General features: G+C 38.6%; 4 protein-coding genes, 1 long non-coding RNA gene and 1 pseudogene across 11 annotated transcripts; 4 read left to right on the top strand and 2 right to left on the bottom strand.

The window, feature by feature from the left end:
- Positions 1-50,442: 50,442 nt before the first annotated feature.
- Positions 50,443-56,562, top strand: PFN2 (profilin 2). Of its 2 annotated transcripts, none has more exons than XM_026015729.2 (3): positions 50,443-50,879; positions 53,009-53,201; positions 54,885-56,562. In XM_026015729.2, the coding sequence occupies exons 1-3, from the start codon at positions 50,748-50,750 to the stop codon at positions 54,980-54,982; spliced, it is 423 nt and encodes a 140-aa protein (XP_025871514.1). In that variant the 5' UTR covers positions 50,443-50,747; the 3' UTR covers positions 54,983-56,562. The 2 variants fall into 2 exon arrangements, with proteins under 2 accessions (XP_025871514.1, XP_025871515.1); XM_026015730.2 differs by having other exon boundaries at positions 50,444-50,879; positions 55,210-56,562.
- A 2,979-nt stretch (positions 56,563-59,541) lies between these two features.
- On the bottom strand, positions 59,542-209,969 carry RNF13 (ring finger protein 13). Of its 5 annotated transcripts, none has more exons than XM_072727127.1 (11): positions 209,413-209,962; positions 208,060-208,148; positions 184,487-184,616; positions 179,075-179,155; positions 149,851-149,976; positions 128,347-128,434; positions 121,225-121,315; positions 110,519-110,624; positions 101,541-101,634; positions 61,243-61,323; positions 59,542-60,958 (listed from the first exon to the last, which is right to left on the bottom strand). In XM_072727127.1, exons 3-11 carry the CDS (start codon positions 184,598-184,600, stop codon positions 60,594-60,596), a joined length of 1,146 nt encoding a protein of 381 aa, XP_072583228.1. In that variant the 5' UTR covers positions 184,601-184,616; positions 208,060-208,148; positions 209,413-209,962; the 3' UTR covers positions 59,542-60,593. The 5 variants fall into 5 exon arrangements, with proteins under 5 accessions (XP_072583228.1, XP_072583229.1, XP_072583227.1 ...); XM_072727128.1 differs by having other exon boundaries at positions 128,337-128,434; positions 209,413-209,820; XM_072727126.1 differs by lacking the exon at positions 208,060-208,148 and having other exon boundaries at positions 209,413-209,969.
- On the top strand, positions 146,335-146,915 carry LOC112932810 (GTP-binding nuclear protein Ran-like; annotated as a pseudogene).
- A 9,740-nt stretch (positions 209,970-219,709) lies between the features above and the next one.
- LOC112932786 (uncharacterized) lies at positions 219,710-258,226 on the bottom strand. 2 transcript variants are annotated; one of them, XR_011995308.1, is made up of 4 exons: positions 257,929-258,226; positions 257,656-257,785; positions 257,446-257,569; positions 219,710-221,242 (listed from the first exon to the last, which is right to left on the bottom strand). It is a non-coding gene; the product is annotated as an uncharacterized lncRNA (long non-coding RNA). The 2 variants fall into 2 exon arrangements; XR_011995307.1 differs by lacking the exon at positions 219,710-221,242 and adding an exon at positions 236,405-236,529.
- Positions 222,979-251,694, top strand: ANKUB1 (ankyrin repeat and ubiquitin domain containing 1). Its single transcript, XM_026015752.2, is given in 7 exon segments — positions 222,979-223,205; positions 224,553-224,695; positions 233,208-233,393; positions 233,395-233,425; positions 242,901-243,015; positions 247,022-247,957; positions 251,437-251,694. Coding segments are annotated over 7 exon segments (1,635 nt in total). The 5' UTR covers positions 222,979-223,111; the 3' UTR covers positions 251,567-251,694.
- A 55-nt stretch (positions 258,227-258,281) lies between the features above and the next one.
- COMMD2 (COMM domain containing 2) lies at positions 258,282-269,809 on the top strand. The gene is made up of 5 exons (XM_026015753.2): positions 258,282-258,385; positions 258,483-258,560; positions 259,862-259,944; positions 260,493-260,666; positions 266,649-269,809. The coding sequence occupies exons 1-5, from the start codon at positions 258,319-258,321 to the stop codon at positions 266,844-266,846; spliced, it is 600 nt and encodes a 199-aa protein (XP_025871538.1). The 5' UTR covers positions 258,282-258,318; the 3' UTR covers positions 266,847-269,809.
- Positions 269,810-288,358: the final 18,549 nt, after the last annotated feature.

Below are 288,358 nucleotides of genomic sequence, written 5' to 3'. Positions count from 1 at the left end.
TTGATGTTCGCTAATTTCATGTTCATGGTGACTTTATCAACTGTATTACATTTGGTCTAACCAATCATCAGTTGATGGACATTTGGGTTGTTTCTCCTTTTTGGCACCATGAACAATGTCTATGAATATTTATGTACAGGTTTTGTGGCTATATTCTTTCTGATTTTCTGTCTACTTGTTCTGTTGCTTGCTGAAAGAGAAATGCTGAAGATTCCAACTCTAATTGTGGATTTGTCTATATCTCATTTCGGTTCCATCAGTTTTACTTCATGTATTTTGAAGCTCTGTGTTAAGTGCATGCACATTTAGGATTATTAGAGCTTATTCTAGTGTTATATAATGTCCCACTTTACTCGTGATAATATTTCTTGTCTTAAGTGGATGTCGAACACTTGTGAGGATTACATATTGGATTTTGTGACATTCCTTGAAATAGTATTGGATTCTATTCTGGTGCACAAGAAAGTTATAGGAATCATTTGGACTCTTGAGATTTGCTTTCCCGCTCTGTTGAGGGTAGTTCAGAGCACTCTTTAACATATGGCCAATTTAGCTGTACTACTAAGATAATAACCTTCTGTGGATTATACTCAATGTTCCTTATATTATAAGGTCTTTCTACTCTAGCTTGCTGGAATAGAAGCAATTCAGCTCCAGTCATTGTTGTGTCATTCCTTTCCAGTGGCTCTTTCCCTGCCTCTGATACATGTGTAGTCATATACTCAGCCAAACATTTGAGGATCTTCCTCTATAGATCTCCAGAGCATTCTCTTCTCTCTCTACCACTCTCCCTCTCTTCTCTCTTTCCCCCTCTCCTTTCCAGTATAATACTCAGAAAATTCTAGCTGCCTTGACTTCCCCCCAAATTCTGATATCTGTCTCCCCAGTTCAGTGAGGTTCTTGAGCTATACTGGTTCCTCTTCTAGGTGCTGTAGCCTAGAAAGAACCTGCAGGCAGTGAGCTGCAGCTGCCCCAGGGATCATCTCATTTCTTTCCCCCCTATTATAGATCACAATCCTGCACTGCTTGTTGTAGATCTGAGAACTGCTGTTTCATATATTTTATTTGCTTTTTTAGTTGTTTATGGCAGGAGGATAAATCTGGTCCTAGTTCCTCCATATTGACTGAAAGTAAAATTCCTGAGGGCCCTGGGTGCCCTTCTTAAGACAAATCTAATCCTTTTGTCTCTTTTCTGAAAACATTTCAATGACTTCCTTGGCAATCACTTTTTGAAAGAGTTAATAAATGAAGATAGAAAGGGACCTGTGGGTGTCTCTAAAGATAGAGGAAGCTAAAACATGTCCTTTAAAGAGCCAGAAATAGTAATAGAATATGAACAATTAAAGGTGCTAACTCGTGAGTGGAGGAAGGTTGGGGAGTGTTACAAAGACAAATGGAGCAAATGATGGTCCAGGATCCCAGTGTCTTGGACAGAGAGTCCCTCTGCCAGAAGACACAGAGGTGGCTAAAACAATGTTCCACTCTGGCCATTCCAGTTGAACAGCTTCATGCCCCCCTGCCTATATGTCCTCATTCCATGGAGTTTGTCCAAAAATATAGATTGTGTAAATCATTTTTACCATGATACTAGTTCTGGAAATGGAGGGGGCGGGTTCTGAAAAAATTGGAGGAATAAACTGGGAACATCTCGTTTTACCTCCAAGACTGAAAAGTTAGAAGAGGGAAAGACAGGTAATACTTTATTGAAATGGAATCAATCACCTGGTAAAAAGTTGCACGAGTGGTCAAGGTCTCAATTGTCTGCTATGGATTGAACTGTACCCTGTCCACAGATTCGTAGGTTGAGGCCCTAATCCCAATGTGACTATATTTGGAGACAGAGCTTTTAGGAGATAATTAAGTTAAATGAAGTCATAAGGGGAGAGTCCTAATCCAATAGGACTGGTGGCTTTATACGATTACATAAGATGAGGAAGAAGGAAGAGATGGACCAAGGAAAGGCTGTGTGAACACATAGTGAGAAGGTGGATGATGGAAAGCCAGGAAGAGTGCCGTCATCAGAACATCACCATGCTGACCGACATCCTGGTCTTGGGCTTCCAACCTCTAGAACTCTGAGAAAATTGTTTTCTGTTGTTTAAGCCACCCATTCTATGGTATTTTGTTACAGCAGCACCAGCTGACTAAGACACTATTGGAGAAACAAGTAGTAGGTTCAGGAGGAGACCACTTAGGAGGGAATTATTCTTTGCTTCTGGGTGATTCTTGGGACTGACAGAGCCATATAAACCACAATGAAAGAAGGAGAAGGGCTCTATGGTCTGATTGCTTTTTGCTAAACTGTTTTCTTGCCAAGGAAGCACAGTTGTGGGTCTAATCTTTTCAACTTCCACTTCGGGTTCTGGGGAAATCTGGAGCTGCCTTGGGTAACTGGAAGGATATTAAGAAAGATACTGACATTTATTGAGGGTTACTATGTAATGTGCTATACTGGGCCTTATAGAGCTCAGCTTAGGCAGTCTTACCAGCAATTTTCATTTTAGGATATTTTTAAGGAATCTCTACACCCGATGTGGGGCTCTGACTCACAACCCTGAGATCAAGAGTCACGTGCTCTACTGGCTGAGCCAGCCAGGCGCCTCAATAACAATCCTCATTCTATAGATGAGAAGACTGAGGCTCAGAAAGGTTACATGCAGGCCTTCAAAGTTGGGGCTCTGTGCCATGAAATGAAAGAGATTATCAGGTTTTGGGACGAGAGTTGAAGCCAAGTCAGAAGGCTGACCCCTACCTAAGGTAACATAAAGAGTGTGACATGTCCAAGGACATGTCATAGTGAATTATGGGCAGAAGGATTTTCTTCAGTGAGCTTAACATTCCATCACAGTATAATTTACAAAAAGTTGTACAAATATAGCATGAACAAATGTCAAATATTTTATTCAAATCACTAATGAGGAAACTACTAAGACAGTGAAGCTGGCGCAAAGAGCTCTGAGGGACTGGGAACTTAGAGGCAATAAAAAAAATAGAAGAGATTGTTAGGTTCAATATAAAACTGGTTATAAGACCATAATTTTTGAGGTTACATTTTCTGCCAGACAAAAATCATTTACATCTCTACCAGACAAAGAAAAAATCTACAAGTTAACATGTAATTTCACAAAGTTTGGGACCATTAAACATTAGTGTTTAAAAAAACGAGTCAAATGAAGACATATCCCCTTAGACAATTAAATGCTCATTGGTGGTTTTGTGAAGCAATGCCCCAGAATGCTATTGAAAGGCTGTGTGGGCTTATTTTCACATAGACTTATTGGTCTTTTTTCCAAGTTTGGTTTGATTATTTTTCTTGGTCTCATTCTCAAGTTTGAGTTGGTTATTTAAAAAAAAAAATACATTAGGAATCCTAGTATAAGTGTCAAGGAGTGACAAGGGATGGGTACAGGTTTTATGGAGGCTGAAGCTTATGTAATATTGGGGTCTCTCTTCTAAAAAATAATGCAAAATACTTTACTTTTTGAAATCTTAAAACAATATGTGAAGATGAGAACACACGGCTTACATTTCTTCAGGGCCTTGGAAGGGGCCATGCACAAAAAACATCCCTGAGGTTCAGACTATATTCATTTCATGGTAAATTGTCTCTGCCTTTGACCATAGCATTATTTGGTGTAAAAATAATCAAGCAGCTGGGAAAACAAACATGTATCCCTGACCTAAGTCCTATGATTTCTTTGAGTTACCTAATACCGTGTATCACGTTAAGATCATTCACTATTCCAAGTTATTAACATAGGTAAATCAGTTGAATAAATTCTCTGTAGCCTTGCAGATTGTCTTTAAATTTTTATACCAGAAAACACACGCAGACACTGAGGTTTCACTGGCCAAGAAGACGCAGGGAGCTAATGTGAATACAATGACTCGTTGATGTTTAGTCCATGTGTGACAGACAACTTTTTAAATGAATGTGTGTGGTTATCAGATTCGCTTCTATCCTCATTCACTGCAGAAGCTTCTAGTCTCTAAGTTCCCCCTTTCCCCTTTCCCAGTTCTTTTACCTTTTGGTGGATACTTGAGGTTGGGGAGGGAGAGGAAGGAAGAGAGAAGAAAGATGCAAGGAGAGCAGGACAGATGAGGATGTATAAATGTGCTGAGCACTTACTTTGTGCCAGGCATCATTCGAAGACTCATATATGTATTAACCTACTCGAGGGGGGCACTACTACTTATCTTACAATATATTATTGCTACTTATATTATATTACAAAAGAGGAAACGAAGTGATGAAATAGCTTTCCCAAGGACAGTCCAAGTCTACATGTTTCTATCCCAGAGTAAAGTCACATTCAAAGAAACACAAAACATTTGGCATCTTTGCTTTGTAGGGTCTTTAAAATCCTTAGAGTTAAAACACAGCGCGTGTATCCACTCTTATTAAAACCCATTGACCTGGGACGCCTGGGTGGCTCAGCAGTTGAGCATCTGCCTTTGGCTCAGGGCATGATCCTGGATTCCTGAGATCGAGTCCCACATCGGGCTCCTTGCATGGAGCCTGCTTCTCCCTCTGCCTGTGTCTCTGCCTCTCTGTGTCTCTCATGAATAAATAAAATAAAATATTAAAAAAAATAATAAAATAAAATCCATTGACCTCTCCTAGTCTCTAATTCCCTGTGTATTTGGTTTCAAATGATAAAAATCCAACTCCCACCTTCTTGAGACAAAGGGGTACTGGAAGTGTCTCCCCTTCAGGCCTGCTTGGATCCAGCACCGTTAGTGATGCCCTCCCAACTGTGTCTCTCTCCACCTCCTGGCTCCGCTTTCCTGTGATGGCTTTCCTCCACATACGCTTTCTCCCACACTGCTGTGGGAAATTGCCTCTGGCAGCTCCAGGCTCACAAGGTTCCTGCAACTAGAAACCTCACAGTAAAATAGAAGCCATCTCTCTCTCCATGTCTATACATCCTGTCACAGGGAAGGCCAGTGCCCTGGAGGATGGAGACCTCTGACTGGTCAAGAGGTAGGGAAGAAGGGAGGAGAACTTAATCCTTCCAGGACCACATGGTGTAGGAGAAGCATGGTGTCCCCAAAGGAAAAGGAGCATGCTTTTAATGGACAAAGGGGAAATGGCAAATCAGGTAAAATCAAGAGACATCCATTGGATCCTAAAAAGCCCTGCTCTCCCTCCCTCTGCTGCCCCAGAACTCCCTGTCCTCCATGCTCTTCCGAAACCATCATCTCACACCCCAACAGCCCAGCATCAATCTACCCAGAGCTCTCAACAGATGACATTTCTGCTTTACCATCTCGGCTTCCACGGCCTCCTTCTAATCTAGAAGTACATGTCAATGGTTTACATTTTAATGTGATTTTTTAGCTAACGCACCAGTCTCCCAATAATATCTGGTTGGAAAGGCTAAGCAAGCAGTTAAAGCCTTCGTTCCCAGCTTAAGTTAATTTTAGCGTAAGCAAATAGGGAGGAAGGCTCTTCTCTGCAACACATGAAAAGTCGAGCAGAAGTCCAGTTTTCCCTAGACAAGTCATTGTCCCACAGAGCCACCGACGGCGAGTCCTTCTGCTGACCCCACACCAGGTCATCACGGCAGGAAAACAGAATCCGCCTGCCGCCTGTACGCACAGAATTCCTTCCACAAACAGTCATAGGATTTCTTTTAGTTGGGGGACAACATGGGCAGCCACTGCTCCCCAAGGGGATTCACGAGGACTCGGAATGATCTTACCTTCTCCAGTTACCCAAACCCAATGGTTGGCCGACCACATTCCATCTGATGTCACATACCTGAGGGACCTTCTTAAATGTCCTAGCACCGGGCTCTTTTTCTTTATACTCCCTCTCCCAGTTGGAAGAAAACCACTTTAGAACCCCCCAACTTAGTCGTTTTTGACTACTTAATGCTCCTTTTGCGAGGCCTTTTGCGAGGCCTGCTACAGCAACAAAGGGAGGGAGAATTCTATTGGCAGGATGATGGAGCAGCATCCCAGATGCTACAAACAGCAGGAGTAAATGGAAGGCGACATTTCTTCCCCAGCGTTGGGCGGAGGAGGCTATTAGTAACTTGACAAAGAGCTAAGAGCTCACACAGGCCCAGAGCAGCAGTGAGAACTCCACTGCTGGGCCAACCTTTGGTTTTTAAATACACTCTGCCCACAGGTGGCCCGAAGTTTTCTCCAAATTGTTGCTTGTCAACAAATGCCCTCACCCCTCATGCCCTGCTTTTCACCCCAAAGCACTGCAAATCTACCTCCACCCTGCAAGCAAAACTGAAGTGTTATTTGTAATGGAAGAAAATGCAAAAAAAAAAAAAAAAGAAAAGAAAAAGAAAGAAAGAAAGAAAGAAAAGGAAAAAGAAAAAGAAAATGCATTATACATTCTTTTATTTCTTCCACGTTCTTCCAGTTGGATTGGCATTGATTCATGTGGCGAACTTATTCCCCAAGCTTTGCTAATATAGAAATGCTAAACAATACACACACATCACCAGAGTTTTTCTTCATTCTTTGGGTGGCATTGGCCCTGGTGGGCCTGGAATCCTTAGGAGCTCGCTATTTCCTTGTAAAACACTTGGCTGTAAAATCCGGCCTTCCCTTCCTGTCTTCCCCAGGGCCATGTTTCTCTGTCAACCAATTCCTTTGTAGCTGGGGTCCCAAAGACAGCTTAGGTTGGGTTTCCGGAAAAATTCAGGCCTGTCCAGGTACCTCTGGAACACCGTGGACCAATAACAGGAGCCCATGTGTTTGCACGACGGTCCGGGAAGCTAATGGGAACAAACTCCTCAAAGAAGGAGGATCAGTGGGTGCAAATGGGCGTGAAGGAGTGACTTGGAGTATGATGGAGGATGCAGAGCTCTCGTTGCCCCCTGGGCTGGCCTTCCTGCTGCCCCCCCCATTAGCTCCCCCCTGTACCCCTTCACCTACAGGTCTCTGGCTAGAGCTGGAGAGATGAAACATGAGAACAGAGGACAGGTGTCTCACTAAAACCTCTAGAAGGCTTTGAGAACAGAAAGACACATTCTCTTGCGGCCATGTTAACCCATGGGTGTAACACAAACAGACAAAAGTGATTTTTTTTCCCATTTCACGGCGGGGCTGGGGGGCAACAATATTGCTGACTAGGGCAGCAAAGAGCCGAAGCCAGCTGGCACAGCACAGTGCTACCCGGAGGGGGACAGCTGGAAACCTGGCTCAGGGAACGTGTGCAAAGCACGGAGGCAGGTTAAGGTGATCCTACACTGTTTGGGAACAATTGGGTGGGGAGAGGGGATGGGAAGGATGTGTAGCTAGAGTTGCTGTAACTCTGTGATTAGTGGCTGAGTCAGTAAAAACTAACTTTATGGGATCGACACCTGGGTGGCTCAGCAGTTGAGCACCGGCCTTGGGCTCAGAGTGTGATCCTGGGGTTCCTGGGATCCAGTCCCACATCGGGCTCCCCACGGGGAGCCTGCTCCTGTCTCTGCCTCTCTCTCTGTGTCTCTCAGATATAAATAAATAAATAAATAATCCTTTTAAAAAAAAAGTAACTTCATTATACTCTTTCTGTGACGGTTTTCTCCCAAGTTGCATGTAGGGAAATAGAAGATTCAGTTATGATAAAAAAAAAATGCATTTGTTCAATTGTCTGTGCTTTTCTCCCCTGCTCTGCATTCCCTCCACCCCCCCCCCCCCAATATAATTTGACTCTTAGTTGCTCCATTTTCTGGTTTCCTAAATGAGCTGACATTTGGGATGAGTCGGGTTTCTCTTTGGTCCTGTACCGTACTTGATTCCCAAGAGGCCCCTGGAGGTGTGGAAAGTCGAGGCAGGTCCAGAGATTACAATATTGGTTTCAAATAACAAGTGCACTTCCAGTGGAAAAAGGAGAGTGGGCCAAATCTTCAGTCAGACTTCTACTGGGTGTCCCTTTTTTAAGACTGCAATTTGAATGCCTGCAATTATTTGCGTTTTTGTTACTAATTGCTCCTGCCATTGGTGCAACCAACCACTTTTGGGTGCAATTACCCCCTTGTGGGAGCAATTACATATGAAAACAGTTCTGCACGTGCAACCGATTGTGACAAAACAAAAGGAGGCTGGGAGGACAATTTGGCTCATCAAGTTCTAACTCCAACTTAAACCACTCGCCGGCTACAAAAAGGCACAACAGTGGGACAGGGTACTAACACCTTCTCTGGGTTATGGGCTAGAGCATCCCTTCCTCTGTATTTTTTATTTTTAGAGGATTAGATTGTGGATTCATTTAATGAGAAAAGAGCAACTCGGGGATCCCTGGGTGGCTCAGCGGTTTGGCGCCTGCCTTCGGCCCAGGGTGTGATCCTGGAGTCCTGGGATTGAGTCCTGGGATCGAGTCCTGGGATCAAGTCCTGCATCGGGCTCCCTGCATGGGGCCTGCTTCCCCCTCTGCCTGTGTCTCTGCCTCTCTTTCTCTCTCTGCCTGTATCTCTCATGAATAAATAAATAAAATCTTTAAAAGAAAAAAGAAAAGAGTAACTCGTTTTGACCCCTTATTGGCCTTTTGCTGAAGTGGGTTCTAGATACCAAATTGAGCCTTGGAGGCCCCTACTGACCCAGGCTCTAGAGAATGCCAGATTCTCATGAAATCCTGTTTTTTTTGTGTTTTTTTTTTTTTAAACAAAGAACACTGACACATCCATCCCACTGAATCCCACACACACTCAGGTCTCCCTCCCCTGTCTCTCCTAAACGTGCCAACATAACTGTCTTAGCCTTAGGATGGGGAATGATGGTTTAATGAGCTGACGCACAAGGTCTGATTGCCAAGAGCAGTGGTCCAGTTTGGCACAATGTAACAAGCATTTTGCACAAAAATCTTAGGGTTTCCAGGCAGCCCACATCACGGACAATCGCCTTGTCTCATTGTCTGATTCAAGTTTAGAAATGAAAAATGGGAATGCATCAAGTCCACCCTCAGCCTACCTCCCTTCTTCAGTCACACACACACACACACACACACACACACACACACACAGAGCCTACTGTCCCTTAGCTATTTTTTCAGGGGAGACAGTTAAGCCCTCAGGGTCTGGAGCCTATTGCCTCAGTTTCACCCTCTGTCAAATGGGCACCACACCAGGCCCTGCCTCACAGCGTTGTGACAGAGACTGAAAGAGCAAATACGTGAAAACAGCCCCCAACACACCAAACGTGTTAACTCTTGGTGTCATCACTTATGAGATTTCACTGCAAGTATTTATTTCTAAATCTGTCTCCTCTCTGAATTGTTGAGAAAAATTACTCCGAACTTCAGATAATCACAGAGGCTTTCAAAGTCACACTCAAGCATCATTTCACACACAGGCCTAAGGGGAAATTAACTTCGTTTGACTTATTACTTTCTATCGATTGGAGGCCAAGGCCACACTCTGGCAAAGTTAGGTGTTAATTTGTAGAAGAATGATACATTGCAAACGACATTTATCCCGAAAAGAGGCAACCTGTTTCTCTTCATTCAAAAAATAAACCCAAAGGTTAAGGTTTTTAGGTGCCTGTAGGACATGAACCACTTTTGCTCTGAACTTTGCAATCTTATTCCAGCATTTTCTTTTTTTTTTTTTCTGTTGTCTAAATTTATCCATTTTTCCTATCTTCTTCTTAACCAGTTTTGCCATTTTTTTATCCCTTTATTAATGAATGAAATTAAGCTTGGACACAGACTCACTGTATATTTTTCTGAAATCATGTTTTTACCTTTTAAAAAAACTTTTTTTTTTTTTTTTCCAGAAGCCAGGAGCTCCTGGTAGACAGGACTCTACCACAGTCACCTCCAGGCCTCAGTTCCATGTTTCTCCATCTCATGTGCATCTGAATCAGCTGAGCATTCAGTGGGTCTGGGGAGGAGCCTGAATTTGGAATTTCTAGCAGATGCTGCTGGCCTCAGTCCCGAGCACAAGGCTGGACGTGGCAAACGCAGGTGCTCGGGAAATGTTTGTGTAAGTGCCCACCTGTGGGACCAATGACATGTCTTCCTCCTCGGGCCACCTCGTGCCAACAGCTGTCCTTTATTTTCACAACTTATGCAATGGTAACACAGAGGATCTCGTTTGCATGGGGACACAATTAGTAAAGCTTGCCTATCACAGTGACCTGGTTAGATGAGAGGTTAATGAGAGTATGAAGAGAGATGGGAGAGGGTTCAGCAATAATACGAAAACACAACAGGGTGGGATGTCAAGACTAAGCCACCTCCGATGGCTATGGGACCCTCCCGCTCTGACAGAGGCCCCATTGCAGGACTCTCAGCCAGAAGGTGCCACCAGCAGCATCACCCACCTCATTCCCCAGAAGCCAAGTGAATCCCCTCTTGGGCTTCAGAGAAGTGAACCATAGCAGGCCCCACAAACACCGGGGGGCCTTTGTGCCCAGCCAGTAGACTGGTGTCTTGGAACGCCCCACTTTCACATATATATAATTAACAGCAGTAAAGTCACCACTATTACAAAAATAAAATAATCAGGAGCTCATATACAAATCTAGGAGGAATTATGAGTGTCTAGTGCAGTGGTTCTCTACCCTGAGGCCCATTTGAATGGGAGCTTGAGGGCAAACATGTGCCTGGGTCTGCAGAGTGTGCTGTGATCACTCTGGGAGGGGACCTGAACACCGGTGTGTTTAATATTGCGGGGTGTCATTAGAAGAAATAGTCACATTAGCTGCACTGTCATCAAGCCAACTGGAACACTGTTGGCTATCGATGACTTCACTCAGTCCAGCAACACATTAGCTGAAGCGTCTTGAGCCATCTTAGGAGAATTGCAAAGTTTCAAAGAGAGTAACTTTAATTCTTTGCACTTTATAACATGAATGTGCTAAAGCTACTTTTGAAGAGGAAGTACTACAAAAGCTCTCCTGTGGGCAACACACGAAGCCTGGCCACACGGTGCGCCTTCCTCGGGCAGCTGGAAATAAGAGGAATAATGTCTCATCTGAGGCTGAAACTAATAAAACCCATATATAATGGATATAATGAAGCAACCAAGAAATTGTAAATATGTGATTATGAAGTTTTCCTTGGTGTTATTTATAAAATACTTACATTACTGAAAAACGACTTCCAAAATTAAAGAAATTACTTTGAAAAAAAGGGATACGGGGTAAGAACACAAAGTCTCCCGTTTCTACGCCCTCTGGCTCTCCCCATCACTGCTCAGCCCTCCTCACCAGGAGCCACACTGCTGGCCTGGGAAGGGATGAAGGAGGATTCAGACTGAAAGTTGGTCCGCGTGGCTGCCTCTGTTAATGACGAAGATGCTTTTAGACTACATCCATCCTTATTCTGAGAAATAGTCCTACCACTATGGAAAAGTGTCATTAAATACTCACAAAAATAATGTCACACATGTGTACCTATTTGGAAAGGCTGGAAGAAGGAGGGGGAAAAGGGACAGGAAAATAGCTAAAATATAGGAGACAAATGTTAACAATCAGTGATACATACGTGTTGCTACCGTGTGCCAGGGACTTCGTATGTGTTATTTGATATAATTCTCAGAAGAGCCCAAGGAGGTGGGAGTCATTATTGACACCCCTCAGATGAGGTCTCTTCTGTAGTGGCTGCTAAATCAGGGCCCCCCCCGCCCTCGGCCAACTTAGATCATTTCCAATTGGTGTTATTAGGGTTCCAATTTCAATGTCAGGAAGAAGAGGGCATGAAGCTGGCTGCTGCTGGGGGAAGGAGAAGACCCGGAGTATGTCAAGGAGAGCGGAGCCCCAAGAAAGAAGGAAGCTGGGCCCTGATTGAGCCCAGGCAAAACCAACAGATTTGCTGTGAGTGAGCAAGAAAGGAATATGTGTTCATTCACTTTATTCATTCATAAACTACAAATAGGGATGCCTGGGTGGCTCAGCAGTTGAGCGCCTGCCTTCACACCCAAGGCGTGATCCTGGAGTCCCAGGATCGAGTCTCACATCAGGCTCCCTGTATGGAGTCTGCTTCTCCCTCTGCCTGTGTCTCTGCCTCTCTCTCTCTCTGTCTCTCATGAATAAATAAATAAAATCTTAAAAAAAAAAAAGACCACTAATATAGATTTACTACAGGCCAGGCACTATTCTAAGGGCTTTATAAATACTAACTCACTTAATACACAAGACAACACCGTCCTCGTTTTGCAGATGAGGAAACTGTCACACAAACAAGCTAAATAATTTGCCCGTGGCACAAAGATTGTGCCAATGGCACCAAATATCATGCAAAGCCACCGATTAGGAGTTTTATTTATTACAGCAGTGGGGTAACCCTAATTAATATAGTGTCACTATGTAGATATTTTCTATTCAGACCTAAAGGCCTAACTTTGTCAAGAAGATTACAAAGCCCACAATGGTGACTTCAAAGATACTGGAAGTGAGGCTGAGAAGACCTCTCCAACTCTGGTGTGACTTGGTTCAAAACATTTATGACCGGGATGCGTTCATTTGGATAGTGGAGAGGGGAATAACACGTTGACTACTAACAATCCTTTGGGAGGTATCTGTACAATTTTATCTACAAAATCTCTTGGGAAACTCACCGCCTTCTGCATGAAGTGAGTAAGTGGATCACTGGGATCCTGGTCCCCTGCGTGTTCTCATCTGTGAAATGAAAGATAGGGACTCATGAGCTTGGAAGTAACTTCCAGCATCACCGTTAAGTGTCCAACATTAAACTTCCCGTGTTGAGACCGTCTCAACGTGGGATTTACCTTAAACAAGGAGTAATTGCTTCCCATAAACAGTTCACAGACTCAGGGCCGCATCCAAGACTCTGATCCCAGTCTCAGCTCGGAGCCTGGAGCAGAAGGCAGGAAGCATCTGTGTAAGAACGGGAGCATCATCTGCAGATGTCCACGAATGTAAAAAGATGGTAAACTACACTTTAATTTGGCTATCGTTTTTTTTTAAATCACACACACTGCATGATTTTTACAATAAATAAAGTGAAATTAGAAAGTGAATAATGAAGTGAGCCATTGTCCTTGGCTGCAAGGCTGCAGCACTGCTGCCTCCTAGTTCCAAGAGAAAACATATCAGATCAGCGGAGCCCCTTGACTTCTCCCTTCCATCATCGCCTGCTGCCTTTTGTCTCTGTCCTTTTATTCCTCCTCATTAGAGCCTCTGGCTCTCTAATTTTTGCAGTTCCATCGTTTGACATTGAATTCACCTTTCCTTTTGACAGGACCCGCTGCTTTATGCTTTTTCCCTTCCCCGCTCTGCAAAGATAAAATCACATTTCTCAATGAAAACTGAGCCTCGGCTACAAAGTACACTCAGGAATTGGCTTAATTGGCAAAGAAAGAAAGAACATTATCGGAGGAGCCAGATACGTGACCCCAGGCCAAAGCCAACTTTAAATCTGGCATAACCATTACCCTTTTTCTTATGCAGAACCCAACCCAACTCGCTGCTTTGTGAAGCTGGTGTGAGACTTAAGCAAGCCCTGCTGGGGCTGCGTGAGTGGTGATCTTCACAAAGAGAATCCAGGGCAACAAGCCCGCGTAGACGCTGGCTTGAACCTGCACCAAACTGCAGCACCTTTGGGTGCAGCTGGACTCTCAGACCCGAGCAGAACACCTTAAGGTTCTGTACCCATTAGGGTTAAAGCAGCAACTACTATCAATTTTATCAAGTAGACTTAGTAGACTCTAAAAATAAACAGATTGGAGAATTTGGTTTTACCCTTCAGAGAAGCGGGCTTTTATTTATGCCTCACGCTGAAGGTGGATACCAAGTCCTCTAATACTTGTCTCCCCTCCCTCCTCCTCTTCGCTCCTCCTTCCCTCTCTATCTCCCTCCCCCCACTCTTTCCTTCCGTCCTTCCCCCTCCCAGGTCCCTCATCCCTAGTTCTTTTTTCTATCCTTTGATTTAGGGAATGTGTGTGGGCAGGGGCGGCCTCCAAAGCTCAGCCTCCCTACAATTCCTCCCTTAGGGGATCTAATCCATTCTCTTGAATCCAGCTCCTGATCTCTCTGATTACTACCTTCTGTCTCTAGTTCTATCCTTTCCCCCACATTCCAGGTCTACAGGACACAGTCCCATGGATGTCTAGCTTGTCTCCAAGAAACCACCATCACTTCTTTCCCTCATTGAGAGATGCAGTCTATCCCTTCCCCCCACTGAATCTGAGGGGCCTGTGACTGCTCTGACCCACGGGACATCGGGGATGGAGCACTGTGAAACTTCTAAGGCTAGGTTTTTCCGAAGCCTTGCAACTTCCACCGGAGTCTCTGGGAACACTAGTTCCAGGAGAAGCCAGCCCTGGGGCAGGCAGCCACAACTACCCTGAGACCACCAGGCCATAAGAAAGCCCACACCAGCGACAAGGAGAAGCCACGCGGAGACAGTGATGCCCAACCAGCCCCGCAGGGGCCCAGATATCACAGCCCAAGCTCCAGCCACGTGAATAAAGAAGCCGTAAGATAACTTCAGGCTTCGTTGCCATCTGACTGCCTCCCAGGTGAGAACAACAGGTGAGCTTATCAAAACCACAGAACAGTGAGAGATGCTAATAAGTGGTTGCTTTAGGTGGTTTGTTACGCAGTAATAAGTAACTGCAAGAGGCGGCTAATTTTTATTCAACTGCTGACTCGTTCACGTAAACATTGTTTGCTGAACACTTACTATGTGTGCAACTTGCAAGGTACGACAAGCCATGAGTAAGACAGATCCAGTTCCGGCTTCCAGGGGGCAGACACTCTTTTGGAAAGAAAGACACTGAACAAAAGTCCATCAAGCATTCCCAACTTCCGACACCTCCTTCCCTGCTCTCATGCTCCGCTAGTAGCTTTTCACATTTTTCCTTGAGATCATAGAAATAATCAGGGAGGAACTCCTTCGCCACCCCAGGATGTGGGCTGCTAACCCACGTGGAATCCCCCACCCACCTTCTCAGTCTTTACACGAAGTGTCCCCAGAGGCCACCGCGTCTAGTTGAGCTCGGATCCCACTTCCTTCACAGTCACGGTGACTTCTCTGTCACTTTTATCAGAAAGCAAACAAGCTCCTGGGGATCTCAACCAGGCTCTTGACTTGAGGTACCGTCTGTAGGCTGAGGGCCAGGAATTCGTATCTCCAGCCTTGATCCCTACCCAGCACCGCAGACTGGTATACCCCAGCCACCTGGAGGGCCCCCAACTTAGATATCAACTGAGATATCTTAATAGGCATCTCCAACTTGACCCAGACAGAACTCCAGATGCTTCCCCAGCTCCCACCCTCTCTCACATTCTTTTCTGTCCCAGTAATTGGCTTCTTCATAATTCCAATCCCAAGCTAGACAAGTTGTCCCTTGTTCTTTCCTTTGTCTCCTCCGCACCCAACCCGGTGAGCAGCCCTGTTGAGTCTACTTCCAAGACCTATCCTGAATGCACCTACTTTTCCTTTAGCTTCGGCATCTCCATCCCGGGGCGAGCCACCATCCTCCCTCACCAGATTGCTAAAATGACCACCTTCTCGTTTCCATTCTTGTCCTTTCATCCACTTTCCTTACAGCATCCAGAGTAGCTTTCAGAAACAGGAATTCCAGCATGAGACTCCTCTGTTTAAACGGCTTCCTAGTGGCTTCCATTGCACTTAGGAAGCTTCCATCTCTGTCTCCTTACTTTTAAACTCCGTGACCCTGTTTCAGTGATCTGGCCTCAGACGTCATTTGACGTGACTCTTGCCCTCATCCACCACATTCCAGTGATGAGGTCTTTCACTCCTGGGGCAGGCCAAGCTCGTTCCCAGTTCAGGGCCTTTGCACCAGCTGCTGGCCCTGGTCTTGGTTTGGCTGACTCTTGCTATTCAGCCTTTAGCTCCAACATCTGCTAGTATGAGGACACCCTGTTTTAATTCTTCACAGACTACCGCTCAATCTCTGACATGGTTCCCGTTTCTTTATTTTTTAACTTTCCTTTATTCTATCACCCTGCACCTAGAAAGTAAGCCCCACCCATGTCGGGGCTCTGTCCTGGTCCCTGCTGCCTCTGCAGCACCCAGAGCAGCGCCTGGCCCATAGTAGGTGCTCAGTAAAAACTTATCGGCTTGCAGAATGACACAATCACTAGTGTGACGAGACTTGTGAAGAAGAGTGCTGGCCGCCACGGGAGCAGGTGAATGAGTGGACTAACCTAGTCTCAGGGGTGGCAGGAACCATTTCCTTAAGAAGGTGGCAGTTCAAGCAGAGACCAGAAGATGGAAAAGAGAAAGCCAGGAAAGCTGGAGGGTGGGGAGGAGGGCAGTAGGGCCTGTAGGAAAACCCTGAGGTCGGGAAATGCCTGGTTCTCAGGGGGCCAGTTAGCAGGTCAAGGTCAGGGCCAGAGCTTGTAGAAGTGAGCGGGGCCAGAGAAGGGTCCTGATGCTCGCAGATCACTCACTGTCATCCTGCCTAAACTTGGCTCACCTTTTTGCCAATTTGGAGTCTTCATGAACGGTGCCTTTCTAGGGGCTCCTGCATTTTCCCACAGGTTGACCCTGAGGTCACCTCTATTTCTTCCCATTGAGAATTTTGTGCCTCCTGGGGTCATTGTCCAGTGGATCACCTCTCTCAAATCTCCCATCTGCTCTGCTGTCCTCATTCTCACCATCCGTGTGGCAAAGAGGAACTCCTTTGTCTCATGAAGACCCTCAGACCTCTGACAGCCTTTTAGAGACCCCCTGACTCTCACCTACCACCACACACACACACACACACACACACACACACACACACACATCTCCCAGCCTGTGGCCCCACACACCGTCTTCCTGGGTAGTGGCCTTCATCACAGCTTCTCTCTAACCAAAGACTTGAGTCCTTATTTCCAAAAACCTCCTCTCTAAACCCCATCACCAGGCTCTGTGCTGCCCATTCCACCCAATTTCCCAGCACCCCTTCCAAAAGATGCTGCTTCAGAAGGCAGTGAACTCACCCAAATCCTTCTCTCCTGCACCTTCACACATGCCCCAGAATTACCTCCACTCTCTTCTCAACAACGTGAGTCCTCCTCCTTCATCAACACCTGCCTGTCACTCAGTCTGTGGCCCTGGCTAAGAGCTCAGAGTCTGCAACCAGATGGCACAGCTCCACTCTCTCCTGTGGTAGGTGCGTGGGCAAGTCAGTTCACCTCTCCGTGCTGTTTTCCTGATTTGCAAACTGAGAGCCCTAAGTCTCCACAGCAGAGCGTTCTTGGGAGGCTCATAGGAATTCCTGGGTGTGAAGTACCTAGGACAGTGCCTGGTATACTGAAAGCACATAGAAATCTGTACTCTTGTTGTTTTTGTTGTTCCCATCTATCATTTCTGCTCTAAGCTCAGAAAGCCTGCAGGGTAGTTCATATCACAAACTTAGAGCCTACTCTTGACCCCAATGGGATGCTCATTTCCTTGGAGACAGAGAAACCACAAAGATTGTGGGATGTGCCACAGCCCCAGGGAATGCTGGGATGAACCAGACAGAGCCCTGGCCCTCAAGCTTCTCACCGGGCTGTAACCACCATTCAACACCATGGGCGCTGGAAGTGTGGTAACATGACCACAGTGGGTGGAGGCTTGGGGAGGAGCTAGGAAGCACCAAGGAGGAGCCTTCTGGAAGGAAGCAAGGGTGTCCAACTTGTAGGTTTAAAGAAGAGCAAGAATGAGGTCTATGAAGTGCGGGATGGAGGCGACTGGAAGCAGTTCATCCTGACCCACACAACCTGAGCTATGCCTCCTGGAGTGGTCAATGGAAGCACTAACTCTGCATCCAAAAAGCACTGGAAGGGACACCTGGGTGGCTCAGCGGTTAAGCGCATCTGCCTTCAGCCTAGGGTGTGATCTGGAGACCTGGGTTCAAGTCCCACATCATGCTTCCTGCTTGGAACCTGCTTCTCCCTCTGCCTCTGTGTGTGTGTGTGTGTGTGTGTGTGTGTGTCTCTCATGAATAAATAAAATCTTAAAAAAAAAGCACTGGAAAGGATTTTAAACTCTACTGATGTTTTTAAAATGAACCTAAAACAAGATACACTGCATGACTCAGAGCAAATTATCCTAAAATCCCTCCTCAGCTACCCTTGCCCGTCCCCACAGCAGCCACCCAGAAAGCTCTCCTGGCTCCTCTCCCCTCCCTGTTCTCAAGCTCTCCTCCTGACCCCCTCCAGCTTCGTGGCCGCTTCCCGCTCCTGCTCAGCTCCTCACTGGCCAGATGCATTTTGCCTTTCCAGGCCTCCTTCCATTCATCTTGTATTCGCAGCAGCAACACAAGGCCGGGCGCCAAGGCCTCCTTAGCAAAGGGGAGGCTGTGAACATATATTATCCTATCCTCTTACTTTTCCCCCATCACAGATTCCCCCTAGGGAAACCTTCCCGAATGTGCCTCTGGAGGGAGGACAGCACACCGTCCAGGCCACCCTCCTCCCACCCCAGAACTCTCCCCCCACCACTTCTGTCCTGTTGGGTTGAGCCCATTCTCCTCTGCCATCAGTGAGGGGGTGGCATGGGGGGATGCTGAGGCCGCCTGTGAGGACTGGGTGCTACACAGTGTCTTCTAGAACAATGACCTTTGAACGTTGTGTGAGACTCACTGTAAGAAATACATTTTACATTGTAGGCAAACACACACTGTGCACACACACACACACACACACACAACTGAAATAACAGCTTAATAAAACATGACTTAACCTTCCCTCTGTTCTATGTATGTCATTTTAAAATGGGATTAATCACTGCTTTTTGGTGCTACAAATCAAAGTATTTACAGACAAACTGATACAAGTTCTGGAACTGGCTTCAAAATAATTGAGACAGATGAAAGGAAATGTAGACGAAACAAGACTGACCCGGAGGTGGTAGTTGCTGAAACTGGGTGAGAGGCACATGGCAAGACGTCATTCTCTTCTCTCCAATATTCTATATATTAGATATCTTCCATAATAAAAATTTTAAAATAAAACAAAAATACTGGTTCTGCCCTTCTGAATGGACTCCACAATCCACTCATAGGCCAAGAATTGTACTTTGTAAAATACCTTCTAGAAAATCTGGGAAATTTGAAACTGGATGGCAAGAAAATATGTCAACGTCTAGATTTTATCTAATACACACACACCCCCCACCCTCCAACCCCAGTTTCTTCTCCCAGGTTTTGGGAGGCAGGGTGTGTACTGAATCTTGCCACCCCCTGCCTCCGCCCCAGGACACAGGTGCTTACCAGACATCCCTGTTTGCCAAAATGGAAACCTAACAGCATTATCTCCACCCACCAAGATTCAAATGGATTTCTCATGAACTGAGATCTTCTGGATTCAGAGGGTTAGTTCCTTCCGGCCCCCAGCAATCCTATCCATGATCCACCCAGTCATAGGGGAGGCAAATTAGCAGATGTTGCCTGTGACCAAAGCCCAGCAGAGGACTCTGAGCAGGCTCTGGGCAGGACGTGCCAGCCTGCTTATCCCTCCTCTACCACCAGCTGGTCACTACCTCTGGCTCCTGGGGCGGGGGGTGGGGGGGTACCCTGGTGCTGCCTGGTATTCTCCGAAGAGTTCTGGTAACTCTATCCTTTTCTTCCTTTCTAATTAGTTCATTCCAGTGAGAGTTCAGGCAGCCCTTTGTTCATGGCCAGGTATAAGGTTATTCAGTATCTCTTGGTCACAGGGTGCTCTGAACTAGCTTCAAAACTCTTCATCACGCCAAGCCAAGTGGACCCTGGAGCCAACCCTTGTGCCCGAAAGCACATGTGGACCGTTTCTCTGTTCCCTCTGGTACGTGGCTATGCACTCTACATAAAAACCCCACTTTGGTGAAAAACCTTTCCATAGCTGGAGCAATCCTGCCACAAAAAAAACAAAAAACAAAAAACAGGCTCACAATCCTCACAATCATGACCGTGTGAAGCCACACTTCTCCCCACAGGAAGTCTAGCATCTTCATAACTCGAGGTTCTCTTTTCCTATCCTACCCACAATTTCTGTAGTTTGGGTTTTTTGGGGGGGAGGGAGGAGTTGCTGTTGTTTTCTTTAATGACAAATAATCCTTACTGGTGGTCTCCAAACCCTTATCACTCAAACCACCATGGGAGCTCTGCGCTGTCAGTATCTGTATCAATAAAATCTAACATGACAGGGTAGGGAAAATGCACAAAGAGGTAAGAGAAATAGCCAAGCAGGACCTCTATGGTGTCTGTTCCAAGCAAACAAAAAGGGAAGTGATTATTACATCAAATCTAGACACGACAGTGAGCTTTAGCAGAAATATTGCCAGTTGTGGTTACCAGCGGGCCCCTCTGGGATACTTGATAAAGTTTGTATTTGATGTCAAGTTGCCAACCATTTGGGATATAATCTCTATTTTGGAGGTGACTGTCATTATGAGATAAGACAAGCTATCTGCTTGAGGAAGGGTGGGCGCCTATATGGGTGGGGTCATATATGGCCATATGGGAAGGGTGGGCGTCTATAATGTCAAAAGCGTGGTGTCATGGCCTTTCTAGACCAGATGGCTATGTAGCTTGTCCTGAAGTTGACTATTACTCTCCTGGATAAGGCTGTCTGGGCACTGATGGACCAGTCTCAGGAGGGCCCTGGCTGTGTGGCCTCTGACCACGTACGTACCTGCAGTACCGGTTAGATCTGCTGTGTGCGGACCAGCGGCACATGACCTCAGCGTCCTCATTCCTGGAAACAAACCACCAGCAATAAGTACAAGCCCGAGTCCTCCAAACTCTGAGTTCATGGAAAAGGAGGCTCCCAAATACACTATGGAATCATCCTGGGGTTATTTAAACAAGTTCTAGAAGGGTACTCCTGGCTTATAAATGTATAAACCACTTCCTGGAAGAAATTATAAACCATCCTCATTCTCATGAAGTGGACTATGAAAAGGTTGCTGACGTCCTTTGTAATAACTCACATACAAAGCTTAGTGATTCCAGTGGTAACCTTCTTCACCACCTTGGGAAATACGATAGTCCGCCACGGTGAGATGACCGTGAGCCTCCGCATTTTGTTTCTTGCAACCCCCTGCAGAAACCTAGTCCCTCACTTGTCATCAAGTTCCCAGCAGAGCTCTCTTGGAGATGACCTTTCCCACCCCCTCCCTCCACCTCCCCCCCGCCCCAACCCAGGCCAGAGCCCTCCCTAAGTGTCAGTTCCTCCAGCTGGCTGAGAGAAGAACCGATCCACTCATGGTGACTCTGAGAGTTAAGACTCCTCACTCCAGTAAAAATTTTTTAAAAATCACACACACTCAGGAAGCTGCTTCTTTACAAGGTGTGATATGGCTCCTACTATTGCTCCAAAAACAGACACTAGTCCAGCCTTGCTGGGGTCAGGTACTATGAAACCCCAGAGGCCCGGAAGAAGGTCGGATCTAGGACTCGATGGTAGTAGGGTCCCTTGGCTTCCAGGGGCCCTGCTGTCCAAGTCTTCCAGCGCCGTGGTAGACATCTGGCAGGGTGGCACAGCCAGATGACCCCCCCCCCCCCGCCCCCCAGAGCGAGATGAGCAGCTCTCTGAACAGTTGGGCCTGGGGACCCTTTGCCAGGGTACTCACGCTGCCCATTCCCTGACACCTACCCACCTGACTTCCTTTCTCTTCCGGAATGGATTCACGGTTCAGAAACCATGTCCACAGAGGCTTAGATAAACAAAACAAAATGAAACAAAACAAAGTGATGAGGGAGTGACCCCTCCCAATCTAGAGGGAGTCAGTCAGGCTCTGTTGATGGCAGCCAAGCCTGGCTCAGATGAGGCCCCGGGGTTTCCGAGGGGGTCCCACCACTTCTCTAGGACTCTGGGGTGCCACACCACAGAGAGAGGCCGCTCTGCGGGTCCATGTCATCTCCTGGCTCCGTAAGACCACGGGCAGGCAGTCTTGGACACGGTGCCCTTGAAGCTCAGTCCCGGAGGATCTGTAACTCAGCGGATGGCTGAGGCCTCAACGCCCAGGCCCAGGGAACCTTCCCCGCAGTGGGCCGAGTTGGGCACACAGGGAGCCTAGAACCCAAGGGGGGAGGCTGGGAAGAGCGAAAAGATTGTAACTCATGTGCTCTACTTTTCCTGTGCAGCTCACGATGGAGAGTTGAGGACCTAAGGGGCCTCATTATGACTTTCGAGGGCCCTGGGCACTTGTGACCTTCACAGGCCCCTTCCTCCACAAACTATATTTAAAATCATATTTTACTGTTCTATTGGACAGATACGTTAGTGTTTTGTATCAAGACATTTTCCTTCACCCAAATGTTATTTTCAGGGGATGGAGGTTTGCAGAATACCCTTCACAGGGGGTGCCTGTGCATCTGGCTTGGGCTCAGGTCATGATCCCAGGGTCCTGGGATCGAGTCCAGAGTCAGGCTCCCTGATTAGCAGGAAGTCTGCTTCTCCCTCTTCCTCTGCCCCTCTGCCTGCTTGTGCTCTCTCTCTCTCTCTTAAATAAATAAATAAATAAATAAATAAATAAATAAATAATTTTTAAAAAAATCCTTCACTGTGTTTCCTTCCGTTTTTCACATTGGCCCTGAGTTTCCTGCTCTCAGCCATGATTTCTGAATCTCCAGTTCACCTTGAAGGGTGCCGGAGCATATGAGAAGGGAAGAGTCATTTCCCACAAAGCACCACAGCCCTGTAGTAATAGAGGATTACGGTTTCTGATTTTAAAGGAAATCTTATTTAAGCACCCCAGTAGAAATATCAAGAATAAATTTTGTCCTTTACTACAAATGTCACTGCAGATGTACTAGCATTAGTCATGAGAAAAACCGTTTAAAAGATGTTTACAAAGCTACCTTCAGAATCCTGGGCTTCATTATCATAATATTTTCCAGCTGTTGATTGAGTATCCAGTCTTATGATCCACTGAGTCACTAATAGAGAGACATGTGATTGGCAATGGCTCCTAAAACATTTCACATTTGTCATTTATTGTCAAGTGGCAATTTATTACAATTTTCTTTGTCATTGTGGTTTGAATTCACTTTTTCCTACCTCATTCTACAGATCTATAGGTGGCTGGAATCCTGAAAATTTCCTATTCCTTTCAAAAGATATTTTAGTTTACTTTAACCTAACACAGAGATGCCAAGCAGCACATTTAGCAGTAGATTATGTGTGTTCTCAAATGAGGATGGAGTATTACAAAAATAGAGAGATTGAGAACGGCTCTTAATATTGTCAGAACTAAGTGAATTGAATTATTAGCGGGGAGAGAGAATTTTTCCTCTACCACTCTAGATTTTTGGCCGAGACCCTTCCCATGATAAAAAGGGTAACAAGAGAAAAACAAATTTAATTGTGTACCCATGGAAGCATCACAAAGATATGACCCAAAGACAGCCAGGCAATTGAGGCTTATGTGTCTCCTAAACTAAGGAAAGGGACGGGGGTCTGGGGCTTCAAAGGGGAGGAAGACTATTCATAGGAAGGTGAAAAGAGCAAATGTTTGGTAAACAAGGGTCGCCCTGCCTTGCAGATAAGTGTCTCAGATGAAAAGCTTTATCATCGGTACAGGCCCCCATTCTAATTTCGCTTAGGCCGTTAAGGGGAAGGTAAAAAGCTTTTCCTGCCTCTGCTGGGTCTTGACTGCCTTCAGCTCAAAATAATCCACATGCCAAAGTGGCACATTCTGGTGTGGCTTCTTCTGAACCCCTCATTATCTCAGAGCAGCAGTAAGCAAACCACAACATGTGGGCCAAATCCAGCCCACTACCTGTTTTTATAGGGCCCAGAAGAATAACTTTTAGATTTTTAAACTGTTTTTTTTTTTAAGACAAAAGAAGATTATTTAGTGACAGTTGAAAATTATGTGAAATTCAGATTCCAGTGTCCATAAATAAAGTTTAATTAGAACACAACCATGCAAATTCATTTCCAGAATGTCTATGGCTTTTTTTCTTGCTAAAGGGCAGGATTGACTATTTTGACTGGATGTCCCACAAAGCCTAAACTTTTTACTATCCAGCTTTTTACAGAAAATATTTGCTGATTCCTATCTCAGAGCATAAGAATTCCTACCCAGGATCAAAGCCACCAAGTTTCTTTCAGTAGTCAGGCAACTGAGGCTTGCGTACCACTTGGAGATAACCTCTGTTGACCTCTTACGAGGTGCCTGGCCCTGGCTAGGTGGGGGTTTTTTTGTTTGTTGGTTTTTGTTTTAAACTTAAAAAAAAAAAAAAAACCCTCTTTGGCTTCCCTTTATTTCTTGAGGGTTACACGAAACATGAAACATATAGGGAGGTGTCCCAGCCAGGTTCCCACCCCACAGGTGCCACCAGAGGCTCCTGCACCCAGCCTCTTCCTCGCCTGCTGCCTGGCTCCCCCTTTGGCCATGTCTCTGCCGGTCTGTCTGCCAGCCAGAGCCCACAGGGTCCCTCCTTGGAAGAGGAGGTCGTGAAGCTTCCGGATGCAGAGCAAAGCGTGGGGGCAGTAGCTGCGGGTGAGCTCCCCCACCCCCAAGGGCCTGGGCCGTGCCACCTGCACTCCAGGCCCGGGAGGTGCTGCAGGACGTGTCTGCCCCGGAAAGAGCCAGACGCGGCCCTCGGAGCCGAGAACAAGGTGTCCCAGGTGGGAAGCCGCACCTGGTTCTCGAGGTTAACGACCGGCCCGCGGGTGCCTGCCAGCCCCTGCACCCCACCCCGCCGCGGGGCACCTGTTGGGAGCCCTGGGGCTGGGCTCCCCGGATGCCTCCCTGCCACCTGGCTGCAGGTCCTGAGGCTCAACCAGGTTAGGCCCAGGGCTGGAGGTCCTGCGGGGTGCGGGTGCACGTGCGGGTGCGTGTACAGGTGCAGGTGGGTGTGGGTGCAGGTACGGGTGCGGGTACATGTGCAGGTGGGTGTGGCTGGGTGTGGGTGCACGTGCAGGTGCACGTGCGGGTGGGTGTGGGTGCACGTGCGGGTGCAGGTGCGGGTGCGTGCGTGGGTGCGGGTGCATGTGCAGGTGGGTGTGGGTGCACGTGCAGGTGCAGGTGCGGGTGCGTGCGTGGGTGCGAGTGCATGTGCAGGTGGGTGTGGGTGCACGTGCGGTGCAGATGCAGGTGCGTGCGTGGGTGCGGGTGCATGTGCAGGTGGGTGTGGGTGCACGTGCAGGTGCAGGTGCGGGTGCGTGTGTGGGTGCGAGTGCATGTGCAGGTGGGTGTGGGTGCACGTGTGGGTGCGGGTGCGGGTGCGGGTGCGGGTGCAGGTGCGGGTGGGTGTGGGTGCACGTGCGGTGCAGGTGCGGGTGCGTGCGTGGGTGCGGGTGCATGTGCAGGTGGGTGTGGGTGCATGTGCAGGTGGGTGTGGGTGCACGTGTGGGTGCGGGTGCCGGTGCGGGTGTGAGCGGGCCCGCTGGGAAGTGCGCGGAGGAGTCACGATGCGGGGCGCTGGGGGAGGGCTGGGGGCAGGCCGGGTGTCGTGGGCACTTCCCGGGTTGGCCTCCTGCAGCGGCACCACGCGGGTGCAAGGCGGCCACTCTGGCCTGTCCGGCGGCGGAGTAGCGTTCGGCCCCCAGCAGGACCTTCTGGAGCCCGTTTGGGACCTGGGCCATGGAGCTGAGCCGGCTGTCGCGCACCCTCGGCCCCGTGTCCGCGTGGTTTGGTTCCTGGCGCAGGTCCTCACCCCTGACTGAGCAGGTGCCCCTGGTTCCGGGGTGTCCGGGGCCCTGGCGGACAGGAGCACTGACAGTCCACCTGTAAACGCCGGGAAAGGAAGGGAGCCTGGGGGGATGGGGGTCGGGCGACCTGGGGGCAAGAGGCCAATGCCCGAGGCCTGAGGTCCAGGTGGGCCGGACCGGCCCTTACCCAATGCTCTCTCCCCGGGACCTGGAATCCCAGGGTAGCCTGGTGGGCCGGGGTTCAGGGTAGGCACACTTGAGTCCAAGAATCCCCCCCCAGGGTTCACCCTTCTGCCCAGTGTCCCCACGGGGACCCCTCTCTTCCTTCATTTCAGCCCCCAGGTGCCCATGCGAGGTGTTTTTGCCCGTTGCCTTATTTAATGCTCACAACCACCCAGTGTCCTGGCCTGCATTTTATAGATGAGAAATATGAAGCTCGGGGAGATTAATTTACTGCAAGTCACCGAGCAAATCCCCTAACTGGGATTTAAACCCAAAGCCGTGTAATGCTATCTCACTATGGTGTCATCGTCGCTCCCCTAGCCTTTCTGGCGTCATGGGTGTTTGCCACTTACCTCTCCGGGGAAAGACCTGCACGAAACCCACTACTGGGTAAAGCAGGACTTCCTTTTGTTTGTCTGATTTGGGACCTTTGTAACTTCCCAAGGGAGCTCTGAGTTCCGTGCCCTTGCTCTTGGTAGGACTTGCGTTGATCCAGCCACAGCCCCTCTTACTGTATTTGAGTCCCACCTGTCTCAGCCTTTTTTTTTTTTCTTTTTTTAAAGATTTTATTTATTCATGAGAGACACAGAGAGAGAGAGAGGCAGAGACATAGGCAGAGGGAGAAGCAGGGACACAGGCAGAGGGAGAAGCAGGCTCCATGCAGGGACCCTGATGTGGGACTTGATCCCGGGACTCCAGGATCACACCCTGGGCCAAAGGCAAGTGCTAAACTGCTGAGCCACCCAGGGATCCCCTGTCTCAGCCTTTTTTGAGGGAAAGGGGATGTCTCCGATCTCTGCGTATGGAAGCCCCCTTTACTCTTTTCAAGTCTGCTGTGGTTTTATTTCTTTAAATGCGATGACCAGAACAACATATAATAATTTTCCAGGTTCAATAAACTGGCAGGCAAGTGTTACTTTTCCTTTCCTTCCTCTTTCTTAATGATTCTTAGCATGTCATTATTATTTTGTTTCATCTTCTTGGGGCCACAGAAGCAAAATAGGGCAATGTTTTCAGCTTACGGGGACTTCCCAGTCACATTCCTGGAATATGACATTGTTTGCCCAGAGCTAAGGATCCTGTTATATTGCTGACATTAGTTTTCTCTAAATAGTTTGAGTATCATTTTCCTGCATAGTTCAAATTTTTTAGTTCTCATTCTAAAGGGGAAGGCACAGCATGAGCTGTGTGTCTATGTGTGTGTCTGTGTGTGTGTGTGCATGTATATGTGTGCGTAGGGGTGCATCTTCACTGAGAAGGGGTGCCCAGTGAGGTGGAAGGCCTACCAGGGACTGGAGATTCCAAACATTTACCCAAGAATACAAGATATCATCTAGTCTCTGAACTGGAAGTTAGTAGACTTATTTCCATTACTCATGCCTCTAGATATGTCTTTTAACAATCAGGTCTTGGGGCACCTGGGTGGCTCAGTTGGTTCAGCACTGGGCTCTTGATTTTGGCTCAGGTCATGATCTCAGGGTCCTGGGATTGAGCCCCCCCCCCATCCTTCCCCCCTAGCATGGGTCTCCCCACTCAGCAGGGAGTCTGCTTGAGGATTCTCTCCCTTTCCCCTCTGCCTTCCCCCCTGCTTGGGCACTCTCTCTCTCTCTTAAGTAAATAAATAAATCTTAAAAAAAAAAAAAAAAAAAACCAATCAGGTTTTCATTTCACAGAGACAGAAGTAGCTATTACCCGAACAATGTGGATAAAGCACATCTTTTTCAAAAGCCTCACCACCACCACCATTTTGGGGCACCTGGGTGGCTCAGTTGCTTGAGTGCCTGACTCTTGATTTTGGCTCACGTCATGATCTCAGGGTCCTGGGTTCAAGTTCCCCATCTGGCTGCCCCCTTAGTGGGGAGTCTTCTTGTCTCCCTTTCCCTCTGCTCCTCCCTCTACTTGCTTTCTCTCTCTCTCTCTCTCTCTCTCTCTCCAGTAAGTAAATAAATCATATTTTAAAATTGTTAAAATAAAAGCCTCCCTTTTCTTGCAAAGAGTAAAGATATTATTTTGATCTAGATATATTTCACTTCCGTGTTCTTAAATATATTTTCCAAAACATGTATTTCTGCCAGGTTTATAGGTAAATTTTCATGTAAGCATGATTTCAAATCGAATGCCTCAGCATAATTGCCAGTTGGTAGCAGGGGCTTGACCCTGACACAACTCTTAACAGTACATTTTTAGGCTCGCTATGATAATCAGTTTCCCAGGCTGTGTGATTTGAGATAATATCATTCATCAAGCTGGATGAGAGAGACAGTATAATTCCTGCCTAGCAATTTATTTTCAGAATGAAAGATTCTTTCTGGACGTTCCTGTAGCTTTTTCAAAGTTGGCTTAAGTGTTTTTCATTATTTCTCTATGATATTCATGCTTATTCTGTGTAATCAGCTAACTTCTCTCAGTTCCGTTTCTGGAAAAAACTAACAAAAACTTCATCCACCCTCACTGTTGAATACATTTCCTATCTCATATACTTTTAAAAATTTTGTTTTGTTTTTTTGTTTGTTTGTTTAGAAAACCAAGGTCAGAAATACAAATTGAAAGCAAGAAAATGCTTTTGGGATAAACATCCCCAAGTGTGTGGTATCCCTGTCCACTGTGCTTGGCATACTTCCTCATCCAAGATGAGGATCCCGAGTTCTCCCAGGCTCCTGACACTTTAGGGCAACTAATAAAAAAGACTGTTCCTCTTATGCCCCCATGTAATAAATGTAAATTGTGAAAAACTAATAATTAGGACATTGCTTTAGGATTTTATGACCATTGTAATAAATGAATATAATACATTCATGTGTGAAGATAAAATGTAAACAAAACATATTTATTTGCTTATCAAGAGCCCTGTAGAATAGAACTTATCTTACCTAGCACAAAGACTCTAAAATCAATGTGTAATAAATTTTTAAAAACCCACATAAAATCCAATCCAATATACTCCTGAAAATAATCTGTACATTCCATAAAGTACATAGTATACATAGCTTTGTGTCTGAAACTCTTTGCATTGGGTGCAGGGATGTACAGAATGTAATCAAGAATACATATACCAATATGTGTATAGTATTTTAAATCCATGAGAAGACAGCCAAATTGGACTTAAAGATGCACTTATATGTAATTCCATTATAGCTTATCTCCTCTGAGTAATGTAATAATGTTAAAAGTGTGCACATGGCCAATGGTAGACACTAAAGTCACTGAGATAATCATGGCCCTGCTCAGCTCTCCTGCCATGTAGGGTCAACCTTAACCAAGGACAAAATGATGCCAGCTAAGTCCAAAGGTGTAATTTAAGCATATTCCAAATGACTCAAGATGATACCCAATCCAAACTTTTGGTACCTCTAGTCCATTTATTTTCCTGCTTTCCATATAATTTTCTAAGATTGGCCAGCCTTGTCAGCCATCTCCACATCTCATCAGTGGTCTGAGACAGGACTAAGCACAGACCTAGAAAAGCCACTTTTTTGGGCATTTCTTCCTATAGTCTCTGCTTCCCAGCCTACACTTCCATCTGGGAAGATATATTCCTGGGCTGGTTCTCTTTGCTGCCTTTGAGCTCCCCCAGCTCAGCCTCCCGCGTGCTTTGTAACTGGGATTCTCTATCCCACCCCACCCACAAGAGATAAACTGATGTGGGAATTATTGACTCATGTTCCCTAATCTTTGTTAGGTAAGACCAAAAAAAGAAAAAAATTAAGCATTCGCATTTGTGATTCACACATAAAAGTCACCTGGATTAGATGACTGAGTAGACACAATTAAAATCTGGGTTTACTGAGGTCCATCTAGCACATTCCTCAGGTGGTCCAAATTCCATACAAAGGGACTTGCCTTACCTGGCTTCTTAGAACTGATAAAATTTTATCAATAATATGGCACGTATTCAAGATATGGAAGCAGCCTAAGTGTACATAGATAGACGAATGGATAATAAGATGTGGTATATAGGTACAATGGAATATGGCTCAGTCATAAAAAAAAGATGAGATCTTGCCATTTGAGACAACATGGATGGACCTAGATGGTATTCTACTAAGTGAAGGAAGTCAGACAGAGAAAGATAAATGCTGTATGACTTCACTTATATGTGTAATCTCAAAAACAAAGCAAACAGAAACAGACCAATAAATATAGGACACAAACTGGTGGTTGCTGAGGGTGGTGGGAATAGGCAAAATGGGCGAAGGGGAGTGGGAGATACAGGCTTCCAGTTATGGAATGAACAAGTCACAGGAATAAAAGTGGAGCATACGGGATATAGTTAATGGTATTGTAATAATGCTATGTGGTGACAGCTAGTGGTAACATGAGCATAGCGTATGGAGCGTGGAATCACTATCTTGTATGCGAAAAACTAATGTAACATTGTGTGTCTACTACGCTTCAGTAAAAAATAAAATGTCATATAATGACAACCAGTATATTCAAACTTGGTGCAGATACTGTGTCACAGAGCCAGCCAACAACCTCAAAGGAGATGTCCAAAGCATTTCTCGACAATTAAATTCCAGAGACAGTGGATCAAGGGGACTGCCAAAGCAGACTCAACCTAAAGCTCACGAGCTGACTGGGAGCCCGGACTGAAAAGAGGGCTGCCATTCCCAGATGCAGAACAGGTCCTACAGAAGAAAGCCTAAGATTGAACAAAAGCCTGTGAAAACAAAAACAACCAGCCATGTTTGAACCATGAGTCATGGTAAAGACGCTCCAAACCTGGCCAAGCTGGAAAAGACAAATTAATGCTTTTAGCCATGTCAAAAATAATTGAGTAATGTGAGTCTCCATTCTTGTAAAAACCTATACTGAATGAAATTCTCTGGAACTGGACGAATAATAGTATGTGGTCCTGAGCTTTCTGTGCATGCAGAACGTGTAGTAAGATGTCTGTGAGAGTCAAGAAAGGATGAGATATTACAAATCCCAGAATTTTACCTTTAGAGAAGACCTTTCTGTTCCTTTCAAGAATCAGAATGTTAGCTATCGCCTAACGATACCACCCTGGATGAGGGGCTTTCAACACATCAAGAACTCAGGTGACCAGAGGCAATCTTACATTTGGACAGCAGCTTGTAGATAGCCTTTGAAAAAAAGGATTTCTACAACTGACACTGCTATCTCCCTATTTTATTAAAAGACAGTATACATTTGAATACTTGTTGGTATACAATTCTCAACTAAAAAATATCACAATAAAAAAAAGAAGACACTAAAATTACAACCCTGTCGTTTGTCAAGTAGTCATTCTAGTTTCTAGAATCTAAACAACTTTCTTATCTAAACAACTAGATAAGAAAGAAAATCATCAAAACTTCTTACATAATTCCAAGTTTTCTATTTCCTATTAAAAGTATTTGTTTTTATATCCTCATTAACTGATTCTTTAGATGAACCTCATTGTTGATAGTGCTGTGCTATACAAACAGGGAACTGTGGTCATAAATATATAATATTGGTATCTAAAAATCTGGCCTGGCCCATCATGTTTTTACATACTATGCTCTTCAAAATATAGTATAATATGTCATAATGTTCCCAGTTTGGGAAAGAAGGCTTTTTTTTAAATCAAATTGCAACAACTCTTTTTTTTTTTTTTTTTTGCTAGTTGAAATCTTATTTTTAAAATATTTAATGCTTAACATATTTCACACAATCTGTTGATTGTTATGTAGGGCACTTTGAGGGCAAACTCAGTATCCAGACCTTAGTATTTTGTAACTTAATCAAAATTTTTTTATTTTCCTTAAAAAAAATAATTTGAATTGTAAAATTAACTTGCTACTTTAATATCAGAAATTGACTCAGAGATATGGATTCTCTGATTTTTGTTTAATAAAATCCTTTCCAATATTGATATTGCTAATACCTCTATCAATGACTTATTGGATAATGTCTTAACAAAATGCAGTTTGGAGTTCTGGTCCTGGTAATGGCAGAGAAGCTTATGTCATACTGATCTTACTCCAGATAACAATGGTAAACTTTAAACAATAGATAAAGAACTACTATATATATATGCATATATAAGCTTATATGTGTGTGTGTGTGTGTATACATTCTTCCTGCAATGTACCTCCAGCCTTCACTAATAAAGCTTAACATGCTGACACTATAAAAGAAACACAACCATTTGCACAGTACAGATACTAAGTAAAGGATGAATTTAGCATTAAGAGACAATAAGTTGATAACAGGCACAATGCAAAGAAATAAAATGTGATCTAAAGCTAAGAAGGAAAATGATCAATAGAAATCAACTCTGGAATTAAATATTGGAATTAGTAGGCAAAAACTTTGCAGCAGCTATTATAAATATGTTCAAGGACTTAAAGGAAAAGATGTCATAATGATTGAATAGATAGGAAATGACAGCAAAAGAAATGGATGCTATAAATAAAGAACCAGATGAGAATTCTATCTCAGAATCTGAAAATGAAATCAGAAATGAAAAAATTACTTAATAGCATTTTGGAAGTAGGAGAAAAAAGGGTCAATAAACTTGAAGACAGATTGATAGAAATGATCAAATCTGTAGAACAGAGAGAAAAAAGAAAAATCAAAAAGAGTTTCAGTGATCTATAGGGCAATATCAAGGGATCTAATATATGTGGGACTGGAGCATCAGAAGGAGAGCAAATAGAAAATGGGGCAGAAAAAATATACATATTTAAAGAAATAATGGTGAAAACGTTAACTTAGAGATCTAAGAGTCTGCAAACTTCAGGCAGATAGATACAAGAGAAACTTCATCTAGTAACATCATAATCAAACCACTGAAAACTAAAGATAAAGAGAACATCTTGAAATCAGCAAGAGAAAAAAGACATATTACACACAGAAGAAAAACAACACAAATGACAGCTTGCTTCTGATCAGGAAAAAAAATGAAAGCCAGAAGACAATGGAATAACATCTTTAAAGTGCTAAAAGAAAATAAAAACTGTCAACCCAGACATTTTTAGATAAACAAAAGCTGAGAGAATTTGTCACTAACAGACTCGTACTACAAGAAATACTAAAGGAAGTTTTTCTGGCTCAAGTGAAGCAGCTTCAGACAGGAATTTGAATCCATTGGAAGAAATGGCAGACACTGGAAACAATAAATATTTGGATAGTTGTAAAAGACTACTTGTTCTTCCCTTAATTTATTTAAAAGACAATTGATTACTTAAAACAGAAATTTTGACATTGTATTGTGAGGTTTATCATCTACATAAGTATAAAATATGTGATAATACCACAAATGATGGAGTGGCATACATGCAATTTTACTGTTGCAAAAATCTTCTGAATGAAACATTACAGTATTAAGTCTAAATAGACTGTGATAAATTAAGATGCAAATTTTAGTCTTTAGAATGGCCAATAAAAAATTACAAAGAAATATGTCATTTTTAAAAAAAGATTTTATTTATTTATTCATGAGAGATACAGAGAGAGAGAGAGGCAGAAACGCAGGTAGAGGGAGAGGCAGGCCCCATGCAGGGAGCCTGATTTGGGACTCGATCCCAGGACTCCAGGATTACACCCTGGGCCAAAGGCAGGCACCAAACTGCTGAGCCACCCAGGCATCCCTAGAGATATATCATTTTTATTGAAATATAATTAACATACAATATTATTTGAGTTTCAGGTACACAACATAATAATTCAACAATTCTATGCATGGCTCAGTGCTCACCATAAGAATAATCACCATCCATCGTCAAACAATGTTACAGTCTTACAATTGTACAATTATAATCTTTTTGAGAACATTCCCTATGCTGTGTGTTTTATCTTCCTCACTTATTTATATTGTAACTGGAAGTTTGTGCCTCTTAATTCCCTTTATCTGTTTCATCAATCCCCCCACCAACCCCCCCTCTGGCAAACATGAGTTTATTTTCTTATTTGTCTGGGTTTTTTTTTTTTTTTCTTCTCTCTCTCTCTTTCTTTATTAACTTTGTTTCTTAAATTCCATATATGAGTGAAATCATATGATATTTGTCATTCTCTATTTCACTTGGCATTATATCCTCTAACTCCATCCATGATTTTGCAAATGGCCAGATCTCATTTTTTATGGCTAATATTCCATTGTGTATATATATATGTATATATATATATCACACTTTCTTTATCCATTCATCTACTGATGAAGACATATCTCTTAAAAATAGAGAAATCTAAATGGAATACTCAAATATATTTGATTAACTTGTATGAAGCCAGAAAAGGAGGAACAGATGAAGGGACAAAGAGGAAACAAATAGCAAAAGATAGACCTTATATCCAACTATATCAAGAAGTACATTGATTATAGATGGATTATACATCCCAATTAAAAGGCGTGGAACTATTAGGCTAGATTTTGTTAATAAACAAGACCCAACTATACACTTCTTACAAGAGATAGCTTAACATTCAATTTAACACTGGATATTTCCTAATTTGTACTTCATGAAATTGAAAATATCCCTGGTTTTAAATAAATGTGTGGGGGAGAGAGTTGGGTAAGCAGGGTGGGGGGGGACAGAAGGAGAGAGACAGAGAGAATCTTAAGCAGGCTCCACAAGGGGCTCAATCTCACGACCCTGAGATCATAACCCGAGCTGAAATCAAGAGTCAGATTCTTAACCAAGTGAGCCACCCAGGCACCCCTTAACTATATATATTTAAGATATTTGGTAGTTTGATTAAACAGTTGGCTTTAAGAGTCACAGTCTACTGAACAGATGGAATTTGGGGATCTCATGAGACAGTTTTGTTTCTCACGATTATTTGTTCAGAAAGCATATAACTTCCTGCTCCTTCTATAACTGTATGCATTAATACACCATATTTAAATTTCAGACATCATCTAATATCTAAAACCACATTTTGAGCAGATAAAATCATTCTAATAGTCTTTCATGAAGACAGAAATGATTAAATATACAAATCAAATGACATAAGAGCATATTGATTCAGTGAGAACCAAGTGGTCCACAGCAGCACTTCTTGCTAATTTAGAGAGACAATGTGGAATGGTCAGAGACGGGGGGGGGGTGGGGGGGGGGGTGGGGGGGGCGCACAGGGAGTCCATTGACCTTGCTTTGACTCCTGCCTCTTCCTCCTACAAGTAACTTGGGTTACTCACCTGTTTCATCCTATTGTTAGGAGGAGAACTAGGAACAAGACTGCTTGGGTTCTAATCAAACTACCTCCTTCTAACTAAGTAATTTGGGGCAAGTTACTTAGCTTTTTTATGTCTTCACTTTCTCATCTGGAAAATGAGTATAATAATAGCTCCAACTTTGTACAGTTTATGAGTATTGATTGAGTGCATATTTTTAGAGTGCTTAGAACAATGCCTGACACATAGCTTTGTACAACTGTTTGCTAAATAAAATACCTTCCTCATTGAGTTCTTATAACAACTAATTAAGATGAGTTATATAAATCTCTTAGCACGATGTGTACTCAATCAACAACAGTTGCCATTAGTGTTATGGAGGTGTTATGGATGACCACTGTTAAATATTAGCAAATTGTGTTACTACTATGCACTGGAAACAAGTCTCTGCTAATAAATAATGAGTTAGTGATCTTTAGGCATTTTTTATAGACTACACTATCAACTACAGAAGCTGTGGTAAGAAAAAAATATGCGTGCAAAAAGACCCCCTAAGAAGTTATATGAAAATTGGAGGGTTGATAATGCCAATAGAAAGTTCTGTCAACACTGTTCCAAGCTGATAAAAATGTTAGTGGAGAACTAAAGCTTTAGGAATTGCTACCTTTGCAGTGGGTACAATTAACAGAGGAGGAAAGCAAGCTTTCAAAGACCTTGCTCTATAGACTGGTAGAAACAGCATCCCCTGAGAGCTTGTTAGAAATGCAGAATCTGGGACGCCTTGGTGGCTCAGTGGTTGAGCATCTGCCTTTGGTTCAGGTCGTGATCCTGGGGTTCTGGGATTGAGTCCCACATTAGGTTCCCCGCAGGGAGCCTGCTTCTCCCTCTGCCTGTGTCTTTGCCTCTCTCTCTGTGTCTCTCATGAATAAATAAAATCTTTTAAAAAAAATGCAGAATCTTGGCCCTACCAGAATCAGAATTAACAAGATCCCCAGTTGATTCTTATGCAAATTAAACTTTGAGAAGCATTGTTGTAGAATATTTTCACTTTCCATGTTTCTCCCTGGAGTTTATTTTAATACACCCTATTAATATTATTGAGATTTGGATAATATTATGTCTCTTTAGAGTCACTCTTTCTGAAGATATGACTTTAAAATTTGGCTACTTGCATAATTTTATCATATCCTGGGAACACATTTTTCTAATCAGAAGCCACTTCAGGTTTTATAATGCAAACCAATGTGAGAGGCATCACCAAGCAGGTTTTATAGTAAACGTCATTGGCATTTCTCAACTTTATTACATGAGGGATGCGTGTATTTTAAAAATCATCCCTGAATCACTAGCGTTCAGAATTTCATCACTTCCCACAGTTCACCTTTTGCTCAGCCTGAAGATGAGAAATGAAAGATAAAACAGGTCCCTGATTCATTCTTTTTCTGTTGTCATTAAGTCATAATTCACTGACTTTTAAAATAGACCGTCTCAAGACCAAATATTTTATTTGGATATATCTGAACAGCTAAAATATTTCTATTGAAATTCTCTGTGAGAAAACATTTTAGATATGAAACATCTGTTTTTGATCATTTCTGTGGAAGACTAATCTTTGTACAAGTCAAAGAGGCCCATGGTGATATTGTGTTATTCTAAGTTCAGTATTTCTGTGATGTAGTATTCCTCAGGGGTTGGGTAGCAATAATCACCTCATAACCTGGTTCAAACGTTCCCAGCATATTTGGGAATATGTATATCTGTGAATACGTAAAACTAGCTTTCTCATTTCCTCCTTTCTTCTTGGGGATAGAAGGTAAGGAGGGCATGGGTAGAGTTTAAACACAGCTTTGGGAACACACTGGGGGCTCAATATCACAGGCAAAGTGCCTGGGAAGAGTCAAGGGAGACAGGAGCATCGACCTCACTACTTCTCAGGTGGGGTCATTACCACCAATGCCCCTTTCATATGATCCCTTGGCCCAGAGTCAATATGACCTAGGGACCTGCCTTTGACTTTAGTATGGGGTTAGGGCCATCCATTTACCATCTTTTGCAGAGTGAGGGGTCTGAGAGTTGCATCCCGTAGTCCAATTTTCCCTGTGTGTGGTACTGGCACATGAGAACTCGTGTTTCAATCTTGGCTACGCTATCAGAATCACCTGGGGGGAGCGTTAAAAGTTACCAAAACCCAAGTTTCACCCCCAGACATTGGTTTAATTGTTCTGAGGTATGACCTGACGTTGAGATGTTTTAAAACACCCTGGTGACCGATGTGCAGTGAGGGGGTTTCTGTACCACAACCCTTAGGGCTCACTCCTCTCTCACCTTCCTCAGGACACTCCCACCTGCCCCATTTCAGCTCCTCTGATTATTCAATTCCTTATCTCTCTCTCTATCTCTGTCTCCCTAGAGTTGTCACCTCAGTAACTTTCCAAGCCTGGGTCCTGCAGTGAATGCGCCCCCAGATTCTTGGAATTTAGGAATTGTTATAAGCTGAATTCACATGTTGAAGTACCCCAGAATGTGACTGTATTTGGAGACAGGGTCTTTAAAGAGGTAATTAAGGTAAGATGAGTTCATATGGGTGGATCCTGACCCAGTGCAGCAAATGTATAAAAAGAGGTGATTGGGCCACGCAGGCATAGAGGGAAAACTGCATGTAGAGAGAAGAGTGCCCTCTTCTACAATCCAAGGAGGGAGGCTTCGGAAGAAATCAACACTGGGGACACAGCCTGCCCTAGGACTTCTAGGCTCCAGAGCCGTGAGGAAGCAAATTTCTGCTGTTTAAGCCACACAGTCTGTGTTCTTGTCAGGGCAGCTTGCACTGACAAAGATAGGGAAGCTTCGGTATCCATGGTGCCTTCTCTCCCCAGAGATTGATTCTGCTGGCCATGTGCATTAGTCTTTAATATCTAAGTGGGTTTTATGCACCGAGAGGAGCACCCACAATGATAGAAACTTGACTTAATGCTCAATAGATTGAACACTTAGGCATTAATATAAAATTTGATTAAATCCCGTTGATTTTACCTGAAATTGCAAATCCAGTATGATCGATTCTTTTGAATGTGTCAGTACTTTAAGTAGCAGACACATACAGAAATATAACAAAGCTTATTAGATTTAACTTTATATATCAAATGCCATCTGTTAAATTTATTTCTTCATTAAACTTGTTAATGAAGTTGTACATTCCTAGAATTATGGATAATCTTATTTTGACGTCTTCCTAATGTTTCAGTGAGTTTGACACATTGTAGGTCACAATTCTCAGACCCCAAAACTCACTGAAGGCCTTGATTTTTTTTTCCTACCATTTCTTAGGGCACAAAACTCAGTTTTTCCCTAAGTCATTCAAATTTAAGCCATTAATTACAATGCTGAGCCTCTTTTTCTTATTGCAAAATTTAGTTGTTGGATTACTTAGACTTCTTAAGTTCAATCCCTTCTCTAGAGTTAAGTTTGTCACTAGAACTTGGTGTTTGCCTCTGAAAACCACGTATTTTAAGTCTTGGCCGAGATTATATAATGTATTGCCATATATTGGGATAGACTGATCTGGTCCAGTTAGGGTTATAAACAATATATGTGTCTTTACTTAGGCTTTATTATCAGTGGATCCACCAGCCTTTTATTTCCTAGGAGCTGAGTCTATGTGCTCAGCAACCCTCTGCAAGATATTTAGGAAATTTATTGCCTTGGAATACACTACTAAAACCCTCTTTATATTTGGCTTTTGTGACTGACCCCTGGTACTGATTAACTGTTGGGCTCTCTGTCCATTGAATTATTCTCCACTTTCTGTTAACTCAATAATTAGCAGCTCATACTCCTCCAAGGCCTCGACTTGTTTCAACTGACCTTAATATTGTATTTTTTTATGCTGAAATCATTGCATCATGACCAAAGCCTGAGCTTGACTCACATGAAAAGTATCTTCTAATTAGTTAACCTTGGAAAGCGCCTTGTTCAAAGGCTTTAACCATGTAGGGCTTGCTTCCTATCATCCCTTCGACCGCAGGGAGCAGAGAGAAGGGCAGTCTCACCGTGCAACAGAGCATGGCCTGGAGTTGGGAGGAAGGCTCCCCTTGCCCATGGTAATGTTAAAGATGACAGCAATATCGATTGTCATCTATTATTTACTTGTAGCAGCCCCTGTGCTCTTATTTTATATATATTCCACACACTATCTTATTTAATAGGCCTCAAAATGATCTTTTGAGCTGTCATTTATCTGTATAGCATAGATCAGGAAACGGCAGCTTAGTAAGATGAGGTAATATCCACTTGACTAGTATGGCAGGAATTTTATCTAATTGCTAAAGGGTTTTTTTTTTTTTCTCTCTTTTTTCAACTTGGTCATTAAGATAAAATATATAAACAAGAGTGTTGTAAGTGTACAGATTGATGAATTATTGCAAAGTAAATAACCCATTATAAATAATACAATGTTCCCAGCATTCCAGAAGCATTTCTCATGTCCCCTCTGGGTCTCCAGCCCTCCTCCCCAAAGCTTGACCGTTACATTGAATTCTCATAGCACAGATTAATTTTGTCTGTTTTCTTTATGTACTCATGTAATATAGCGTGTACTCTTTTGTGCCTAGCTTCTTTTATTAAGCATCATCTTGTGAGCTTTTAGCCCGAATGTTGTGTGCAGCGATGTTTCATTATTATGATTATTGTAGAGTATTCCATTGCTTGAGTTATCTAGTCTACTATTGATGAGCATTTGGGCCATTATAACAGTGTTACAAGGGAGACTCTTGTGAAGGTCTTTTGGTACAAAATATGTGACCATGCTTTTGTTGGATCCATATCTATGGATGGAATGGATACGTTCTAGGGTATGGGCATGTTCAGCTTCAGGACATCTCATACACGTCATATCATATCAGGGAGTACATAATACAAACGTGATTTATTATTGGTGATATTAATTTCAACCAGCTTTTGAGGTTTTGTCCACCAGTTTTCCATACTGTGAAGTTACTATTTTCCCCTTTCCATACTCTATTCAGTGAAAATGAGTCATTAAGTCCAGCCTATACTAAAGGGGGAGGGAATTAAGCTCCACATCCTGGAGGAAGGAATATGAAAGACTTTGTAGGCTTATGTTAAAACCACAAGAATTAAGAAATTAGTAAATATTGAGAGGAAAAAATAACTATTTGGGAAGAGATACTGGGAGGCTATGCAATTACGTTGTTTCTTCTAAAAGTTTCATCCACTAATTTTAGTATTCATCACTAGATCTTGGTTACAGGAGTTATTATTGTGGTTTAATGGTTTCTATTTCCCTCATTCCTTCTACAGCTAGTACTTGAAACTTTTCTGTACAGAGGATTTGTTCCTTCTTCCTCATTTATATCAGTAGGGAGGTATGCATATTTTATTTTAAGGGTTATAAAACAACACTATCATTATTTAATTTTTTTGGCTCAAATTGTACCAACTTTGGCCATTGGAACCTCTTTCAAATGGTTCTTGTACTTTTAACATACTCCATCCTTTTTTCTTTTTTTAGCACCTTCTTAAACAGCTTTACTGAGGGTAAAATGTATATGCTATAAAATTTACCTGTTTTAAAGTTATTAAAACAGGTAAGGTGCATGTTCAGTTTGAAGAAATTTCATGCCCATCACATCACATGGCAATTATATCTTTAATTTTTTGAGGAACTGCCACATTGGCGTCCATAGCAGCAGCACCATTTTACATTCCCGCCAACAGTGCACAAGGGTTCCAACTTCTCCACGTTCTTACCAACACTTGTTTTCTGTTTTGTTGTTGTTTTGATAGCGGCCATCCTAATACTTGTAAGAAGGTGCATTTTGGTTTTATTCGCCTTTTTCTTGATACTAATGCAGTTGAGCACTTTCTGCCATTATTTGGCCTCAGGAACCCCTTTTATAAAGTGCATATTCAAGGCATTGCTCATTTTTTTTTTTTACAGGTTATCACTTTTTCTTCCTGGTTTATAGTTTGATATTCTGAATGAATACTTTGCTACACATATGTTTTGTAAATACCTTATTCTGCGGGCTGCTTTTTCTAATAGGGGAAATCTGTAGCTTGTGATTTTTGTCCATGATTTTGAAAATGAAACCCCAGTCCACCCATTCTTTAAAATTTAATAGTTGTTGAAACTTTTCTACAAAATACCCTTTTATTACTTTCTTAATAACTCAAACCTCCATTAATATTTTCCCCTCTCTGCCCTTCCAGAATGCTGTCTGGTTTTGTGATCTAATGGTATACGATCCTACCCTTGCTGGTCTCTTACATATCCTCCAGCCAGACCACATTGCTTAACTTCTTCCTTGCCTAGACTTTAAAAGAGAAGACAGTCAAATCAAACTTCAATTAAAAAAATATGTATATATTTATGGAATAAATAAAAAAATAAAAAATATTTTATTCCATATATATATATATGGAATATATATATATATGGAATTCCATATATATATATATATGGAATAAAAAAAGAAGGCAGGGACCTTCTTTTATATTCTTAGTATATACCAATATGTACAACTATGGCAAGAGCTCAATACTTGTTACATGATTTGAAAAAGATTAATACCACAAGGACTATCTATCCATTAAGAAGAATTACTAGCAAATAAATTGTTGAAATTAATACATTGTTTTGAAGAGATTTTAAAAACAGAGCCACAGAAGTATCCGCTAAATGAGTCTAACTCTACAATATTAAGGAAAAGTACTGGGAGTGTTCCTCTTTAACTGCCCTAGATGTTATTTGGAATTCAAATCATCAACATTTGTGAATGCCACCTTCGTTATCATAGTCTTATTTTTTTCACCTCTAAAAAACAATTTTTCCTAGAGTTGGTATAATTATCCTATTCTCCATTTTTTTTTTTAATACTTTTGTTCTGCTGTTGGTTTCTTGGTCAAAGTTCACCCATTCATACCATGAGTCTGGATAAGCCTAAATGAGTAAGGTACCTGGTCCCAGAAACAACTTTCCTTAAAAGTGAAATCTGAGCTTTCCTAGAGGAAACACAAAAATTTAAAACCTCATTTTAATACTTTTTTTGGAAGATTACTTAATTAAATTTCATTGCTTGCCTTCTGGGACTAAGATCAAGAAAAATTAGATATGTTATTTCTTTGGGGGTGTTCTGATGGAATGCCTGCATTTCTCTTATATGTGAGATAACAAGACAACCAGTGTTTTTATAGGCTTTGCGTCCTTCCCCTTGGAATTCTACAACAAACCTCTCAAGTTCAAGCATAACTTTCTTGGAATGAAATGCTCCACAGATGATGCCAGAATCCCAGAATCCTCTTTGTGCATCTGGTAAATCAGAGAAAATGAGTCAAAACTCCTAGGGAATTTTCTATCAGCTACTGACACATTTAGGTAGAAAGCATATGCAATCCTTGAAACCTCTAGGGCACTACTTAATGTATTACTACAACAAAACCAGTGGGGCAATGTTTCATGATTTGGCCAATTCAGTCATTATTACAAAGGAGATGCAATAAATATAAAACATTTCCTCACATGCTTAACTCATTATGGAAATACAATACTGGATAAGTCAGAATGCTTAGGCACCTGAGATGGGGTAGAAAAATGGATGTTCTGGTTAAGACCGGGTTTGGTTGCACTTAACAGAAGCTGATTCTAATAGCCTAACCAAATAAGGACGCTATTTATCCAATGCAGTAAGAGTCTGGGGTAGGCAGTGCAGGGCTGATGAAGCTACTTGAGAGAGCAGTTTCCTTCTTCCCACCTGCTCCATCATCCTTAGCATAGGCACAAATGGCTGTTTATTTCAACATTGCATCATCACAATCTGAATAAAGGGGAGGACAGATTAAGGGCAGAAAGTTGTATATGTGTGTATTATACATACATATGTATGTAAGGGAAATTATATGTATGAAAGTATAAAATATAGGGAAATTATATAAATATAAAATATACATATTTAGATATATATATCAGGGGAAAAGTAGCTTTCCATGTAATAATTTCTGTTTCAGCTCATTGGCCGATGGGTTAGATGATCACCCTAGCTGGAAGGGCATTTCAAAGGTATTTTAATTTGGATTTGTTACCCACTCTCCCCCAGGCAAATTTATGATTCTGTTTGTAAAGAAGAACAGTAAATAGTGGGTAGGCAAACTGGCAATGTCTAACACGTTTGATTAATTGAGTTAAGTGCCACACTTTATATTTTAAATCTTGCTGTTAAACATTTTTCTAAAAATGCATTTATCCATTTCCATGCCTTTGAAAGTTCACCAACACACAAATCATAACTAAATTTTTTTTATTGTTTCTCAACTTACTTGATTTTTCAATAAAAATGGATAACTTCTAATACATGATGGGCTACTAGACAGTCAATACAAATGTAATGACAAAAGTTTTACACAAATGCTTCATGAAAAGAGGTATCCAAATGACTAATAAACTTATGCAAAATATGCTCACCTTTGTCATTGGAAATATGCAAACTAAGTCATAATAAATTACTATGACATACCCAGTAAAATGTTTATGCTTAAAAAGAAAGAAATGCCAAATGTTGGTGAGGATGTGGAGTAACTTTATACATTGCTGGTGCCAAGGTAAGATGGTATCTCTTTGGAATGTTACTTTTTAGTATCTACTAAACCCAAACTTATGAGCTAGCAATCCCACTCCTAGGTATATGCTTACCTCTGCCACCAAAATACATGCACGAAAGTGTTTATATTCATAACAGCAAAATCCTAGGAATTAAAAAAAAATATGCACTGAGAGTAAATGGATAAATAAGTTATGGTATAGTCACATAATGGAATACTACACAGAAACAAGAATGAATATAATTACACACATCATGGATGACTCTGACAAACGTATTTAAGCAAAAGAAACCAGATAGTCACGGATTAGGACTTACTGTGTGAGTCTGCTTACATAAAGTTCAAAAACAGCCAAAATTATTCTATGACTTCTAAGAGGTTAGAAGAGTAGTTAAATTTTTGAGAGGAGAGTAGTGGCTTAAAATAGGCTAGAAGAGAATCCCTGGAATCCTGCTATCCTATTTCTCAATCCAGATACTGGCTAACTAGGTGAGTTTTACTTTGTAAAAATTCACCAAGGTATATATTTATGATTAGTTAACTTTTCTGTATGTGTATCGTACGGCAATAAAAAGAAGAGAAAGGCACAATCGTATACTATGGTTACAATGAAGGTGTCCCATCTTTTGTCTAAGGGCAATTCTATCCAACCATGCTTTGAATCCCAGGCCATTTTTTTTTTTTTAACTGATCCAGGGCCTTGAGGTATTATTTATCTTCCTTCTTTATATCTTTAACATCTCCTCCTCTACTAGTACCATCTCATCAGCATTTAATCATGTTTGAGTCTCTAAATAAAACAACAACCACCACCCCCACCTTTACCCATATGTTCCCTTTGGCTAATTCTCTCCTTATTCTCTTTTATTGTGAAAATTCTTGAATGAAGAAGTCTCAGCTCTCTTGCTTTCCAATTTTTCCTTTACTCATTGCAATCTGGTTTACTTCCCCATCATTTACCTAAATCTGTATCTGTCCTTTTCCAAAACAGCCTCTCTGTTGCTAATTTAGTGAACACCTTTCGATCCTCCCATGTGACTCTTTAGCATTATTTGCTATTTTTCAACCATTCCTACCATTTGGAAGAGCTTTCTTCCTTGGGTATTTATGACTAGCTCACTCTTGATTTTCCACCCAACTTCTCTAGACACTCATCCTGCTTTCATTGTAAACTTCTCTTCCTCTACTCATTTTTGAAGTGTTATCTCAAGTCCAGATGTCTCTTCTGAATTGCAGGGCTGTACATGTAACTGCCATGAAGCATTTTCACTTAGATGTTTCACAAGTACTGAAAAGTCAGCTAAGCTTAACATTTTCCTTCTCAATGTTGTTCATCTTACTATGTTGCTTTTCTTAGTAAATAGCATCAACCAGTACCCAAGCCTGAAACTCATAGTAATCGAATAAAACACAGAAGATTCACATTTGTGGTTATGACTTCTGCTTCTGGCATCATGGTTGAACTAGATATTACTGGGAAATTCTTGTGCTGCAAAACAACTAGATACTGGATCAAAAACATTTTTTGATATTTTGTTTGGCTCTCAGGAATTAGAAATCTCTTCAAAGACCCCTCTTCCCATCAAATAAAGGCAAATAAATATTGAGCAGAAACTAGAGCAATGGTCTGTATCCAAGCTGGAGAAGGGAGTTGGTCTGAGTGCAAATGCCAATAGCAGCTCTATGTGAGGAGGTGAATCAGTTACTCCTCCATTCAGGGGACCTCATAGAAAGGGTTAAAGTAGCCCCAAGTTGCTGGTACTCTTGGGCGCATAGCAGAAGCAGATCCAAATTATCTTTGAAAGAAAGTGTCCTCAATTTAAGCCATCTGAATTCCCATATATTAAGATCAAGGAAATATGAATTCACAGTCTAAAATTACCAAGAATACAGGAGGCAAGCCACCTTGGGTGAGAGAGCCACCTTATTTAGATATTGGAATTGTCAGATACAGAGTATAGAATAACTAGGTAAGAGATGTTTTAAAAATAAAGTATGGAGCCACAAAGATAGGCAAGCAAGTAGAGACCATCAAGAATGAGAAAGATCAGGGCAGCCCCAGTGTCTCAGTGGTTTAGCGGTTTAGCGCCGCCTTCAGCCCAGGGTGTGATCCTAGAGACCTGGGATAGAGTCCCACGCCGGGCTCCATGCATGGAGCCTGCTTCTCCCTCTGCCTGTGTTTCTGCCTCTCTCTCTCTCTCTCTCTCTGTCTGTCTCTCTCTCTCATGAATAAATAAAATCTTAAAAAAAAAAAAGGAATGAGAAAGATCTGGGTAACAATAAAATGGAACTTCTCAAAATGGAAAATAGGTTTTAAGAAAGAAAAACTCCATGTAGGGGTTTAACAGCAGATGAAACCTAGTTGAGGGGTGAACTGGAACATTTGGCTGAAGAAATTACCCAGAATGCAGCACAGACAGAAGACGGAAAACGTGAAAGAAGAGAGATGGAGAACAGAAGAAACATATTCTGATCCCCAAAAGAAGAGCGAGAATTGAGAAAAGGAATAATTGAAGAGATAATGATCGAGAATTTTCCAGAAGTGATCATGGATATAAATCTATTTTTCCAAGTAAAAGAAACTTCGATATAGCTACCTCATAGTAAAACTGAAGGACAGTGAAGACAAAAAGATCCCAAAAGTAGGCAGGAAAAAAGAACAGCTCATTCATAAAAATACAACCAGCAAAAAAAAAAAAAAAAAAAAGAAAGAAAGAAAGAAATCCAACCATCCAACCAGCAACGATGAAAGCCAGAATGAATGCCATGTTTTCAAAGTGTTGGTCTTGTATTGTAAATTCAATCTAGTTTTTCAGAATGAAAGTGCTATAAAGACATTTTTGAACAAACAAAAATGTAGAATTTACCAAGGTACCTCCATTGAAAGAACTTCTAAAGATTTACTTTTGGAAGAAGGATCATAGAATAATGGTCTGAGATATAAGGAATGGTAAGATAAGTAACAAATGTATATGTATGCAGTTGACCTTGAACAACACAGGGTTTAGGAGCACATACCTGTCATGCCGTACAAAATCTATGTATAACTTTAGACTCCCCAGAAACTTAACTACTAATAGCCTATACTGATTGGAATCATTAGTAAGAACATAAATAGTTGATTAACATATACTCTTATGTTCTATGTATTATAAACTGCATTCTTGTGGCAAAGTAAGCTAACGAAAATGTCAAATCATAAGGAAGAGAGTAAGAATATTGTAAAAAATCCATGTATATAAGTGGACCCATGCAGTTCAAAATCATGTTTCTCAGGGGTCAACTGTGAATATATCTGTGTAAAACTATAGCCTGAGGAGGAGTGACCAGGTTTAAAGTGTTCTAAGGTCCTTGGGTTGTCTGGAGGGAGGGTTTAATATATTATTTAACTTAAAGCTTTGTTCTATTAAATGTGCATGGTAAAGTTTTGAGGGTAATACTAGAAGAATAGAAATTGAACATATAAACTGAATGAAAAATTAAAATATTGCCTATTAGACAAAAAGCCAAAATCCAGCTATATAATATTTACTAGAGACATCTATAATTTAAGGACAGGGGAGAGGGGGGAGGAAGAGAAAGACAAGGAGGGCATAGGGAAGTGGGAGGGAGAGAGAAAAGGTCAGATAGATACCAATAAAAAGAGAGCTGGGATAGTTACCTTACTATTTGACAAAATAAAATTTTTTAAAGATTATTTATTTGAAAAAGCAAGCGGGCAGGAGGGAGGAGCAGAGGGAGAGGGAGAGAGAGAATCTAAAGCAGACTCCCCGCTGAGCATGGAGCCCCACTTGGGGCTCCATCCCAGGATCCTAAGACCAGGACCTGAACCAAAATTGTGAGTCCGCGGCTTAACCAACTCAGCCACCCAGGGGCCCCTTGGTGAAATAAATGTTAAGATAAAACGCATTATTGGTGATAAAGAGGACACTACTTAATGTAAAGGTTAAATGTAGCAGAAAGAAAACAATTTTAACCTGTATGCATCCAATTAAATAACCTCAAGCTATAGAAAGCAAAAATTCATAGAATTTCAGGATAAAATGGACAAATCCAGAATTGTAGGTACTCCATGTACTCTACTGTAAAAATCAGGAATAAAACAATGAGTGAATGCATTCCAAAGATAACATTTGTATTGCTTGTGAGATTAAGGGTGATTTTTCTCCATTTTCTAAATTTTATTGAGTGTTTTGATAATTTTACAATTAAAGTACTTTTTTCAAAAAATATGGAGTTGAAATTTTAGTTAATTGAAGGCTTGAAGTGGGCTTAATTATTGTTTTACTCTATTTGGGGAAGTTATGTACTTTTAGTCTACACCAATGCTTAACAGGTTGAATACATCTTAACACTTACAACTTAATTCCTTTTTCTTTGTATTTTTGCTAGAGTGTCAAAGGATTTACTCATGGACTTAAAAAGCTCAGACACTCCTTGAATGATATATTAAAGAATATGATTTACCACATAGTTCGTTTTCCTAAATAAGAATTTAAAATTTTTGGTAAGAATGTTTAATAATTCATGTGTTATTATGCGTTTCCTAATTTAAATATGCTACCACTGATTGTTAATGGCTGTATCATTCTGGATACCTGTATCAACTGTACTAGGATTTTTCTCTACTTCTGCCCAGACACCAGACATTGCATTTTTCACTGTAGGGATGAGTTACCCCCGGGGGCGGGGGGGGGGGGGGGGGGGGGAGAAGGGGGGCGGGAACTAGAGAAAAAGATACAAACCATTAATTCCTTTTTTTTTTTTCTTCCCATATTGATGCTCCTTTGGACTTAACACGTTGCTATTCCTAAAACTCAGTGTTTAACCTCTACTTATGCCTTTAGAAATATGTGTGGCAAGCAAGTTATATGAACTAGGAACAGATCATTGTGTACAAATAGAAAATAAGGCAGCATGCTGGGAAGCTGATTCTAAAGAAAATAGGCATGGGGTAATTTTATCATAGTATAGATCTTCCTCAATTCACAATGGGATTACATCCTGATAAACCCATCGTAAACTGAAAATATTGTAAATCGACAGTGCATTTAAAATACCTCACTTACCAACATCATAGCTTAGCCTTAGCTACCTTAAATGTGGTCAGAACACTTGCATTAGCCTACAGTTGGGCAAAATCATCTAATACAAAGCCTGTTTTATAATAAAGTGTGGAATATGTGATGTAATTTGTTGTATACCCAAAGTGAAAAACAGGATGGTTGTATCAGTTGTTTACCCTCGTGATTGTGGGGCGTACTGGGAGCTGACTGCTGACTGGCTGCCCGGCATCACCGGTATCACACTGCATATACCACCAACCCGGGAAATGATCAAAATTCAAAATCTGAAGTACAGTTTCTACTGAATGCTGAGGGCTTTTACACCACGTAAGGCTGGAAAATAGTTGAGCCAAAGTAAGTAGGGGGCTGTCTGTACTAAAATCAGACAATGGATTCTTTGAGTATATTATCAAAGAATATAATGTTAAGCATTCTTTGAGTATATTTCATTCCCTTGAGTATATTATCTAAAAATCTAACCAGTAACACCTCAGTCTATTACACAAAATATTTTTCATAATTTATATTCTGTTGTATACAATTCTGGGAAAGTAACAACACTGTTGAAAAAGTAAAACAATACTTTTGAAATGCATCAAATTTTGAAAAGTGGGAAAATGACAGAAATTCTAAATTCTTATGATTACTCCAGAGGGGTGTTTGAGAATCTTTTTTTTTTTTTTTAGACCCTTTTGGGGTTTGAATATCCAGGCTATTCCGTGGGTCCAATCCTTTTGCTGTTTAAAGACAACAACGAAAGAGTAAAAAATGGAATGCAGTTATTTCCAACTCTTTGCTAGAATAGTCTAGAACTGGCAACCAGAGATTAAAGGATGTTGAAATTGGGTGTTGTGCTCATCTTTACTGTTTAAATTTACGGAATTATAACATGCATAGTGAGAGCACAAATCCCAACTGTACAGTTTGGTGAATTCTCCCAAAGTGACCGTTATCCGCGCTATGAGCACACTGTATTATTCAACTTTTAATGAATTCCTAATCACCGCTAAGACTGCAGGATTAGAACCATCAAAACCACTACAAAGAGGTAAGGTAGCCAACCAGTAAGTGTAACTGGATCAGGTGGGCGGCACACCTGCAAAAATGCAAACAATTTTCGGCTCACATTTTGCAACCACGTAGGTATTATCATCAGGACATGAGAAAAATGCACCGTGTCCATCTCCTAGGTTCCTGACTTGGGGGTGCTTGGGGTGCGGGGTGGGTTCCTCCTAGTGTGCTCCCCCCCCCCCCTTGCAGTAGCTGATTTCACAAGAATTCTAAAGCAAACAGCAGGGCTTAAAAAAAAAAAAAGAAAACTTTAGATCCCATTAAACTGCTTCAGCAACGTTTTTTGTCTTCTCTCCCGAGGTCACACACCGTGACCTTTAAATTCGAAAACGGACTTCCCGGCGTTTTGAACGCGCGTCCCTCTTCCCCTCGGCTGGCGGGTCGCGTGGGCGCCCCGAGGTCGCGGGGAGACAGGCGGGCGCCCCGGGGCGGCCTCGGCCCGAGCTCGGGGCAGCCCCGCCGCAGGGTCCCGCCGTCCCCGCCTCCGCCGAGCGCGCGGCCCCGGAGCCCCGCGGCGAACGCTCCCATCCCGTCGCCCGGGCAACGCGGCCGTGCGGGCCCCGGAGCCGCATCCCCAGCCGCGTCCCCAGCCGCCCGGCGCGCGACGGCGCGGTCGCGGGGGGCCCGGGGCGTCCCCCCGACCCCGCGGCCGGAGGAGGCGGAGGGGAGCGGAGGCGGCGAGGAGACGCCCCGGCCTCGGCGCCGCACGTGGCGGCCGCGATTGTCCCCCTCGGCCGTATCCCTCCGCGCCCCCGCCTCGGCCGCCGCCTCCCTCCCGGGACCCCCGCGGGCGCGGCGCCGCGGAAGGATCGCACGCACGGGAGCGCGCACGCCCGCCCCGCCGCGGCCGCGGACCAGGCTGAGGCGCCGCGGCGAGGAGCAGCCGCCGCCGCCCGCACCGGCGCTCGGAGCGCGGCGTCCCCGCTGCTGGTCAGTCAGCGCCGCGGCGGCCGGCGGGCGGGCGGGCAGGCGGGCAGGCCGGGCGCGCCCCGCGGTCGCCCCTCGCCGCCGTCCCCGCGTCCTCCCTCCGCGGCGCCTCGGGGAGGGGGGCGGTCGGTGCCTGCGCAGAGCCGCCTCCTCCCCGCCCCCGCCCCGCCCCCCCCGCGCCGCCGCCGCCCGCCGCCGCCGCCGCTGCGCCTGCTGCTCCTCGCCGTCCCCGCTGCAGTGCGAAGGGCTCGAAGATGGCCGGTTGGCAGAGCTACGTGGACAACCTGATGTGCGATGGCTGCTGCCAGGAGGCCGCCATTGTCGGCTACTGCGACGCCAAATACGTCTGGGCAGCCACGGCCGGGGGCGTCTTCCAGAGCATCACGGTGAGGACCGGCGGCGGCGGCCCCGTCCCCGTCCCCGTCCCCGGACCCGTCCCCGGACCCGAGCGCGGCCGGCCGGGCGGGGGGCGCCCTGAGGGCCGCGCGGCAGGTGTGGGAGCGGCCGGCGCCGAGGATGCGGCCGAGGCCGGGGGCGCCGGTCCGCGGAGCTGGGGGAGGGGGCGCGCGGCGGCCGGGGCCGGGGGCCGGGGGGCGGGGGGCGGCCGCTTGTGGTCTCCCGCGAGCCCCGAGCTGTGCCCTGCACGGCCCGGGGTGCACGCGGGCCCCGGGGGGGGGGGTCCTCCGGCGTCCGGGCTGCCCCTCGCGCCGCGCGGGCTGTGGGAGGAGGCGGCGGCCGCCGGGCGCCCGGCCCCTCGCGGCCACTTCGCGGCGGTTCGCGGGCGTCCGGGCCTCTGCGGCTGGGGAGCCACGTACGCGGGCCCCGCAGCGGGAGCCTCGCGAATCTCGACCTCGCCTCTGGCTCTCTAGGGGTTTTTTAAAAATTATTATTATTATATTTTTTTTTCCTTAAATTCTCCCAAGATGGCGAACTGCCATTGATTTCTCTCCTCCTCCCGTGGAGATTTCATCGATACACCGTTATCCCCAATTACGCAACCCAGCCCTGGAGTCGGGGGGCGCGCTCCCGGGGCGTTCGGCCTCCGTGCGACCGAGGGGACGCCGGGCTGCCCCAGGCGCCTCCCCCCGCCGCGGGCGTCGTGGAGGAACTGATGCAAGTCTCTGCTCCGCGGGGCCCGAGCTCCCTGTGACTCGCCGGCGTGGACTCGGCCGCCACATGTTCGGGGGCGACGGTTCCTCGGCCTCCGGTGCCGCTTTGTTGCTGTGCCTCTCTCTGCGCAGGGCCCTCGTCTGAGCCGTGACGCTGTGTCAGACCCGGGGAGCGTCCCCGTAATTTCCGAGCCCCACGCTCCTCTCCCATCAGACGCCGAGACTGAGGCCCCCCGTGACGGGTGCCCCTAATTCTCCCGTCCTGGTGAACCCGGCTCTAGGATCTGACTGTGTGGGCGTCCGCCCTGGGTGCGGGGACCTTGAGGTCTCCGGTAGCCGCAGCGGACCACAGCTGTTCCAGAGAATTGGCATCTGTCTGGCGACCAACTTTTTCCCTGCGGTGCCCTGGTCTTTGTGTGCGAGTTCCCGCTGTCTGGCTGGGAGGATTGCGGGGAATGTGCTTGGAAATGGCTGGGGCCTGCTATGACTCTGCAGTTCTGATGGGGGCGACGCCTTCCTCCTTATTCAGGGAATGTTAGAATGCACGTTTTCTCCTTTCCGGTTTCGGGGGACTACCTCAGTTGCTTTCCCAGTCTCCCTCCATTTTCTCTCTCTCTCTCTCTTTTTTTTTTTTTTTTTTGTGGTGGTGGTGGTGGTGGTGGTGGTTCTGTTTTTGTTTTCGCCGTTTCCTACTGCAATGCTACCTACCAAGAGAATCCTCTCCTGCGTTTGCCAAGAAAGAAAACTGATGACTGACTGAGGTGGGAGGGGAAGGGGAAGTGGGAGAGGATAAAGAGAGCGGCTGGCGAAATAGAGAGGAGGGAAATACGAATTTGGGAGTGTGTGGAGGCCTAGGGTTTGAAATCTATACCAGGAAGGCCGGTTCAAGCCATTTCAAGCAGAGGAGACGTGAACAGGTCTGCTGAGCATGGGCATTATTTCAGGAGACTTTCAAGCAACTGGAAGTTTGATGCAGCGTGACTGTAATGTGCCTGAATGTGACAGACAAGCAGTTGCTGAAAGAGTTTGTAGGTGAAGCTTTACCATTACATAAGCCCTTCAGGTGCCATCTGACTTGAAACAGTTTATAAATAATCTCTTCGGTTTGCAGTTGACCTGGTGTCAGCTAGCAACCACGTAGATTCTTCCCATAGCCTGGTCTTCAGTTAGTACCTTACCTGTGAAACAAAGTGATGTAAAACGTGCAGCCGTGTAGGATTAAGTAATTCTTTGGAAAAGACAAACTTCATGTTACACTAGTGAAATGGGGAAGGACCTCTAGTAGGATACAGACTTAGCACACAGTTTTCCGCTTATATGGAGACCTTGAAAGGAATTTAATTACAACTTCATGTTTTTTTCTTTCTTTCTTTCTTCTTTTTTTTTTTTTTTTTTGGTCGGGGCAGCCAGTAGAAATAGATATGATTGTAGGAAAAGACCGGGAAGGTTTCTTTACCAACGGTTTGACTCTTGGCGCAAAGAAGTGCTCGGTGATCAGAGATAGCCTATACGTCGACGGTGACTGCACAATGGACATCCGGACAAAGAGTCAAGGTGGGGAGCCAACATACAACGTTGCTGTCGGCAGAGCTGGTAGAGGTAAGCAAAGTACTCTTTTGGTTAAAAGTTGCACGCTTCATTACAACTTATTAAGCAGTTTCTTTAACATTTTTTTTTTTTTGAATAAAAGTGTTAGTCCATAATGGCTATTAAGGTGGTTTTTGTGAACTGCCCAGCACTGAAGGGAGGCACTGCTTTACTTTAGATTTACCAGCTCCACAGCAGCTGCATAGACAGCCTGGTCTCTGGGAGCCTGACTTTAAGACAGAATATTGTTTGGTTACTTTAGTCCTTTGGAGTCTTTTATCTTTGCATCTCTTCCTTTTCTTGCCTCTTAATTATTCAGATTAACATGAAGAAAAAATGAACAGTTACTCATTTTTCTTTTAGAGACATTGCTGGGGAAGGGGAAGAAAGAAATAATTAGAATAAGGTTTTGTAGTAAGCCACCTATTGACTAAAATATTTTCAAAGACCAAGTGTATCTGTGATATAGATTTGAAAAGTAGGAAATTATATTTCATATATACCCTCGGTCCAGAAGTTCTGGTGTTTCCTGACTGTTGTCAACATTGCAGAAATTCTTATTACACTAAATAAGGCTACTTTTTTGTGAAAACTTTCAAGATTAAGGTTTTATCATGGCATCCAGTTGATTTACAAATACATTTAAATGTGTTAGCCTTTGTAAATATGTTGTAAATTAAGAGGGCTGTGTAGCCTCAGATAGCGGACTTGGCATAGCTCATTTTAAAATCCTCATCTACCACGTGAATGAAATTGAAGCTACTGTGAGCTGTAATTTACTGCAGTGCTTCCAGCAATTCCTTGTGATTATCCTAAAGGTTATTCTTATTCTGATATGAGTTGATGCTTATGAATATTTTTCTGTAGGGAAATTAGATAACTGAAATAGTAGATGCATCTTTAAAACATTAGCTGAGCTCAGATAAATATGTTAAAAAGAAGTATTAACCCTGTGACATAAAATCAGAATAAGATTTTTATACTATACAGCACTACTGACATCTAGTGGTAGCAAGTATAAAGTCAGCCATATACCTGTATTTTGGGGATAGGCCTCTGAATTGCATCATAGAAGAACCTGTTGTTGGAAATAGTGATCCTGTTTTGGGATTTCAGACTCACTTAAAAACAAAGCACAGTGAGGATATCAGTAAGCACAAGCCTTAAGTACTTTTTATTTGGCCATTTCAGAATGGCACTGAAAATAATCTTAAAATTTGGTCTTGCTTTTCCTCTGGAATTAATACACACATTGAGCGTCACTGGTAAGACTTAATAGTTTGTACCTAATCAAGTACTATTAAAGTTGTGGAGAATTTTGTAAGTAATCACCCAAGTTTTGTAAGTTTACATTTTAGGGATCAGTCTAATGATTTGCTGTACTAACCCGTGTTTTGCCCTAAAATAGAAGGTATAAATGGTCACACTTTTTTTTTTTTTCCTAACTGTTGTAAGTATGTTTTTATAGAGAACTGCAGCTGTACCAATCGGACTCCCGGGATGCAGTTTATAATGTTTTCAGCATATTACTAGTTTGAAAGTTCTCCTTTTGGAGACCTAGTTAACTTCAGTGCTTGACAGTTCACAGAAAACTAACTTAATGTTAACTTATTAATCGGGGTTCTGTCTGCTAAAACTTATGTGACTTTCTTGATTAACCCTTCTTTTGAAACACTTTTCTTCTTTCTCTTTCAGTCTTGGTCTTTGTAATGGGAAAAGAAGGGGTCCATGGAGGCGGATTGAATAAGAAGGCATACTCAATGGCAAAATACTTGAGAGACTCTGGGTTCTAGCTGCTAGGCAGACTGTTAAGTATTAGGGGAAAATTGCTCTTAAACTTTCCTAGCTGTAAGCTTGAGTCTTAATTCTGGAAATTTTATTAGCAATGCAGGGTGATGGGGTATGAACCTGTGTCTCCTTTGTATCCCTCTGTTGGTGGGGAAAGGTGTCTTTCTTTCTGCCCTCCCCCCCCCCTTAAATAATTCTGTTCACTTTTGTTTTGTTTCCCTGTGTACTCCAGCATTGGTTATAGTCATGGGAAAGGAAGGTGTCCACGGAGGCACACTTAACAAGAAAGCATATGAACTCGCTTTATACCTGAGGAGGTCTGATGTGTAAGCAGCCTCTCCCCATCTACCTAGCAACTGTCTTCATCACCACCCCAATTACGGTCACAGTGCTACCAGACTATAGATGGTAGCTAATTTTTCTTTACCTATTTTCTAATGTCATGATTCCTGTTTGCCCAATGGATCATTTGTATGTTAACCACTGTATGTAACCAACCCTTATCTGGCAACATAATTGCAGCACAATAATGATTTGCATGATACCTTGAAATTTGGGGGGAGGGGGCATGCCAAGTTGGGCATCATTTTGTCTTAGCAATTAATGGGATATTGATAACTAAAATAAGTTAATATTAAGCAAGGTGCCGGTTGTACAATCTCTAATTTGATCAATGTCTTTTCAGCACTTTGAGCATTTACTTAGCTCATTTAGTCTTCCTTTTGTAGCGCATGGTTGGGAGGAAAAAGTGCATGCATCTTTCCTTCACTCCTCTTTTCCCACCCTTTCCCTTTGCACATAAGTATTTGGTTTGCTTCCATCTTTTATGCAGTGCCTGGTTTATTTAACCAAGTAATATCCCTTTTGTTGATGAGCTATTGAGAGCTGCAGTAGTTTGCTTTCAGTATTGCTGTTGCACTTGAGTAGCGACAGACCTTCTGTCTATAGGATATGTGAAGAGTGCAACTGCAAAACGAGAGCAAAAGGCACTTCCTCCCATGACCTTACAGTAACCATACAGATCGAATCCCCAGGGACATTCCATCATTGCAATAGCTCAGATTTGTGTTCCTGTCTTTTTCTTTGCACACCAGCTCTACTCTTTAGTAAAATTGTAAAAGGCTGCCATTATGGACATTAGGTATCCCAACATAACCATCTGGAGTGTGTCCAGTTTGTTCTTCATAGGACCAATTTTTATTTGCAGCTTGAGTTTTTATATGAAGTTGCATTATTGTGGACTTGGCTGTCTTGTGATGAATTTTTTTCATATGTGTTCTGTGCCATACTATTGTTAAAATGAACTGTTGCTATTGTGAGATGGATTTTAACTGACCTATTAAAGGTTTCTTTCGAATGGCACTACTTTAGGGACATTCTAGTATTTGCTTCTATTGTTTGGGCCTTGTGGATAATGTACAGATTTAAAAACAAATCTTGTTGCTGATTTGTCCATTTCTTTCCCTGCACTTTGTTACATCTGGGATACAGTCTAACTCATCTGATTTAATATGCATTTAAAAAAATGCCATAACTATTAAACACCTTGTTTACAGACAGATGAAATAAATTTATTCCAACCAAATACTCTAGACTCCTGTTGTTTATATATATTGCTATCTTATTGTTACAGTTATTTTTGACGTACTGGAAAATACAGAATAGGCTAGACTCTGCTGCAAGCATAAAGCCTTTTAAAATTGAGCTCATGGCCTATTCCTGATATCCTGTAGTATTTATTATAAATAAAATGAATACCTGGGAATTTCTTTTTAATGGGCTTTTATCAATTTATAAAAAGGCTTTTAGTCATTTTGGGCTCCTCTTTGGGCTTGTGAGAGGAAAATTGACTTATCCACTGGAAATTTAAATACTTTTCTCTTGTTGCTGGTCTCTAGATGGAAATCTAGTGAGCAGAAAGGAGCCCAATTCCAACAAGGGTTTCTGCATTGTGGATTCTTCTGCGTTGAGCTATCTCATGTGACTTCTCTAGATTTGGAAGCTATATTGGCATGTTGAAGTCAACCAGCTGGGACTCCCACATAAGACCTTCCTTAGGCAGCATGTAAGAAAATTGGGATATTCCTGCAGTTTCTGGCTTTGGAGTGACATAATAGCTATGACTACATAATGTTCCAGTTTAATTACAGAGGTTAAAAGGTCTCTGGGATGTATTCAAGTTTAGTAAATGCTAGTTTGTCTTTATGAACTGTGAGGCAGAAACTCAAAGCAGGAGTGCTCAAAAGTTGGTGGGTCTAAGCAAAACTGGGGAGCTGGTTGTGATGCAGATTTTGGGCTCTGGATTCTCCAGGTGGGAGGTGGGATTCTATAAGCTCCAGAAGCCCCTTTAGAAATCATCAGCAGGTCAGTCTGATTCATTGTAAGTGGCCTATGTGCTATCCTTTGAGAAACAGAGGGTTAGGGAATGGGAATCTCCACCTTACCTAACATACTGAGCATAATTAAGATTTTAACAGTGTCGTCAGGCATTAGTTCTGAATTACAAGAATATAAAGGTATGGAAGATAAGGAATTTGGGGCTTCTTTGGTAGTTGGACATGACTGCGAAATTGAAAAACAACTTCAACTTCTTGACCTGTTGAGAACCCTGTTACAGCCAAAGGTTGGTCAAATTAAAATTTGGTGGTTGGGCTGTGATACAAGATTTTACAGTAATAGTATACATTTACACTTTAGCTGTAAAGAACTGTTAGGGTAACTAATTAGAAAGCAACTAAAATTGTGAAGCTTTTGAGGAACCATTAAGGTGAAGAGGTGTGTGTTTGGGGGTAGGGGTGGGGGAGTAGAAAGAAGGTGGTAGAGGGCACACTAGAGTTTAATGAAATAATGAAACTAGCCATTGGTCCCCTACTCAGAAAAACACTTAGGAAAATATATGCAGGTATCTGTTTTATATACTTAATTCTGGGAATTGAACATAAGGAAATGGGGCTGTACACATTTGTATACCAGGATGTCCTCACACCACATTAAACTTGGAAAACTACAAGATTTGACTTTCAGGGTTATGGGTTAAATGGATTATTTTATGTCCAGAGAATAAAATAGTCAATTGAATAATATGAGGAAATGCTCACCAATAAATATGAAATGAGGTAATGAACAGATGTTGCATACAGTGTAAATACAGTGTATAATATATACATGTATTTTACACATAGGTATTTCTGAAGGCAAAATAACTTCGGGGTAAGTTTCCATGTGACTATACTTTCATATAATCAGAAAAGTTTTAAATTAGGAAAATACCTTTAAATGGAAATTAGATTTTAATTTTATTTAATGTCCTATTTAAAAAGCTGTATAGTTACACCATGAAGAAATTTAAAGATTTCAACTAGTTAGAAAAGTAGTAACAATCCTAGACAGTATCCTTACTTGACACTTTTTTTTTTTTTTTAACAACTAAAAGTAACAGTTTGGGCCTTAAAAATGGTTGGAGGGGGCAATTTTGCCTCAGGAAAATGAAGTTTAAAAGAACCCAAGTGGCTCAGCAGTTTGGCACCTGTTTTTGGCCCAGGGTGTGATCCTGGAGTCCTGAGATTGAGTTCCGCTTTGGGCTCCCGGCATGGGGCCTGCTCCTCCCTCTGCCTATGTCTCTGCCCCTCTCTATCATGAATAAATAAATAAAATCTTTAAAAAAAAAAAAACAAAAAACCCAAGTCCTTGATCTGATTTATAGATTGAGGATTGAGGGGCTACAACATTTGGTATGTTACAGTGACCTTCAACTTGGCCCTTTTAAAAAATAAAAATGGTTTTAGATATGATGTGTTTATTTACCTTCACAATTATAAAAGCTATTACTGTATATTCATGTGGCAGGTACCGAGTGTTCAGTCTTGATGCTCTACCTTAGGTTAAATGAAACTGTACAAATGACCACCCAGGTTCGGAAAGGTTAGAGTTGGCGAGTCCATCCAATCCCAGGGCCAGTTTCCCTACCATAGTAAACTGATGACCTGTTTCTCAGGCCTGTGTGATTTTTAAGAGGTGGTTGGGGGAGAGGACAACTTGGTATCTGACAGGGAAATAAAAGGTTGAATTCAGTATCTACTAAATGGAAATACCTTTTTTTTTTTTTTGATGGACTGTAAGTTTTTTTTTTTCAGGAAATAAAATTTCTCCAATAGTGTTACATTTCTTTTAAAAGTAATTTTTTTTTTTACAACATGAGACTCCTATATATCCTATACTTAACTATTCTCTAATATGCTTTTGTTGACTACAAATTCTCATGCCAATATAGCTTTATCTAGATACTAACTTTATTCTTTCAAGGCTGTATAGAGGTCTACTGTAAGGATGTACCATAATTACAGCAGAGTACCACAGTGTACACTATTGTTGGAATGATTTTGGCTGCAGTTTTAACTTTTAGGGGATTAGCTAATCGGTTGTGAGCAGTTACCTTGTATAAAATTCTAAGGTGGTTTTATCTGATCTAGGTTACCGTAGTAATTATACTTTTATATATAGCACTGTCCATATAAATCAGGCTACTCTGGGTAATAGTACAGTAGAACAAATACTTTGCCAGTTCTTAAAGTGGAAAACATGTGTTTATTAACATTCAAACTCCCTTCATACAAGGCCATATAAAAATTCTTAGCATTTTGATTATACATAAGTCTATATTTTCTACATAGTTACAATGATGTATAATATAATTTAGTTTTTCATAATACATTGTTTAAGTACATCATTAGTTCTGTTAAACATAAGCAATTATTTTCAAATCCAATACTTGAACATTTTCCTCTGTACATAGTTTAGCAGGGCTAATTAGCGTAAGATACTCTTTGTTAAGAGGTATATGATCTGAGTATTAACAGTTGCTGAAGTTTGGTATTTTTATACAGCATTTTCTTTTTGCTTTGATCATAACACAAAACCCTTAAGGATTCTGAAATTCAGTAAGTCCAGAGACATGTTACTTTAGCTGATGAATCAATTCATACATAACACTATATAGTACTAAAACCTTGAGGGAAAAAAAAAAAAAAACCTATGAAAATCTGCACTCGTACAGACTATTCCTATCAGGATAAGACTAGTTGGGAATAGAAAGGAAAAAGACAGCTTGAGTTTCTTTGAGGTGCTGAGAGAAGGAAAAATGCTAAATTGTCACTTCTCAGGAGTGATGGCAATTTAGGGAAATACCAGAACAAACATATTCCAACTCAACAACTCTAGGTAAACTTTATGCAAATGGGAGTTGGCTTAGCTCATGCTAGGTGGTCACAGCACTGACCTTGTGTGTAAAACACGAAACACTTGCATACTGTGATCTAGGTCTTAACTGCAAGCTATACTGAGGAATTTTTAAAAATGTTTTGGCTATATTTCATTCCAAAAGAAGAGCTGATTTGATGCTGGAGTTACAGCACCAGCCTATTACTAGTTTATCAGTGAAAATGAAGTGCACTCCTGCAGATGAATACCAGATCAGAAAAACGTGTTTCAGTATCTGATTAAACTGTAGAACACTAAAAAATAAGTTATTTCTACAGGAATCTCTGAAGGGAGCAAAAAAATCAAATTATATACCTAAATAAACATTTATTAGGAAATAACCCGATCACCCTCTGGAGGTCAGACCGTGTTTGCTACATTGTAATCCCGTTCACCATTCGGCTGCAGCTGGACTACAACACTGTGCGCATTGATCTCGTTTTCTGCGTCACTGCTGTCGGTGTCTTCGTTGTCCTCTTCTTCATAGTCTGAAGACTCGGTCATATTCTGATGTGAGCGAGATTCCGACAAAGCCCCAAATGACTGGGTGCTGACAGAAGCCAAAGGTCTAAGAAGAGGGGTGTGTTCGGACACCTCATTTTCTTCTTGACTGCTGTCTGTGTCGGAGTCTGAGTCGCCTTGGGAAGGAACCACTTTTTGCTTGCAGACCGGACAGGTTTTTTTGGTTTTAGTTAGCCAGGGGTCCACACACTTGCAGTGGTAAGCTGTTGAGGCAAAATATACATCCTTTAGGGAGTGTACTCTGGTTGAGAACATCACGTTTTTAATTTCTTGCCATGTTTATTCATGTTCTTCTAATCTGCATGCATCATGCAGGGACAAGAAAAGTTGGTACATTTTTATAAATCTATCTCCATACTTTAATGGCACCGCTAACTGCTGTAAGACCTGGCTCACGGTGTGCTAATAACTATTTTGTCTCCTTCTCCAAAATTGAGCCTGCATATAAATTCTACATAAATTCAAAGCAGTATGTAATTATTCATACCATGGGAACAAGGGAGGATTCTGAGCTTGTCTCCATCTTCATATTCATCCAAACAAATGGCACATACATCATACTCATCTCCTATGACAGAGAGTAGTAAATAAAATTAATTAAAAGATGTAGAGAAGTATTCTTAACTTTCCAACTCTTCAAGTTAGGTCAATCAAAAGACATTTAAAATAATTGACTGAGGAAGACCTGTCTGTAAATGATACCTTTTTCTTGCTTTCGGTCAGATCAGGGAGCTGCTCTAAGTTCAGGAACCTGAAGTTTTAATTTAAACAATTAACCTTTTACCTAAAATAAATTAAAAATCGATGTCAGATATGTTTACCTTAACTTTGCAAAAGATTTTTTATTAGAGTCATAACTGCAGTAGTGTTTTATAGAACTACTCTCATGCTAATTTCAAAATATTTTATAACAAAGACAAAATTTCACAGTTTAGATTTCTTAAAGTGTCGGTAATTCTTAAAGTAAAAATGGAAACATTAGAACGTCCTTGGGTTTTTTTTTTTAATATGTTAGTTGGAGAAACATTTGGAATGAGACACACTAGACTTCAAGTCTCTGTTCCAACATTTACTAGCCCTGTGGTACTTGATGCCTCTGACATCCAGTTCTCGTATCTGTAGAGAGTCCACCTACCACACAGGTTGGTGAGTGAGCAGGCACACAGATAGTCACTAAATGGTGTTTGTTAATCTGCCCCTTTAATTTATTGTTGAACTTACCACTTTTATAAATCATGAGGGTTTTTTATTAATCCATAGACCTTTGGAATTCAACAATAATTAATTTTAAAGGAATTGGCAGTTTTACAGCAGATTTTTAAGTTGAGACAATAGTGGCAGTGACCACTGTGACTGCTTTCTCATTGTTTTTTAAGTTTTTACCTAATACATACATTTAATGGAAATCTCAGGGAACAAAGGACAATTCATTGCCTGTCCCACACAGGGTAACAACCTTGGAAGGCAGGTCAGGAATAAAACCATTGTCTGGATAGTCCAGATGAACATGGCCCATAAAGAAGCGAATGGTAGTTCTAGCCAAACAATCCCTTTAACATCCTTTAGTCGTTTAAAATAGCACATTCAGGAGGAGTCCTAAAAGGCCTTGATGAAAATGACTGTTTTTTGTTCAGTGTTTTGAATTTGGTTATTACAGTACTGAGTATCAAATACTTTCAATAACAAGTACAAGCTTCTATGTTAGAACCCTGTGTGTGGAATTGGGTGAGACAGAGCGTATGCACCTAAAACTATTAAAGACCAAAGGACTCTAACATCTAATACATCTATAATTATACAATTGGGGATCCCTGGGTGGCACAGCGGTTTGGCGCCTGCCTTTGGCCCAGGGCGCGATCTTGGAGACCCGGGATCGAATCCCACGTCGGGCTCCCGGTGCATGGAGCCTGCTTCTCCCTCTGTCTGTTTCTCTGCCTCTCTCTCTCTCTGTGTGTGTGACTATCATAAATAAATAAAAAAAATTTAAAAAAAACAAACAAAAAACAAACAAAAAAAACCAATTGATCCATTTACATGGACTCTGAGGACAGTTTTAATAAGCAAGTCAGTCATCACTGATTTCTCAAATCAGACTTGAAATTTTAGTACTTTGTGAAAATGCCCATTAAACACAGATATAGTCACCAATGGAGGAGGTAGTCTGGTGGCTAAAGGTCCCAGTCTTCAGAGGGACAGTTCTGAGGCACGTGGTTCCTCCGAGGGGCTCTGAGAGACAGAGAGCAGCTGTCCACAGAGGAACCAGCTCAGTAAGAGACACTTCATTTTCATTCCCTGTCTCAGTCTCCCCACTCCCTCCCTCTTGCTTCCTGGGATTATTTCCCAAAGAAATTACCTGTAACTGTCCTTTACTCAGGTTTTATTCTCAGAAATTCAAATTAAGACAACAGTTTTACGCATTGGCTTTTTAGTAATTTTATACTGCTTTCCTGTTGGAATTCGTTACATCTTTGGCAAACAGTAATAGGTTATGATATTCTACTTGTATTTTGCTAGATATGTGAGTCCTCAGATCTTCATTTAAAAAAAGAAAAAGATGGGCAGCCCCTGAGGCGCAGTGGCTTAGCGCCACCTGCAGCCTGGGGTGCGATCCTGGAGGCCCAGGATTGAGTCCCACAGTCAGGCTCCCTGCATGGAACCTGCTTGTGTCTCTGCCTGTGTCTCTGCCTCTCTCTCTCTCTCTCTCTCTCTCTCTCTCTCTCTCTCTGTCTCTCTGAATAAGTAAATAAAATATTTTAAAAAAGGAAAAAGACAACAAGGGCAAAAGATGCATAATACATGGCAGAAAATCTAAAGGAAATTCAGCTACCAAGAAATTATCATTGGAAACCTCCATTACAGAAGCTAAACTGCAGAGTTAAAAATATCAAAGGTTAAATTCTAACAGTATTAAGCTTACTTGTAAGGCCATCATTGTATCTGGAAAAATTACTGCACTAAATAAATTGATTTTGTAAAATTACATTAACATTTATTTGACCATTTCACTGGCATTATAAAATAAGGAGTAACTTCCTTTAGCCATTTTTAGCTAATGACTTTTAAAATGTAATTTGTGGGCAGCCCGGGTGGCTCAGCGGTTTAGCGCCTGCCTTCAGCCCAGGGCCTGATCCTGGAGTTCTGGGATAGAGTCCCACGTCGGGCTCCCGGCATGGAGCCTGCTTCTCCCTCTGCCTGTGTCTCTACCTCTCTCTCTCTCACATGAATAAATAAGATCTTTAAAAAAATAAAATGTAATTTGTGTTAATTCATGTTATACAGATGGCACCACTGATTTAGAATTTAAAGTGAAATACCTCATGATTTATTTCCTTATAAAATGCTACACATTTTTCAGAAAAAAAAATACAGTTAGTATGACTCCGTAAGAACAGACTGGTCCAGAACTGAGCCCCAAGGCTCTAAGCATCATCTTATTAAGGTTATTCTGCATTACCAAGTGGGCCCAGTGTAATCACAAGGGGCCTTAAATGTGTAAGAGGGAGGCAGAAAGGTTCAGAGTCCGAGGGACATATGGCTATGGATGACTGGTCAGAGAGATGGAAGAGGATGCCGGTTACAAGCCAAAGACCATGGTGGCCTCTGGAAGCTGGAAAAGGTAAGGAATGGATTCTCCCCAAGAGCCTCCAGAAAAGAACACAGCCCTGCTTACATCTTGATTGTAGCCCCGTGAGACCTGTGTCGGACTTCTAACCTACAGAACTGTTAAGATAATTATGTAGTTTTAAGACCCTAAATTTGTAGTAATCTGTTACCACAGCAATAGGAAATTAATACAGGTAGTATCTGAGTTAGCTCTAAATGTATGGGTTTGATGCTTTAAAGTCCCGTGCATTTAGTCCCTAAATGTATGGGTTTTGATGCTTTCCTGTCAATCCTTTCAATTGTTCCAGGTGATGGATTTATAAGAAAATGATGGGTCAAGATTCAAAGGTACAGTTTGATCATGGACCAGATTAGAGCCTAGTGTACCATAGAGAATTAACGCCCCTGGCCTTGGGCTTGTGATGACCTGGTAAAGCACAGGTTAGGATGCTGGGGGTTTTCATCCTGTTCATCTTCTTTATTAGCCATGAAACCTAGTGCAGAACAGCTCCACGTTTCAATATTCTCAAAGGGAAAACAAAGATATTAATGTCTGTATCTTAAGATTATGAATTAAGAGAAATGATGATGCAAGTAGAATATTTTACATAGTCTGGTGCAAATTGCCACCTGATAAAACCAGCTGGAGAGGAAGACCGACTTAAGCCGCGGTGCACCGAAGGCTGTGGGAGGAGGCTGCTCTCTAATCTCTCCATGTGCTTCGGGTGAACTGCATGCTTAGAGTCAGCCGCAGTGGTCACTGAACCTGTTTGTATTACATAGGGTAATTATGTAATTTAATTAAATATTCAGCAGTCCTTGAACTGTGAGTATAAAAGGCTGGTTTTATTTAACAACTAGATTGACTGTATTAAGAACACTTAATAAAAGCTAGTTGCTCCCCAAACCCCTCTCCAGCCAAAATGATACTAAGTATGGGTGAGAAATCTAAGAGATTGGAAAATTTATGAGTCGATAAAAAGCAAGAATGAAAGCAGAATCCAATTTTTGTCCTGTTTTAAAATGCCTGAAACTAAAAATGGTAGGAAATGCCTCATGTACCCTGACAACTTGGAAATCCAGTCAGTGGCTTCATACTCAAAACTGTGGCCCAACATCAAATAACTATTGAGTAGCTTTACGTTTAACTTAAAGATAAATTTAAGGCGTTTACTTTTATGATTTACAACTTGGGTTATTTTTTAAAAATCTGTTCAACTGTGCATTGGTTCTCGCAGCGGAAGGTGAAAGGGTTTGTAAGTGGTATTATTTGTTTTGTTACCGTCGGCATCGTGCTACAAAGTTTTGATTAGTATAAACGTGGTTCTTAACGGGAAGATTTTGCCCCCCACTGACATTTGGTGACACTTGGAGACATTTTCTGTTTCACAACTGGGAGACGGTGCTGTAGGAGGCTAGGGATCTGCTAAACACCCCCATGGGGCTCTGGACAGCCCCTCAAAATGACTCCATCTAAAACGCCAATGGTGCAGAAGTTGAGAAACCCTGATGTAAAACCTCTGCAGGTTTTGTCAAGTGATGACTTTGGACAGAGGTGAGGTGACGGGAGGGCTGAGATTCCCGTCTGTGACTTCAGACGGCATGGAGACCCTTCTGTCCAGGATGCGTCTGGCATGGTCATTCCCCTGTGTTAGAATACTTTCATGAATGCATTTTTCAAGTCCCATCAGTCTGGGAATATTATAGGAGTGGACAGAACTTTGATTTTTCCCCCGTAACCCTATTCTTCCTGAGTTTCTCTCCTAAACCCTGGGTACAACAACGGCCCAACAAAGGGATCCCAGTGGCATGAATGGCTGGTCAGGCTGGGCGGTGCCCTGAACGCGGCTTTCCCCGTGGGCCCACATCAGTCTGTCACCGCATCCTGTAAACTTTACCCAGGAAGTCCCCTTATTTCCTCAACTACTCTGGTCTATAGCCTGGATTACTGTGAGAGCCCCTTGCCTACCTTCTGTTCTGGCCTCATGCAGTTTCTCTCCATAGCAGCTGGGGAGGGGGTGGGGTGGATTTTTTTCCCCCCTTTTTTGAACACATCAGATCACTCTCATAGATGGCTCCCTATCTCACTTAGAATAATCTGAGCTCCAGGGTGCCTGGGTGGCTCAGATGGTTACACATCTGCCTTTGGCTCCAGTCATAATCTTCAGGTCCTGGGATCCAGGCCAGCTTCGGGCTCCCTGCTCAGCGGGGAGTCTGCTTCTCTCTCTGCCTCTTCCTCTGCTTATGCTGTTTCTCTTTCTCTCTCTCTCTCTCTCTCTCTCTCAATTGAATAAATATCTTTTTAAAAAATCTGAGCTCCTTATGACCTTCGTAAAGCTATATATGTGACCCCATCTCCCTCTCCCATCTCCTCTCACACCAGTCTCAACCCCCCTTCATGCATACTTCAACCACAATGGCCTTTTAGTCCTGAATAAACTAATGCAAGAGTTAAGTGGGGACGTGCATTTAGCCACATTATAACAAAAACTTTTGGACATTAGATATAGAAAGAGGAATCATCATTTCTAGGATGACTAAAAAAATGAACTAATTTGAGATAATCTAGCCATAGCGCATAAATATTTACGCAGAATTGAATTGTTCTATTTAATAACAAGATTGTCTAAAGCTTAAAATCAACTAGAATAGATTTTCTCAAAGTAAAAGACTGAACATTCAGGGCTAACTAAACACAGGTTTCATGAGACATGATAACAAAAACATTTTAAACAATTTGCCCAGGGGAGATGCAGCACTGGATTCATGAACTTCAAAAATTACTGTTGTAGAGAAAATACCTTGCCACTTATTCCCTACTTTACAAGTAAAACAATGACAGCTCTTTCTAGCAAATAAATTAATTTTATCTTCTGTTCTCCTCTCCTTCATACCAGTTCCCAAAAATTCTGAACAAAAGACAACAGGGCAGAATATTTCTAAAGCCAGATTTGCTTGAGAATGGATTATTTTTAACCCCTGAGCAAAGGAACTAATATTTACTTTTAAGGTTGCATTAAAGGTAGCTAAATGTAGTCATAAAAATTAAGCATGTCTCAGTTGATAGATTAAGGAAATCAACTATAAAAAATAAGTAGGGCTGCACTTTTACGTATTCTCCTGTACAATGTGATGTTGCTTTTTTCCAATCTTGGAAATAATATCTTTTGCTTTTTAGACCTATCTTTGAAAATCTCAATGATGAAGCTATAAAATAAAAGTGCCTGGTAACTTAAAGTTTCAAATATGAAACCCATTTTTTTCTTAGATCATAACTCTGGGATCTGGCCGCTTTACATACAGCTCCCACGGAGACGGCCTTAAATGCTTAGTAGAGGGAATGTTCAGAGAAAACATAAGGATTTCATCTGCTGTGAAACATGGTGTATAGTAACCAGTCTTTATAATTACAGACTTGGAGAAATATATTAACGGAATGACTCAGGAAACCACAATTTCAATTGAAGATTATTTTTGAGGACAATAACGAGTAATGATGAGATTTATAAAGAAGTTGGCTGCTTCAGAAGAAAACAACTAAAAACGCTATTATTTTATCTGTGCTAGAAATCGCTAAGTCAGTATTTAAATCACTTAGGTATTATCAGCACAAACACTTCTGAAAGGGCTGCCAAGTGAAGATCAATAGATAGGAAGACTTAAGGTGATCACATCCCCAGAGCACCACCCGCTGGGAGTGTGGACGCACCTGTACTCTGTTTGTGCCGGGGCCTCACGCTGCTGGTTTCTGTGGGCTTGATTACAGACTCTGCCTATGGAAAACTTCGAAATGCCAAATCCTTTTTGTTTGTTGGCAAATATTCCCAAAATACTATAACTTCCCCTAAAATTAATATTCCTACTACATTCAAAAGCTTCCGAAAGTTCTCTAAGACTTTCATGGTCTGGTGCTGCGACTCACTGGAGTGGCAGGTACCCACAGAAGTAAGTGCTCTACATGCTTTCAATCCTCCAATAGGGTGTAGAACCATGAGGAAATTGCAACAATTGGGATTCTTTTCCCTTTTCTAACACATATGCATACTTTGCCAAAAGCATTAGCATACACTAGAATATGCATAACAAATAGGCCTCTCTTTTTTTTCTTTAGGTGTCAAATCTCATGATAACCAAATCATTTTAAAGCAAAAATACAACCACCCCAAACTTAGGGCTACTGGAAAGAAACTTCAAGTGTAATACTTTCAAAGTTACATATTTTTAAGCTGCTTCATGATTTGGCAATCTTACCTTTTTTTCCATCATAAATGTTAATGACTGAATTTTAATGACACTAATATTTTATGATTTTTACGTAAGGGTTGTTTTTGTAATAATAATTGCCACCTTTTGTTGAGGTGTTACTATATACTGGGGACTGTGTTACAAGCACTTTTCATACTGATTCTCATATTGACTTAAGTCCTCCCACCCACCTTATGAAGTGTAGGTTCCGCCAGCCACATTTACACATGAAGGAATGTGTAGAGACGTTAAGAAACTTGCACATGGCCAATAAATGGGGTGATCCAGAATCCCAGCCCAGGTCTGTCCATCCATGGTCTTAACCCTTCTGCCTGTATTATCTTGTAGCACATCTACTTAGAATTTCACATTTCAATAATCCCCTTTGATTTACAAAGTATAAAGGGTAAGAGGTTAAGAAATACTCTTAAGCTGCCACTTATTAGAAATTAAAATGTTTCCAGTTCATAAACCAGAGCACTTTTTTCCTTCAGATTGCCACATGCAGAGAGAAAAAGTACTCAGTAAATATTTATTGAAGGAATATATAAATAACTACACCCCAGTTATTCCCAGGAAATCTTGATCTCTACCTCCAACTGCTCATTGGAAGACCTAATCACATAACTCTAAGTACAAAAAGCTAGGTATTTTTATATAATGTAGATAAATTCTGTATATCCTGATTGATGGAGTAAAGCTGGCTCCAGATTTTGCCATCCAAATCCAATGCTGAATATGCCAGCCAACTCTCAAGACAACAGAAGTATTACACGGATTATAATATTTGCACAGTGGCAATATTAGATCCTGTGTCTACGTATGACAATCAGAAGATCTACAGGAAGGAAGCAGTCACTGTACTAGGAGATAATGGAGAAAGTTTCTTGGAGAGGCACCAGGGTCAGGCCTTGAAGATAACCTGAATATAGAAAAACTAAGAAGGAAAAGATACTACAAGGAAAGTAACAGTTTAAAAGTGTTTGCAAAGAAGAAACAAACATGGCAAAATCAAAGTTATGCAAGGTTAGAGATAAAGAGCAATGGAAAGTAATGTTGGATGAGGATGGTGGAGCCGTATCATGAACAGCTGTGAATACTAAGATGAGGACTCTGATGGACTTCCTAGGCTGTAGAGATCAATTGAAAGCTTTCAAGCAGAGGAATGATAATGTGTGAAAACAGCATCTTAACAATTCTTCATCAGCGTGCTGAAGGAACTCAGGCCTGGGATGTAGAGGTGAGCCTAGAGACAGTAAGAGTGACCTGTGGGCACTCTCAAGATTTAAGTAATAAACTGAGGACGGGTTTACATGACACAGTAGTAAGAATGGACAGAAACGACCAGATCCAATAATCATTTTGGAAAGAACAACTCAGTAGATTTGGGGGTTAGGCATAGGTAATAAAGGAGGGGGTAAATGCAAAGATAATGTATGCAATTTTAAGTAATGGCTGTTTGCTTAACTTGTGTTTTACTTGGCATTAATTAGGATACAACTTGTAAAAAGAGCAGGAGAGGGACTGGAAGCAGATTAACTGGTAATTTCTTTTTTAAACTAGAATGGGTAAGTTAATTCTAAATACTGAAGAGATGTTTAGTGTTTGGTGAGTATATTTTATCCTAAAATAATGTGTAACTACTGCCACAGACTAATTATAGCCTGAACAACATGTGCAGCTTATTTAGACTACAGTGTGTCAGAATGTACTATCTCTGCAAAGATAGAGTATCTATTCTTCCTCACTGGACCACACATTTTATTGTAATACAAGAAATGCTGTATTGTGATGGAAAGTTCTACTTTCCATGGAAGTACATATTTATAAATATGCAGAGGTAAATAATATAGATTATATGTGTATTATATAATACATATACATAAAAATAAATTACATTTGGCCTGTTTCCACTGCATTAGAAATTCTTTGAGAACGGGCACTGAGGCGGACACTTGACGGGATGAGCACTGGGTGTTTCTCTGTATGTTGGTAAATTGAACACCAATAAAAATTAATTTAAAAAAAAAAAGAACTTCTTTGAGAATGGGTGTCGCATTTCTGATCTGTTAAGTTTTCTAAAATGTCCATTATAATAAACAGACATATACTGACATTTATTTGGCAAATATAGAATAAGTGCCTGCCCTACACTATGAACTGTACTAAAGCAGAGCCTAAAGGAAGACTAGGGACTCAGAGGTAAACAAAACAGGGAAATGAATCAAAAGCCAAAAACTATACACAGAGGTATGTGGGTGGCATAGGAAGTATCTCAGCCAGCTAGAATTTAAGATGCAAGGAAGAGAACAGGATTGAAGCTAGTGGTATAAGCCAGGGTCAGACCATAAGGTTCTTATTCTAAAGTATGCCTTTTTTTTTTTTTAGCAGGGGGGAGGGCAGGGGTGTGCAGAGCGAGGGAGAGTGCGGGGCCCGACAGGGGGCTTGATCTCACAACCCTGAGATCATGACCTAAGCAGAAATCAAGAATCCGATGCTTCACTGACTGAGCCACCCAGATGCCCCTGTTTCGTTTTATTCTTACATATAAATGATTCTCAGAATAAACCATAGAGATTTTCTTGCTGTATATAATTATGGACAGGGAGATCCTACTGCCAACACCAAACACTGGTCAAACACATGCTGACAAATGCAGAAGGAAAAACAGCTTGGGACATATTAAATTTGAAGACTGTATAGGATATTCAGGCAGAGAAGTCTGTTAGTTAACTGGAGATAATGGGACTGCACTGGAGTTTAGGAGAAAGGTCTGGATACAGGTCATCAGGAAAACAGCTCACTAGGAAGAGGCAAGAACTAAGGAGAAAATAACCTGATAGGAAATCCACAGATCTGTGCGTAGCACATGGAAAGCTCTCAAATGTTTGCTATTATTATAAGCAGTGAAACAAATGGCAGCAAGGAGATTCGTATTTTACAGAAGATGACAACTAAAGTACTGATGACTGATGACAAGCAGTGCTCCTAAGTGCCTACTCTACGTACAGCCATCCAGGACTGAAAAACACGCATGTAAGGGAAGTTGCCGCTGGCAGTGAGTTGCATATGTAGAGTGTATGGAAGCAGAAAGCAGAAGGTTGAGGACCTCTGGACCCCACTGTACCTTATTTACCCCCCGAGGGCAGAAACGTAACCTAACTTTGTGAATGTTTCATTGCTTCTTTCTGATTGCCATAAACATGGAATCAGTTAAAGACAAAATGTGCTTAATAACTAAAATAAGTCACACAGGATGATCAGCCTATGAAAATTTGCTGACATGGTACTATCTATAGAAAAACATCTTTAAATGAAAGTCATTAAATAAGTTACGGATAAAGAAGCCAAATGAGGCAATATATGTGAAAACTTCCCGTAACACAGAGCACTGAATAAATGTGATTTGTACAGTTAGAAAACAATGGATTCATGGTTAACATGAGACAAGCTTTACTTAGTTCTGGTCTACAATAATTTGTACTTGAAAAGTCATGGTTTTGCATTATTTTCTTCTATCTTAGGAAGAAGGTACTTAGGGCAGATATTATCAGAGAGGTTTGGTCAAGAGGTTTGGTCAAGAGGTTTGGTCAAGGTCACACATCTAATCATGAATGAAACCAGGTCGTCTTTTGGTTCAAAATCTTGTATTCTTTCCACCACACTATTTTGCTGACCTCCTAAAAATTAACTGCTAACTTCCACATTGCTATGGGATTCGTAAGAACTAGTTACATACTCCCACCCCTCTAATTACTAAGATATGATACAAATTGCCTAAGCTTATCTGTGGTAATAGAAAACCAGCTATAGAATACGAACAGGAACCAGCTATAGAAAAGGAAATGATGTGATTCCAATGGAATTTTGGGGGCTCTCTCTAATTCCAAAAATGGAACAATTCCTACAGAGAGAAGAAGTAGTATAATTAACATTCCTCACTGAGGTCTACTGGGTTCCCCATCCCTCCACCTTGCCTTTTAAAGTAGGCTACACACCCAGTGTGGAGCCCAGTGCGGGGCTCAAACTCACAACCTTGAGATCAAGAGTTGGACACCTAACTAACTGAGCCATGCAGGCACCCCTCTACCTCTACTGTATTACCCTTTAGACATAAAATCCAGTAAGAATACATTGTTCTTTCCTTTCTTTACTCTTTTAAAGAAAATTTCAAACATACACAAATAATGACCCTTATACATACCACCATTAGACCATCTCATATACCATAACTGAATTTCAACAATTTTCAATCTACTCTTATTAGATTCACCTTCTACTTTTTTCCTTAAGTATTTTTTTTGTATATTTTTTTATTGGAGTTCGATTTGCCAACATATAGTATAACACCCAGTGCTCATCCCATCAAGTGCCCTTAAGTATTTTAAAACAAATGAGGTATAACATTTTACCAATGCATACGTTTATATATTTCTAAAAACTAAAAGACATTAGAAAATATAATCACAATGCTATTATATCTAACAAAATGAAGGGTATTTTCTTAACATCATCCAATACCCACGGCATTTTCAATTTCCTCAAACAACCCTACAGATAATTTATTCACACTAGGATCCAACCAAGGTCCAAACATTGCATTTGGCTGGTAACTTATCTCTTAATCTAAGAATACTCTGCTCCCTTTATGTATCTTACTTGTTAAATAAACTGGATCATTTGTCCTGTAAATTTGTTTGCATTCTGAATTTGGGTGATTGAATAGATAACTGTTTCTTAAGATGGTTATACTGCTACATCAATAATTCTTTGTTCAGACCAGAAATTCCACTCAATCAGTGGCATCTTTCTGTAAATCAGGAAAACAGTACTATCTTAAAGTTCTTTATCTGCCAAAAAATAATTAACACAAATAATAAAAATCTGATGACAAAGAATGAACAATAACTTCCCAAAGCTGTGTAGTGTACAATCTGTGTAATTGTATATTGCAGCCTGGATTCAGAATTTTGGGTAAGATAATTTTCCACAAGTAAGAAAAAGTGGGTGGGATTTCTTTTTAATAAACTGGCTTATTACTTCACTCTATAACTTGAAAGACATAAAAAAAAAAAATCAGTTTCCAACATTGTCATTATCCTTTGATAATGGAGAACCTGACAGCCTTTTCATACACTCAGCCTGTGTAGCCCCAAGCATCCAGACTGGAGAAAAAAAAAAAAAAAGTTTAAGGTTTTGGGCAAAAAAAAACTTTCTTTTTTTTTAAGAATAACTTTTTTCTGTATGTTGGCAAATTGAACACCAATAAAAAATAAATTTATTATTAAAAAAATAAATAACTTAAAAAAATAAAGTGATTTCTAATTCTGTGTTCATATGGAAACCATTCTGATTTTATCCCTTTTATAATCACGGCAAAAAAAATAAGACTTTTTCACAGACAATAACAACTATCAAAATGTGTTTAGTCTGCATTTCTAAGGGGAAAATAATCCATTTACTCATTGGTTCTAAATTTCTCGTTTTAGTTTACAACAAAATAATCACAGTTATGCTAAGAACAAAGTTTTACAGTGTCCAGTCATTTGTGCAAACTAAAAACTAGTGTCAATGGATACAATAGAGTGTACATCTACAAAGGCTGGCACTCTGCAGCTATTGCTAAGTTTAATATTTTTAGGGTTAGTGCAACTGAATTTAAATGGTTTGTGATTTAATGATAGTTTGGGGCAAATATTTGGGTTCTACTAAGTAAATGCCTTGCTAGGTATGAATGTTTTGTAGAAACTGAAAATATTACAGCCTATGCAAAGAAAGTATCTTCAAGATATAGGTTAATAAATCATTTTACAATGAGAGACTTATCTAATTTTATGGATTAATTCACAAAAAGATGGATTTGGTCAACATGTTTTCTAAACTATCTATCTCTAGGGATGCCGGGTGGCCTAGTGGTTGAGCATCTGCCTTTGGCTCAAGGTGTGATCTTGGGGTTCTTGGATCGAGTTCTGAATCAGGCTCCCCGCAGAGAGCCTGATTCTCCCTCTGCCTCTCTCTGTGTCTCTCATGAATAAATAAATAAAATCTTAAAAAAATAAATAAAACTATCTCTAGTCAGTATTTAAAGAAACCTGTGTGAGATCTAAATTTTTTAAGAAACCTGAAATATGACTATTCTATGCAATTCACTATTGCATCCCTAGTGTTTAGGTAGAACAGTGTGCCTAGAGCACAGTTTAAGTGTCTAGTATATATTTATTGAATGTATAGAGTTAATTGCAGATTTAAATAAGTTAAGGGGAGTATTTTTAAAAAGCATTTTTATACCACAATCTGTAGAAATGAGTAATACTAACAAATAATTTTCTTGGTACTCAAATACAAAATATAGACCTCGGGATCCCTGGGTGGTGCAGCGGTTTGGCGCCTGCCTTTGGCCCAGGGCGCGATCCTGGAGATCCAGGATCGAATCCCACATCGGGCTCCTGGTGCATGGAGCCTGCTTCTCCCTCTGCCTATGTCTCTGCCCCCCCACCCCCGTGTGTGTGACTAACATAAATAAAAAAAAAAAAATCAAAATATAGACCTCATGTAAGACTGATGGATGTGATCAGACCCTAAAACTTTCTGAAGATACTGTACTGGTCTGGAAATGTGTAAAATAATAGTCATTCTCTTATAACTCATAGAATGGTCAATTGGTATAAACACCTTGGAGTTTGGCACTGTGAGTTAAATTTGATGGCATACATATTCTATGACTTAGCAGTTTCACTCCTAGGTAAATTAAAGACCCAGAGAAACAGACACATACAACCAAGGTGTGAAGTAGTAGTAGTAGTAGTAGTAGTAGTAGTAGTAGTAGTAGTAGTAGAACTTGAAGGGGCAGGAGGAGAGACTTCCAGCATATAGGTGCTTGGAAGTTGTCACTCTGCTGTGCTCACCACAGGGAAAAAACTGAATAGACTGAAAATCAACAACTCTTCTTATATCTATAGGATTGAGGTTACAGAGAAAACTGCGCCTAAAATTGGGCAGTCACATTGGCAGATATGGAGAATCATAACTTATTGGAGAGGCCCAGGAGGAAAAAAACCTGCGGGAACCTGTATCAGGACAGAAGAACATAAAATGTAATCACTAAATTGCTGGAGGCTCAGTGTGGACAAGTCTGAGAGTTTAAAAATCCAAGGGAACTTGAACATTTTGTTAGTTTTACCTTGTGGAGCTCTACCAGGTTCTCAAAATGAGTATGAAGAATAATCCCCTTGGACTTCTGATGGGAAGGGGAAAGTAGCCATTCTGAAATATGCCAAGCATACTGTTCTTAACAAGCCTACCCTCAAGAAAAAAACTAATCAGACTGTAACCTATTGAGGGTTTTATCACAATCTGACATGGCAAAAGGCAAAATACCCAGCTCCAACGTCTGTAGTCATCAGGTCCCATCAAAGGCTGGGAAAAAATTGAAAAGCATTTGTGAAATTCACAGCTCAAAGCCAAAGGCTCATTAGAAGACAGACAAATCACATGACTACAGACTCCCCCCGCCCTACCCCCCCCCCCCCCCCACCTTATAATCACATCACCAATGACCTGTTTCACTCAGAACATCATGTTTGGCTTTCAGCAAAAAATTATAAGGACACTTAAAGGCCAAAAACATAGTCTGAAGAGATAGAGCAAGCATCAGAACCAAACTTAGATATGACAGGGATGTTGGAACCATCAGGTCATAAATTTAAGACAACTATTATTAACATGCTAAAGGCTTTAAAAAAATAAAATAGACAACGTGAAAGAACAGATGGATAATGCAAGCAGAAATATGGGAATTCTAGGAAAATTAAAAAGAGATGCTAGTGATCAAAAACACTAACAATAACTTTGATGGGCTCATTAGTAGACTGGACAAAGCTGAGGACAGAATCTCTTGAGTTGATACATCCAAAAAACCCTACAAAATTGAAAAGCAAAGGAAAAAGTGAAAAAAAAAACCAGAATAACAAAATAACCAAGAACTGTAAGACAACTTAAAAAGGTGTAACGATGCACAATGGGAGTCATCAGGAGAAGTGAGAAAAGGAACAGAAGTGGTATTTGAAGCAATGACTGAGAATTTCTATGTTAACTTAAGACAACAAATCAAAAGTCCAGGAATATCAGAGAACACTAAGCAGGACAAATTCTTAAAAAAAAAAAAAAAAAAAAAAACACTACAGAAAATCAAAGATTAAAAAAAAAAAAAAAAAAAGATTCTGAAAGAAGCCAGAGGGGAAAAAACACATGTATGGGAAACAAAGATAAGAATTAACATCTGATTCTCCTCAGAAACCACAAGAACAAAAAGAGAGGGAATGTTGAAAGTCTTGAAGGAAAAAACCCAAACCTAGAACTCTGTGCCCTACAACATTATCCTTCAAAAGCAAAGGAAAGTAGTGATGTCAGCAAGATGACAGAACAGGAAGCCCTAAATCTCCCTGCAGCCATGGAAACACAGACTTAATAACAGAGCAAATGACTCTGTAAGGAATCTAAAACACAGTTCAAAGGTTTCTGCACCCCAGGCGTGGGTGAAGCCAACAGCATCAAAGCCCAGTAAGAAAATTCATGAAACTATCCACTTCCTCATGCCAGAGCCCCTCTTTTGCACATACCTATCATATTTGGGAGGAACCCCCTAACTCCTGTCTTCTATCTGGGGAGGGAAAGGTGTAGAATGTATATCCAATGTCAGAATTTTAGAGGAGCTTCCCAAGAGAAGAGTTTGCCTTGATGTGTCCAAGTATTGACAAGAATGGGGAGCCAGGTTGGGAATCTCTGAAAAAAAAAGAAAGATCATTAACCATGTACTACAGTCTGCAGTACTACAGACACTCACTAGGTAGAGCTTCAGTATCACAATTTACTCTACCATGAGAGGCTGCAATACTGTACACATACAACAGGGGGAGCGCCTGAGTAGAAACCAGCAAAACTCTTCAAATAGGTAATTACAAAAAGGGCTTGAGAGGTCTCCATAACTCTAAGTCCGGGAGAAAGTCTTCTCTGTTAGAAACCCGACTGCAAAATCTGGGAGAGTAGGTTGATTCTTCAAATGCCAAAATCTCAAAACCTAATAGTAACAAGATACACAAAGAAGCAGGGAAACGTAACACATATAAAAGAACAAATTTCCAGGAACCAAATCTAAAAAAAGAAAAATAGAATTTGCCAAAGAACTAAAAAATATTGTGAGGCTGACCTTCAATGAATTAAAAAGAAAAAAGACAACTAAACAAAATCAGGAATACGATGCATGAAAAAAATATCAACAAAGAGAAACTATGAAGAAGAACCAAACTGAAATTCTGGAACTGAAGAATTCAATAACTGAATTGAAAAATCTCAGAGGGTTTCAACAAGAGACTTGACCAAGCAAAAGAATCAGCAAACTTGAAGATGGGCCTTTTGAAATTACCAAGGCAGAGAACAAAAATAAAAAAAGAATGAAGAAAAATGAAGAGAGTACCTAAGGAATGTTTGGGACATCATCAAGCAGAACAACATATGCATTACTGGTGTCCTATGAGAACGAACAGAAAGGGGCAGGGAATCCTATTTGAAAAACTGGACAAAGATTTCCCAAATTTGGAGACAGAAATGACCTAAACTCCAAGAAGGATAAGTCTGGAGACCTACACCAAATCAAACTGTCAAAAGTCACAGATATAGGAGTAGCAAGAAAAATGTGACTTGTCACATACAAAGGAACACCTTTTAGATTATCATATTTCTTTGAAGAAACCCTGCAGGCTAGAAAGGAGTGGAGTGGGATATATATTTCAAGAGCTGAATGAAAAAGCTGCCAAAAATATTATAGCCAGCAAAAAAAGATTTTCTTCCAAAAACAATGGAGTTAAAATTAAGCCTTTGCCAGATTAAAGCAAAACAAAACATAAAACTCATCACCACTAGACCTGCTCTACAAGATGAAGCAAAAAAAGACAATAAAAAGAAACACAAAATCATATGAATTTTTAAGGCATAAAAAATTATAAATCTATGTTAATGGATATATGCAATGTAAAAACAATCTGTGTAATCAACAACAAAATGAGAGAAGGCAGAGATTTAGAGTAGTTTTTATACATGACTGACGTTATCAGTTTAGAACTGTGTAACTTTGAGATGTTTTGTGAAATTGCAATGATAATCACAAAGGAAATACTGATAGGATATACACAAAGGAAAATGAGAAATCAAAACGTGTCACTGCACACAAAATACAAAATGAAAATACAAATGAAAAAAACAAGAGAGGGAAAGAGCCACTAAAAAAACCCTGCAAGACAGGAAACAAAAATGGCAAGAGTAAGTCCTTCTCCATCAGTATTACTTTAAATATCAACAGACTAACTACACCAATTAAAGATATAGACTGGCTGAATGGATTTTCAAAAAAGCCCAAACAAACAAGATCCAACTATATGTTGTCTACAAGAGAATCATTTCACATCTAAGGACACATACAGGGTAGAAGTGAAAGGCAGATAAAAGAATTCTATGCCATATTCTATGCCAAGAGAACAGACAAAATAGAATTTTTTTTTTTTTTTTTTTTTTTTTTTTTATTAAAAGATTTTAGGGCAGCCCAGGTGGCTCAGCAGTTTAGCACCTGCCTTCAGCCCAGGGTCTGATCCTGGAGACCCGGGATTGAGTCCCACGTCGAGGGCTCCCTGCATGGAGCCTGCTTCTCCCTCTGCCTGTGTCTCTGCCTCTCTCTCTCTCTCTCTCTCTCTCTCTCTCTCTCTCTCCTCTCTCTGTCTCCCGTGAATAAATAATTTTGTTTTAAAGATTGTATTTATTTATTCATGAGAAACAGAGACAGAGAGGCAGAGACATAGGAAGAGGGAGGAGAAGTAGGCTCCATGCAAAGAGCCCAGTGCAGGACTCAATTCAGGGACTCTAGGATCACGCCCTGAGCCAAAGGCAGATACTCAACCGCTGAGTCACCCAGGCGTCTCAACAAAATAGAATTTAAGATAAAAATTGTCACAAGAAGGGTCCTAGTGGCTCAGTCAGTTAAGCATCTGCCTTTGGCTCAGGTCATGATCTCAGGGTCCTGGATCAAGTCCTGCATCAGGCTCCCTGCTCAATAGGGAGTCTGCTTCTTCCTCTGCCCCTCCCCCCTGCTAATGATCTCTCTCTCTCTCTCTCTCTCTCTCTCTCTCTCTCCCCCTCTCCCTCAAATAAATAAGTAAAATTCTTTAAAAAAAAAAACTGTCACAAGAGACAAAGACACTCTAATAATAGAGGTCAATTCACTAGTAAGACATAGCAATTTAAATATATATGGAAGCTAACATTAGAGCACTAAATTTATGAAGCAAACACTGACTAAAGGGAGAAAGAGCAACACAATAGTACTAAGAAACTCCAAAACCTCACTTTCAGATATGGCTATCCATAAACCACCACACAATTCCATAAGCAAAGAGAGGACGTGAACAACACTACAGACCAATTATACCAAACAGACATAGTAGTACAGAACACTCTAACCAGTAACAGAGGAATATATACATTCTCCTCAAGAGTACCTGGGACATTCTACAAGATAGACCACATGTTAGGCCACAAAATATTCAGAAGGCCACAAATTTAAGAAGATTGAAGTCCTACAGAGTACCTTCTCCAACACAAGGTGATGAAACCAGAATCAAGAGAAGGAAAAGAGGAAAATCCATAAATATGTGGAAACTCAGCAATATACTCTTAAATAACTAATGGATCAAAAAGAAATCACAAAGAAAATTTAGTAAATATCTAGAAACAAATGAAAATGAAGACAGTGTACCAAAACTTAAGGGATGCAACAAAAGCAGTACTAAGGAAAGTTTATAAGCAGTAAACACTTATATTTCATGAAGGAAGAGCTCAAATCAACAAACTAGCCTCTCTAGAAACTAGAAAAGTATGAATAAACTAAACTCAAAGTTAGAAGGATAGAAATAATAAAGATGAGGGCAGAAATAATGAAATAGAGAAAAAGGTAAAAAAAAAAATCCCTCAATCACTTTATGAAAAAAATAAAATGGACACATTAGCTAGAATAACTGAGAAGATTCATAGCTAAAATTATAAATAAGATAGATATTACAACCAATGTCACAAAAATAAAAAGGATTAAAAGAGATTGCTATGAATAATTAAAGGTCAACAAACTGGATAACCAAGAAAATAAGGATAAACTCCTAGAATTGTACAACCTATCAACACTGAATCATAAGGAAATTTTTAAGAATCTTAACAGACCTATAATTAGTAAAAAAAATTGAAGCAGTATTCAAAAACCTTCCCACAAAGAACAGCCCAAAACTAGATGCCTTAACTATTAAATTCTACCAGACATTTAAAAAAGATTAACACCAACCCTCGAATTCTTCTAAAGAATCAGAGAAGAGGAAATACTCCCAAACTCATTCTATGAGGTCAGCACTATCCTGAAACCAAAACAAAAGTCACACACAAAAAATCAAAAACCAAATTCCCTGATGAATATTGTTGATACAGAAATTCTAAATAGACGGGGGGGAAGAAAAAAAAAAAAAGAAATTCTAAATAGAATACTTTTTTTTTTTTTTGATGAGAGAGAGAGAGAGAGAGAGAGAGAGAGAGAGGCAGAGACACAGGCAGAGGGAGAAACAGGCTCCATGCAGGGAGCCTGATGCGGGAACTGATCCCGGGACTCCAGGATCACGCCCTGGGGCCTAAGGCAGACACTCACCGCTGAGCCCCAGGGATCCCTAAATAGAATACTCTTAAACCAAATTCAACAGCACATTAAAAGAATCATACACTACAATGAAGTGAAGTTAACACATGGAACGCAAGGATGGTTCAACATGAAAATTGAATGTAATACACTGTATTAACAAAATGAAGGCAAGAAAACGTGATCATCTCAATGCAGATAGAGCACTTATTTGACAAAATTCAATATACTAACGTGACTTAAAAACAAAACAAAACAAATAAACTACCTCAACATAATAAATGAAACCATACATTAATGGCTCACAGCTAACAGATGCAGTGGGAGAAGACTGAAACTTTTAAAATCAAGAAGAGGTCAGGTCAATGATGCCCACTCTAAGACTATTCAACAAAGAACTGTAAGTTCTAGTCAGAGGAATCAGACAAGAAAAAGAAAAGGAATACAAATTTGAAAGGAAGAGGAAAAATATCAGTTTGCAGATGACTTGCTCTTACATCTGCAAAGCTGAAAGGATTTCCAAAAAAAAACCTGTTAGCATTAATAAATAAACTTAGCAAAGTTAAAGGATACAAAATAACAAAAAAAGTCAGTTACATTTCTATACACTAACAATGATCCATCTAAAAAGGGAACTAAAAAAAATCTCATTTATTAAAGTAGAAAAAAATACTCAGGAATAAGTTTAACCAAAGAAGTTAAAAACTAAAAAACAGTGCTAAAAGAAATCAAAGAAGTCACAAATGAATGAGAAGATATCTTGTGCTCATGGATTGGAAGACTTAATATTGTTAAGATACCACACTATCCAAAGTAATCTACAGATTCAATGCAATATCCATCAAAATCCCAATGGCAGTTTTTACAGATAGAGTGGGGAAAAAAAAAGTCCTAAAATTCATATGGAATCTCATGGGTCACCAAATAGCTAAAACAATTTTTTTAAAAGATGTTATTTATTTATTCATAAGAGACAGGCAGAGCATAGGCAAAGGGAGAAACAGGCTCCCTGGAGGGAGCCCGATGCGAGACTCAATCCTAGACCCCGGGATCATGCCCTGAGCCAAAGGCAGACACTCAACCACTGAGCTACACAGCAGGCATAAAACTATCTTGAAATCGAAGAACAAAAACGGAGGCCTCAGATTCTTTGATTTCATAACTTAGTATAAAGCCACAGTAATTAAGTAATTAAGACAAGGTATACTAGCATAAAGACAGATATATAAGGCAAAAGAAAAAAAAAAAAACCCAGAGCACCCAGAAATAAACCCTTGCACATATGGCCAAATTATTTTTGGCTAGGGTGCCAAGACGATAACAGGGAAAGGACAGTCTTTTCAAATAAACGGTGATGGGAAATCTAAATTTCCGCAGGCAAAAGAATGACGTTGGACCTATAAACAAAATGGAACTCGAAATGGATTAAATACCTAAAAGTAAGACCTAAACTCTTACATGAAAACATAGGGAAAACATTTTAGGACACTAGATTTGGTAGTAATTTTCTGGATATGACACCAAAAGCACAGGAAACAAAAGAAAGCATCGACAAAATAAAAACATAAAAATTAAGCCAAATTTTAAAATTTCTGTGTCAAAGGAAACAATCAACAAAGTGAAAAGGCAACATACAGCATGGAAGAAAATTGCAAATCATATATCTGAAAAGTTATTATCCAAAAAAAATATGCAACTTCTACAACTCAACAGTGGCAACAAAAATAACCCAATTAAGAACTGGGTAAAGGATTTGAGTAATTTCTCCAAAGACGATATAAAAATGGCTAAAAAGCACATAAAACAATATAGTCATTAGAGAAATGTAAATCAAAACCATAAGATAGCCCCTTCACACCAATCAAGAAAGCTAGTATCAAAAGAACAGGAAATAAATGGTAGGAAGAATTTGGAAAAGTTGGAACCTTTATGCATGGTTGATGCATACGTAAAATGAACATAAAATGACACAGCCATTACTGAAAACAGTCCCTAAATTTTACCTGAAAAAAAAAAAAGTTAAGAATAAAATTATTACATCATCTGGCAATCCCAACTCTGAGTATATACCCGAAAGAATTCAAAGTAGGGTCTCAAAAAGATACTTGCATACTCATGTTCATAGTAGCATTACTCACAATTGCAAAGAAGTAAAAGCAACCCAAATGTCCACAAACAGATGCAAGAATAAGGAAAACATGGTATATGCACACAATATAATATTATGCAGCCTTTTAAAAAGGAAACTCTGTTACATGCTATACCATGGATAAACCTAGAGGACACACTAAGCAAAATAAGCCAGTCATAGAAGGACAAATATTGTATGATTTTACTTATATGCAGTACCTATATATTAAAAAAAAAAAAAAAAAATACAACCAGAAGGTAAAAATGTGGTTAGCAAAAACCGGAGGACTGGGGAGGGGAAATAAATACTTCATAAGTATAATTTCTGTGTTACAAGATTTAAAAATTTTAGAAATCTATAATACAACAATTATAATTAACACTGCTGAATCATATGCTTAAAAATGGTTATGATAGTAAATTTAACATTATGTATTTTTTACCACAATAAAAAAAGATTTAAGCACACACATGAAAATCAAAACATTTTCTCAGACAAAACTTGGAAGGAATTTGTCAGTAGATCTTTCTTGCAAGAAATGTTAAATTCTACAATAAGGAAGAGGATATAGGTCAGAAAATCGAATATATATAAAGGAAGAGTACTAGAGAAGGAATAAATTAAGGTAAAATAATTATCTTTTTTTTTTTAAGATTTTATTTATTTGAGAAAGAAAAAACAAGCCGGTGGGAGGAGTGGGGGAGAGGGAGAAGCAGACTCCCTGCTGAGTAGGGAGCCTGACTCGGGGCTCAATCTCAGGACCCTGAGATCCTGACATGAGCTGAAGGCACACACTTAACCAACTGAGCCATCCAGGCACCCCCATTTTTATCATTCTTAACTGATCGAACAGCATTTGTTAAAAATAATAGTAGCACCAATATATTCAATTATGTATGTTTATCTAAATGTTGATATATGCTTATGTACATATGAAGTGAATGACAGCAATGATATAAGGGATGGAGGGGCAAAGAAATTAGGAATATTTCGTTTTAATGTACTTTACTACCTGTGAAGCAGTATATTGTTACTTGAAAGTTAGTTGTAGGTGTATAGTGCAAACTGAGGAAACCACTAGAAAAGAAAGTTTAATTAATATACTAATAGGAAGAAAAAGTGGAATCATAGGAGAGAAAATGCTCAACTGAAACCACGAAAGGCAGGAAAAGAATGGAAGACAAAAATAGGAACAAAGAATGAAGACAAAAATAAAAAATACAGTAGCCAAATGGTAGATGCTAAATACGACATCAGTAATCACTTTAAATGTTAATGGTCTAAATACATCAACTAAAAGACTTCCCAGGCTCCATAACTATGTGAAATAAATATCTGTTGTTCAAACCACTCACAGATGGTATTTTTGTCATAGTAGCTTGAACAGACTAAGACACATTCTAATAATACCAATAAAAATACAGCAGAGTAGATCTATTAATTTCAGATAGAGCAGACTTCAGGGCAAGGGAAGTTATCAGACATAAAAAGAGACATTATATAATGATAAAAGGCTTGATACTCCAAAAAGACATAACAAATCTTAATGTATATATGCATAAACACAGCACAAAGTGCCTAAGGTGAAAACTGATAATAACTGCAAGGAAAACAGATTAATCCATTATTATAGTTGGGAGACTTCAACACCCCTTTATTAGAAATGGACAGATCCAGTAAGCAGAAAATCAGTAAGGATACAGTTGAACTCTAAAGCATCAAACATCAACTAGATATAATTGACATATAGAGTATGTCATCCAACTAGGAGAATATACATTCTTTTCAAGCTCACATGGGACATTCACCAATACAGACCACATTCTGAGCCATAAAACACACCTAAAGAAATTTAAAAGAAATCACACAATGTCTGCTCTCAAACCATAATTTAATGAAACTAGAAACCAGTATCAGAAAGAGGGCTGGAAAATCCCCAAATACCTGGAGATTAAACAACACACTTCTAAATAACTCATGCATCAAAGGAGAAACCTCAAGAGAAACTTTTAAACATTTCTAACTAAATTAAAATGATAAATATAACTTATCAAAATTTGTGGTATGCAGTGAGGGTAATCCTTAGAGGGAAAGTTACAGCACTGGATGGATGTGTGTGTGTGTCCATGTGTGTTTGTAAGAAAAGAAAATTTAAAATCAATAATCTAAACTTTCTCATTATGAAACTAGAAAATGAGCAAATAAATCCAAAAAAGGAAATTAAAAAGAGTAATAATCCTATTTTATTTTATTGCAGAAATCAATGGAGTTGCAAATAGGAAATCAATACTTAAAATCAATGAAACAAAAGCTGATTCTTTGAAAAGATCAGTAAGCCCCTACAAAGCTCAGGAAAAAAAAGAGAAAAAGCACAAATTACCAATATCAGAAATGAAAAAGGGGTTATCACTACTCATTCCATGTATATTAAAAGGCTAATAAAGGAATCATGTGAACAACGCTGTACCCACAAATTTGATGGCAATGAAACAGACCAATTTCTTGAAAGATAGAATCTAACAAAACTCACACAAGGACAAACAGTCTTAGTAGACTTGCACATGTTAAAAAATAAAATCTGAACCACTAACTAATAACATACCAAAACAGAAAGCACCAGACCCAGCTGGTCGCATGAGTGAATTCTATCAAATATTTAAAGAAGAGTTATCAATTCTTTACAATTTCTTCCAGATAACAGAAGCAGGGGGAATACTTCCTAATTCATTTTATGAAGTTAGCATTGCCCTCATACAAAAACGAAAGATGTTACAAGAAAAGAAAACTACTACCTCTCATGATAAATTATCAACAAAATATTAGTAAATTGAATCCAACAATGCATAAAAAAATTATAGACCATGACCAAGGTGGGATTCCTAACTGGATTATAATAAATTCAATGCAATCCCCAAACCCAGCATTTTTTTCTTTCTTAGATATTGACAAACTGATTCAAAGTTTATATGGAAAGGCTAAACGCCACAACAGCCAACACAATAATGAAGAAAAAGAAAGTTAAAGGGCTAATACTACCAGCTTTAGGGCTACAATAATCAATACAGTATGGAATTGGTGAAAGAATAAACAGATAAAAAAGACGAGATAGGTCAGAAACAGACGAATGTAGTCAACTACTCTTTGACAACAGCGCAAGGGAGAAAGGACAGTCTTTTTAACAAATGGTGCCAGAACTGGACATACCAAAAAATGAATTTAGATAAAAGAGAACTGTATCAGATAGCCCGGGTGGCTCAGCGGTTTAGCGCCATCTTCAGTCCAGGGTGTGATCCTGGAGACCCGGGACTGAGTCCCACATAAGGTTCCCTGCATGGAGCCTGCTTCTCTCTCTGCCTGTGTCTCTGCCTCTCTCTCTCTCTCTCTCTCTCTCTCTCTCTCTCTCTCTCTCTCTCTCTGTGTGTGTGTGTGTGTGTGTGTGTGTGTGTCCCTCATGAATAAATAAATGAAATCTTTTTTAAAAAGAGAACTGTATCAATATGATAACGGGGATTTTTGAAAATCACACAGTTAACATTATACTCAATAGTGGATGACCAACTGTTTTCCTTCTTGGATGAGGAACAGAAAAGGATGCACATTTTCACCACTGCTATTCAACATTATCACAGAGCATTACTACTAGAGCAGTTGGACAAGAAAGCAAAGGAACCCACATTGGAAAGTAAAAAGTAAAACTATGTCTATTTATAGAAGACATGATCCTATATATAGAAAATCGCAAAGAATTCATAAGAAAGCTACTAGAGCTAATAAATTCAGCATTTGGAGGTTACAAGATCCATTATATAAAAATCAGTTGAGTTTCTGTACACTAGCAATGAACAATCCAAAAAGGGAATTAAGAAATCAATTCCATTTGCGATAGCATCTTAAAGAATAAAATACCTAGGAAAAATTTTAAGAAATGAAAGGCCTGTATACTGAGAAATATAAGACATCGATGAAAGTAATTAAAAACTTAAATACATAGAAAGACATTCCATGCTCATATATTGGGAAAGCTTAATATTAAGATGGCAATAATATCCTAAGCAATCTACAAATTCAACATAATCCCTACCCAAATTCCAACAGCCTTTTTTGAAGATATGGAAAATGTGATCCTCAAATTCAAATGTAATTGGCAAGGGATCCTGAATATCTAAAACATTCTTAAAAAAAAAAAAGGTAGGACTCATACTTCCCTGTTCAAAATATACTGCAAATTTAAAGTAATCAAAACAGTGTAGTACTGGCATAAGGACAGACATACAGATCAATAGAAGAGACTTGAGAGTCTAGAAATAAACCCATACATCTATAGCCAATGTTTTTGACAAGGGTGAAAGACTATTCAATGAAGAAAGAATAATCTTTTCAACAAATGGTGCTGAGATTTCTGCATTTCCATGTACAATGTATATAAAAACTTGGAGCCCTATCTCACACTATACGTAAAAATTAACTCACAAATAAGGAGAAAGAAGAATGCTTCTGTACTGCTGCTTGGACTGTAAAATGGTGTAGTAGCTGCAAAAGACAGTACGAGCAGTTCCTCAGAACCTTGAACACAGAATTTCTAAACAACTCAGCAACACCACCTTTAGGTATACGTACTCAAAAGAACTGAATTCAGGAACTCAAACATACACTTTTACAATTTTCATTGCATCATTATTCACAATAGCTAAAATGTGGAAGCAACCCATGTGTCCACTAACAGATGACTAGATAAACAAAATGTGGTAGAAATACATGATGGGGGGCATCTGAGTGGCTCAGGCAGTTAAGCATTTGCCTTCAGCTTGAAAAATGATCCCAGCATCCTGAGATCAAGCCCTAAGTCAGCTCCCTGCTCAGCCAGGGAGTCTCCTTCTCCCTCCCCCTGCTCTTGCACTCTTGCTCTCTCTTCCCCTCTTATTTAAGATTTTATTTATTCGGGAGGAAGAAAGAGAGACAGAGTACAAGCAGGGGGAGCCACAGAGGGATAATGAGAAGCATGGTCCTGGCTGAGCAGGGAGCCCAACGTGGGGCTCGATCCCAGGACCCTGGGATCATGATCTGAGTTGAAGGCAGAAGCTTAACCAACTGAGTCACCCAGATATCCCAATAAATAAAATCTTTTGGGAAAAAAAAAAGAAATACACAATGGAATATTACTCAGCCATGAAAAGCAATGAAGTTCTAGATCCCAGGAAGAAGATGAGAGAGTAGAAAGACCCTCAGCTCACCTCATCCTACGGATACAACTAGATAAATAACCCAGAAAATGACCCAAAGACTAACAGAACAGTCTCTCCACAACTAAATGTAGAGACAAGGCCACCTAAAAAGGGCAAGAAGGGTGGAGACAATGTCAGGAGCCAGATGGAACTGTCCAGGGAAGGGAGGGACATGAAAGGTACAGAAAGGGGGGGAGAGGAGTAGACCCTCACACCAAGCGCTCCAGGCACAATGCATAAAACTGCATGAAAACCAAAGGGGCATAATTTTCTGAGTTCTTACAATCAGCTGGGCTTACTACCCAGGAACTTTAAAAATTAGCAGGCTCTACTTTGGAAGAGCCAAGAGGGTAATGGGAAATGAAGCCCCCACCCTTAAAAAGGCAGCACAAGAAATAGCCCCACAGAGACAGAGCATAGAAGCATTAGTTTGAAAAAAAAAAAAAAAACTTGGGGTATACAGGAGAAGGATTTGATTAATAATCTCAGAGTACATACTGGAGGGGAAACCTCTCCAGGAACAAAGGAGTCAGAAGGATCCATTTCCTTCCTTCACTCCCCAGCCTAGGCACACAGACAACTACAGGAACCAGTGAAGCACCAACATTTCCTATCTAACTTTCTTTTTCTTTTTTAAAAAAGATTTTATTTATTTATTCATGAGAGACCAGAGAGAGAGAGAGAGAGAGAGAGAGAGGCAGAGACACAGGCAGAGGGAGAAGCAGGCTCCATGCAGGGAGCCTGACGTGGGACTTGATCCCGGGTCTCCAGGATCCCAAACTGGGCTGAAGGTGGCACTAAACCACTGAGCCACCTGGGCTGCCCCCTACCTAACTTTCTAACAGCATGCCCTACCTTGCATTCTCCTACAGACCTGCCTCCAATATGCCCTTGGCCAGAACCTATCCAAAGTAGTGCCACAAGCCTGGCAGGGTGCAAGTAGGCTCAACAGGGACTAACAGCCCTCCAAAGTGACTCCTGCCCCAGAGAGAGGGAAGGATAACCACACACACCATTCTGACTGTACCCCAGCAGTGGGCTAAGGGCAGATACCTGGTCTGACTGCAGACCCCACCCAACAACAAAAGTTTCTCAGGGGACAACAGAGAGAAAGTGCCCTGCAGTTACATGCTACTGCATCTCTGGAAAATGCCTGGTCTAACTCAAGACAAAGCTGGCCTCAGACTGGCCCACTAACAACATAAGGAGCAAACCCTGCCCAGAATGGGCAGAGAGCCATTACAGATGATGGGACTGAAGGCAGAAGCAGCTCAGCCACAACCATAGGGCACACGCAACACATATTGGAGATACCCCAAACCACCAGGTTCTGGTGAACAGAAGACATTGCACTGCAGAACCTCTTCTTCATAAGGCCATTACTTTCAAGAGCAAGAAACATAGCTGACTTTCCTAACACAGAGAAACAGACAGAGACAAAATGAGGAGACAGGGGAATATGTCCCCAATGAAACAACAGGACAAAAATCAAAGGAAACAAAACACACAGGTAATATGTCTGATAGAGAACTTAAAATAATGGTCATAAAAATACTAATGAGACTTGAGAAAAACTGGAGGATGATCTCAGTGAGACCCTCAACAAAAGTGATAGAGAACATTAAAAAGAACCAATTAGAGATGAAGAACTCAATAACTCAAAAATACAATAGAGGGAATAAATAGTAGACTACAGGAAGCAGAAAAATGGATCAGTGACATGGAGGTCAGTGTAATGGAAATAAATCAAGGTGAGGAGGAGAGAGAAAAAAAATAATAAAAATTGAAAATAGACTTAGGGAACTCAGTGACACCATCAATTTGCATTATAAGGATCCTAGGAGGAGAAAAGAGGGAAGATAACTTGTTTGAAGAAATATTAAAAAATTTCCACAAACTGGGGAAGGTAGCAGAAATCCAGATCCAAGAAGTAAAGAGAGTCCCCGACAAAATCAGCCTAAGGAAGTCCACACAAAGATGCACAGTAATTAAAATGGTAAAAAGTGAGGCAAGATGTTGTAAGAATAAGGGTCCTCCTTTTATGTGGTCCCTAAATTTAGCTTAATACCTGTCAAACCATACTGGACACCTATGAATTCAACCTGAGATATAAAGAATGAACAGCTGGAACTCTATAAGTAGACAGGTGACCATTATTTGCAAGGTAGGAGTATGGAGAAGAGAAATGGAGGGAATATATTGGAAGATAAACAGAGAGGGGAAGGAGCCTTTGTAAACCGGCTGCAGGAAAGTGATACAGCCCTGGAGCTCAAAATCAGGACCTTTACAAATCTGCTCCTGTGAGAGACTGCCCTGCATGAAAGGTGCTTAGTGGTGAAGTGAGGCAGAATCACAGGAGGGACAGTGGGGTCTCAGTATCCCCAGAGTCACAGAAAGAACAGGGGCATCTGAGCCAGCAGAGTTATCAAGCACTGGAATGGGGAAATGAGTTTAGGTCAGAGAGTCTGGGAAAAGGCTTAGCATGTTGTGCCATAAACCTTGAGCTGCAGATGGATCAGGTGACTGCTCTCTGTGCTGGATTTCTGCAAAGTACTGGAATGCAGCAACCCTTTGTCTTCTTCTAGGAGAGGTAGAGGTGCGCACTTGATGGAGTGAATGCTCTCCATGAAAGAGGTTAAAGAGCATCTTACTAAAAAATGAATGGGTCAACCAGGAAATTATAGAGAAAAATTTTAAAAATTCATGCAAACTAACAAAAATGAAAGCACAACTGTTCAAAATCTTTGTGGTCAAAGCAAGGTGGTCCTAAGAGGGAAGTATATTTCAATCCAAGCCTCCCTCAAAAAATTAGAAAGATCTCAAATACATAAGCTAAACTTACACCTAACGGAGCTGGAGAAAGAACAGCAAATAAAGCCTAAACCAAGCAAGAGAAGAGAAATAATAAAGATTAGAGCTGAACTCAATGAAATAGAAATGAGAAAAACAGCACAACAGATCAACAAAACTAGGAGCTGGTTCTTTGAAAGAATTAATAAGATAGATAAGCCCCTAGCTAGACTTACTAAAAAGAAAAAAGACAAAAAAATTTTTTAAAGATTTTATTTATTCATGAGAGACAGAGAGAGAGAGGCAGAGACAGTAGCAGAGGGAGAAGAAGGGTCCCCATAGGAAGCCTGATACAGGGCTCGATCCCAGAACCCCAGGATGACAACCTGAGACAAAGGCAGATGCTCAACCACTGAGCCATCCAGGTGCCCCCGAAAGACTCAAATTAATAAAATCATGAATGAAAGAGGAGAGATCACAACCAACACCAAGGAAATACAAACGATTTTAAGAATGTATCACGAGCAAACATATGAATGCCAAGAAATCAGGCAATCTGGAAGAAATGGATGCATTCCTGGAAGCCTATAAATTATCAAAAGTAAAACAGGAAGAAATAGAAAACCTGAACAGACCAATAACCAGTAAAGAAATTAAGCAGTCATCAGAAACCTCCCAAGAAACAAGAGTCCAAGGCCAGATGGCTTCCCAGGGGAATTCTACCAAACATTTAACGAAGAAATAATACCTGTTCTACTGAAGCTGTTTCAAAAGATAGAAATGGAAAGAAAACTTGCAAACTCTTTCTATGAGGCCAGGTTGATCCCCAAACCTGACAAAAACCCCATCAAAAACGGAGAATTACAGACCAATATCCCTGATGAACATGGATGTCAAAATACTCACCAAGATACTAGCCAATAGGATCCAACGGTACATTAAGAGGATTACTGACCATGACCAAGTGGGATTTTTCCTGGGATGCAAGGGTGGTTTAACATTTGTAAATCAATCAATGTGATCACATTAATAAAAGACAAGAACCATATGATCCTCTCAATTGATGCAGAGAAAGCACTTCACAAACTCAGCATCCTTTCCTTTTTTTTTTTTTAAAGATTTTATTTATTTATGATAGACATAGAGAGAGAGAGGCAGAGACACAGGCAGAGGGAGAGGCAGGCTCCATGCCAGGAGCCCGACATGGGACTCGATCCCAGGACTCCAGGATCGCATCCTGGGCCAAAGGCAGGCGCTAAACCGCTGAGCCACCCAGGGATCTCCTACAGCATCCTTTCTTGATTAAAATGCTTCAAAGTGTAGGAATAGGAGGAACATACCTCAATATCATAAAAGCCATCTACAAAAAGCCCACAGCGAATGTCATACCCAATGGGGAAATCTGAGAGCTTTTCTCCTAAGATCAGGAACATGAGAGGGATGCTCACTCTCACCATTGTTGTTCAACATTGTACTAAAAGTTGTAGCCTCAATAATCAGACAACAAAAAGAAATAAAAGGTACTCAAATTGGCAAGGAAGAGTCAAACTCTCACTCTTTGTAGATGACATGATACTGTATGTGGAGAACTCAAAAGACTCTACCCCAAAACTGCTAGAACTCATCCAGCAATTCAGCAATATGGCAACATACAAAATAATGCACAGAAATCAGTCGCATTTCTATATACTAACAATGAGACTAAAAAAAGAGAAATTAATATATTGATCCCATTTATAATTGTACCAAAAATTGTAAGATACCTAGAAATAAACCTAACTAAAGAAATAAAGCATCTGTACTCTAACAACTACAAAACATTATGAAATAAATTGAGGAATACACAAAGAGATGGGGAAACATTTCACGCTCATGGGTTGGAAGACTAAATGTTGTGAAAATGCCTATGCTACCCAGAACAATTCCATTCAATGCAATCCCTATCAAAATACCATGGAATTTCCTCACAGAGGTGGAACAAATAATCTTAAGATTTGTATGGAACCAGAAAAGACCCCGAATAGCCAGAGGAATGTTGAAAAAGAAAACCAAAGCTGGGGGCATCACAATGCCTGACTTCAAGCTGTATTACAAAGCTATTATCATCAAGACAGTATGGTACTGGCACAAAACCAGACACATAGATCAACGGAACGGAATAGGGAACCCAGAAATGGACCCTCAACTCTGATCAATTAATCTTTGACAAAGCAGGAATGAATATCCAATAGAAAAAAGACTATAAATGGTGTTGGGAAAACTGGACAGCCACATGGAGAAGAATGAACCTGGACCATTCTCTTACACCATAGACAAAGATAAAATCAAATGGATAAGAAATCTAAATGTGAGACAGGAATCCATCAAAATCCTAGAGGGGAACATAGCACCCTTTTTGACCTCAACTACAGCAACTTCTTACAAGACATGTCTATAAAGGCAAATGAAATAAAAGCAATAATGAACTACTGGAACTTCATTAAGATACAAAGCTTCTGCACGGCAAAGGAAACAGTCAATAAAAGTCCTAGGCAACCTAGGAATGGAAGAAGATATTTGCAAATGACGTTATCGGATAAAGGGTTAGTATACAAGATATATAAAAAACTTATCAAACTCAACACCCAAAAACCAAACAATCCAGTCAATAAATGGGCTGAAGACATGAACAGATATTTCTCCCAAGAAGATCTACATATGGCCGACAGACACATGAAAAAATGCTCCATATCACTTGTTATCAGGGAAATACAAATCAAAACCAATGAGATACCACTTTACACCAGTGAGAATGGCTAAAATTAACAAGACAGAGGGGATACCTGGGTGGCTCAGCAGTTTAGCACCTGCCTTCGGCCCAGGGCATGATCCTGGACTCCTGGGATCGAGTCCGCATCGGGCTCCCTGCATGGAGCCTGCTTCTCCCTCTGCCTGTGTCTCTGCCTCTCTCTCTCTCTCTCTCTCTCTCTCTCTCTCTCTGTGTGTGTGTGTGTGTCTCATGAATAAATAAATAAAATCTTAAAAAAAAAAATGAAGACAAAAAACAACAAATGTTGGCAAGGATGTGGAGAAAGGAAGAACCCTCTCACACTGTTGGTGTTGGTAGGATGTAAGCTGGTATAGCAACTCTGGAAAACAGTATGAAGGTTCCTCAAGAAGTTAAAAATGGAGCTACAAACTAGCAATTATACTACTAGGTATTTACCCAAAAGATACAGATATAGTGAAATTATGAAACACTTGCACCCCAATGTACATAGCAGCAATGTCCACAATAGTCAAACTGTGGAAGAGCGAGCTGAGATGTCCTTCACAACAGATGAATAAAGAAGACATGGTCTATATATACAATGGAATATTACTCAGCCATCAGAAAGGATGAATACCTACTGTTTACATTGACATGAATGTAACTGGAGGGTATTATGCTGAGTGAAATAAGTCAATTAGAGAAAGACAATTATATGAGTTCACTCATATGTGAATATAAGAAATAGTGAAAAGAATCATAAGGGAAGGAAGAGAAATTGAGTGGGGAAAAATTAGAAAGGAAGACAAACCATGAGAGACTCCTTACTCTGGGAACAAATGGTTGCAGAAGAGGAGGTAGGTGGAGGGATGGGGTAACTGGGTGATGGGCAATAAGGAGGGCATGTGATGTGATAAGCACTGGGTGTTACACTGTATGTTGGCAAATTGAATTTAAATTTAAAAAAAAAGGAAAAAATAAACTTGCATTGCTACCAAAAAATAAATAAGATAAAAGTAAATAAAAATTAATAAAAAGAAAAAAGTAAAAAGTAGTGAAAAGAGCATTTTAAAAGCATCAAGAGAAAACAGTTACAAAACAGGCAAACCCAATAAAGCTATCAAATGGCTTTTTAGCAGAAACTTTGCAGGACAGAAATGGCATGATATACTCAAAGAGCTGAAAGGAAAAAAAAATCTTCAACCAAGAATACTTTATCTAGCTAGATTCATCAAAGTGGGGGGAGGACTCAAACAAAATAAAAAATGATAGAAGAGAAATAACAACGGACACTACAGAAATCCAAAGGGTTATAAGAGAATATTATGAAAAAGTGTATGCCAACAAATTGAACTAACTAGAAGAAATGGATAAATTCCTAGAAACATATACTCTTCCATAACAGGAAGAAATAGAAAATGTGAACAGAATAGTTACCAGGTATGGAAATGTGTTAGTAATAAATAAACCTCTCAAGTCCAGGACAAGATGGCTTCACAGGTGAATTCTACAAAATATCTGATTTTATTTTGTTTTATTTTATTTTTAGGATTTTAAAAATTTATTTGGTGGGGCAGAGGCAGAGGCAGAAAGAGTTCAGACTCTGTTCTGAGCAGAAAGCCAGACACAGGGCTCAATCTCGCAATCCTGAGATCATGACCTGAGCTAAAAACCAAGAATTGGCCACATAACTGACTGTACTACCCAGGACCTCCTATGAAACATTTTAAAGAAGAGTTAATACCTATTCTTCTCAAATTATTCCAAAAATAGAAGAGGAAGGAAAGCTGCCAAATTCATTCTATGAAGCCAGAATTATCCTGATATCAAAACCAGGAAAAACCACAATAAAAGAGAACTGCAGGCCAGTATTTCTGATGAACACAGATGTAAAAATCCTCAACAAAAAATTAGCAAACCAAATCCAACTATACATTAAAAAAAAATCATTCTCCATGATCAAGTGGGATTTATTTCCAGGATGCAAGGGTAGTTCAGTATTCACATATCAGTCAACATGATGCATATCAATAAAAGGATAAAAACCATATGATCATTTCAATAGGTACAGAAAAAGCATCTGACAAAATACAACATCCATTCATGATAAAAACCTTCAACGAAGTAGGTTTAGAGGGAATGTACACCAACATAATAAAGGCTATATATGAAAAACCCACAACTAACATCATACTCAATAGGGAAAAACTGAGAGCTTTTCCCCCCAAGGTCAAGAACAGAAACAAGGATGTCCATTTTTACCATTTTTATTGAACACTGTACTGGAAGTCCTAGCCACAACAATCAGATAACAAAGAGAAATAAAAGGCATCCAAGTTGGTAAGGAAGAAGTAAAGCTTTCACTATCTGCAGGTAACATGATACTAATATAAAGAGAACCCTAAAGACTCACCAAAAATCTAATAGAATAAATGTATTCAGTAAGGTTGCAAGATATAAAATCAATATACAGAAATCCATTGCATTTCTATAAACTAATAATGAAGCTGTAGAGAAAGAAATTAAGAAAATAATTCCATTTACAATTGCACCAAAAATAAAATACCTAGAAATAATCTTAACCAAAGAGGTGAAACTCTGAAAACTATAAAATGTTGATAAAAGATATTGAAGATGACACAAAGAAACGGAAAGATATTCCATGCTCATGAATTAGAGGAACAAATATTAGCTCAAAGTTCATGCTACTTAAAACAATCTACAGATTTAATGCAACCCCTACCAAAATGCCAACAGCACTTTGCACAGAACTAAACAAACCTAAAATTTGTATGGAACCACAGAACACCCCAAGTAGCCAAAGCAATCTTGAAAAAGAACAAACCTGGAGGTATAACAATCCCGAATTTCAAGATATAGTACAAAGCTGCACTGATCAAAACAGTATGGTACTGGCACAAAAACAGAAACATGGATCAATAGAATGGAATAGAAACATACCCAGAAATAAAAGCATGCTTATACTCAATTAATCTTTGACAAAGGAGGCAAAAATTTGCAATAAGAAAAAGACAGTCTCTTCAACAAATGATGGTGGGAAAACTAGACAGTCACATGCAAAAGAATGAAACTGGATCACTTTCTTAGATCATACACAAACATAAACTCAAAATGGATTAAGGACCTAAATGTAAGACCTGAAACCATAAAAAATCATAGAAGAGAACACAGTAATTTCTCTCACATCAGCTATAGAAATGTTTTTCCAGATAGGTCCCTGAGGCAAGGGAAACAAAAGCAAAAATAAACTACTGGGCTATATCAAAATAAAGCTTCTGCACAGCCAAGGAAATAACAAAACTAAAAGGCACTTACTGGATGGGAGAAAATATTTGCAAATGGCATGTCCAATAAAGGATTAATATTCAAAGTATATAAAGAACTTATAAAAATTCATTGCCCACTAAAGAAAAGAAAAACAACAACAAATCCAAAAAAAAAAAAAAAACCCATCAATGTCCAAAAAATAAACCAATTAAAAATGGGCAGAAGACATGAACAAACATTTCTCAAAAAAAGATACACAAATGACCAACAGATACATGAAAAATGTTCAACATCACTTATCATCAGAGAAATGCAAATCAAAACTACAATGAGACATCACCTCATACCTGTCAGAATAGCTCAACTCAAACACACAGAAACAACACGTGTTGGGGAGGATATGGAGACAAAGGAACCGTTTTGCTCTGTTGATGGGAATGCAAACTGATGCAGCCACTCTAATAAACAGTATGGAAGTTCCTCAAAAAGTTAAAAATAGAACTACCCTATGACTCAGCAATTGCACTACTGGGTATATTTACTCAAAGACTACAAAAACACTAATTCAAAGGGATATATACACTCCGAATGTTTATAACAGCATTGTTTATGATAGCCAAGATATGGGAGCAGCTCAAGTGTCCATCAACTGATGAATAGGTAAAGAAGATGTATATGTGTATAGATAGATAGATAGATAGATAGATAGATAGATAGATAGATAGATAGATAGACAGACACACACAGTGAAATACTATTCAGCCATATAAAAAGAATGAAATCTTGCCGTTTGCAACATAGAGCTAGAGAGTGTAATGCTAAGCAAAATAAGTCAGTCAGAAAAAGACAAATACCATATGATTTCACTCATATGTGGAATTTAAGAAACAAATGAGCAAAGGAGTAAAAAAGAGAGGGAGGGGGGCAAACCAAGAAACAGACTCAACTATAGAGAACTGGTGGTTACCAAAGGGGACAGTTGAAGTACATGATGTGGATTTTTTTTTTTCATGATGTGGATTAAGAAGTACATTTGTCGGGATCCCTGGGTGGCACAGAGGTTTGGCGCCTGCCTTTGGCCCAGAGCACGATCCTGGAGACCCGGGATCAAATCCCACGTCGGGCTCCCAGTGCATGGAGCCTGCTTCTCCCTCTGTCTGTGTCTCTGCCTCTCTCTCTGTGTGTGTGTGACTATCATAAATATAAATAAATTAATTAATTAATTTAAAAAAAAAAGAAGTATATTTGTCATGATAAACGCCAGGTGATTAAAATTAAAACTTAAAAAATGCAATTCAAAACCAGGAAATATTCAATCATATTGTTTTGAATGAATACATAGCTGGTAAGATTTAATACAAAGAAATGATATCATAAGCCTGGATGATTACTTCCAGTAAGGAAAGGATTATGATCTAGAAGGGTATACAATAGTTTCTGGGGTGCTATAATGTTCTATTTCTTAAACTGGATGGTTCCAGAAATATGTATCTTAGATACTTTTTGTATACATATCATACTTCACGTTTAAAAAAAACAGGATAGTACAGAAAAACAACCACCCTGCAAGATGAATATGGCTAGAGAAAAACCTAGTTACGTTGACTGGTTCATAACTATAAACCTTAAAGGGAGGTTCGGACTCCCAGTTAATCATATTTTATTTCTCTGGTCCATCTGCCCACTCACTCTCCTAGAACTAGTTCATCTTTCTGTTCTTAAACCTCCAACATCTCTCCTCTCCCATCATCCTCATCTTCAGTTAATGATTGTTTCCTACTTCACTGAGAAAAATGGAAGTAAAGAAAATTTCCACAGATGGACCACCATGAATACCCACGTCCCAGGATTTTATACTCACATATTCTACCTTCCATCAGAGCTCAACGGCTCCCTGCTACTACCATCCTAAGGCGAGGCCACCTATTTGTGCACCAGCTCCCATTCCTCCTTCTCTTCTCAAAGTTAGTATTACAGCAACAATCCTGTCAACTGTAACGTCAATTTCCTTCAGCAAACATGCTTTATTTCTTAACCCAACTTCTCCACCAGCTGCTACCTCATTTCTTTGCTTCCATTTTTCAGTGAATTTCTTGAAAAATTGTCTCTGATCCTTTTCCTTTCATTCTTTCCCAAACTCACCACAATCTCAGATTTTTGGCCTGTCAGAACTGCTCATCAAGATAATCAGTAACTTCTAATAATCAACTGTTGGCTCTCATCTTACTTATTTATCAGAAGCATGTGACACAGATCAAAGAGCACTCCTTGCTCTTTGATAGATTTGCATCACTTCAGTGTTTCTGGTAAAGCACACTCTTCTGATTTTCTCCTTAAATAACTGGTCATTCCTGCTCCATTTTTACCACTGATTCCTCTTCTTCCTTACTTAATGTTGGAATGTCCCAGTACATCTTTGGTATTTTTCTGTCCACCTATACTCATTCTCTTGGTACTGTCATTCAGACTCATGATTTAAATACATCTTTATATAATACCTCCAGTTCAGATCCCTCTCTTAAACTCCAGACTCTTTATAATGTCTACTAGACATCTGAAATTCCACATGTCCAAAACTAATTTCCCCATTTTCCTCCCAAACCTGCTCCATTTATTAACCATCCTTACCTCTATTTAAAGCAATGCCATCCTGGAGTCATCCTTGTTTTTCTATCCACATCTAGTCCATTAATAATCCAATGTATTCCATCTTCCAAATATATCCAGAATTTAAGATTTCTTCATCTCCTCCACTGCTACCACTCAGTTCAAGCCACATTCATATCTCACTTGGATTACTGCAGTGGCATTTTATCCGGTCTCTCTGCTAATACTACCTTAGACCTCCTATATCCTGTTCTTAACATAGCAGCAGAAAGACCCTTTTAACATTTAATTTACATATTACCTTTCCCCTGCTCAAGATCCTATAATGGCTTTTATCATCTTACTCAAATGAAAAACCCACCATGTATGCCTAGAACAATATCCATTTTTTAAACTTTTTAAAATGGGTTTTAGAATCATAAAAATAAACAAAATGAAGCTTAAAAAAGTGATTCCTATAGCCAGTCCTCAAACCACTTCTGGCCTATGAATAATTTACTTAATCCACACTGAACGGGAACAGTGCAGTACATTTTTATAAATGTCTTTATCCCTTTCAACATGCGGTTTTTCCTAGTTTTTTGTTAATGTTATATTTTTAATAAAATAGTGGTTATTACACATGAAACGTTTTAAAAACATTTTATTACTTAGAAAATAAAATTTGGGCAGAACTAAATTTTAATGCCTTCATTGTTTCTCCTCTCTATGCATTTTTTTTCCTGCTAAATTAAAAAACAGAACACTTTTTACTGGTATATGGAATTGAAAAGTCTGGGGCTACTAGCCAGAAGGATTTAACAAGCATGTACTAAAGCACAGGTAGGATAAATTATACTGACTAGATTTTTACATCCACACACCTCCCCAGCTCTGTCGGGACTGGCTGTGTGACAGTAAAGTTTTTTGCCTCTCTGATCCTCTATTTCCTCATCCATAATGCCCATTAAAGTATTCATTTCATAAAATATGAAAATTAAGTGAGATGATACATTTAAAATATATTAAAACACATAATAGCCACATGAGTGTTTAGTTAATGCAACACCATTAACTATGTATTTAGTTAACACAATGTTAACGTGGTACATGGTGGGACAGAGAGTGGAAGGAGGGTTACTGGGAGTAGACAATCTTAATGCACAGAAGTATTATATCCATTTAGGTTCACAACTGCTGGCACATGGTGATAATAAAAAGCATTTTGGTCAGTTTCACTATTGTTTATAAATTCTCAGCAGACCATTAACCCCCTTCTTGCCTTCACTTGTGTTCACCACAGCAAAAGACTATCTCCCACATTCACTCATTATTAACGGAGTATTAGGCATAGCATATGGCAAGGACTCAGAAGACAGTACTAGAGTAAGGGCAACACGTATTCTTAAATAAACTAATGGTGTTTGTTTAGAAAATAAAAATATTCAATTACCTTTTTTGAATTTATGCACGGGGAGCTTCTTAAGTTGATCTTTACGAAGTCTGTTTCTTCTGGCTCTATGTCTGTCCTGGACAAATTTTGTGATCTAAAAATAAAGAAAAAAAGAAATGAGATACTAAACATGCAAATAGAAAATGGCCATTAAAGTAATAGACATGTTTCTGGATAGCTGCTGCAAATTAATCCAATTTACTTAAGCTCTAATTGCATTAATTGAACACTAATTACATAAGTAAATAGTTTACCTCACATTATCCTTTGTTTTTTTAATCACTGACCTAAGTTATCTACTCTAACAGAAACATTATAAATAACATAGAACTGTTTGTTTGCAAATATAAATGATAGACCACAGGTTACAAAGACTCCACTGGATCAAGAAGAAGGCAGGGTTAAAATTCCTGTAAGTTACAACTTCATAAAATTTTCAAACATACATTTATTAGTCACTACACTTTCAGTTGTAGCAGCAAACTGAATACAAGTACTACAAAACACTGTACTATGAATACTCAGAAATGCTGAATAAAATATACAAAATAATTTCAACTATAGGTGACTATGCTTGCAAAAACGAAAAGGAAGTCCACAGGGCCAGGGCCAAATGCCAAGAGTTACATCCATAAAAAGAAAAAAAAAATTTAAGGTTTTAGTTATTTATTCATGAGAGACACAGAGAGTCAGAGACATAGGCAGAGAGAGAAGCAGGCTCCCCACGGGGAGTCCAGGATCACAACCTGAGCCAAAGGCAGATGCTTAACCACTGAGCCACTCAGGTGCCCCCATAAAAAAAAAAATCTGACAAATTTGTATCAATGTTAAGGACTTCTATCCTCAAAAGAACTGTCAGAAAATAAAAGACAAACTACAGACTGAAAGAAAATATTTGCAAATTGCATATTTGATAAGGGATTTGTATCCAGAATTTATGAAGAACTCAAAACACAATAACAAAAAACAAGCAACTCAATAGAAAAAAATGGGTAAAATATCTGAATAAACATTTCACCACAGATGATACATGCATGGCAAATAAGCACTGGAAGAGATACTCAACATGATTAGTCAACGAGAAATGACAATTCATCACAAATACCACTATACACCTATTAGAATGACTAAAATTAAAGAGACTATATCAAGTGTTGGCAAGGAAGTGGAAGAACTGGCATTGTGATACACTACTGGTATATCCACTTTGGAATGCTGATGGTTTTTTTAAAATAACTTTAAACACACATTTACCATATGTCTCAATCATCCCACTCCTACTTTTATTTACCCAATAGAAATGAAAATACAAATCCATATAACAACTTGTACACAAATGTTCATGTCAGCTTTATTTGTAATATCCAAAACCATAAACAACTCAAATGCCTATCAACAGGTAAATGGATAAACAAAACTGTGATATATTTATACAACCAAATATAACTGGGTAAAAAAAAAAAAAGAATGAATCAATATTCTCAATAAAATACATGAATCTCAAAATTATCCTAAGAAAAAGAAGTCAGACACAGAAGAGTGCATAATGTACATAATGTATGATTCCATGTGTATAAAGCTGAAAAAATACAAACTAATCTATAGTGACCAAAAGCAGATCTGTACCTAGGGATGAAGGATGGGAAAAGGATGAAAACACGAACGAGTGAGAGAGAAGGATGATCAAGGAGAATGAGGAAGTTTTTTGAATTAATTGATATTTCAGTATCTTGATTATGGTAATGATTTCACAGGGGTGTGTGTACAATTTAAGTATGTGCAGTTTATTATATGTTAATTACACTCAAAAGTGCTTATTAAAAAATGGCATAGTAACAACTAGAAGAATAACACTATAATGTAAATTTTTAAACCAGTAGGAGAAAGACAGAGAGAGCTGAATATTCCAAATCTGCAAAGAAGAAGAAAAAATAAGAAGTAAGCAATGGAAATTATTCCAGACATATGTGTAAGCACAAAATGTAAGTGGATTAAATTCATCAGGTTTTTTTTAAATTCCAACCATATGCTATTTCCAAGATAAAAAATTAAAACTTCATGACACATTAAGAAAAATATAAAGGTAAAAAATAAAGAAATGAAGATATTCCATGCTAATACTAAGCAAAAGAAAAGCTGATATATCAAGTAAAAATAGAATTTAAGACAAAAATCATTAGGAGGTAGTCATGACAATGATTAAAAAAAATCTAGAAAAATGATAAAATTATGGGCACTCACAAGATTAGTAATTTATAGCTGAAGCAGAGAAAAAAATTAAAGATTACAGGCCTATGTTGCCCAGTATGGTAGCCACTGGGTACATATAGGTCTGAGCACTTGAAATGTGGCTACTCTCATATGAGATTTGCTCTAAAAGCATAAAGTATACACTAGATTGTAAATACTTAGTATAAAGTTAATGTAAAATATACTTTATAGTTATTTATATTAACTCCATGATGAAATACATTTTAGATTTATTAGGTTAAATACAGTATTTAAATTAATATCACCGGTTTATTTTTTTTAGTTTTGCTACCAGAAAGTTTAAACTTACAACAAATGTGGCTTTACAGTATTATTCTATTGCCTAGCATTGTTTTAGAAAACACAAGAGTACAAAAAACTATAGAGAATTGAGATGATTGCACATCTTGGTGAATTCTGTGAATTGCACTCAACTATATACTTTTAATAGTTCAATTTTATGTTATATGAATTCTATCTCAATAAAGCAGTTTTTAAATGATTTTTTAAAGAAACATTAGACAATTGCACAAGCACAAACTAATGTGTATATATATACACATTATCTAGATAGATAGATAGATAGATAGATAGATAGATAGATAGATAGAGCTTTCTACTCCATAATTCTTGTCACATATGTGTGGGATGTTCACAAAATTTAACCATAAAGCAAGTCTTTGGAAATAATCAAGAATCTATAATGTCTTCTGACAACAATAAAACTAGATATGTATTTTGGAAATTTAAAACTTCATTAAAATAGTTCATATATTACAGAAGAAATCATTATGGATATTTGAATTTCTGATGGGGCCTTAAAATTAGCATAGCTTTTTGCCTCCTGGATTCTAAATAACTTGAGAAATAAGATAATGAAGCAAATGGAATACCTAATGCAGTGGAGAAAGAAATACAACTTTTTACTGAACCACAGAATTAGACTGCCTTATCTACCCAGATACAAACAAAACAACTCTGGAATGGAACAGGCCTTCCTTTCACCCACCCCTAAAATTGCAGAACTAGTCCTGGATGAGGTATAGACAGGTTAATCCCAAGAGAAAAGTAGAGCTGAATGAGGCATGCCCTAGGTTGATTCTTCCCAAATACACCACACAGATAAGATACTTCATCTCTCCTAAGACCAAATGAGTAAAAAGGGTAAGGAAGGGCTAAGAGCTATAGTAATTGAGTACTCCCTTCACATGGATGAAAACATCAAGAATGATAAAGAAGCATCCTATATAACAACAACAAAAATTTAATGTAAACCAAAATAAAATTAAAATATTCCTTATCAAAAGCTATGAGTTGCAGCTAAAGTAACTGTTTAACAGAAATGTATAACCTAAATGAGTATATAAGAAAAAAATTAATAAGCATTCAGCTGAAAAGGCTAGAAAAGAAAAGCAATATAACCAAACAAAATAGAAGAAAATGATGCTAAGAGCAGAAATTCATGAACAAATGGTGCTGGGAAAATTGGACAGCCACATGCAAAAGAATGAAACTGGACTACTTTCTTACACCATACACAAATATAAACTCAAAATAGTTGAAAGACCTAAATGTGAGATGGAATCCATCAAAATCCTAGAGGAGAACACAGAAAGCAACCTCTTTGACCTCAGCTGCAGCAACTGCTTGGTAGACATATCTCCAAAGGCAAGAGAAACAAAAGCAAAATTGAACTATTGGGACTTCATCAAGATAAAAAGCTTTTGTAAAGCAAAGGAAACAACAAAAGTAAAACGCAACCTAGGGAATGAGAGAAGATACCTGCAAATGTCTTACCAGATAAAGGGCTACTATCCAAAATTTATTAAGAACTTATCAAACTTAACACCCAAAACACACAAAAAAAATTCCAATCAAGAAATGGGCAGAAAATATGAACAGACATTTCTCCAAAGAATTAGGCTTCAGGCTGCTCCGGTTTCTAAGAGGTGGGCTACTGCCAACACCTGCCCCTACCCAAATGGCCAATGGACAAAATGAAAAAAATGTTCCACATCACTTGGCATCGGGGAAATACAAATCAAAACCACAATGAGATACCACCTCACATGAGTCAGAATGGCTAAAATTAACAGCTCAGGAAACAACAGCCATTGGCAAGGATGCAGAGAAAGGGGAACCCTCATACACAGTTGGTGGGAATGCAAGCTGGTACAGTCACTCTGGAAAACAGTGTAGAGGTTCTTCATAAGTTAAAAACAGAGCTACCCTATGACCCAGCAATTACACTACTAGGGATTTATCCAAAGAATACACACACAGTGATTCAAAGGGGCACATGCACCTCAGTATTTATAGCAGCAATGTCCCGAACAGCCAAAATATGGAGAGACTTCAGATGTCCATCAACAGATGAATTTATAAAGAAGATGGTTGTGTGTGTGTGTGTGTGCGTGTGTGTGTATGAAAATAAGATGAAAACTGAGAGGGAGGCAAACCATAAGAGATGCTAAACTCTCAGAAACAAACTGAGGTTTGCTAGAGGGGAGGGAAGTGGTGGGCATTGAGGAGGGCACTTGATGTAATGAGCACTGGGTATTATATACAACTGATGAATCACTAAATTCTACCCCTGAAACAGATTTCTTAAAAAGCAGAAATTCATAAGATAGATAAAAAAGAAAGTGAAGACTTTAGAATGTAACTTCCACTGGATTCTGAGCTGCTTTACATCAGGTATTTTTACCTATGTTGTTCACTGATGAATCTTCAGACCCTACAACAGTGCATCATAGATGTAAAATAAATAATTTGTTGAGTGAAAGGAAGAAGAAACCCTCAAGGTTTACTTCTTTGAAAGACAAAACAGATAAACTTCTGATATAACACTGTGAACGGCATGGACAAATATGAATAAAGAGAACTCATTTCACATATAGTAGAAATTCTCTTTTATAAAAAGAAATTCTTGGGATGCCTGGGTGGCTCAGTGGTCGAGCACCTGCCTTCAGCTCAGGGCATGATTCTGGGGTCCTGGGATCGAGCCCTATATTGGGGTCCCTGCATGGAGCCTGCTTCTCCCTCTGCCTCAGTCTCTGCCTCTCTCTGTCTCTCATGAATAAATAAATCTTTAAAAAAAATTCTCTTTAAATTAGGTGAGTATATAAATATTATAAATCACTTTATTCCACTATACTTGAAAGCAAATAAAATAGACAATTTCTTAGAAACATAATTTAGGGGGCACTGGGTGGCTTACTTAGTTAAGTGTCTGACTCTTGATTTCGGCTCAGGTCATGATCTCCCTCTGCCCCTCCTCTCTCTCTCTTTCTCTCTGTCCCCCCCCCCCCCCACCACCACCTTTCTTCCTCTATCTCCCTCTCTCTGTAAAAAAAAAAAAAAACAAAATAAAATAATTTCATTTTAAAAAAAGATTATTTTGGCCCCATAATACTAAAACTGTCCCTTATCTTGATATTCAGAATGCTAATACTTTATTTAGGATTTTTGCATCTATGTACAAGTGTAGAACTAACTGATGCATATTAGAAATCTGAGTAATCCAAAATGCAAAGACAAAATTTATACATCATAATCAAATACAAGGATTTTTTTAATTTTACAAAATAAATTAATGTAATCGAACATAAAAACAGAGTAAAAGAGAAAAAAACAGTGATCATTGTAACAGACAAAAGACATATAATTTGGCACCCCTTTATTATTAAATAAGGAAAAAGAAAAAAAAATTGGTTTATTTCTAATCCTTATACAGTTTTGTCCCCCTCTCAATTTATATATATTAAGCATAATGTTAAGTAGGAGGTTCAACAATATATCCTTTTTTTATTGTTTCTGACTTTCAAGGGAAGTCTTCTAATAAATTAACCATTTAATGATCATTTTCAGTTTTTAGTCAATAATCTTTATTAGTTTAAGGGTATTTACATCCACTCCTACTCTGCCAGGGGTATTTTTTGTTATTCTTTATATTATTCTTGCTCTACAATGAACACCCAAGAGAATTAACAAACTCAAATTACCGGAGTAGAATTTAGCAAATTTGTAGATACAAGATTAATATAGGAAAATGATGTCCGGTGTCCAAATCTTGGTTTTTAAATAAATCTCTCAGTAAAAAAAAAAAAAAAAAACAGGGATCCTTGGAGAAATGTCTAATTCTAGGGCTAGGGCAGGAAAGATATGAGGTCTGAAGCTTCTTATAGTACCAGATACGAAAAGAAGTGCTTAGAAAAACAAAAGAATGGATCAAATCAAAGGGACACATGTCCCAGGTTGACCAAGCTCCCCATGGCCAAAGCTCAAAATTTTACCAATATAAACAAATAAAATGGTATTGGATTATAACCCAAAGTATAAAATAAATATACAGGAGTATATATTAATATAAATAAATGATTGAATAAATAAATAAATGCCAAGAAGGGACACATCTTTCTTACAAAAGAATTCCAAATAATATATGTAGTAGATACTATGTCCTCCTCCTCCCCACTCCAGATCCTGCCTGCCCCTCCCCACCTTTAGGGTGGGCCATACAAGTACCTCACTTCCAAACTAAGAATAGAATAGAAAAAGAGAAAAATATTAACGAAGGAGAAACCCAGTTTAGCCAACAAAAGAACATTAATACCATTAGTGATGTTACATAGATATCATGTACTCCCTTGACATGATGCAAGAATGGCACTTCACCTATATTTTTAAAAACTCATTACCCCTCCCCAAAAATCCTATAACCCAGGATGCCTGGCTGGCTCATTCGGTTAAACATCTGCTTTCGGCCCAGGTCATGATCCCAGGGTCCTCAGATCAAGCCCCACATTGGGCTCCCTGCTCAGCAGGGAGTCTGCTTCTCCCTCTACTCTTCACTCCGCTCATACTCTCTCACTCTTTCTCCCTCTCTCTCTCTCTAATAAAGAAATAAAATCTTAAAACAACAATAATCTATAACCCATTGTAATCATAAGAAAAACATCAGATTGAGGGACATTCTACAGGATACCTGGCCAAGATTCCCCAAGAATGTCAAGGTTATGGAAAACAGAGACTGAGACTGACAGACTCTCACAGAACAGAGGAGCTTGGGAAGACATGCTAACTAAATAAAATGTGGTGCCACGTTTTAGATGCTGGAACAAGAAAAAGAATATTAATGGAAAACTAGTGAAATCTATACAAAGCGTGGAGTTTAGTTACTAATAATGATGTACCAATGTCAGTTTCTCAGTCTTGACAAATGGACTGCTGTAATGTAAAATGTTACCAATAGGAGAAACTAGGTGAGAAATATACGAGAATGCTCTTCTTTGTAATTTTTCTGTAAATCCTAACATTATTCAAAAATTAAAACTTTGTTTTTAAAAAACCAATAATGTTCTTATATAGTAATAACACCACTTAGAAAATGCGATTTCAAAAGTCTAACAAGAGACATGAAAATATTTACACAAAAATTATTAAACTGATGGATATAAAAGATCTAAATAAGTGAAAAAGAAATACCCCAGTATCACAGAAAGACTGAACATTTCAAAGATGGCATTTGGGGATGCCTGGGTGGCTCAGCGGTTGAGTGTGTCTGCCTTTGGCTCAGGGCGTGATCCCAGGATCTGGGATCGAGTCCCACATCAGGCTCTTTGTGGGGAACCTGCTACTTCCCTCTGCCTATGTCTCTGCCTCTCTCCCTCTCTGTGTCTCTCATGAATCAATAAATAAAAATCTTTAAAAAAAAAAAGATGGCATTTAATCCCTAAATTAATTAAAATGTCCATATAATAATAAACTCATTAAATGTTAACATAAATATTCTTTATAAAAAATAAAAAATGAGAATACTGGGACTGTTTTATATGGTTGCAATTCTCTTTTAGTATCTATCTTAATATAGAAGTTTTGTCTTATCTACTTCTGCCTTCAATTTGTTTTGATATCACAAACCATGTAGCTTTCAAAACTCCCATTTTAAACCCTGAGAGAATAAAGTGACAAGAGCAAATAATATCTTGGTATGATTAGGAAAATAATTTTGACTGTGCAGACCCATTAAGAGTCCTGGGACCCCAAAAAACAACAACGAGTAGCCCTAGGACCATACTTTGGTAACCACTGTTTTGGAGATAATGTGTTATCACCCTTAACCTCAAGCACTCATGCTGCTCTTTACTTACATTTTAATATGAAAAAATTCAAATACAGAGAAGAGTTGAAGAAATTTTATAATACCCATACACTCAAGACCTAGATTCTACAATTAACATTGTATTACATTTTTTTCATCTATCTTTCCATCCCTCTATTTATCCATCAATATGCCTGTTTTTCTCAGTTTTTCACAGTGCACTTCAAAGTAAGTTGCAAATAATGAGTATATGTCTCCCCAAATATTTTAAGCATGTATCATTACTTAGAGCTTAGTATTATATTTTTTTTTACAGTTTTTTTCTCTTAGGTAAAATTTATATATAATGAAATGTAAAAAACTTAAGTGTACAGACATTTGTGCAACCTAAACCTCTTTCAAGATACAGACATGACTTAACCCAGAAAGTTCCTTCTCAGTAAATCCCTCAACCCTTCCTAGTCCCCAGAAGCAATCACTGTTTTGATTTTTCTACCCAGATTATCTTCACCTTTTCTACACCCAATCATACAAATGGACTCATACAATATATGCCTCCTCTCACGCAAAGCAATATCTTTTAGAACCATCCATATTAAAATATATTTAACATTAATTTACGTACCATGAAAATGACTATCAAAATGAGACAGATGCCCACTATGATAAGGAAAGGGATTAGATAGTATTCCAGAGGAAGACTAAATTCTGGAACTAAGATGATGTGGCCCCTAGAAGAAAACAAAAATTAGCAATTGAGAAATATTAAGAGTTGCCAAATTAGAATGTTAATTAAAAACAAAAACACTGTCTAAAAGGCATTTAGACATTACAATTCAATCCACTACATTCATCTCATTTTCTAATATATGATTTCCAATAACTTAAGAGATATTTTCTCTTTCAGTTTATTTTACATACCTGACTAAATAACTTGCCTACATAATTAAAGAAGCTTTTAGACTGGGTACAGGAAATCAGCCAATCAATACTTACTGTGTCCATCCTGGAAATGTGTCATTTACTGAATTTAGCAACCTAGGCAAAATTCTGCCTATTTTACATGCAAAATCAACATTAAAACAATGGTAGTACCTTGGGTACTATGTCAACAGAAACCCCTACCCCAACCAAATTACTATTCATCAGTTCCTGCTATGGTAAAACTCTGAAGCCGCTATTAAAAAAAAATATGCCCTCTTCCCTATATGCTTTACATGAACTTCTTACACCAGGTACAATGGACATAACCCCTATAGTACTCTATATTCATCTGTGAGATACGGAATAAAAAACTGGTAAAGGAATTTATAGGAGTTGTAGCTTCCTCCCTATACTCCATCCTCCCCATTGCTGGCCTGGAAAAAGCCATTAAAATGTGTATGTTGTGGGGGAGGGACAGAGAACACTACATGCCTTATTCCCCTTTGTTATTAACCAACTTATTACTTACAGTGCTATTACTATCATAAAAATTGACAGGGACTCATGAAATGAAACCGTGATCAGAATAGGCACACTGTTTTTGTTGTGTGAGCAAACTTTACGTGGCTGCAAAATCCTGCATTAGAAAATATCTTCAGTCTAGGGAAGGGCCAGTAATATGACTGCTTTCTCCATTGTATTCCTATGCTACTCAACTAGTATGATGCCATTAACACTACATTGTAACCCACTGCTGCGCGAATTTTTAGACAGTGAAGCCTGCTACTTCATAATACAAGGGTTTAATGCAAAACAAAAATTCTCAATAAAAGGGAAATAAAAACTGATCAACTCCTTCCCACATAGAGATATTCAGGATACCACAGAACTTAAGAAAAATAATATGAAATCAAATTATTTCTGTCCCAAAGCAATTTTTCAGTCCTCATTCTATGGTTTATTATATTCATATTCAGGGAGCTTTATCAAGCTTTACTAAGTACAAAAACAAAAAATACAAGGAATTTTTCCCCAATAATTTAAATATTTTCCCCAAACTGTTAAGAATGCTAGAATAAAAGTAGCTTTTTATTTCAATCACTTTTCCAGTGGAATAGGAGATGACAAAAGATTTACATGCATCTTTGTAGCTTTACATAAAATACAAAAATGACTCAGGGTAAAAAGAGAAAAGCAGCAGGCCTGGACTGATGTATTTGGTACCATCTCTTCCAGCATGAGGCCACGTCTGGAAGTAATGTCCTTATGCCTGGCACAAACCTTCTGAAACCATCTGAGCCCAGGGCTGAGATAGTAATAGTGGTGCCACTTTTAAGTAAAAGAGCCTTTCCATAAAACGCTAATCTTCTGCAACTTTCCTACCCCACCCCTACCAACCTGCTATAAATGAACATTGTTAGGGATTAGAAGCCAGAGTACTGCATACCTAAATTCAACCCATTATAGCATCTAAGTATATCAGCAAAAATAAACTTTACATCTCTCACATTAGTTTTCCTCTTCTCCTTTTATGTTAACAACTTTGTAATGTATATGTGGCCTGGATAAGATAAACAAATAAACCCTGTACTATGAGACAAGCCCCAGGATTGCTAAGAAATGAACAGAACTGCTAAGTGAGAAGGAGCTAAACAAACCAACCCAGTAGAAATGAAAAGACTTTATTGAAAACTTCCTATATATGTATAACCACAGAAGTGGAATCAATCCCAGAATTTTCTTGTGAGAAATATTTAGGAGTCACAGACCTAGGTCTAAATCTAGTGTTTTTTTTTTTTTAATCTAGTGTTCTTTATGTCTTATTAATGGTCGCCTGCTATACCACAAACCATTTTAGTTTACTGTCAAGATGTATTGTGAGAATTTTTAAAGGGTCTATAACTGATAGAAGGTTTTAAGCATCTTAAAGCAAGAGTTCAATGCACACTCAAGACATTACTATTTCTTAAGCCACTAATGGTGGATGGTGGTGATAGTAATGATACAGGGTAGAGAACTACAACAGACAATTAGTCCTCTAGCTTTATTTCTATTTCCTCTGTCTAGGCTCCTACAGCTAAGCCTACAGCCTCATCCTTCATGTCCTAATCCCAGGTGAATCTATATCTGAAGGAGATATTTAAATAGTGTTAGTATTTTACCACACTGCCTCCACATTCCCCTAAATACAGTATATTCCATGAGGTCTGGAGCTAAGATTTGATCATTGATGCAGAGCCCTAAGCCACTCAGGAAATAGTGTCTTATTCTCCTTTGCATTGAGTTCCCAGGCTAATTTCAAACCAGGTGTTTAGGCCTAAATTTTATAATAATAATCTAACTTCTCAATCCCCCTGAGAAATGACTTCAAATATATATATGGTTTCTATTTGGGATGCTGGAAAGTTCTAAAATTAGAATGTGATGATGGCTGCACAACTCTGTAAATATACTAAAATCACTGAATTATATACTTTAAAATTGGTATAATTTACAGAATATAAAATATGTCTCAATAAAGTTGTACAAATTTTTGTTTGCAAGAACAAGTATGCAAGAATAACTATGAGAAACCTGAGAGAGAAGAGTAGAAGTGGGAGAAGGCTAGCCTTATCAGATACTAATGCATATTATAAATCCCTATTTTTTTTAAAGATTTTATTTATTCGTGAGAGACAGAGACAGAGAGAGAGAGAGAGGCAGAGACACAGGCAGAGGGAGAAGCAGGCTCCACGCAGGGAGCCCGACGTGGGACTCGACCCCGGGACCCCAGGACCACGCTCCACGCCAAAGGCAGGCGCTAAACCGCTGAGCTACCCAGGGATCCCCTATATATTCCTATTTAACAAAAACCAGAGTGGTCTTAGTGGACAAAAAAGAAAGAAAACTCAGTTATGTATGGAAATATGGCAACATCTCAAACTGGGTGAAGGGACAAGCATTTTAAGGAGCAGTGTTAGGGTAACAGGATGGTTATTTGACAAAAGATATAATCAGTTCCATTTCTCAAGCTTTATAGAGGAAAAATTACAAATAAGACAGAAATTTAATGTTAAAAATGAAACTATATAACTATAAATGTGAGTATATTCTTCTGTAACCTAGAAGTGGGGAAACTTTCCTAAGACTCAAGACCAGTAGCCCACTGGAAAAGATTAAAATATTTGTATTTTAAAAATAACACTGGTGGGGATCCCTGGGTGGCTCAGTGGTTTGGTGCCTGCCTTTGGCCCAGGGTGCGATCCTGGAGTCCCGGGATCGAGACCCGCGTCGGGCTCCCGGCATGAAGCCTGCTTCTTCCTCTGCCTGTGTCTCTGCCTCTCTCTCTCTCTCTCTCTCTCTCTGTCTATCATAAAATAAATAAATAAATCTTAAAAAAAAATCTTTATAAAAAAATAAATAACACTGGGTATGGCGCTTACTTAAATAAATTATAAAAATAAAAATAACACGGTAAAATTAAAATGACAAAGTATTAAAAAGTGCTTATAATATATAACAAATAAATGGTTAACATACCTAATAAGTAAAGACCTTCTAAAAATAGAGAAGAAACTTACCAACAAGCTACTAGGAAACATGAGCTAAAGATAAACAGTTTATAGAAAAGTTCTTATGCATAAGAAAAGATGCTCAGTTTGTTCATATAAAGAAAATACTACTAAAATTACAACAAGAAACCATTCCTCACCTATCTAGTAAAAACTAAAACATCTAACATTCTTTGTTGATGAGGCTGTGGGAAAAGAAACGTCATATTTTGCTGGCACAACCTTTACAGATAGGAATTTATAATATCTAGCAAAAATACAATACCTTTAACCTCTGATTTAATCCCACTTCTAGGAATCCAAAGATACACTAGCAAAAACATGAAAAGATTTCTACATAAGGTTATTCACTACAGCACTATTTATAAGAGTAAAAGAATGTGAACAATTCTAATGTCCATCAACAGAGGATCTGGCTGATTAAACTGTGGCCCATCTACAAAATGGAGTTCTAGGCAGCTGTTAAAAGGAATGAAGGGGAAACCTGGGTGGCTCAGTAGTTGAGCGTCTGCCTTTGGCTCAGGGAGTGATCTTGGAGTCCTGGGATCAAGCCCTGCATCAGGCTCCCCAAAGGAAGCCTGCTTCTCCCTCTGCCTATGTCTCTGCTTCTCTCTATGTGTCTCTCATGAATACATATATAAAATCTTAAAAAAAAACGGTGGGGGGAATGAAGAATATTTCTACTCCTATGATGTAATCTCCAGGATATACTATTAAGTGGGGGTGAGGGGGAAGGATATGGTACGTCTTTATATATTGAAGGTGAAAGATGAGGGACAAGAGATAGGTATTTGGTTATAATTTTAAAGAATTAAAGAATAAACCAAAAACTTTTTTAAAGTCGGAAGAGCAGACAACTCTTGATCTCAGGTCATGAGTTTGAAATGAAAAAACTTTAAAATTGTTACTTAAAAGGTTAGATGGAACAGACTGGACAGAACAGATGATACTCAGAAGCTGGAATTCTCTGAATATACATTGTGTTTTGTTGATATTGACTTTAAGTTTCCACCTAATTATAAAAACCACAATGGAGGTAAAAAGCAATCCCTGAAATCTAAAAGCAACATGTATCAAATAGACCTGTGTTTCCAGTTGATAGCATCAGAACACAAAATTATTATTTTTTAAAAAGATTTTATTTATTTATTCATGAGAGACACAGAGAGAGAGAGGCAGAGACACAGGCAGAGGGAGAAGCAGGTTCCATGCAGGGAGCCCGATGCAGGACTCGATCCCAGGTCTCCAGAATCACGTCCTGGGCTGAAGGCGGCGCTAAACCACTGAGCCACCCGGACTGCCCCACAGAATTATTTTACATGTTTTTAAAACATGGTAATTTGATTTTAGATCCTTATTATGATATACCTGAAACAAAGAAAAAAACGTTTTTAAAAACACAGTAGTGTTGGGTATTGTTCTGCGTCTATTGTGTGTCTACAGTGCAATTAAAAAAGAAAATAATTATTTTGTTGCCTTTGAGCATGAACAAAATAAAAATAAAATACACATGTAAGACCAATGAAGTACAGTAAAAATCCTTTAATACTGAATTTAGGTTGGAAGCAGTAGTATATGCTCATGATTTACTGTATCTTTAAAAACATATTATTCTACCTGAAGGTCTTACCCTGTAAAACAAAAGCCAAAAAATAAAAAACAAAAAGCATATATAGTTCTTAGTTTTATCCACTAAAAAGCCCTAGAAATAGTGATGAGCTAAGGAGCAATGATCACCCCTTGGTCTCTAAATACCATATCCAATTAAAAAGAACCATAGCTCCTTGAATAAAACATTGGTTCCATGTAAGGGGGAGGGAAAAGAACAAGGTAGGCCTGGAACATCTTGTCATAGAGAAAACAAGAAGCAATCAAAAGCTCCAGATTTGCATCAAAAGAAATTTGGGTTAAACTTGGAAGTTTGAGGGCAGCCCCGGTGGTGCAGCGGTTTGGCGCCGCCTGCAGCCCGGGGCATGATCCTGGAGACCCTGGATCGAGTCCCACGTCAGGCTCTCTGCATGGAGCCTGCTTCTCCCTCTGCCTGTGTCTCTGCCTCTCATTCTCTCTCTGTGTCTCTATGAATGAATAAATAGAATCTTTAAAAAAATAAATAAATAAACTTGAAGTTTGAAATGGGAAAATGTGAACAGCAATAAAGATTATAACTGCAATGGGCTGAAACATATTAAATGAGCTTTAACTCATGAGTTCATTATGATAGGTTGAACATATATACAAATCATCTTTGGAAGATGCTAGTGAATCAAATCATTTTGAAACAGTAAAGTAAGGAAAGGAATTGTTTACCTTAGCTTTTTTTTCTTAAAGTTTATTTATTTATTTGAGAGAGAGAGAGAGAGAGAGAGAGAACACAATGCAGAAGTGAGGGGCGGAGGGAGGGAGAGAAAATCTCAAGCAGACTCCCCACTGAGCATGGAACCCAGTGCAGGGCTGGATCCCAGGACCATGAGATTGTGACCACAGCCAAAATCAAGAGGTAGACACTTAATCAACTGACCTACCCAGATACCTCTCTCTCTTTTTTTTTTTAAAGATTTTATTTGTAAATAATCTCTACACCCAACATGGGGCTCAAACTGACACCCCCAAGATCAAGAGTCATATGCTTCACCAACTAAGCCAGCCAAGCACCGCTACCTTAGCTTTCTTAAACAGACAGTGTATCAAAGTAATCAAATAATTGATAAGGTGGAAGTTCTCTTTACAGAAGTATTTCAGCTAAATAATGAAGAAGGAATTATAAAATTAGATTGCAAACCCTAAAGAACTAATAGATCTAGAGAGTTATCATCAATGATTCCTCACATTATAGAGAACCAATACAATGTGTCTCCTGATGGAAATACGTAATACCATATGTGAAGCATACTTATACTACCTGTTTCTGGCCCTGTAATCACACTTGAATTAGAACAAACCTCTAGAACTAATTAGCAATTCATAGGAAAAATAAGTAACAAAGAAAAATTCCAGACAATATCCCATGGATGCAATCAGAAAAGTTCAGATAAATTTTACAGAATCCAATTTCTTCAAAAAATAAATAACTAGGGGGGAAAAAAAGACACATGGCAAACTTACAGATTAAAAAAAGGGTCATCACATGTCCTGATTTACCTGGGTGAGTTGTGCTTTATGCCTGTTGTCCCAATGTAATTATTAAAAGTAACCTTTTCATTCTCAACAGTCATTGCAATGAAAAGTAGCTTAAAAAAAACCAAAAAACACTTAAGACATAAGAACCATTGCAATGTATGGGCATTATTTGGATTCTGCTTGAAACAAATACTTAAAAAAAAAAAGAAGAATTTCAGACAATTGAGAAAATCTGAAAACTAAAATAATGTGTTGATATTAAATTACTGTTTACTTTTTCATAAAACAGTAAAATAATTATATTTTTATGTGTAAAGATGTCTTCTAGTGATATACTCTGAGATATTTACAGTTGAAATTACAAGATGGCTGGAATTTGCTTCAAAATAATCATGATGTGGGAAATAAAGAGATTGAATAGGGTGGGGTTTGAGAGTAGACAGTCAAAAAAACTGACCATGGGTTGATAATTTTGAAACTGAATGATGAGATTTATTATACTCATCTCTCTACTTTTAAATATGCTTAGAAGTTTCCATAATAAAAAGTAGAATAAATAATTATTGGCTAGAATGTTAGAGAAAGGGGAACTCTAGCACTATTGGTGGGAATGTTAACTGGCACAACCACTTTGGAAAATACCATGGAGGTTCTTTAAAAAATTAAATTTAACTATTTAAAATTAAATTAAAAAAATTTTTTTAATTAAAAAAATTAAATTAAAAATAGAAATGCCATATTATCCAGTGATTCCACTACTTGATATTTACCTGAAGAAAACAAAAGCATTAATTCGAAAAGAAACATGCACCCCTAAGTTTACTGCAGCATTATTTATAACAAGCAAGATACAGAAGCAACCTAAGTAACCATCAATAGACAAATGGATAAAAAATATGTGGTGTGTATGCGTACAAACACAGAAACACACGCAAATGTACACACACATGGAATATTATGCAGCCATTAAAAAGAATGAAATCTTGCCACATGATAACATGGATGGACCTAGAGGATAGTATGCTAATTGAGTAAGTAGACTGAGACAGAAATACCAAAAGATTTCACTTTGGGGTGTCTGGGTGGCTCAGTCAGTAAAGCATCTGCCTTCAGCTCAGGTCATGATCCCAGTGTCCTGTGATCGAACCCCACGTCAGGCTCCCTGCTCAGCGGGGAGCCTGCTTCTCTCTCTCCCTCTCCTGCTCCCTCTGCTTGTGCTCACAGTCTCTCTCTCTCTGACACATAAGTAAAATCTTTTAAAAAGAAAATTTCACTTATATGTGGAATCTAAAAAACAAAACAAACAAAACACAAATTCTTAAATACAGAGAACTGGTGGTTGACAGAGGAGATGTGTGGATGGTGATGAGCGAAATAGGTGAAGGGGTTTATTAAATAGATGACAAACTTCCAGTTATAAAATGAGTTGCAGAGATTAAAAAAAAAAAGGTACAGCATAGAGAATATAGTCAATAACACTGCAAAGTCACAAATGGGGATTATATGTATGGTGAACACTGAGTTATATATAGAATTATCAAATCATATGCTGTATATGCTGTATACCTGAAACTAATAAGACATTGTAGGTTAAGTAGGGGGACAGAGGGGCAGACGGAGAGGGAGAAGAAGACTCCCCACTGAGCAGGGAGCTCAACACAGGACTTGATCCCAGGACCCTGGGATCACTCCCTGAGCCAAAGGCAGATGCTTAACCAACTGAGCTATCCAGGCCCCACAAATAAATACAATCTTAAAATAATAATAATAATAATTTTTTTAAGTAGTATAAGTTTATGGGTTGGTGGGTAGATAGATAGGAAGGCAGGCATACAAACAGGCACACAGGCAGACAGACAGACAGACACAAAGGCCAGCTGACAGACGGATGAGGCAAATGTCTATGTTCATGTTTACAGTCCCTTATGCACAATTCTGAAAAACTAAAAAGCTTTAAAAAATAATGTTGGCAATTCATCTGATAGTAAACCTGAACTGAACTGACATGATACAATATTCATGCATTCATTGCAGATATAGATATATGTAATTTGTTTGATTCAGGGATGCTGCCTCAAATTATATTTGGAATCACACCTAACTTCTAAAAATCCAGAAAATTTTAAATCCCATAATACATCTACCCCACAAATTAAGATAAGAAGTTCTATGGACTTAAGTCTAAATATTAAGTAAATAAAGCAAGCTATATAACTACTATAATATTGCATGGTTCTCTTTAGTGAGCACATCATCAACTAATATGAGTATTCAAAAATGGGGGAAAATGTCAAGCTTTTACAAAAGTAGCTGCTGCTGTTAGAGAAGAGCATCATAAAGACTTTCATTTTAATGCTTTATATTTCTGAATTTTTCCATATTCTACCAGCATGTATTACTTTTTAATTTAAAAAGTCAAGATTTTATAATTAAAACAAAAAAATTCTTTATAACACATATTAAAATACACAGAATTTTTCTAAATGAGGTAACAATATGGAGCTAACCATATAAGTTCATCCCTCTAGTAACCAAACAAGCATGGCGCTGACAAAATAGCATCTCACATAACTATATCTAATAGCACATCCAAAATTACATTTCCAAACTTAAAAAAGACATTCTAAGCATATAAAATGTGAACAATATTTTAAATATTAAAACTCTGTAGGGAAAATGACAAAATAGTTATATAGAAAACCTTTCCCTCTTCTTACGCATTTTCAAACTCAAATGTTCATGGATTTTCCCTCCCAAAATAATTAAAATTGGATTTCATTGTGCCAGTTTCCTTTTTTGGAAAATGTAGATGATAAGAGATAAAAATAACTTCTAGAGAGTTGTGAAAATTAAATGGTAACAAAAGTAAAAGTCTTGCTGTCTTGCTGTCGTACTGGCACTTGCCAAATACTAAATAAACATTATTGCTTTTATTACTAATATTGTTATTGTTCCTATTAGTCACAAGCCTGCTCCTGCCCACTATCTGCTCCATGGAAGAGGTTCTGAAGTGTTCACTGCAGTGTTTTCTATATAACATGAAACAGCTAGGCCCCAGTTTCGATCTATGTTAACCTGGTAATGAAATTTGGGAGGAAAATTCCATTTAGAAATTTTTATTCTAAATGAAACTTTTTAAACTTGAAAACAAACTTTTTGTCTTTGTAAAATTAAGTCAATAACACAATGTTTTGGATTGCGTTTATAAAATATCTTTTTAATAAATGTCTTAATGAAAAGTGTTATAAATGTAAATCACATTGTTACTAAATATCAGTGGTTTTATTAATCTATAAAAGTGAAAGTTTTTTTTTTTTTAAATTTTATATATTTATTTGAGAGCAAGAGTACATGAGCACAAGCAGAGGTAGGAAGACGGAGAGGGAGAAGCAAGCTCAATCCTAGAACCCTGGGATCAAAACTTAAGCCAAAGGCAGACACTTAACCCACTAAGCCACCAAAGTGCTCTGAAATTCTGGCATCTCTTTAGCAACATGAGGGCCTTAGGCTCTCTAGTATATTTTCAATATGTAATCATGCACAGAAGAAATATTACAACAAAGTCTCACAATCATAATGACTTAAGAGAGAATTTAGCACAACAGAGTTCATTTTAAAACATAACTTTGAAAAAATAAATAAATAAAATAAAACAACTTTGGTTAAAACTAATAAAATTCTAACCTATTATAAAGAAGAATATTAAGCTACATCATTATTTTTTATATCCATTACTTACCCTTTTTCATATGTAAATTCATCTTTCAGGGAATTAGCTGATGATTCCCCAATAAAGACAGATGGAATGTCAATTTTCTTTAGCACATCAACTGTATAAAATAATAATAAAATTACTCTTATAATTCCATACTTAGTGTACAATCAACTTTAGTCTCTTCATAATAGCAGCGGATGTAATCAACAATTACAATCAGTTCAAATTGGTTGATTTTCCTGATTGTAGATCTATACCATCATCAATCACAGTACTTGAGAAATACTTTCACATTTACAATAACAAAAGCTAACATTTTGCATACATACATTACCATACTATCTCAATAGTCCTATGAAGATTGAGATATATTAACATTTCCTTTTGATTTATTCCTCTGTATACATAATTAACTCTTAGAAAAGGAAGAGGAAGAAATTTTTCTTTCCACACATAGCTTAAATGCAAAAGTGAATAAAGCTTTTTTTTTTTTCATACCCATTTCCAGGAGATGTATAAGCCAAAGAATGTAAGAAAAGATCACTTTACAGAAGTCTCAAAAATGACACCATAGATGTATGGCTTTCCAGAGTGAAGGGCTGACAGAAGTTGAGAAAGAGCATAGAATAGGAAAGCCGGGTAAATTTCTACTTCCTCCTAAGCCTGGAGTTCATGGTAAAGCTTTGTTTGGTTTGGTGTCTCAAGAAATCGGACTCTTATTCCTAAATCACAAAACCAAAATCAAATGCCAACAAAAGAAAAGTTTGTAAAAATTACCTATTACTCAGGAAGATCCTCTTAAATTTACAATAGAAAAAGTAGCCTTATTATTTTTAGCTGTGAGTTAATTTAACAAATTTGGCTTTAGAAAAAAAATCTATTTGTTTTCATTACATTTTTTACAATAAGCTTTACATTTTCTTAAAAAATACAAATTTGTTATTTATTTTAAAAGGGGGAGGATACAAGAAAAAAACCAACCGTAATCCTTCCCACCCAAAGACAAAGGTTTTATGTGAAGTAATACAGTTCTACGAGTTTCAACAAATACATATAGTTATGTAACCACACCACAATCAAGATAATGTTCCATCACCCTGAAAATTCCCTGTATCCCCCCTTATTTTCAACCTCTCCCCTCCAACCTAAGCAACTACAGATGTCTTTTCTTTAATCCTTATAAAAGCAAGTTTTAAAATTCTAAAATCTTAGGACCTCTGGGTGGCTCAGCGGTTGGGCATCTGTCTTAGGCTCAGAGCGTGATCCTGGAGACCTGGGATCAGGTCCCACATCAGGATCCCTCTGCCTCTCTCTCTTTCTCTATCTCACATGAATAAATCTTTAAATTTAAAATCTTTAAAATTTAATTTAAAATCTTAAAAAAAAAAAAGTTCTAAAATCTTGGTATCCTTGGTAGAGTACATTTTTTTCACTTCTAGATTGTTTTGTTTTATGCAAATATAATCACTCATTCAGCTCATTCTCTCCCTTGCTCCCTCTCTTCCTACTTGCCCCCTTTCATATACACACACCCTATGTAAGCCCCAGGAGGGCAGAAACCAAAATGGTTAGTAAAGGAATATTTAATCACTATTTTTATATCAGTGGGATCAATACAAATTTTATTTTTTTTATATCAATGCAACCATGCAATAATGGAAAAAAGTATAAGCTTTTTCCACTCAGGGATACACCTCAGCTATTCTGTCAATAATTATTGGAAGTAACATCACTTCTTTGAGTTATGATATCTAAAGCACTGAAAAAATGCTCCTCACTTTAGTCAGAAGAAGGGGAGAAAAGTTGCACGCAAATATGAATAGCCAGCTTGGAGACTTTACAATACTATTTATCTACTAAAAACAAAACCAAACATATTCTAGTTCTCAAAACACTTTAAAAACACTAAACTTTAATTCTAATCCACAAAACAACTGAAATACACACTGCCAATAGTACTGTCATGATATCATAGACAAATTATAATTTAAATGGCCAGGTTCATATATCCAATTGCCCATTCAATATCTCCATTTGATTGCCTAATAGATATTTTTTATTGGAGTTCAATTTGCCAACATATAGCATAATACCCAGTGTTCATCCTGCCAAGTGCCCCCTCAGTGCCCACCACCCAGTCACCCCAACCCCCCCCACCTCCCTTTCCACTGCCCCTTGTTCGTTTCCCAGAGTTAGATGTCTCTCATGTTTTGTCACCCTCACTGATATTTTCACTCACTTTGTCTAATAGACATTTTAAACAATGTTTTTCAAACGGAACTCTCATTATATCTTTCCTCTCAGCTCTACTCCTTGTCTTTCTCCTTTCTGTAAACAGCAGTCTGTATTCACCTAGTTTCTCAGGCTGTACATCTTGGAATCATTCTTGACTCCTCCCTTTTCTTATTTCTTCTATCAAATCCTATCAATTTCAAAATACAGCCATCATTCTATCACTTCTCATCACAGTCACTGCTAATACTCCAGATCACCATCACCTCTGGTCTGACTGTTGCAGCAATGTTCTGACTTGTCTTTTTGTGGCACTCGGGCACACTTTTCACCTTCATTCTGTTCTCCAAAGAATAGCCAAAGTGATCTTTGAAAATAAAAGATCACCTCACATTTCTGTTTAAAAAGCTACACATAACAAATTCCAGAGTCCTATAAATACCCAACATGATCTTGCCACTGGCCCCTTATCTAACCTCATGCCCTGCCATTCTCTTTGCCTTGCTCACTATACTCTAGCCACAGTGCCTTTCTGTCACACCTGGAAAACACCAAATATGCTTTATCTTTGAACCTTGCTGTTCCTTTCCCTTGGAACACTGCTTCAGAAATCTTCAGTTTCTCACTATAGACCTATGTTCCAATGTCAAAGCCTCATGGAAGCCCTCTCTGACCACCCTATCTAAAATGGCCCCCCTCCTCCCATCCCTGCTGCTCTATATTCCTCAGCCTGACGTGGTTTTCTTTATAGCACTTATCACTACTTGACATATAGCATATCTTGTTGATTATGTGTTCATTTCCTCTCTCCCACCCTAGAATGTAATAACAGCAGTAATAATAACTGGATTGCCATTAAATGATCATCATTGCTATTATATACTATAATATATAATAAATACATGATAATATAGCTATTAGATAATAGCTACGTAAACACTAAGAACAGGCAGTCTTCTAAATGCTTTATATGTCTGAATTCATTCAATCCTCAACAACCAGGGATGTCTGGGTGGCTCAGTGGTTGAGCATCTGCCTTTGGCTCAGGTCGTGAACCCAGGGTCCTGGGATCTAGTCCCACATCAGGCTCCCCACAGGGAGCCTGCTTCTCTCTCTGCCTATGTCTCTGTCTCTCTCTGTGTCTCTCATGAATACGTAAATAAAATCTTAAAAAAAAAAAACCCTCAACACCCAATGAGTTAAGTACTATTATCATTCCCATCTTACAGATCAGAAAAGAGGCCTACAGAGATGTAAAGTAAGATACCCAAAATCACACAGCTAGCAGGTCATCCAGCTGCGATTCAAACCCTAGCAGGCAGTACCCAGAAGCCACTGGGTAGCTGTTAGCTACTGCATTCTGCTACTTTCCTGAAAGACACTAGGGCAGAGCCTTAAACTGTATCATTCCCTGCTACAATCATGGTGCCTAAAACGGTACCTGAGAAAGAGTAGGCTGTCAAAAAGTATTTGTTGAAGGAAGACAGAAAGGAAAAAAGAAGAAACAACCCAAGACATAATGATAACTCACCCTGGTTATAACAATTAGGAATGTGCACAGCCTAGCCTCAAACCTAAGGCCTCCTAATCTGAGCTCTTGCCCCTCTGCCATGGCATGGATTTTCTCATACACCTGCTCTCATGAGATCTTCAATAATCTTGTCAGGTCAAATAAAAATTAAAATTATTCACACCTTTACAGATGAAGGACTTATAAGGTTAGGTAACTTTCCCAAAGGCACAGGCTAGTTCATATATTAACTAACCCAGAAGAATAAACACACATTTCCTGCTTCTGAAATTGATGTTTTCCCCCATCACATTCAGCTTACTCCTGAAGAAGACAAATGTTACTGGCTCACTGAGATAACCTACCCTATGTCCTCACTGAAATAAAAACAAATTCCTTGTGTAAAATGTTGGCAGCAAGGGGCTTTTAAAACTTCCTTTTGTTTCCAGATACTAGAATGTCTACTCCTAGGAGAACATGTGCAATATTCTTTGCTGTAGACTAAGCCTTAAAAAGGGGGAGAAATACATGCCTCTTTTAATGAATCCATGTTTTCCATTCTTCTACCAAGTAACAGCAAAGACAAAAATGGTAAAGATCTTTACAACATTTGTTTTTCAATATACGAAATGTCCAAAACACACATATAGAAGGATGGAGCAAATTATCACAGAAATAATACAAGCAATAAAGGCAAGAACCAAAATTCTGAGCAGTCTTTGAAATTTAATAGCTCAGTTGGAACATTTCCATGGCAACAGCAGGATTACATGGTTACGTGCTACTTTTATCATTTAGCACATTTTCCTTAGGAACTGACATGATTATCACAAAAAGGTTTTATGGTATTACAAAGACAAAAAAAGGTGTTAGAGGGAACAGGCACTTCTTCCTTGCAAAAATTTTACTGAAAACATGTAAAAAAAAGAGCAAATAGTTTTCAAATATGAATGCTTAACTTGAAATGCCTGAGCAGGTCTTGAAGATTGCTAAACATGGGCTCAGGCCTTCAACAAAATATACAAAGAATAAGTAACTTGCTCAAAGTTATACAGCTGATACAGTGGGCATTTCAATTTAAACTCACATCTCTTTCTTGAGTATTTATGCTTTCCATTTTGCTAGGAATATATATAGGTAACAAAAGCAACTGACCTGTTGTTGTTTTTTTTTAAGAGAGATAGTTAAAGGAGAAGAAAAGTGTCAAATCTGCAGTACCCACAGAACTAATTTATTTAGCAAGTAAAGTACCTTCATCAATTTCTCTAATTCCCACCAGTGATTATTAAACTGTTTGTGAAATGCTAGAACATCCTAAGGGTACCTCATGAATTATAATGAATTAATCAGCTAGACTATTTAATAATTTTAAATATATATAGAAATTAACAAACTTATTACCTAGTTTTACTTTTTATAAATTAAAATATTGCCTCAGATTATATTAGGGGTAAGAAGAAAAGCGTTCTACTCAAATAGTAACAATAAATACGGTCTTAAGCTATAAAAAAAATTTAGTCAAGGACTCCAAAATATTTCCTACTGAGGATTTAATTATTCAAAGTCTTAAATATATTCTAATATAGGCTATCGGTCCATAGCTTTATGTCTGCTCTTTGCTCTAAGCTCTTTCTTGCATATGAGACTCAATGGCACTTAGTAGCCAGAGGTATTATGGTTATGTGCTAGAAGGAAAACAAAAATAAAATACTTAATCATGAATGTTGGCAGCACATTTTGGGTTCTGAAACCAATTTTCAATGGGTATGTGGAGGATCTCCCCCATACCATGGACAACTCAACTCAATTCTGACATTACCTACTTAGAGATAGCATCAGATTCCACATGTTAAAGGTTTAGTCTCACAAGACTGCCCCCAACTCTTCGGATACCAGTTGTAAGTCCAGGTTATCACCTGTGCTTTGGATCCACTGGCTATAGGTTAGAGATTTCATTGCACCCCTTCCTTGGGTTCAATTAAATGCTAGAGGGGCTCACAGAACTTAGAGAATCTACTTACCAGATTATCAGTCTGTTATGAAAGACTGTAACTCAGGAACAGCCAGATGGAAGAGATACATAGGGCAAGGTATGTGAGAAGGGTCTTGGAGTTTCTGTGCCCTCCCCAGGCATGGAACTCTGAACCCTGTCCTTTTGGGTTTCTATGGAAGCTCCATTACACGTACAAATGATTAAACAATTGACTACTAGAGATCTATTCAACCTGGAGTCCTCAGCCTCTCCCAGAGATCAGGGTGGGAGGGTGAGGAGGGGACTGAAAGCTCCAACCCTCTCATCATATGGTTGATAATCTGGGCAATCAGCCCTCATTCTTAGGTGGGGTCCAAAAGCCACATCATTAACATAACAAAAGAGACCTTTATCATTCTCACCAAATTAAGTGAAAGTGTACAGCTTAAAAGTTACTGGTTAATGCCAGTTATTTGGTTAGAATTGGCTCATTATCCCTACAAGCTAATATTTAGTAAAGAATAAGGGAAAACCTTCCCATTTTGAATGAAAAGCTACAGGTATGTCAATGTATGTTAAGAAGCTAATAACCAACTGGTGTAAGAAAGCACAAATACGTGGCTTTGAAATTCTATAAGAATATATAGTAGCTACTTAGTATAAGACACATATCCTAACATTTAATATTGTAAATTCTAAATCACAAGAATTCTTTTTTTTTTTAAGATTTTATTTATTTATTGGGATCCCTGGGTGGCACAGCGGTTTGGCGCCTGCCTTTGGCCCAGGATGCGATCCTGGAGACCCGGGATCGAGTCCCACGTCGGGCTCCCGGTGCATGGAGCCTGCTTCTCCCTCTGTCTGTGTCTCTGCCTCTCTCTCTCTCTCTCTCTCTCTATCATAAATAAATTTTAAAAAAAAATTAAAAAAAAAGATTTTATTTATTTATTCATGAGAGACACATATATATAGAGAGAGAGGCAGAGACACAGGCAGAGGGAGAAGCAGGCTCCATGTAGGGAACCTGACGTGGGACTCTGATCCTGGGTCTCTAGGATCAGGCCCTGGGCTGAAGGTGGAGCTAAACCGTTAAGCCACCCGGGCTGCCCCTCACAAGAATTCTTATATGGGATCCTTAACTCAGGATGTTTATCTCTATTCAAAGCTTTGGTATTCCTTTGTTTTTTGCAAAACTATCAAGACATCTTCTAAAATGAAACACAAAGGTAAAAGAAAACAAAACAATTAACTGTTCAGAAAAAAAAACTCCACTTCAGTATGAGTAAAATTGTCCCAAGAGGGTTGAGCTACCTTTCTGATAGAAAATAAATTTTGTTTTTAAACAGAAAATTAGAGGGGAAAATATCTTGTTAAGTTTTAGTTCCAAAAGATCTGTCAAACAGGAGAGAAGAAAAGTGATACCTGTACTTACTGTCGTTGGATCCCATGCTAATGAGGTCATCAGAGTCAACATTGTGAACTATGGCTGCTTTGTATCCTGCTCTTTGTGCATTTAAAACCTGCAGGTCAGAAAACAATCACAATATGAGGGAGAGAATGTTTTGTAATGGCAACCCTCAACTTCAACATAAATCAGCAAGTCTATATACCATGTGTCTAGGTCTAGATTATGTATATATGTAAGACTGGATCTCAAGTATGTTCTTGAAACATGACATGTTTTACAACTGATTATCAATGACTTTGGATATCTTCTTGATTTCATTCATGGCACGAAGTAAATGAGAAGCAAATAAAGGACAGAGATACAAGCTAAAATACTAAAAGGACCCAAAACAATAAACCTATCTAGCTCTAACAGGTAGAGACTTGCTAAGATCAGGTTCAAGAGTCATCAGCCCTTGGATATTCAAATCTACCTCTGCTGCTTATTAGTAGGATAAACGTGGAAAATTATTTTTCTTCATGTAGATTAATCAGAATAATTTTATCCTATCCCTGAAAAAAAAAAAAAAACAATCTGTAGGAGGTAAGAGTGCCTCAAGGAATTAATATTTTGTTCCTCTTTAAAGCCTCTTATTGTACCTATGAAAGAGCCTCATGGAGTAGGCACTCACTAAATATTACTCGTTCAAGAGTAAATGTATAAAATATATGCTCAAATTAATAGCCCACAGTATAACATTACTAACACATGAGAGAAAATTAGGCAGAGATTTTTTTTAAAAAACTAATTAAAATAGCATAAGTAGTTCACCAACACAGGACCTACTGCTCTAATGTTAAGAACATGGAGAGAAAATTAACCAGCCAACAAAACTGTTACAAGGAATGTTTGGCAGTCCTGCAGGAAAATGTCAATAACCAAAGAAAGTAAGTTTACTATTTTTTTTTTTGTTAATGTGTGCATTTTTTAAGTATTTAGCTAAAATTGAGACAATGCTAGCTCCAAAACTTCTTCCACATAGATAATTTCTGCTTTTTCAATGGGAGGGGAAAAAATATCCTTAAAGGGAGGATAGGATATTACAGCTTCTAAATCTTATTTCTCACTCATTACTTATATATTAATCTGTTGTTTATTCATTCTATTACCATAGCAGAAGAGAATCCAGTTAGCTTTTAGTTACACAAAAGTATACTTGGTTGGGGGTGCTTGGGTGGCTCAGTCGATTAAACAGCTGCCTTTCACTCAGGTCATGATCCCAGGGTCCTAGGACTGAGTCCCAGGTCAGGCTGCCCACAGAGTGGGGAGTCGGCTTCTCCCTCTGCCTCTGCCCCCACCCACTCTCTCTCTCTCAAATAAATTAGTTAAATCTTAAAGGAAAAAAAAAAAGATACTTGGTTGGGGTTGCAATTAGTTTTTTTGATACTTTAGTGACCATTTTAACAGTTCCCAAAGAGCTAACCCAGTAACTAAGGAGAAATATTTCTTTCAGACATTCAAAAAACATGTGTTCCCAGAGATACAATTTAAGAAAAGCAAAGTTTGTGACAACTGGGTGGCTCAGTGGTTGAGCGTCTGCCTTAGCTCAGGGCCTCTGGCTCAGGGCGTGATCCCAGGGTCCTGGGATCAAGTCCCTCATCAGGCTCCCTGTAGGGAGCCTGCTTCTCCCTCTATGTCTCTGCCTCTCTCTCTCTGTCTCTCATGAATAAATAAATAAATCTTTAAAAAAATACAAAGTTTATATCAAAAGTTGTTCTCTTCTACAAAAAAAAAAAAAAGGAAGTTTTAGCTTTCTTTTTAGAGCCAATTAATGCACAGTCATCAAAATCACATATGATTTAACTTGTTTCCCTGCAAGATATATATTTGTAGTGAAGATACAACATGATAGGACACACATAAAGGTGGTCTCAGGAACCATGATAAATGGTTAAAAAAAAAAAAAGTTGAATCTAATTAGTATTTGAATTTACATAATAAAATTACATAAGGTACTGTGTGGCAGAACGCAGAAATAAAAGGTGAATCAGAAACAATCATTATCTTCAAGGAGATCTCAATACTCATGGATATCCAAACAGGTCAGGTACTTTCTTGCCTCTATTTGCTGATGCTATTATCTCTGCTTGGAATAGGCTTTGTCTTCTAAATGCCCATTGGGCCTTCAAATTCCATTATCTCCATGAAGTCTGCCCCATTCCATGCCCTATTGCAGGTTTTTTTCAAGCACTGGCATAACTGCTCCCTGCTTATAGTATTTATATCAACTTGTTTTCATTTTCTTAAAGATCTTATATAGTGCCTTATATTATACTATATATTCATGTACTATCCTATTTCAAAAAACCTTTTATGGGATCATTAAATCTCCCGCAGTTGTCTATGTGTGAGCTTTTCTGGTAAGAAGGGATGAAGCCATCATCGATTTTATATAAGGCTTTCTGAACCCCCAATTATTAAGAATGACCAATATAAATTATTGGATTTACAACAATCTACATGTGTAACTAAATCTAGCCATTAGATTTTTTAAAAAAGATTTTATTCATTTATTCATGAGAGAAAGAGAGAGAGAGAGACAGACAGACAGACAGGCAGAGGGAGAAGCAGGCTCCATGCAAAGAGTCGGATGTGGGACTTGATCCCGGGACTCCAGGATCAAGCCCTGGGCCAAAGGCAGGCACCAAATTTTTGACCCACCCAGGGGTCCCCTAGCCATTAGATTCTTAAAACTATATGGAGCAACTGAGGAGAAATGTTTCTTTCACACCTCCAAAATGCAATTGTCTCCATAAATACAATATAATATTATATCAATATTGAAAGCTGTTCTCTGCTAACAAAATAATAAAATTCCTAAAGTAGAAAACCACTAAAATAGGCAGGAATTTTGAACGTACAAATGTGAATTCCAAAAAATAGAAACATGTTTTTAAAAATTTTACAAGAAGTCTTCCCTGAGGCTTTTGTTGTTGTTTTTATTGATCTTGAACATAAAGTATTAAAATTAAATCAAGAAACACATTAACATATGGACCAACAGACTTACAAATACAAACAAGGAAACTATATCCATGTTTATGAACTACAAAATTCGTGCGTCAAATTAAATTACATTTTTAACTAAGCAGCAGCTGGTATTTTTAAGAACATGAGGCAGAAATAAAACTAAATCATTTAGTAAACATGTGCAATGTTTCACATTCATAAAATGCAACCTCAAACACATGGTGTCAGATGGAGGCAAAGAACTCAAAGATTCATGAATAAAAAGCATGCTCTGTGAGCAAATCTAAATTCCAAAAGAGACATCAAAACTTCAGGAAAAAGTCTTCTGAATTGTATTGTCAATCTGCCTTTTTAAGGAGACTGATCAAAGCTATTAGCTCAAATTGTGGTAAATGCTCTAAATATTTTACATCTCATCAACAAATTAGCTGCAACTACATTATGTAGACCAAGCGGTACCTATCCAAGAGTTCTGAAGAAATATGGGACTGAGGGCTTCTTATAATACGTAGCCAGTATGTCAGAAGATATAGACTGCTAATGAAAAACCTTTCAGTAAGATAGGTTCTAAAAGGAATCCTAGAAATGACACAATAGTTCATCTTATTTCCAGACTGGACAAATTGGTAATACTGACACTAATTTTAAAAAAGCCTTGTGAGAAGAACTGATTGAGCTATCAAGATCCTACGTAGAGATCTTTTATGGACATGAAGGCATGAGAAGTTGGGGGGAAACTGTTGATAGAATACATGTAAGAAGGCTCCAGACCAAAAACTATAAAGAATAAAAGAAGCTTCTATATGCTAGTACTTTACATATATTATCCCTAATACCTAACATGCCTGGACAAAGTAGGTATTCTTTTCTATATTTTAGAAATGAGGAAAAATGGGTAAACATAAGTGCCCTACAATCACATTTAGGCAGAGTTCACATTCGAACATAATCTCTCTCTCCAAAATAAATAAAGAGATTAGATAGGGAAGCATGGGGCTTCCCAATGATGAGGAGGAAAACCAAAATGATTAGTCTTACTTAACATTTTACAAACTTGTGGGAAGAGGAACAGAACTGAGAAATCATCAAGACTTAGACAACATGATCATAAAATCTTCTGGGTCATATGAAACCTATGTACAAAACAGAGTTTAAACCAAGAAGAAAAGTGCTAAAATACTGACACAGAGTTTATGGAAACTCAGAGGGGAAATACTTAGTGGGCTGAAATGTCTATCACAGATTTTATGGGACCTGAATTACCCTTTAACTAAAATGAGAGGAAATTTGAGCAAACAATAGAAGAGTTGGGAGAAATTTTTCACATGGTAGGAAAGAGAAAGAACAAAAGGTGGGACCTAGCAAGGTCTATAAAAATGGAGTTTAAAGTATAAATTCTTGGAACACGATTACCTGTATTCAAATTCTGACTCTGTCATATACAAGTTGTATAAACTTAGGCAAGTTAAGTTCACTTCTGTAAAATGAGCCTGATAATATAACCAATTTAAAGAGTTATTCTGAGGATTATATGATTTAATATATGTAAAACACTTAAAATAGTGGATAGGCCTGGCACATATTAAATAAATGCTAGCCTTGATTATTGTCATTGCTATTGATTTTTCTTGTTGCTCTTGGAGAATCAGAGGTGAGAAAAAAGAAAGCAATGGGCCAAACTGTGCAGGACCTTGAAGATCATTCTGAAAAACAGATATGGGGTCTACTTTGTCAGGGTTCACAGAAGGCAAATGAATAAGGCACTGACATGGCTGAGGCCCTGTTCACTTGAACAACAGTGAAAAGGCAAGCTCAAAATCAGGATTATTTCAGACAGACAGGTAACATTCCATGAACACCATACACATTTCCTACAGATGCCCCATGTTTCTAAGAACATTTACCTTCAAGTTATAGGCAAAAGATGTTTCATTCAAAATAGCAGCCAATTTTAAATATATTCTCTTCTAATTTTAGTGATAATACAACCTTTAGTTTATTATTTCAACATTTTATTATAAGTGTAAAAAGGTCACTTTTTTTAAAGATTGATTGATTGATTTGACAGAGAAAGAGGGGGGGAGGAGTGGCAGGCAGGAGAGGGAGAAGCAGGCTCCCTGCTTAACAGAAAGCCTGATATGGGGCTCAATCCTAGGACCCCGGGATCATGACCTGAGCTAAAGGCAGATGCTTAACTGACTGAATCACTCAGGGGCCCCAAAAGGTCATTTATTTTTAACTAGGAAGCTGAAAGAATATATTGAAATATGTCAGATTATAATTAATTCAGAATAAAATATGATTTAGAGGGAAATTTCTGTGACATTATAATTTTATTTACTAAAACTAGTATTAATAGAGGTTAAAAATGTAATAAATAAATAAATAGGAAAATTCTATCTGGAAATTCTATCTAGTTTGGGTATAAATATAAAAAAATACACCTCTCTCAAGATGCATTGTAAGTGCTTGACTACTAGGAAGAGAACAACTAAATTTAATCATACCTTCAGTGACTTTAAAACACCCATCTTTTATTTTCTTTTGTCTCTAAATCTTTCCTGCCCAAGAATGAACTTGAATTCACTTTTTTTTAAGATTTTATTTCTTTACTTGAGAGAGAGAGAGAGAGAGAGAGAGACAGAGCATAAGCAGAGGGGAGGCAGAAGGACAGGGAGAAGCAGACTCTCTGCTGAGTAGGGAGCCCTACGTGGGGCTCGATCCCAGGACCCTAAGATCATGACCTGAGCTGAAGGCAGATACTTAACCAAATAGACATCCAGGCACCCCTTGAGTCCATATTTTATGTTGATATTTTAAAATATTTCTACATTAATGGTGTTATCTACAATAAAACCCCACAATCAACATATTTTCTGGTAAAACACTGAATGTTTTCTTCTAAATAACAGCAACAAGAGAAAGATGCTCACTCTCACCACATCTATTCAGCACTGTACTGAAACTCTGGCCAATGAAATAAGGAAGGTAGGAGGCACGGGGCAGTAGGAGGTGGGGAAGAGAGAGAGAATAAATATAGATTACAAAGGAAGATGCTCTTAATTTGCAAATTGACATAATCATATACTTAGATGAATTAATAAAAGGCTGCAAGAGGAAATAACTGAGTTTAGAATTCTATTTCCAGATTAAGCTTCCTTCAAAAATGAAGGTGAGGAGCACCTGGTGGCTCAGTCAGTTGAGCAAAGGACTCTCAGTTTTGGCTCAGGTCATGATCTCATAAATCCTACTTATGTCTCTGCCTACGTCTCTGCCTCTCTCTGTGTGTGTGTCTCATGAATAAATGAATAAAATCTTTAAAAACAAAAAAAGAAACAAAGAAATATTAAAAGGAGCCCTTCAGGCTGAAATGACTTGAATCTACAGTAACTTGAATCTACACAAAATAAATAGCAGCAGTAAATATAATTGCATAGGTATTATGAAAACAATAAGATATTTTTATTGGGCACCTGGGTGGCTCAGTCAGTGGTGTGCCCAACTCTTGGTTTCGGCTAATGTTATGATCTCATGGATCCTGGGATCCAGCCCCACATCAGGCTCATCAGGCTCCCCACCTATCCTCAGCAAGGAGTCTGCTTAAAGATTCTCTCCATCTGCCCCTCCCCCTCACACACACATGCCTGTGCTCTCTTGCTTTCTCTAAAACAAATCTTTTTTAAAAAAGATATTTTTATTTGTAACTCTTTTCTTCTTATTGTTCTAAAAGACAGCTGCATAAAAAATGTGTTAATGGACTTAGATAAAGTTATAATTTGTATGATAATAATACTATAATAGCATCACAGAGGAGGTAAGATAAAGGTATATATTGGATCAAAATTTTTATATGTAACTAATCTGAACTACACTATTTTAACTTAAAATGTTAATTGCAATACCAGGACCATCACTATGAAAATAACTAAAAGACACATAGAAGAAACAACAAAGAAATTAAAAAGGTGTGTCAGAAAATATCCATGTAATACAGAAAAGGCAGGAATTGAAAAAACAAAGACTAAGAGAAAACAAATTAAGTGGCATATGTAAATCCTACTTCATAAGTAATTACATTAAATGTAAACAGTTTGAACATCTCAATCAAAAACCAGAGATTGGCAGAATGGATTAAAAAACATGATCCATCTATGTACTTCCTATAAAAGAATCAAACTTTTCAAAGACACATATAGGTTGAAAATAAAAGGAAAAAGATATATCAGGCAAACAGTACAAAACCTAAAAATAAAAATTCTTACTAAGACAAAGAAAGACATCTTATAATGTCTTCCGTCAAGAAGATATACGCATCATAAACATATATGCAAACAAGTCAGAAGATCAACAAAGAAATGGCAGACTTAAAGAAAACGATAAACTAACTAGACCTAACAGACATCTATGAAACATTCCACTCAACAATAAACATTTTTCTCAAGTGCATATTCTCCAGGGTAGACCAGATGTTATGGCATAGAACAATCCTTGGTAGCTTTGAAAGTACTAAAATCATACAAAGTTTTCCAACCACAATGAAGTTAGAAATCAACATTAGAAGGAAATTTGGGAAATTCACAAATGTCAAAATTAACACATCCTAAGCAACCAATGAGTCAAAAAAGAAACCACCAAGGAAATTATAAAATACTTTGAGGTGATGAAAACAAAACATATCAAAACTTACGAAATGCAGCTAACACTGCATTTAACAAAATCAATACTCTTTCATGATAAAAACACTCGATAAGTATCAAAACAGGATGGTACTGGCACAAACATACACACATAGATCAATGGAACAGAATAGAGAGCCCAGAAACCCACAATTATATAGTCAATTAATCTACAACAAAGGAGGTAAGAATATACGATGGCTAAAAGACCATCTCTTCAACAAATGGTGCTGGGAAAACTGAACAGCTATATGCAAAAGGAAGAATATGGACCACTTTCTTATACCATACACAAAAATAAACTCAAATGGGGACTCCCGGGAGGCTCAGCGGTTGACTGTCTGCCTTCAGCTCAGGACATGATCCCAGTCCAGGGATTGAATCACACATCGGGCTCCCTGTGAGGAGCCTGCTTCTCTCTATATCTCTGCCTCTGTCTCTCAATGAATGAATGAATGAATGAATGAACAAACTAAACTCAAGTGGATTAAAAATGAAATGTGAGACCTGAAACCATAAAACTCCTAGAAAAAAAACACAGGCAGTAATCTCTAACACTGGCTTTAGTGACATTTTTCTAGATCTATCTCCTCAGACAAAGGAAACAAGAATAAAAATAAACTACTGGGACTACACCAAAATAAAAAGCTTTTGCAGAGTGAAAGAAATTATTAACAAAATGAAAAGGCAACTGAATGGGAGAAGATATTCACAAATGATTTATCTGATAAGAGGTAAATATCCAAAATATATAAAGTATACAACTTAACACTAAAGTATGTGTTGACCAAAGACGTGGAGAAAAAGGAATCCTAGGGAACTACTGATGGGAATGTAAATTAGTGCAGCCACTGTGGAAAACAATACAGAGGTTCCTCAAAAATTAAAAACAGAAATATCATATAACCTGGTAATTCTGCTAGTAGGTATTTACCCAAACAAAATAAAACACTAATTCAAAAAGATACATGTACCCCAATGTTGACTGCCATTATTAATGAATGAATTAATTAAAGGACATATCTTTTTGGAGACAATGTTCAGTTCCCCTATCAGAAATGTGGAGATAATGCTAGAATCTATGAAACACTGATTCCTAATGTAGCCATTATGCTTAATATATGATACCTGGAACTGTATCTCCTGATTATTTTATAAACACTACAGTGCTGGCATGGGGCAGGCCTTGAAAAAGTAATGACCATATTTTTTTCATGATATTGTTTGATATCATTCATATTAAAATGATATCACTGAATTAAAATTAGATATGGAAGGGAACTTCCCCATCCCGATCATCTTGGTAAAAACATTAATTATCAGAAAACTAAATCTATTATCTTGAAAAATAAGGATGATAAAGTAACATTTAGAGTACTTTGTACATAAGATTTTATGTTCCTTAAGGAAACAAACTACCTTGTTTATTTGTATATATATCTCAAGCCTAGAAGCTCTCTCACATAAACACTTATTCAATCAAAATAAATCACAACTAAGGTAACAGTCTGACCGGCCCCACCCAGCAAGATGTATGCCATAAATATAAAAGCTCCTTATATTTGTTGCTTAGTTCCCCCCGAAAACCATGCCAAAAATTTTACCTCAGTCATCATGGATAAAAGTGTTCCTAAAATATTTTTCATTTTCCCAGCTTTCTCAGTAAAAGGTACCAAACATGATCTGACCTTTTCCAATGACTTGGGGGATCTGGTGAATAAGGCTTCTCCAGACCTTAGCTGGTTTTTCTCCTTAATGTTAAGTGTTAAATCTCACTTCCTCTCTGTCTACTCATTAGTACTAGGCTACTAATAGTAATTCCAGCTTTTCCCCACCCTTAATTCTCTTCTGTGGTAGAGAAAAAAAAGAAGTAAATCTGATAAGAATACAACTCCTTAAAAAAAAATTAAGTACGTAAAAGTTCTAAGAGAAACTGTCAAGGAAAGTATGTGGTTTTAATGCTGAAGCTTTGTGACATTTATTATGGTGATACAAAGGCATGTTTCTTCTCTTATATAAATAAGGTGATATTTTAAGAATGTTGACCTTTTGACAAATGGCATATGTTTATCTAGGCTTGGAGGTAAGTTGAATTTATTTGTTTAATTAGAAAGTATTTTTGTTAGGGCTGGTAAAAAAAATCTGTTTGTATGCAAAGCATACAAACTTACTTGTTTCAAGTATAGCACAAACAGAAGCTAGAATCCTTGGTAACTTTAAAAATTAAAGATTTTAGGTTGCATTCCAGTGGCAGCATCTTAAAGTTAATCTTTGTTTTGGTACATGGGAAAGCAATTTTTAAATACTGCAGGTAATAAAAATTGTGGGTAGTAAAATAATTTAGTGGACCTTGGTTGAACTCTTTTTTTTTTTAATAAAAAGAAATTTCATATACCAGAGTATTATAGGTAGTATTGGTAAATACTATTTCATCAAACTTTATTATTGGCTATGTGTTGTATATGTAATAGGGCATGAATAAAAATAAATTTCTTACTGTGGATTTGGCTGTACTTTCTTACAGTCAAAAAAGTTGAAAACCTACTTATATAATGAGTTCTTAATGTTCTGTAGGTTGTCTGCAATCATAAACTTGTGCTTTTCATTGCAGCAATACTATTCCGCCACACATCATCACAAAATTAAAGTCTTTCTAAGTCTCTAAATGTGGCTATTTCCAATGAAGTTTTAATAATTTATTTAGCACATGATTAGTACAATAAATTAAAACTAAAATAAACCTTTTTTTCTTAGAGATGTTAAGAAAACCCAAATGAACCTTTATGTGCAGCTATTTCTAATATTGCCACCAGTTTGAAGATGCTTTAAAAAAAAATCTCTTAAAAATTTACCAGTTAGACATCACAATACAAGCATCCATTCAAAAACTGGAAAGAACTCAAATTCAAAAGCTCACCTTACACATAAAGGAACTAGAGAAAAAGCAACAAATGGACCCCACCCCCTGCAGAAGAAGACAGTTAATTAAAATTCGAGCAGAACTAAATGAAATCGAGACCAAAAGAACTGTGGAACAGATCAACAGAACCAGGAGTTGGTTCTTTGAAAGAATTAATAAGATAGATAAACCATTAGCCAACCTTATTAAAAAGAAGAGAGAGAAGACTCAAATTAATAAAATCATGAATGAGAAAGGAGAGATCACTACCAACACCAAGGAAATACAAACGATTTTAAAAACATAAAAAAAACAAAAAAATTTACCAGTTAGAATTAACTATATTAGTTAAAAGTTTCCTAAATAAATTTTCAGAATTGCATCTTAAGTTTCATAGAGGTATCCATTAAATATTTTCTAGTTACATGCGCATATTAAACTGCATGTTAAAGTGAAAAATATGATCAAAATTCATATTTTTTGGATACTGCTGGTATTCATATTCTAACCAAATCTTAATTCTCACCCTAATGAGAAATTCCATTTCAACCCACCCACCACTGTAAATAAAGCTTGTTGAAAGAACTTTTTTGTGAACAAAAAGAAAACTCTCTGCACTTACTATGAGCTGACCAGGAATTCCCAGGTATTGACAGACCTGTACTACATTTGAAATGCAACTGAGGGAACAATTACAAAGAGCATTTTGATGCTCGGCACCACCCAGTGGTAGGACTCTGACTATACGCCCTCCTTTACTGCTCACTCATTTTGGTGCTCCAGGCACCATACTAAAAAACTCAGTACATAGAACTGCATAAAACATAAGCTCTACTCCCAAGAAGCTGAAGTGAGAAAGTATTCATGTTTTTTTAGGCTAGAATCAAGCTGGGAAGAAATAAAATAATATATAGAAAAAAAAATCTACTGTAAAGAACTAGGAAATGCACAGTACTTTTGGGGTTTGGTCTGTCCTTAGCAAAGAATTTTTTCATCACAACATTTTCAAATAGAAGATAGAAAATGAGTAGCTTTAACAAGCCATCACTTTGTGATACACTTAACATCACTCTATTAAAACATTTGAAATTACTATAAAAATATTCCAAATATGAAGATCAGGTATTAATACTAGTTTAATATGATCTTTAGTTAGAATAAAACCTAAAAAAATTTACCTAATGGAGCCTTTAATGAAGTTTAATTAATTTTTTAAAAGACTTCATTTATTCATTTGAGAGAGAGAGAGAGAGAGAAAGAGAGAGCACGAACGGGTGGAGGGACAGAGGGAGAAGCAGACTCCCCACTAAGCAGGGAGCCAGGTGTGGGGCTAGATCCCAGGAAACTGGGATCATGACCTGAACTGAAGGCAGACACTTAACTGAATGAGCCACCCAGGTACCCCTGAAGTTTGATTAATTAACATAAACTAATTAATATTAGCGACAGGTCTCTTAAACTTGAGTAATGAGTACTCCAATATTCATTTACTATTAAATTGTGTATATACATACATTATGAATACTTTTTGTGTATGCTAGTTTCAAAACACAAAAAGGTAAAAAGTCAGGACAAAAAAGAAAACAGTATATAGCACACATCCCGGGTGGTTCTGGAACCTAGCCTCTTCTGACCATGCTGGCTATACACACTGGGTGTCAGCAGTTCTAGCAGAATCTAAAAAAACTGGAGCTTCACTTTATAGTCCAACTTCTATGGGACTTCTATGGATCCTCTGCAAAAAATGTGGCCTAATTCTGCTTCCAAATGACAATTGAAAAAATTATCTGGAAAATGGGTTTTCTTTTCTTTCAGAATTGCCCACACAAAGCAACAGCAACTCAACCATCAGCCTGGCACAAACTACTTTTTCTCCTAGCCTAGATGTCAAACAAAGGAGAAAAAGTTGTTTTTCTTAAAAGGGAAAGAAATGAAGTAAAGAAATTAATGGGAGACTTAGAGAATAAAGATAAGTTCTTAAAACCTGACTATGATCTTCCTTTTTCGTCTAAAGAAGTAAAAAGAAATCTCTTTCTCAAATGATCAAAGCAATGCAGATAAGAATGGAGCAGGGACACCTGGGTGGCTCAGTGTTGAAAATCTGCCTCTGGCTCAGGTTGTGATCTCGGGGTCCTGGGATTGAGTCCCGCATTGGGCTCCCTGCAAGGAGCCTGCTCCTCCCTCTGCCTCTCTCTGTGTCTCTCATGAGTAAATAAATAAAATCTTAAAAAAAAAAAAAATGGAGAAGCACTAGTAGATTCATACGTCAATGCAAAAACTATTAATTCTACGTATAGGACAAAAATTCCTAGAAATGTAATGGCAGGGAACAATCAATGATTGAAATAAGATCCAGAACTATAGCAAATAATCCCGCCAAGATTAAATCCCATTCCAATACCATTCTCTCCTACATGTTATTTTAGGGTCACTACAGGCCACGCTGGGAAAAGCTACTCCACAGAAGATGTCACTAGGCTCTAGTGATATTTTACTCTCATTAAGAGGAGTTCAATGATATAATCCATCTTTTCTTCTTCCTTTAGATCCCATCTTTCCTCCCTCCTAGATATCCTTCATTCATAGTTTTTCTAAGTAATCTGAACACCTTAATTATGAAGCAAAATGGAAGAGATATATAAATAAAGTTATGGGCATTACACCTTTCATTAGGTTAGGGTAAAGTACATGTAATTTACTATTTTTAGTTTTCTTTTGCTATTACTTCCCTGGTAAAAGAAGAGTATTTTATCATTTCACTATTGCATAAACGTTATCAAGGAAATGTAAATGTGTATAAAGGAACCTAATTATTTTTTTAAGTAGGCTCCATGCCCAATATGGGGCTTGAACTCACAACCCTGAGGTTAAGAGTCACATGTTCTATCAACTGAGCCAGCCAGGTGCCCCAAAGAACCTAATTATTAAAATGCAAATATGTTTATTAATTAAAGGGTGGAAGAAACACGTGAACAAATTAATGAACTAGTAGCACAAAGCTGTTTGAACCATAAGTGGGTAAAAATGTTTCCATCCCCCAAGTATCCTTGAAAATGTTCCTTTGTAGAATCTTTTAAACATGATTCTGAAGAAGATTCATAACAAATGCTATAAATCACTTTGTAGGAATATAGAAAAGAGTAGGAAAAAATAAATAATGATATTAAGTGACTTTGGGATAATTTTCAGTTTAATTTCTAGTCAAAGTCATATCTACTTGCTTGGTACTATGGAAATAAGAGTGAAATCCTGGGAATCCCATGTACTATATAAGCTTAGAGGCCTGAAAGAGGATAATGAAAGGTAACTAGAAAACTGGAGAACTATTTTCATAAGATGATAAGATTGTATTAAAACAATAGTATGGGGCAGCCCCAGTGGCGCAGCGGTTTAGCACCGCCTGCAGCCTATGGCGTGATCCTGGAAACCCTGGATCAAGTCCCACGTCAGGCTCCCTGCATGGAGCCTGCTTCTCCCTCGGCCTGTGTCTCTGCCTCTCTCTGTGTGTGTGTATGTCTCTATGAATAAATAGATAAATAATCTTAAATAAAAATAAATTTAAAAAATTAAAAAAAATTAAACCAATAGTATGGGGGTACCTGGGTGTCTCAGTTAAGCATCTGTCTTTGGCTCAGATCATGAACCCAGGGGTCCTGGGATGGAGCCCTACATCGGGCTCCCTGTTCAGCGGGGATCCTGCTTCTCCCTCTCCTCCTGGCTCATGTTCTCTGTCACTATCTCTCTCTCCCTCAAATAAATAAAATCATTTTTTAAAAAGTATGTTTATTATAAGATGATCCAAATAACCCAAATATGTTTATGGTAATTTTCTTTCATAAAACATTGGGACCTAGAGAAAAATGTCTATGGAATAAATGAGTATCTAGGTTTAGAAATACTTCCAAGAACACTGAGTGAAGTGAACATGGAGCCAATGGAAGGTTCCAATAACACTGTTTATTCTTTAATCCAGTTAAATTTAATTGCAAATCCATAAAGTTCTAAATTATTTATTCAGCAAACACTTACTGAGTGTACACCAAGTTCCACACAATGTATCAGATGCTAAAACTACAGAATCTAAAACATTATCTTCTCGTTCACAGAGATTAAAGAATATATAAAAAAAGTGATTCAATGGGATTGACTAATATATTAAAGAAGTGATCTATTCAACCTTGGAGAAAATCAGGAAAGGTTTCAAATTACTTCATCTTAGAGCTAAAATAAGGTCTCCGTCCAGATAGCCAAGCTGAGGGAAGGTAATCCAGATGAAGAACACGGTAAAAATCAGACAGAAAGGGAGAAACTGCTCAATGCATATGTGAACTTGTAAATTCTTGAAGGTTAAGGTGAGAGGGCAGGTAAAATACAGAGGTGAGTTGAGAGAAAGGCAGAAGTCAGGTAAAGTGGGTTTGTACACCAAGTGTTATAAAAGTCATATTCCAACAGAAAAGGACTACCAACATATTCCTTATCATCTACAGTCCAAATGCAATTCTATCCATGCCAAGAAAAAAAAAGTAGAAGGAATAATATGTAAGTTCTTTCAGCTTCTTGATAACTGGCCTAGATGACTTTGCAGCTGCATCATTCAAAAGAATCATGAGAGCATAAAATGGTAATATAATTGCATCATATCTGTTTACCAAGCTTCCCTAGAGTTTAGTTAAAATAAAAGGACTATTTGAAGAAATTGTTGACTTGTATTAAAACCATATGATGAAAATATCTTGGATGGCAATGGCAATTAACAGACTCTGGTAACTAATCTTTATTTGGTTATAAACATAGAAATTTGTGTAGTTCTGAAAAGTTCTATTTTAAGAGATTTTAATGTTCTTGAAATAATCAGATATTTTTACAAATTTTTTTTTTAAAGAAGTCATATTTTCCACTGGGATGCCAATTCAAGTCTTCTGAGAACTCTGTGCCTCAGGAGATTATATTTTTCTAATTAAAAAATTTCATAACACCTTAATTTATTTATCAGAGCCAGTGATGTTTTTGACCTCAAATACTCACCAAAAACTAACATTTCCAAACAATTACATATTGTCACAGTAAAGAACAGCATTGTTCAAAGACAAACAAAATGACATTGTTTAGCTTTTCTTCTAAGGAGCTGCATTTTTCAGAGGATACAGTTTTTGTCAGTGTGAATAAAAGTGATTGTTTTCAGAATAAGCAGCTGGCGGGTAATCAACAGTTCTTATTAGCCTTCTGGATATCCTACATATCCAGAAACTAATTCCAAGTATGGGTTTTGCTGCATTTCTTTAGAGGAAGATAAACTAAAATGGCTCAAATGGGCTTCTCTCAACAGAAGACAAAAAATTAAAACAGTGCTCTTTTTAGTTTACAATGTTACAAATAGTGTAATTTCCTACCTTCCAAAAATTGTTAATTGCATTTCAGTTGTCTTATTAGCTGTCTGAATCAGAAAGCATTTGGGACAGTTTGTATAGAATAAATGTGCCATTTTCTTTATTGTAGGACACCACTTCATCACTGACTTCTAAGGAAGAAATAAGAGAAGTCTAGGTTTCTTCAATTATAGTACAATACGCATCTTCAAAAAAAAAAATCTAAAGAATTCCAAAAAGTAAACCCTGAAATACCTACCACATTACCAAAATTACCACCACCACCACCACCACCACCACCACAATTACTGAAAGATCGTGATGAAATTTTACTACTTCTTTTCCATTCTGCTCTGCACTATGGAAAGGGTTCCTTTCTCCAAGGAAAGCTTTGTCAAGTACAACTGATTCTCATTCGTCTGAGATAACTTGGGTATCCCTTTTGATAGGCAAGACAAAATACATAACCTTGCAACTAGTATCAACTGTAGCATTCTCTATGGGGCTGAATTAAGCATTTCTTGTACTTGGTCCCAGGATGCTACATTAGTAATAAGAAAGTGAGTTATTTTTTTCACTAGTTTCTTCAGTGTATTCATACAGAATTGTGAATATATATGAATGAACCCCTATTTTATACAAAGAGCTATTTATTTTCAATTCAGAAAAGTACTATAACATACATCCTAAGTGATTTGGTTCTATAACATACTTAATAAAAAACTATATATATTAATCTATTTGGAAGCCTAGAAAAATACAGGCATAGATTTTTTACCTGAAGATTATAACTAATAAAGCTAATAACCTATCAACCATGACTACCCTTAGAAAAAGAAATGCTCTTTGGGATAAGATTCCAGTTGTTTTTCCAGTAACTATGATGAATTTATCCTTATCTATTTCACACTACCTTGACAGGTGATCCATATCTTACTCATGTGTATTTATAAAACTTATATTTTATATATTACATGCTGGCATGACTAAACTGTCCTTTATAAGCCACATTAGAAATTTCACACTCAACTGTCATTGAGTTACTGCATCCTAGCATGACTTATCAGCTAATAATTTAGTTTTGGAAAGGTCATTGTGATGGCTAGTTTTATGTGGCAACTAGACTGGCCTAAGAGATGCCAGAGAGCTAGTAAAACAGTATTCTGAAGTGTCTCTGTAAAGGGGTTTCTAAAAGAGATTGGCATTTGATTCAAAAGACTTAGTAAAGAAGATCTACAACTCTTAGCAATGTGAGTGGGCATTATCTAATTTGTTGAGGCCCCAAATAGAATAAAGGAAAAGGGAAAGCAAATTATCTCTCTTCCTGATATCCACATCCCCTGCCCTCAGACATTAGAGCTCTTGATTCTTGGACCTCTTGACTCCAGGACTTCACACCATCGGCTCCCTTGGTTCTGAGACCTGAATTATATTCCTGGCTTTCCTTGCAAAAAGCAGACTATGAGAAACTTCTAGGCCTAATACAGTCAGCATCTTTGCCATCTTTAATTGTATTCCATTTTACATCAAAGGTAAGAAGTGTGAAACATCAATGTCTAATACTTGCTGCTTGCTCACTGTATGCAAAGCTCTGTTTGATAAGCATTTAACATTGATTATTTCATCTGCTCCTCACAACAATTCTGTGATGTAGAGAACATTATAATTCCTTTTTTACAGATAAAGAAATTGAGGCACAGAGAAGTGACAAAACTTGCCAGAGATCACACTGCCAATAAATGATAAAAATGGGAGTCAGCTCAGTCAGACAGGGCAGACACTTCTGGAAGCAACAGTACAATAGCTGTCCAAGGAGAACCCCAAGTCTAGTTCAAACTTGTATTGGCTGGCGATGGTGGTACTGGAAAAAACATGTTCCTGAAACATAATCTAATTGGTGAACTTGAAAAGTACATAGCCACCTTGGGTGTTGAGGTCCATCCCCTTGTGTTCCATACCAACAGAGGACATACTCAGTTCAATGTATGGGATATAGCTAGTCAGAAGAAATTTGGTGGGCTGAGGGAATGGGTATCACATCCAGACCCGGTGGGCCGTTATAATGTTTGCTATAGCATCAAGGGCTAATTACAAGAATGTGCCTAACTGGCATAGAGATATTTTAAGAGTGTGTAAAAAATATCCCCATCATGCTGTGTGGCAGCAAAGTGGACATTAAGAACAGGAGAGTTAAGGCACAATCTATTGATTGTTTTCCACTGAAAGAACATTTAGTACTATGACATTTCTACCAAAAGTAACTACAACTTTTTTAAAAAAATATTTTATTTATTTATTCATGAGAGACAGAGAGAGAGAGAGGCACAGGCAGAGGGAGAAGCAGGCCCCATGCAGGGAGCCCGATGTGGGACTCGATCCCAGGACTCCAGGATCATGCCCTGAGCCAAAGGCAGATGCTCCACTGCTGAGCCACCCAGGGATCCCAAGTAACTACAACTTTGAAAAGCCTTTCCTGTGGTCTGCTAGAAAACTAACTGGAAACCCTAACTTGGGAGTCTGCTGCCATGCCTACTCTTGCCCCACTGCAAGTTGTCATGGACCTAGCTTTAGCAACATAGTAATAATCATGATCTAGAGGTTGCTTAGGCAACTGCTCTCCTGGATGAGGATGATCACCCGTGAAAAAGTGCAACTGGAGCCAAGTGTCAAAAGTCTAGCTAGTTATCTTTTTAAGATTTATTTATTTATTTGAGAGAGAGAGAGAGTTGGAGAATGGGGGGCGGGGGGGGGGGCAGGAGGGGCCGAGGGAGAGACAGAATCTGGAGCAGACTCCACACTAAGCACAGACCTGACATGGGGCTTGAGCTCTGAGATCATGACCTGAGCTAAAACCAAGAGTTGGATGCTTAACTGACTGCACCACCCAGGCATACCAGAAGTCCAGTTTTATAGGCAACTGTCCTGTGAGGTCAGTGGTACAGCATGTTTGCCACTTTATTATATAACTGAGCAGGGCCTGTGCTTAATCTTCAGGATGTAGAAGGAGATGAATGGGCTTCAAAGTGAATGTGGCAGTTTAAAAAGTGCCTTCATTTTTTGGACCTGCATATTTAGCTGTTTTGGAATGTAAATGTTTCCTTCCTGAGTTTCAAATAAAAGACTGCTAGAGTCACATCACAATATCCAGTGGTGAAAGCTCTTTTGTCACTGTCATTCCCATTCCTTTTAGTTTAGAATCAGAATAAAGCTGTATTTCAAATGGAAAAAAAAAAATGGAATTCAAACATATGCAGTCTATTTCCAGACCTTAATTAAAATTAGTATGTTTTCCCTATAAACTCAGGTCTCATATTTTCAATGGAACTGAGACAAGACAGAAACCATTAGGAACAAGGAATCTTTAGCCTTAAATGTCTACAATATACTGTTTGTGAAGGAAAGATAATAGAATTTAAAAACGTACAACAGACTAGAATCTTATTAAAACTGTATCTACATGGTGAGGTATAATGAGAAAATTTCTAACATTTTTCTAAGATAAGAATCCTCACTTTTAACATTCTTACATGTGCGCGTTTCTTTAAAAATGCACTATACACCTAAGTAGAAGGCTTACTATACTACATAGCTTAACAAACTTATATTGCTCTTCCACTATGCACTATGCTACAAACTAGATAACAAATATAATTAAAAGGAACTCTAAACACAGATCACAAGTGAAATACATATATAATAAAAAATAATATGATAAAGAGTGAAGGAGAGATTTACAAAGTGGGAGAGTGGCACAGTGAATTGGAATGATTCATTCTATCAGTGAGGGCAGGAAGGAAAGGAAGGCTTCCAGAAAAGATAATATCCTTAGCTAGCACTTAAATGTCATCTTGGACAGAGATCTTGCTCAGGGGAAATAGTATGTAAAGGCACAAAGACGGAGTCAGCATTGTACAACAAGTCAAGAGAGAGACTTCAAGGAGGTAGTATGGCTGCAGCTTAAAATTTGAAGCAGGAAGTAGGAAGAGACAAGCTGGATTACAGCTAATCATAAAACTCTATTAGAAGCACTCAGACTCATGATGAGGACCCACTAAAGGGACTGGAGGGCTAATAAGCCTACCTACCTATTCATCCCTGAGTTGTGTTTTCACCATCAGAAATAAACATTCAATGACAGTATTTCCTTAAATTTTGCAGTGAACCACCTTCTATCCCCAACAACAACAACAAAAAAAAACAAAACAAAAAAAAAAACAAAAAAAAAAAGTTATTTAAATTAAAAAAAAAAGGCATTGCAATTTCTAGTTAATAAAGACTGGACTGAGACAAAAACTACATAGCATAATTATGCAATAAACCTTAGAATCAACAAATTTTAGTTTACTCTTAATTTCTTAGCAGCAAGAAATTAATGAAATATTACAATAATGTTTCCTTTTTGTGGAACAACCTCAAATTGTTACAGTTTAGCTCTGGGTCAAATCTTGAAATGGCTTAAATTCAAACTACTATACAAAAGACATATAATTCTGAAGAGCATGAAATCTATAGCTGACTTCAAGTTCTAGTTTATTTCCCACTTAAAGGCAATTGAGAGTTTAGATTTGGAACTGATATACAATAGTAACAAACCTATCATTTACGAAGTGGTCTACATTTCCAAATCCTTTTACAGTTATTGTTTTATTCGTTTAATAAGTTTATTATGGAATTGTCATTTCTTTCATGAAATGCAAGGAGAAGAGGCAAAATTCAGGCACACCAGGAGTCTGTTCCTATTGAACAAATCATCTCAGATCAAGCTATGTCAAGTACATGAAGTAATTATCCCAGGTCTATTCTCTAAGATACATGCAAGAAACTACATGACATTCAGGTCTGAGGTAGTTCAACAAGAGTAACATCAGGACTTGTTTTATACAGGCCTCAACATGGCTCTTTAGCCAAGACCATCCAAAACCAGATTTATAAAGACATTATTAAAAGTATCAAAAAAAACAAAAAAACAAAAACAAAAAAACAAAAAAACCACACCTTTAGAGCAGCACTGATGATAATGAGGGAGGTTCTATGGCAAACTTTTACTATCCGACCTAACCCACACCAGGGAGACAAACTTTGTGTAGGTGACAGAGATATCTTAAGGCAAAAGAGAAATGCCAACGTAAATTTAAATATATGTATAGTATTGGTAATTAAAGGCATAAAACTGAAGGTTAATGTTTCCGTTCCTAGATTAGATCAAGCAATATTCTACTATTAAACCACAGTTCAAGATTCCCAGCAACCACCTGAAAATTCCTAGAGCCAATAGCAACCATTTATATCCCAGTCAATTTGTTTACAATCTTGTTAAAACAATGAATTGTGAACTGTTCTCCTTTTTGTACTGGTTGCTACGAGCTTAGAGTTAATTTTGTAGCAGATGAGTAAAATTCAACTCTCTTGCTTGCCTTCACCAACTTCCCATTTTCCTTTCATCCTCACCTTCCTTTTTTAATCTGGATGAACCTTATAAACTTTCAAAGTCTTTCTGAAACAAGGGAGAATATAAGGTAGATAATCTAAAAACAAAAAACAAAAAATAGTAACAAAAAATGAAAAAAGCATACATTACCTTTATATCAAAATTACAATCAAGTCTTCTAATTAACACGATGAAAGTGCCCGATGAATTGTCTTTTAGTGGTGGAGGCACTATGGGTTCACAGGCATTCTCTGGTTTTGAGTTAATCAAAAAACCCTGAAAAAGAATTGGCAAGAAGTTTTTTTCTCTGTTAAACGCAAAAAATCAATTCAACTTAGTTCTACAATTATCTTTTAAATTAGCTTCATGTATTTTGCATTTTGCTAGATGAATTATCTCGGAACTACAACAGTTCCTATCCTCCAAATGCTCACAATCCCAGGACTTCTAAAGTAGTATTTGATTTCATAAGCATTTAGTTTAGTTTTTTTTTTTTTTTAAGATTTTACTTATTCATTTGAGAGACAGAGAGCAAGAACACAGGGAAAGGCAGAGGCAAAGGGAGAAGCAGACTCCCTGCTGAGCAGGGCAATGCCAGCTCGCGCTCGATCTCAGGACCCTGTGATCGTGACCCGAGCTGAAGGCATTAACTGAGCCACCCAAGAACCCCATAAGCATTTAGCTTTTTTTTTTTTTTTTGATGTTATTTATTTATTCATTGGAGACAGACAGAGAGAGAGAGAGAAAGAGAGAGAGGCAGAGACACAGGCAGAGGGAGAAGCAGGCTCCATGCAGGGAGCCCGATGTGGGACCTGATCCCGGGACTCTAGGAACACGCCCTGGGCTGAAGGCAGTAGCTAAACCACTGAACCACCAAGGGATCCTAGCATTAGCTTTTTTTTTTTTTTTTTAATAGATTTTTTTTTTATTTTTTAATTTTTTTTTTAAATTTATTTATGATAGGCACACAGTGAGAGAGAGAGAGACAGAGACACAGGCAGAGGGAGAAGCAGGCTCCATGCACCGGGAGCCCAACGTGGGATTCGATCCCGGGTCTCCAGGATCGCGCCCTGGGCCAAAGGCAGGCGCCAAACCGCTGCGCCACCCAGGGATCCCCTAGCATTAGCTTTTTAAAGTAAGTTCCATTTCTACCATTAAAGTTCTTTGTTGTTGTTGTTTTTTTTTTTAATCACACATAAGCTCATCATCCCAAAGACAAACCACTGTTAGCATGTTGGTATATTTTCCAATAACGACTGACATTTCTAAAACAAATAAATACTTTTTTAAAATTAACTTTTGCATTTCTTTCATGTTATCAAACAATGAAAATGCATAACATTTCTAGGTATTTTTCTTCTATAGAAATAGTAGCCTAAGTATATAAAGGTATATGCAGAAAGATGTTCCCTGCTACATTGTTTTGAATAGCGAAAGCTGGAAATCAAGCATATCAATAAGGCAGCCATTTGGAAAAAAAAAATACAAGAGAAAAACAATAGAGCCATTAAAAAATGAGATAAATGTAAACACACTAAATTAAAAAGATATCCACAAAATAACTATTAATTTAAAAAGAAAATAGCAAGTTGCTTTCCCCAGAAATATAGGATGGTTTGACATCAGAAAATACATTCACATAAAATATTACATTAACAGATTAGAACTATCTCAACAGATGTAAAACACTGAATAAACACACACAAAAAAAATAACCAAATTCTGTAAATTAGTAAGAAATGAGCAATTAAAGGTATGACAAAGTGCCTTAACAGTAATCCTATAACGGTGTGTGAATTGGTCACACCAACCACCTATTCATAGGATATGGCAATTTCTCCTGCCTTAAGTTGAACTGATTGGCTTGTAATAGGGAATGCTTTCACATGTGTCAGGAGCAAAAGGCAGCATACATTCATTTACTCATAAAATAGCTCCCTTCTCGATTCCATAAAGCACTTGGTTTTTACTTTGCAGAGAAAGAGAACTGTGGTTATCCTCCAACAATGAATATTTGCTTTAATCATGTTAAATCTATACCCTGCTGCCTCTTCTGTGCTTTAATGACAAATCACATATGTAGTTCTTTTCAAGATACTTGTGATAGCAATTAAACTCAACCCATATATTACCAACAAAAAATATAACTAAACTTAAGTGAAGACAATATGAACAACTACGGCCTAATTTCCCATGTCTGGCGATGTCAACTCCATCATGATTGCCGCCTAGTGGACAACATTTGAAAGACACATGCCAATTTCAGGGATGTTAAAACAGAGGGTAATAAAATAGAGGCATCTTATCAATGAATTTATGGTATGTACAGATACATACACAAACAAAAGATCTACAGGTGAAACTGGAAAATGGTTTTGCTTTTTATTAATTTCTATATTTTTATATCTGTTATGACAAACATGTATTATTTTTAAACATAACTCACAAAAGTCAAATACACATTAAGCTTAAAGTCCAAAAAACAATCTAGCTGCATTAACAGAAAATTGAGTGAAGTCTTAAACAGTTCTTAAATTATTAAATATTATCTTTCCTGTGGACTATTCTAAAAGAGTAACTTGCTAAATCAATTTACTAATTCCTATCCTTCCCTGAGATGCTAATCATTTAAAACTAAGTGCAAACTAACTTTGCATCATCCACAAAGTCTACAAGGTAGTGTGATGGGCTTTGTCAATTAATTTGGCACAATTCTCTGGTCCCTTGAATAAGAAAGATTAAGAAGGTGTTACCTTAAGCCAGGTCCACAGCCTACTATCACCTCTCAGGGCCAATCTCTTATTAAAAGGATGCTTGCTCTGTAATCAAAGCTCCTTTTCATTTCTACCTTCTGACAGGGGCACTTTATACCAACACATAGGAAACCCACGAAAACTACAAAGGCCTAGGAGACTTAAACTAGATGCCATGTATCCTCTCTTTGTTGTTGTAATTCCCTGATGTTAAAACAAGAATGCTGGATAAAAATAGTACATACAGACTGGCACTTCTGTATCATCAAATGCAACAGGCTTATAATATATAAATATGTCAATTTCTTTCGAAAGCTTTTGTGACTATCTACAAAGCAAAGTACACAAAATATAATTTTCCAGCTTTATGAATTTTCACAAACTGAACATACTGGTATCACGAAACAAAATATTAACAGTACTCTGGAAGTTCCCTTCCTCCCTGCCAGTCACTGCTCCTCAAACCCCATTCCTAATATCTCTACACAGACTTCTAACAGCTTCATTTTTGCCTAATTTTACACTTGACATAAACAATACTGTATAGTAAATGGTCTTTTAGACTTATTTCTCTCAGTGCTGTATCTGTGAGATTCAACCCTACTGTTCAACTACACTGTTGAGATACACTTGGCAGATCTTTCACTGCCATTTCTATTTAGTATTAAATTGTGCGAATATGCCAAAATGTATTCTACTGTTGATGGCTATTTCTAGTGAGGAGCTAGCACATATAGTGCTATTATAAACATTCCATGGACATTAACATCTGTTCAGTACGTACATAAAAGTAGAACCAGAGGATATCAAGCTGGATCATAGGATATCAAACTTTAGTAAATACTTCCAAGCTTTCCAAAGCAGTTTAGATTACCTCTTTTTAACTGGAATATTTAAAATAAACATAAGAATCAAACTGAATATAATTTTGCTTTAGTGCTTCAGAAGGCATTTAGAACTACATTATTTCAGGATAAACATTATACAAAAATTACTTTCATTGATAAATGACACTGGTTAATAAATGCATAAATAGGTAGATAACTTGATAAAGTGGTTTTGCTTAAAAGATGGTTTCAGGCTGAAAACAGCCTTAACTTGCCCTCCCTTCAGTTTGCACTAACTATATAATAGTAAAATTAAGAAAAGAATATGCAGTACAAAAATGTTGAAAGCAAGGCAGTGCATCTTTCCCTTTTTAACAGTATAAAAGTGAAAGCAGAACATAAGAGACAGAGAAGGGTGAGTTATTTTGTAATGAGTATCTGAAGTTATAAATTAATTGCGGTAACCAGCAAGCAGTTAACATTTGTAGAGCCATGGCACTCAACACTGTGTGCTGGGCACTATGCTCCTTCAGTTTATCTATATGATAAGCCACGAGATAACTACTATTATTATCCTTATTTTTAAGATGAGGAAACAGAGTCTCAAAAAGTTAGGTAACTTGTCCAAGGATACACAGCAGGCACGCAATCCCAGGAAGTCTGACTCCAGAATCTACATTCTAAACCACTATATTATATTACTTCCATAAGATGACAAAATGAAACAAAACGAAACCTAACTAGGTGAAAAACAAAATGGGCAACAAAAAGAAGAATGAACATATACAAAAATGAACAAGACAAAATGTTAGTCTAAAAGGCAAGTAAGGTTATTCCAAAATCTGATATAAATACTTCAAACAATGAAGATGTCAAAGGAAACTTTGTCATAATTTTTACAAAGAGTTATTACTGATCAGACTTAATTAGCCAACATTTTCCTGATGAGACAGACGGATTTATTTATATCAACTTTCTACAATTGAAAAATATCCACTGCTCTTTTCCCTATTCTTTATTAGATCATTCTACCAAAATTTACCCATAGTTCTCACATATTTTTAATTTCTTTTTCAGAAATAGTTGGAGGGGGATCCCTGGGTGGCGCAGCAGTTTAGTGCCTGCCTTTGGCCCAGGGTGCGATCCTGGAGACCCGGGATCGAATCCCACGTCGGGCTCCCAGTGCATGGAGCCTGCTTCTCCCTCTGCCTATGTCTCTGCCCCCCCCCTCTCTCACTGTGTGCCTTTCATAAATAAATAAAATTAAAAATTAAAAAAAAATAGTTGGAGGTTATGCTCATCTTATGCAATCAAATATCCTTTAACCACTACTTATATTATTTTAAGTTCCTTTAACACTATGCTCTGAACACACTGGTCTCATTTCATGACGGCTCTTTGTAAAAGGATGGATAAGATTGAGTTCCTTCCAATAATAATTACTTGGCTAGGGACTAACAGATCCAATAAGAGAAAACAAAGTATAAACACACACAGTATAACCCCATAGAACACAGCAAATCACTCAAACTATGGGAGGGAAGTAACATCAAAAGTGGCATTTGACTTGGTTCTAAAACTTTACTGTATTTTAATTTGGGGCCAAAAATCAGCTAGACTAACATAAGTGATCTGACCAGCATAACAACAGATAGCCAGGATTGGATCCTGGAATGCAAGAAGGTTATCAGTGGGAAAACCTGTGAAATCTAAAAGAAGTCTGTACTTTATTTATTGTATAAATGTTAATTTCTTAGATTTGATAAATGTACCATGGTTATCTAAAATATTAACACTAAAAGAAACTGAATAGAGTATATGGAAATTCTCTGTACTATTTTTGAAGCTTTTCTAAATTTCAAAAAAAATTTTAATAAACACATCAACAACAAAAAGGCAGCAATAGGAACTATCACCCTTTAGCCTGCTCTTGACAGTATACTTCTATTGCAGCACTATAACTGATGTATTGATGTTTCTGGCAAACATGTCACAGTTGTTTCAACAAATTTGACATATGCTACTACTAAGCTATTTTTCTCCTCTTTTCAGTGCCTATCTTTTAAGACTCAAAGGTAAAACATTAGTATTTTAACCATTCAAGCTTCATGCCACTTGCAAATTTGAGTCATACCTTCTGTGTCTTTCTGCACATCACTGAGGAAAGCACTAAATAAGACAGAAATTTGAGGGTTATATACTAATTAAAAGTTAAGCCCTTAACTTCTTATAAGAAAAGACTGTTTAAAAAAACCCTCACAAATCTAGATATTACATTTGTAGCATTTTTCAAATCAGTTAACTGAGTATCTTTCACCTCAAAGTTACATCTCACCTTGTATATTGTTAGAATTACAATTATATATTGTTAGAATTCCCAATAATCTTTTTTGGTTATATAACGTATCAAGGAGTTAGATTTTAGATCTTTATGTGATTAAAAGATATCACAAAAATACAATGAACCCATAAATAACTGAAAACATTAAAATACTCACAAGTGCTAAGTCAGCAAATACTATTTAGACCAACTATATAATTTTTAAAACATATTTCTGAAAAGGTTCAAAAAGCATTAGAAACAAAATTTGACTCCTATTAATATTCTAGGAATGTCAAACCTTTAAAAAGCCCCAGATTATATTTGTTTATTAACTGCACTGAGATTAAAAATAAAAAATTTAAAAAAGCATAAAGATTTATATAACATCAATACACAGTTCTAAAATCACCCATCTTGACAATTTTTTTTTTGACAATTCACTCCAATAAATTTTACCTACTAGATGCTAAAATGAACTTCTACTTTCCAGCCATAATAGAGTAACAGGGACTAGCTTTATCCTCTTTAAATAACTAGAAAATTAAACAGAAGCTGAAATATCAGCTTTCAGAGAATGGATAACAGCACAAGACAGCAATTGCTGAGAAGAAAGAAATAAATGCAATGAGCCCTGCAAATACCTCAGCTCACTATCTGGGGGAGAGTCTAGGCCTCAGCATAGGACAGGAGAACTCAACTGAGTCTAGGGGTCTCAATGAGTTGAGGAGACAGAGTTCATTGGAGAGGCCAAGGCAGCTAAGGTTTTCTGGGGCACCATATTGGAGATAAGGGAGCTGCAAAGAAGAGAGGGCTCTAGATACACGCAGAGGTGTCCACTCAGGTTCTTGGCTGAGTAGTAATCTGCATTTTGTAAGAGGGAGCTACCAAAACTGAGAAAGAAAGGAGTAAATAGAATAATCCCTGGAGCGCATACATGGCTGGGAATTGTATTCTTATCAGCCAGAGTGGGAAAACTTCATAATACGGAGCACTACATAGAGTCCTCAGAAGACTATTGCCTCAGAAGTGGACCAAATTAGCTCTAAACATTTGAAGTGAATGAAAATTAAAACACAGCTTACCAAAATTTGTAGGACACAACTAACATAGTACTTAGAGGGAAATTTATAGCACTAAGTACATATATTAGAAAAGAGGAAAAGGCCTCAAATAAATGGCCTCAATATTCACCTTAAAAAACTAGAAAAAAAGGGGCAGGGGGAAAACAAAACCCAAAATAAGGGAAAAAATAATAAATAGCAGCTACCTTCCTTCCACTAATGCTTTGGATATGTATTTTTATAGACAACTGGACAGATTTAAAGAAGCTGAATAACACACATAGTGATAGAATCATAATGTGAAGCCTAGTCACACTGACCCCAAAGCCAATGTTCTTCCCATTTGAGCACAACACTCATCTCCACAAAGACAGGGATTAAATATTCTCAGTCTAGCACTCTAATAATTTTGGCATTGTGCTAATATAATCACCACCTCTATAGCAAAAGTTCATGTGCGCTTATTATTAAAATTATTAGCAGTCTAGGTTACTTTTTTTCTTCTTGTTATACCTTTCTATTATCCTATTATCCCACCATCTTTCATTGTATTCTGTAGAAAATGGATATGTAGAAAACTGGCTTTTCAAGTCATTCACTGCTATTGAAGTTAACTATCATAACTAAATTGAAGTCCTAGAACACACAGACAGCTTTATGCTCACACCTGAGGATCACAAATCACAGGCATTATCATCCCTATTTTGGAGAAGAAAGTACTTAACTTCAGAGAAGATAACATACTCAAGATTCAGCTGCTAATTGATGGTGCTATGAGTCAAACTGACTCAAATAATGTTTCTTTTCTTTAAGAACACAATGTCTTTCAAATTTAATAGAAATACAAAAAGAAATTATTTCAGTGAGATTGGTGAGATGAAAGATTATTCTATAATGCTATTTCATTTTTATCAATTAAAGTTATTTTTAAGATTTTATTTATTCATGAGACACACACAGAGAGAGGCAGAGACACAGGCAGAGGGAGAAGCAGGCTTCCTGCGGAGAGCCCGATGTGGGACTTGATCCCAGGACCCCGGGATCATGACCTGAGCCAAAAACAGATGCTCAACCACTGAGCCACCCACATGCCCCTATCAATCAAGTTTTTAATTTTAGTTCCAGTATAGTTAACATACAGTGTTATATTAGTTTTAGGTGTACAATACAGTGATTCAATAATTTTATATATTATTCAGTACTCATCATGATAAGTGTACTCTTCAATACCCTTCAGCTATTTCACCTATCCACACTCCCCAATTCCCCTCTGGTTCCTATAGTTAAGAGTCTATTTCTTGGTTTGTCTCTTTTTCTTCTTTTTTATCTTTGTTTATTTTTAATTTTTTAAAAGATTTTATTTATCAGAGAGAGAGAGAGAGAGAGAGAGCAGTGGGAGGAACAAAGGGAGAGGAATATAATCTCCATCAGACTCCATACTGAGTGCAGAGCCCAACTCAAGGCTCAATCCCACAACCTTGAGATTCATACCCTGAGCCGAAACTAAGAGTTGGATGCTCAACCAACTGAGCCACCTATGCATGATACCTCAATTTGTTTTGTTTCTTAAATTATACACAAGTGAAATCATATGGTATTTGTTTTCCTCTGACTGATTTATTTCATTTGGCATTATACTCTCTAGCTCCATCTTTGTTATTACAAATGGCAAGATTTCATTCTTTTTTGTGTTTTTTTTTATTCCATTGTATACCACATCTTTATTATGCATTCATCTATGGATGGATATTTGGGCTGCTTTCATAATTTAGCTATTGTAAATAATGCTACAATAAACATGTGGGTGCATGTATCCCTTTGATTAAATGTTTCTGTATTTTGGGGGTAAATACCCAGTAGTGTGATTACTGGATCATAGAGTAGTTCTATTTTTATTATTTGTTATTATTACAATGATGATATTTGTGCTAAACAAATATACTTGCAAAGAAAAAAGCTCACAGTGTAGAGTGAATTACAAGTTGTCAAGAAGCTGGTAGCATCAAATCAAAGATATTTCTATATATATAGAGTCTATCAGTAAAATTTTTCTTTCTTTCAATACATTTATTCTAACATATATTAAATTTATTTAAGAAAAGATTCCTTGCTGGATCACCTGGTAGATCTGCAGGTTGAGCATCCAACTCTTGATTTTGGCTCAGGTCATGATCTCAGGAGTCTTAGGATCAAGCACCATGTTGGGGTCCCCGCTGATGGGGGAGTCTGCTTGTCTCCTTTTACTCCTGGCTCCTGCCCCCACTCATATGCCCTCTCTCTAAAGTAAATAAATCTTTAAAGAAAAAAAATGCCCTGCTTTATACAAGGAGTCATTTTTAGATTCCATTACAAAGCAAATTCACTTAGCGTCTACAGTATTATTATGCCAAAAATTACAAGTAAAATATGTTCAGTTTGGGAGAAGAAATTTTAGGGAATAGTGGTCAAATGAAAACTGTACTGAATAAAAAGTAGGAAATAATCATGAGCACTTGTGGTTCAACATCAGGTTCCCCCTGATGCCAAATAACTGTTGACAGTTTTGCATCTCTAATCTTTAAGAGGTACTAAATGTGAAAAATACTCCTAAATGAGATATATAAAACAAGACAAGCTAGTCATCAAGGCGTAAAAGTGATCACAAGACATTGGTTTACCTCCAATATACTTCCTACTGTCAGATAGCAAAATAAATCCTGAGGTTGGAATTTTTTATCTTAACTTTTTTTCCACAGAACTTCTGAGGGCAAGCAGAAAACAGATGACATAAATCACCCTAAACACAACAAACATCAGGCTACCAGATTCTTAAATATGGTTTTTCGTGCTCACTGAAGAACACTAATGAACCCCTGAGGAGGCAAAGTGTTCAATGTATTTATGGACATTTTGATTATTTCTTACTTCGTAATTTATTACCAACAGGTCAACCTGAAACATTGTCATTTTAATTCTCTATTTACTGATATACTGGTTCATTGAACCAATTTGCTGAATCCCTACTCTAATTCAGGTACTGCCAGAGATAAAGATCCTGCCTTTGGGATATTTACATTCTATGCCAGACACTGTACTACAACAGAAATGAATATGATAAAGTACTTGTTTGTGAGGACCTCAAACGTAACATTCTCCTTCCTGGTTTTACATTTATCAACTTTTCAATTTATAAATTCTGAATACAGCTCTAATATCTATTCATCTATTCATATCTAATTGGTAAAACTGCTCAGACAAGACTGAGAAAATATTCCTACAAAATTGCAGTCATTTTGAATACACATACATCCTCAATATTTAATATAAAAAGTGAGTGGTCACCAACTATAAGATAAATCATATAAAGTCTCAAATTAGAAATCCTCTTAATATGCAAACAGTATCTCTACAAAAGCCGAGGATAGGGGCACCTGGGTGGCTCAGGTCACGATCTCAGGGTTGTAGGATCAAGCCCTACATCAGGCTCCTTGCTCAGCAGGAAGTCTGCTTCTCCCTTTCCCTCTGCCTTTTACCCACCACCTGTCACTCGCGTTTTCTCTCTCTCCCGCTCTCCTGCACCCACCCTCTCTCAAATAACAAATAAATAAAATCTTTTTTAAAAAGTGGAGGATATAGAAGAATATCCTTATTATCGAAGAGATTATTTCAAAAGACTAGAAGAAACTGTTCCTTCAAAACAGCTGCTAGGAGTCCGCCTAGGTGGCTCAGTCAGTTAAGTATCTGCCTTCAGCTCAGGTCATGATCCCAAGGTCCTGGGATTAAGCCCTGCATTGGGCTCCCTGCTCAGTGGGGAATCTGCTTCTCTCTCTCTCTCCCTCTGCCCTGCACCTCCCTACTTCTGCTGTGTTTTTCTCTCTCTCAAATAAATAAATAAATAAATCTTTATGGTATGCTTGGGGTGGCTCAGCGGTTGAAGGTCTGCCTTTGGCTCAGTGCATGATCCCGGGATCCAGGATCAAGTTCCACATTGTGCTCCTTGTGGGGAGTTTTCTTCTCCCTCTGCCTATGTCTCTACCCATCTCTCTCTCTCTCTCTCTCTCTCTCTCTCATGAATAAATAAAATCTTTTAAAAAATAAATAAATCTTAAAAAAAAAAAAAAAAAAGGAAGGGTAGAAGGATGGAGGGAGGGAAAGTTCAAACCTAAGGGCATTTTAAAAATAATGAAGATGTCGGGATCCCTGAGTGGCTCAGTGGTTTAGCGCCGCCTTCAGCCAAGGGCGTGATCCTGGAGACCCGGGATCCAGTCCCCCGTCAGGCTCCCTGCAGAGAGCCTGCTTCTCCCTCTGCCTGTGTCTCTGCCTCTCTCTGTATGTGTCTCTCATGAATAAATAAATAAAATCTTAAAAAAAAAATAATGAAGATGTCAAAGAAGAATTAACAAGGAAAATTAGAAAATGTTTTGAGACAAATATAAATAAAAACAAAACATACCAAAACTTAGGCAATGTAGCAAAAGTAGCTCCAAGAAAGAAATTTACAGCTGTAATTGCTTACATTGAAAAAGTGAGAAAGATTGCAAATCCACAACCTAAGTTTACACTCTAAGAAACAAGAATAAGAACTGAATCCAAAACTAGGAAAAACAAGGGAATAATAATTATTATAGCAGAGATACAGTGCAATTATTTTAAAAATTATTTTAAAAATAGAGGGGGGGTGGAATCCTTGGGTGGCTCAGTGGTTTAGCTCCTGCCTTCAGCTCCAAGAGTGATCCTGGAGTCCCTGGATCAAGTTCCGCATCGGGCTTCCTGTATGGAGCCTACTTCTCCCTCGGCCTGTGTCTCTGCCTCTCTCTCTTTCTGTGTCTCTCATGAATAAATAAATAAAAGTCTTTAAAAAAATAAAAAATAAAATAAAAAATAGAGGGGGCACCTGGGTGGCTCAGTTGGCATCTGACTTTGGTTTCTATTCAGGGTCATGATCCCAGGGTCCTGGGATTGAGCCCCATCTCTGCCTCTGCACGCAGCATGGAGTCTGCTGGAGACGGTCTCCCTCTCTCTCTGCTCCTACCCTGTTCATACTCTATCTAAAATAAATAAATAAAAACTTTAAAACATAGAGAAAATCAGTGACAACTAGAGTTGGTTCTTCAAATAAGTTCAACAAAATTGACAAACTGTAAGTTTGATTAAGAGGATTCAAATAACTAAAATCACGAAAGAAAGAGAACATTACTACCTATTTTATAGAAATAAAGGTTTATAAGAGGGCACTATGAACAACGTAGAGTAAAAATTTAATAACAGAAGAAATGCACAAATAACTAAAAACACACAACCTGCCAAGACTGAATCATGAAGATATAGTAAATTTGTTGAGATCCATTACTAGTAAGAAAATTGAATCAATAATCAAAAACTTCCTAAGAAAGAAAATCCCAAAAGCCACGTACTGGTGAAGTCCACCAAACATTTAAAGAAGAATTAACACCAATCCTTCTCAAAGTCTTCCAAAGAACCGAAGAGATAGGAACACTTCCTGCACATTCTGTAACAGCAGGATTACCCTTATACCAAAGTCAGACTCCACAAGCAAGAAAAACTACATTCCAATATCCCTTATAAAGAACAATGCAAAAATCCTCAACAAAGTACTATTAAACCAACTTCAACAGCATATTAAAAGTATTATATACCATAACCAAATTGGATTTATTCCTAGAATGAGAGAATGGTTCAATATATGAAAATAAATACAATATACATTAATAGAATGTAGGGAGAAAAAAAAATCTCTCAATCATCTCAATTCATAAAAAAATCATCAATGCATGTAGAAAACATATTTGACAAAATCCAACACCCTCTCATGATAAAAACACCCAGGAAACTAAAAAAAACAAAAGAGAGAGATAGAGAGAAGTAAACTGACTTGCCATAATAAAGAGCATATATTTAAAAACAGACACACATTTAACATATGCTCAATAACAAATAACTGAAAGCTTTTCTTTCAAGATCAGGAACAAGACAAGGATGGACGCTTTTACCACCTTTTTTTTTTTTTTTTAAGATTTATTTACTTTAGAAAGACAGTATGTGAGTAGGGGGGAGGAGCAAAGGGAGAGGAAGAGGGGAAGCCGACTCCCCACTGAACATGGAGCCTGACACGGGACTGGATCTCATGACCCAGAGAACAAGAGTTGAGCTGAAAACCAAAAGTCAGACACTTAACCAACTGAGCCACTCAGGTGCCCCATACCACTCCTTTTCATCATAGTAGTGGGAATCCTGGCCAGAACAATTAGGCAAGAAAGAGAAATAAAAGGCATTCCAATTGAAATGGAAGAAGTAAAATTACCTCTTTGCAGATGACATGATATCTTATATGTAGAAAACCATAAAGATCAGAATTAAAATATAATTACAACCAATAAACAAATTCAGCAAAGCTGTACAATACAAAATCAACATGCAAAAATCAGTTGCATTCCTAAACTCTAACAAAGAACAATTCCAAAAGGAAATCAATAAAACAATTCAACTTACAAGAGCATCAAAAAGAATAAAATACTTGAGATAAACTTAACCAAAGTGGCAAAAGACTTACACTCTGACAACTACCAAATGTTGCTGAAATTAAAAGACAAAAATAGACATACTATGGATATCAATTCTATCATAGATTGATAAGACTTAATATGGCTATGATGTCAGTACTGCCCTAAGCAATCTATAAATTTGATACAATTCCTATCAAAATTACAATGATTTTTTTTGTAGAAATAAAAAAATCCATCCTATAATTTATATGGAACCTCAAGGGACCTCTAATTGTCAAAATAATATTGAAAAAAAACCAACAAATTCAGAGCTCTCATACTTCCTGACTTTAAAACTTACTACAAAGCAGGGCATCTGGGTGGCTCCGTTGGCTAAAGCACCTGACTCTTAATTTCAGCTCAAGTCATGATCTCAGGGTTGTGAGACTGAGCCCCACACATCAGGCTCCACACATTTAAGATTCTCTTTCACTCCCTCTCCCTCTGCTCCTCCCCAGGCCCCTGTGTGCTCACTCACTCTCTCTCAAAAATAAATAAAAATTTAAAAAATCAAAACATACTATAAAGCTACAGTAATCAAAATAGTATATGGGTGCTGAGGTAAACACAGACTCAAAGACCAAAGAAAAAAAGCATATATAGCTCAGAAATAAACACTCACATATAAATCAAATGGCTTTGACAAGTGTACCAAGACCATTCAAAGAAAGGATAGTTCTTTCAACAAATGGTATTGGGGAACCTGGATATCCACATGCAAAAGAGTAAGATTGGACTCTTATCTTGTACCATATAAAAAATTAACTCAAAGACCTAATTAACTCAAAGACCTAAGAGCTAATATATAAAACTCTTAGGTAACACATAAGGGAAAAGCTTCATGACATTGGATTTGGCAACGATTTCTTGGGCATTAAAAGCAGGTCTTGGTGCTAGCTTTCTGCTATAAACTGCAAACCGCCTCCCCTCATGGGACTGATTTCCTCAGGCAACAAGTGCCAACAATACCCTACCCCAGAGGAATAATTCAGGTCTGTCTCGCAGGCATCACTGCAATTTGGAGTTCTGGAAATCAGTCAGAGGCCTGAGATAAAAAGGCTCCACTCGGGCAAGGTGAATGCAGGATTGAGATTGAGATTGAAATCGGAGAAGACAAATAGGGTGATTGATGGCTTTTCTGTGAAGATTCACTGAAGAGTAGGCAGAGCAAACTTTTAGCTCCCAGGTTAGAGAACAAGACATAGCCATTTCCATCCTGCCCATCAGTGCTGAATCACTTCAGGGACCAAAACAGTGCCACTCAGTGGACACCAAGAGGCGTACACCAAGCCCCACACCCCTGCATCTGGGAGAAGCATTTCCACTAGAACAAGTCAGCCTGAGAGTGAGTACAGCAGGCTTCTCCCCCAGAAGACCAGCACAAACAAACAACTAGCTTCCCTCAAGTTTATTGATCATGGAGGGCTGCAAAGCTTCAGCTCTCGGGGAAATAGAGAATAAAAGTAAAAAAGAAAATCCTATTTCTTTTTGTTATTTTTTCATTTCTTATGCTTTCCAATTCCTTTTATTAATTTTCTAGATTTATATACATATACTTTTCATATGTATTTTTATTTTATCCTACTTTCATTTTATCCTACTTTATCTTTTATGTTGGGATCCAGATTCTTTATACAAGCAGACCAAAACACACTCAGGATCTAGGGTTTGTTTTCATTTCTTATTTCCTTGTTTGTTTGTTTTTTTTTCTTTTTGTTTCTTTTTTTCTTTTTTGTAAAAACAAATTTTTTACTCTTTGTTTTTGGGGTTTGTTTTTTAAATTGTTTTTTTTTCTTTCTTCTTTTCTTTCTGGACAAAATGACAACACAGAGGAATTCACCCCAAAAGAAAGAACGTAAGATAGAACTCATGGCTAGGGATTTAATCAGTAGAGATATAAATAACATGTCTAAACTAGAATCTAAAACACTGATTATAAGGATATTAGCTGGACTTGAAAAGCATAGAAGACATTAGAGAATCCCTTACTACAAAGAAAAAAGAACTAAAATCTACTCAGGTCAAAATTAAAAATACTATTACCAAGATGCAAACACAAATGGAGACCATAAAACTGAGGATGGATGAAGCAGAGGAGCAAATCAGTGATAAAGAAGATAAAATTATGAAAAATAATGAAGCCAAAAAATAGAGGGAAAGAAATGTAATAAACCATGAAGACAGACTTAGAGAACTCTGTGACTTAGTAAAACGTAGTAACATGGGAATCACAGGAGTCCCTGAAGATGAAGAGGGGCAGAAGGTTTATCTGAACAAATTATAGCTGAAAACTTCCCTAATCTGGGGAAGGACACAGACATCAAAATCCAAGAAGCACAGAGAATTCCCATTAAATTCAACAAAAGCCAGCCATTCTCAATGCATATCATAGTCAAATTCACAAAATACACAGACAAGGAAAGAATCCTGAAAGTAGCAAGGGAAAGAAGGTCCTTAACCAACAAGGGAAGACAGATCAGGTTCGCAGAAGATCTGTCCACAGAGACTTGTCAGGTCAGGAAGAGGTGGAAGGAAATAATTCAACATGCTGAATGGGAAAAATATGCAGCCAAGAATTCTTTATCTAGCAAGGCTGTCATTCAGACTAGGAAAGATAGAGTTTCCTAGACAAACAAAAACTACAGGAGTTTGTGGCCACTAAACCAGCCCTGCAAGAAAGTTTAAGGGAGACTGTTTGAGTGGTGAAAAAAAGATCAAAAGCAACAAAGACTAGAAAGGACCAGAGGAAAATCACCAGAAACACTAATCAGGTAACACAATGGCCCTAAATTCATCTCTCTCAATAATCACTCCAAATGTAAATGAACTATGCTCCAATAAAAGACACAGGGTATCAGAATGGATTTAAAAAAAAAAAAAAAAAAAACAAGATCCATCTATATGCCACCTACAAGAGACTTATTTTAGACCTAAATACAGCTGCAGATTGAAAGTCGGGGGATGGAGTACCATCTACCATGCTAATGGATGTCAAAAGAAAGCTAGAGTAGCCATACTTACATCAAACAGATTTTTTTTTAAAGATTTTATTTATTTATTCATGAGAGACACAGAGAGAGAGAGAGAGAGAGAGAGGCCGAGACACAGGCAGAGAGAGAAGCAAGCTCTATGCAGGAAGGCTGACATGGGACTCGAACTCAGGTCTCCAGGATCACACCCCAGGCTGCAGGTGGCACTAAACCGCTGCGCCACCAGGGCTACCCAGACAAACAGATTTTTTTTTTTAATTTTTTTTATTTATTTATGATAGTCACAGAGAGAGAGAGAGAGAGGGGCAGAGACACAGGCAGAGGGAGAAGGCAGGCTCCATGCACCGGGAGCCTGATGTGGGATTCGATCCGGGGTCTCCAGGATCGCGCCCTGGGCCAAAGGCCGGCGCCAAACCGCTGCGCCACCCAGGGATCCCGACAAACAGATTTTAAAGCAAAAACTGTAACAAGAGATCAAGAAGGGTACTACATCGTAATTAAGGGGTCTAACCATGAAGAAGATCTAACAGTTGGGGCACCTGGATGGCTTAGTCAGTTAAGCAGCTGCCTTAGGCCCAAGTCATAATCCCAGAGTCCCGGAACCAAGCCCTACACTCCCTGGGATTGAGCAGGCACCCTGCTTCCACCCCTCTGCCCTGCTTGTGTGTTCGTGTGTTCACTCTCTGTCTCAAATTAATTAATTAATTAATTAATTAATTAAGTCAAATCTTTTTTTAAAAAAATAGGGAAAAGAATATCTAACAATTGTAAATATTTATATACCCAACTTGGGAGCACTCAAATATGTAAATCAATTAATAACAAACATAAAGACACTCATTGGTGACAATACAACAACAGTATAAGACTTTAACACCCTACTTACAGCAATGGATAGATCATCTAAGTAGAAAAATCAACAAGGGACAGAACAAGGATATCTACTCTCACCATTACTATTTAACATTGTATTGGAAGTCTTAGCCTCAGCAATCAGACAACAAAAAAGAAATAAAAGGCATCCAAATTGGCAAGGAAGAAGTCAAACTTTCACTATCTGCAGACAACATGATACTCTATGTAGAAAACTCCAAAGACTCCACCAAAAAAAAAAAAAAAAAAAATGCTAGAATGCATACACGAATTCAGCAAAGTCACAGGATATAAAATCAATGTGCAAAAATCTGTTGCATTTCTATACATCAATAATGAAGCAGTAGAAAAAGGAATCGATCCTATCTGCAATTGAAAACAATAAGATATCTAAGACTAAGTCTAACTAAAGAAGTAAAAGATCTATCTATACTCTGAAAACTACAGAACACTGACAAAAGAAATTAAAGAGGACACAAAGAAATGGAAAGGCATTCCCTCATGGATTAAAACAAACATTGTTAAAATGTCTATACTACCTACATTTAATACAATCCCCATCAAAATACCACCAGCATTTTTCATAGAGCTAGAACAAATAATCCTAAAATTTGTATGGAACCACAAAAGACCCTGAATACCCAATGCAATTCTGAAAATGAAAAACAAAACTGGAGGCATCACGATTTTAGAATTCAAGCTATATTACAAAGCTCTAGTCATAAAGACGGTATGGTACTGACACAAAAACGATACACAGATCAATGGAACAGAATAGAGAACTCAGAAATGGACCCACAACTCTATGGTCAAATAATCTATGACAAAACAGAAAAGAACATGCAATGGATAAAAGTTTCTTCAACAAATGGTGTTGGGAAGACTGTACAGCAACATGCAAAAGAATGAAACTAGACCACTTTCTTACACCGTACACAAAAAATATATTCAAAATGGATGAAAGACCTTAATGCAAGAGAGAAAACCATCAAAATCCTAGAGGAGAACACAGGTAATCTCTTTGACATCAGCCATAGCAATTTCTTACTAGATATCTCCTGAAGCAAGGGAAATGAGCTACTGGGACTTTATCAAGATAAAAATTTCTGCACAGTTAAGAAACAATCAACATACTAAAAGACACCCTATGAAATGGGAGAAGATATTTGTAAATGACATATCTAATAAAGGTTTAGTATTCAAAATCTACAAAGAACTTATCAAACTCAACACCCAAAAACAACCCAGTTAAGAAATGGGCAGAAGACATGATTAGGTAGTTTTCAAAAAAAGACATCTAGATGGCCAACAGACACATAAAAAGATGTTCAACATTCCTCATTATCAGGGAAATACAAATAAAAACCACCTCACATCTGTCAGGATGGCTGAAATTAAGAAACAACAGGTGCTGGTGAGGACGTGGAGAAAGGGGAACCCTCTTAGACTATTGGTGTTATTACAAACTGGTTCAGCCACTCTGGAGACAGTATGGAGGTTCCTCAAAATGTTAAAAATAGAACTACTCGGGATCCCTGGGTGGCTCAGTGGTTTGGCGCCTGCCTTTGGCCCAGGGCACGATCCTGGAGTCCCGGGATCGAGTCCCGTGTCGGGCTCCTGGCATGGAGCCTGCTTCTCCATCTGCCTGTGTCTCTGCCTCTGCCTCTGTCTCTCTCTCTCTCTCTCTCTCTCTCTCTCTCATAAATAAATAAATAAAATCTTTTTAAAAAAATAGAACTACTCTATGATCCAGCAATTATACTACTAGATATTTACCCAAAGAACACAAAAATACAGATTTGAAGGGATATATGCAACCTAACCAACAACAAACTATGGAGAGTACCAAAACATCCATCGACTGATGAATGGATAAAGATGTGGTATGTATATACAATGGAATATTAGCCATCAAAAAGAATGAGATCTTGCTATTTGCAATAACATGGATGGAGCTAGACTGTATTATGCTAAGTGAAATAAGTCAGAGAAAGACAAATACCATATGATTTCTATCATACGTGGAATTTAAGAAAGAAAACAGAAGAACATATAGGAAGGGGGAAAAGAAGAAAAGGAGAGAGGGGAAACAAATCATAAGAGACTTTTATTGATATAGAATAAACAGGTTTGATGGAGGGAAGTGGGGGGGGGAAATGGGCTACATGGGTATAGAGGAGAGCACGTGTTATGATGAACACTGGGTGCTGTATGTGATGAATTACTGAATTCTACTCCAGAAACCAATATGTACCATATGTTAGTTAGTAAATAAATAAATAAATAAATAAATGGCAGAGGATTTGAATAGATAGTTCTTCAAAGAAGATAATATGACTGGCCAATAAGCACATGAAAAGATGCTCAACATCACTAATGATTAGGGAAAATCACAACCACAATGAGTTGGCACTTTACACCCACTAGAAGGTCTATAAAAAAACTTAAAAAAGAAAAAGATTAAAAAGTCTTGACAAGGAAATGGAGAACTTGGAAACATCACACACTGCCGGTGGGAGCTGAAAATGGTGCACCCACTTTGGAGCAGTCTGGCTGTTCCTTACAAGGTTAAACAGAGTTACCATATGACACAACAATTCTACCCTTGAGTATATACTCGAGAAAAAATGAGCGCCTGGGAGGCTCAATCTGTTGAGCATCTGACTCTTGATTTTGGTTCAGGTTATGGTCTCAGGGTCATAGGATCGAGCCCCACAACAGGCTCCGCACTCAGCAAGGAGTCTGCTTCTCTGCGCCTCCCACTAATCATGCTTGCTTTCTCTCTAAAAATAAATGGATGAATCCCTAAAAAAGAGAAATGAAAACACAGACATAAAAATATGTACACTGATGTTCATAGCAGCTTTATTAGAAAATAGAATTATCAAATCTAATTCCTTTTTTAAAAAAACATTTTATTTATTTATTCATGAGAGACAGAGAGGGAGAGAGGCAGAGACATAGGCAAAGGGAGAAGCAGGCTCCCCATGGGGAGCCCAACATGGGACTTGATCCCAGGACGCCAGGATCATGCCCAGAGCCGAGGCAGATGCTTAACCGCTGAGCCACCCAGGTGTCCCTAAATCTAATTCCTAAAAACAACAACATAGTTGGGACACTTGGGTGGCTCAGTGGTTGAGCAACTGCCTTTGGCTCAGGTCATGATCCTGGCATCCTAGGATTGAGTCCTACATCAGGCTCCTCACAGGGAGCCTGCTTCTCCCTCTCCCTATTTCCCTGCCTCTCTCTCTGTCTCTCATGAATGAATAAATAAATAAATCTTTAAAAAATAAAAATAATTGATAAAAAATTAAAGATTATTGTCATGAGGTTTAACACAAAAGTAGTTGTCTGTCAGGATTTTGATTTCCTGATATTCAAGCTCCATGAAGAAAGGACATCTGTTAAGTGTTTCCCATTCAGCACAAACAGCTGATGTTCCACTCCATAGACTATATCTTAACATTTTAAAAAACAAAATGACTGTGCCATCTGATGGAAAATGCCTTTTAATAAATATATTACACACTACAGGACCATCATAACCACATCATTGTCTTGCTTAGGAAAAAAATCCAATCAAACACCATCACTCCAAACACTGAACCAACAAGTAAAAAATCAAAAGCTCAGGGGCGCCTGGGTGGCTCAGTGGTTGAGCGTCTGCCTTCAGCTCAGGATGTGATCCTGGAGTCCCGGGATCGAGTCCCACATCAGGCTCCTTGTGTGGAGCCTGCTTCTCCCTCTGCCTGTGTCTCTGCCTCTCTCCCTGTGTCTCTCATGAATAAATAAAATCTCAAAAAAAAAAAAAATCAAAAGCTCAAGACTGTGGTATGCTTATAGGATTTGCTACATCCAACAAGATAGTTTCTCTAAAAATGAAAGAAATTCTAAGTAGATTGAGCATACATTGGAAATACATATCCTCTAAGATCACCTTCTAAATTGACAAATCAATACAAGTCAGTAAGGAATATTTATTCATATTTTATATTCTGTAGTATTTGACTGATCCTCTAAAAACTTAAACTTCTAACAAAATCTTTATTAGCAAAAGAGTTCAGAAACAAATACAATAGTATAACTTAAGAGGCATCAAAGAAATTCTTTAGCTTTGCAAACAAATGTGAATCCTGACTAAAAGGAATTCTTTGGTAATGAAGCCAAAAACATTTTGTTTTTTTTTTTTAAGATTTTATTTATTTATTTATTTATTTTTTAAGATTTTATTTATTTATTCATGAGAGACACACACAGAGAGAGAGGCAGAGACACAGGCAGAAGGAGAAGCAGGCTCTATGCAGGGAGCCCAATGTGGGACTCGATCCCGGGTCTCCAGGATCACACCCTGGGCTGCAGGCGGCGCTAAACCGCTGCGCCACGGGGGCTGCCCAACATTTTGTTTTTTTTAAAAAAGAAACAGATCTTCAATCATTCATTACTCACTACATTACTTGCCATTTGATATCTGTCATAACTCAGTCACTGTTGAACATAATCTGGCTAACTGAATACAAACTGGTTATCAATCTGATTAAGGGGGCCAGAACTTAAAATTACTAATGAAAATGGTCATATCCTAGTTACAGAAATTATTTCTGTATTAAGTATTCAAAGATAATGGCGACTGGCAAAAAGGGATTGTACAGGTAGACAGATAAAAATACAACAGTACAAAGTAATAAGGGTGTTAATACTGGTAATGAGTTTTCCTGTTAATTGCAAAGACAATGATCACAGATTCATTGAATATGTGAGAAATGAGAAATATATTGAATGTGGAAAAAAATGCATTATTTCACTATGGCAAAATATCACCTAGAGAAGAAAATAATATTACCAAACTCTCCAGAGTGGTCAGACATTCTTGTATTAACCAGCAGTATATAAGACGACCTGTTTTTCATATCCTTGCTGGCCACTGATATTGTTAGACTCTTATTTTCACTAATCTGATGAGTGTGAAACAGCATCTAGTTATAATATACACGAGAGATTTTTAAGATATAAGCAAAAAACTAACATCTTACGTATCTACTAATAATTAAAAAATAAATTATGATATAGTCATAAAGCAAAGTATTATTAACAGTTAACATGAATGCAGACCATATAACAACAGAGATAAAATTCAAATACACTGTTGGGTGAAAAAAAAGCAAGCTTAAAAACCAGAACAAACAAAATTTAAAAGCAGGTAAGACAATGTTAAAAGACTCATATAAAAGGTAAAAAAAGTTTTGTAACATAAATGGGAAAGATCTAAATTTCAGGATAATGATTACTTGGAGGAGGATAAGGGAATGGAACTTGGAAGGTAAAAAAATGCTTCAATGGTACTGGTAACATTTCTTCTTTAAAAATAATGGCAAAATATGAACATCTAGGTGGTAGGTATACAGGATGTTCTATTATTCCCTTCCTCTATTCTGTGTTTGAAGTATTTCATAATTTTTAATAAGTGAAATCAGCCTAAACACAACAACTAATGATAAGATGATTGGTTACATTATGGTGTAATTCAAATATTATTTTTTAAAACTGCATGATGACATGAATGCATTTATACTTACATGAAAAGATATCCATATTGGATATGCTATGATTTTGACAAATTTTAAGAAGCTGCAAAACAGCATAAACACAAAGTAAAGGCATAAATGTGTCTAAAAAACTCACATGGTTATATCCAAGTCTACCATTATAATCTCTTGGTTGTAGAATTATGTATGATTTTCATATTCTTCTTTATAAATGTCCTATATCATCTTAATTTTTATGATGAGCATATATTGCTTATAACTAGAAAAATATTTTTTCATGGGAAGAAAAATTAAAAATTACTTTTATAAAATATCAAATTGAGAAAGCCAGCAAGAAAATCTAATGAACATTACTAAGTGAACAAACAACAAAGATGCCCAGTAACCAAACAGGGAAGTGCAGGGTGTGCTGAGTTAGGAGATCAGACATGTTAGCCTTCTTTGACTTACAATGTGGTTGGAAACTAAATAGTACAATATGGGTGGGTCCAAGGATGATGGATGAGACTAGGGCCCAAACTGGAAGAAAAAAAGCCAAGGTTGGATTTGGGGAATTCTACATGAGCTGGGAGGGTTATGTAGACTTTCCATGCTTTCCTTCAGGTCCTCCACTCCCTTATTCTTTCTCCCTACCTCCATACTTCTCCAAGTAATAAATTGTCATAATGAAATAATTTTTGCTATTCTCCACACCTAATGAAATGCTCTATTCCCTAGTAAAATTAAAAAATGAATAAGCAATCATTACCTTTGAAATTAACAGGAAAAGATTTTAAAAGCTCAAAATTCACTGAGGAGGCATTCCTTTTTATACCTTTGTGCATTTGAAAAAATGTATTGATTTTAGAATTCCTATTTTTTGTATAAACAGGTGTGGTGTTACTTCTTAATTTAATGGTTCCATTTTCTATTTATCCCTTGAAAGAGAAACTCTAACCTTTGTTATAGACTACAAATTGAAGGTGATATCATCACAGTTAACAGTTCCTAGGAATGAGGAAGCTAAGTATATTCAGTCTAACCAAGACTCCTTCATGTCACAAAACTATCAAGTGTTCTGGAAGGGAAAATACAAGTAGCTGCTCTTAAGCATCTTCCCTACAAAGAAAACAAAGAAGCATCACAAATAAGGCATCCAGGGGGATCCCTGGGTGGCTCAGCGGTTTAGAGCCTGTCTTCGGCCCAGGGCATGATCCTGGAGTCTCGGGATCAGGTCCCACATCAGGTTCCCTGCATGGAGTCTGCTTCTCCCTCTGCCTGTGTCTCTGCCGCTCTCTTTGTGTCTCTTGTGAATAAATAAATAAAATATTTAAAAAAAACAAAAACAAATAAGGCATCCAAACAATCATGTTTCCTTGCAATATTTGCATTTTCCTTCACTAGAGAAAAAAAAATCTTTTAATTTCAAGACTTTGTATTAAACAAAATCATTTCTTCCAAGAGAGTCCTGAAGTTTAAATTTTCAAATAATAAGTCTAGTTTGGGGAAAATTAACTAGTGATAACATAGGGTACTAATTTAAGGATACTGATCAGGAGAAATAAATCATATATAAGAATACATATATCATAAAAGGTACAAACTATCTAGAACCTTTGTTCTAGATATGAGGAATGATACGGTCAAGGACACATTTGCATCCCATGACCTTCATCCTCTATTTCTTTTCCTTATCAACATGAAGAACATACACTAAGTACTAGATGACAAAAACACTGTATACAATGATCACGGTATATCTAGTCTAAAAGATTTTTGCTGAAAATAAGATTTACCATTGACAGCTGTACTCAGGAAATCTGATGCTAGCTTTACTAAGGCTTCCTTAGAGATAAATCTGGTTTTCAATTTTTTAATAATCATCATTATCTCCTTTACTTATCCAGTCACTTCTTAAAAGTATATAAATAAGAAACCTAGAATAGTTTGATCCTCCTGAGACTAGCCTTCAGTGTGTAACTAAATTATTCTAACTATATTAATAATAAACCAAGAGTCTAGCAGGAGATCCTGCAAGCATGACAAATCTACAAGTAAAACCTTGCCTGTTCACTGATACTTTAATAGTTGGTTATTTCAAAAAGGTAAGAATAGAGACCTATTTTACACTATACCATTCTGGGTAGATTAAAGACCTCATGAGCATGGAGTAGGGGATATGCAAAAAATTTACAAGTTTTTGGAGGAACAGAAGAAGGTCTAATGAAGACTAACAGAAACTAATTCCTTGTGAGTGTCTAACTCTGGACAAGGACCACACCACAGAGTAGTTCATTGCCAGGCCTCTTTCAAGGTATTTAGACTTCAGGGAACAAATTGATGCCATACATCTTCCCTTCATATCTAAGATACAGCCACAAAACAGACACAAAACAAAACAAAAAACAGCCAATCAAAAGCTATAACTGAAAACACAGAATTCACCCCAGGTAAAAATATCAAATCTTTCTTTTAAAACTTCTACAACCTACTATTTTAAAACTATTTCCCTGCTCAGCAGGGAGTCTGCTTCTCCTCCCTCTCCCCTTCTCCCCCACTTTGTGGTCTCCCTCTCTCTCTCAAGTAAATAAATCTTTAAAAAAATAAAACTTCTCTAACCCTAGCATGCCATATTTTAATCCATGCAAGATTCACATTTTTATATTAAAGCTCAAGTTTTCTTTGGCTCTCTGATTTTTAAATACTTGAATATATTTTTAAATGACAGTAGAGGTTGAAAACCTCTAAATATCGTTAGCTTAATATTGGAGCATATGTACATGGAATGTAAACACAGAATTTCAACTGACATGTGTTATACCATAAATATCTGATCTCTTATAAATGGCAGAATCCAAGAATATCATAAAACCTACAGATACAGAATTTATGCCTACAAAAACTATTTTAACATACTTAATTGGTTTTATAGACATTTCATTACAGAGAACCATCCCCACTTGATCACCATCAAGTTCTCCTTGTAAACAATAATGAACAGGCTACCATTTGTGAATTCTGATTCTGGGCAATGGCAAGCCAGCTATGCAAATATAAGACTCATCCATAATGATCTAACAATCTGTTAGAACCATTCTCTCCTTACTGCCCCTGTATCTCACTTCCTGGGCTTGCCCTATATTGTCACAATGGAAAAAAAGCAGGCAGATCCTTAAAACTATTCTTTCTTTGTCAGTGAATAAGTAAATTTGTCAAAACATCTTTTAAATGTAAACTGAGTTTATAATAGCATAGTAATAGAGGAACACCAGTAAGACTATGGTTATCAGGAGTTAATGCAACTCTTTAAAACAACCTTACTAAGCAGAAAGGCTCTTTAGTAAAAGGATGGTTTGACTCCGTAAGCGCAATGAAAGAAAGGCTGCCAGCTCAAAATCATCCGTAAGCAGAGAAATGCAAATTAAAACAAGATAATACTTTTCGCCCATCAGATTGGCAAAGGTTAAAAAGACTGATAATAACCAGTATTGAAAAGGGTGTAGAAAAAAATGGGTATTCTCATGCACTGTTAATGGGAATAAATCAGTACAGCCTTATGGAAAGGTAATTTAGCGTATCTATGAAAATTCCAGATGTTCACACCCATTGACTCATCAATTATACTTCTCTAAGTCTCTATCTTAGAGAAATAATTTATTTGTGGATAAGAAACAAAAATATCTGTTAATGGGAAATGACTAATAAACTATGGTCTTTCATATTACAGAATGCCATGCAGTGCTTAATAGGTGCAGCTGTGGAAAGATCTCTAAGACATAATGTTAAGTGTGAGGATGTGCAGGGAGTCCAATTACACAGTAACATTGTAGTGAGTATCTGCCATTCATAGTGCCCCCAAATTTTCTGAACCCACTTTCCCCAAACTATGGATCCCATCTTTCCAAAGCAGACTAAAAAAAACAAAAATAACAAAATCTATAAACTGTGTTAGCCAGCCTCCATAATAGCTAGTATTTCACTAAAGTATGTGGTAGTAACTCTGTGGCCCACAGTCAGGGCAATCAAGATGTTAGATTTGTGAAAACAGTCTGGCAAAGAGTATTTCCTTAGCTAGGGAAGCAGCAGAAGCAGAATGTTTTGAGGTAAGATCACAGAGGTTCCCTGATGGGAGAAAAGGTGCTATGCTTTGGGGGTCAGTGGCTGCATCAATCCTTTCTCAAGGAATTTCTACAAGGAAGTTCTGTGTTTTGTTCCTGACAATCTGGAAACTGCCTCTCCAGAATATGATACTCTAGACATCTTTATCCCCTCATAAATCCTTTTCTGGGTAAATTACCTAGAATTGATTCCATTATAAAAATTAAGAAACTTTTCATACCTACAAATGGTAATCACTTACGAACTTTTTGAGTTCATGAATTTATGAACTAAAAAGCACCACATATTCAGAAAAAGATCTGAAGGTCTTTAAGGTCACAGTGTATTTAATGCTGAAGAGGACAGTGGGATTGACATGTATAGATGAAGAGAGGGTAATGGAATGCTTTTCCTTTTTCTTCTGTATGTGTCTTTTCTATTTAAATATTTTTGCAGTGAGAAATAGTCCTACAATGCTGGGAATTTTTTTTTTTATAATTTAAAATCTTCAAAAAATTAAAAACTAGCCTGGGTGGCTCATCAGTTGAGCATCTATCTTTGGCCCACGGTATGATCCTTGGAGTTCCCGGGATCAAGACCCACATCGGGCTCCCTGCATGGAGTCTGCTTCTCTCTCTGCCTATGTCTCTGCCTCTCTCTCTCTCTGTGTCTCTCATGAATAAATAAATAAAATCTTTTTAAAAACTTAAAAACTAGTATGTCCCTCCCAAAGGGGACTACCATCCTAAATGACAATAATAGTTTTATGGTACTTAAATGTGGAATTTTAAGAAAGGAAAACCTGAAAACATTCTGTGGCACATACACACAAGTATTTTAACTTATGTAGCATAAAAATCTCCTCTTGTAATAGGGAAGGACTTTCTCACCATGATCACAGATATAGAAGGAAAGCATAGCAATTTTTAACTACATAAACAAAACTACTGAAACTTTAAACAAAGTTAAAAGATGAAGTATAAGCCAGAAAAATGACATGAAACACATATAATATGGCAAATAATAAATTTTTCCAGTCTATAGAGAGTTCTTAGAAATCAGTAAGAATAGACATTTTAATTTAAACATGGGCAGAGAGGGGCACCTGGGTGACTCAGTCAGTTAAGCATCTGCCTATGGCTCAGATCATGATCCCAGGGTCCTGGAACGGAGCCCCTCACTGGGCTCCCTGCTCAGGGGACAGTCTGCTTCCCTCTCTCCTTCTGCCCCTTCACCCCTCCACTCTTGCTTGTGTAAATACACACTCTCAAAAAAATAAAAAAATATTTTAAAAAATAAAAATGGGCAAAGAGCATTAACATGCAATTCACTCTCGCATTCACATGCACGCGTTCACACATACACAGGGCAAAAAATCTTAAGATGTTCTCAATTTCAATGACTTTTTTTTTAGATTTTGTTTTATTTACTTAACAGAGAGAAAACTGTGCACAACCAGGGAGAAATGCAGGCAGAGGGAGAAGCAGGTTCACCCCTGAGCAGGGAGCCCAACACAGGGCTTGATCCCAGGAATCCAGGATCATGACCTAAGCTGAAGGCAGATGCTTAACTGATTCAACCACCCAGGCGCCGCCATTAGATTGTTTTTTTTTTTAATCATTTAACTAAAATTTGGTAATATCTAGTATTGGGGAGGGTTGGGGGAAAAAGACAGTCTCAGACACTATTGGTGGGAATCTAAATTGTCTCAAGCTTTCAAATGGCAACCTGGAATATACAATAAAATTTTAAACCTGTGTTCCATAAACAAAGCAATTCTACATCTGGAAATGTATCTTATGCAAATAAATAGACAAATACACAAAAATAAAGACATTCACTGTAGCACAGTTTATAATAGCAAGAACTGGACAACCTAAAAATCCACATGAAAATTTAAACAAATAAATATGCAAAAATCCATAATATTTCATGATACTGCAAAACTATCCAGGCATTGCAAATAAAAATATAGATCCCTCTCTAATACTATGAAAAGATGTTCTAGATGGAGAAGTGAAAAGGCCTGGAAACCAAGTAGCATGTCTCTATTTAATATTAAAATATGGATTCATTATATAAGTAAACACATAAATATATGCATACACATACATCTATAAACACACACACTCCCCACACACAGCACATATCTTAGAAAACATGTCTGAAATACATACCAAAATGTTAACAGTGGCTAGTCCAGAATGATACAATCATAGGTTATTTTCATTTTCTTTATATCTTTTGAATAGTCTGAACCTTTTACAAATGTTTATGTATGGGTTTTATGATAATAGTAAGAAATTTTCATTATTTAAACAAGGAATAAAAATGACCTCACTAAATACTTTGTGCTTTTACCACATATTATTATTACTTGCTTACCTTTAAACCTTCAGCTGGAAGTCTATAACCAAATCTTGCTGGAAGGTCATCAAATGTCTGAGATGCATTTTCAAAATTATACTAAATATAAAATTAAAAACAATCAAGTTACAACCAATTTACACATAACATTAAACAAAATGTTTATTTAAGCTGTCATTTGATTTATTATTTAAGTTGTCACTTCATAATTCTGATCCACTATCACAGCTTAACACAATTAAATCAACTTTGTAATGCACATCCGCTAAAATAGCAAGGAATATATACCATTTACTACGTATACAACTGCTTAGATTCTGATTTCACATAATTATTGTGTGAAATTAAACCACTTTCTGCTTTCTGGGTTCTTCCCTAGAAAGGAATTTTCTAAACACATTATTTTCCAGCAAGAGTTCCCTTTGACTTTCTCTAAAGGGTCTGATTTAATAGAAGAGATATTTCTGGGTCTATCTACAAAAGATGGCTTTTCCCCAGAGAAAGAAGAAGCATCAAATCATTTTTAAGAAATTGACTTTTCTATATAATCTGGACATTTTCATCTAGAGCTAAACAATGAAAGGAGTAAATTCAATGAAATACATCCATATAGAGAACCAAGGCTTTCAAACTCTTAAACTTCCCCTTCCTTATACAGATTCCTATGCTACAGTATTTATCAGTTCCCTTTTTCCTTTAAAAAAAAAAAAAGGAAAAAAAGCAAGAGTTCTCTGTAATTGTAGAAGATAACAGTAATGATAATTGTAAAATGAGTTTGCTGTATTATTTAAGAATGTTCAATCTGCTATACAGAAAAGAGAAACAAGGAAGATAGATGAAACTAAGCAAAGATAGTAAACAAGTAACTTCCGAAACATAGGCAAAGCTTTCATGATGTATTAGAAGTTAAGATAGCTATTTGCAAACAGTAGGCCAAAGATAGAAAAAAACAGAACACACTGTTTTGAATATAGGTAAGATGGATAGAACAAAGCAAGAGTGTTATGTATAGGTAGCAAAGGATAGTAGGAAAGGATCAAGCAAACTTTAAATATTCACAAAGCATGGATTAGGTCACAAATCCAGATTGAGAGTTTTGTCATCCTTCAATCAAATGCCCACTGGTGATCCACATTCTAAATTCACACGGCATCTGCCAGAGACAAATAGAAAAACACTCTGCAGGTTAACAGCAAGTTATAGCTGTGTTCAGATGTAAATATCTTGAGTCTCTTCAATAGAGCAAACAAATTTTGGATCCAAAAACTTTCTATCTGTCAATTCCCCTTATTCACCCTCAATTCAGGTCCTGGTAACCACTCTGTGACCAGAGAAGCTAATGCAACATTGAGAGAAACAGAACAAACTAATAATTGCCAACACAGGATTTGGGTGGTGTAGTCCTAGCATTTCACTTGAATCTTATCCTGATTGTCTTAACATACCCATGTTTTACATGTAATTCTCATTCTAGGTTTGTGATTAATTTAATATAATGTGTGATTCGAGCATCTGAATTTGGTCACTAAATCTATCTATTCTGTTATCTCTGGGATAATCAGCCTGATAGTATAGCTGGAAGCCAACACTGCTTCAGGGTAATTTCCTATTGTAACAATAACTCATACTTACGGAGTGCTCTATGGTTTACAAAGTGCTTTAGAGTCACAAGGCCTTTTTATATCCATTATCACAATGTATCATTTAACCTCTTAATTAAAACATCTTTAATTGATTCAAGTGTTAAATTTGAGAAAGTCATTTAACTCCTCCAAGACAAAGACACTATTGTAAAATAAAGAAACTGATCTAGATCAACATAGATAGACCAAAGGAAAAACACAAGTGTCTCCAGGCAGTACCTTTAAAAAAAAAACAAAAAAAACTGTACTTTTAAAATCAGGAAATGGAAAATACAACTGTACTAAGTATTTTTTTAATCACTTCCTAGTACTGAGGAATTTCACTTTTTTGGTTAAAATATCAGAAATAAAATGTCTATAGCTTGAACAACAATATTTGCAACACTGGGACTTGGAGTAAGTTTTGTTACTGAGTGAGATCCATTTTGAAATTGCTTCATCTTTCCATTAACAGCAAAATATAGATTGTCCCACACGGCCTGTCACAATAACAACTGTTTAAAAATAAAAAAAAAAATATTCCTATCATGAACAAGACAAACATACATCTTTAACACAAAAGTGCTTTATATTTTTAGTATTGGAGGGTGGGCTGCTGCTCATGAAATTAAAAGAATGTTCACTGTTAAAATTCTTGAAGTAGAAAATAAAGCTATTCCTCTCTGTAATCCCATCCTCAGTGACTGCCACCTAACAGTTTTAATCCACCTCTTTTGAAAAGGTCTTTTCTTAACCTATTCTTTCCTCCCACAGAAGCTTTAACAGAAGGTTTAATTTATAAAGTAACAAACACTAACAATTATTAAGCATCTATGCTATCATGCTAAACATCTGACAATTGTGGTTCCCTTATTTAAACCTTACAAAAGCCCTATAAAGTCTGCCACTATTTTATCATCCTCATTTTACAGAGTGGCCACAAAATGTTGAAAATAACTTGCTCTAGTAGATTAGAGGAACCAGGATTCTCACACAGGCAGTCTGGTCCCAGAGCCCTAGCTCTTAACTCACTGCCCCACACTGTCATACAGTCTCATTTCCTAAGTAAACAGAGACTTAAGAGATATTAAGCTATTTGTCCAAGGTCATGCAACTGCAGGGTGGTAGAAATGGAATTCAACTCACATTCTAACTCTGCTGCAGGAGCTCTTAACAACAATGCTATATAATCCAATCCATTCACACTACTAACCACTGGGTGCTTCTCTCCTACTCTGCCCACTGAACCTCACGACCAAGCAACAGATTCTCTCTGACAAATCCCTAAAACAGAATCAAAAAGTAGATTGGGAGTAAACCAGAATTGGGCTGACTCTCTTTGAAACTACATTAAGATGGATACAAATTCTCAGCAAGATCATGGCACAGCTCAAAGCTAACTAGCCACTTGTACCCTGTGTACCTCAGAATAGACAACAACCATCTGATTATCTCAAAAGTGTAATGCCTCTGCCAAATCTAAAGTTTCATGTTTCTAGATATAAACCCACATAATTAATAATTTCTCATTTAATTTTGGGTCAAAGAGAGAAATGATGAGATAAGACATGATGAGGATGAATTGCTAACAGAAACAACAATAATCTAAAGTACCAAGGACTAGATGCTAGTAAAAGAAAATATGAAAGAAATCTCCAAAGAAAAGCTATTAATTGATTCAAACATTTATTGAATTTCTACTGTAAAAAAAATGAATTTCTACTGTATAACTCTCACTAGGCACTAGAAACTAAATGTAGTAAGACACAATCCTGCCTTCCGGGTACTCATGGGTCTAGGGGACTTACTGACAAGTCAGCAACACACTATAGTAGCACCTCCATATTCTCTTAGAACTCTAACTAGTTCGACAAATACTATTGCCAGGGAATTAACAAATGGGAGAATTCAACTGCCAAAAACAAAATCATCTGAATTTTATTTTTTCAAAAACAGCATCCTAATACCAGTCCAAAATGGACCAACCTGATGTCCAATTTATTTAAATCTGTATTACTACACATTCAGATTTCAGGATGTTTTCATTCAATTAAAAGGAAGTGCTACCATTTTCTGGTTCTTGACTCACTTCCTTATAATGCTTGTGTTACCACATCTAGTTCCTTTGCCTTGATACTTAGTTCCCCTTTTTGCTAGTTACGTGCCTTCACAATCTACTCTCCTCCAGCTATGTCTGCACCGTCAACCTTCTACCCTTTAGTGTCAGCATAAAAGCCTCCATTTAAGCAACTCCCATGCTAACAGTTCCTTCCCCAGATTATATCGACATACATTCCACACATTTAGTGGCCTGAAACATAGAGAACGCTGCTGGCAAGGACTGACTGTACTTCTATGCCTAATATTTTATTGTGTCTACATTAAAAAGAAAAAAAAAACACCTCAGGAAGTCTCATATACTGCTCGAGGTAGTGGGTAAAGGATGAGGAGAATGATAATTATAATGAAGATAAAAAAGATAAAACATTTACTATGTGTTAGGTACTGTTCTAAGCAGTTTACCTTATTTAATTATCACTACTACATACCAGTTTACAAATAAAGAAACTGAAGCACTTACAGTGGCTAAGTAATTTGATTAGGATCACACGGCTGGTTTTAGAGTAGTTCATTAAAACTTATTTAGCCCATCACATAGCTGAACCTTAAAATAACAATCCACTTCAGGTAAAAAGTAAAGAAGCAAGACAGTGTGGTAGATATTACAAAGAACAAAGTTGGGAGGGGAGAATATGGAAGAAATCAAAGGAAAAAGAGGCTCACGGGAATCTTCATTAACTGATCAGTCCATAAATCCTCTACTTCATTTCAAAAGTCACCCCCAAAATATTCCAGGGCTTTGGGGACCAATTTAGAGGAAAATTTGCAGGCCAACGGACTCTTAGTCCTTACAAGTTCTACTTCAACTCCATCTAGACTATTCCAGAAAAATCTAATCAATTAGTTCTCTACTAAAGAGGGTAACAGAGGTTGGTGAGTTTCATAGGGATTAGAATTGCTAAGATTCAAAAGTTAGGATACAGAAACCAGCCTGGCTCTCCCAAATTCTGCAATGATCCTAGATACCTCCCCAAGTACCACAGCATACAGAAACATGACTGAGGGACTACATGAAGCTTTGGTCAGCAACAATCCTGGCCCTTCTGTTTCTAGGATGACCTAATGTCATTAAGCAAATCACTTATACCCAGAAATTAAAAATTATAAATCTTTAGCATAATACCTAGAGATATACATACATACACACACAGTTAATTCTTCTTTTTCTGGCTTCACAGAAATGAGAAACAAAATATGTACACTTCCCAGCATAGAGGACAGTAAGACAACCTAGAAAGAACTACTAAGATTTTGAGGAGCAATCTTCTGTAAAAACTTTTCTCAAAGACAAGATTATTATGCTTCCCTTCTTATTAACGTTAATCTGAGCTTGAAATTTTCTATAAGAAAAAAAAAGAAATTTTCTATAAGCATCTTATATAATTTTTCAAAATATCACTATCAAAGTCATTAGAGCTACACTAATTAACAAGAAAAACAGTAAGATTCTACACAAATACACAGCATGTAGATACTCGTGTGCATGAGCACTCATGAGAGTGCATATACACTCTCAAAAGCACCAACATTAATCAGGTACTTATTGTATGTCAGATCTTATGTTAGATATTAAGCAATAAAAAGATGAGTACGGTCCTCTATAGGTAAATGTCTTATCACTTAGGGCTTTTTAAAAGCTTTTCTCTGAAGTATACTTTTAGACACGAATAAATTTTATTATACTTACTGCTAAAATGTCTGCTTCTACAGGTAGTAGGTTTAAGAATGCAAAGAGCTGGACAGTCAAGATGGTATAGACTTGTGTGGCCGATAGCATGAGCATTCCTATGGAGAGCAGCATTTCGCTGTAAAATCACCTGGAAGGCAAGCAAGTAACAATGAGTTCTGGTGCTTTGCCCCTGAAAACAAGTCATTTCATATATTAATTCTCGATGTCCAAAAATCCCTTAATTACAAACGTGTTAACATTAAAATTAAACATATTTCAAAAGCATAAGAATTTACACAGGTTTGGACATTTAGGTAAACATTCAGTTAGTCAACAACTACATAACTCATGGTGACTAAGCTCTGTATTTTAACCACAAAACAAATATCCTCCCACAGTTCTCAGTGTGTAGTACAGCTTGTCTACTAAGTCAGTTGTGAAGGGAAATAGATCTCAAATAAAATAATGACTAAAAAACACTTTACAATTTTTACAATCTTAAAGAATTTTTATACATCTTTTATATATAAAATAGAACTTAAAATTTTACAGGTAAATCTACTTTTTATTTATTCTTGCATATTGTACCTACCTTAGAGAAAGTAAAAAAAAAAAAAAAAAAAAAAAAAAAGTAGCCATATATTATAAGGTAACATGTTTTGCCCTTTCCCTCTTAACAATATATACCACCTTCCTTCTCTCCATCCTAATGGCAATAGTGCAGCTACCTTTTCCAACTTCATCCAATTTTCTACACTAGTCCTTATCTATCTCACAACAAGAAGATATCATTAAGAACTAAACAATAGTCCTTGTTTGGACTAAATTTTCTTGGTAGGCCTCACCATTGGTATAACGTACTCTTTTAAAGATGAGAACAAAGTTTGCAACAAGGGCCTTTATAATGAATTATTTCATTAAATGCCACCAACTCAAGTAATACCAATTTTGATGATTACCATTGATAAAGCTCTGTATTTGGAGACTATCATAGAGACTCAGACTGTGACCAATTGACACACTGAAAGAGAAATACCTCTGAATAATTTTTGAACTACCTTCTTACAAAGCCATTAGACCAAAGAATAAATAAATCTGAAAACCCATCAAATTTATACAATAGCTCTATGCCACAGAGACAGAAAGTAGATGGGGGCGGAGGGAGGGGGAGGCTGCAGTAGGAGTCAAGGAAGGGGTAAGCACCTAAGAATAGGGAACGACTGCCCATGGTTATGGGGGTTTCTTTTTGAGGTGATAAAATTTAGATTGTGGTAATAGTCGCACAAGTCTATAAAAATATTAAAAATCACCGCTGTTCACTTTAAATGGGTAAATCTTATGATGTGTGAATTATATGTTGATAAAACTTTTTTAAAAAGTACATATTTGTTTATATTAGTTTCTTAGGTAAAATATATAATACACTCTGCGCAGGAAAGAGTTAACGTGGCAGGCCTGAGCCTAGATCTTTAGAAAGACCTCCTTACAGGGTTGGCCTTTCACAGGCATCTGGGAACTTAGATTTCAGGAGGGTTCCTTCCCATCATTCCCTGATAAGAACAGCTCATTGTGTCCAAACTTTCCAATGTGATTATATTGAAAACATATTTTCTTTCTGGGAATCTGAAATTTTGAACATGTTAGGCAGAGGGTGCCTAGAGGAACAGTCCCCAGTAGAAGAAACCCTGGGCACTGAGCTTCCCTGTAGTCACTTCATGTGTTGTCATAACTCAGTGCTGAGGAATTAAGCACATCCTGTGTGACTCCATTGAGAGAAGACTGTTAAAGGATTATATCTGGTCTTCTCTGGACTTTATCCCTTGTGCTTTTTCCCTTTGCTAATTTTGCTTTGTATCCTTTCACTGCAAATAATCATAGTTATGAGTACAACCAGATGCTGAGTCCTGAAAGTCCTTCTAGGAAATCACTGAACCTGCAGGTAGTCTTGGAGATTCCCAGCACAACCACACTAGATAATTTCTGGCCAGAAATCATACCGTAAAAATATGCAAATCCTTATAAAATAAGGTATAGTCACTACTAAACCTTGTTAGAAAGAATATGCAGTATGTTGACTACTAACCTGAGAAACTTAATCTGAGTAAAAACTATGACCTTCTTTGTAAAGTTCTGGAATTCCCAGCCAACTCTGGGGTAAGGAGAGGGAAAATAATTCTAAAGGTATAATAACCACAACTATTACTGATCACTAAGGGCCAGGCATTTCTCTAAGCATGTTATCGAGTTAAACTCATCTAAGCTGAACAACTCCCTTTTCATAGATGGGGAAAACTTAGGTATTGGTAAGTAACTTACTCAAGGCCAAACAATGCATAGTGGCAGAGCTGGGTTCAAACCCAGGCAGCTTCCAAAACCTACACTCTAAAGGCCAACTGACATCAATAATCAGGTTGATGTTCAAAAGGTAATGACCCTATGCTTATCAAGAGCTTCAAACCAAAATGCTCATGGCACACCAACTGCTGGATTCTTTCCTTTTACTCTGGATAGGGAGGAGGAAGAGGAAGAAAGGGGGAGGGGGACTGCATATATGTGTATTTAACAATATGCAGTAAATTTGTTTATACTTATTTTTTCTTTTATTGCCTTTTTAAAAATAATATTCTGGAGTTTTTATCATCTATTTACAAAACTAGTTCTTGTTCATTGTAAAAAATGCACAAAAAATTAAAATCATTCATAATGACCAAATTAAGGAATAACTAGTATTTGTATTTTGATGTATAATCTTCCATTCTTTTAGTTATATGAACATTCAAATATATATGTAACAAGATTAAGGATATGCTATATATACGCATTGTTTTGTTAACTGTATTATTTTCACTTCATATATTGTGAATATTTTCCTAATTCATTAACTATATCTGAAAAAATTAAAATTTCAACCTTGTACCTACATCTCCTTGAGAACCATTGCAGACAGGTCAAGGAGGCCCTCTGGGGCTTTCATACCCTTTAAGCATTTTTTTTTTTAATTTTAATTTTAATTTTTTTATTTTTTTTAAGATTTTATTTATTTATTCATGAGACACACAGAGAGAGAAAGAGAGAGAGAGGCAGAGACGCAGGCAGAGGGAGAAGCAGGTTCCATACAGGGAGCCCAATGTGGGACTCGATCCCGGGTCTCCAGGATCATGCCCTGGGCCGAAAGCAGGCGCTAAACCGCTGAGCCATCCAGGGATCCCTGCTTTTTTTTTTTAAAGGTATTTCATACATTGGGTTTCCACACACGACTTTGTTTATCTAAAAATAAAAACTACTGGTTTAAAACATAATGTACAATGACCACATGCCATTCCATCTGAATGTGCTATAATAGATTTCATGGAATCTCTATTAGTGGAAATTTCTATCATTATAAACTCTGCAATAAATACACTTGTTGTTAAACCTTATTAGGCACACTCTTGGTTTTTTTTAAAGTCATAGAAGTGAGTGGTAGTATTATAACTGGCAAGAAATAGGAAATCTAGTATTTGACAGACCTAGGTTTATGCCGTAGTACAGATACATACTTACAGTATTGAGACAAAATGATTAAGTTACTTCATCTGTAAAAGCAGACTATTTAGGATTTAAAAAGACAACTCTGGAATAAATACAAAAATGCATATAAGGACTTAACAGCAGTGAAACATAGGAGGAAGAGAGTTTGGGTGGTGCTGCAAATAAGCAAAAGAGGAAATACTGAAGAACTAGTTAGTGGAATGAGTACAATTTGGGAATTTTTTTCACTTAACATTTGTGAAATATTCCGGTGGACATATAAACATATAATGATAAACAGAAGTCAGGAGCTCTACCCAAAACAGTGAGATTTAGGAATCATCAACAAATAGATGGTAACTACAGTGATTTTATTTTTTTTATTTTTTTAAAGGTTTATTTATTTATGACAGACAGAGAGAGAGAGAGAGAGAGAGAGAGAGGCAGAGACCCAGGAGGAGGGAGAAGCAGGCTCCATGCCGGGAGCCCGACGACGCGGGACTAGATCCCGGGACTCCAGGATCGCGCCCCAGGCCAAAGGCAGGCGCTAAACCACTGAGCTACCCAGGGATCCTCTAAAGTGATTTTAATATAAAAGTGAAAATTAAAAAAAAAGAAGAGGGCTAAAGAAAACTCTGCAGAATACCTGAATTTAAGGGTCAAAAGAAAAGGAAAATAAAGAGATTGATTTCACAGAAGTCAAGAAAGAAAAGAATTTTGAAATCAATGTGGGGGGAAGGCAGGCAGTTAGTCAACAGAAGTAAATGATAAAGAAGTGGCAAAAAATCTAAAATCTTCAGAATCTGCCCAACCTAAACAATTTATTCCCTAGTAGTATCCTTGGTCTGATCAACTCAGGATTTCTAAGAATGCACCCAGCTGTCACCAGCTCTGTATCTTCATTTACTAATCATTTACTGAAAGTGTTAATGTCAACCAGAACCCCTAACTGGTATTCAGGGTGGGAATGTACCTTTCTTCCCCATTACAATTCTTATCAACCTCTTATCTTTGAATGTATTCTACTACTGCAGCTTCTGTAACAGAATTAAATAAAGTATTGCTTGTTGTGACTTTTATCACCCCCAAAGAGAATACATTCTATTGAGGACATTTCTTTACAACCATGTTTAGAAAAAGCACACAGAAAAGCCTTCTAATAAAATTGAAGCCATCCTGAATAAAGTTCATATTCCTTTCCTTTTGTTTTTTCCTTTTTTATTTCCCCCAAGTTTTTATTTAAATTCCAGCTAGTGGAGCGCCAGGGTGGCTCAGCTGGTTAAGTATCCAGTTCTTGATTTCGGCTCAGATCATGATCTCAGAGTTGTGAGACTGAGCCTGGCATCAGGGCTCTGCATTCAGCATGGAGTCTGCTTATCCCTCTCCTCCCCCTGCCCTGCCCCTTGTACAAGCTCTCTCTCTCAATAAATAAATAAATATTTTTTTAAAGTATAAATTCCAACTAGTTAACAGAGTGCACTGTAAGTTTCAGATGTAGAATTTAGTGATTGATCATTTACATATAACACCCAGTGCTCATCACAATCATATTCCTTTCCAATCAAAACTGTCTTTTGAGTATTGGCTTTTCAAGCAACAAGCAGATGAACTTGGGTTTTTTTGTAACAAAATCTTGCTAGTTACAAATATCTACCTCTTTTCCTCTATCCTGCCCTCTCTCTGCCTTTCCCTAGCTTTCCCTCTTTCTCTCTTTCCTCCTCCTCTCCCTCTCTCTCTCCATAATTACCAAAAACAGAACATGACTCTAATACTCATTCTAAATATTCCTAAAATCAGAATGAGGCTACATTTCTTCAAAGGAAGTATATAGTAGAAAATATGCTAGAAATCCTTGAGAACTACCAAGCAAGTTTCTTAGAGGTATAGCCATTATCACAATCTCTGATCATGTTTAATTGTGCCTACTAGTTGACAGAACTTACCCATATATAGACATTTACTCTGAAATTAGCTTCCCGTCTTTAGACAACTGTCAATTTTCTAATTGGCAAATTCTCATTCCACTTTCTGTTTAGTTTATATTACCTAAGATACATTCTTGCCCCCACCTCAAGAAAACTCTATATAGTAGTCAATATACCATATATCTTTATGCCGGAACCATACTGATTTGATCATTGTAGCTTTGTAGTATGTTTGAAATCAGGAAGTTTGAGACCTCTTTGTTCTTTGTCTATTGGCTAGCTGAGTTCCCTTGAAATTCCATGTGAATTAAAAAAAAAAAAAAAAAAAGAAAGAAATTCCATGTGAATTTTAGGATACATTTTTCTATTTCAGTTTAAAAAAATGGCATTGGGATTTTGATAGGGAATACACTAAATCCACACATTGCTTTGGACAGTATTGACATGTTAAAAATATTGCATCTGTCAATTCATGAATATGGGATGTCTATCCATTTATCTGTGTCTAATTTCTCTCAGCAATGTTTTGTAGTTTTCAATGTACAAGTCTTTTGCAACCTTGGTAAACATTTCTAAGTATTTTATTATTTTTGATGCTATTATAAATAGAATTGCTTCAATTATTTCCTTTGATGATTTTTTCAATGATTTTTGCATATTGTTTGCATATCCCACAACTTTGCTGATTTATTAGTTTTAATAGTTTTTCTAGAATCTTTATAGTTAACATGATCGTACATATATAAAATCAGAAACAGAGATAATTTCACCTCTTCCTTTCTAATTTGGATGACTTTTATTTCTCTTTCTTGCCTAATTGCTCTGGTTGGGACTTCTAGCACTATATAGAATAGAAGTGGTGAAAGCAGGCATCCTTGCCTTGTTCCTGATCTTAAAAACAAAGCTGTCACAGTCTTTTACCACTGAGTATATCAAGTGTGAGTTTTTCATATACAGCCTTTACTATGTTAAAATAATTGCCTTCTATTCTTAATTATCATGAATTTTATCAATTGCTTTTTTCTTTTTTTTTTTAAGATTTTATTTATTCATGAGAAACACGGGGCGGGGGGGCAGAGACATAGGCAGAGGCTGCCCTCAATTGCTTTTTTCATTAAGATAAGCATGCATTTTTTTTTTCTTTATGCTGTTAATATGGTATATTACTCTGATTACTTTCCATATGCCAAATCATCTTTGCATTCTAGGAGTAAGTCCCACTTTGTCATGGTGCTGTTGAATTTGGTCTGCTAGGATTAAGGATTTCTGCATCAATACTCATAAGAAATATTGGTCTGTAGTTTTCTTGTAGTATCTTTGTCTGGCTTTGGTTTCAGAATAATGCTGGTCTTACATAATGAGCTACAAAGTATTCCCTCCTCTTCAACTTTTTGGAAGAGTTTAAGAAGGACTGGTATAATTCTTTTTAAAAATATCTGGTAGAGGCCCTGGGTGGCTCAATGGCTGAACATCTGCCTTTGGCTCAGGTCATGATCCTAGCATCCTGGGATCAAATCCTACATCAGGCTCTCCAGGGGAAGCCTGCTTCTTCCTCTGCCTGTGTCTCTGCTTCTCTTTCTGTGTCTCTCATGAATAAATAAAATCTTTAAAAAAATAAAAAATAAAAATATCTGGTAGACTTCACCAGTGAAGCCATCTGGTCCTGAGCTTTTCTTGTTTGGACACTGATTCAATCTAGTCATAAAATCTATTCAGATTTTCTATTTCTTCATGACTCAATCTTGGAAGGTGGTATATTCAACTACATTATCCAATTTTTTGTTCTATAATTGTTCACAGTATTCTTTTATAATCCTTTCTATTTCTATAAAATTGGTAGTACGGTTTCCTCTCTCATGTTTGATTTTAGTTAAGCCTTTTTTCCCCTGAAATCTAGCTAAAGGGGGTATCTGGGTGGCTCAGTCAGTTAAGCCTCTGCCTTTGGCTCAGGTCATGATCCCAGAGTTCTGGAACCAAGCCCACATGGGGCTCCCTGCTCAATGGGTAGCCTGCTCCTCCCTCTCCTCTGCTCCTCCCCCTTGCTCCTGCTCTTTCTCTGTCAAATAAAATCTTTAAAAAATAAATTTAAAAATAAATAAATAAATAAATCTAGCTAAAGGCTATTATTAATTTTGTTGATCTTTTCAAAGAACCAATCCTTGATTTTGTTACTATTCTCTTAGCCTTGTTTTTCAGAAATTGAGCACCCTAGCTAGCATATGCTAATTATGGCTGAAGAGCACAGATGCCAGTTACTCATCTAATGCTGGTCTGGGATTTGCAAAATTTAAAAACCTCCCCAAGCATCACAGTAAATCCTACCCTCACATTTACATCTATGACAATACCATACAATTCATCTACACAAAATTATATTCTAAACCTTCATTTTACAAATGAGGATGCATTTAATAAGTGTTAAAGACCAACTTTCCAAACAACCTTGAATTCTGAGGATTCCTCACATCCTAAGATCAACTAGTTCAGTGCCAAATGACACTCCTGAAACAGCTAATCATCTTCATTGGAAAACCTCTGAAAAGCTTACATTCTATTGGTTCTCAAGTTACATTCGTGATCATCAGCATTCCAAAAATGGGCCAAAAACTCTACTGCTAAAATAATGGTAATATTTTCCTAATTTGCAAAAAAACTTAATGGATAGTAATTTCAATTTGCTTTTCTCCATAAATGTATGCATCAAAAGAATATATGTTATAGCAAGTGCTGACAGAAAAATATAAGTGAACTGTTAGGTAACTCCTTTATTGTAAAATTTATAATAGCCAAATCACATTTCATAAAATAGAACAACAAATGTGCTAATGATCATATATGTATATCGTATTTACATGGTACTGTAATGTTTCCTCCAAAATTGTATAATTACTTGTTGTATGGATTGAGAACATCAATAATTTCATAGTGTTCCTTAAAAAGCGTCATGACTTCTAAGAGTTTTACAACTGGGAACTAGTAAGATACTAAATTCCCATAAAGCATGGTTTTTTAAAGAAATGGTTGAGAGGCTGACATAAGCAAAGTGTTACCAAAGAAAAAAACAAAGCTTAACTTTTTAAGCAAAAAATATGGTGCCTAATAGTTCTTTGTGAGGAAACTGAAGGTTGCCAGCTAACTTCTCTAATGTGAAGCCATTCAAAATAAAAAGTGAGCTTCATCTAAAATTTTTAACTATTACCATCAACCAAAGCAAAATTTTTTCAGATTCCATGACAATGGTTTATAATTTGATTTTCCCACAAATGAAACAAAATCTACAAATTTTTCATTTCAAAAGGTTAGCAAATAGCAAAACATCCATCCTTTCCTACCTCAGGGTCTTATACAAACTATTTCCAATACTTAGTATGTAGTCACATTGACTTTTTTCCCCCATTGAAACAATATTTTACTATTTCCTTCAAATATCAACTGTATGAGCATCAAGGTTGTATTACTGTTAAGTGAAAGAATTCGTGTCCTGTTCTTCCACAACATATACCCTTCTCTTGTGTATGCAGAAATAAACAATGAATTCTCCTTTTTGATACTAAACGTTATTGACCATTGGGCATTAAAAATAGAAATAATCGATTGTGGTATGTACACAGAATGCAATTCTCTACACCAAAGAAAATAAACAGCTATAGAACATAGATGAATTTCACAACAATAACTCTAAGCAAAAGAAGCCACAAAGAATGCAAACATTTTAAGTCCATTCATATGAAGCTCTTTAAAAGACAAAACAGATGACAGATGACATTATGCAGAGATTCACATTTAAGAAGTAAAAACGGACGCCTGGGTGGCTCAGCTGGTTAAGCATCTGCCTTCAGCTCAGGTCATGATCCAAGTCCTGGGATCGAGTCCTGAGATCAAGCCCTGCATGGGGCTCTCTGCTCAGGGGGAAGTCTGCTTCTCGCATTGCCCCTCACCTCGCTTGTGCTCTCGTGTTCTCCATGCTCTCTTGCTCTTTCTCTCTCTCTCACTCTAATAAATAAAATCTTAAAAAAAAAAAAAAAAAAGAAGTAAAAACAAAGAAAAATGAGGATGTTATCATAAAAATTAGACAATGGGTACCTCCCTCCAGGGTAAAAAAGGGGAGTGTGATCAGGGAAAAGGTGCTTCTAGGATCCCACCAGTATTCCCATATTTCAACCTGTGGTGAGATGGGAGTTTGCATTATCATTATTCCTTAAAACCATACAGAAATATTTAATGCATTCAACTGTGTCTATAATATCTAACCATTTTTAAAAGGAAAAAAAAATGAGAATAAAGCAGCCTGCCATTTAAAACAAGACTTTTGGGGGGCACCCAAATGGCTCAGGCAGTTAAGTATCTGCCTTCAGATCAGGTCATGACCCCAGCATCCTGGGATCCAGCCCCTCATTAGGCTTCTTGCTCAGCAGGGAGTTTGCTTCTCCCTCTCCCTCTCCCTCTGCCACTTTCCTTGCTCATTCTCTCTCCCTCAAATAATCTTAAAAATAAAACAAGTTTTGTTTGTTTTTCTGGCTACATGGAAATGTTATAAAAGCTGGCAAGTAGTTGCTTACCAAGATACCACTCACACTAAGCAAGTCAACAAATAAGCAACTGTTAAAATCTAGACTCATAGTCAACCTGAGTTAACAGCTTCTTCAGTGGACATGAGATGGTATCTGGTATTGTGTATTACTCCTATTATTAACATGTACTCCAGCTGCTTATCACCAATAAAAGTTTGGAAAATACACTTTAGTCCAGTACAACACTTATCACTGGGAGCCTGTGATAAAATTTTTAAACAATGTTTCCCAGTGAATCCTTAGACCAAGCCAAATTTGGAAAACACTGTTCTCAACCATACATTGACAAATCGCATATCAAGTCATTATTCATAAACTTCAAGTCAGGGAGGTGTGGAGTAGAGGGTGCAAATTAGAGGAAGAAAAAAATAAACAGGAATGCTAACAAAAATATACTTCATAATTCTCTCAAATACCACAGTTGTCACCAGTGCCATCGGTTGCCAACCAGCCATAAGCCACCCAGGAAACAAGAAAAAGACAACTGACAATTAAATTGCTTTCATGGATATCAAAATCCTAAGCATCATTTAAGTAAAAATGGTAGAAAATGGTTTTCTAGGTTATCAAAAATAGCATGCTAAGTATACTTCAAAGTATCAATCTCCTGAACCAGAATATTTTTTTAGGATGCTTCATACAAAAGTCCCCACCATCACTACAGATACATCAGTAGAGAACTTCATTTTAAGCCAGGTACTCTGTTGAGTATCTGACAGGACTTTTTTCCCAACCAATCCTCAGAACAACTTTCTCAAGTAAAATGAAAAAGAAAAAAAAAAAACAAAACAAAAAACAATGTATGGAAAAATATTACTTTGTGCTATCATTCCAGTTTCTCTATTTCGGGGGACTTACTTTCTATACATATAGTAACTGCCTGAATAAATGAACCAGTTTCCATACCCATTATCTCAGCCTCTAGTCCTCCCCCTAATTTATGCAGAATTTCTGAACAAAAAGCTGAGCATGCTCAACGACCCATACAATTTGAATGGTAAGCATAAAATCTGGCCAACTATGCTAATTGTGGAGGAGCATGGGACACCAGATCAAGTTATGCCATTGCCCCTGGTAACTGTTTTTTGTTTGTTTTTAAGATTTTATTTATTTATTCATGACAGACACAGAGAGAGAAGCAGAGACACAGGCAGAGGAAGAAGCAGGCTTCCTGCAGGGAGCTGGATGTGGGACTCAATCCCACAATTCCAGGATCACACCCTGGGCCGAAGGCAGGTGATCAACCGCTGAGCCACCCAGGCGTCCCATAACTGCTTCTTTAAAATATCACTCCAGGGGTGCCTGCGTGGCTCAGTCAGTTGAGCACCGGACTCTTGATCTCTGCTCAGATCTTGATCTCAGCTCAGGTCTTGATCTTAGGGCTGTGAGTTTAAGCCCCACTTTGGGCTCCATGCTAGGTGTGGAACCAACTTAAAAAAAAATAAGAATAAATAAAATATCGCCCAAGCTCTATTCCTGGCTTTCTTTTCTATACACCACATTCTCTCCTTTGGCAAATGCCTGCCTTTGGTTACCCACCATGCTTCACTTCTTGGTCTCATCCATGTTTTTTTTTAATTTCTCCTAATACTCAGTACTTTCAATGTATTATAATTTCCTTAAATGTTATGTTTATGGTTTAGTGTCCATCTTTGCTGCAAGACTATAAACTCCTCCAAAACAGGAATCTTTAATTACCAATGTATCACAAAATTCTAAACAGTGCATGGCATGTATTATGTGCTTAATATTTGTAAAAGGAATGTACACATGACCTCTCTTGGTATAATCTTCTACAGAGCCTCTGAATGTGGCCACCCCTTAATTATGATCAAAAAAAAGTTAAGACCTTACACTATAAGTATTTTATGTGTACATTAAAAAAATGATTAAATATTATAAAAGAAAACAATTTGTTAATATATATAAACTCTGAGTGGTAGGACTCTATATGGTTTTTATTTTCTTTATATTTATCGGTAGGTTTTAAAATAAAAAAATTAAAACTTCTCTTAAAAAGTCTATTTCAGGGCAGTCCGGGTGGCTCAGCGGTTTAGCACCGCCTTCAGCCCAGGGCATGATCCTGGAGACCCTGGATCGAGTCCCGCGTCAGGCTCTCTGTATGGAGCCTGCTTCTCCCTCTGCCTCTCTCTCTCTCCTCTCTGTGTATTCTCATGAATAAATAAACAAAATCTTTAAAAAAAAAAAGTCTATTTCATTTATATAATGTATACCAAACAAAAGCCTAGAGAAAATACACAGAAATCTTAACCAAAATCCATTCCACTTGTTCAAGTTTTCTAAGTGCACAATACTTTAGTACCAAAAAAAAAGTTAATGAGCAAGAAATAAGGTCTTAGAATTCACAAGTCTATTCACAATTTAAAAATGAAATGTTTTCTTCTGAAGTAAAATGTGCAATCAAAAAAGTGTGAAAAAGGGGCATATCTTGAGCTGAGAATTAAGAAATCCAAGCTGTCGTTTTTTTCTCCATAGCGCATTCAAAAGTTTGCATCCCACACCAGAGTCCATTTAGATATTATTGCTATAAAGGTCAAAAGGAGCAATCATTTGGGCTCCGAGGAATGTACATCAGTTGACAATAACTCACTATGAACCTACAAGCAATAGCCTGATGAACTGTGATGCCATGGATTGCCAGCACCCCACTTCCACTGGCAAGGAGCTCAGAACTGTGTTCATGATGAAAAACATGACCAAACCAATACCAAAACTTCACATTTTGAGATCTAGCTCCTAGAACCACTCCAGGGATCAACTCTGTATTAACAGTGTTCAATTACAGGACAGAAACTATTAAGTAAATTAAACAGAAGAAAATGTTTGACAGAAATAACTAGTAAACTACGATGAAATAACTATTAAGATGGAACAAGGGGTGGCAAGGAGCAGAAGAGAAGGATTCCACATTTTATATAGGTACAGTTTATAGCATGTCAATTATAATAAAGAAGTTTTAAATTTTTTAAAGTAATTATTAAACCATGATGGGAAATATTTTTTCCACTTTTCCCCCTCTCCTCTTTTTTTCCCTTCTCCTTTTTTCCCCTTGGTCCCCTCCCCAAGGCTGGGGTTTCTCACTGGAGAAGGTATGGCTGCAGCACACTAGAAAGAATTTCACCAGGCTATCTAAACCAAAGTTGATCCAATGTGGCCAGGCAAGCAGGAAGCAATGGTCTGGAGTGCAGGCAAGCTGAGGCCGGTGGACAGGTACTCCAGACACTGCTGTGGGCACGAGGCCTGGAATACACAGTATCCATATCAAGAGAACTGCAATACAATTCCCTGAGGTAGACAAGCCAAAACTGGTGGGCCCATATGCACAGGTAGTCAAGGCACTGAAGGCATTGAGACCTAAGTGCAAGATATCAACTTCAGAAGGGCAGAGGCAAAGTAGTCACCAGTTCTGAACTGGGGCTGCAATATCACTGAGGGCCTCTGTATTTTGGACACATGGCTGAGGCAATCACCAGATGTCCTCAACCACATGGGCTGCTGACAGATCATGCAACAAGAAGAAAAGGAAAACACAGGTCACAGGAACCAGGAAGAAAAAACCCCTTTCTCTAATAAGTTCCCTCTAGCACTCTGTCCCGTCTAGCAGCCTGTCCCCTTCAGGGCCTGACAAAGCCTAACATCATGCTCTTTGTAAATGAGAACTGCTAGAGTCCTGTCCTTTATTGTGTATCAGGTATTGATGGGTGAGTATGAAGCAGAAAGAAAATAAATTGACATGGTTAGCTTTCTGTTCATGACAGTATTTAAATAAAGCAGTGTTTCTCTCATTTAACAGGGGAAAAAATAAAATAATATATGGCCATTAGTATGTTATTAAGGCACAGAATCTAAAAGAGCACTCACAGCCTCTTTGAAGTATCATTTATTTCTTAAAGCCACACAAAGTTCATATTCTATTCTAGGCTATTATCCATGTATGTTTTAAAATAAAAATGTTTTCAATTACACAACAATTGATTGTTATTTTTATCAACTTCTAGAGGCTGCCCCATTCTCTGATGTGGGCCCCTCTCTCCACCTCCAAAGTCAGATGATATCTTTCACATCACATTATTCTGAACTCCTCTTCTGCTTCCTTCTTCTAAATACGCTACGTGGATAATCCAGGATAATCTTTCTCCCCCAAAGTCCTTAGTCCTCTGCAAAGTTCCTTTTATCACATAAGATAATATACTCACAGGTGCCAGGTATTAGGTTGTAGACATCTTTGGGGTCACTGTTCTGTCTAAAATAGTATTACTGGGACGTCTGGGTGGCTTAGCGGTTGAGTGTCTGCCTTTGGCTCAGGATCCCACAGTCCCCAGATCAAGTCCCACATCGGGCTCCCTGCATGGAGCCTGCTTCTCCCTCTGCCTAGATCTCTGCCCCTCTCTCTGTGGCTCTCTCATGAATAAATAAATAAAATCTTTTTAAAAATAAATAGTAGTTATTGTTTCTCATCAAATTTTCAACCTATTCATTTATATTAGTATGGAATCACGGACTGCTATTTTATTCAATGGGCTATAAACCATTATAGTAATGATTTTGATGCCTAATTATCCCCAACTTGGCTCAAAATGGCTTATGTCTTTTTGATAGCTCTCCATCATTCTTGAGCCCTTCTTTGCTTCCTGACAAGATTTTCCAGTCTCATCTTACAGTTTTCCCACCTATACCCTAAAACCAGCAATTTCTTCAAGGAGAATATCTTTGTAAGAATCTTACACTAAAGTATCTGGTGGGTATAGGGCATCACATGAACAACTTACTCTCAAATGATTAAGAAAATAAAAAGATCTCTATACTATTCTTACAACTTTTCTGCATGTTCAATCTGTTTGGGATTCTCTCTCCCTCTTCCTCTGCCTCTCCTGCTCATGCTCCGCTCATTCTCTCTTTCTAAAAATAAACAAATCTCTTAAAAAAAAAAAAATCATTGTGGTTTCTCTCAGAAACCCTGACAAATTGATTTAGCTTTTAAAGTGTAATTGCAAAGACTTTTAAGGAAAGTTGTAATATAGGGATCAAAGTTCTAATCCTGGTTCCACCGTTTACTGACTTAATACCCTTGTAATTAGCTTCTATTCTTTATACATTATTCATTACATTACTATCTAATAAAATAGGGTTTTTTTCTAATGTTAAAAATGCTCACTGGAAAGTATAAAGAAAATATTGAGTGGCGCCTGGGTGGCTCAGTCAATTAAGCATCATACTCCTGATCTCAGCTCAAGTCTTGATCTTGGGTTTTGAGTTCAAGCCCCAAAAAAGAAAATATTGATTACCCATAACGTTAACATTCACAGATAACATTAGTGTTTGTCCTCATGTGTTAGTTCTCACAGTTCGTTTTAGTATATCCTTGATCTCCAAACCTCACTTTAAGTTCTTCTTCTTCACTGCCACCCAGTTAACCCATACGGAACCTAGCTCACCCAACATACAAGGCACAAAGGCAACAACCTTACGATATATTTCATAACCCGTTGCTAGAATTTCTTAAAATCTAATCCTTTATTCTACACCATTCACTTTATTCACAATGGTTCTGCTTCTCTGATCCAACCATGAGTGACTGTTTCTTCTACCATATTTTACATCATTTGTATTATATTGTATTATGATTTGTATGCTTTTTTTTGCTGAAAGTTATATCAAACATTTACCCTTTGGAATAAAACTCCTCACAACATTTACCCTTTGGAATAAAATGTTAATTGCCATTTATTATTCCATTATATAGCTCAATCATGGCTTTTTCTAATTCCACAACTGTCAATATTAAGATGAATCCAACTATGGCAATTACAAATAATTCTAAGATAAATATAAATATCTTTACACATTTCTGATTATTTTATTAGGATAAATTCCTAGATGTGGAATCACCACACCAAAGAAACATTTTAAGAGTTTATACATATTGCCTAACTGCCTTCTAGAAATAACATTTGTAAATAGAAACGTTATTTCTAGAACGTTATTTCTATTTACACTTCCAAATAAGTGTGCATTTCATTGCACTGATTATCCTTTCCCCATCTTAGTTGATATTAGGTAAAGTTATATGATAAATACAGCTGATGTATATTGAATGCTTACTACATTTTTGGTTAAGTACTTAATACACATTATTTTTTTAATCCTCAAAATACTATCAACAGATAGAGATTGATTATACAATCTTTCCATAAAGAAACAGATTTAATCAGTAACAAAGTGTTTATAACAGTGCCTACCATATACCAAGAACTTTATAAGTATTTGCTCTTATTTTCAAGTAACTTGCCCAATGACACCTCTTATAAAGTAGAGCTAATATTCAAATACAGGTCTGCATCAGCAAATTTCCAGCCTTTCCAGAAGATCTGATAATTGTATAAATTTGCATTGCTTTGAATTACGGGTAAGGTCGAAACTGTTCATATGTCTCTTCGTGATAAAATCATAAGGCTAAATATTCGAAAACTTTCAAGAAAAACTGAGAAAGGTAAACTTTTTTATTATTATGTTTATCATTAATATGTTTATTAGTGATAATTTATATACTCACATCAGTTTCCATTCCAATCTTATTTTATTACTCATGGATCCCTAAACCAGAATCAGTGCTAAGTATGGTTTATCCTTAAGGCTTTCTCTGTAACATCGGAATTAAGTCCTCTCCAAAAGCTTAAAATAAAATATTCGGGATGCCTGGGTGGCTCAGCAGTTGAGCGTCTGTCTGCCTTTGGCTCAGGGCATGATCCTGAAGTCCCAGGATTGAGTCCCACATCTGCTCCCCGTGAGGAGCCTACTTCTCCCTCTGTCTAGGTCTCTGCCTCTCTCTGTGTGCCTCTCATGAATAAATAAAATATTTAAAATAAATAAAAATAAACAAATAAATAAATATAATGTTCTATTTTCTATTATAATAGCCCAGTATATATATAACATGATACCAGGAATTCACTAGTATAATTAGAAAATCATTTAACAATATACTGAAAGGACACTACAAACTATTCATATTTAGGATAATCTGACATCATAAAAATAAAAATGACAAAAACATTTTGGAACTAGACAGAAGTAGTAGTTGTAGAACACTGTGAATATACAAAACGCTGCTCCCTTGTTCACTTTAAAATGGTTAATTTCAGGTTAGCTGAATTTCACCTCAAAAAAGTTTAAGCCTTTGGGGATCCCTGGGTGGTTCAGCGGTTTAGCGCTGCCTTTGCCTTTGGCCCAGGGCGTGATCCAGGAGTCCCGGGATCAAGTCCCGCGTCAGACTCCCTGCATGGAGCCTGCTTCTCCCTCTGCCTGTGTCTCTGCCTCTGTCTCTGTCTCTCTCTCTGTCTCTCTCAAGAATAAATTTTTAAAAAATCTTTAAAAAAAAAGTTTAAGCCTTTAATGCTTATGATAAATGTTGGACAAACATGTAAATTACAAGCACAGTAACTAGGCCAATAAATTATTCTTTTAACATTTTATCAGGTGTTTTATATCTAAGCAAAGTAAAAATTCAATTCTTATTTGTCTCTGTCATGACTGGATTTAAAAATATTCATCCATCACAAGGTGGTACTTCTCCTTGGAAATTCATTCCCTCTTTAAAGTTTAACAGAGTAAAAATAAATAAATAAATAAATAAATAAAGTTTAACAGAGTATATCGGTCATTAGAACCTGAACTAGAATCACATTCAATCAAAATTCAACAAATTAGTTTGAGAAAGCATTCTAAATCAAATTCTTATAGCTGACCAGAAGCTCTCTTACTTCAATAAGCAGAATATCCCAAAATTTCAGTTGTCTTCTCAATTTATATTAATGTGGTTATGAATATTTAAATGTTCTAATATCCAAACATTTTATAGTTACTGATACTCTAAAACCACAAAATTAACACTAGTCCTCCTCAGACTTTATTGAAGACTAAAATAGTTAAAAGTCTGATTTCCTCAAGTAGGACTGTATCATTGAAATAATATATTTCCTTTGTATATCTTTGTCTTAAGAGGAATGCAAAGGTACCTACGCAAATACCTGATCACGTTATTTCCTGCATAAAATTCATCAACAGATTAAGCAACTTTCAGAATAAAATTAAATTGTAGCTTAGCAGAAAAAGTTTTTCATAAACTGGCTCTACAACTCTAGCTTCGTCCCTTGCCATTCATTGCTCCTCAGTCTTTCTTCTCTAACCATATGAGCTTTCTCTTCTCACAGCCCCTCATTATATAAGTGCCTTCTCTACGCCACCACAATACAAAACTAACTGTTCATCACTCCCATTACCTTTAAAACTCCTTGAAGTTAGGGATTATGTCTTTTCTGATTTCTATACTTAGTACCTGGCACAAGAATCAAAGGCTGTTATAAAATGAAAGTATGAATATCCATTATTAGGGTCTAAAATACTACGGCTTGTTTTTCCTACATAATGGCAAAAAGGGAAATTTATATTGGGCGATATTTTTTCTTTACTCTTTAAAATTACAATGCAGTCATATTAGTAACATAAATAGATAATAATTTTGTAGATTTTTTTTTAAATCTAGTTCTTTAAGTATAAATTTAGTCTGATTACCATGGAAGCTCAGGATCAGCTCTGTCCTATCTGCCCTACTAAAATGGAGCATTATTGCAATAAATATTTTTAAGTCCTAAAAGCAGATTTTGCTTTAACTAGAAAAATCCAACATCATTTTGTAAATGAGGAAATGAACTGAGAAGTAAAGTTATGTCAAATCACCCAGCTAATTAGTGGGCAAGTTTGGTACACCCACCTTCCCTTAATGTTGATGCTTACAGCTTCAATATAATTTTATTTCCATTTCAACCTCATAGGCAAACCAAGCAATGCAATTCATAGCACTTTTCTCTTTCTCCCAGTTATCAATCTAGTGAGTACTTCGGTCCTTAATGTTTGCTATATTTAACTGGTTCCTTTAAGATCTGGCCTGTGACTTAACACAATTCCTTCTCCCTATCATAAACATTTAATGAATATCTACATTTGCTGCATATTAAATACCTCTAAGTCGTTCCACTGGGAAGAAGGGGAAATTGGGAGACACACATGAGTAAGACTAACACAGTCCCTTCTTTCAGAGTGCTCTACAATATTATTTACAATCTGGTAAAGTACTCTTATCTTTTTTAAATTATAATTTTTTGGGGGTGCCTGAGAGGCTACATTGGTTAAGTATCCCACTCTTGATTTCGATTCAGGTCATGATCTCGGGGTCATGAGATTGAGTCCTGCATCCGGTCCTGCACTTAGCATGGAATCTGCTTTTTGCTCTCCCTCTGCTTCTCAACTTGCTTCATGCATACTCATTCTCTCTCTCTTTAAAATAAATAATAAAATCCTTTTTAAAAATTATGATTTTATAAATACATAGTATTAGAAATATCTAATTACTTTCCATTATTAAAAGATACCTTATTTGTCCCACTAGAAGACAAGGTTTATGAGGGCAAAGATTAGTGTCTTTGGTTCACTGATGTACTCTAAGTGCGTAGAACAGGGCCTCTAATAAGAGGTACTTAAATATTTGTTGAGTGCATGAATGATACAACTATTAGGATCCAAGTAGTAGGATGCAAGTAATGTTTCCAACAATGGTGTGACAAAATATGTAAAATTTTCCTTACCCTAATGTGTGTGCCTAACATCCAATCTTTTATTTCACTGGCCATTTACTGAGACCTTGCATTGAAGAAAACTAAAATTAGTTCACAGATGGATATACTATTTAACATCATGCCCTACCCAACCACACCAAACCCTAGTAAATCTGCCAAGAAAAGAAATCGACAAGGGCTTCTACTTAGAGCCCTTTTTTCAAGTATAGAGGGTCTCCAGATGTTGTCCTTCTTTCTTGTAACAGGTCAGAATTGCTATTATCATCATCATTTTACAGAATGAAGAATCGAAGCCGGTGAACAGTTGGTAGAGGGATTTATTCACAGAATTTCTATTCTTCCTCCCACATCACGCAGCCTTCTCTGATCCTTGGAGATTCTTCTCCCACAATCCTGGCTATAAATATAATCACTCTAAGTCCCCTCTTCTTTGTTGCCCCCATTACAAGCACACAGGCTCTCTGATTTTTAAGGTTTTGCTATTAATTAATTCAGGGTAACAAAGAGAAGAGTACAAAAATAACAAATCTGGAGCTGTTACAACAATTCAGTGTTCAACATGTGTGTAAAAATGTCTATGCCTGGCACTCGATAAAAATCACAGCATCTTTTCAAGTCCTTACTGTGAGAATCCTGAGCCTTCAATTTACTGCTTCTCTTTTGAAAAATAAATTTGAGCGTTGCTAGGTTTCCAAAGTTTTCCCTCTGTACTACCATCCCTTCCATCCTCCCAGGACACAAAATATGTTACAGGGAGAAATACTGGGTACATCTCTACAAGTGAGAAATCTGCATTTCTGAGGACCTTCAGGCATTACATCACTCCTATGAAACTTTGACTCAGAGGGCGACTGCCTTAGATCACCTCCCCACAATGGGCTTTTCCCTTTTTATGGAATACACAGATCTCCAGCTCCTACTATACATTTCCAAACATCTGAACAACTCCTCAGCATCCAAACTAAAATCCTACTATAGGGGTGCCTGGGTGGCTGAGTTGGTTATGGATCTGCCTTCAGCGCAGGCCATGATCCCTCCTGGGATCAAGCCCCAAATTGGGCTCACTGCTCAGCAAGGAGGGTTATGGATCTGCCTTCAGCTCAGGCCATGATCCCTCCTGGGATCAAGCCCCAAACCGGGCTCACTGCTCAGCAAGGAGTCTGTTTCTCCCTCTCTCTGCTTGCTGCTCTCCCTGCTTCTACTCTGTCAAATAAATAAGTAAAATTGTATTTAAAAAATAAAAAATAAAAATCCCTACCATAAGTTCTCCTCCTAAATTCCCTTCCACTAGAACCTGTCCATCTCAATCTCCTTATTTTTGTTAATAACATCACTAACCTCCCCAAAATTTGTCTTAGGCCCATACTCAGGTCAGTTCACAATGCTGATACAATGGTATCAACATTGTTGATCTGGAAGGGTGTTCTAGATCTATACCCTTCCTTATAACGCCACCATCATCGCTTCTTGCCTCAACTACTGTAATTAAACCCCCTGGTATTCCTACCTCCAGGTTTAAACTCCTTTGCTGCACTTCTGTTCCAGATTCATATCCATAAAGAGGGCTTCTTCTCAATTTAGAATCACATACAAAATCCTTATCATGGCATTTAAGATCTCCATAATCTGTATTGATCTATCTTTACCAGTCTGTTCCTTAAACATTAAACCTTGGCAAATGTTCTCAGCTTTCCTACCTCTTATCTCTCTGCTTGGGTAGCATCCTTATGAGGAACTATCTTTCTTCTCCTATTCTCTTCCAACTGCTAATAACCTTTCAAATGATCACATCCGCAACATAAAAGGAAAAAGGCTAAGGCATATATCATTTATTGAACACATTCTCTCTAGTGCTTTACCAATTGTCTTAATCCCCACAAAAACATAATGGCTTAATATTGTATTTCTGAGAAAGGAATTGAGGGAACAGGGCCAACAGAGCTTAGCCAAGATCATCTAAACAAGGAGGAATCCAAAATAACCCCATTGCATTCTATATTTTTTTAATTTTATTTTTTATTTAGAAAGGGAAAGGGGGAGGGAGAGGCAGAGGGAAAAGACAGAATCTTAAGCAGGCTCCACACCCAGGATGGAGCCCAACACAGGGCTCCATCTCACAGCCCTGAGGTCATGACCTGAGCTGAAATCAAGAGTCAGATGCTTAACTGACTGAGCCACCCAGGTACCTCAGCATTCTGTATAGATATAGATATACAGATATAGTTTTTGTTTTGTTTTGTTTTGTTTTTAGTAAAACATGGCACAAGATGGACCAGCTTTATAGTCAGGATGCCTAGGTTCAAATTCCAGTTACTCCACTAACAATCCGTGTAAACTCAGCAAGTTATGTATTTGTAAGTATGTATTTGTAAGATTTATAATCTTTATTTCTCCATCTATAAGAGGGGGATAATTGTACTACTTACCACATGAATAACAGAATTACATGACATAATATAAAGTGCTTAAAATTATATTTGGCCCATAGTAAAAAAATATATATCAGCGTTATCTATTAGTACTGTTGTTATTTATATGTTATAATATGTAAACTGACAATATCAATTATATGTTCTCATTTGTTTCCAAATCAACTTTTGGATAAAAGCTTTGTAAAGCTTAACAATATACTTTTGATATATGCTCATAAATATTTGCAGAATACACGAATTTTTAAACAATTATTAAACCATGCTTTATTAAAAGAAATGCACTTGTCTATTCTGTTTCCTCTTTTGAGAAAAGTAACAATGCTTACTAAACTTTCTTCCCTTTTTTGGGTCATATGAAACTACCATATGCAATGCCATATGATAGTAATATGTCAAATGGTACAAAACACTCTTTTGACTCAAACTCATTTGTCTTCTGTTAAACATTATTAACTCTCAGGTTTTAAAATGTCCAAAATGACACTTTTAATTTAAATATCAACCATTTTCAGGTCATAGCAACATGAAATAAATATACCATGATATCTGACCAAGCCACTTCATTTTATTACACCCTATGGGAAGAACTATAAAATGTAAAATGCTTTAACTCAAAGACATAAACTTATCATACCCTTAGTCCTGCCTTAACTTTGTTAAAATGAGTGCCTGAAAAATTTCTGATAAATATATCAAAAGAAGGGTGTTGGATGCTAGTAACAATTTAGGCCCCTCCCAAAATGCTTGAGAGAAATAAGCTTTAAACAAGGATAGATCCAAACCCTTCAGTATTAAACCTCACAAACCAAGATTATGTCCCTATGATTTACTATTACATCTGGAGACATCACACTGGCGGGCTCAAATAAACACAAGGTAAAAAATGTATATATATTAATAAAACAGTTACCATTCCTGACACAGAAATAACCAGGCTTTTACCCAATTGTTTCAAAAACAAGTAAACAAACACCAACCAAAAAAAGAAAAAAAAAGCACTCTGAGGTTTAACTATGTAGCATTTTATTTCAACTAATTCCAACAATTCCATCAATTCTTCCCTTACTCACAGATAATGTCATAGAATTAGTAAGTAAGTGGCAGAGCAACAACAACAAAAAAAGACAAAAAACACTTTGAGGCTTAACTATGTAGCAGACATTTTATTTCAACTAATTCCGACAATTCTTCCCTTACTCACAGATAATGTCATAGAATTAGTAAGTGGCAGAGCTGAAGCCTGGACCCAAAGAAATCTGGGATCCACTGTTTTGCCATAATCCACAATAATATGATATGCACTTACATCTTCCTCTTCATATACACATATTTAAAAAAAAAAACAAAAGCTTCATAAAATAATATTTAATCTTACTCCACAGGATGTCCTGATATGCTTTTTTTTTCTTTCCAACGTTAATACCAATGAACTAAACTGATCCCAAAACCCATTAATAAATCGTCATGGGCTCCAAACTACAGCACTGCACTACTTTTTACCTTCTGTTTGAAATTCTTTTTAACCGCTACAAGTCCAGTTTTGTGTCACTTTAGATGGCACTCCTCTCTTCAACCCACAAAAGACAGTCCTGAAATAGATAAAAACCCTTGAAAGCCCCTCCTTAAATCTTTTTTTTTTTTAAGACTTTATTTATTTATTCATGAAAGACACAGAGGGGGGGGGGGACAGAGACACAGGCAGAGGGAGAAGCAGGCTCCACGCAGGGAGCCCGACGCGGGACTCGATCCCGGGACCCCGGGGTCACGACCTGGGCCGCAGGCAGGACCCAGGGATCCCGCCCCTTCCTTAAATCTTGAATTGACGTGCTCCTCTACTACAGCCCTCTGGAGGCACACCCATCTTATTTATACTGTATCAAAAAAAAACTGCAGATGTTCTTCTTGGAGAACAACAGCGCATTGTTGAAGGGAGTGCGTCCCTTCACGGTTCCTGCTGCATCACACTGGGGAACATTTAACACTCGGGCAAGCGTGGGGGCCGCAGAAACGGACCTCAGCAGCTGCCCACGGTGCTGAAACGGAGGCTGGAACCAATCATTTCGGAAGTGTATTCCTCCCAGGTGTGGCCAGAATAGAGATATTCACCAAACACTCGCAGAAAACACTCCGTGGCTGCCTCTGAAGTTGCCTGAGTGCTCCTGGGATCGCTGGGTCCCCAGGCCTGCCCTCCCCTCCCCTCCCCTCCCCCCCCCCAACGGGGGCAGAGTTCTTCGGACCCGGACCCGCGCGGGCCGACTCCCTCCCTGAGCGCCCTGGCAGGGCTGCTGGCTTTGAAAGGGCAGGGACGTGGAGGTGTCCCTAGGAGAGTCCCGCCCCAGCTTCCAGCGGGGGATGGAGGCGGATGCAAGTCCAAGACGGCGACTGACCGCCCCTCCTCCCTCCCAAGGCTACACACGGGTCCCCGCCGACTAGAGTCCAGCGGTCTGGCCCGGGGACTCTGCGGCAGGCACCTGCCCACGGGCAGCCCCGCCAACGTCCCCCCAGGCTGCGGCACCGCAGGGTGCGAACGCGGGAAGCCAAACAGGTAACAACTTCAGACACGGCCACACTCGAAGGATGCGCACAGGGGCTGGGGACAGCGGGAGTCTGCCCTCCGAGGAGGACACAGCGGCAGCGGCTGTTTGTTTTTCGACCTTTTGCAAAAAAAAAAAAAAAAAAAAAAGCTTATTTCCTCCGCACCCAGCCCGGGGGGAGGAGCGGCAGAGACTCAGCAGCGGGGCCGCCACCGAGGGGGCCGGCGAGGGGGTGTGTTCTCCAGGCCAGGCCCCGGGGGGTCCGGGGAGGCGGTGACAGTCCCCAGCTCGGCTGCCGAGAGGCCACAGAGGCTCTTACCTGCAAGCCGGACCCCGCAGAACAAACAGGCTCGCCCACCGCGCCGCTGCGGGAGAAGTCCCTACCCCGACTTCATGACTGAACCTCCGCACCGACCCCCGCGGCCGGAATCCGAGCGGGGAAGGCACCGCCGGGGCCAGGCGGAAGTCCCGCCCCCGCGCGCCTCATTGGCCGGCACCCGACCACGGAGGGAAGCCATTGGCCCGCAGCGCTGTCCGCTGAGGCGCCTTCCCACTCTCCCACGGCGCCTGGCGGCTCGCTCCAGCCCGGCCCCGAGAGCAGCCCGGCTCGTGGAGTCGCGTTCTCGGCCGCGTGATCCCGTCTTCCCGGGAAGGGAAGGGAAAGGAAGGGAAGGGAAGGGAAGGGAAGAGTAGGGCGGGCTTCTGCAAAGGAGCCGCTGTGGGGGGCAGGGCGGGCTAGGGCCGAAGGGGCGAGGACGCAACCGCCCGCCGACGCCCCCGGGAACCGTCGGGGACGCGTCGCGGGAGACGCCGGCGGCCCCGTGGCTGAAGCGGGGACCCGGAGGCCCGGCCCGGAGCCTGCTGACGTCAGCACTCGGCCTGCCACGCGCCATCCCCGGGACCCGGCGCAGGTCGGGCCGTGTGATCGAGCCCTAGGTCAGCCCTTAAAAAAAAAAGAAAAGAAAAGAAAAAAGGAAAGGCACCTCCTGCGATTAACCTTCTGCGTCCCGGGTACGCCGACCTTGAAGCAAACTGCTCTGAAACGTAAAAATGACCTGGATTGGGACAAGCCGCACTGATGAACCAGTGGTGGACTCAACCCCTTTATTTTTTTTTTTTTAAGATTTTATTTATTTATTCAAAAGAGGCACAGAGAGAGAGAGAGAGAGAGAGGCAGAGGGAGAGGGAGAGGCACGCTCCGTGCAGGGAGCCCGATGCGGGACTCGATCCCGCGACCCCGGGGTCACGCCCCGGGCTGAAGGCAGATGCTCAGCCGCTGAGCCTCCCCCCCCCCCCCCCGGGATCCCTCACCCCTTTAAAGAGGCGGCGCGCCTGAGTGCGGAGAATGCCCGAAAGCCCCGAATTAGAACGCCGGCAAACCCAGGTTCTGGTCCTGCTTCTTCAAAGTAAGGTGCCTTTAACCGTCCCTTACAGGTGTCACGTTCTTACACCTTCTCTTTTAAACAAAGGAGGGGGCTAGAGAGGGTTATCAGGTAAAAAACACCTGTAGAGGGATCCCTGGGTGGCGCAGTGGTTTAGTGCCTGCCTTTGGCCCAGGGCGCGATCCTGGAGACCCGGGATCGAATCCCACGTCGGGCTCCCGGTGCATGGAGCCTGCTTCTCCCTCTGCCTGTGTCTCTGCCTCTCTCTATCTCTCTCTGACTATCATAAATAAATAAAAATTAAAAAAAAAAAAAAACACCTGTAGAACAGCCCTGATATAACTTGTCACCCTGACTGCTCGGGGGAGGGGGCATACCTGAGTGGCTGGGACACAGGAATGGGAGGAAAACTCCCTATTGTGTATGCTTTTGTGCCTTCTGGATTTTGAACCTCGTGATTATCATGTACTCAAAACTTAAACACACACACACACAAAATAATTACAGCAAAATAAAATTCAATAAAGTCCATGAAAGGTACTCCGCTCTGTTATGTGTCTTATGACTATACATACTACATATTCTAAGATCTTCAGCAGGGGTGAGGACAATAATGTATTGTCCTGCCTTTAAGGGAGTCATAAATAAAAATCAGAATCAGGAGGGAAGGGGAGGGAGGGAGGAGCAAACCTGGAAAATCAGACCTGGAAATATTACATAAAGGCTAGTGTAATTAATGTAAACATAATTACAGTATCTCTAGAAGCGTTTCATCAAAGTATCTCAAGTTGGTTTTATGTTAAAACCGGTATTTTTAATGACATCATGAAAAGCAAAAAAATAAAATAATAATGTCCATATCCTACACGTTGAAAAGGAAAGGGAAAAAAAAAAACAGCTTTGTTTATTCCTTAAATAAAAGCACCTTGAGTACAGGACTTTTTTTTTTTTTTTTTTTTAAGATTTATCTATTTTTTTTCAACGACAGAGCATACAAGCGGGGGAAGGACAGAGGAAGAGAGAAACCTCAAGCAGATTTCCCCACTGAGCTCAGAGCCTGACTCACGGCTCCCTCCCAGAACCCTGAGATCAAACATCAGCTGAAATCAAGAGTCCGAGGCTCATGGAACCGAGCCACCCAGGTGCCCCGAGTACAGAACATTTTAATCTGACTTTATTCTTCTCTTCAGATCACTATAGGTGTAGTTCTCTCAACTATGAACAAGGTAACACGCTATTTTTACTGCATTTACGCAGAATTGTGCTACCCCCTGCAGAAGCAATTGTTCTCCCCATTGTGCTGAATGAAGGCAAACTGGAAGAAAATAGATTGGGGAAATGTACGAGTTTTTTTTAAAGTACATTAGACAGTGAGATTGACGGATATCTTAGTTGTGGTTTTCAAGAACATGAAGGGTTAATATGGCACATGATACTAACAGTTGCTAATTGTCTCCTTAAAAAAAAAAAAAAAGAAAATGGGCTTTTAGGACTTTGTGTCTGACAAGTTTTTTTTTTCTTTTTTACATGCTCTTAAAAGTATAAACGAAAAAAAAAAAGTATAAACAGCATGTGATATTGTAGCATTTCCTACCTCCAAAATACTGTAAGACAGCAACAACTAAAAAGAGAATACCCAAATAGCTTACTGTCTAAAATGGCTTAGAAGTCATTCTCCCTAAATAGTGACAAGAATGCAGGCAGTGTTTTAAGTGCTGAGATCAACTACAGACATTAAAATAACTCTAAATGTTATATTTAGAATCAGAAGAAAATGGGGTGCCTAGGTGGCTCAGTCGGTTGGACATCTGCCTTCAGCTAGAGTCATGATCTCAGGTCCTGGGATTGAGCCCCAAGTCTCCCTCTCCCTCTGTCCCTCTCCTGCTTGTGCTCTCCATCTCTCTCTGTCTTGTGCTCACTCTTTCAAGTACATAAATAAAAACTTTTTTAAAAATCAGAAAAAAAATTTTAGAATCAGATAAAAACCTATTTTCATTTTGAACAGAGAATAAATGTATTACTGTGATAAAAGAAGAAAAGGAATCCATAAACAATCCATAGAAATTCATATATGTGGGAGGAGGCACATTTGAAGTACTGAAAAGAACTTCTAAAAACTATTTTAGGGAGTTTAGGGCCAAGGATTAGAAAAGACTCAATTTTTTTTTTTTTTACCAAGTCCCAAACAAAACTTCATCTCGTAAGATAGTAAGTGAAAAGTTCAGAACACAAAAGGACATGTATCAGTCAGAAAGTTTTTTCCACAAAGCTTATTTATTTTCAGAGGAATTGAAAAAGATTTTTTTAAAAAGTCTATTGCAGGTTAAATGCCTTAAAAAACGATCTGGTCATTGTTTCCCTTGGGGTGAGTTGTCTCCCTTTCTTTATCTATGATGAATAACATACAATTTCAACTTTTCCTTTCTCATTTGGGACACTGAGAAGCAATCTTCCTCTCTTTGCTAACAAAATTATAAGCAAGCAAAAACTCACATGACATAATGCTATATAAAGATGTAAGAACTCGGGAGTGTGAATTAAGGCCATCATTTTGGCGGGATCCCTGGGTGGCGCAGCGGTTTGGCGCCTGCCTTTGGCCCAGGGCGCGATCCTGGAGACCTGGGATCAAATCCCACATCGGGCTCCCGGTGCATGGAGCCTGCTTCTCCCTCCGCCTGTGTCTCTGCCTCTCTCTCTCTCTCTCTGTGACTATCATAAAAAAAATAAATAAAAAGGCCATCATTTTGGGAAACAATTTGGCATTATCTGGAAAGGCTGAAAAAGAACATTTTCTATGACACAAATTCCAGCTCAGGAAATATACCCTAAAGAAACACAAAATAAATTCAAATACAGGTATTATAATGAAATTTAAAAATCGAAGAAAAGCAAGTTCTGAAATTTAAAAATAATACAAAGGAATGGCAACTGACTTTCTCAGCAAAAAAAGAAACTGGAAGTCAATGAAGTAATATCTTCAAATACTGAAGTAAAATCATTGGAATTGTCAATCTAGAATTGTATGCAGGGTTAAGCAAGCATACATTTTTTTAAGATTTTATTTTTCATTTACTTGAGAAAGGGAGAGCACGTGTGTGCAAGAGAAAAACCAGAAAGATCATGGGGTGGAGGAGAATGAAGGGGGGGGCCATCAGCAGCGGTGGGCACCAACGGGGGACAGGGGGATAGGTACAGAGAGACAGACTCCTCACTGAGCCAGGAGCCCAATGCAGGATTCCATCTCAGAACCCTGGGATCAGGACCTGAGCTGAAGGCAGACACTGAACTGACTGAGCTACCCAGGCACTCCAACCTATTATTTAAATGTGAACGCAAAGAGATTTTTATTGAAAGAACTGCTAAAGGATGTCTTCAAGAAGTCAAAAATTGAACCCAGAAAGAAGAGGGAGATGCAAGAACGTATGGAGAGCCAAGAAATTGAATATAATTTTCAAACCAGTTGACACAAAAAAGGGAATAAAGCAAACATAATTACTCCATAGACTGGCAGGAAAGTTGAGGTGGGAAAGGAGCATAGTGTAGGTATCGTACATGGCAAATATAACATGAGGCACAAGAAATATATCAATCACCTTCTAATAAAGGTACATGGTATAAATGTGTCAGTTAAAAGGTTATCAGCTACATTCTTTTTAACAAGAAATAATAACTAAAACTCAAAGGACACCAAATGTTTGATAGTAAAAGGAAGGGGAAGATATACAAAGCAATTAACAACCGAAGGAAAGCTGGTATACCTTATTCTCAAGCCTTTCCAATCATTCCTTTCAATATTGCTATTTCCTATATCTAGCTTTTGATCTCCAGGTAATCGGTGCTCTCAAAATACTCCCAAAATACGCCCCACCCTAACCCTGACCTCCTAACTAATAATAACAGCTGTAGCAACCCTGTACTAAGTTTTTTTACATTATTTGGTTAATCTTCATGACAACCTTAGGTCCTACTAATGTGTTTATTTTTACAGATCAGGAAACTATGGTTCAAAGAAATTAAATAGCTCATCCGAATTCATGCAGCTAGTGAAAAATGGAATAGACTTCTTGGGCTCTGGAACTGGGATGTGAATGCAAGTCCATCCATATCAGAGCCTGAGTTCTGAACTGAAATGATAAACAATAGGTAGCCAACATAACATGAGAGAGAAAGCTCCAGGTTGGACCCGAATAACTCTCTTGGTGAACTTGGGCAAGTAATGCAATCTCTTGTTCCTCAGTTTTATCACGTTCTATCTCTGTATAGCTGTCCTGCCTCAGTAGCACCCCTTATCCAAGCCTATCCTTCATTCTCCAATACCTGAAATGTACCCGTCTTAGATCTCTAAAGATGTTTCCAGCTATCATTTAGAAAATTTTTAAACAAATGAATACGAGAGCATTAGTCTTCTTAAAGATAGATATTTTGCAGGTTAGCTTCCAAAACCACAATGCCTTAAATTAAAATTAAATTTTAAAGATTTTTATGTATTCATTTCAGAGAAAGAACATGTGAGCAAGAACAAGAACAAGGGGAGGGGCAGAAGGAGAGGGAGAAGCCGGCTCCTGCCTGAGCAGGATGCCCAACACAGGGCTCCATCCCAGGACCCCAGGTCATCACGTGAGCCAAAGCCAGGCACTTAACCGACTGAGCCACCCAAGTGCCCTGAAAATGAAATTTTTGATACTAAAATGAATGAGTGGAAACACTTGGGGGTCAGGAGAAACCTTCCTAGTATCCCTCAGCTATGACATTAGGCAGACTAGTGCTTTTCAAAGATGATTACACATAGGAACACCTGGGCATTTGCTGAAATACAAATGCTGACTCAATAGGTCTCTGGTGGAGCCTGAGACTCCGAAGTTTCAGCCAAGTACCCAGGTAATGCTGTGATCTGCAGACCAAACTTGTAAATCATCTGTTCCTTTTACAGATTAAGTCCATCTCTTTAATCTATTGTTTCTTTTCATGTGTTTCTTTGCTAAATAGTAAGTTCAAGAAACTGTAATATCTGATTTTTAATTCCCTCTTTGGTTGACCCAAGAGGGTATCCCTTACTTTTTTGCAAACTATGCTATGCACTTACAAAGATATATTATAATGAACTCAACATATCTAGGTGTTTTAGGATTGTCCAAACCTGCATGATTTCTTTTCCAGTTAAAATTAAAATAACAATAAATTACTTTTAAAAAACTAACTAAAACTGTACTTTAAATGAATCAGGAATAATATGAGGACAATATTGAGAATTAAGAATTCTACTTCCTTTTTTCAAACCTATTTTGATTCTCAAAAAACTGGCCTATTGCAAAAAGGTCCAACCTGGCACTACAGACAAATGCTTTTTTGAGAAAGGTTACCAAGAACTACTCAGAAGTGGGAGACAACACAGTAAATCATCACACCTAATTTATATTCAAAATAGAGACTACTAGTTCTTAAACTTTCCATAGGTTAAGAAATGTGAAGCAAGGTTGGTGGTCAAAATAAGCTTGCATCTTTCATTTGCTAAAAATTATTTTTTAATAAATCTAACTTTTAAAATTTCATGAATTTTTAACTGAAAGTAGCTCACTTTATGTTTACTACTCTACAAATGAAAAATGCTTAAAGATATCAATCATATCTCAATAGATTGTTTTGTTTATATATTTTATCATTTTCAAGAAAATTAGGGATTGCAAGATTGAAATCACGGTTTTGTAGGACTATTTCTTGTGGAAGTTTAAAGTATAATTTTCCTCTGATTTTCTTTATGTTAAATTTGGAAGGAGTTGACTCAAACTCTCCTTCTCTTTACAATTACTTTTTAAAAAATCTCCAAAGAGCTTTTAGTTCCTTGCTATTTAGAATATGGTCCAGGGAGTTTGTTAGAACTGAAATCTCAGTCCCCACCTTATAACTACTCTGTTAGCAGGGCACCTGGGTGGCTCAGTGGTTGAGAATCTGCCTTTGGCTCAGGTGGTGATCCCAGGGGCCTGGAATCAAGTCCCCTATCAGGCTCCCCACAGGGAACTTACTTCTTCTGCCTATGTCTCTGCCTCTTTCACTGTGTCTCTCATGAATAAATAAATAAAATCTAAAAAACAAAAAAAACTACTCTGCTAGAATCCACATTAAAAGGCTCATCAGGTGATTCAAATGCATATTTAGGCTTTCTTAGATGAAAACAACAGAACTCTATGACAAATTTTTAAAGTCATAAAAATAAAAGCATAATTGTATATTAAAAAGAGATGCTACAATGAGACACGACCTTGTCAGGATGACTAGTATCATAAAAGACAAGCAATAACTGTCAGCAAGGATGTAGAGAAAAGGAATGTCTTTTGTTGGTGGTATGTAAATTGCTGTTGGTAGAAATATAAATTGGTGCAACCACTGTGGAAAACAGTATTTTTTAAAAATTAAAAATAAAATTATCATATGATCCAGTAATTCCACTACTGTGTATTTACCCAAAGAAAATGAAAACACTAATTCAAAGAGATATATGCACTCCTATGTTCACTGTAGCATTATTTACAATAGTCAAGTATGGAAACAAGCCAAGTGCCCATCAACAGATGAATAAAGAAAATGTGGTATCTATGATGGTATATATATATATATATATATATATGATGTGTGTATAAATATATGTATATTCAAACACATAAATACAATGAAATATTATTCAGCCATAGAAAAGAATGAAATCTTGACATTTGTGATAACATGGATAAACCTAGAGGGTATTATGATAAGTGAAGTTAGACAAAGAAAAATAAATACCATATGATTTCACTTATATGTGAAATCCAAAAACAAGAAAGACAAAACAAATGAACAAACAAACCAAATAGACTCAAATATAGAGAACAACCTAGTGATTTCCAGAGGAGAGGTGGGTAGGGGGATGGGTGAAATAGGTAAAGAGAATTAAGAGGTACAAACTTCCAAATATAAAATAAAAGTCACAGAGATAAAAGTATAGCATAAGGAATATACTCAATAATATTGTGAAAATGTGTATGGTGACTACACATTACAGTGAGCATTGAGTAATGTATAGAATTGTCAAATCCCTATGTCATACATCTGAAACTAATATAATATCATGTCAACGAACCTTTGATTAAAAAAAAAAAAACATATTCCATCAGTTCTCTCTTAACATATCACCAATGAGCATTTTTCATACCAAAGCATATGCTCCTAAGGAAATTAAAGGACCATCAATCATCAATCATTCAGTATTCCTTTACAGTATTACTTACCATGTGACATAAAGTTCTATTTCTTCTTGTTTTGTATATATCATATAGCATGTATGACATGTATCAGTATATCATAAATCAGTAAATATTTTTAAATCAATGATAACATGTGATTATTTCAGAGTTTTTAAAAGGAACCTAAACTAAGGGGTTAAATTGTAATAGGGAGAATGCCATAACTCTAAATGCAGAAATAAGAATCAAGTAACTAACTGATTTCCATCTATGAAATATATGAGAGATCCGAGGACTAAAATATTAGTCACTGATTGTGACATGGTTGTTTCCTTTTTCACCGCAGTACAGATCATACATAACATTTTTTTCTTGCTCTTTCTATCCCTGACATGTGTCATCTTCCTATTTACTTGTTTTCTCTGTATTTAACCTAATTCTTTCATACCATTATTCCTAACAAACGCTTCCTTTCCTATTTCGCTAGATTTGTCTTTACCTTTTCCATGCTTATCCCTACTATCTGACCATTCTCTTTAAACAAAGCTTAGTTACTTATTGTTTATGAATTACTCTCTTTGTCTCTTCCCACCATTCCTTACCTACTCTGAACCTTTCCTCTACTCCAAACACATGTACACATTCAGGAAGCTCCATGTTTAGTCACTGCAGTGACCCTGCAGAGAACAGTGCCTGGTACATAGTAAAAGCTCAGTGTATATGTACTGAATGACTAAAATGAACAATATATCTTTATGTAAGACCAAACATCTCTTCACTTCCAGGCCATCTATTTTGTTTGTACATCTTGTATCACACTTTATCCTATAATACAGTTCTTGGTCCAGATATGTTGGACACCTACCATTTTCCATACTCATGGGAAATCCCTTAAGGTCACATTCATCACCAAATCTTCCAAAGACCTAGCATATTCCATTGCATGTACGAAGCCCTCAGTAGGCTAACTAAATTAATTAAAAACTCCTAGCCAAAAAATCCCACAAAAAAACAAAAAACCTCAAAAAGAGCTTCTAGATGCTAAAGCAAGCTATTCCGTGATTGCAACTAAGAAAATTTTCAAGTTTCTGCTTCATCAGTTCAAGCTGTCCCTAGATTACTAAGAGAGCTTCTTTTTATAAAAAAATTATTTATTTATTTATTTATTCATGAGAGACACAGAGAGATAGAGAGAGATGCAGAGACATAGGCAGAGGGAGAAGCAGGCTCCATGCAAGGAGCCCGATGTGGGACTTGATCCCGGATCTCCAGAATCAGCCCCTGGGCTGGAGGTGGCACTAAACCTCTGAGCCACTCAGGCTGCCCCGAGAGCTTCAAGTCTACTTATCATTTCATTATTACAAGGTAACTTTTAATGATATCAATCTACAATAATCTAGCTTGTTTATTCACACTGCAAAGCACTGACAACTGGGGATACAAAGGTGATTAAGATACTGCCTCTCCATCCATAGTCCATTCTGACTATGAAGAAGCTCATAGTCTAATGGGAGAGGCTGACACTGACATAATACATGGAATGCAGTAGAAAAGATCCAATAGTTTAAAAATGTATGATACAGTGAAGGAATAGAAGTCAAAAAAAAAAAAAAGAGAGAGAGAGAGAGAGAGAGAGAAGAGAGAGAGAGAGAGAGAGAGGTCAACTTTCCTGGGGAGATGAAGAAGGCCTTTTGAAAGGACTCAGTTGGACTTTTTTTTTTTTTCATTTTACTGTATTTTATCTAATTTAATTTGTTGAGTGGTAACGCTTTCACATGGTTCAAAATTAGAAAAGAATAAAAAGGTAATACACACAACAACAAATGCTGATGAGGATGTGGAGCAATCAGAAGTCTCATTCATTGCTGGTAGGAATGCAAAATGGTCAGTCACTCTGAAAGATAGTTAAGCAGTTTCTTACAAAACTAAACATACTCTTATCATACCATCCAGCAATTGTGCTCCAGGGTATTTACCCAAATTAACTGAAAACTTACATCCACACAAAAACCTACACATGGATGTTTATAGCAACTTTATTCATAATTACCAAAACTTGGAAGCAACCAGGATATCCTTTAGTAAGCGAATGGATAAATAAACTGTGGTACATCCAACAATGGAATATTATTCCATACTAAAAAGAAATAAGCTATGAAGTAATTAAAAGACACAGAAGAACCTTAAATTCATATTACTGAGTGAAAGAAGAATATCTGAAAAGGATGCATACTGTATGATTCCAACTATCTGACATTCTGGAAAAGACAAACCCATGGAGACAGTAAAAAGATGAGTGGTTACCAGAGGGTAGGGGAGAAAAAAGGGATAAATTAGCTGAGCACACAGGATTTTAGGGCAATTACTCTATTCCATATGATACTATACCAGTGGATACATGTCATTATGCATTTGTCAAAACCCATAAAATGTATAACACCAAGAGTGTACCCTAATTTAAAGTAGGGACTTTGGATAATGATGATGTGTCAGTGTAGATTAATCAGTTGTAATGAATGTACCATTTAGTTTGGGATTTTGATGGGGGAGGCTCTAATGTGGGGGCAGGAGGTATACAGGTACAGGAGAACTCTATATATGTTCTGCTTAATTTTGTTATAAATCTAAAAGTTCTGTTAAAAAAAAAAAAAAGACAATACGGTGAAAAGTATTGTTCTCATCCTTGACCCTTGGCTGCTCAAGTCTTCTCTCTACAGACACCAATGATTCTAGTTTCCTGAGTATAATTCCAGGAATTTTGAGGTCGATGCAAACTATCTATATTGTATATCATGTCTATAGATATGATTTCCCTCTTTCTTCCTCAAACTGTAGTATATGACACATTCTGTTTTGCACCTTACTTTTTTTTACCTAATCATATGCCTTGGAGATTTTTCCATATTGGTACATGGTTTATTTCTCTTGCCAAAACATTTTGGCTAATATCTTGGCAACAACATTAAACAATTGTGCCGGGATCCCTGGGTGGCGCAGTGGTTTGGCGCCTGCCTTTGGCCCAGGGTGCGATCCTGGAGACCTGGGATCGAATCCCACATTGGGCTCCCGGTGCATGGAGCCTGCTTCTCCCTCTGCCTACGTCTCTGCCTCTCTCTCTCTCTCTCTGTGACTATCATAAAAACAAAAACAAAAAACAACTGTGCTGATAATGGATATCCTTATCTTTTTCCAAAGGAAGATGAACCTTAAAAGATAAATATGAATTAGAACTCTTCTGATTTTAAGTAATAGAAACCAATTAAAGCATGCTTAAGCAAAATTGAGGAGGGGGAGAAATGTATTATATAGAGAGAAGGTGTCTCACAATTCAAGGGCAACAGAAACTATGGGAGTGCCCTCTATGTCCTGTGCTCCTCTTCGTATGTCTGTTTCATTCTTTCTTCTTAGCTTTCTCTGCCACTCAGTCACGTTAGAGGAAGAAGATGATTCACTCACAGTCACTAAGTTGCATGTTACAGATCAAACCACAAAGTCATATTTTCCTTCAGGCCAGAGAGAAAAGATTCTAACAGTTTCATTCTGGTCCAAATAACTGTAATGATAAGAAAAGGGTCATATTACAAACATCACTGCTGAGGACAGAGGTAAGGAAGAAATACTTAACATAATTTTGAGCTGGGCATTTACTCTAAAGGCAAGTAACTACAGCCTACAAAAATATACATGTATAAATAAACATGTATTTCAGGAAGCGACAAAACACTTGGTTGTGATTTCTTAAAGCATATGAGCTTCTTTAAGATCTTCTGCCTTAGATTGGTTTCTCTGTAAGCAAAGCCTGAGACAGGGATTGGGATGTATGTCGCTTACTGAGGGAATGCACAAGAAAAACTAGTCTGGAAGAGAGTTCGGCAGAGTTGGGAAGAAGAAAAAGCGAGGAAGAATGTAGTCTCAGGTAAAGTCCAGCCAGAGCCTTATCTACAAGAATCCTTTGCAGTTTTCACTCCTGATGAGAAGCCAGGCCTTTTATAGTCCCTTTGCCATCAGTTATTGAGGGGGGCGCCCGGCTTTTTTTCTCAAGCTCCCAATTCCCAATTGAGGGCAATTCCTTGGAGAAGGGGCTTTAGCTATGAGCTTTCACCAGCCAACAGTCACAGCAGCTTGAGGGGTGACACCAAAGCAGCATCAACTACACACCATGTTAATAGACTTTCTATGAAAACGTTGACAACATAAAAAGATATCATGAAGTTGCAACACTTGAAAAATATGATGTAAAAAGAGCTCTGCAATGAAAACCGTTTGCCCTTTTCAGGTTTTCCATTTTTTCAAATTTCTTGTTGTTGGAACTCAAGTTGGAAATTGGAACAGAAGCAACCTACAGGTTAACATTTACTGGGCACCAATCACATGACTCACATTGTGCTAAGTGCTGTTAATAATAATAAGAAATGCAAGATGAGGATTCTGTTAGATGATGAGGAATTTGAGGAAGAAGACAAGATTTACAAACACAAATGAATAATCAGACATAACAGCACTAAACAAAATGTATCACCCTGGGAGAGACTTACTCAGAATTAAGTTCCAGTACATGCTTACTCTATAAACTTGAGTAATGGTGCTTAATATCTTTGCTCAGTTATTGAGCAGAGTTTGAAATGTTTTCCACCAATGCTAAGGGAAGTTGAAGAAGATAACAATGGTAAATTGCTGTAAACAACATAAAGGCAAGGACTAAAACACATATCAACTATACCGTGTTGTTATTGGGTAGATTCTATTACACAGAGACGGAAAGGGGAAACCACAGTCATTTGCCTACGCATTCATCTCCAAGTGGGCATTGTTCTGTACCCGGTAGCAGGATTAGAAATACCGCCAGGGAACAAGTACACAGAGTTGTTATGGAAACCAGAATGCTTCAGCTCAGAGTTATTTACAGAGAACTTTCAGGATTACCACATTCAATATAATCAAATCTGTTTTGCTTCACTGTGCGCCAGTATATCCCAATCACATATCTATTTTGAAGGGTCCTTCAATCAGAGCTGCACTTGAGTGAATACAGATTCAAGAGTCTGTGGTTGGTGGTCACATCACAAAAGTGTAATTTATGTGTGGCATTTCTGTAATACATGTTTGGTGCTTGTTCACACTTGCCCCAACCATTGTCAAGTTTGCTGGCTCCTGTACTATAGGAACAAGGTGGCTGTTGACTGCCATTGGCAGAGATACATTTCCTCCAATACAGCTGCTGTCTGTGTTGCCCAATACTCAGACAGCAGGACTTGTCTCTTCACATTCTCTCAGCTCAACTTTCAAGCTAGATAGTAACAGCTGCCTCTGGCCATCATTTTTGTCCTTAATTGTGAATTGGGTTTTTTCCAGCTATCCAATTCTTTGGAAAAAAAGTTGCAGGGTTGGGTTTTTTGTTTGTTTTGTTTTGCTTGCTGAGAGAATGAGGATTTTCATAGCCTTTGAGGGATCTTTTGAACCATTTGATGTTTCAGCAGATGAAACTGTGGAGGCTGTCAAGCTGATAATAAAGGTAGGTACTTTGTCCCTAAGCCACTAAGATGTATACTAATTTTAACTATGCAGTGGCCTTACACTGTACATGAGGTAGAGATACATTTTCAGCAAACCGGGAACTAAAACTATTTGAAAAGATCACTATTTGCTTACACAACAGTTTGATAAGAAGATAGCAACTATGGAGGTATTAGGATGCAAACTGAGTCAGTAAATTCTCAGGAAAAAAAAAATGTTTGACTTCTCTTTATGAAATGTGTGGGTTGTTTCACTGACAAGATAGTATTAGGGCAATTCTTCACAAAAGGACAAAAACAGGACATTAACTCTAAACTATATAAATAGAGCATGCCAGTTGTCAGATAGATGGCATGTTTGGTGAGCAAGCAACTATAAAGATCCAAAGGATTTTGGAGGTGGAGAGGACTTTAAACAACCTCTGAGCTACAGACTCATTTTGCATCCAGGGAAACTGAAGCTTAAAGAGGTTGACCGTCTTATCTACAGTTACAGAACCAGAGTAAGAAATAATTTGGATTCAGTAGCTTTCTCATAAATTTTTAGAAATATTCCCTCTACAATGGGCAATTAAGACAAATATTTAGGTTTTGACTATCAAATGCATTTGATTTGGAGATGATCATTCCCATTTGCTAAGGTGCATTTGTTGAATCACACTTACATGATATGTAGTAGATCACTGTGATTACTGAAATAGATCTTCTAACACAGAGGCTCTTAACCTTTCTGTGTCATGAATCCCTTTGGCAGTCTGGTGAAAGCCTATGGACTCCCCAGAATGTCTTTTTTTCCCCCAGAATGTCTTTAAATGCACATAGTAAAATATATACAAAGAAAGGCTATATTGAAATATAATTTCAAACATTAAAAAACAAATTCGTGATATAGTGACACATGGGCTTCTCTAGTAATAGTATCACATTTTAGCAATGCATCTAATAACTGTTGTAATTTCACAGTAGTAATTCAGTATAGTATTTTGAGATTTCTGCAACAACTATAATGTGAAATGAAAATATGTCATCTTTACAGGTGACAAAGCCATAGGTATAGCCAAATACTGCTTCTTTAGTTTGTTGCCTACATACATAATTGAAAGAAAATCTTAATTTCATTTAGAATTAATAAAAACAAAATATAGTTTTTTTCCCATTTAAATTTTATCCATAAACATTTGGAGATGCCTACCGGCTTCAAGTTAAGAACCCATCTAATACTTCTTCATTTGTCCAAAACAATTTTATAGTGCTCAGTGGGGAAAAAAAATGTAAAAGAAAAGAGATTATATTGCTGGCCTAGAAATGTTGAGATATACTGTTTTCATAATATGCTATTGATTTTTAAAGATTATTTCCACATTCCTCTCTCTGAAGATGAACATGGCAGGTGGTATCTGGAGCTGATGTATGCTGGAGCAGCTCTAAAGGACAGCTGGAGTCTTGCTGATGTTGGAATATCTCTTGGCTCAACTCTCAAATGCTTTGTTAAGGTATGATGATCAGAATAACAATTGTCCCAGATATCTACCTCATTTTGAATAACATTGTGGATAATTCAACAAAACTCATTTCATAACTTAGGATGAAGTTTTCTTTTCTTGCCTTCTCCTCTCCTCTGTTTGTCTAACTGGCCTTATACACGATTTCCACTGTATGGGGAAATAAGGTGTGGAGACTGGATGGAGTTACCCCTGTTTACTTATTTCCTAATCTATCCCCCTTGTTGACCCAAACAGTCATTCCAGAACATCCCACAAACCAATACTGGAATGAGGGCAAGGGATGGATCTGGAATATTGATATAGAAGGAAAATTTGATCACTTCCTTGGGTCTACAATGAATTAAGGGCAGGGGAGTAAGGAGAGGGAAGAAATTCTCAGTAACAAGAATGATTCAAGATTTATTATTCGGGAATCTAGTTTATTTGCAGTTGTTTAGAGCTTTCATGTGTGCTCTGATCCCTTTATCCAATTGCTGCCTTATTTTAGAAACTCGCTAACTGAAAACAATACCAACCAATAAAACCCAAAAGGCTTTAGTTTGCACCCTACTTGCAATTCTGTATCAGTTGCTTTTCTTATTTATTGTTTCTCTTCTTGTGCCATTGTTACTATAGTGATCAATATATCATATTAGCCCAGTGCTTTATTTCTGTCAAATGCATCTAAAACATGCTCGTTGTTTTTTTTTTTTTTTTAAGATTTTATTTATTTATTCATGAGAGACACACGGGGGGTGGGGGGGGCGGGCAGAGACATAGGCACAGAGAGAAGCAGGCTTCATGCAGGGAGCCGGATGCGGGACTCAATACTAGGACTCCAGGATCACACCCTGGGCTGAAGGCAAACGCTCAACCACTGAGCCACCCAGGCATCCCAAAGTCAATGTTTTTAAAAAAATCTAAAATATTTATCACTAACTAGTAAAAAACAGGAACACCCCAAAAATTGGCATTGCAGGATCCTATTTAAGTAAGAAAAAATAATATATTTGTATGTGTGTTTTTAATGTTTTGTGAGCATTTATTCATGTCTTATTGTTATATTCTTGAAGAATGTTTAGTTATCAAAAAGATAAATAAAAAACAACTCTGATTTCTCCTTTTCTTCTCTGACACTAAAAAAATTATAATACTCTTTCAGGCAGGCTGAATTCCATCTCATTTCTTTTTTTTTTTTTTCCCCATTTCATTTCTTAAATGTCTTTCTTATGTTTTTAAATATATTTATAAACTCTGTTTTTGGTACTCTATGGGCTAAACCATTTAAAACATCTTGGAATTTCCCAGCCAATAATGATGTTTGAGACTTTCTTGTTTGCTTACTTGGAGATAGTGGTATAAGTTTATTACTAATATTTGAGTTGCTGGAGGAATCTGATTGAACCACAGCTATTCAGGGATGTAAATAATGTGTGTAATAGTATGAATAGGATACTATTATTTAACTCAGCCCTGGCTTTATTTTCCTTATTTAAAAAAAAAATCTAACTTTTATTTATTTCTGACTAGGAAGTACATTCACATGGAGACAAAAGATATAAAAAGTATATACAGTAAAAAGTCTTCCTCCCACCTCTGGCCCCCGGGGTTCCCTCCCCAGACGCAACCTATTTCATAGTTTTACTTACAAAAATATTTCATAAATTCTGCCAATAAAGCATCATCCATCACAGTGGTGCAAGCTGTCTTTTCACTGAACTCTGATCTTTCCCTGGAGTTTAAACTGCTAATGGAAAAAATAGAGTATAGAGGCAAAATGAGTTTACCAAAGAGAGACAGAATATAATTATGCATCACAGGATTGGCCAACGCATATGGTTTAAATAAAAACTCCCAAGTTCCATGGAAATCTTACTGATACTAATCTTCACCTTCTCCAGTAGAATCACATTTAGAGAATTTCATATGACTGGTTCTAAGAAAAACAGTATCTTAAATCTGAAGGCCTAAAACAGTATCCTGCGAAGACCATAAATATTAGTTTTCATCCTGACTTAGTTCCTGTTTAGATTAAATGATAAAAGAGGCCTATTTCAAAAGTCATACTACTAGCAGTGTATGGATAATAATAGCCCCAAATGAGCTTCCAACAACAAAAATACTTCATGAAAATATCCCATGCCTCAGAGAATGCAGTCAGACCAGTTCTAAGCTGTCTAATCTATTTTAGGTAACAAAAGGCTGCATTCTAAGTCATGTTGTTGCTTTATTGCATAATTAGACGTATACAAATTTAACTAGTATCTTTCCTATTTAACTATGCTACTTCATGCAATTAGATCTACCTTCTGAGAATTTTGGAAAGCTAGTCTCTTCATTTATTTTGGAACAACTTAGACATATCAAGATGTAAACCAAATGCTTTTGCAAAGTTAAAAAATTCACCAAGTAAGCAATTTTCTTTAAAAAAAAAAAAAATACAAGTGGAGGGGTGCCTGGGTGGCTCAGTCAGTTAAGTGTCTATCTTCGGCTCAGGTCATGATCCTAGGGTCCTGGGATTGAGCCCTGCATAGGGTTCCCTGCTCCCAGTGGAGTCTGCCTCTCTCTCTCTCTCATTCTTTCTCTCATTCTCTCTCTCTCTCCCTGCCCTTGCCCCCCTGTCATGTGCTCTCTCTCAAACAAATAAATAAAATCTTTTTAAAAAATACAAGTACATATTATATATGAAATAAATAAAAAATATTTTATTTCTTTACTGTGCTTATATTTTGTATGAATTACAAAGTGTTCCTTGTGTGAAAAGAGGGAAAGATTTTAGATAAATTAAGAGGTGATCTGCACCTAAATACATTTTTTAAATAGTCAATATATTCTCCAGTTCCCCTGCCTAGGTTTAATAGGTAATGGTATTAGCCTTTTAATGGTAATGTAGGCACATTTGGAAAAGTGAATGGAGGCAGGGGCAATATGAGATGCGTGGGGAAGGAATATTGCATTAATTTTTCCTTCTTAGGGGGATAGTTCCTATAGAAACCATTAGAAAAAAAAGAAACCATAAGACATATCTTCTATAGGATATATATCCAAGTTCTATTAACATAGGAATCAATCCTGCCCATTCATTGCTGCTGAGCTACAGGTCGCAGTGTTCCCTTAAACCATGGCATGATGCAATGGAAAGGCCTGGCTTACTGCTGGGCATGCAGTAGTGCTATCACATTTGCCTCCTTCATTCTAACCAGTGTTATTGCAGAAACCATTTCTTGAGCTTTTCCCACTGTTGGCACCCAGTGCCTAAATAGTACCTGCTATATAGGAGGCTCTCCATAAATATGTGATAAATAAATAAGTTGCAAAGGCTTGGGTGGTAAATTTTGAAAATTAACAAGATATATGATTGGGCACCTGAGTGGCTCAGTTGGTTAAGCATCTGTCTTCAGCTCAGGTCATGATCCCAGGGTCCTGGAATCAAGCCCCATGGCAGGCTCCCTGCTCAGCAGAGAGCCTGCTTCTCCCTCTCCTGCTCCGCCTGCTTGTGCGTGTGCTCTCTCTCTCTCATTCTCTCTCTCTGTCAAATAAATAAATAAAATCTTTTTTTTTTTAAAGAAGGTATATAATTGTTATCAGAAACATCATAGCAAGGTATTGAGATTCATTTCAGGGTTTGGATTCCCTCCCTTACCATGCCATCTCTCCTCCCTCTCTACCCCCAAGGCAAGGTGCTCCTGCATCCTTGCGCTTTTTCCTATCCAGCATCAGGGTTCTTAAGTGCAAGCAGCAGAAATGAACCCTGGATAATTAAAACAGAAAATAAACATATTGAAAGGCTACTAGGTAGTTCACAGACTTGAGAGGAAGACAAGAGGACTGGGTTCAGAGAGTATGTAGCCAGAAACAATGTCTTAATCATGCCCCAGAACTAGTCCAGGAATGCCACCACTGCAGCCACCTCTGAGCCCTCAAAGCGGGCACCAGGTACTGCCACCAGTCCTGCTGCCAGACCAGCAATGCTTCAGATCTGCCACTGCCAGGGAGGATGCCCTGTGTCTGCTACCTCTCTGCCTTACTGGCTCCTAATCAAACTAGGGCTGGATGGGTAGGCCTGATTGGGAGCACTCTGGTCACATGTCCAGGCCCTGCTGCAAAGGGGGCTAACAAGTAAATCTCACAGGTCATGCCTTTAAAGTGTGAGGTGGGGTGTGCCTGGATGGTTCAGTCACTTTTAAGTGTCTGATTCTTAATTTCAGCTCAGGTCATGATTTCGGGGTCATAAGATCAAACCCTGTATGGGGCCCTGCGCTAGGCATGGAATCTGCTTGGGATTCTCTCTCTCCCTTTCCCTCTGCCACTTCTCTCTCATCTCTCTCTCTCTCAAAAAAAATAATAAAACAAAATAAATTGTGAGGTGGGCTCAGTCTCTCTAACACTCCTGAGTTCCTTGCCTCCTCCTTCTCTCACTATCTGAGGTTAAACTTAGTTAATCCTTTCTGGCATCTTTGGAATGTTCTTTTATGGTGAGAGATTGGGTTAATTGAGGTAGTATTGAGTAGATGTCTATTAGACAAGTTGGAGATGCTTAAATGATATTAGAAGGTCTATAATTGACTCAGAATAATATACCTTTAGGAGATCCCTGGGTGGCTCAGCAGTTTAGCGCCTGCCTTTGGCCCAGGGCGTGATCCTGGAGTCCCATGTCGGGCTCACAGTATGGAGCCTGCTTCTCCCTCTGCCTGTGTCTCTGCCTCTCTCTCCCTATGTCTATCATGAATTTAAAAATAATAATAATATACCTTTAGCTTTTTAAAGGCACCAGTAATGCATAAACACCAAAGTCCAGTAGACACATAATATGTGACTTTAGATTTTAAATATATTTTATACACACACATAAAAAAAAGTATAAATATGCTTCCTAAAAATCTAAAATTTAGGGATACCTGGATGGCCCAGTGGTTGAGCATCTGCCTTTGGCTTAGGGTGTGATCCCAGGGTCCTGGGATGGAGTCCTGCATTCGGCTCCCCATGGGAAGCCCCTTCTCCCTCTGCCTGTGTCTCTGCCTCTCTGTCTCTGTGTATCTCATGAATAAATAAATAAAAACTTTTTTTAAAAATGTATAATTTAGGGGTACCTGGGTGGCTCAGGCAGTTGGGCATCTGACTCTTGATTTCAGCTCAGGTCATGATCTCAGGATCATGAGATCAAGCCCGGTATCAGGCTCTGTGCTGGGCATGGAGCCTGCTTGGGATTCTCTCCCTGTTCCACTGCCCCTCCTGCCACCACTCATGTGGGCTCTCTCTCAAAAAAAGAAAAGAAAGAAGAAAAATGTATAATTTACAAATGAGGGATGCCTAGCTGGCTTAGTTGGAGGAGCGTGTGACTCTTGATCTTGGAGTCATGAGTTCAAGCCTCACGCAGGGTATAGAGATTACTTATATTTAAAAAAAAAAAAAACAACTAAAAAATAAAAGAATAATTTACAAATAAAAACATGTTTCTAAAAAAATGGCTATCTTTTCTAAGATGAGCCATAGAAATAGTATGTAAAAAAAGTGTCTGAATTCAATGTCCTAGAATCCAAGTATAACCTCTCCAGGATGACTTTTATACAAAAGAAATTTATGAGGTCAAGATGTTCATGAAGATACCTCAATTTGAATTCATTCAGTGCAACAAAAACAAACATTATTTCCTCATTTCATCTACTCTGGAATAATTGGGGCAAGTTTCTACTTACTTAGTTCTTCAACTCCAGGACAGCAAAATATAAAAAAGCAGAACTTGCGAAAACTGTATAGCAGTGTTCAAAATTTTCATTAACTCCTGTTTTCTTTCCATCTGTTTCTCTTTAGCTTTTCCTATTTTATTGTTAATGCACATGTATCTATTTACAGTGAGTTTGGATGTGGTTTATTAAAACAAAAGTGGAATTCTTACCATGAAATAGGTCTATGTATTTGTTTTTATTGAAAAGTAAGGGATCCCTGGGTGGCGCAGCGGTTTGGCGCCTGCCTTTGGCCCAGGGCGCGATCCTGGAGACCCGAGATCGAATCCCACATCAGGCTCCCGGTGCATGGAGCCTGCTTCTCCCTCTGCCTGTGTCTCTGCCTCTCTCTCTCTCTCTCTCTCTGTGACTATCATAAATAAATAAAAAAATTAAAAAAAAAAAAAAAAGTAAGACAGGGCAGCCTGGGTGGCTCAGTGGTTTAGCGCCGCCTTCGGCCCAGGGCGTGATCCTGGAGTCCTAGGATCGAGTCCCACGTTGGGCTCCCTGCATGGAGCCTGCTTTTCCCTCTGCCTCTCTCTCTCTCTCTCTCTCTCTCTCTCTCTGTCTCTCTCATGATTGAATAAATAAAAAAAAATTTTTAAAAAGTAAGGCGTTTTGTATGTACCTCCTACCATGGTATCTTGGTTTATTTGTAAAGGGGAAAATCTAATTTTACATATGTTCAACAATGATTTGTGATAGTATTGTTTATATAATAACATCCAACTTCCTTGAGTATAACTACACTCTAAATATTCCCTTATTTAGAATATTTGAGGAGGGATATCAAGAGAGATGCCTTTGCTTACATAGATAATGTGAGTTGACAAGTTGCTGTTATCTCCATCCACCTGATCCCTCTCCAAATAACCAACATGAAGAAGGGTCTCCAGTTCATATGCCTCAGTAGAACTTCAAATGAGTTTTCTCACAAAAAGAAGGTTTATGAAATGGTTTTTCATAGTTGTGTGTTTTTTTGTTTTTTGTTTTTACATGAGCTGTTTGGGTTCACATAAGGGTCAGAAATGCATTCTTGCCATAATGTTCTACATGATAGACTCATAGAAGTGCCTTCTTTTTATGGTGTTCTACAAAACAGACTCATTAACTTTGTCATTATTTCTAACCGGTACTTCTAAATTGATACAGTCCATCAAAATCTCACTGGTAAAAAGACATATTAAGCATGGCAGGATGCTCCAGTGTTAGTGCTATAGGAGGCCATGCATTCAGCTCTTCTCTGCTCTGGATAAATAGTGTCAAAATAGTAGAAAGAGGACTATGTTCAAGATACATCATGAATTAAATGGATGTGGGAAGTTCTTGGGAGCTAAAAAAAAAAAAGAATAAACTCTGTAGGTGCTAATTTTCTTGCAACTTAAGAACCTAGATTCATTAATAACTAATGTATTTTCTTACCTGCACTTTTTGATTTTCATCTAAACATTGCCATATATTTTGCAATTCTCCTTTATCTCGTTTCAGAACTTTTTGTATACCTAGGTTATAGATATTCACGTTTATTAATATTCTGAAAAGCTCCTTTTTAACTTACTTCTCTATCATCATGTAGTTGCTAGTTTGCTATTAAGAGTGACTTGGCCTTTGTTACTCGGTTGCACATTACATATTTGATTTTAAGTATAAATTAGTATCTGTACCAGATTAGTACCTTGTTAGCCCTAACAAGAAATAAGAGTAACCATGAAAGAAATAAGGAAAAACTATTGTCTAAAATATAATTTGTCTCTCTTACCTCCTTTTTATTGTTTTATTTTTTTAAAAAAATTTATTTATTTATTCATGAGAGACACAGAAAGAGAGGCAGAGACATAGGCAAAGAGAGAAGCAGGCTCCCTGTGGGATGCAGGATTCGATCTCAGGACCCCAGGATTATGACCTTAGCTAAAGGCAGATGCTCAACCACTGAGCCACCCAGGTGCTCCTTTATTCAGTTTTCATAAAAATTTCTTCCTGCCTATAAATATCACATGGATTAGGCTGGACTTTAATGAAGCCATAAGAAAGCATAAGTATGTTGCAAGGGCAAAGGTGAATCCTATGTCCTTTCAATTTTTATTGAGTGAGTTCATGAGAAGCTATTGAGAACAACCGTTCTAAGTACTTTAGACTCAGGAAGCAGAGGGCCGAACCTGCTTTTGGTGATTTGAGTTACTGAAATGGGCCCCAGATCAAAGCATCACAGCCTAAACGTACATCAGTAACATTCATTACTTTTTAAAGGCTCTAAGAGATCTGTGTGTTGATTATATCATGGCAATATGTGATCTGGGAAGAGGGGAATGAAATTAATGTATTATAGGCCTAAGAAAGGGAGGGGGCTCCTGGGGAATCTGGAGGCAAATTTTGACAGGAGAAAAGGGGAGGAGAATAGGGCTGAACTGGAGAGCAATGACTGGCTGGAGCCCCCTAGAGAAACCCAGAGGCCTGATGCTGACATCTCAGTTTTGGCAAAGCTTTGCAACTCTTCTTAATGTACAGACTCAGATACACAAAAGGAGTCTTGAATATTATATCCAAGCTGTGCTTATGGAGGTGTTATTTGCCAAGTCTCCTTCATTTTACTCAAGGCAGGAGGACTCCTTAATAGTCTCAAGACAGAAGAACAGGAGTCAGACCAGAAGTCAGGGAACTTATTTGGCCTTTGCTTTCATCCTTAGCACCCCTGTCATGTGAGTTAGAGGCACTCAGAGCCACCCTCCAAAATGTTTTTCCCTCTTTCCTATCCCCAGACACTGCTTACTCCTGAGGTTCCTCCTTTTCTTTCCCTGTAGGAAGAAGACAAGCCAACTCCCTATGTGTTTAATGCTGTGACACAAGAGACAATGCCAATGATGGAGAACATTTCCCTTCTTGGTAAAAAAGTATCAGATCTGAGAAAATTGGTAGCTCTGAGCTGTGGCTTCCCTGTGAGTGTCTTCTGTCTTCGAACCCCAAAGGGACTGGAGATGTAGGACTGTCAACACCCTCAGGAACTACCAGATAGACATCAGTACTGCCCTCTATATTTGACACCAGCTACTGCTTAGCACTAGTGTTCCTTAATACCAGATTTGCAACAAATGGAGGAGTTATTTCCAAACCAAAACTCCTGCAACCCTAGTGAGGATATAAGTTATCAACACCCCTCTCTGGTATCCTGGTCTGCAAATTGAAAAATAAGAAAAGTCTCATAGCCTTGCCATGTCTTGTTCTCTTTATTCAAAGCCAGATAACTTAATATCCTCAAATTGGAAGAGTAAGACTCAGGCCAGTTTATATTTTTCTCTTTCAAATTATATTTCAAGAATATATAGAAGCAAGTTCAGGTATATATCCTTTCTCTTCCTTTAACACAATGGTAATATATAATACACACTGTCCTGAGCTTGCTTTATGCAATCCCATTTTAAAATATTGTTGGTTATATTAATATTTTAAACAGTGTGAACCAGATACTGTACAGTATCCTTGATGGCTAGATTAATGAGCTGGCATTCATCCCTGATGGACAATTACAACTCTTTGTTAAATATTGTACTTCTAGGTTATGTCTGCTATAGCCATACACCATTAAGACAAACTCAAAGGACTGTCAGATTGTTATAACCCTATTGGAAAATGGTTCATACCTTGTAGAGATTCTTGCTTGAGGTGAATGAATATTTGCTGACAATTACCAGACCTTTAGGTAATGTTGGGCTGTCACACTTGCTGCAATGAAATCTGAGTTCTCCCAATTTATAGTAGGGCTTTGTAAACATCATTGAATTAAGCAGTTTTGCTTCTTACAATGGCTAAATTTGCATTCATTGTTACCTCTCCTATTATATTTGCCTATTCTTTCATGTTATTTTTAATTCGACATCATTTATCCTCCCTGTTTTTGATCAAAGGAAGTGATGTTCTAGGATTTGTCCCAAGTACTTCACAGAAAGCACATGCTACTTTGCATGCTTGCTGGGGATCAGCCCTGCTCAGAACACGGTGGAAGCTTAAGTAAGGACACACAGGAAGCATTTGTCCCCAAGCAATTTCTAGTTATTTAATGAAACACAAAAGGATACATAAAAAATTAGGGTGACTGCTCATTAGGCCTATGCTGCTCAGATCATGATGTGACAGTTTAGAGCTAGAACTAGAAGAGAATTTAGAAATGGCTTGGCCCAACCCCCAATTTTTACAGATTTAAAGAAAGCAAAATGGTTCCAGATGGTTAAATGATTTACTCAGGATGTGTGAAGGACAACCCACAGGCCTCCTAAAATGACCCTCTAGGAATGAGGGTTTTCAAATGTCATGTTAAGGGCTCAGCATGACCAGAGTAGACTGTTATGGTCACCATGAGAATGCAGGGCATAGAAGGAGAGGCAAGGAAAGAAGAGCCTCAAAGAAAAGAGAGGAAAAGTCTTTGGTTAGCTTTATGTCTTTGCCTAAGCATCCCTAGCATTCCTCAAGCAGGCAGCTCATGTTTTTTTAACTAGAGGGTAAGAAGTCCTTGATCAGCCTGTCTTCCAGGTTCTCCTACTTCCAGTCAATGAGTCTTCCCTGATGCTAGCAGGAGTTGAACTTTGACCCCTTTCCGAAGGTGTGGAAAATCAGATGGTCTCTGAGAAGCAGTCAAGTTCATATTAAAAATCAAGGACTTTTGAAGCTCAATTAGTCACTGGACATATTAGCTCATAGAAAAATACACAGACCTGCCTCTGCACTCTGAATGTTTATAATAAAGTGGTAGAAATAAGGCATGCACGTATAGTTAGTTACAATCCAGTAAGTCAGTTCAGTGTAGGCTGAAGGGCTTAAGGAAGGCATTCTGGAGAATGTTGGGCGTAAGCACACAGAGATGTGGGAAATATGGGTCATCTTAAAGGGAAAACATTCCAGGCTTCTAAGCCAGGAGAAAAACACAATCCACAGGTTCATGAACATGGGCTGAATCCAGGGAAGACAAATATCAGAAGACTTCTGAAATGTAGAGGAGCTTTGCTGAGACCAGTCAGAAACACAGCTGAGGTCAGACTAAGAAGGGGTGAGGCAACGAAGCACAGGCTTAATATGCTTGCAACCAGAGCCAGGTACATTCTGGTACAGAAGCGTTTTATCAGAAGTTTAATCTGGTCGCAAGCAGCATGAAAATACAGAAAGGAGTGAAGAGAGAAGCAAGGTGATATGCCTGCCAACAGGCACTTTTGAGAATCCCAGTATTAAATAATTCCACTAGCAATGGAAGTGAGAGACAAATCTGAGAAACCCAGAAAATTGAGACAGGATGTCAAGCTGAATCACATTTAAGAAAAGGGTAGCATCATGGGTCTGACACTAGCACGGCAGTAGTGAAATTGGGAAAAGGAGCTCATGCGTTGGGTCCTAAACTTTAGATAGAAAGAAATGCAAAGAATATGGTTTTCCCCCCTGAAAGTTACTCTGCTAATTAGTGGCAAAGCTGTAAGGACAACTGAGGTCTTCTGATTCTCCTCTGCAACAAACATGGAGCAGGGCTGAGTGATGGGTTCGGTTAGCAGATATTGCTGTAGGCATCCTGCCACGGAGTCAGGGACTGAGCCCTATGAGAGATATTTTCCTTAGAGAGTATATACAGAGAGGAACATGTCAAGGGTGGAGGGCCCGTAGTCGGAACATGCTGATACCAGGGCAAATAGAACGGGAGTCAGAAAATGAGACATGCAGAGCTGTCAGAGGTGGGAGGAAAAGTGGGGCTTTGCATTGTCACAGGTGACAAAGGAGAGACTGTATTTAGGATGCTGGTAAGAGGCCAAAGACGATCTGAGAAAAGAACCTTTTGGTTTGGCTTAAAGGTCATTGGTGTACCCAGATAAAGCAGTTTTAATAAAGTGGATGGAGACAGAAAGATTGCAGGGATTAAGAAGATAAGTAATAAGAGGATAAAGGGATTTTTTTGGTGGCAGAAAATTTAATGATTAACTTATCAAGAATTTATTAAAGTGGGGTGCCCGGGTGGCTTAATGGTTAAGCATCTGCTTTCGGCTCAGGTCATGATCCCGGAGTCCCGGGATCGAGCCCACGTCAGACTCCCTGGTCCGTAGGGAGTCTGCTTCTCCCTCTCCCGCTGCAGCTCCCTCTGCTGTGCTCGTTCTGTCAAATAAATAAAATAAAATCTTTAAAAAATAAAAAAAGAACTTATCAAAACTAAACATTCCCTAATAGATGTGATTTTATGACTTGAGGCCTGGTGACACATCATATAGGTTCAACACACACACACACACACACCTTTTCTTGTATCAACATACATGGGACAAATGTTATTTTAGCTTGATTTCTAGTTCCTTTTTTAAAATTTTTATTCAAGATTTTATTTATTTATTCATGAGAGATACACAGAGAGGCAGAGACACAGGCAGAGGGAGAAGCAGGCTCCATGCGGGAAGCCCAGTGCGGGACTTGATCCCAGGACTCCAGGATCGTGCCCTGGGCTGAAAGCGGCACTGAACCACTGAGCCACCCGGGCTGCCCCATTTCTGGTTCTTCAATCTCTATCCTGACTTTTGCTTTCCTCTTGCTTATCTACATGCTTGTCTGCTAGTTACTCTGTTTTCTATATGCTTATACACTGGTATTAGTCCCCTCTGGAACGAGGTGTGCCTGACAAGTGAATGAATGAATGAATGAATGCCTTTCCTTTACAGAATGCTGCCATTGGCATATGCCAATGGTAAATGTCTCATGGCATGTATTCATGGCCAGACTGAGCAATCACATCTGAGAGACTGTTCCAGGAGCAGAGTCCTGTCAGTTAAGACCCCGAAATCTCAGCTGGCTCCAAAGTCCCTCTCTCAGCCGTGGAGATCCACCATGCTATTTTAATTCCTTTTACAAATGAGAAAACGGAGGCTCAGAGAAGTTAACTGACCTGTTCAAGGTCATACTGTCAAGAAATGGTAATCACACACTCAGGATTGCGTTCTTTCCAACAATTTATACTGCCAACCCAGAATGCTTTTATTGATCTCTATTTTTATTGGTGCTCTTTAAGTTCTGATCAATGTTTTGTTTTGTTTCCCATTAGGGGCAACCCACATCAGAGAAATTATTTCCATATTCAAGAAGAAAAAAAATCTCAAATCAGATAGGCAGATATTGATCTCAAAGTATGGAAGAGGAATCCAGAAACTGGGGATACAGGGATCATATGGGGAGAGGTTGGAGACAATTCCCTACAATGGGCGCTGCTGCTCATACTTGCTTTCCTGCATGGCTTGGCACAGTGGTGGGTTTGTAAGTAGAGAGTGAGCAGATCCAGGTCCTGTAAATATATACAATCTTGAGGGTCTTCTTTTAAAGAATCCAAAATTAAGAGTAGAGAATTCAAAAACTCATGTAGAAAGAGGCCCTAAAGCTTAAGTCTCATTAGTTTTACTTTCATTTCAGTTATCGAAGTTAGTTGTATCTTCTGGAGCAACATAACATTTTTTTCAAGTAACTTTCTATTTTCCAGCAGAATTCCCAAGCTTACAAAGAAATTTAACACATGTCAAAAGAGGCATTACAAACCATTTGGGATGGAAGGATTATCCAATAAATGGTGCTGGTTAACTTGCTTAGAAGTTCTCTGGATATTCAAAAGTTGAGCATTAAGAGAAAAATCAGCCATTGTTATCTTTGTTCTTTGAGAAATTAGGACTGCTTCTTTGCAAGGAACTGAAATTGATAGTTATAACATCTGTTACGATTGCTCCCAGATAGGGAATTAAAGCAGAATACAGGGCTTGATGGACGTCCCCTACTGCTGATGAAGATTTAAATCATATAGGCCTCTCTGTAGTTTTCAGAAATAGGGTTTACCCATGTTGGACAGGTTGGGCTATAAAGAGCTGAGATCCTGAGGCTAGACAACCACTTAGGAAAGGGCAGATGAGCCAGGAAAGAGGGAAGTTAGTCTCAAGTAAGTCCTGCTGGTGGGAGCCCTGGGATAGGCAAGCAGAGCAGTCTTCAACTAGATGCAGGAAGGCAGAGGTTGACCTCAGGGAGATCCAGCAGGGACCTGGTGAGTGAATCATAGCATAACATCAAGGTAGCAAATAAAAAGATAAATGAATGACATAAGAGGTGAAAAACTAGACAATCTGGTTGTTGACATCAGAGATTCTGACAACATGTAACAGAAATCTAACCCCAGAGACTGGGGTTCAGAGTAGGATGAGAGAGAACAGAGAACAGATGGACCTCAGTTCTAAAACCCCAAAGGTAGAGTAGGATACAGGCACTCATGTTCTGGAGCACAAGGTGAAGGCTTGGGCAGGAGGAATGGGGCAAGTTACTAGAACTGGGACAATATCCGAGCAGGATAAACAGGAGCAACAACTTCCTACCTGAGCTGCTGGCCTGGAATCTTAACATATTCCCTCTTACCAGAATGAAGATTATTCTCTGGGCCTAGAACTTGGCTGGTTCTTCAAAATGGAGTGTGTGTGGCCTCAGCTGTGGAGGACTAAGGAGGCTGGGGTACAATGCCAACCAAGCTTTTCAATACTCATCTGTGGGTAATTTTTAGAGTAAACTACAAACACAGCAAATCACTTAAGTCAGGAGATGAAGTAAATGCAATTTGAGCAGTGTTTAAAGTCCCTTGTTGGGATTCCTAGGTGGCTCAGCGGTTGGGCATCTGCCTTCGGCTTGGGGTGTGATCCCAGAGTCCCGGGATCAAGTCCCACAGCAGGCTCCCTGCATGGAGCCTGCTTCTCCCTCTGCCTATGTCTCTGCGTCCCTCTCTCTGTCTCTCATAAATAAATAAAATCTTTAAAAAAATTTTTTTAAATAAAAAATAAAGTCCCTTGTTTCTAGTACTACCTATAGGAATCAAACCTTTAAATAAGAAAATAGAGTACAGTAAGAAGCTTTAGACTAAAGAAGCTAAATCTATGGTGTCAAGGATGATAAATATCTGCAAGTATTTATTAGGAACCTACTACATGTCTGAACCTGAGGATATGTACGGATAAGCCAAATCATGCATATACCCCCAGCTCTGACTGCCAACACCATCATATTGATTCAAAGGCAGCCAGTCAATCTATACAAATTGTCCAATGACATCATCCAATTAAATTCTTGCTTGGAGGGATGCCTGGGTGGCTCAGCGGTTGAGCCAAAGGCCGTGGTCTGGGAGTTCCAAGATTGAGTCCCATATCAGGCTCCCTGTGGGAAGCCTGCTTCTTCCTCTGCCTAGGTCTCTCCCTCTCTCTCTCTGTGTTTCTCATGAATAAATAAATAAAATTTTTTAAAAAAATTCTTCTTTGGAGACAAAGATAACATAGAGGACAGGAATGCAAGCTCAGGAACCAGATTGCTTAGGTACAACTCTTGATTCCACTACATACTGGGTACGTATAATGCAGGGAAGTTACTTAATCTCATAGTGCCTCGATTTCCTCAACAATGAAGAAAAATAATACACACCACACTTAGGATTGTTATAAATTTTAAATTAGCTCATTCATGTAAAGTACTTAGAATAGTGTAGAGCATATAATAAGCACTCAATGAATATTAGCTATTCATATTCAATATACCATTATTAATTAGTATTAGTCCTGTGAATTCATTTTGGGAAACACATAGAGGGACAAAACTGGTTACCAGTATGGGCAGAAAATGCATGGTGCCATGAAGTAAGGCTGGGTTGTGGCAAAGCAATGCTGCATGCATATCTCAGTTCCATAGGACAGAAACTGTAAGGAAGCAGCAGGGCAGCCTGTCAACAGAGAAAGGGAGAAGACACCAAGAGATATAGAGCGCTTGAGAGAGAAAGATCCTGGAGCCCATGGGAGAGATGGGGAGTGGCCCATCTTGAGAGGTGCCTTTGTTCCTAAAGTACAGCAGATCTGGCCATTGTCTCAGTATAATAAAACCCATTTTCTCGAGGGCCTCCTTGAAAACCAAAAGCATAACTAGAACAAAACCCACAGACTAGATGAGACATGATGCTTGGGCTCAGAGAGTTCTCTGTTAGTTTTTACAGACTGGCAATTCCAAAGCAGAAATGTATTTTCATTGATAAAGTGTTTCACATACATTATGGTAGCCAGTTGAGTGATCTTTTTATCTAGTTGCAGAGAATGACATAGTTAAGAAGAGCTTAACTTCTTGAGCCCTGAAGTGATGGGCTTAAGACACCCTTCCTAGAGGAAGTGATGCCAAGATTGCATCATAAACTATTGGTAGGAGGGTGTGGGGGAAAAGTCACAAGAATTCAGACACCAAAAGAACAGCAAGAGAAGAAGCCCCAGGGTCAGAAACAGCCTGGTGGGGACACAGAAGTGCAGGACAGCCTGCAGGGCTGCTAAGGGTTAGGAGGGCAGTACATGGCCAAAATGGATTTGAGGAATAGGGTAAAATTTCATTTAACAAATATTTACTGATTATCCACCATCCCCAGGCACCATTGAGGAAAGCAGGCATAATGCTGTGAGCAAGAATAGCAAAATTTCCTCCCCCTCTTGAAGCTTGCAGTTCAGTAGGAAATGTAAGCATCATTAAATAAACAGGAAAATAGTGAATTTTAAGAAGAAATAAGAACTCTAGGGGCTTCTGGGTGGCTCAATCATCCAACTCTTGATTTTGGCTCAGGTCATGATCTCAGGGTCTTAGGATCAAGCCCCACATCAGGCTCTGTGCTCACTATGGAGTTTGCTTGTCTACCTCCCTCTGGTCCTCCCCAGGTCTCTCTCTAAAATAAACAAATAATATTTTTTAAAAAAAGAATTAAGAACTCTCAAGTAAAAAGAAAACAGGATACAGGAATAGAAAGTCACGTGATAATGTGGAGGGGAGGCAATTTTAGATGGTTAGCCAGAGGAGGAGATACATTTGAGCAGAGACCTGAATAAAGAGATGGGGAGGCTGGTGGGAGCTTCCAGAAGTAGATTTAGGTGAAAAATCATGTAGGCCTGAAACAGGGTGGAGCTGGTAAGATGGAGGCAAGGAAATGGTCCTCAAACCTTCACAAGATAAACTTTACAGGCCTTACCTATTGTGCAGATGAAAAGCATGAGAAGGGGAAGAATGAGGTATAGCTCCTAACTGTCTAGCTGAGGTAACAAGAAAATAGTGGTGCTACAGACACAGATGAAAGATGATGAATTGTCTTTCAGAACAATGGGGTTATAGTGAAATTCCTTAGATGGTGATGTTCCCAGCAGGGGGAATCTGGAGCTGGAACAGAGGCCTGGTGTGGAGGTTTGGACTTGGGAACGAACGTCACATGTGTGGTCAGTGAAGCCAACAGGGTCACTGAGATTGCCTGTTAGTCAGCCAACCAGTATTTAATGAGGACTTACCAAGTGTGCAGCAAATCTTGAAGGAGCTTTCTCCTTAATGGTGAAATGAAACAAAAAAATCTCCAAATAAGAAGAATGAGTTCAAGTACTGATGATAGGAGCTATGATGCAGTTAATGTAAGCTCAAAGCATAAAGAATAGGGGAGTGGGGGGAGGCAGAGTGGCAGAGAGGATCCTCTTTGAGGACATGATGCTTGAATTGAAAACTGAATAAGAAGGACACTGTCTTGTGAAAATCTGGATGAAGACCCTTGGAAGTAAAAGAAATGATGTCTTCAGGTTTTGAGATGGGAGTGGACTTGGTGTATCTGAAGAACAGGTGAAAGGTCAGAGTGGCTGGAACAAGTAAGTTCTTTACACACCCAAGGGAATGTGTAAAGAAAGAAGAGAAGCCTGAGGAAATAAGATTCCTGAAAAACACCACCCTGAAGGACAAAGGGAATGTGGTGCCACAGAGGGCAGGCCAGGAGAGGGTAGACTTCTGAGGAGCAAGTGATAAATTCTCCAGCGGCAATGAACATACTACTTTCATGTCATTACTTAGAATGGCTATTTTTTTTTGTTATACATTTATTTTTTATTGGTGTTCAATTTGCCAACATACAGAAAACACCCAGTGCTCATCCCATCAAGTGCCCCCCTCAGTGCCCGTCACCCAGTCACCTCCACCCCCCGCCCACCTCCCTTTCTACCACCCCTAGTTCGTTTCCCAGAGTCAGGAGAATGGCTATTTGGCAAAGTGTAAAATGAAAGGATCATTCAATTCTATCCACAGCCTGCTTGTGAGCTAAAGGCCCAAAAAGCCTATTAATCCTGTCACGGTTTCTTTAGTTCCGTCTTCCAACACAAGGGTTTTAGTTTACAAGGTGATGTATCTATCAGCATGGAATCAATGTCCACAAGACTGTTTTAGGATAACTGCAAAAAATATTTCAGCATTATATGCAATCACCGGGCAGATGAGAAAATGGAAGTGCACAGAAGCCAAATGGCTTTTCAAGTCAATGCAGGCCTGAAAATAGCATCCCCATGTACTTATTCCAAGGTTACTTTTCAATTCACATCTAGCTTATGCCTCTGCTTAGAAAAGGCAATCCTTAGAAGTTTTATGGATTGCCACATCACAGTGAGGGACTGGAACCATTAACTGCCTCTCTTGATCCACAGGCACAACACTTCGTTTGGACGTCTGGGATGGATGGAAGGAATTTCTGATGGGTTGTCTTCTGGGACAAAAACTTAAAGTCCAACGCTATTTATCAAATGAAGGACCAGTACTCAAGTACGGAGATAAAGAAAATGCTAAATTAAGTAATTGTTACTAAACTTCCATAGGACCTTGAATCTGCAATTTACTCTATAGCTGGGTTGCTGCACCATGCCAGTTCCACTTAGCATGTCTCAACCAGGCATTATTTTTGAGATATTTGCTAGATAAGATAGCAGGGATGTCACCAGAGCTGATAGCCTTTGGTGAAGGATTGCAATTCAGGTAGACTTCCCTCAGGAAACACTACCTATTTAAATGAGTGACTTGAGTTTGGTTTGGAAATCAGACTTTCCACAGCACTTATAAAGCCTATCAGAATAAGTACCTTGTCACTCTCCTACTCAATTATTCTAAAAAGCACCAATTGCCAACTGATTGGTTAAAATCATTGGCTGCCTCTTCCCAAGCCCCCAAGTAATTTTTCAAACTGCTTTTAGTACAAGCCTTTGTACATACTTTTGCCAGACATGTGTGGCTGGGACAGTGGACAATAGGCTCAGAGAAGCACAAGGTCATTTAATTTATACAGCATCCCAAACCTGTATACTGCATTACTTTTTAGCTTTTAATTCAGTGGTATTTTTGGACAGTGCTCCCTCCTGGTGATTTAATCGTACTTTACAGAAGCCCACACACCCACCAAGAGCTCTAAGGGCTCTAAGAAGTAACATATTAGAAAACCAGCTTTTGCAATTTTGTACAATATTCAATATTTTAAAGTAATTTCTATTTGGGGATAATGATAATTCCCTTTTTTCATGCTCTGAGTCCAAAGAGATAGCTGTGCTGCATTGTTACTTTTAATCGTGCATATTTATTGAGTATTTTTTAACAGGCCACTGTGTTACATAGTTAATAAGTTAATTTCATACTTATGACAATTCTGCAAGGTAGATACTCTTTTATCATGTTTTATAGATGAGGAAACTGACATTAAGAAATCAGCCCAATGTCACACAGCTAGCCAGGTCGCAATTGGATATGGAATCCCAACAATTTAACTCCAGTGCTCAGATGCCTAGCCATTCTATTTGACCTTAACCTTTAAAACAAATTTAAGGAGGGTGAGCAACAGGAGCATGCCCGCAGGCCTGCTGTGGACCTTGTCCCCAACATGTACACATGCACGTGGCCCGGATGGGCCCTCGTGCTCATTCTGCTCCTGGCCTTATCGGCTCTGGTGATCAGTTCTCAGCCTGCAGTCGCCCTGCCCACACTATCTGTATTTCTCATCATGTTCAAACCACACACACACACACACACACACACACACACAAACAGAATGGACAGAGGCATACAGGGAAGAAGGGGGAAAAGAGGGAGAAAAGATCTAACAGCTCAAAGAACACAAATGAACAACCCAAAGAGCTCCTTTTATCCTGCCATTCAATCAGCAAATATCTATTGAGCATGTACTATGCAAGATCCTAGGAATATAGCAATAAACAAGATATGGTCCCTAGGCTTCAGCATCTTTCCAGTCTAGCAGGGGAAACAGAAAATAAGTAACCGATTCCTACAGAGGCAGAATTGCAAAATGTTTAGGGGCACAAACTCTAGTGCCTTCCTGCCTAAGTTCAAAGCCCCACTCCCTAAGTGCTTAGTTGCATAAACCCAAGCAAGTTATATAATCATCCTATACCTCGGTTTCCTCTGCAATAAAAAAAAAGAGAATAATAGTCGATCCATCTCATAGATCTGTTTTAGAGATTGCATGACCTAATAATCAAAGGAATTTAGAAGAAGGGCTGGCACATCACATGGTAAGCAGGTCATAAATGCTAGGGGTCGTTGCTGTCACCATTCAGTGTGAGAGTGTTATGACACGGACAGAGTGCAAGATGACATGGGAATGTACAGTATGGACAACTAACTAGACTTAAGAGGATCAGGTGAAGCATCCTGAGAAAGCCAATTGATGAGATCTCTAGGGTTGGTACTTAGGTAAACAGTTGGCAGAAGAAAAGAGAGAGAGAGAGAGAGAGATTCCACGGCAGATGGAATTGCATGTACAAAGCCACAGGGGGCAAGAGAATAAATTCAAGGAACTGAAATAAGTTTCACACGGTAGCTCATAGAGTGAGAAGGAGCTAGTGGCCAGAGGCTAGAAAAATCAGAGGAGGCCAGCTCTTACAGACACCCACAGGAATATAAAGGAATTTGGACATTCACTTTTAAGTGTTGGGAAGATATTGAAGGTAGAGAAAAGCCAGGGTGAGATCTGCACTTTAGAACGCTTGCCCTGGTTGTGGTGTGAGGAATAGAGGCAGGCAGGGGACAGACATGGTGACACTGAAGAGGTAAGAGTGGCCTGAACTAGGCTTAGGACAGCAGGGGTGAGGCTAAGAAAACAAACGGTGAAAAGACACATTTAGGAAAGAGAATCAGTTAGTCTAGAGTGCCTCTAGCTCCCATAACGTCAGTGCTAAGCATGAAGGCAAAGGCCAGTTAGTATCCACCAAAAGGGGCTCTTCTCCCCAAATCAAGAAAACTGATCACATGCAGAGATGCTGATTTGCATTAATGGATTTTGAAAAAAAAATGATGTGTGAACCAAAATGCCAGTGTATATTAATGTAATAGCTCTAATTAGGTATCATCTAATCACCACTGTTATAATCTACCTGTGGGTCCTAGAGCCCCACGTGTTCTGGGCAGGTCGTCTTCCTTATGCAGGAAAATTACACAGGAAGCCACAGACACATCAAAAGATGGTGTGGTGAGCATGTAATCAGAAAGAGGAGAGTCAGTCATAGGCTGATAACGGATGAGCTTGTCTCCATCTCTACAAATATATCTCTGCCCAAATAAATCCTGGATAATACCTGGTGGGACCCTGTCCAGAATTGCCTCCCTAATTCTTATTTCTCTGAACAGGCTGCACCAGTCATTCAACTCATGCCTTACGGGGTATTTGTAGGGAGGCCAGTGTGGCTCTAGTGCAGTGACAGGGTAGGGGGGTTGTGGAAAGTGGGGCAGGGGCCAGATTGTGAGAGGTCTTGCGAGCCAAGGTGGGGAATTCGGATTTCAATTGTGGGAAGCAATTGGAAGATTTGGAACAGAGGATAGGCAACCTCCAGTTTGGGAAATTAAAAGGTCACCCAGCACCGTGTGAGGAAAAGACCCTAGGAGAACTAGAGGAGCTCCAGTTAGGAGAGGATGGCACTGGTGGTAGCGCTGGTTGGGGCGCAACCTAGTGGTTTAGATCAGAATAGCAGGAGAGACTTGGAGAAGCCAGAAGGGCTGTCGTTAGAAAAGGCAAGACAGATAAATGTACAAAACTTTCAAATTTCTAAAATGTACTGGATTTCTTCCAATAGTTTCCCAGTTAACATAAAGCTCGAAGAGTGCCTGGGTGGCTCAGTCAGTTAGGGGTCTGCCTCTTGATTTCAGCTCAGATCGTGATCTCAGGTTTTGAGATCAAGCCCTGCATTCAGACTCTATGCTGGGCTTAAGATATTCTCTCTCTCCTCTCTCTCTCTCTCTCTCCTTCCCTCCCTCTCTCTCTCTCTCTCTCTCCCTTGCCCTTCCCACTTCTCTCTCCCTCCCTATTGGGAGAGAGAGATAGCTTGATATTTTTCCTGAGCCCCTGCGTTTCATAAGAAAGAAAACCACTTAGAACATATACCTGTGCACAGTGGGATAATGGGGATAAGCAGGACCTGTGCAGTTTATTTTTTGAAGATTTTATTTATTTATGTGAGAGAGAGAGAGAACAAGAGCGGAGGGGAGGGGCAAAGGGAGATGCTCACTCCCCGCTGAGCAGGGAGCCCACTACAGGACCCTGAGATCATGACCTGAGCTGAAGGCAGATGCTTAACCAACTGAGCCACCCAGGGGCCCCAGGACCTGTGGAGTTTAACCTATGTATTACTATCTGCCTTATCTGAAAAACATCTTATGTAAAAGTTAGGAAGAAATAAACATTTTAACTAGTATGTTTTGTGGGTATTTGGTGTAACTACATTTACCAGTCTGCTGACTTACTAAACACCCACTCCTTGTTTCATTCATTCAGGTATCAGAAAAAGGTAGCCCTGTACATTGCGGCCTTTTACGGGTACATTGAGCTCACCGAATGGGCCCTCAAACAGGGCGTGCGGCCCAAAGAAGCTGTCGGTGTTCACCCCTACTGAGCATGGTGCCATGAAGCCCTTCATGCAGATGTCTCTAAATGCCCCATTCATGCAGCTGCAGAAGCGGGCCAACTGTTGATTCTGAAGGCCTTTGTCAACTGCAGCGTGCTGTGCCTGGAATGTAAAAATGCAGCGGGACAAATTCCCCTGACCATCGCCTTTAAACACAAGCATAAAGATTGTGTATTATATTTATTGAGTAAAATGTGGTCCACAGTTTCTTTTCCAAAAATTTCAGTCCCCATGAGGATTTATATTAAAATAAAACAATGGGTCCTCAGAGCTCAGAGTCACAACCTTAATAAAAGCCAGCTTTGTGGAGCAAGGGTCTTTGGGGCAAAAGTTGGAGACATCATGATGGTGGATGGTTTCACCACACCAAAAATGACCTCCAAAAGCTGGCGTAAGGCTAGGTACAAGGACTCGCAAAGCCCTGTGTGCAAGCTACCGCCTCAACGTGAAGAAACTGCAAGCAGGAAACCGGTCAATCCTTTGGCAATTTCACAGCAGGATACAAGACAACAAACCTTGAAATTGCCTCCACTGGTAGATGCAAATACATTCTCTGAATTACAAAGACAACAACAAAATCAGAAAAAAATTACCGCAACAGCTAGGAAAAAAGAAAAGCTCATAAAAAATACAGATCTCCCCCAAGCCCTCCTCCCCCCAGTTTCAAGAGTGGGTTATTCACACCCATCTTTTTACTATACAACACCCAGTGCTGCCTTTTTACTTAAATCCTCCTTTACCTATTTCTCAGAGCACAGTGGTTAAGACTCCAAGGAGATCGCCATCTACTGCTTAGCCGTGGCCAGGTAACGTTTTCTCTTTAAACGTACAAGGGCAAATCTTTAATAGGGCAGGTCTAGGGCAGGGAATGGTTCATGAAGCACCACCACGCCATACAGTGTAATACAGGTGGTTCCAACGCATCGGTATCCAGCTTCAAGGACCTCATCTTAGCCTTGTGTCCAGGACCAAATGAACTCATTTTACTGGCTAATCCGATCGGTGTAGCACTTGACTCCTCAAGCTTTCAGAAAGGCAAGAGACACAGTACAAAGAGCTGTATGAAATAACAAGGTCCTTTGCTTGTCCTTTAAAAAAAAAAGAACTAATAAGAAAATGTTAAATATAATTAAAGGGAGAAGGGGAAAACTTGAAATGTGGGAGAGAACCATCGAAAGTGTCATGAAAGACTGGATGGTAACAAAAGTGGAAGGTGAGAAAGGAACAACTGAATGACAAACTGAACCATAAAGACTTCAGTTGATTTACTGGGCAAGACAGACATACTGGACACTGTGATAGAGTTGACATTAATATTTAAGGTCAGCTTAAAAAGTAATCCATTGCCACATTTATTTTATTTAAAGATTTTATTTATTCATGAGAGACCCAGAGAGGGAGAGTCAGAGACACAGGCAGAGGGAGATGCAGGCTCCATGCAGGGAGCCCGATGTGGGACTCAATCCCGGGATTCCAAGATCACATCCTGGGCTGAAGGGAGATGCTCAACCGCTGAGCCACCCAGGCATCCCCCATTGTCACATTTAAAAACATAAACAAGTGTATCAGAAGTGGACTTTTCAGACATATTCATTTTATAATAAGATAAAATTTTACATATTAGTCATCAGATTTCCCTGAAAACACGACTCTGATCAGATCTCAGGTCCCATCCATTACTTATGAGGTATTATTGGGTGCTAATATTACAGTAGAAATGTAGATTCACGAGTGGCTTTTCCCCTTACTCAATATAATGAAAAGTAAAGAACAAAACAAGGCCCATTGTTTTAGTTGCCTTTTTGTAGAGGTCTTCAGTTCAGCTCTACTTTATTTCAGCTAAGCTGTTGCCACCTAGTGGTCAGAGTTATTTGGGCTACAAAACTGGCAAAATTCCGGAGCACAATGAGGTTGACAGGAGATATAGAAACTGCTCACCAACTTCAGTCTTTGTAATTTGTGAGATATCTCTGACTAGACTGTATATAAAAAAGAGATATTCTAAAATTCTAGAAAAAGGCTAGGAAATGATTGGTTGAAAAAAATTAGATAGCCATCTTAAAATCAGGCTGTAAACATAAGAGACTGATTAGTTTTATCAATGGATGCACATTAGAAATCAAAAGATATAGTTTTAGGGCAGCCCCGGTGGCCCAGCAGTTTAAGTGCCGCCTTCAGTCCGGGGTGTGATCCTGGAGACCCAGGATCGAGTCTCACATCGGGCTCTCTGCTTGGAGCCTGCTTCTCTCTCTGCTTGTGTCTCTGCCTCTCTCTCTGTCTGTCATGAATAAATAAATAAATAAATCTTTAAAAAAAAAAAAGATACAGTTTTAAAACATTCTGAAGTGCTTATTATGTCAACAGTGAAGTGCTAGGCAGATTGCCAACGTGCAAAGGTAAAAGCAGGGAGTTAATCTAGAACATTAATGATGAATTAGGCAAACTTGGACAGAGTTCAAATATTTGAAACACTAAGGTACTTTTATGCAAGATTGCTTCTGATAGGTTTAGTGAAAGCCCTTTAAATTGAAAGGACTTTGCCAGACAAAAGGGGTGGTGGTAAGGAAAAGGAGCCAGGTAGAGGTGGCAACGTGGTCAAGGGCACTACTTTGTGAAGGGGTTCGAGAAAATTTTAGTTTTCAAAGAAGTAAGTGGATCTGGAAATGGCATTTTAGGGGACAGGGAGAAACTGGCTGAAGATGGGACTGGCAAGGTAATTCGCACCTACCCTGACAAGCGTCTTGTATACCCAAGTGGAGAGTTTGCTTATTAGGAAGTAAGTAGGTAGGCAGACCACAGAGGTTTGTGGGTTGTTTTTTTCTTTTCTATCAGGCAAATCATATGATAAGTTTGTGTTTATTTTTTAAGACAAATCTGGGGACACCTGGGTGGCTCAGTGGTTGAGCATATGCCTTCGTTTGGCTCAGGTCATGATCCCAGGAGTCCTGGGATCGAGTCCCCCATCAGTCTTTTCACAGGGAGCCTGCTTCTCGAACTCTGCCTATGTCTCTCTCTCTCTCTCTCTCTCTCTCTCTCTCTCTCTTTCCCTCTCTCTCTGTGTCTTTCATGAATAAATAAATAAAATCTTAAAAAAAAAAAAGGAAGACAATTCTGGTGGAGATATGTGGAAGAGTCACTGGAAAGAAGTCTTATTGAAGCTGTGGAGGGCCTACAGTAGATTTAGGAGGTTGTAATCAGAGAAACAAGGAATGATAAAGACCTGGACTAGAGCAGAAGTGGGTAGGGAAGAGGATAAAAGCCAAATATGACAGATGCTTCTGAGGAATAATCTGCAAAACGAGATCACTAACTAGATGCAGAAGTAGAGACAGCGGAGGAATTGAGGTTTGTTTCCAGATGTAGAGATGGTGAGGAGATAGCAAAGTCATTGTGTTAGAGCAAGGATGTGGATGGGGGACAGGTTTAGGAAGAAGATAAAAGACACGGAAATTGGAAGTGTTGGTCAGGATTTAGGAGTCATGGATATGTGAGTTGAAACAATCAGTTAAAAAAGGCTCCGAGGGTGAGGGTGCAGAGAGGAAGACAAGGATAGAATCTCAGAAGACCCCTCTAAGGTAAATTATAGTTATACCCTACAAAGTAGGAGTAATCAAATTCAAGTGTGCAAATCTTAGTGTATAGCCAGAGAGTAGCTTCCATGAAACATTAAGTTTCATTGCATTTTGGTAAAATGTTATTTAATACCTTATCAATGAAAAAGAAGTGTTTTTGTGGTGGGGAAAAGGAGGAGAAGGGAGGCACATCAGGGAATATATGATGTATAAGGTGCCTGGGGGAACAATCAGAAAAAGTTTCAATCTAGAAAATCCTATATAACATCAAGCGGTGTTCTGTTTCTAGGTGTGGGTGCTAAATTTCTGGTGTTGCCTTGGTAAAATATCATTGCCACCGCTTCATAGGGAGCTAGTTTGAGAAACAGTCCTCTTTTCTATTTTACAACCTATCTTGTGTGGTTAAGATAAACTAGCAGCAGCTACAAAATCAACCTAGAGATTTCTATCATGTCAGCAATACATAGAGACAAGATCAGACTTCCTTACAAATTATTTTTGTTTTCTTCCAGTGCCTTTATTTTTTTTTTTAATTTTATTATTTATTCATGAGAGATACAAACACAGAGAGAGAGGCAGAGACACAGGGAGAGGGAGAAGCAGGCTCCATGCAGGGACCCCGATGTGGGACTTGATCCCAGGACTCCAGGATCACGCCCTGGGCAGAAGGCAGGCACTAAACCGCTGAGCTACCCAGGGATCCCCTCTTGCAGTGCCTTTAAAGAGAAACGATGGCTTCAGCAGTTGGGAATAGCAAGAGTTCTAGCCAAAAAGAGCATTTCTAACCTGACTACACAAGAAGGCCTAACAGCATGTGAAGATTCTCCCAAAATTGTGCTTTGAAAAGTCATGACAATCTCAATTTGGGCAAAGACCTGGTCAAACAAAACCTTTAGTTCTAATGTTAACATTTCACGTGACTAATGCTGTAATTTCTAATAACAATTCTAATACTACACAACTGTCAAGAGGATATTTAATGTAAAGTCACATTTTCTCAAACTCCATCACTATAAGTGAACATCTCAGGCATATGTTTTTACAGAGTTTGTTGAAGAATTCTTAAGAAACTGAGAGGAGTAGTTGTCTGCAGGGTAGGAAAACTGAAAGGATGGGAATCAGGATGGAGAATGAGAACTTTTACTGTTTCTTTCTCTTTTTTGTTTTCCTGGGGTTATTTTTAGTGCTTTTTGTTTCTTAAACCATATGAATATAGTACAGAGTAAAAATACACTAATTTTAAGATTCTCTATAAGGAGAGTCCCCTAGGAGAGTTACACATACTTGATTTAGGTCATGTGCTGGTCTTGGACATCTTTTGAACTTCTGCTAAAACACTTTTTATTAATTTTTAAAATTTAATACATATGGTGAATTGCACAAATCTCAAATGTAAGATTTAATGGCTTTGACAAACATACATCAGAGTAATCCCTCAATCAAGATGTAAATATTTCCATTAGCCCAGAAAGTCCCTTCAAACTCCCTTACCTAAGTCCATCCCAATCCCCTAGAGGCATCCACTACTCTGATTTCTATTTTTTACAGTGAAGTATTATTTTTAATTTTTCCTATGGTATATTTGCTTTCTTTTTAATTTCTTTTTTCTTCTCTTTTTTTCTTTTTTTACAGTTTCTACTTCTCTGATTAAATTTTTCATCTGTCACCTAATGTTTTGGACATATTATTCATATTTATTTTGGAGTCCAGGACTAATAACTCTTATTATCTATACTTCCTTCATTCAGATCTTTCTTATTCCTATTTTTTTTATTACCTAGTATATTCCATTCTATGGATACACCATAATTTACCTGTTCAACTAAATGTATATTTGGGCTCCAGTTTATGTTATTGTGAATAAAACTGCTATGAACATTATTGTAAAGGTCTTTTCCTGGACATATGCTTTCATCCCGCTTGGGCAAATACTAGGAATGGAATTGTTGGATAATAGAGTAAATGTATATTTAAAATTGTAAGAAATTGCATAACAGTTCTCTGAAGTAGTTTTATGATTTTATACTCCATTAACAATGTACAAATGTTAAGGTTGCTCCACATACTAGTCAAAATTTGGTCATCAGTGTTTTTGATTTTGCTATTCTAGTGGGTTTGAAATGGCATCTCATTGTGGTATTAATTTGCATTTCCTTGATGACTAATAATACTGAATGATTTTTCATGTGCTTATTGGTCAATTTGTATATCTTCTTTGTGAAGTGTCAACTCAAGAGTTTTGCCCATGTAAAATATTGGGTTATTCATCTTTTTTAAAAAAAGATTTTATTTTAAAATCTTTAAAAATAAAGGTTTTTTGTTTTTTTGTTTGTTTGTCTGTTTTTAATGAGAAGACACAGAAAGAGACACAGAGAGAGGCTGAGACACAGGCAGAGGGAGAAGCAGGCTCCCCAGGGAGAGTCTGATGCAGGACTTGATCCCAGGACCCCGGGATCAAGACCTGAGCCAAATGCAGATGCCTAACCCTGATGTCCCAGGTTATTCATCTTTTAATTACTGGTTTATTGGAAATTTCTATATATTCATGGTACAAATTCGCTGTCAGATTATATGTTTGCAAATATTTTTTTTTTCCAGTCTGTGGCCTACTTTTCAATTTTATTAATGGTGCCTTTTGATGAATGAAAGTTTTTAACTTTGATGAAGTATAATTTATCATCTTTTTTCTTTCATGGTTCATATCATCTGTTTCCTCTAAGAACTGTCTGCCTATCTCAAAGTCTTGAAGATATCTTCATATGTTTTCTTCTAGAAGTTTAATGTTTTAGCTTTTACGCTAGGTCTATAATCCATCTTGAATTATTTCTGTGTATATGATACGAGGTGAGGGTCAGGATTCATTTTTTTTCCCGTAAATTTATCAAATTGTTCTAGTACCAGTTGTTGAAAAGACTTTCTTTTCTCTCATTGAATTACATTGGTATCTTTATAAAAAAAAAATCAATTTATAATATATGTATTTCATATAATCTATGTAGACCTATTTCTAGATTTTCTATTTTGTTCCATTGATCTGTTTACTTATGATTATACTAATATCACACTGTCTTAATTGCTATAGCTTTACAGTGGTTCTTGAAGTCAGGTAGTATGTATACTCTAGCTTTATTCTTCTTTTCCAAATTTGTTTCAGTTATTCTCAGTCCTTTGTATTTTCATATAGATTTTTATTTTTTTTAAGATTTTATTTATTTATTAATGAGAGACAGAGAGAGAGACTGAGTGAGTGAGCAAGAGAGCGGCAGAGAGAGAAGCAGGCTCCATGCAGGGAGCCTGATGTGGGACTTGATCCTGGGTCTCCAGGATCAGGCCCTGAGCTGAAGGCGGTGCTAAACCTCTGAGCCACCCGGGCTGCCCTCATATAGATTTTTAAATAAACTTGTCATTCTCTATAAAAAAGCACAAGTAATATCTTAATAATATTGAATCTTACAACCCATGATATATTGCTCTATCCATGGTATATGTCGCCATTTATTTCAATCTTCCTTTATATCTCTCATCAATGTTTTTTTAGTTTTTAGGGTAGGAGTCTTACAAATCTTTTGTTAAATTTTAAAATATTTTATTTTTTTATATTATTTGCTAGGAAGATTTCTTTCTTTTTTTTAAGATTTTATTTATTTATTCATGAGAGACAGAGAGAGAGAGAGAGAGAGAGAGAGGCAGAGACACAGGCAGAGGGAGAAGCAGGCTCCACGCAGGGAGCCTGATGTGAGACTGGATCCTGGGTCTCCAGGATCATGCCCTGGGCCAAAGGCAGCGCTAAACCGCTGAGCCACCCAGGGATCCTGCTAGGAAGATTTCTAAGACAGATCTGTTACAATAGTCAAAGGTACCTAAAACCTAAATTTCATTTTAAAAAATACCTTTAAGTTTCTAGTTAGATACTATGGGGTTGGGGTACATAGAAGGTTAATGTAAAAGCAAATACAAAGATGATGCCAAAGAGATGTTGTAAGAGAGCATGTGAATAGGTATTAGTTCACTGTAGAGATAATAAGAAGGGATAGTAATGGGAAGAGGGCACTGCCCTCTGGTGTACTGGGGTTCTGGGGTACTGGTAACATTTTATTTCTTGATCTGGATTACTAAGTGTGGTCAATTTGAGAAAATTCAACAAAAAGTATTTTTTATCTTTTCCAGTTTCTGATTGTATTTTAGAATCCAATTGAAAAAGTGAACTAGGGATGCCGCAGTGGCTCAGCAGCTGAGCGTCTGCTTTAGACTCAGGGTGTAATCCCAGAGTTCCAGGATGGAGTCCTACATTGGGCTCCCTGCAAAGAGCCTGCTTCTCCCTCTGCCTATGTCTCTCCCCCTCTCTCTGTGTCTCTCATGAATAATTAAAAAAAAAAAAAAGAAAGAAGTGAACTAAAATAATTTTTTTAGGGGCATATGGGTGGCTGAGTCGGTTAAACAGCTGCCTTTGGCTCAGGTCATGATCTCAGGATCCTGGGATGGAGCCATGCTTCTGTCAAGCTCCCTGCTCATCTGGGAGTCTGATTTTCTCTCTGCCCCTCCCTCCATTCATGCTTGCTCATACTTTCTCTCCCTCTCAAAAAATAAATTAAATAAATTAAAAAATATATATTTTTTAATCTAAAGAATTAATTCATACATTTTGTGCCAGCCTTAGATTCATGGGAGGGCAATTCATGTGAGTGATGGTTATGACTATGCTTTTATCCCCTTCCCAGTATGCTGAATTGAACTGCAATTCCTTGCAGGGGATGGTAATATTTTATGTAACATTGAAACACAGCCAAGGAAATGCCGGTGCAGATACTGAGGCTGGAATGCCTAGAAGGACAAAGCAATGTGGGGAAATCTAAAGGAAAAGGAAAGTGGATGAGGTGGAGGGAGATAGATAAGGAGAGAATGTGAGAGGAAAACTGATATGAAGCTTTGTTCCCTGCCAGAATTAACAACTGAGTATGTATTCTTTCTTCACTTTAGCCCCAGAAGTAAAATAGCATGAAGTGATTTTAACACCTTATATACTAAAAAAAAAAAAAAAAAAAGACTTTATATACTTACAATGTTATACTATTGTAAAGCATTCATATTAGCATGCACAGGCACACCCTGGGACATTTACTCTAAGCCTGAATCTTACTGGAATCAGAATCGATTGCTACCTTCTCTATGGTTCCATATCATTCTGTTCAGTCCTCAAGTATCATCACTCATCACACTACATTGACTTCACTTGTCTCCCTCACTTTATTGTCACCTCCCAGAGGAAAGGACATTGTTTTATTCATCTCCAAATTGCCAAGGCATAGCATACGCTGGAACCTTTGGGTAATTGCTCTATAAGTATTTGTTGCATTAAATGAATGAATTTTAGGATGATTATGCATGCAGAATTCTCAATGATTTGGGCACATAAAATCTTCTACAAAATATAAATGCTACCATTTACAAATCTTTCAAGTGTTTAATACTAATGTATTGTTTCATTTGATCATTCAAATCAATTTCTTAATGTAACTTAGTATTTCATCTAAACATGATAACAGCCCTGCATGGCACATAAAGGCAGTCATGATTAAGAGACCCACTTAAAAATGAAGAGGCTAAGCTTATAACATATAAAATGAACTTATTGGAGGCCTTACAGGTAGTAGGTTTGAGAGCCAGATCTGGAATCTAGACTTCTGACTTTTCATTCAGGTAATTTCCTCTAAACAACTATATGACATATGGTAATAAAAAGCTGCCCTGCAATTTATCCGAAAGAGTTTTAATTATGGCTCTTGAATTATCTCCTTTGTGCTAGTTGAAACTGGTTCTTACTATTATCTTACTGATCCCCTCACTAACCCATGGGTCCAACACAATCTTTGACATGTATTCATTGCATATTTGTAAAAGAATCACGGTTTTACCTTTTCTGAAAGTTATTCCCAAATAACAGACACTTTCTGAACAATGTATGAATAAGAGCTTAAGAAACGATGCCATTTTTCCTGATCTGCGTTTCAGAGTCTAAGAAAAAATTGTGCTCTCTCTGCAAATGCTGCCTCATGACCTAACAAGATTAAGGATGTGTCTTTCCATACAGCAGTAGAAGAAGCAAACAACTTCAATGTGGGGACACCTGGGTGGCTCAGTGGTTGAGGGTCTGCCTTCAGCTCAGGGTGTGATCCTGGAGTCCCGGGATCGAGTCCCGCACTGGGCTCCCTGCATGGAGCCTGCTTCTCCCTCTGCCTGTGTCTCTGCCCCCCTCTCTCTCTCTCTCTGTCTCTGATGAATAAATAAAATCTTAAAAGCAAAATCAAACAATAATTTCAATGTGAAGGACAAGGTACACAGAGCAAACAGAGCTGAAAAACGTTCAATTTTCATTTCTGCCCAGAAGACTCAAGAGTATAGAGGGCGACGTCTCAATCCTTAGATACAACACTAGGTAGGAAGTCTTTCTCTCCACTCCCTTCCCCTTCCCCCCCCCCCACCAACTCCCCCACCAAGGGGTTGAGAATTGGAGAGTCATATTCCTATTAATTAGCAATTCTGTACTCTGTTATTTGAACCACAGCCGGTGAGAAGAGAAAGCTGGGAAAGGAACCCGATTTTCCACCATACCCTCAACACATCAAAATAAAGCTACTGTTCTGAACCCAGCAAGCATCAGTCATTGCCCTCATCACCACCGTCTTTATCGTAATTCACAATCACTCGCAGAACTTGTCACAAACCTTCCGTTCTGAGCCTGCTACGTAGCACGATGGGCTTTGGAGCAGGTCATCGAGGGACTTGACCCTGTCCTTCCAGCTCTGTCTCTGGCTGATTATGCAATCTTTTGGAGCTTGGGTTCTCCATCTGCAAAAACGAGGTCATAGCTATTGAGCAAATGAAGTAAGGCGAAACAAGTAAGATAATACACCAAAAGCTCTGTGCAGGGGCACCTGGGTGGCTCCGTGGTGGAGCATCTGCCTTCGGCCCAGGGCGTGACCCCGGGGTCGCGGGATCGAGTCCCACGTCGGGCTCCCTGCATGGAGCCTGCTTCCCCCTCTGCCTGTGTCTCTGCCTCTCTCCCTGTTTCTCATGCATAAATAAATAAATAAATAAATAAATAAATAAATAAATAAATAAAATCCATTTTAAAAAAAAGGCTCTGTGCAAACTAATAGCTCTAAAAAAATTACTTTCAGATGCTTGACCATTTTCTGTTTCCTTACCTGCACCTGGAGGAACAATGGTACCTACCCCCCTCCTGGAATGCCTTTGAGCCCTGGATCAGTGAATAAATGAAAGGACATTTCCTGACCCAGCGCCTAATAAATGCGAGCTGTTGGTATGATTAACGTAAGGTCCCCAAGGGGGCGCGTCGGGGCTCGAACACGCGTCCACCGTCCGCGGGGCGCTGCGCGGGCTCCCCGGCCACGGCGCTTCCGGACGGTCGGCGATGCGCGAGCGGAATCCCTTCCGACGCCGTGCGGGACCGAGGCCGACCGGAACCCAAGGCCCGGGGCTGTTGAGGCGCCGGAGCCTCTTTGCGCCGGGACGCCGGCCCCGGAAGGGGCGGGGCGAGGGCGGCGCCGCCGACGGAAATCCTCCGCCTCGCGAAGATGCTGCTGGACCTGTCGGAGGAGCACAAGGAGCACCTGGCGTTCTTGCCGCAAGTGGACAGCACGGGTCAGGGGGCGCGGCAGCGGAGGGTGGCGCTCTGCGGCCTGGGAGGGGTGCCGGGGTGCGGCCGGCGCTCATGGCCTCCTGGCCTCTTCCGTTGCAGTGGTCGCCGAGTTCGGGCGGATCGCGGTGGAGTTCCTGAGGCGAGGCTCGAACCCTAAGGTCTACGAAGGCGCCGCCAGTAAGACGGGGAGGGGGCCGCGCGGGGGGGTGCGGGCCGGGCTGAGGGTGCGCAGCGCCGCGGGTCTCCCTCCGGGTGGTGGGATGGAAGCAGGAGGGCCCTTCGGGAGGCAAGTCCTGCCCGACCTCCAAGCCGCCTTGAGTTTGGTGTGTTTTGGGGTTTTTTGTGTTGTTGTTTGTTGTTTTAATTTATTTATTCATGAGAGACAGAGAGACAGAGGCAGAGACACAGGCGGAGGGAGAAGCAGGCTCCGTGCACGGAGCCCGACGCGGGACCCGATCCCGGGACCCCGGGGTCACGCCCTGGGCCAAAGGCAGGTGCTCAACCCCGGAGCCCCCCCCGCCCCCGCCGCCCCAGCTTTGAGCTTTTTCAAGCTCCCACTAAGTCGGTTTTGTCATGCGTCCCGTGCACCTGCCAGAGATGCTGTGATGCTTAAATGCACCCAAGTGCGCGGAGTAGCTGGGTGAGCCCATTAACGTCGCGCAGGTGCATGTTTATTTTTAATTAATTAATTAATCATGATAATTAATTATTCATGATAGTTAATTAATTATTCATGATAGACACAGGAGAGGCAGAGACACAGGCAGAGGAAGAAGCAGGCTCCACGCAGGGAGCCCGATGCGGGACTCGATCCCGGGACCCCAGGATCACGCCCTGGGCCGAAGGCTGCCGCTCAACCGCTGAGCCACCCAGGGATTCCCGCACCCCCCCCCCCCCCCCCAGGTGCATGTTTATAACTAGTTGTTCAGACGTCCGCTTTTGCTGCAGGTTTGTTTTTTTTTTTTCCCCTGCTGGACGAGGGTGTTTTCTGAGATGGTCAGTCCCTGGAGTTCCTCTTCTGCCAGACTTGAAATAATAGCCGGGCGTTCCAGAGGAGGACGGTGCTCCTGATAACCAGTTTCCAGGGGTCTGCATTTTGTAGAGGTTACACCGCGGAGCGGGGGTGGGGGGTGGGGGCGGTGGATATTGAAGGCGTTGGTGTGGCAGCAGAGCCCGAACAGGAGGCTGTTATTAACTCATTATTTTTTTTTCATTGCAGTGCTTGAAAGTATGAAATAATGGATATTTATTCCTAAATGAGAAAATTTTTTTAAGATTTTATTTATTTATTCATGACAGACACACAGAGAGAGAGAGGCAGAGACATAGGTGGAGGGAGAAGCCCGGATGCGCGACTGGATTCGGGGACTCCGGGATCCCGACCTGAGCCACCCAAGTTCCCACCTAAATAACAATTTTAATAAAAAGGATAAACGTCACACAATAATTTATTTGCTTGTTTTTTTCCGCTTTCCCAGGAAAACTCAGTGTGAGCAGTGACACTGTCCAGCATGGTGTGGAAGGATTAACATACCTTCTCACTGAAAGCTCAAAGCTTATGGTAAGGGCTTTCTTACCATGTATTTATTTCTTTGACCTTAAAAAGGCCCGGTATACTCTACATCACAGGCCTGGCAGGCACCTGCTTATGTCAGTAATGTTGTTAATGCTTTGTAATTGACTTAGTGAAGTCAATGCCTAAACAATGTGACTATAACGTGATCTGCTGATATGAATGCCTCTTACTAGTATAATTAGAATTACCTCTAATTCTGCATGTTATTAAAACCACATACAAGAGTATGTATCTTAGGAGGAGGGAGAATTAAATGATTTTTTTGCATGTGCATCTTCGCAGGATCTAGCCTGATGGAGAATAAGAGAGAAACTGGGCATTCTAGCAATTGTTTTAATGTTTCAATAAAAGTATTTTTATGTATCAGAGACAGATGCTGGAATAGTGGGCAATTCCCACTATATCCTTTGAATATAAAGGATATTGTTTCTCTTACCAAGTAGAAAAGAATTAGGGGATATCATGGTCTTTTGTGTATATCCAATATTTTAGTATTTACCAGACAAAGGTAAATTTAATGTTCTCACTTTCAGATTTCTGAACTGGATTTCCAAGACTCTGTTTTTGTTTTGGGATTCTCTGAAGAATTGAACAAATTACTGCTTCAGCTTTATCTGGACAACAGAAAAGAGATAAGAACTATTCTGAGTGAACTGTCACCAGACCTTCCAAGTTACCACAGCCTTGAATGGCGACTGGATGTACAGGTATGGCTCTGCCGACCCCACGTGACATACAATATAAGATTAATTTTGGCTCTGTGTCCTTAGGTTTGTTGTATTCTTTACCACCTTAACCAAATTTTGGTTTCAAACAGTTTTTTTGAATGTTTATTTTGAGACCATTTCACAAATAGTTCATTTTCTTATATGCTTAATGTGTTTAGATTAACTTTCAAAGTTTGTAAGAAAGGGGTTATTTGGAAAGGAGATGGTCATACAAATTTTTAAGTCGTATTTGATTTTAGGAAACTTTTATGCTTAAACAAAACACATGAATTAAAGTGCACAGGTCACTGTGCACTGAGTGTAAAGCTCAGTTGAGTTATCACATGGTGAAAACCAACATTTGCCCATGATAGGTACCCCAGAAGCATCCTCTTTGCCTCCTACCAATTGTTTCCCCTTCCTTTCTTTCCAAAGGTAACCAGCGTCCTGACTTTAAATACATAGATTACTTTTGCCCGTTCTTTAACTTTCCATATACAGAACGATTCAGTAAATATTCTTTTGTGTCTGGCTTGTACACATTCTGTTTGAAAGATTCAGTTGTTTTTAAAGGCACACAGATAACCAAAGGGAGTTCTCAGACTCTTACGTGTAGCCCTTTATCAAGCAGTGTGACAGATAAGTTTGATAGATGTTTATTGAATGTCATCCATTTCCTGATTAGAGCTATGCCAAATGCTTTGTGACACAGAAGTTTTACAACACACTGCCCTATATTTAGCATATCACATTTCTATGGTAAAACCTGGAGGCCTGAGTGGTGCATGCAAACCTAAACCTCTTCTGCTTTTGAACACAAGCCAGCACACACACACACACAGACACACACACACACACACACGAACACACACACACGCATTCTGTATCTCCTGTAGAAAACTATATCTCACATTTTCTTGGTCAAGGGACTTCATGATTAAAGATTTCTTATTTTGGGAGGCAAGATTTTTAGAATTTGAAATGTTTAAAATTTTACAGGCGATTCCTATGAGAAGCCAACCTGAGACCCACTCTTTTCTGTGCCAGAGAATAGTCCCTGGTGCTGGAGATCCTGCAGTCAGCAAGCCAGACAAGATAGTTACTGCCAGAAATGAAATATGTCACTCAATAAGATAATACTGGCTAGACCAGTGCTCTTCAGGGGAAAAAACAAAACAAAACAAAACACCAGTATAATGAATATGATAGGGGATAGCTGGAGTCCAAGGCTCTTCCAGATGAAGGGGTCAGGATAGGCCTCAGGTACCTTTTGAGGGGAGATCTAAATCTTAAAGTGCCATGGAAATTGCTCAAAGAAAAGCATTCCAGGCAGAAGGAGAAAAAGAAAAAAAGTCCCAAAATATCTTAACATTTTCTCAGATGAAAAAGATGTTATCTAGTTAGGGATATTAGATGTTCTCAAAATAACTAGTAACTAAAGATAGTTATAAAAGAAATTTCTGGAGGGGGAAAAATGTAATTGTATAAATGAAGGTACAACTGAGTACTGTATTTCAAAATCCTATAACGTAGTTCAGTGTACAGTTGCAGGAACCAGAAAAGCTTCAACAAAAGGAGATGAAATTTCAGAAGGATGCATGAATGAGAAAACCAGTGCTAATCTTGAAAGACGAGGCAGCAAAAGTTGTAAAGGCCCACATGGATATGGGAATGAGCATGGAATATGTGGTACAGTGCACTAGTCCCCAAACTTGACTATATATTGAAATGGCCTGGGTAGTTTTAAAATTTTCTCATCTGTGTTCCACCCCCCAAAGATTCTAATTTATTGTTATGAGATTTGGCCTGGGCATCAGGATTTTTTAAACCTTGTTACCTGGATATTTCTGACTTGCAAGCAAGTTTGTAAACCACTGTTAGAGTGGATTCTTCCTTTTTGAATGGTGGTAAGATGGTCTAAACAAGTTACAGAAATCCAGTTAGAGGGTTTAGCAATTATAATCCAGTCTGATTAGTGCTTGAATAGGTATAAACACAGATGTGGTATAAACCAGATTACAGGCTCCATGAAGGCAGGTACTGTGCCTCATTCACTCCTCTGTCCCCAGCACAATGTCTGGTACATAATGGGCATTCGGTACTGAATATTTTAAAAGGTGGGGGTTGGGGGTGTAAATAGCTTCTTAACAAATTTTGTATCAAGTACAAAATTTTTATACAGTTATCATGTGCTAGGTGGTATGGATTCACAAAGAATCAGACACAGTTCATACTCTTGGAGACCCCATAAGAAGCAAATCCTGTGGGGTTCCTAGGGAGGAGGAGATCACTATTGCTAAGCTTTTATGTTTCAATCCTCTCCAAATAACCAGGTGGAGGAGGTGTGGGGATGGTCATGTTCATGAGATTCAGCAGTAAATTATCTTATACATCTTTCTCTCTCTCTCTTGGGTAGGGATAGTTTCTGGCTTTTGGGTTCTGGTAGCCCTTAAAAATTATTTTTTTGGCTTTATTGATTTGCTTTAAGTTTTTCCATTATGAAGACATCTTTAGAAATTAGAAACTTAAGGAGTTGAATTTTCTAAAACTCCGGAGAGCTCATTTACCTCATGAAATGGGTTTGAATAGCCATGTTATTGCAGGGACTAATAGTTTAAAGTTGAGGGTATACTGAATGAATATTGCTTCTTATGATGAAATGCATTTAAGGGCTGAAAAGCTGCTAAGAGAACTAATGGATTTTCTGAGCTCATTAGTTGAAATTTTTACAAGGGATTTTAACTGGAGTAGATTCTCCTGGTTATGGGAGGAAGACTTGTCAGGTGAAGATCAGTTAAATGACTGGAAAACTATTAACAGGATATAGGACCTTTCATTTTTTAGTAACTCACTTGTCTCATGGACACTGGTAGTGAAAGGACATTACCATCTAATTATTGTGCAGTTGCTTATGAGAAATACATCAGTCATCATAGTTTAGTTTAATTTCTAATAGAAACATTTCCCTTCATAAATTGCCAGCACAATTGATGCATTTGATAGCATCAGTAAACTGCATCTGAGACTGGTATGGGGAGATTTGCCTTTAGGACTGATTCATTTTTTTTTAAAAGATTTTATTTATTTATGCATGAGAGACACAGAGAGGGAGGCAGAGACACAGGCAGAGGGAGAAGCAGGCTTCATGCAGGGAGCCCAATGTGGGACTCTATCCCGGGTCTCTAGGATCACACCCTGGGCCAAAGGTGGCGCTAAACCGCTGAGCCACCCAGGGATCCCCCAGGAGTGATCCATTTAAATTGCTGTTGTTATTTTTACAAGAAGGACAGGATTTGATCCTTATCAAAAAAATGAGTCCATATCAAGAATTTTGTGGACTACTGTTCATCCTTAGTGTCACTGAAATTTCTCTCCAAGAATAAAAAAGGTCTGATTGTCTTACTAGGTGTTTGTTAGGGATGTTGTATCATCTTTATTTAGAAATGTTAAAGAATGGTATGGATATGAATTTGTAAAGGATATTAACTTAGATATTATATTCTCTAAAAATTTGAGGATAGATTGAGTGACCTTAAGTGTTTGAACAAAAAGTTCATGGCTTAATGACACACCTAGATACATTTGGTCCCTATCCTTCAATGCAGAGATAGAGGAAAGAGAAGGATAAACAATGCGTAAGTGAATGGATAAGTATTATTTCCAGTCATCATTCCCTATCTTTCATACCTATAATTTTCTGTACTAGAGAAATGATCGTAAAGAGATAATTTAACTTACAAGTACCTACATTATATTTGGAGACTGGCTCACTGAAGGGGATTGTCCTATTGTTTCCAAATTATTTTTCAACATTAAATTTCAGCTGTGGATCAGTATCTTGGGTTTGGAAGCCAGATCACCTAGAATTAATTGGAAGAAGTTATTAGAATATTCTATGTCGTGGTATGAAATTAATCCTGAAATCTCAGGTTAGATTTGTTATTTGCTAGAAGTCTCTTCAATTTGGCTTTGTGTCCTTTTGATAAGACTCTGATAGTTTCAGGTAGCAATCTTGCTTTCTTGTATAACAAGATGTTTCAGGCTCATCTTATATGATGTCTCAGACCTCTAATCAGCTGTTACTTTAAGAAGGTCCTGGTTCCTTTTAAGGAAGAATGGTCTTTGGAGAACAGTCTGGTGCTAGGACTAAATTCTGTTGCTTCCAAGTTAGCCATTGTTTCTAGTGTTTGTGGTTTTTTTCTTTTAAAAATATGTCAATAATAAGAGACTCTTAATCATAGGAAGCAAACTGAGGGTTGCTGGAGGGGAGAAAGGTGGAGGGACAGGGTAACTGGGTGATGGGCGTTAAGGAGGGCACGTGATATGAGCACTGAGTATTATATAAGACTGATGAATCACTGCCCTGTACCTCTGAAGCCAATAATATATTATTATATATTAATTGAATTTGAATAAAAATTTTAAAAATATATCAATAGTATTTTTTAATTTCAGAATATATAATACCCACAAAAGATTATAGATACTCAGTTCAAAGAATAATAATAAAACAAGTACTCATTGCCATGCTTAAGAAATACAGCAAAACCATGTGTGACCTCCCCCAATTATAACCCCTCCCACGCTACTGGAGGTAACCATTATCCTGAATTTTCTTTTTTTTTTTTTTTTTAATTTTTATTTATTTATGATAGTCACACAGAGAGAGAGAGAGAGAGGCAGAGACACAGGCAGAGGGAGAAGCAGGCTCCATGCACCGGGAGCCTGACGTGGGATTCGATCCCGGGTCTCCAGGATCGCGCCCTGGGCCAAAGGCAGGCGCCAAACCGCTGTGCCACTCAGGGATCCCATATCCTGAATTTTCTGTTAATACTTTCTTTATAGTTTTTTTCTGCATATTTTTTCATTAAACTTTAGTTTTTGTTTTCTTCAACTTGCTTTTGATTGAACATACTTTTAGGTTTATCCATAACAATTTATATTGCTGTAGTTTCTTTTTTTTTTTTTTAACTATTTATTTATTCATGAGAGACAGATTGAGAGAGAGAGAGAGAGAGAGGGAGAGGCAGGCTCCATGCTGGGAGCCGGATGTGGGACTTGATGCTGGAATCCCAGGGTCACGACCTGAGCCAAAGGCTCAAGGCTGAGCCACCTGGTCATCCCTGTAGTTTGTTTCTTTTTGTTGCTATTTAGTAAGCATTTTACTGTATGAATATTCTCAGTGTATCCATTCTATTACTAAAGAACACTGAAGACCTAATTTTTGACTCTTGGAACCCAAAACAATTACTGTGTAAATATAATGTATACATGTAAGAATTCAAGGTATATACCTAGGAGTGGAATTGATGGTAATGTATATTGTTTTCCAAAGCAGTGAGAGTTCCCATGACAGTTGCTCACAGTGCCTCCAAATGGATAGGTTTTTAATTCTTGCCAGTCTGATATGTATAAAATAGTACCTTATGGTTTTATTGGCCATTTTCCTGATTTCTAATAAAATTGAACACATGTTCAATTGTTCAAAACAATTTCCTATGTTTATTTATTTGTGTTACTTCTTTTGTGCAGTGCTTACTTAGGTCTTCTGCACATTTTTCTCTTGGTCTTGTGGGGTTTTTTCCTGCTTGTGTTATTGTTGTTTTTAATCAGAACAGGTTGTCATACATTCTGAATACTAATCTTTTTTTTGGTTACAAAATATCTTCTCTCAGTTTGTGGCTTGTTTTCTACCATCTTTAGGTATCCTTTGGAAGAAAATGTATTAATTTTAATGTATTTCCATTTATCGGTTTTTTTCTTTATGGTTTGTGCCTTTTATTATCATGTTTAAGAAATTTTGTATGGAAAGGTTGTGTACATATTCTCTTCTTTTCTCTTTTCCAAAGTTTCTTAGAGTTTATTTTTCATTTTGAAGTCTGTGATTCATGTAAAATTTGATTTTTGTATATGGTATAAAGTAATTATAAATATTCATGATTATTAAATAGTAATTATGCTCTTATTCCATTTAAAATGAAGCTTGCAAGCAGAAGCCTCAGGCAACAGATTAAACCATCAGTGACTATAAAGCTACACCTTAATCAGAATGGAGATCACAACACCAAAGTTCTGCAGACAGACCCAGCCACTCTGCTTCATTTGGTTCAACAATTGGAACAAGCATTGGAGGAAATGAAAACAAACCACTGTAGGAGAGTTGTGCGGAATATCAAGTAGTTCCAGCTTTAAGGATTTATTCCCTTTGAATCACTTGTGAATCAATGATATACAGTGGTTATTTTTCAAAATTAATCTTTTATTAATTGACAGTGATAAATACATATAGTTTCCATGAAATTTCTTTTCTTAAGACAAATATTGAAGGCACGATCAAAAGCTAAAGTAAAGTTCCTTTCCTGGTGCTAAATGTGGTCAGTTTCCTTAACAAATTAAGATGTATTTTGTATTTTAAATGTGTAAGTAGAATTCAATCAGCTGGAAATGAGTCTACACTGTTCATACCTTTCGTGTATGTGAATGTCTTTTTTTGGTACTTCTTTTGATTTGTTAACTTTATTATTTTCTTCTTTATTGACCAAAATTTGAAAATAAAATTCACAATGTAATACCATTGCTATTCAGAATATTTTTAGACAGTTCATTGTTTTTGACCTTTAAAAGCACCCACAATGTTATTAGCTGCAGAATAGGTGGAAATAAATATGAATTTTTTAAAATGCTCTATTGTTTAGACAGTTCATGCATTTTTCCTTGCTAGCAAAAGTAATAAGTACTTACCATGTTGCTTAAGCTTGAGTTGTCATGGCTAATTGCTTAAATGGTACTCAAATTTGTGTGATCATATGTTACATTTTATCAGGGACTACATTTTTCCCCTAGTACCCAAAGCATCTAAGAGATGCTGTATGTACATTTATATACAATGAATGCTGGAGTAATATAATCACTTCTTAATTATCTGAATTTAAATTACACTTTTTTTTTAAAGATTTTATTTATTTGAGAGAAAGAATATGAGAGAGTACAAGAAGGATAAGGACAGAGGGAAAGGGAGAAGCAGGCTCCCCGTCAAGCAAGGAGCCTCATGTGGGGCTCGATCCCAGGACCCTGAGATCATGATCCGAGCCGAAGGCAGACAATCAACTGAGGCACCCAGGCGCCACTACGGTCACTTTTTTTTTTTTTTTAAGATTTTATTTATTCTTGAGAGACACAGAGAGAGAGAGGCGGAGACGTAGGCAGAGGGAGAAGCAGGCTCCATGCAGGAGCCTGATGCAGGGCTTGATCCCAGGACCCTGGGGTCATGACCTGAGCCAAAGGCAGATACTCAACTGCTGAGCCACCCAGATGTCCCCAGTCACTTTTTTATAATTTTATTTGAATAAAGTTTAGAGGGCAAAGGGAGGCCAAGTTTACTACATTTAAGTACCCCTTCTTTACAAACTTGATTTTTTTTTTTTGGTAACTAAGCTATTGGCTTGAAAAACTCAGATGCTGATGTGTCATGTCAGCCTGATGAGTACAAGGACACAGGGAGACTTAGGAGGACAAGGAAACTTGAGTGTCAGACTTAAGGAGAAAAATCACAGAAGGGTGGAAATGGAGGTTCAGTCTTAAATATGTATTCAGGGTCTTCTGAGAGCCTCATTCTCATGGAACAACTCAAGTATGCCTTTAGAACAATCACACTTAAGGTGTACTCTAGGTTCTGTCAATACCTTCTGTCCTAAGAGTTAGAGATTTTTGGGTCAGAGTGACAGCTTTTTTTTTCTCTCTCTCTTAACCAAGAGCCTAGCAGGGAACAGAGGCCAATGGAAGAAAAGCACAAGTTTAATTGCCACCGCAAGCAATTGGGCCACCCTTTCCCATAGGTATATGTTCTGTAGTTGCAAAGAAACTAGTATGACATATTAATTAAATTCTAATCAAATAAATTTTAATTTTCAGGATAACTTGATTAATGAAGCTGACCTGTTAATCTCACAAAAAAGAAACTTTATATTATGTGAAATAGTGCTCACTTTGGCAGCACATATACTAAAATATATATTACGTGAAATAATAGTAGCACATCAACAGGATTAAAAGCAATATACTTGCCAAGCTCATATGATAAAAAATAGCTCTATGAGGCTGCTTATTTATCCACATTTGGTGGGAGATAAGCAGGGCTGACCCCAGGCAAGATTGAAGTAATAGCACTATGTCCCTTCAAGGTGACCTTCTATATCCAGTGGTCTTACTCTCATCAAAACAAGAAAGCAAGTGTTAGTCTTTAATTGTGTCAAACTCCCCTGGCCTCCTCTCTCTACTGCATTACACTTTCTGATGTTCTTCCTTCCTCACCTTTTTGGGCCAGAATGAGTTGGGAGCAGTCTCCTAACTTCTTTTCAAACCCAAGGCTCAGTTTTAGTACAGGGCATTCAATGGGCCTCTTTCTTTTCTTGTTTAAACATCCATATCCTCTACCTTCTTTGTTTTGTGGCACATTTGATTTTTTTGTAGCCTGTAGATGAACAATATTTTCTGCAGATGTAGTCACCGTTCTACTCTGCTGTATGAGCAGGTTTCTTGACTCCAGGTAATGTACCTTTCCACCTATAACTATCTAAATTTTTATTAAGTCACTATGGAATATAAGTAAGTTGATTTTTCAGGATTAGCTAGTGTGTGTTTAGACTTAAATGTCCTATCCCCATGTCTCAAAGCCAGATTAGTAACAGCAAATCTAAAGTAGCAAATTGGAAAAGTGGGGGGCATACCATAAAAATAAAATATACCTTTGGAAACTGAAAAATAATAATCTGATGCTAAGGAAAGTTTGAAAAATCTTAGAGTGTCAAGGATGCATGTGTGCGAGCTCTTAAAATTTATAACAATGTGTGGCCTTTAGGATGCAAGCCTTGGAGAAGGTTAAGAGGTCAGTCTTTGGAGCCAGAAAAAAAAGGGTGTGAATTTAGCTAGTAACCTGTAGTGTTACAGACTTGAGACAATATTCACGTAGATTGAGGATCTCATTATTTTACAACCTTGAATCATGTTTTCTATACGTCCTGGTGGTTTTGGGATAGTAAGATTATGGCTGTTTCTTTTCCTAAAATAATTTCTGTAAGTTTGAATGACTCACATGATATTTTTCAAAAGAAAGGAAGAATAAAGGTCATGGGATTTAAATACAACTTTAGTGATATTTTCATTCAAAATTGTAATTCTTGGGATGATGTACACATAGCTGTCCAGAAACCTCAGCTATTCAAAAAGGACTCAGACAGGCTGAGGGTTGTACAGATGGACTTGGCCCAGAGTCCTTTTTTTCTCTTTTACCTTCATATTAGTGGAAAAAAAAAAATGAGACTCTCAAAACATTATCTGAACCAATTCTGTTTTCTACATAATATTACACCTAAGGAAAATTATCTGTGTTTTTAATCTCCAAGGGAAAACACATAATACTTTTAGTTTTTCACAGTCCTTATAGTCAGGAAGTTCTATCAACTGCTGTATTAAAGTCTTCCTACTATAATATACTCATTCGTCTCTATTTTTTTTCCTTTTATTTAAATTTTGTTAGCTAACATACAGTGCAATATTTCTGGAGTATTTGTCTATTTATTTTAAAAAATATACCTTTGGGACACCTGGGTGTCTCAGTGGTTGGGCATCTGCTTCTGGCTCAGGGCATGATCCCAGGGTCCTTGGATCGAGTCCCACATGGGGCTCCCCACAGGGAGCCTGCTTCTCCCTCTTCCTGTGTCTCTGCCTCTCTCTATCTCTCATGAATAAATAAAATCTTTAAAAAATAAACAAGAATATACATTTGATTTAGTCTCTCCTTATCCTTTCACAGTTTACATAATCACAGGTTACTCTCATCTCTTTTCCTTTTTTTCACTTGGTAGAAAATATTTTGGCGAAGAGGGTATGGTACTACATTGCTTCTAATTTCAATTTATTTACTTTAAAAACCACCATGACTATTGCATTCAAACTTAAACTTAAAACAAGCAAGCCCAACTCCACCATTACTGTGGTTATTTCAATCAGCTTTACAAATTTTGTGATGTTTTAATTATAAAAGCAGAATAAGCCCATTATTTCTCAACTTCACAAAAACAGTATACTATGAAGTAAAACAATGATACACTTTACGGCAATAAAACATATTTAATGGTTTGATCACTCAATAGTAATAGCTCTTTTCCCCATGTTTATATAGCTCCACGCCTCTCTGCCCAGGAACCTAAGTGACCCGAGAGCCACAAATCCATAAGATTCTACTTATCATATGGGAAAATTTAGGAAACATAATATTATGTTCTTAATGGGCTTAGAGTACAAAGGAGCATCAGGAATACAAATAACTGCATCAATATACTCTGAAATTTGGCTACCGCTTCAGTTGTAAACTCAAGCAACTTTTTGTAGGATGAATTTTTTGATAACTATAGTGTAAACTGTGTTTGTTATCAAGGGAAATATTACTAATTATATAGCTGTCAGCATGGGAGGCCATGCTCTTTTATTCTTAAGACTGAATTGACACTTTCTTAGTTGGAAAGACTACAGTTTTCATTTTCCTCTCTTAGAGTTACCACATTTTCTCTTGTGGAGCAGTCTGCCCAACAACCAACTAAAAAGAGCAATACAAAAAGGATGTCTGCCCTTTCTCACAAACCATATGAGGTGTTTTACCTCTTTATTCTTAATCTCTCTTACTCTTTATTCTCTTACACTGAGCTATAATCCACCCATTTATGTTTGTCCTTGTGTTGATAGAAAAAAAAACAAAGCAAATTCTAAAGTCTTTTCTAACTCTTTTACGACATTACTGACTCAATTCTGTTAAATATTTATTAAGTGCTTTGAGTGGCCCATGTTATGTGCCGAACAAAGGATAAAGTCCTAATCTCAGTTTAGAATGCTCTCAGGCCATTCCATCCTTGAAAGTAGTTTAATCCATAAACTTATTAGATTTAGAAAGGAATTTCCTAAAGAGGCTATTCTGAAGAAGGAAAAGTTCCTCTGGGCTGCTGTCTGTTAGGATCCCTTTTCCTGAACACCTTTTCTGAAAGGCAAAACTCTAATGATCCAATAGCTAGAGCTGTAGAAATGTGCAGAGGAAAGGATAGACCACTGAGGAATATTGTGGAACACTTGGACATGGTTAGGATGGCAGAAATTGTCCTTACTTCTTTCCCTATTAAAATAGGGTTCCCTGAGGTAACCGGAGGTGTGATGGGAAAAGCAAATTGAATTCTTTTTTTTTTTTTTTACCTGCATGCCAATGTTGTGATTGTCATAAATCCAATGAGAAGTGGATGCCTGTGGTTTTGAAGGAATGTGCTTAGTTCACAGAACGAAAAGGCTTCTCAGTTAACTCAAAGACTAAAAACACACAGATTAAAATTCAAAGAATGAGGAAAAGAAAATCCAAGGAAGTCTTTGAGTTTCACTGGGGCAAGTATAGATGGGTAGGATATGATTTCCTGGCATGATCTGCCAACCGTATGCTTTTATTGCAAATAAATAAAAAGTTCTTACAAAGCTCAAGTGAGTTTTTAAGTGCTACAACATCATAAAATTGCTTGATTTGCAGCCGAGACTATTGCACAATTCGTAGCTGAAAAGAACTAAGAAAGGCTGCTGGTAATTTTTTACTACTTAAAAAAAAAAAGAGCAAGTCATCATATACTTTCCCAAAAGGGGAAAATGATTTGTCTCATGATATGAGCAATGTAATTAAAACCTTTACTTTTAATGTTTAGACTCGTAAGGATGTAATTATTGGGTATTCTTTTCTATGCTTTTTTCTTCTACTCTTTGTCTTTGCCTGGATATAAATACAAAATTCCATGCCTTTCTTAGGTCCTTATAACAATTTCTTTTCATGCCAAATCTCATTAAGCCTCCTCCCTCCTAAAAAAATTTTTTTTGAGAAATAATCCGCATAAAATTCAACCTTTCAAAGTATACAATTTGGCGGTTTTTAGTATGTTCACAGAGTTGTGCAACTATCCTCACTATCTGATTACAGAACCTTTTCATCACTCCAAAAGGAAATCCATATCCATCTACAGTCACTTTCCATTACCATTCCCTCAGGCCACCCCCCTCCCTCCCACTCCCCTCCCTTGGCAACCACTAATCTACTTTCTGTGGATTTGCCTCTTCTGGACATTTTGTGTAAGTAAAATTATATAATATATAGCTTTTTGTATCTGGCTTCTCAGCATGTTTTCAAGCTTCATGTTGTAACATATAGCATTACTGCATTACTTCATACTTTTTTAGGGCTGAATAATATTCCATTGCATGGATACTCAGTATTTGACTTTTATGGTATTTGACTGAGTCATATATTTGTCGTACTATGGAATTAATCTATTGCATTTTTATAGTGTTTATGAGAGAGACTCTGACAGATTTAGTCATGTATTAGCTACCACGATGGTTTTCTAGAATTACCTCCGCAAATACAAGTTAGAAAAGTCAGAGAACAATTTCTTCCTAAGCAGTTATTAGTAGAGTTATTCTCCAAAGAACAGAATGTTTTATTTTTAGCTATTCAAAAGTTATACCAGATGTTATACCAACAGTTAAATTGTTGAAGAGACTTTTAGCTGAAATCAGCTCCAGAGAAAATTAATGTTATATCTTTTTAAATTTAAAAGATTTCCAACTAAAATGACGAATATTCTGTGAGCATTTTATATATTTAGAGAAGATAGAAAGGAACTAAGGAGGATTTAGGTCTTCCCATATTCATTTTACATATTTTCATATTAGATGAAACTATTAAAAATTTATAAAAGTTATCTATAATAGAATAGAGAAAAAAGGCATTTACTTTTGCTTAAATTTACTCAAAATATTTCTTCTTTTTTTTTAAGATTTTATTTATTCATGAGAGACATAGAGACAGGCAGAGACATAGAGGGAGAAGCAGGCTCCCTGCGAGAAGTCCAATATAGGACTCAATCCAAGGACCTCGGGATCACGACCCAAGCCAAAGGCAGACACTCAACCACTGAACCACCCAGGTACCCCCTCTTCAGAATATTTCTAAACTAGTTTGGGGGGATCTCTAGGACACCATTCTCTGGATAATGCAGCTGCTGCAGCCACTTGCCTTCTGGGGCTCATAAGCTAGTAGACGAAATGGAAAGATACATAAACATTGATTCAGAGTGTGATTAGGCATAGGAAGAGATATGACAGCTAAGGAGCTCTGCAAACCTAAGAGAAGGAGGGAGTAGTTCTCACGAGGGGCATCAGGTTGGTACTTTTTTTTTCTTGATCGTTTTTGCTCTTTTGGTAATTGTATCCCAAGTTACGTAGGGAAATAATCTCTTCCCAATTGGATATTGTTTGGTGGGACTGTCAGAGAAGAGTCCATGCCTCTTCTCTTCATGCTGAGCCTATAATTTAAGTCTCTCTCCCAGGACTTTGAAGCCAGTCAGAGAGACTGGTTGACACCTTTTCATTTTTTTTTTTTTTTAAGATTTATGTATTTTAGGGAGTGAGAGTAGTAGAGGGAGAGGGAGAGAGAGAATCTCAGTCAGACTCCCCACTGAGTGTGGAGTCCGATGCAGGGCTCAATTTCAGGACCCTGGAATCATGACCTGAGTTGAAATCGAGAGTTGGAACACTTAATCAACAGAGCCACCCAGGTGCTCCACAAATTCATTTTAGTGGCAGCCTTGCAAGATGCTTGAGACCTGCTACATGGCATCACAAAGGTGTTCTTGTCCTTTAAGGACTTGGTCTCAGAGCTGCCCTTTTATTCTGTACCTAATACGTTTAATAAATTTATTCTCTGTTAAAGTTAACATCTAAAAGAACCCCAACTGCTACAGAGGATAACAATACAATTAGATTAATTTTGTAGAATTGCATACTTTATTTCATAAAGTGGGATTTTTGTAAAATATCTTTGCAAATAGTTACTGCATCTAAAATTTAGACATGATTTTAGGATGTAGGTTGACTCTGGCAGTCTCATGTTAGGATCAGTCTAATTACTGAGACAAGATTCAAAGCAAATTAGCATTTTCCTGTTAATGCTCTACTATTCCTTTTATGTGCTTTTTTAAACGATTTTATTTATTTATGACAAACACAGAGAGAGAGGCAGAGACATAGGCAGAGGCAGAAGCAGGCTCCCTGTGAGGAGCCAGATGCAGGACTGGATCCCAGGACCCTGGGATCACAACCTGAGCCAAAAGCAATTAACCACTGAGCCACCCAGGTGCCTCTATTTGCTTTCTGTATCCTCTCTATTGTGTCTCTAAACTGTTCCCTTAGAACTTACAAAATCTGGTGGTTTCACCGTAATCCCTTTAGTTAGTCTATTACAGTTTGCTTATAGAAATAAGATGAAAATATAAAACAGTAATTATCAAATGAAACAATGCCTAGATGAATTCCTGGCACACAGTAGTTAAAGCAATTAATGAACAAATCAATGGGTAAGAGTGATGAGTGAACAGTATATACAATATGCCCTGTGGAACTTCAGAGTGGGGAAAAACCACTTCAGCTTGGAGTGTCAGAAAAATGTTTCTGAGTTGTTGAGAGAAGGGCAGGATTTGAGCAGATAGGTTCCTGGGTCTGTTTTAGGTGCTTGGAATACAGCGGGGACAAGAGAATATGACTGTTGTCATTGAGCTTACATCCTAGTGGGGTGATGGATAATACAGAAGATAAATGTGAACTATAATTTCAGGTTGTGCTAACTGCTCTGAAGAAAAATAAAAACACATTAAGGATCAGAGTTGAGAGCTGCTATTTTAGGTAGACAGGTCAGTAAAAGCTCTGAAGAGTTGATGTTGGAGCAGAAACCTGAATGCAGCAAGGGAGTGCACAGTAGAATATTTGGAAGAAGAGCATTCAAGGCTGCAGGAAAAGTAGGCAAATGCTCTGAGGTGAGAATGGGCTTGGTATGTTTAAGGAAGTGCAAGGAGGTTGATGTGGCTGGAGTTAAATGAGAATAGAAGTGATCAGAGGAGTGAGCAGCAGCAAGATACAGGGCCTTTGGCGCCACGTTTTCATCTCCAAGTCCTTCCATCAAACTGAGTATGTGGATGATCCATCCAACACCTCAGCTTCTCATTTCCTTGATCTCATTTCCCAAGGCCTCCCCTGTTTCTTTCAGCCATTTGGTTCCACTGCTGCACTCTGGACCTTGTCCCCTACACTCTGGACCCTGTCCCCACCTGAACTGTTCTGTCTCTGAAATCACAGTTTCAGACCTTCTATCCTCTTGAAATTGATTCCACTCATTGGTCAATATAACTTCCAACACCCCAATTCTTCAGCTTTAGATGAACCTTCAATACCCTTGCCCTACTCTGTCTCTCTCTATTCAAAAGCCTCTGCCTATCTATATTTCCCTCCTTATCCAGTTTGGATTCCCAACCCATCACTGCAAACAACTCAACACTGCCAATATTCTAAAACCTTTCTGTTGTATTTTGCATTGCACCTCTCACCTCTACCATATATGAATTCAACTCTCCCATCTTTTTTCTTGCTAGTTTATGGGCAACAAAGACCTATGGGAGAAAATATGCAGAAACCACCCAGACTATCAAGCTTCTGTGTTTATGATCATTAGTCTTAAGCCTTTAACACTCCCTAACTAGCCCATGATTTCCCTAGTCAACTTTCTCATTTTCAACAATCTCAAGCTTTCTCTGCTCCCCTTAAGCCTCTGACCCATGCACCACCCCTTCTTGTTTTCATCACTGCCTGCCTATTTCTTCACAGAACAAATAGAAGTGATCAGATAGGAATTTTCTTCACTTCTGACCAACAAATTTAAAGTCCTCTCTGTTCTGTGCGCTGATACTCATTTTTCTCTCCTATTCCAGTAAAAGAGGCATCCCTCAGGTTTCTGGATCCTATTCTTTCCAGTATGTTGTCACTTCTGTCTTTTCTGCTTATCCATCTTCCTGATTTCTTCTCATGAAAAAAAAAAAAAGAGGCATTTCCAATCTACCTCATCTTAATATCCCTTGACCCACATCCCTCTCTAGTTATTACATGCTGTCTCTTCTCCATTTCTGAAAAAAGTTCACCTTCCCTCCCCAAGTCACTCCTGGTAACATTTCCAGGACTTTCCATGTTGCTAAATCCAATGTACATTTTTCAGTCCTCATCTTACTAGATGTACAGCAACATTTGACATGATTGATCACTCTCTCTTTCTAAAAAAGTACACTTTTTGGGGGGGGGATGTTAAATATCTTCTCTTTTACCCTTTACATCTCTAGCAATGTTTTCTCATATTTACAAGACTGCCCTCTTAGTTGGACATCTCCCCAGAGTTTTGTCTTTAGCCTTTTTTCTCTACAAACTTATGCCAGGTAGTTTGGTTCATTTCTTTGGCTTTAATTAACATCAATCTGCTGATGATTATCCACTTTAGATCACTAGTCCCTATTGCTCTCCTGAATTTGAGACATGTAACTACTAATCATCTATATGTGCTTAGATGTCTATCTAACAGTTACTTCAAACTCAAGATGAACAAAATTCGGGCACCTGGGTGGCTCAGTGGTTGAGCGTCTGCCTTTGGCTCAGGTCATGATCCCAGGGTCCTGGGATCAAGTCCCACATTGGGTTTCCCTGCATGGAGCCTGCTTCGCCCTCTGCCTATGTCTCTGCCTTTCTCTGGGTGTCTCTCATGAATAAATAAGTAAAATCTTAAAAAAAAAAAAAAGATGAACAAAATTCAACTTATCTTTTACAACCTTGCTCTTCTTCCAGTGTTCTTTATTCAAGCAATGACTTTGCTATCCACCCAGTTGCTCAAATCAGAGACGTGTGTATCACTCTTGGCTTCTTTCTCTCCCTTTCACTCACCACAAATGATCCATTACTGAGTCCTATCAACTCTACCGTCTTAAATATCACTCAGATTAGTCTACTTCTCTCCATTTCCATGGCCTCCCTGCTCATGCTTGGGCTACCTCATCTCCCTCCAGTTAACTAGTTCTTTGACTCCATCTTATTAAGCTCCCCATTCTCCTCACCCCCGTGCATTTCCTACATAGCAGCCAGAATCATCTTCCAAAATAGAAATCACATCCTTTGACTGCTTAAAACCCCTCAGTCGATTTGCATTGTTTTTGGGATAAAGCCTTGGCTCCTAGCTTTATTTCCAGTCTCATTTCTCTCACATACACCTCTTCCCATGTGGTGTTCTTTCATTTCCTTCACTTCTATTGTCTGAATCCTCCCTCTTCCATCATCTACCAAGGTAACTCATATGCATTCCTCTGGCTTCAGTTTAAACATCATTTCCTCCAAGAAGTTAGGAGAACTATTTTGTTTACATGGTACCCTGTGCTGTCCTTATCGTAGATTTAACAAATATTGGTGTAATTATTAGGTTAATTACCTTTTTTATCCCCCTGGATTGTAGGAACTGTGTTTTTCTTGTTTTGCTCTGTATCACTGGTGTCTGTCACTATGTCTGGTACTTTTTAAGCTCCTATTAAATGTTGCAGAGAGAGAGAAAGCAATATAAAATGGAGTACAGAACAAAATCTGCGTATATTTTAAAGGTAAAACAAGGCTCCAAACGAATTTTGCTTTCCTGTCACACAAGTGTGATTTGCATTAAACCTCACAAGTTATATAGCAGCATTTCTTTTTTTCCTTTAGTGGGAAAACATATTTAGAACATTTAGTCTGCAGATTCTATTGAATGGACAAAACCAGATATTTACTTAGACCAGTGATTTTTAGCCTAGGCTGCCCTTTGGAATCACTTGGGGAAATTTTTTAAAATTCTGTTTCCCATCATTGTAGGTTGTCTCATCCTTGTAGTTTGTCATTTAACTGGCCTGAGATTTTTTTTTTTTAAGATTTTACTTATTTATTCATGAGACACACACACACACACACACACACACACACACACACACAGAGGCAGAGACACAGGCAAAGGGAGAAGCAGGCTCCATGCAGGAAGCCTGATGCGGGACTTGATCCCAGGACTCCGGGATCACACCCCGAGTCAAGGCAGACACTCAACTGCTGAGCCACCCAGGCATCCCAACTGGCCTGAGATTTGTAAAAGCTCTCCACATGATTCTGATCTATAGCAGAAGTTAAGAACATGACAGATACTGGACCTTTTTCTCTGTGACATGCTTCACTGACTGATATTTGAGCCTGTTGAAGAACAAGAAATTCAGTCAATCTATATGATCCACCCATTGGTGCTTCAACTGCAATTAAAAACAGCTGAAACAATAAAAAGAATTTGTTGGAACAAATAACTGTGAGGTCCAGAGGAAGTGTTCGTTTCAGACAAACTTGATCCAACGGCCCAGTTGATGGCCCCAGAAACCTCATATCTTTCTGTTTCTCTTACCTGTCTTGGTGTTGGCTTTCTCCTAATTTAGGCCCTCCTCAGGGCCAAAGATGACTGCCAGAGGCACCTGTAAGGTGAGCCCATCTTTGTCCCAGTGTAATTATTAGAAAAAGTTTTTAGATTCACTCTGATTTGACTGGTTTGGGTTACAAACCAATTGCTATGTTCAATGGGTTGGAATGTGTTAGAACAAGAGTGGAGTTCTCTTACCAGGGATCATACCAATTTCCAAATGAGTATGAGGTCTTTTGGAAAAGAGGAGACAAAAATCAATGCTGAGACCACCAAATAACTGTCTCCTACAACTCCACAGTGGTTGGCCCTACCATTGTGCAGAATTTGGGCACAAAACTGTGGTAGTATTTTATATTTTATACTGTATACTATACTGTAAAGCACATAGTATGTTTTAAGTAACATAGATCATTTGTATTTCAGAAACCAAAAAAACCTCCCTCAAAAACATAAATAAATACCATAGATAGGTTTCCACATCAATTTCTATAGTGACCACTAAGAAACTAAATATGATTGTATTCGATACAAAACCATTTAGTGAGAAAGAATGTAAGAACAGAAAATTTTATTTGAACTCTGCAAATAGAAGTTGCCTCATATATGGTGTTTGCTTAGTGCCTCAGTGAACACTGTTTTTTTTTTTTTTTTTTTTTTTTTTGGCCTCATTAAAAAAAAAAATCTTAGGCCCTCCAGAGTGTCTGACTTGTGGACTCCCACCCTTTAAGCTGAGTGTTACCAGCCAAAAAAGATTCTGTTGAGCTTTGCTTTTTATAATTTTCATTATGAAATCCACAGGGTTTAAACTACCCCCCAAATATATTATTGAATTATAATGTTGTTTATGCCATTCCGAATGACATATGCTAAAAAATAAAATAACACCACACACACACACACAAATTCCACTAAAAGCCCTCCTCCCTCTGCCTATCCCCCAGGGGATGCTAACTCTCCCTAATTGGAAACTCACTCTTCTAGAGCTTACTCTCACCAAGTATCCTTCTAATTATAATGTGGCTTTGCATAAAAAGTTTCCAATAGACAGAAAATGTGCTAACCAGCAAACATGGATCTGGGGTCTGCTTATAGTTATATTTCCCATTGCAAGTTAATTCACTGGTGTTCATCAGGCCTTAGACACCCATTGTGTCTACGTGTGCTAGCATTTAAATTTCTGAGTTTATAAAACTAAAGACCACATTTCAGAACAAGACTCGTGCCATAAACTTTACTAAGACCAGAGATATTATCCTGTCCTGGTGGCCAGACAGTCATTGTTCAAGCCACCCACACCAGACTCTTTTCTATTCAAATTGTACGAGTAAAATCCTTTTAAAAGAGAGGCATGGGACTCCTGGGTGGCTCAGTCAGTTAAGTGGTTAAGTGTCTGCCTTTAGCTCAGGTCATGATCTCAGGGTCCTGGGACCCAGCCCTGAGTCCAATGGGACACCCTGCTCACTGGGGAGCCCGCCCCTCCCTCTTCCTCTGCCAAACCCCACCCCCACCGGCTTGTGCTCTCTCACTTGTTCTCTTGCTCTCCCGCACAAATAAATCAATAAAATCTTTTAAGAAAAAGAGAGGTAGACTTTCTTTACCATTTAGAAATGCAGTGCCTGAATTCTGTCTGTGTACCCAGCAAGGTGGCACATGTCCCCAGACAATAGTGAAAGGGGAACAAGACCCTCTAGTGTCATTGTCAACCTTGAAGTTCCCTGAAAAGGGAGCGCTTGTGGTGAAGAACTCAGTAACTAGAATGTGAGCATTGAGTAAATATTGACAGTAAACTCTGGAATAATCTGTGGAGGGAGAAAAGCAGCTTATTTGTAAGAGGTGGAGACTAAATTCACCTACGGGGCTTCAAGTTCTGCTCTTCTTTAAAACACTTAGAGGGTCTTCCAGTAATAGAACATCATCAGCAAACCTTCTGCAGAGATGCAGTTGTTGCTTTGAGCTATAGAAGATTTCAAACATACGCAAAGTCGATAGAATAGTATAGTGAACCCCCATTTGCCTATCACTTAATTTTAGGAACAATGAACTCACGGCCAATTTTGTTTCATTGCAACCCCACCCATTTTGCTCCGTGGCACCCACTTCCTCTCCCATGTCATTTTGAATAAATTCTCAGACGTCATTTCCGAGATGGAGATTTTTCAGTCAGAGAGCTAACTTGTTTTGGATGATAATATGAAAATGGTCCCCGCAGTTAGGAGACTTGCATCTCTTCAGATAATGACTCCCTCACACTAATGTATCCTTGATAAGTATGGGATTAGACTACATTATCCCAGTCAAATTTCACTTGTTCTTGGTAGAGTGTGAGGTGTGCTGTTATGTAAGTGGATTATTCACAGGAAACCAAGAGCAAGTCTGAGGACTTCAGGAAAGGTGCAGAGGCCAGATCCTCACCTTGAGTCTTAGGGAACTGGCCTGGTTTGACTCAGCACAGTGGGCCGTGGGAGACTCCTGCTCTCACACATGATTTTGTTCTAACACTGAAGACTCCAGACTGTAGAAAACATGTCCTGAGCTCTGACTACCTTTCAGGTCAAAATCACACTTTCCTGAGTGAAAAGTGAAAAGGTAAAGGCATTCCCTGAAGGGAGTCATTCCCATTGACAATTCCCATTGTCATTTGGAGGTGGACAGCTACAGTGGGCTCTGACTGACAGTAACACACATGCCTTTCTCTCATGGGCTAAGGGAATTTGAGGGCTCAGATTCCAGTTGGGAGAAACAGGCTAGAGGACCACCTGTAGGAGGCAGGAAACCTAGCCCTTTAGTTTTTCAGTCTGGCTGGGAGTTAGGCAGAGAAGATCTAGGGTCAGAGGCTAACATTCTGATAGAGGCCACATCTAGTAAGAAGTGTAGTTTGTCTTCTGTCTTGTATTTTCCTTTTATAATCTCTGAACCTTCAACAAAGTCATATGAAAAGTTGTGTTCTGGTTTCATCAGGCTGGTGTGAAATTAAGAAAAGAGGTTGGGTACACACATAGGACAAATCAGTACAATAGTAGCAGCAACCTGCATGAGAGACCAGTCCTGACATTGCAGGAGGCATTTGCACAGAGGTCCACCCCTCACACCTCAAAGCCAGAGGCAAAGATCCATGATGGCCCTATGGGACAGTGGGATATTCCTGAAGATTCTTAGGATTATTAGGGAGGGGAATCTGTTAAAGACTAGACTTCGTGTTCCCCCATGGGTAGTATAGAAAGTAAAGGAAATACGACCTGTGAGTCCTGAGCCTACCAGAGATAAATAAATATCAACATATGTCATACACATAGTTGATGTGTATAGAAAATTGGTAGGTTACATAAACTGTTAATGGGGGAAGGGGAAAGCACATGGGGGCACCTGGATGGCTTAATCTGGCAAGTGTCCAACTCTCAATCTTGGTTCAGGTCTTAATCTCAGGGTCATGAGTTCAAGCCCTATATTGGGCTCTATGCTGGATGTGGAGCCTACTTTAAAAAAAGGAAAACTGTTAACAGGGTTTCCTTTGGGATTTCACTTCGTATTCTTATAGACATTAAAACAAATTTACAAAATATATTTATTACTCTTATAATATAAATTACCTAAGATAGAAATGTATATTTAAAGAAATTATATTACCTAAAATCATTTTCCAGCTCGGCCCAGAAGTTTATGCTACATTAGGGATTAAATAACAGAGAAAAATAGCATATTTTAAATATTACCCCAGGATGGTTTACATTTGCTGGGTTCCTTCAAAATTTTCCTTCTGAAATTTTTTCACTTTTTTTTTAAACAAAAGAAGACAAAAACAAACCCTCTCTATTGAACTACATGCTGTGAAATAATTTTAGCATTCCCCTAGGCTTCTACCACTAGTAATGATGTTAATTCCTTGCATGCAGCATTAGATAGATTGGCATCGTCATCCCTGGCCACACACCCACAGACTGGCTCCAAGGTTAGTAAACCTGGCGTAGTTAGGCTCATTTGAGCCCCCCTTTTCTCTTAATTGCCAAAATTCTACAGGTGATTGATATACAGCCACAGCTGAGGTCCTACACTAGAAGAACTGGGGAGAATGTACAGGGAACACCTCCCAGAGGACTCAACCCAAACTTCCACACGATGTGAATAGGCATTAATTGACTAGTCCCTCCTGAAGATTCCCCACAGATGAGCAGATAGCAGAGCCAAAAGTAAATCGGACCTTGACAAAGAAGCATGGACACCCTTGCAGTTAAAATATACTTTGTTAAGAAATTGTGGGGTGCTGGGTGGCTCAGTTGGTCAAGCATCTGCCTTTGGCTCAGGTCATGGTACCACGGTCACAGGATCAAGCCCCGCATCAGGCTCTCTGCTCAGCTCAGAGGAAGTCTGCTTCTCCCTCTCCCTCTGCCTGCTGCTCTGTCTGCTTGTGCTCTCTCTCTCTCTCTCCCTCTCTGTCAAATAATAAATATAATCTTCTTAAAAATTATAAAATACACTTGTTAGGAAGTTATTTTTAATTAATTTTTAAATTAATCTGTTCTGGCCTTCGAGTCCGTTAGTAATTTTTTACCCCTTTGCATTTCATGAAAATGCAATGCAGATGAATTAACAGAAAGGAGAAGAGAGAATAGACTATGCTAAAGAAGACATTTTTAGGGATTCCTGGGTGGCTCAGTGGCTGAGCATCTGCCTTCAGCCCAGGGCATGATCCTGGAGACTGAGGATTGAATCTCTTATTGGACTCCCTCCATGGAGCCTGCTTCTCCCTCTGCCTGTGTCTCTGCTTCCCTCTGTGTCTCTCATGAATAAATAAATACAATCTTTAAAAAAAAAAAAAAGATTGTTTTAGAATGGGTTTTAGGACTATTTTGGAGTTGTTCTTCACTTCAAAGGGACAGGAAAATATTCAAACGAAGGTGGCATAGGGTTAATGTGAAAATGTTGGGGATGCCTCTAGTTCTGTTGCTCACTTTCCAGGATTTGGGGCCAGCACATTAGCTCTTTATGTCTAGTTGCCTCAGTAGCACAATAAAAAAGAGGTCTGTGTGCCTGTGAAAGAGAACCATGCAAGAAGGTGCAGGTGAGGCCTGGGAAAGGGGATTTACCGTATAGAAACAACGAAACTGGGATTCTTAATCTGCAATCTTTGGAGAGCTTCAAGGTATCCATGAACCTCCTGAAATTGCATACAAAATTGTGTATGTGCCCTTTTTTTCTGGAGTAATGGTCCATGGCTTTTATCAGATTCTCAAACCACTGGAGAGGAGTAAATGCTGATTCCTTTTTCCTTATTTACTTTTTTAAAAGAGTCTGGAGGGTAGAGATGGGAGGTATAAAAATTATTCAAGTTAGAGGATAGAAAAGAGGGCTTGTTGATTTAGTGAGCTATCTGGAGGGATCCCACTGGTTCTTGAAGCTGGAGCAGAAGGCAGGTAATCACACTGTCTGAAGCCTGCCATGGGGGGAAGGCAGAGAAGTAGATAAGAAACCATAGATGGAAATTCCAGGTGAGAGCAGGTAGTTGGTAATTCTTGAAAGTGCATGAGGGAAATAGGGATTAATTAGGTTTGAAATCTTCCACAATAAAATATTTTTTAAAAAATAAAGCACCCCAGAGGATTCTGAGAAGACGCCAGAGTCGGAAGCGCCAGATTTCTGTCTTCCTGCTTGGACAACAACTACATTGGCAGACTCTGTGTGATGTAAATATGTTAGAACTCTCAAGTTTATGGAAGACTTGCAAATTCCAGGAGAAGGGTTGGATGGTAAATTGAGGTTAAGTTTGGTCAATTTCAGCTCTGAGTAGAGTGTGTAGCAGCTACTCGTCTCCTACCCTTCAGCCCCTTGGCAGGCTGCCCAACGTGTGTTTCTGGAGCAGTTTGCACACAGTCTGTAGGAGCCAGGGTGGAAATAAAGGACCCTGTCCTCCAAATATGAAGGATCTGTGCTCTGACTGTAGATTGCTATTTCTGATCACAGAGGTGCAGTCCTTGTTGTTCTACCATTCTCTGTTGCAAGCCCCTACCCCTCTGGCTGAAGTGACTTCCAGGGGAATCAGAGGGCTGGCACATTCCTCCCACCCTTCAGTTTTTTTCTTTTCTCCCTTTTGGGAGATAGGCATTGAAAACTAGGACATTTGGGACTCCTGGGTGGCTCAGTGGTTGAGCATCCACCTTTGGCTCAGGTTGTGATCCCTGGGTCCTGGGATCAAGTCCTACAGGAAGCCTGCTTCTCCCTCTGCCTATGTCTCTGCCTCTCTGTCTGTGTCTCTCATGAATAAATAAATAAGATCTTTAAAACAAACAAACAAACAAGCAAGCAAACAAAAAACAAAACTAGGGCATTCAAAAGCAACTGCATATAAGGAGAAATTAGAAAGTCACTTCATGTGCTCAGGGGAAAGCACAGCCTCATAAAAGACCTAAGAAGACCCTAAGCTTACACCTCAGGCTGATCCTTGGCACAGACAGCCTACAACAAAAACAAAAAACAATAAAAACAGCAAGACTTGGGGAAGTGGGGGATCTGATTCTCAGGGGTATCACATTATCAGATTTAAATGTACTGTTTTCAACAAAAATCACAAGGTGTACAAAGATACAGGAAAGTATGACCTATTCAAAGGAAAAATAAAACAACCAGCAGAAACTGTCCCTGAAAAGAACTTAATGGGGAATTTGATAGACAAAGACTTTGAAACTATTGTCTTAAAGATGCTCAAAAATTAAAACAAGATGTGGAGAAAATCAAGAACATGATATATGAACAAAATGGAAACAAATATAGACACTTGAAAAGAAACAAACAAAAATTCTGTAGCAGAAAAGCATGATACCTGAAATTAAAAATTCGTTAGATGGATTCAAAGGCAGATTCGAACACAAAGAAGAAAGAGTCAGTGAACTTGAAGTGAGGACAATGGAAATTATACCATCTGAAGAACAGAAAGAAAAAAGATTGAAACAAAGCCTGTGGGGCACCATCAATGGACCAAAGAACGCATTGTGGAAGTCTCAGAAGGAGAAGAAAGTAGCTAAGAGAATATTTGAAGAAATAAATGGCTGAAACTCTGTAAGAATTTTGGAAAATTCACAAATTTGTAGAAACTAAAGAACTCAACAAGAAATTAGAAAACAGAGATGAATGAATACAAATACACCACATACCAAAACTTATGGGACACAATGAAAGCAGTACTAAGGGGGGAATGCTTATAGTAAAAACAAACAAAAAAAACAAGAAATATCTCAGGGCACCTGGGTGGCTCAGTTGATTAAGCATCCGACTCTTGATTTTGGCTCAGGTCATGATCTTGGGTCACGAGATGGAGCCCCATGTTGGGCTCAGAGGGGAACATGCTTGAGAGTCTCTCTTCCTATGCTGCTTCCCCTGCTCAATGTGCACGTGCGTGCATGCGTGCATGCTCTCTAAATAAGTAAATCTTAAAAAAAAAAAAAAAAAGAAATATCTCAAATTAACAACCTCACTTTACAACTTGAGGAACTAGAAAAAGAAGAGCATAATAAACCCAAAGCTAGGAGGACGGGAGTAATAAAGATCAGAGCAGAAATAAACAAAATAGAGAATGGAAAAATAATAGAGAAAGAAAGTAGAATGGTGGTTGCCAGGGAGGAATGGAGAGTTATTGTTTAATGGGTACGGAGTTTTGGTTTTGCAACATGGTGGTGATGATGGTGGCACAAGAATATGAGTGTACTTAATATTACTTTAAAATGGTTATGATAATAAATATTATGTTATGTTTATTTTACCATTAAAATATGAGAAAAAAAAACTTAAATAAGGGGCCCAGATGAGATTACAAGGAGACCCTTAGAAAAAGTCCCTGAGAGCCATTGAGTTTGTCACAAGAGAAGGCAAATGGCCCATGTCACCCTATGGCTGAGTGGCTGGTAATGATCTCCCCATTCTCTGCCTCCTTTTCTTCCTCAATTCCCTTTTCCTGATCTGCTTTTCTGAGAGAATAAGCCCACTTTCTTGAGACCTTAAGTGCCAAGTTTGATGCAATGATTATGGAAAAAAAAAGTGTGAAAAAGCACTTTAATTTTCTGACAGTCACATAGACTAAAAAAAAAATCTCTGGGGACTGGTACCCTAGTAATATTGATACAGGGCCGTCAAATAAAAGAGTAAACAATTTTATGGTATTTTGGGATTAATGATCCAGTTTCCCTGAATAGGAATTTTAGGGATAGAATTTTGTTTAATTACCACCCCCGGGCTGCTGTTCACTTATTTTTTCATACAAATCCAGCTTTCATAATATAACAATTTCTGTTCTTTCAAAAATGAGGGTAATAATGTTACTTGTTTTAGTAACAGTGATATAAAATCTTGGAGAAAAACATAAATGCTTAGGAAAGGTCTGAATACTCCTAAGGTACTATAGAGTCTTTTCCTAAATCTCCACTTAAGTCAGACCTTCCAAATGTATGAATTTTTATGTCTTTACCTTCAACTCTGGATATCCTCTTCCACTACCTCTTCCTCACACCTACTCAGGAAATTAAAGTCTTTCAACTAGTTTCATATTTACATACGGGTTATGTGAAAATTGTCACCCTGTCCTTCACCTCTTGGGCACCAGAGGGCAGATATCATAAATCTCACTTATCCAGGATAGGAATCCTTTTTCCCTCCACAGCAAAGCTTTCTCCTCTGGATTTGCTCCAGCACCTTGTAGAAGCTTAAAGGAACAATTCCGTTTTGCTCTTCCTCGCAGTTGACATCTTTCCTGTGGCTGGTTCGTTCAACCCACCCATCAGAATCAGAAAGTAAGGATTACTCAGGAGGCAGTCCCACCACCCTTTATCAATCTGTACAATCAAAAGAATCCTCCTTGTAAACAATCAGTTCATAATCTTTTTTGTTCTTGTTAACTTTTCATTGTTTTTAGGCTAAAGACAATCTAAAATTCTATTCGTTAGTCTAGCTTTCAAAGCTTATAAAGTAGGAGAATAGAAGTGAAACTGCTTTAAAAGGGGACAGAAGCGCCATAAAATTGCAAAGTAGGTTACCTCTATGAGATATGTTAACAAGAAGGCCATTTCTTAAAAGAGTAAAGTTAACATTGCTCTGATGCTTGTGAAAGTACTCTTCTAGTTTTTTTTTTTCCTTAAGATTTTATTTGTTGTTGAGCTTCCCTTCTGAGAAATTTTCATTTTCTAAAGCTATTAACTCTTGTGGACTTATCCTAAACTTCACATTTGGAACAACTCAGATAGACATTTATTCATTTATAGAATATTGTGGATATTAAGAAAACTAGGAATTGGGGGTGCCTGGGTGGCTTCAAACAGTTAAGCATCTGCCTTCCACTCAGGTCATGATC

Source organism: Vulpes vulpes, chromosome 11 (assembly GCF_048418805.1).
Source record: "Vulpes vulpes isolate BD-2025 chromosome 11, VulVul3, whole genome shotgun sequence".
NCBI classification, from domain to species: domain Eukaryota; kingdom Metazoa; phylum Chordata; class Mammalia; order Carnivora; family Canidae; genus Vulpes; species Vulpes vulpes.
This window is presented reverse-complemented; position numbering and strand designations above follow the sequence as displayed.

What these genes read in the sequence shown, in the direction of transcription:
- PFN2 (XM_026015729.2), top strand. Translation starts at nt 50,748, where the DNA reads ATGGCCGGTTGGCAGAGCTACGTGGACAACCTGATGTGCGATGGCTGC. An exon ending in GCGTCTTCCAGAGCATCACG is followed by an intron (nt 50,880 to 53,008) that starts GTGAGGACCGGC and finishes TGGTCGGGGCAG; the next exon opens with CCAGTAGAAATAGATATGAT. An exon ending in TGTCGGCAGAGCTGGTAGAG is followed by an intron (nt 53,202 to 54,884) that starts GTAAGCAAAGTA and finishes TTTCTCTTTCAG; the next exon opens with TCTTGGTCTTTGTAATGGGA.
- COMMD2 (XM_026015753.2), top strand. Translation starts at nt 258,319, where the DNA reads ATGCTGCTGGACCTGTCGGAGGAGCACAAGGAGCACCTGGCGTTCTTG. An exon ending in GCCGCAAGTGGACAGCACGG is followed by an intron (nt 258,386 to 258,482) that starts GTCAGGGGGCGC and finishes CTTCCGTTGCAG; the next exon opens with TGGTCGCCGAGTTCGGGCGG. An exon ending in GGTCTACGAAGGCGCCGCCA is followed by an intron (nt 258,561 to 259,861) that starts GTAAGACGGGGA and finishes CCGCTTTCCCAG; the next exon opens with GAAAACTCAGTGTGAGCAGT.
- RNF13 (XM_072727126.1), bottom strand. Translation starts at nt 184,600, where the DNA reads ATGCTGCTCTCCATAGGAATGCTCATGCTATCGGCCACACAAGTCTAT. An exon ending in ATTGTAATTTTGATATAAAG is followed by an intron (nt 128,435 to 149,850) that starts GTAATGTATGCT and finishes TCTGACCTGCAG; the next exon opens with GTTTTAAATGCACAAAGAGC. An exon ending in AATCCTCCCTTGTTCCCATG is followed by an intron (nt 60,959 to 61,242) that starts GTATGAATAATT and finishes TTGCCTCAACAG; the next exon opens with CTTACCACTGCAAGTGTGTG.